Source organism: Hyaena hyaena, unplaced genomic scaffold, assembly GCF_003009895.1.
Source record: "Hyaena hyaena isolate Hyena2069 unplaced genomic scaffold, ASM300989v1 scaffold_3, whole genome shotgun sequence".
Taxonomy (NCBI): Eukaryota; Metazoa; Chordata; class Mammalia; order Carnivora; family Hyaenidae; genus Hyaena; species Hyaena hyaena.
This window is the reverse complement of record NW_024080635.1, coordinates 5267530-5514272: the sequence shown is the minus strand read 5'-3', so window position 1 is coordinate 5514272 and position 246743 is coordinate 5267530. Positions and strand designations below refer to the sequence as shown.

Genomic DNA, 246743 nt, shown 5'->3' with positions numbered 1-246743 from the left:
TCAGCATTTCTGTATCCCTTGGGTAAATTCCTAGCAGTGCTATTGCTGGGTCATAGGGGAGTTCTATTGTTAATTTTTTGAGGAACCTCCACACTTTTCCAGAGGGGCTGTACCAGTTTACATTCCCACCAACAGTGTAGGAGGGTGCCCGCTTCTCCACATCCTCGCCAGCATCTAGAGTTCTCTGATTTGCTCATTTTAGCCACCCTGACTGGCGTGAGGTGGTATCTCAGTGTGGTTTTGATTTGTATTTCCCTGATGAGGAGGGATGCTGAGCATCGTTTCATGTGTCTGTTGGTCATCTGGATGTCCTCTTTGGAGAAGTGGACAGACCTGAATTTCTAATCCAGCTTTACAACTACAGCAGTGTCCCCCTTATCCGCGGTTTTGCTTTCCATGGTTTCAGTTACTGGCACAGATGATCCTCCTGACATGGTGGCAGGAGGTCAGCAGTAGGCTAATGCGTCACTCCCTCACTTCGTCTCATCACGTAGGCATTTTATCATTTCATGTCATCACAGGAAGGATAAGTCCAGGATAATAAGATGTTTTGAGAGAGACCGCGTTTGTGTAACTTTTATTGTAGTATATTGTTATAATTGTTTTGTCGTTTTATTGTTGTTAATCTCTTACTGTGCCTGATTTATAGATTAAACTTTATCATGAGAGTGTATGTGTAGGAAAAGACATAGTATACATTATACGGTTTGGTATTATCTGACATTTCAGGCATCAGCTGGGGGTCTTGCCATGTATCCCCCACGGATAAGGGGTTGGCTACTGTGTTTAGCTGTGTGAACTGGAATAGGTTATTTACTTTCTTTGTGATTCAGAAGTACCTGCCTACCCCACAGAGTGGTTGTGAAGATGAAGTGACCCAGCATCAAACTCCCAGCACAGTGTATGGTGCCTAAGTGCTCAGCAGTCGTTACCCTATCGGTGTGAAGTGTATTTCTGGTTTTGTAAAGGGAACACTAAGGCATAGGGGAGAATAGTGGCCCACTGTGAGTTCAGTGACACAGCTAGGAATGAAATCTAAACCTCTTGAGAGCTAGCCTGGTACCATACTAATGCTACTGTTTCTGTGCTCAGCTTTGTGCGATCTTCTCTTGGGGATTTTAGGAGCAGTATAGTGTGAAATGGGAACTGGAGCTTAAGGAGACTTTGTGTTTAAAGGAAATGCCTTTGCGGCTCATTTGGTTAAGTGTTCAACTCTTGATTTTGGCTCAGGTTACAGTTCGTAAGATGGAGCCCCGTGTCAGGCTGAAAGCACAGAGCCTGCTTGGGATTCTCTCTCTCCCTCTCGCTCTCTGCCCTTTCCTGTGCATGTATATGCTCTCTCACTCACTCTCTCAAAATAAATAGACTTAAAAAAATAAAGGAAAAACATGACATATTCTTTTTTTTTTTTTTTTATGTTTTATTTATTTCTAGGAGAGAGAGAGAGACAGCGTGAGCAGGGGAGGGTCAGAGAGAGAGGGAGTCACAGACTGAAACAGGCTCCAGGCTCTGAGCTGGCAGTCAGCACAGAGCCCGACGCAGGGCTCGAACCCACGAACCGCGAGATCATAACCTAAGCAAAAGTTGGACGCTTAACCGACTTAGCCACCCAGGCGCCCCAAACATGACATATTCTTGAGCAGTCACGTTGTAGACCTCTAGAACTGAGAGAAATGTTAGCAGTAATTCATCTAGAGTCCTCCATCTACAACAATTCCGTCTACAACCAATCAGCAAAGGCTTTACTGATCCAGGATTAAAGGAAAATAAGGACAATGTTGCCAGTGTTCGTAAAGCTAAAGTCAGCTCAGAGAATGTCCTTTATCCTTACCCTTCCTATTTATTTGGTGTTGAAATGACCTTTCTTTTATAAAAATTATATTAGTGACAGTTTTTTTAGTGTCCTTATTTGGTTTGGTAAAATAAAAAGTTAACACTGCTCAATCAGCTCCTTCTCCCCTCATATTTATTTATTTGTGAGAGAGAGACAGAGACAGGGAGGGAGAAAGAGAGAGAGACACGGAAAGAGAGAATTCCAAGCAGGCTCCACACCCAGCATGGAGCCCGACTTGGGCTCAATCTCACCACCCTGAGATCAGGACCTGAGCCGAAATCAAGAGTTAGATGCTTAACCGACTAAACTACCCAGATGCCCCTCCCCTCATAATTTTTTTAATAACAGTTTGCTGGTCTGTGAAATCCCCTTTTCTGCTATTATGTTGGGGCATTCTATACTTTGGGTTTTTTTTAGTGCCACAGCAGTGTCTAGGAACATTTCGGAGCTCTTCTTTTAGAATTGTTTCAGCCCCACAGCACGTTGTTTAGAATATTGGCATTGCAGGTCATTCACACCTGACTTCAAATCCCAGCTCTGCTACTTAACCTGTTGGGCCACCTTAGATGAGCAGCCTCATCTCTCTCAATCTATTTTCTTGTCTTTAACAGTAGAGGTGATACTTATTTCCCAGACTTTAGAGGATTCGATGAGATTGTGTTTAAAATGCCTCACAGTAATAGTCCTTTAATGTATGTTAATCTACTCCCCCAAATCTCGAAGATCTTTGCCCCATGAAGTAGTTCCATGTTTGGACACAGCAAATACTCATTTAGAGTTAACTTGGAGTAGTACTTTTTTGTGACCAGAGTGAAATGACAATGAAGTTAGATTTGGATGCTCATACAGTGGTATCTAATGTAATTGCCCTGCCTAAAGAAAATTCCAAAAAGCCTCTGGGGCTATGGCAGCGTGATTAGAATGTATATAGATGTTTATACCCCTTTCCTGTCCCACCCAATTGCTGATCTTCATTCAAATGCAGATTTTCTGAACAGCAGTTTTATTACTTTGTAGACTTGCTTTGTACTTCTGGTTTCCTGGTTGACCTAAAATTAAGATCCGGTGAAATCTTAAATTTCTAATGGACAGCCACTCCCACAGGCCACTTTCATCTAGTAGAATTAAGAAAAGTTCTTTTCATACCAACACAAGACCTTTAACCACTGTATTTGAGGAGATTAATTGCCATCCACCCCCCAAAATATGTTAATAAGTTATTCTGAGCTCTTTATCTTGAAGAATAGTGGGAAATAATTTTGTTTTTGCCTCAGCAAGGAATTTTATCTATTCAAGATTCTCTACTTACGAGACTGGAAGAATTGTTGCTAAACCCTGTTGAAACAAATTTAAGTAATATTTGATTTAATATTTATTTAGAAACTGATTATTGATGAGAAGAAGTATTACTTATTTGGGAGAAACCCTGATTTGTGTGACTTTACCATTGACCACCAGTCCTGCTCTCGGGTCCACGCTGCCTTGGTCTACCACAAGCATCTGAAGAGAGTTTTCCTAATAGATCTCAACAGTAGTAAGTAATTCACATCCCACCCTGTTTCACACATTCTCTTTGGGGCAATGTGAAAATGCTCTTTGGGTTCTTCAGTTTTGAAATCATGTTTTATTGCTCATCAAGGAAGAAGTTTGTGTTTGGTTTTTAAATCAGCCCTTCTCTATTTTCCTGAAATAATTGGTAGCTCCCATTTTCCTGAAATAATTGATGACTGGAGAGAGAGAAGAGGGTTTTGGGGAGGCATGTCCTGGACGAGGCAATAGGAATATATAGAGAACAAAAAAACCAAAAGTTACCCAGGACCATGATAAACCAAAAGATGATAGGACCATGATAAAATTGTGGTCCAATTTAAGCAGAAGCCGTGATGAACTCCATTAATGTATTACAGTAGTGGTGCAGGACATTAAAACAATACTTGCTCCGAGCAAAATTTAATTTTTTATAATGGGTTCTTTATTCTAGCTGCATTTTGCTTTGACTGCTAGTAATACCAATTTCAATTGCATAAGCACACTCCAAGTAAGATTTTCAACTCTGAGAAAGATAATCCCAGAAATGCAGTTGAGACTTAACCGCATAGGGCTCTGAAGTTTGTTCATTTGTCCATGTATAAATATAGTGTAAAACGTAAAGGCTTTTGCTTCTAGGCTGGTCGTGCTCTACCCTTTCTCCCCTCCTCTAACACACACACACACAATCTGCTTATATAATGGCTTTGGAGAGCCTTGCCTCACACGTACTTAACTTGCAAATTTATCTCCTCTTTTCTCTCCATTTTATAACATGCAGAATGCAGACATGGAAAAATTTCAGACTCTCCAGTAGGATTTTGGCTTGCCTTGGCATTCATATTGCACCTGTTTCAGCCAGTCTCCTTTTTTGTCCTGGGGAAAACCAAAACATAACTGCCACCAGGCCAGAAGTTCTTACGGTCCTTACACTTGGGGCTGGAGAGGTCAGACCACAGCAATTCCTGTCTTTTGCCTTGGGGGGGCGTGTCTGTTGCTGGGTTGGAGCCATTCCTACTGGACCCAGAGTGAAGCCAAACTTGTCTGGCAGCAGAGAACGAGCAGCGGTCTTTGTTTATGGGGTAGTAACAGGTCTGAAGATGTGTAAGAAATCCCCTGAAGAGATTCAAGACCCAATGAAGAGTTTCCTTTTCATTGTGACACATGACAAGGGATGCAAAGCGGACCCAGTGCTATTTTCATTTTAAAAAACAAAACTGATGTTCTGGGAGTCGCTTTTCTTCCTCCTACAACTCGGGTTGGTTTTTGTTTCTGTTTTCTCTCTTATATTTCTGATTTGGTTATTCCCAGCACACGGCACTTTCTTGGGTCACATTCGGTTGGAACCTCACAAGCCTCAGCAAATTCCCATCGATTCCACAGTCTCGTTTGGTGCGTCCACAAGGGCATACACTCTACGTGAGAAGCCTCAGACACTGCCGTCAGCCGTGAAAGGAGATGAGAAGATGGGTGGAGAGGATGATGAACTCAAGGGCTTACTGGGGCTTCCAGAGGAGGAGACCGAGCTTGATGTAATTCCACGTCTGTCTGTGGCATTGTTTTGTCTTTTGGGGCTCTAGTTTTTACAGTATGTAGCTTGAAATGCCAGTGACTTAGCATCAGGAGATTTTCTTGAGCCCAACAGTGGGTCTTTGCCACTTTGCCAGGCAGTGTGGCCAGATGTGTTGTGCCTGGGAGAGCTGCACTGTGTGGGCTTGGCTGTATGCAACCAGTAAACTTCATGGGTGTCTGCACACCTTCACCAGATATTAGAAGCCAAGGCTACGAGTTAAACGTTTCTGGAGCTGCACTATCTAATGCCATAGCTACCAGCCACATCTCAGGTACTCAGTAGTCACATGTGGCAGGTGACCTTATTGAATGGCAAGGATACAGAACATTTCCATCACCCAGAAAGTTCAGTTGGACAGGCCAAGCTCAGAGAGACTGAAGCTTTCATTCATTTACATTGCTTTTTTGGATATTGTTCAAATAGCCCAAGAAACTTCTGAGTAGAACTAGGCTACTTTTGTTCTTAGGGGCTGGCTGCACTGAAGGTCATGAATTTTACAAGATTTAACGTAAAGTGCTAAAGTTTTCCCTTTTTAGAGGTTGACTCCAGTGGCTTGTGATGTGGCTGTTTCCTTGACATGTCTGTCGCTGCACTGGTGTGACTGGTCTATTCAGGTAGACCAGCATGTCCTTAACTACCCTTATTCATATACCTCTTGTTCACCAGGGCAATTTCCCAGCCCTTAGGAAGAAAAGCACAGTGGAAATCTTATAGTTTAAAAGTTATTTTGTTCTAAAGAAGTAGCCTCAGTGACTTGCTGACAGTCACTCCTGTGACTGCTGCCTCTGTGCTTCCCTGTCTTTTAAGTTCAATTTGTTAGGTCCTCTTTAGGTCTTCATTCTCAAGACATTTGGAAAGTCTCAGACTGCAGTGCAGTTTGGAGCAAGTCCAGAGGATTGGGAAGACGCAGGCAGCAGTGCTGAGACCAACTTAATCATTGAAATAGATGGGTGGTTATGAATAGAAATGGGGCCATATGCAGGGACGGGGAGTGGCAAACTATTAATGCCAAATATTAAGTCCCCTGGCCCTGTCCTTTTGAGCTTCAGTGGGGAGGGCTGCTGGGAAAGAACCTGTCAATTGCCCTCTGTCATCTCTGTTAATAGTAGCAGTCCAAGGGCGATAGTGAATTTTTTCGTTTTTTTTTTTTTTTTTTAATTTCTAGGATAGAGAAAGACAGCGTGAGCAGGGGAGGGTCAGAGAGAGAGGTAGTCACAGACTCTGAAACAGGCTCCAGGCTCTGAGCTGGCAGTCAGCACAGAGCCCGAGGCGGGGCTCGAACCCACGAACCGCGAGATCATGACCCAAGCGAAAGTCGGACGCTTAACCGACTAAGCCACCCGGGCGCCCCAATAGTGAATTTTTTCAGAATACAAAAGAGAATGTTGTTCGCCTGGAGAGGTTAAGCTTCACTTCTAAAGCCTTCTTGCTCTTTGTTTAGCTCTGTGTTCTTCAAATTCCCTGTGTACTGACTCCTGTCTGTCTTGTATGAACCCTGGCCTAGAACTTGACAGAGTTCAACACTGCCCACAACAAGCGGATTTCCACCCTGACCATTGAGGAGGGGAATCTTGACATTCAGAGACCAAAGAGAAAGAGGAAGAACTCACGGGTGACTTTCAGTGAGGATGATGAGATCATCAATCCAGGTGAAGTATCTTCCTAGTTTCTTCTGACGAAAAGGCTGTGATCTCAGATAGTAGTGTACATAGTGTGTAGGTTAGTTGTAATGTTTCTCAGCAAGGTTTAGAACAACTGACACTATATTAAGGGAAGAGATTTCTCACAGTTCATTGGTGGAGTACCCTCAAACACTGAGGCATTATCCAGTTGCAGTGTAAAAGAAATAGCCAAAGGAAGGGCCCACGTAATTCAGTATACAGAGCCACACTATGATTCTCCGGAGCCTGCTGATCCAGGAAGTCTGCGTCATAGCGGAAGTTTAGGTAAAGTAGAGATGTTTGCTATTCTCACCTCAGAGTAGAACGTTGGTGTCTTTGGAGTTCTGAGTATGAATGGCAGCTCTCTCTAAGATTGGAGAACCTTTTGCTGCCAGTGTTAACTGCCCTGAAGACTTGCCTCTCTGTAAGGAAGTAATCTATAGAGAGTTTGTATGGAAATGTCAGCAAGGCGAGAACATCAGTTTATGGGAAGGCCACCGAATTCACCTATTTGTTCTGTCCTTTAGCATCCACTTACTTGGTACACGCACTATGACAGGTACTCTAGTAGGTGGATGACATAGAGCCCTGAGATATAGTTTGTATGATGAAGATGGAATTGAGATTCAGAAAACCTTGTTTGAAATTAGTCTCAGTGGATGGAAACAAGGATCCCAAACTCTTACTTCCCAAATGAAATACAGTGAGAATAACTTTCAAGTCCTTCGTTTAGGTTCAAAGACCAGTTACTTAAAGATGTAGGGATTCTAGTTAACTAAATGAGTCATCAGGGGGATGTGGCAACTAGTCAGCTGCAGACAGCAACCCCACTCACCTGTGTTCTCAGCAGAACTCACCCAAACGGGTTACCAAATCAAGCATGGCCTCGGCCACCCGATGTGTTATGTAGTCCTGAGGGAGGAGGAGACTTGCAGCTATGGAAAGCCTCCTCCACATGCTGGGTAGGGGGACCAAGCTTGAGGAGGCACAGCCACTGCGGTTGGGTATTTGCAGGACTGACCTTAGAAAGGAACGAGCAGTCAAAGCCAGGGCCAGTGAGTAGCAAGTATTGGGTCAGCATAAAAAGCAACAAGATTCTCTCTCTCTCTCTCTCTGTCTCTCTCTGTGTCTCTCTCTCTCTGTCTCTCTCTCGGCTTGCATGTACACATGCTCTCTCAAAATAAATTTTTTTTTATAATGTTTTATTTACTTTTGAGAGAGACTGAGAGAGAGAGGGAGGGAGGGGCAGAGAAAGAGAGAGACACAGAATCCAAAGCAGGCTCCAGGCTCTGAGCTGTTAGCACAGAGCCCAACTTAGGGCTCTAACCTGTGAACCACGAGATCATAACCTGAGCCAAAGTTGGTCGCTTAACCAACTGAGCCACTCAGATGCCCCAATAAATACACATTTTTAAAAGGGCAGGGCAGCACCTGGGCAACTCAGCTAAGTGTCAACTCTGGATTTCAGCTCAGGTCATGATCTCATGGTTCGTGCTCAAGCACATGTGCTGTCTCTCTCTCTCTCTCAAAATAAGTAAACATTTAAAAAAAATTAATCCTTCTTGCGTTTATTTATTTATTTATTTATTTATTTTTAGTTTTTATTTATCTTGAGAGAGAAAGAGAACAAACGAGAGGGGCAGAAAGAGAGAAAATCTCAAGCAGACTCTGTGCTGTCAGCACAGAGCCAGATATGGGACTCGATCTCACAAAATGGGATCATGACTGTGCTAAGATCAAGAATCTGACACTTAACCAACTGAGCTACCAGGCACCCCAGATCCTTCTTATATTTAGAGGAAGGATTAACAGGATTCCTGTGAAAGATTGGGACATTCGTTTGGTATGTGGAGTGGAGGGGATTACTCTCCAGAGCAGTGAATACCCAGTGGAAATATTCAGACAGGGGCCAAGTGACGAATTAGGGAAATTTATTTCTGCGCCCCAGAACCTATTGAATAAGAATTCCTAAGGGTTGGACCTAGAAATTTATAGTTTTAAACAAGTTCTTTTTTGTACTGATGAACAGTCATCAATTTGGGAATCACTGGACTAGTCAATCTTCTAAATCTCTTTCAGAACTCAGGGTCTGGTCTGCTCTGTTTTTCTACTTAAAAATTATTGCTCTGGAGTGGAATGTGTACTCAGGCAGAGCATAGCATAGCAGTTAAGAGGACTTAGGTTTGAAATCGACTTCTGCATTTAGTAGCTGTGTGAGCTTGACCAAGTGACTTAAAAGATACTGGCCTCACAGGATTGGTGGGGAGGCTAAATGATTAATATATGTAAAAATACTTCAGATCAGTGGTTGGCACTCACTAGGCCCTTGGTAAGTGTTAGCCATTATCCTTCCCCATCATTATTGACCACCGCTTTTGCCTTCCATTCGTGCAACCTTTCCTGTGCCAGAGGTAGACTTAGCAAGGAATTTGTTGGTAGATCTTCAGGGAGCAGAGATGTCATGGAATGGGTATGTCCTCTTTCTCAGAGTGGAATGGCTAGAGATGAGAGCACAAGAGTGCTAATCAGCCAGCACAGCACAAGACGGGGTCCCCAGAGAATTGGCCCCGTCCCTCTGCAGACCCATTAACACACGTGGGATGCGAGCCCCGTTAACCACTCCTCTTGGGCCCCAATTGCTCTTGTGCTTTGTTTAGCTTTTCTTGCTGAAGGGATGATTGGAACAGGGCTCCTGTGGGGATGAGAAAAAAGGTAAGGATGCCTTTTTTAGAGACCTCCTCTCCTTCCTAATGAGCCTGGTTATCTTTTCCTCTTCTTCCCTATAGAAGTCATCCATTTGTTCATTCACTGAACAGAGATTGGTTGTGAACGTAACACCACGGTGTGTTGTTTAGAAGCATCCTAATCTGTGAAAAGCCAGACCAGGGATTAATTACTCAAATAGGGAATCTTTGTTTTCCAAAGGGATTCATAGGAGTGTTTCTTTAAATAGCAGTCACCCTCTGTGCATTTAAAATAAGATATACAGCACCTATTAGGGAAACTCCCTTTCCCACTGCTATATTAAGACAAAGAGGGCTTGGAGTAGTTTTTTAATAATAACAGTAAGTCTGCCTGCCTGTTTCCACACGCTGAACCTTCAGCACGAAAACTCCAGTTCATCCCAGGCAGTCTGGCCCAGTGGTGTCCTCTGTGCTCCAGGAACACTATTTTGCACCCCTCTGTTGTGTTGTGGTCTGTCTGGCTTTTCATCTGTGAACTCCTTAAAGGCAGGACAGTATCTTGTTCTTTATTTCCATCCTTGATGTCCAATAAATGAGGCATGAGTGCGTGACTGACTGCAAGCATGCCCCTTACTTGGTTTTAGCGTTTTCTCTCTGCAGTGAAAGAAGCTAGAAACTTTATAGGGTACAATAATGTATGTGTAATCTGTGGAAAGGGGGCTGCTCTCCACCCTGCCTGGACAGGAGGCTTTAGATCCTTTAGTAAAAGTCTTGTTTGTATACAGTTGTTCAGGGCAAAGGCCAGGATAAGTTGGAAGTCCTGGGCCTAAATCCTAATTTCTGTTATTTGCAAATGAGCAAGCATTGGCAAGGTACGTGGTATGTGGCCACTTCCTATGTCTCACGTGTCATTGATTTTATCACCGGCTTGGGATTGATAATATCTGCTCTTTGGTTTCTCTCTTCGAAAGGACGTATGTGGAATGGGAAAAAACTTGGGGAGGGTAGGTACAGTGCAGTGGTCCAGGGCCCAGGCCTACTTCCGGCTGCTTGAACTCAAATCCTGGTCTCTCTACTCTCCAGCAGAGTGACTGGGCCAGGACGTACTCGTACATGCCTGAGTGTGTCTGTTAGATGTCGATTGTAGTAGTACCTGCCTCATAGAGTTGAGAGGATTGAACATGGCGCCAGCACTCAGTAACCACTAAAGTGTTAATTGTATTCTATGTTAGTTTTAATATGAGTTGTGATTACTTTGTTTGCAGTGAGCCCTATTCCCTTAATCCTTCCAGCAGAGTATCAAACTAATTCCCCTCTGGTGTCTTCTGCAGAGGATGTGGATCCCTCAGTTGGTCGCTTCCGGAACATGGTGCAGACTGCAGTGGTCCCAGTCAAGGTAGGAAGCACATTGTAACCCTATTTGAAATGCCATACAGTCTGGTTTAAAAAAATTTTTTTTTAATGTTTTTATTTATTTCTGAGAGAGACAGCATGAGCAGGGCAGGGTCAGAGAGAGAGGGAGATACAGAATCCGAAGCAGTCTCCAGGCTCTGAGCTAGCTGTCAGCACAGAGCCCAACGCGGGGCTTGAACCCACAAACCATGAGATCATGACCTGAGCCGAAGTCAGACTCAACCGAGCGAGCCACCCAGGTGCCCCCAGTCTGGTTGAAAAACTCACTCTTTGGGGGATTCCTGACAGGATCAGTCAGTAGAGCATGCAACTCTTAATCTTGAGGCTATAGGTTTGAGTCCCACCTTGGTAGAGATTACTTAAAATCTGTAAAGAACAAAATGAAAATAAAAAGAAAACCCCACTCTTTTATGTATAGGTAAGTGTTAAATGTGTGCTTAATTAAAATTGTTTTTTAATGTTCATTCATCTGTTTTGAGAGAGAGAGAAGGAGAGAGAACGTGCGTGTGCAAGCTGGGAGGGACAGAGAGAAGGGGAGAGAGAGCGTCCCAAGCATACTCCACACTGTCAGTGCAGAGCCCGATGTAGGGCTCAGATCATGACCTGAGCTGAAATTAAGAACTGGACATTTAACCCACTGAGCCACTCAGGTGCCCTGTGTGTACTTAATTTTAAAACACATTCTTTGTTCTTCTATTTTTCATTGTGTAAAAATACTTTTACCTGAATCTAGGGGACCCCGGAGTGCCCTAGAAAGGCTATAGGCGACCTTTCTGGATGCTGCGTATAAATTTTGATGTGATGGGAGCCTGTAAATTTACCTCCCTGCAGGGTCCAGAGGGCCTACTTTAGCCTTTCCCTTCTGACTTGACGTCAGCTATTGGGCAAGGGAGAAGCATCGTTGCACCTCCAGCTTGGCCATGCCTTTGTTTTGTGACCGGGAATGGCGCAGATGGGAAAGCTAGCCCCAGTCGGGAGTAGGTCGAAAGATCAGGGATGTCGAAGAACCAAGAGGTGGAAGTTACAGAGATGTTCTGATTGCTCAGCATGTGGAGGAACCACATGGCAGCTGGGACTGTCCACAGGGGGCAAGTGACCCCTTGAAGTAGTGAGACAGGCCTGTCAACAGAGGTATTCAAACAGTGATTGGAAGATGCTGGTCAGAGGTGCTATAGAAGTTTTATTTAAAAAACAAAACAAAAAATTAAACTTTAGATTGCTAACATGTGTCAAATTTCTGGTTAGTCTTTTTTAGTCCAAAAGAGTCAGAGGGTTGAGGGGGATCTTTCACGAGCATTCATAGCCAGTGTGAAAAAGTACAAGATGAAGTTTTTCTCTGTTGTCTCCATAGCATTCAGGTCACATTTCTCCTTGAGCTCTTTTCTTTCTTTCTGCTGCTTCCTTTACAGTGTTCTGTTGTCATTAAAGTATAAAACCAGCAAGGGGTGCCTGGCTGGCTCAGTCGGTAGAGAATGTGACTCTTGATCTCAGGGTTGTAAGTTCAAGCCCCTCGTTGGGTGTAGAGATTACTTTTAAAAATAAGGTATAAAACCAAATGTTTTTACTTCTTTGTCTATTTTATTATGGTATAATATAATTTACATACAGTAAAATACATTTTAAGTGTATAGTTTGAATTTTGACAAATGTATACACCTGGGTAACCACCACCATACTCCATGTATAGATTTCCATCACCCCAGAAAGTTTCCTTATGTCGTCTTGCGGTCAGTTCCCCCCACTGCCAGCCCCAGGCACCCATTGAACTGCTTTCTGTCACCACAGATTCGTTTTGCTCTCAGATTAGTGTTTAAAAGCGGTGTGGTCAACATGAAGATACTAGCTTTTTATTTAAATACTTACATCACCTATTATCACCACTGTTTCTCTTTTTTTAATTTATTTAAAAAATTTTTTTAATGTTTATTTTTTAGAGAGACAGAATGTGAGTAGGGGGAGGGGCAGGGAGAGGGAGACACAGAATTGAAACAGGCTTCAGACTCTGAGCTGTCAGCACAGAGCCTGACACAGGGCTCGAACTCAGAAACCGCGAGATCATGACCTGCGCCGAAGTCGGATGCTTAACTGACTGAGCCACCCAGGCACTCCATCACCACCGTTTCCTAAAAGGGTGTTTTAAAATCAAAAAAGAGAGGGAGGGGTATGACCTTAGGATAAAGAGTAGTCCCTTAAAATGGGTAAGTTTTGCTTTATGAAGAGCTCATACATTGAGTCCTCATTTTTCTCGGTGCCTCGTAGGATGGTGAGTGCTTTGTGTGGAGCCGTGTTTGGGAGCCATCATGTTAGGTGACCACTGTCAGGTCTCTTCAAACCCTGAGATTTCAGGAGAGTCAAATAGGTTGTCTGGGAAACAAAACAAGCTAGAGGGGTAGGGGCCTTCTTCAAGTTTTCTAGGGCTGGTACTGAAGAAAAGGCTAACTGACACCCTCACATGCCTCATCTCTTGTCTCCTCTGTTCCTTGTGAACCACAGAAGAAGCGGGTGGAAGGCCCTGGCTCCCTGGGCCTGGAGGAATCAGGGAGCAGGCGCATGCAGAACTTTGCATTCAGTGGAGGACTCTACGGGGGCTTGCCCCCCACGCACAGTGAAGCCGGCTCTCAGCCACACGGCATCCATGGGACAGCACTCATCGGTGGCTTGCCCATGCCATATCCAAACCTCGCCCCTGACGTGGACTTGACTCCCGTCGTGCCGTCAGCAGTGAACATGAACCCTGCACCAAACCCTGCAGTCTATAACCCCGAAGCTGTCAATGAACCCAAGAAGAAGAAATATGCAAAAGAGGCTTGGCCGGGCAAGAAGCCTACACCTTCCTTACTGATTTGATATTTTTCGTCATGGAGAAGGGTGGGGTTGGGTGGGAATTGGGTGGAAGGGTGAGGGGGGAGCTAATGAACTAGGGAGAAAAACTTTCCATGTGTGCGGTCTCGTCTTTCAGAATGTCTCCTGGGGCCCTAACCATGTAATCGTGGGGGTGGGGTTGGAATATCCCATAAAGATCTGTCTTCAGAACACTTTGAGTGCAGAACAGTGTTTCGTATTTCCCACTAAGTAGGCTGCCCTGGCTCCTTCCCAGGCCTTCCATCACCACCTTTTTCTTTTCTTCCTCATTCCGGGGTCAGTTTGATTTAAAGTCCTGCACCCTGGGGAGAGACTCCATGCCCTCAGGTGGCATCTAGAGGTGTGCTGGTGACGACAGCATCACCAGCCTGTGGGTCCAGCAGCCTGATTTCTGTTTACTGTCCCTGCAAGTCTCGGATAGCAAAGGGTTTGCCACAGATCCCAGGCCAATCAAAAGAGGGTTTAGGATGCTTCAGTTAAGCTAAAGTTTCAACTTCTAAATGTTTCCTGGGTCACTGGTTTTGAGGTCCAGTAGTTAGGCTTTTTTCCTCTTTTGTCCTTTCTGTTGGAATGAGAACATTTTGATTTCCTTTATCTGTGACCAGTGCCATAGAACAGGTGGGTGGTTTAAAACTTACAGTATTGTTTGAACTTCACTTATTTCCCTTGTCACACCTGATACTTGCTGAAGTTTCTCGTTTGATTCCAGAGTACTGTCCTCTACTCTTTAAAGCATTGCTTTCCTAGTCAAGTGTGTTACGAAGGCAATTTTTAAAGGATATGACCAGTTAGAGCAGCAATTCCAATTGAAAAGATTTTACTTTGCAAGTATTGCAATGATGTCTCTAAGGGGACATTTTTAGGTGTTGGTTCAGAGGCTCTTCCCCTCCACCCCTCCCTTGACTGAGAGCTCTCATAACCAGAGCTCCAGGACTTGGCCCAATAACAAACATAGGAGACGAAGGTAGCAAACAGTGATATGAGCTTTGTACAGAGATTTGTACATTTGTGTAATAGGCCTTTTCACGCTTTATGTGTAGCTTTTTACCTGTAACCTTTATTACATTGTAAATTAAACGTAACTTTTGTCATTGTGCAGTCTGTGATTCGCTCGCCATCACGATTCCCGCTGCCGTCGGGGAATGTCTGTCGGAGGTACAGGTAGGCTTGGGAGGCGATGCTTTGGCCCCATTTTATTACCACAAATAAAGATGCCCCCTGCCGAATGTGGAAATACTAATTAGAGATTCCGGTCCCCAGACTGAAGCCTCACTGAGCAAAGTGGGTTAAGAGGTACCTGCTGCCCTTCACGGGAGGCAGAGCCACAGAACTGACGCTGGGAGACTGGGCTTCGGGACACTGGTCCCGGCTGGGCGTTGCCGAAGCCTGGCCGCCCGCCTGCTCTCTGCTTACAGCTGCTCACGTCGGCGCCACAGCTCGGAAGCGACGGTTGGGTACGTTTACAGGGGATTTCTGCCAGAGTTTGGAGTGAGTGCACCTGTCTCGCATACTGACACCTTGTACACAGGGAGTGGGCTTGTGATGGAGATGCCAACTAGCTTCCAGATCCTTGGGATGAGAGGCTGGACTTGCAGCAGGAGCAGCCTGCTGAAGAACAGGGATCCGTAAAGTCACAACTGAACAAAACGTTGATCTCTTAGCTTCCGTAAAAATGAGGGTCCTCATCGTAGAAGGGCACCTTCCTCTTGCTGAGGTGAAGGTGACTGTTAGTGTTGGTTAACTGTCCCTCACCGAGCACCCGTCTGTCCTGCCCAGCGTTACAGCGGGTCATTTCTTTACATGGCTCTAGGAGAGGCCTGTTTTTATCCCGCATTTTACAGATGAGAAAAGACAAAATCGGCTTCCCTGTGATCCCACTGTGGTGAAGTCAGGATTGAAACTCTAGTCTGAATCCAGAGCCTGAGCCTCACACAGCCTCCAGGATGAGCCAAAGTGAAGCAGGTGCTTGGCCCGTGGGTGACACACCCTTGTGCTCGGTGGGCTGTAGCTCTCTCTGTGGCTAGGTTTCGTTGAAGTTTAAAGCTTATTTTTAAATTTATTTTTGAGAGAGCAAGCAGGGGAGGGGCAGAGAGAGAGAGAGACCGAATCTAAAGCGAGCTCTGAGCTACCAGCACAGAGCCTGACGTGGGGCATGAACCCACAAACCATGAGATCGTGACCTGAACTGCAATCAAGAGGCAGTCGCTCAGCTGACTGAGCCACCCAGGTGCCCCATGTTTTGAAGTTTAAAAAAGAAAAGTTTTCCAAACTGGATAACTGTGTTAAAGGGCTGCGATCTAGTTTAGATAATAAAGTAAATCCTCCCCGATGAGAGTATTAGTATTTGGTCTCAGAATTTGAGTTGCACAGTGAAACGCAGCGGGTGTGAAAGAAGGCCCAGCAGAGAACATCCAAGCCTGCCAAGTTACAGCCTCCCCTTCAGGGGCCCATTTGACTTCAGTGGAATTGGGACCGGCTTCATTTTGTGGTTCCAGGGCATGAGGAGGTGTGTCTGTGTGGACATCTAGCTCACCCCACACCATGTTTCTTTTTTTCTTTTTTTTTTTTTTTAAATGTTTTATTTATTTCTGAGAGAGAGCATGAGCAGGGGAGGGTCAGAGAGAGAGGGAGACAGAATCTGAAGCAGGCTCCAGGCTCTGAGCTATCAGCATAGAGCCCGACGCAGGGCTCGAACCCACAAACCGTGAGATCATGACCTGAGCCGAAGTCGGACGCTTAACCGACTGAGCCTCCCAGGCGCCCCCGGCACCGGCACCGTATTTCTGGTTTATTCCTGTCACGTTGTAGTGCCTCTCAAAGGTGAGCTCCACAGGGAGTGGCCCAGCTGCCACTCGCCCTTAACTTGGCTCTAGACATGACCACAGATGGATAAGCCCTTCCTGCTCACCACGAGGACTGGCAGACGGTTATCGTTCTAGTAAGCATGACACTGCTGAGGGACAGGGCCTCTCCCCAGCCTGGGACACGGACCCACTCTGGAGGGGAAGCGACTATAGGTTTCTTCAGAGTCCTGTGCCCACTAATGGACCACCTGCTAAGGAAGGAGGGGAAGACCCTTGTTCCCTCCCCAGGGGGAGAGAGGTGGCTAACCCCATGGAGGACACCTATTGACAGGAGCCAGCCCTTTCCTCAGGGGTTCTCGGCTCAAGATGGGCTGTTCGGAGACAGCTTGCCTAAAAAACACCCGTTATCTGCAAATCATAGAATTCTAGAGTCAGAAGCATTTATGAGATCCTGTCTGGATCCTTCATTTTGCTTATGAGCAAACCATGGCAGTGGGGACCCATTTCTTTCAACTAACATGGATGGAAATGTGTGAGCTGGGCACGCCGAAGGGTGCCACCCCACTCACAAGACGCCAGCCTGCGTTAGTAGAAGGACGGACAGGGTGAGGACAGCAGAGACAGGCCCAGGGGATCAGGGATCAGGGAGGCCTCTAGGGAGGTGACATTTGGGCAGAGGACTGAAGAACAAGTGGGGAATTGCCACAGGGCGGGGTGTGGATCAAGCTTCTCCAGGCAGAGGAAACGAGAGGCACGAGAGGCACGGAAAGAGACCAGAATGACGGACGTGGGGGTGGCCGGTAGGGGGAGGAGGGAATCAGAAAGGCAGAGGCCAGATCCCACCCTAGCTTTGCTGGGGAATTTGAAAGTTTCAAATTACCAGGAGACCACTGAAGTTGTATTTTTCCTCTTACTTTAAAATAGAAAGAAAAGAGGGAAAGAAGGAAAGAGAGGTAAGGCAAGGGAAAGGGAAGGGAGGGAGGGAGGGAAAGAAAAAAGGAAGGAAGAAAAAGGGAGGGAGAGAGAAAAAGGGGAGGGGAGGGGAGGGAAGGGAAGGGATGGAGGGCTCAGGGAGGAGGTCATGAAAAACCAGAGGGATGACCTTTTGATGCTTCCAAGTGGCAGAGGGGAAGGCACACCAAGCAGGGGCAGCTGCAGGAGCAAAGGGTGAATTAAAGTCCCTGGCGTATGACTGGGGGGGCACGTGAAGGCTCTAGAGCGCCCACCTACTGAGTTTGGATGACATCTGTCTCCGTGGAAAAACTCATTGCCGCTCCACGGGGGAAATTGGATTGGGAGGCCCCCACCCCGAACGTGCGCACAGGTGCAGCTCTGGAGTCGGCCGGCAGGCGGGGCCACGCTCCCGTCCCTGGAGCCGCTGTCATTGCCCTGTGACCTCCCCGGGCTGTGGGGCGGAGCTGAGGGGAAGAGGAAGGAAAACCATCTGGCTCAGTGTCCTGCACCCTGTGTGTGTTATTCCCCTCACATCAGCCAGCATCCCTGAGAGGAGGTCGGTGGTGCCCCGTTTCACAGCTGGGGAACTCGAGGCTCAGGGCTCGAGGCACAGCCCATGGCTGGCAAGTGGCAGCGCAGGGATTCAAGTCTGGGCCTGGTGTTTTGGACTATGAACAGCACAAGGAAGCTCCTGATTGCTGCCCCGTTAGTGCCTGGGGTCTGAGAGAGACTGGGACGTGGTCCCTTGCTGATGTTTCTCCCTCTCTTAGCCAGGGTGCAGGGGTGCAAGAGCACCGGCTTCCAGGGTCCCAAACAAACCAGGTTCGGCCACGTGAGCTGACAAAATCCAGGGGCAGAGAAGAGAGTGGGGGTAGAGATCTGTGGCTGGGTGCAGTGAAGGTGTGGTTGCTGGAGGCGGTAGTTTCTGTTCCCATCGGGATGCTTTGCCTGTCGGGCCTTTTGCCTGAGTTAAGAGGTAAACTGGAAAGAACTTAATCACTTAGAAAGTTTGAGGTCAAGATATAGTTGAAGTCCTCTTTCACTACCCTTTCCGTCACCATCTCCGGTGCCCTTTGTGGCCTGTGTTGAGCTATCGCCACACACAGGCCAGGGTGACATAAGCACAGACACTACCATCGTCTGGGGACAAGGTTACCAATAATAAGAAGTGCAAGCGAGATATGGAAGGAACTCTCTGGAGAGAGCTGCTGCTGCTTTTTTTTTTTTTGTAATTTTTTTTTTTTTTTACATTTATTTATTTTTGAGAGACAGAGTGCGAGCAGGGGAGGGGCAGAGAGAGAAGGAGACGCAGAATCCAAAGCAGTCTCTAGGCTCTGAGCAAGCTGTCAGCACAGAGCCCGACGCGGGGCTCAAACCCACGAACCGTGAGATCATGACCTGAGCCGAAGTCGGATGCTCAATTGACTGTGGCCCCCATGCGTCCCTGGAGAGAGCCTCTGACAACCAGGTCCCCCAGCCTGCCTGCAGGCAGCCACCCAGGCACCAGGAGCCAGTCTCCCTTCCCTCCCCGCAGTTCTGCCCTCCCACTGATGGCCAAGCCCACCCTTTCCTGGGACCACTCCCGACAGCATGCAAGCTCAGACCACTCCGAACCCCACCTTGATCCCACTTCCCCGCCAGCTACCTCCTCTTCCTTCCACTTCTCTGCCTCACTTTGTGGACCAGTTCCTGGAAAGAATGGTTTCCTCTTGCTCTCTCAGGTTCCTCTCCTCCACGTCTTCTCGCATCCTCTCCAATCAGGCTTTTGCCCCAAAACCCCATCAGCTGGGCCTCTGTGTTCTCCCTTCGCACAGAAACAATTTCACAGAACAACAGCTTCAGACAAGGCCACCCTGTGTCGGTGAGGAGCACAAAAGGACCACTCTGTAATCGTGTCTGGACGCGGACGGAACATGGACATTGTAAAGCATAAATAGGACCAACCATCCATGTTATGACTTGTGGCCCCAGAAGGTACGTCCACCAGAAACCTCAGAATTTGACCTGATTGGGGAAAAGAGTCTTTGCACATTTAATCAGAGGATAAGGTAAGGGTCTTGAGATGAGTTCGTCCTAGATTAGAGTGGGCCCTAAACCCAATGACGAATGTCCTTAGAAGAGATAGTAAGGAGGAGACAGAGACACAGAGGGCCAGGCATGTGACAATGGAGGCAGAAATCAGAATGACGCGTCTATAAGCCAAGGATGGCCAGCAGCCACCAAAAGCCAGAGAGAGGTATGGATCAATCCTGCTGACATCTTGATGCCTCCGGCCTCCAGAGCCGTGAAAGAATACATTTCTGCCACTAGAAGCCACCAAGTTTGTGGTGATTTGTTGCAGCAAACCTAGGGAACGGAAGCAGTTCCCCCTGCTGGCTAATATGAGAGGCTGTTGCTTCTTACTATAGACAGCTGTGGCCTCAGTCTGCTCTTCTCTCCTTCTAGATAAAATTTATTAGGATCCCCAGTCATGGAACTGGCCTGGCTTCCTGAAGGCATCCAGTCTAGGGCTTCCATCAGCCCTCCCCAGTTCCCTAACCCGAGCTTAAATCCTGCCAGTCCTTCCTAATACCCCCTCACGAGTCACCCACAGTCCCCGTGAAGCGTGCTGTCCATCGCTACTGAGTCATAAACCCAACTTGCTGACTGCCCTGTGTTCCTGGCAGTCTTTGACTGGAAGACAAAGTCTTCACCCAAAGGCCACCATCTCCGATTACAGTTGCAACCTGGCCGCCTCTCTCTCTCCTGACCTCTCCCCTCCCTCCATTTCCCCATGGCCTTCCCCACCCTCTCCCACACTAGGTCATTTACGTACCTTTTCCTGTACTGATTATGGTCTGTCTTCCCCACCCCCATCTGAATGTGAACTCCACGAGGGGCAGGGAGTGTTATCTGTTTTGTCTCCAGATGTGTCCCAAATGGCGAGAACCTAGCCCACTGTAGGCGCTCAGTAAATATTCATTGAAATGAGCAAATTAGTGCCAGGACAGGAGCAAGCCCAGGGGGCTCCTGACCAGTTCGGCCTCAAGAAGGCTTCCCTGGAAGGGGCTGGGAGGGCTGGGGTCAGATGGGTAAACAGAGCTGATCCAGGTATGAGAGTGAGGAAAGAGTATTCGGGGCATGTACACAAAGTCTGGGGAAGTGAGGTGGGTATTTTAAGACTGGGAGAGAGGGGCGCCTGGGTGGCTCGGTCAGTTAAGCGTCTGACTCTTGGCTTTGGTTCAGGTCATGGTCTCACGCTTTTGTGGGTTTGAGCCCTGAGTCAGGCTCTGTGCTGGTGGCAGATTCCCTCTTCCTCTCTTTCTCTCTGCCGTTTCCCTGTTCACACTCTCTCTGTCTCTCTCAAAATAAATAAAAATGTTTAAAATTAAGTGAAAATTAAAAAAAAAAAAAGACTGGAGGAGAATAAGTGCTTCAAGGTAGCTGAAGAGGATGTTCTGGAAGAGTAAAGCAAGAAGTGAGGCTGGACAGGGGCACCTGGGTGGCCCAGTTGGTTAAGCTTCAGCTCAGGTCATGATCTCATGGTTCATGGGTTTGAGCCCCACATCAGGCTCTGGGCTGGTAGGCAGCTCAGAGCCTGGAGCCTGTCTTCGGATTCTGTGTCTCCCTCCCTCTCTGACCCTCCCCTGCTCATGCTGTCTCTATCTCTCTCTCAAAAATAAATAAAACATTAAAAAAATTAAAAAAAAAAAAAAAAGAAATGAGGCTGGACAGCTGTCAGGGGCCAGGACACGAGGAGCCAGGTCACTGGGTGGTGGGTGGACCAGGTTAGGAGCAGGTTAGGCTGGAGGCGGGAAGGCCAAGGACAAGGCTGTTGGGGTGAGTGGCCTGGGTCAGTGGCTGCTGGAGAAAAGGGGCAGAGTCCAGGGGGGAAGGAAAAAAGCCCAAGGTGAATCCTGGGTCTCCGGTCTGGGCATCTCGGGGTTCAGAGGTGCCATTCACTACAGACGAGAACACAGGAGGAGTGGTTTATGGGGAAAGTGCTGAGTTTGAGGCACTGCGTGCCACAGAAACTCAAGGGACGTGTCAAGGGCACAGGTATACACACATCTGGAGCTCAAGGCCCACTGGAGACATAGGCTTTGAAGATAGATGCTGAAGACTTGCAAAGAGGGGAGTTCTGGAGACTTCTATCTGAGAAGCCACAATGGGAAGGGCTTCAGGGAAGGGTGGAGAGAGGCCCACTCTCTGGGGCCTCTAGGGCTGGCCTTGCCTCGAGAGTCCCAGTGGCTGGAATCACTTGCTGGGACAGAGGTCCCCTGTCTCTGCTAATACATTACTGTTCCAAGCTTCTTCACTGCTGGGAAGGCTCTACGCTGCCCCAGCACAGACAGAGGCAATAACAGCCACTGCGGACACCGGGCCGAAGTGAGTGGTCACCAGACAAAACCCAGGCACCATGTCACTGTCAACAGTTCACAGGCAGCAGGGTTGGGAGTGAGCCTGGCACAGGCTGGCATGGTCAGCCCTCATCCCGATGGCCTGAGTCACCTGCCTCCCAGACTTAGACCAGAAGTCAAGGCAGCCCTGCCCAGATGGGAGGGGTGGGTGTCCTAGCCCAGAGCCCTCACTCTCCATTCTGCCTCCTAAGTGCCCCTCCGCTCTGCCCGCCAGCCCAGGTGGCATACAACAGCCTCCTAAGTGCCCCGCCCTGCCCTCCATGCCATCTTGCACACCTCTACCAGAATCTTACTACAGTGCAATTCAGTCAATCAGAAACTCATCCCCAAAACCTTTGGGTTAAAGGACAAACTCCTCTCCGGGGCTTCTCAGGGCCTCTTCCTACCAGAAACTTCTTCCAGTTCCTCAGTGTGCATCCTCCCTGCCACCCTCCCCCCTCTGTCTTCCACTCACCCTCAGCTCACCCATCACTTCCTCTGGGCAGCCTTCCCTGGTCCCCAAGCTGCGTGCCTGCAGAAGGCTCCACTTGAGTGACTCTCACCCGCTGGGTTTTCCCCACCTGGGAGCTGGAGGGCAGAGACCTCGGCCACAGGCCACATTTACCGGTTTCCCAGCAAACCCACAGGGTGCCAGAAACAGGGACGGTGGCCTCAAGTTGAAGTGCATTATGGAACTCTCGCACTTCCCTTTGCTCTCTGGATCCTTGGCTCTTGGCCCACGGGGTGAGCAGATATTAGTATCCTCCTTCCCAGCTAGAAGGATCTGCCTGAGGCTGTGTCCCCCAGAGGCTGCCAGCCCTGAGCCCTGCGGCCTCCCAGTGGTGCTGGGAGAAGTCACCAAACTGAGGCCACGTTTCCACAAGACTCCCAGGGGAGTCTTGGGGAGCTGAGGGAATGAGGAGGCAGGGCCCAGGTTGCAGTGGGAACGTGTCCCAGGGCTCCCTGCTCTGCGTTGCACAGAGGGGTGGCTGGAATTGGGACCCTGGTTCCATCTGACTGTGGGATTTGGGGCACACTGCTTAATCTAGGTGGTAGTTTTCCCATCTGTAAAATGGAAAGAAGGAAACAACCGACCCCCCAGGGTATTACAAGCTCAACAAAACAATGCACCGAAAGCACTTGGTGCAGTGTCTGCCTGTGGGGAGCCAAGTTCCCCTTCCTGGGCCTTCTGGTGGCCTCCATGTTTATGCAAATTCAAGTCTGTGCGTGGCCCTGGGCAGATGCAGCAGACCCAGCAGAGGGGACAGAGGACAAAAGGGCACAGCGCTGCTCAAGGGCTGAGGGACAGGGGCCCCAGGACTGCAGAGGATGGACAAGTTCAAAAAGAGGGGGATGGCTCTTGAAACTACTTCAGTCCCTTTTCATCAGAGCTGGAGAAACTGAGGCTGAGAGGAGGCAGCAGCTGTTGGTGTTGCCTGAGTATTACTCAGGGTCAGGTTTGGTACCACAGCTTTCCTGAACTCACCCCTGAAAGCAAGTTTGCACCTCTTTGGAAACCAGGTCCCTGAAAGTTCCTAAAAATCTCCTAGAATATAGAACAGAAGGGCAGGACGTGAAGAACTGGTCCAGAAGATACAACATACATTTGAAGGAGCTTACAAAAGAAAGAAAAACAGAAAGCCAACAAACAGAAAGGCAAGGATGTTTCTAGAACTAAAGGGTGTGTTTCCATATTAAAAAGATCCACAGGTCCCCAAAACCAATAATCCAGTGAAGAAATGGGCAAAAGACGTAAATAGACACTTTTCCCAAGAAGACATACAGATGGCCAACAGACACACGAAAAGATGCTCAACATCATCTTAACCGTTAAAAACATTCTTTCTAAGTAATCTCTGCACCCAACACGGGGCTCGAACTCATGCCCCAAGATCAAGAGTCACATGCTCTACCCACTGAGCCACCCAGGCACCCTGTCATCACAGCCATTTTTAAGTGTGCAGTTCAGGAGTGATAGGTACATTCACACTGTTATACATCTAATCTTCAGGACTTTTTCATCTTGCAGAACTGAAATTCGATCCTTGTTAAACAACTCATGCCCCTTCTGGCACTTACCATTTTACCCTCTTTTTCTATGAATTTGATTAGGTCTCATAGAAGTGGAATCGTACCATATTTGACTTTTTGTGACTGACTTATGCCACTTGAGCGTGATGTCCTCAAGGTTCATTCATGTCATAGCATGTGTTAGGATTTCCTTCCTTTTTTAAGGCTGAATAATACTCCACTGTATGCTCACCCATTCATCTGTGGATGGGCACTTGGGTTCCTTCTGCCTCTTGGCTATTATGAACACTGCTGCCATGAACACGGGTCCACAAACATCTATTTGACTCTCTGCTTTCAATTCTTTTGGATATATACGTAGAAGTGGGGCTGCGGGATCATACGGTAACTCTAGTTTTAACATTTTGAGAAAGAGGCAACTTTTCATTTAACCTCTGATGAAAGGAGACAGCAGACTTGGCTGCTCGCCCCAAACCCAGAAGTCACGCAAAAGATCTTGTAGTGTTTGGAGCACCAGGTCTGCCCCCTGCCCCCAGAACTGAGCCCACTTCCTTCCCTCTGCTCATTGGCCTCGCAGGTGCTGCATATAGTCCCTTCCCCAGAGGGGACAGAAGCCTCTGACATACTGAGCAGGTGGTTTGGCTTCCATCCGGTCCCAGTTAGGAAATACTGGGGCAAAAAGCTCTCTGGGCTCAAACCCACTTCCCCAGGGTAGCGGTTGATGGTTTCACTTTCTGGTCTGTTCCTTCCCCAGCTCTCCCCCAAGTTGGGACCTGGCCAGTTCCCAGGCCTGAGGAACTCCTGCCCAGCGCTGCTCAGCTCGCCTCTCCCCCTTCCCTTCCCCCCTCTCCCTTCTGTCCCTCCCTATACCTCTCCCCTATTTTCTCTCCTCTATTCCCCCCTCCACTCTCCCTTCCCCTCCTCTCCTTCCTCCTCCTTTCTCTCCACCCCTCATCCCTCCCACCTTTCTCATCCCCTGCCCCTCCTTATCTTCTTTCCCAACTGGAGGCTGTGAAAGTTCCTTTGGCCCCTGCTTCAAAAGGTCAAGAAGATAAGGCTTGAAGCTGTACTTTCTCATCACATCTGATCATGACTTAGTCCTTCAAAGCTTTGCAACCAGCTGTGCCCTCCTCACTGAGGATACAGGAGATTGAGTATCTTTTTCCAGAAGTGACTCCCCCGCCTTGGGGAAATCTGCAAGGTGGGAGCCTCCCCCCACCCCGGGAGGGCCTCCACAGTGGTCTCAGGGAATCCTTGACAGGGAGCTGTTCATGCTATCCTTATAAACCATGTTCTAGAAAATCTAGAAAACATGGGGCGCCTGGGTGGCTCAGTCAGTTTAGCGTCTGACTCTTGGTTTCGGCTCAGGCGCTCTGTGCTGACAGTGCAGACTCTCTCTCTCCCTCTCTCTCTGCCCCTCCCCTGCTCACTCTCTCTCTCAAAATAAATAAATAAACTTAAAAAAAAATCTAGAAAACAGGGAAAAGACAACAGATGGCTCTTCAAGTCCCTGTGGTCCCCAGTGCTGTGAGCGGTTCTGGTTTCATCTGTGAGTTTTGGGCTCTTGTCGCCACCGAGACCCTGGAGCACGACAGCTTTGGAGCCTATGGGCGGGTGTGTGTCTGTGCAGGTGGGTGCCCTCGACACCCTGGGACTCGTGAGGGAGCCACCTCAGGGCAGCCATAGGTCCATAGCACCAAATGCCTCCTGCCTGCAGGCAGGTTTCCCACCAGCCCCCTGCCCCCCCCTCCCCGCCCCGCCAGCCAACCTGCGATGCGGGTGGACAGGAGTGGACAGCATGACGCTGTGACACCCCCCGCCCGGTGCTGCATTCCCCTCCCGCCCTGTATAGGGCCACTTGGTACCAAGTCCAAGAGCGTCCGCTGCCAGCGCAGCCAGCAGGGCCCAGCCCCCACGCCCCCAGTCACCCTTTGTCCCCTGCTACTGTGATAACAGGAGGCCCGGAGCCATTCATCATCAGATGCCAAAAACTGTGAGAGGCTGTGGCAGAAATGAGGAACTTGGGTTCTGGGTTGTGGCAGGCCCCTCCCCACGCCTCCTTCCCACGACTCCTTGTCCCCCTCCCTGCCTCTCCCACCTCTCCCCTGCATTCGGGCTCCTGCGGGGTCAGACACCCGGCTGGAGCTCCCAGGCTGGGAAGGCACAAAGGGCTGGGGCCATGGCTACCACAGGCCTGGTTTCCAATTCTGGTTCCTCTATTTGCATGCTGTGTGACAGCAAGAAAGACAGTTCCCCACCTTGTGGCTCAGTTGGTTAATCATCCGACTTCAGCTCAGGTCATGATCTCACGGTAAATGGATTCAAGCCCCACATCGGGCTCTGTGCTGACAGCTCAGAGCCTGGAGCCTGTTTCAGATTCTGTATCTCCTCCTCTCTCTGCCCCTTCCCTGCTCACACTCTGTTTCTATCTCTCAAAATTAAATTTAAAATGTTAAAAAAAAAAAGTCTCATTTTCCTAATCTAGAAAGCAGATTATCAAGAGAAGTAAATGAGATATGAGATCTCTGATAAATTTCAGAGGCGCAGGAAGCCCTCAGGAAGCAATTATTGTAATAGATGTTGAGCACTTGGCATGTGCCATGTGCCTATTACACTATCATTTCCACCAATATCTTGGTCCTGCCAGTGCCTCTGCCTTGTACAGAGGGGACTCAGAGAGGTTAAGGAATTTGCCTAAGGTCACACAGCTAAGAAGTGGTAGCACCAGGCTTTGAGCCCAACTCTGTTTTCAAAGAAGCTCATCTTTTTATTCTTCATCTTCTGATGCATTTCTAGGCCAAACTGGGCCAAGCAGAAATCTGTCAGACCTGCTGAAATACATGGGGAAGGGATGAAAAACTGCCATTTTCTCTGGTCTGCAGCGGAAGCTCAGTAGGCAGGGGCTAAAATCCTAACTTCCCCCCAGGGTGCTGGCTGGCTCAGTGGAAGGGCACAAAACTCCTGATCTCAGGGTTGTGCATCTGAGCCCCGCGTTGGGGGTAGAGATTACTTAAATGAATCGATAAAAACTTAGAAAGAAAAAATCCTAGCTTCCCCACTTTCTTGTTACATGATCTCAGGCAGTGCTTTTCTGAGCCTCAGTTTCCTGACCTGTGAAGTGGGAACGATAATGTTTGTCTTGCTTGCTTATAGGGAGGATTAAGTGAGCATATGTTTGTACTGAGCCTGCTCGGGGTGGGTGCCCACAGGATCACACGTGCCAGTGTTTCTGGAAACATGGAAGTGCCCCTCTCTGTCCCATCTCCTCTGCTTAGCATACCCCACCCTGGGCCCATGACCCCCTGGGCCCTTGTATACCTCTGTGTGCCACTCCTCTCAACCCTTGCAAGGGCCCTTTCCCCTTTTCTTATTGGGTCCACTGGAGGCTCGGCAATCTTTCTCTCAACATGACTGAAACACGCCCTCACAGGCGGTAAACACAAGCATACCATTCAACCCAGAAACTCCACTTCAGGGATCTATGTCAAGGAAATACCTTCCACCCATTCATTCAGTGAGGCATTAATCATAGTGATTTATTGAGCACCTACTGTTTGCCAGGCCCTGTGATATGCTGGGGTTACAACAGGGAGCAAACTGGAGGCACTCTAACCTCTGACCACCAGAAGCCAACTATCCATCTTTAAAAAAAAAAAAAGTTCTAGATTTAAAAAGAAATTTTATTTAAAGTGGGCTCCACACCCAACATGGGGCTCGAGCTCATGACCCCAAGATTAAGAGTCACACGCTTTACCAATTGAACCAGCCAGGTGCCCCCAGAAGCCAACCTTCTAATTGCTGTGAAGACCTGACACAGCTACACAGATGAATACAGAACTGCACATTGTAATGGCAAGGCGGTGCTTCAATGTGTTGGTTGCAATAGGCTTTTGCCCACTACTTTGGTAAGTCCACTTCTGTGCCCAGGAATCTGGAAAAAGACAAAGACAAAGTGAAAGGGGGGACATTTTTAAAATTTTAAAATTTTCTGTGGAGCGTTCTCACTCAGGACCTTACCCCCTTGAAGGTCATGGCTGCACCTGATTTCAGTCGGTCACAGGGTGGGCAGCAGGGTCTGTAAACGTTTATGCAAAGAAAGCAAAAGACAAAAGTAACAGGCAGCCCAGTGGCGAGGACTACTCTGTGACCAGATGGCGGGTTCTAAACGCCCTTCTCCAGTAGAAGGAGCCAGGCTTCCTTTTCCTTTCAGGAAAAAGAGAAATGGCTGCTCTGGCAGGGCTGAGGCAGAAAGAAGGCAAGATGGGCCTGGAGCACCTTGTAGCATGAGGCAGTGAGAAGCGCTCAGAAAGCAGAACGAGGGACAGGCAAAGGGACCCACCCCGTAGCCAACCCCATGGCACTCCCAAAGCAGGAACAATTTGGGCAATACAATAATTTAGTATTAGGTTATAAGTCAAAGTATTAATATCCATGGGTCCATACTGACAGACATAAATGACTGAATAGTTAATTAATTGGGGGTGAAGGGACATATCTTTCTTACAGAGGAATCCCTCATTTATTTGGTTGTTCCTTGTTCTAGGAAGTGGGGCTTAGCTTCCCCCGAGGGTGGGCTGCACTTAGCGACAGGGTTTCCAAAGAAAGAGTATGGAGAGGGAAAAGCCAGCAGCTCTGTAGTGGAGAAACCTGGAAACACCGCCTTCACTAAGCCATCGAGGTTAACATCACAACGAAAAGTCCTGTGCGCATGTCATGTGTGACCCCTCTCCCTGCTCCCCCCCTCCCCAGAGGCCGGGATGAGAAGAGCATTTCATCTTCCTTGGTAGTATCCTCCCCAGAAACCCATAACCCCAGTCAAGTCATGAGGAAAACATCAGAAACAAAAACAAAAACAAAACAGGGACGCCTGGGTGGCTCAGTCGGTTAAGTGTCCAACTCCGCCTCAGGTCATGATCTGACAGTTTAGTGGGTTCGAGCCCCGCGTTGGGCTCTGTGCTGGCCCCTAGCTCTGGAGCCTGTCTTCAGATTCTGTGTCTCCCTCTCTCTCTGACCCTCCCCTGCTCACGCTGTCTCTCTCTCTCTCAGAAATAAATAAAAACATTTTAAAAATTTTAAAAAAATAAAACAAATACAAAACAAAACTGAAGGTTATTCTGCAAAATACCCAGCCAGTTCTCCTCCAGACCAACGAGGTTATAAGAAGAGGGAAAGGTTGAGAAGGGTCACAGACAGGATACACGGTGATAAAAGCAATACAGAATCCTGGGTGTGATTCTGGAACAGAAAAAAGACATTGGAGAAAAAGGAGATAAAATCCAAATACAGTCTACAATTTCGTTAACATTAATGTTGTAATGCTGGTTTCTTAGTTTTGACAAATGCAGCTTGGTAATGTACAGTGGTAGCATGAGGGGAATTTAAAACTGGCTGAGGGATATATGGGAAATCTATTTTTTTTGACTTAAGTGTAAATTACAAAGATGTTTTTTAAAAAATCCTGCACCCAAACAGAATAATGGCAAAGAGGAGAAACATGGCAAAGTGTTAGTAGTAAGTATATTTGGATAGTGGGAAAGAATGTCCTCTTTTTAACTCACAAAATGTCTTTAGTTAGGGTTTATTCCTTTTATTACAGTTAAATAACTGTAATTTTGAAGTTTTACTTATTTAAGTGCTCTCTATACCCCACATGGAGCTCCCACTCACCACCCAGAGACCAAGAGTCACAGGCTCCTCCCACTGAGGCAGCCAAACACCCCTACCCCTTTTATTTTAAACTTTTATTTCTTTTTTCTTTAAAATTTTTAAATGTTTAGTTTTTGAGAACGAGAGAGAGAGAGAGAGAGAGAGAGAGAGAGTAGGGGAGGGGCAGAGAGAGAGGAGACACAGAATCCAAAGCAGACTCCAGGCTCTGAGCTGTCAGCACAGACTGAGTCATCCAGATGCCCCAATTTCTCTCTTTTTTAAGTTTATTTATTTATTTTTGAGAGAGGGTGAAAGCGAGTGGGGGAGGGGCAGAGAGAGAGAGAATCATAAGCAGTCTCTGTACACTCAGCCTAAAGCCAGTTGCCTGGGGAACTCACAGTGAATTGATGACCTAAGCTGAAATCAAGAGTCACATGCTTAACCCACTGAGCCACCCAGGCGCCCCAGAAACTTTTATTATTTCTGAGTATTAGTCTATTTTATAGCGCCAAAAGTGAAATAAAATCGTTTGTTCTCCAGTTGCAGCGCGCGCGTGCACACACACACACACACACACACACACAGTATTTTTCCCAGTATCTAAATACCTGTACCACCAACTAAGAAAAGATTCTTTCCCGTATTTTACAGATGAGGAAACTGAAACTCAGAAGTCAGTGATTTGCTTGAAGTTATATACACTAGGCAAATGGGCTCTCTCCCAAGCAAATCTCTTTCTAGCCCCAGGAAGAATTTTTAGCTAGAAATGTCCAGAGGGAATGAGCGTCTTGGAAAGGTGGTGAGTTCCCCACCAGCGAAGGGACCGTTAGTGTCCCAGAAAGGCGTCCAGGGGACCTGACACTGCCATCTTTCTCCTCAGACCCAAAGGGCAGGGCTGTGGCTCTCCTGCGAAACCCAGAACGACACCAGGCCGGCCACATTTCCTCCTTCTAACTGGGAGGGCGGCGGGGTAGGTGGAGGGCGTCGAGGGCTTCTCCATCTTCTCATCGTCCCCCCTCCACCACGGGGTACATCACAGACGACCTGGGGGAGGTGCGCGGGGACGAGCTTTCCTTTAGTCGGAGCCTGCAGGTGTCAGGGCTGATCTGCACTTTCGCCGTCGTGTCCCCAGCGTGAGAAGCAGGAACGCAGCCCATTTTGGGGGTGGGGAACCCGAGGCCGGCGGAGGGCTCCGGCCCGGTCCCCACGCCCTGCGGCCGAGTGGCTCCGCCCACAGGGGCCAGGCAGGGGCAGGGCGGGGCTGCAGGACCCGGCGGCGGCCACTCAGGAGGCGTCCAGCGAGCCGCGAGGACCATGGAGCCGGTGTCGCTGCAGGACTTTGTTTGCGCCCTGGACCCCGCCTCCCTCCCGCGCGTGCTGCGGATCTGCTCGGGGGTCTACTTCCAGGGTGAGTGGGGGGCCCGGACCTCCTCCGACCCCCGCCCCCGCCGCCGCCTGGCTCTTGCTGGGTGTGGGGCAGGGGCGCTGCCCCGGGCGACAGAAACCCAGGAAACTCAGCCACGCAGCCACTGGCCAAGTCCAAGTGTGACTGGAGGCCACACTCAACCTCTCTGGGCCTCGGCTTTTGCTTTCGTGGAATGGGGGAGCGCGGCTGGCCCCGCAGGGCGATGAGAAGTCACAGACCTTATACACTCGGGTGGGTGGAACCGAGCCAGGCGAGGGGGGCTGGTGAGGTGGGGAGCCCCGGTGCGCACCGGTGGAGGTCTGGCGGTGCGGAAGCGGAAAGTCAAGGCTCCAGCCGGGTCAGCCCTCCGGCGTCCCCTCCCACTCCTCCCCCTTGACGCCCTCGACGCGCCTCCGTCCGTCCCACCCTGGCCCTGGTCTGATCAGCAATTCCGTTCTCAGCTCGCGTAGCTGCTCTTCCCTCCCCATCCTCCCCTGCTCTTGGCTCCTCGAGCCCTTGCACACGTGCCCACCTGGTTCCCAGGGACGGGTGCACAGCGGGGGCCCAGTCACTAGTTACAGCCCGAAAGGGAGAGGGGGGCGGGGTTGACTGGCGGCGGAGGGGAGAGGAAGCTGCTGCGGGGCGAGGCCACCCCCAGAGTGGGGGCGGCGGAGGTGGAGGGAGAGGGAACTGGACGACTGGTTGGAGGGGAGCCTCCTTCCTTAGAAAGCAAACTAGTGCAAGGGTGCCTTGCCTCATCTGTTCCCTCTCTGTTCCCTCGCGCGGCACAGCAGCTCCGGGTGAAGGGTTAGTTCTGCGCCACGCAGGGGAGGGCCGCACGAGCCGCCACTCCCGGGTCCGCTTGAGAATCTGGCGGATGGGGTTCAAATGCCGACTGTTTCTCCGGGGGCTCCCGGCAGGCGCCTCGGGCGGTTTGCGCGCCTCCCGACACCCCCTGACCGCTGCGTGTCGCAAAAGCGGTTTCCTCATCGTGCCGGACCCTGGGCGTGAGAAGAGACGGAAGTCCGGTGACAGAAGAACTAGGGAGGAGGCCAGGTGGCTGGGTCCAGGTCAGGGGCTCCCCGCAGAGGCAGAGGCGAGCCTCCAGGGCCGGATCCCACTTCTGCCCCCATTACCTGATGATCTGGGGCCACCGGCCCAGCCTCCCTCGGGCTCCCTCAGGGGCAGTCGTGAGGCTTTAATGCGCTTCTGCGATCCGGAGCGCAGCGCCCACCGGCCCTCAGGGGCCGTCCCGGAAACTGTAGACAGAACGGTGTTTTGTGAGCCTGTGTGCGTTTTCCTGGGGACATGGGGTGGGATTTTCATCAGTTTCTCTGGGCTGCCGGGGACGCCTAGGAAGTGAGGTGGGTCAGGGGGCCTCTAGGGTGACCTGTCCCTAGTCAGCAAATGGAGCCTCTACACCTTGCTCACGTGAGAGATCATCACCGAGCACCCTCTGTGTTCAGGACGCTGCTTTAAACACTCAAAAATAGGAAAGTGAGGCTGCTGTGCTTGAAGGTGGCCGTCCAGACACCTGCCTACCGCGTGCGCCCTGTCAGTGGCTCGGTGGCCCCCTGGATTTTCTCTCCTGTGCTTCCTTTAAACTTTTTTTTTTTTTTTTTTAGAGGGGCAGGGGTGCAAATGAGCAAGGAGCACAGAGAGATAGAGAGAGAATTCCACAAGGAGCAGGGAGAGAGAGAAGCGGGGCTCACCCAAAGTGCAGCTGGTGTTTTTACTGAAGCGGGACTCAAACTCACAAATGGTGAGGTTGTGACCTGAGCCAAAGGCAGATGCTTAACCTACTGAGCCACCCGGGGATCTGTAAACTTTTTTTTTTTTTAATGTTTGTTTATTTATTTATTTATTTTTTACAAATAGTTTATTGTCAAATTAGTTTCTACATAACACTCAGTGCTCATCCCCAAAGTGCCCTCCTCCATGCCCATCCCCCCCCCCCCCCACATCCATCAGTCCTCAGTTTTTGTCAGCATTCAAGAGTCTCTCATGGTTTGCCTCTCTCCCTTTCCCCCACCATTTCCGCCCTTCTTCTCCCCCTTGTTCCTCCGTCAAGTTCCTCCTAATCCTCCTATACGTGCAAACATATGATATTTGTCCTTCTCTGCCTGACTTATTTCGCTCAGCATAACACCCTCAAGGTCCATCCATGTTGCTACACATGGCCAGATTTCATTCTTTCTCATTGCCATGTAGTATTCCATGGTATAGATAAACCACATCTTTTTGATCCATTCGTCCGATGAAGGACACTTAGTCTCTTTCCATGTTTTAGCTATTGTGGAGAGTGCTGCTATGAACATTGGGGTACATGTGCTCCTATGCCTCAGCATTTCTGTATCCCTTGGGTAAATTCCTAGCAGTGCTATTGCTGGGTCATAGGGGAGTTCTATTGTTAGTTTCCTGAGGAACCTCCACACTGTTTTCCAGAGGGGCTGTACCAGTTTACATTCCCACCAACAGTGTAGGAGGATGCCCATTTCTCCACATCCTCGCCAGCATCTAGAGTTCTCTGATTTGCTCATTTTAGCCACTCTGACTGGCGTGAGGTGGTATCTCAGTGTGGTTTTGATTTGTATTTCCCTGATGAGGAGGGATGCTGAGCATCGTTTCATGTGTCTGTTGGCCATCTGGATGTCCTCTTTGGAGAAGTGTCTGTTCATGTCTACTGCCCATTTCTTCACTGGGTTGTTTGTTTTTCGGGCGTGTAGTTTGGTGAGTTCCTTATAGATTCTGGATATTAACCCTTTATCTGATATGTCATTTGCAACTATCTTTTCCCATTCCGTTGGTTGCCTATTAATTTTCTGGGTTGTTTCCTTGGCTGTGCAGAAGCTTTTAATCTTGATGAGGTCCCAACAGTTTATTTTTGCTCTTGATTCCCTTGCTTTTGGGGATGTGTCAAGTAAGAAGTTGCTGCGGTGGAGGTCAAGGAGGTTGTTTCCTGCTTTCTCCTCTAGGGTGTTGATAGTTTCCTGTCTCACGTTCAGGTCCTTTATCCATTTTGAGTTGATTTTTGTGCATGGTGTGAGAAAATGATCTAGTTTCATTCTTCTGCATGTTGCTGTCCAATGTTTGTTTATTTTTGAGAGAGACAGACAGACAGACAGAAGAGCCAGGAAGGGAGAGGGAGGAGGACAGACAATTCCAAGCAGGCTCCACACTGACAGCAGAGAGCCTGATGCGGGGCCCAACTCACCAACCATGAAATCATGAGATCATGAGATCGTGACCTAAGTCGAAGTCGGCCGCTTAACCACTGAGCCCCCTAGGCACCCCTCTCCTGTGCTTCCTTTAAAAACAACTCATCTGGAGAAGAAAGCACCAGCGAGGCTGTCAGGCTGTGTGTGACCTCCAGGCAGTCACGGAACTTCTGGGGCCTGACTCTAGCCTTACAGTGGGGAATTGGGACTTACTGTGTTATTTCCTCGCCCATGACTTCAACTTGGGCTTAGAGGCTGGGCCTGTGCCGGCTGCAGCGACGCTGAGATGGATCAGCCCTGCCTTGCCTGTGGGAAGGTGGAGAAGGCCGGAGAAGAATCACAGGGGCGTGCATCCAGCACTAAAAGAAGGCCAAGGGACAGTTCATGCTGCCTGAGTATAGCTGAAGCAGGGGCCATTGGGTAGGGAAAGACCAGGCAGGCTGCCCCTGGCAGCTGGGTCACGTACAGAGCTGTGGCGGAGTAGGGCACAGGCCACCCAGCACTTGGCCCCTCCTGCACCAGGACACTGACTCAGTTTCTCCGCAGGCTCCATCTACGAGATCTCTGGGAATGAGTGCTGCCTCTCCACAGGGGACCTGATCAAGGTCACCCAGGTATGTCTCCAGAAGGTGGTCTGCGAGAACCCGAGCACCGGCCAGACCATTGAAATCAGCCCCACCTTCCGAGGTAAGGCCGCTCTCCCCTCCCCCGCCCTCAAGCCCCTCCCCTCCTCTCCTCTCCCCAGTGCACTGGCCCCTGCAGGCACACCCGCCCCAGCATGCACTCCTGCATGGGCACTCTCACTTCCAGCACTACCTTGCCCCAAGGCCTGGGATGTCCTCAGAGTGGTCCGACAATGCCCTTAGCCTGCACCCTCTCCATGCCCACCTCTGATCACATCTGTCTCTCGGCTGGGACTTTCTTTGTTCCAGGTCTTTGTCCATGTGCCTGTCTCTGTGTTTGCTCATTCACTCATCAAACATTTACTGACACTTGTGGGCCACGCCCTGTGCTAGGGGCTGGGGGTGTGGGGCTCCGGATGGACGAGTGTAGCCTTCTCCAGCCTGGAGGCCCCAGGATGGCAGTGAGCGGAGGCTAACAGTAGAGGCAGACACAAGTTTACAGAGAGCTCCAGACAGGAGTAGCCTGCCTCAGGAGTCTGTGCAGGCTTCCTGGAGGAGGTGGCACCCAAGTTGGAGAAAGGATTCCCAGAGGGAGCAACTACAGGGAGTGGCTAGTGTGTATCTGGTTACTACGTAGCCTGGTTACTGCAGGAGGCGTGTGGGACAGTGATGGGCCCGGAAGCTCACAGCCTGGATGGGAATCCCAGCTCTGCTGGCAAATAGCTGTGGCCTTGGCCAGTTCTTGGGGCCTCTCTGTGCCTCAGCTTACCCCTCTCTAATGGGGTGATCAGGCTTGATGTGAAGATTCAGAGTTGCCATGCAGGAAGTACCCGGCCCAGGGCGTGGCACAGAGGGGCGTACTCCAGGGTCTCATTCTTGGTGTGATTTACTGTGATCGCCTGAAGGGGACAGGGGAGGGCTGGTGGTGGAGAGGCAGGGGGGAGGCACTGCCAGAGGGCTTGTGTGGGGCACAGGCACATTTTGGTCTTAATTTTGAGACCACTGAGGAGCCAGTGACGGTTTTAAATATGGGAGCGATGCGCTGTATTTTGTATTTTGAGTTTTTTTTTTTGTTGTTTTATTCTGAAATATGTTCACATTTGCAGATTTGCTAGAACTACTGTACGTCTTTTATCCAGATTTACCAATTGTTTTTCAATTCACCAACATTTTGTCACATTTCTTTCTCTCCCTCTCTCCACACACAAACACACACATAAACACATATTACTGTATATGTATGTGTATATATATATATTTTTTCCTGACCCATATGAGAGTAAATTGCAGACATGATAAGCTGTTACATCTAAATATTACTCCTAATGTTTACTATTATTACTCCTGAGTACAAGGACATTTGTTCACAAAACTATAGTTCAATGATCAAATTATTGAATTTAATATTGATATAATACTGTCTAACCTACTCTATTCAAATTTCAACAAAAAGCCCCTACTGTACGTTATAGCCAGTTTCTCCTTGATCCAGAAGCCAATCCCTTCTTGATCCAGAAGCCAATACCAGGTCACATACTGATTTCTTTAAAAAAAAGTTTTTTAAGTTTTTTTTTTAACATTTATCTATTATTGAGAGATAGAGAAAAGACTGAGCATAAGCATGGGAGGGGCAGACACAGAATCCAAAGCAGGCTCCAGGCTCTGAGCTGTCAGCCCACAGAGCCCGACGTGGGGCTTGAACTCACAAAACACAAGATCATGCCCTGAGCCGAAGTCGAACGCTTAACTGACTGAGACATCCAGGCACCGCCCCCCCGAAAAAAATTTTTTTTAATGTTTATTTATTTTGAGAGAGAGACACACACAGAGTGTGAGCATGGGAGGGGCAGAGAGGGGGAGAGACAGAAGCAGGCTCTAGGCTTTGAGCTGTCAGCACAGAGCCCAGTGCAGGGCTTGAGCTCATGAGCTGTGAGATCATGACCTGAGCCAAAGTCGGACGCTTAACTGACTGAGCCACCCAGGTGCCCCCAGGCTGGAACAGTTCTTCAGCATTTCTCTTGACATCAACAGTTTTGAAGAGCCTCGATCAGTCCTTTTGCAGAATGACCTTCAGTCTGGGTTTGTGTGATGTCGCATTGATTCGATTCGCATTGGGTGTTTTAGGCAGGAAAACTCTGGAAGTGATGTGATGTCTGGATGTGGTGTTTTAGGCCGGCCCGCTGGCAGAAGAGTGGATGGGGTCAGGAGTGGAAGTAGATGGGGAAGAACAGTCCGGGCACGAGAACTGGCAGGCAGTATGTGAGGTGAAGAGGGGTGGTCAGAGCTCATCTGACCAGTAGCTCCTGCATTTCTACTCTGGGAGAGAGGGACAGTGGCACTCACTGCTGCAGCATGGGGTGACAGGTGCTGGGTGGAGGTGCCTGGAGCTCTGGCGAGGAGTATGGAAGCAGAGTTGGCCAAGTTAGAGGCGGGTATGGTTAAGGAGGGAGACAGATGTGGCCGTTATCCTTGTCTTTTGAGAAACACATCCCTGTTCTGTCTCTGGTGCCAGTCCCTCTGAGTTCTTGCCTATCTGTGTAACAAGGAACTGTCCCCATCTATACCCTTCACTGTCCCTTCAGATATGGTCAGTCGCTGCCTCTTGTCCCTCGGCCCTGCGGCCTGGGTGCCCAGATGCTTGGTGCTTGTGTTCAGGGGACTCTGACTGGGTTCTCTGTGGCAGACGGGGGCCTGGCATACGTGGCCCTGGGCCCAGCGCAGGCCTGTCCCGCCTTGACACCCTCTGCTGTGCCCCACAGGCCACTTCAGCCCCCTCACCGGCCCCCAGAGCTACGGAAGCCTGGAAGAGCTGCTCTCTGCTGCGAGCCATCACCCCAAGAAGCTGCCCATTTGCTTCATGTCGGCCCACAGAATCGTCACAGAGGGCAGGGTGGTGCCTGAGGACCAGCCCCTCACGCTTGAGGACGTGGAAATACACCACGGGGTCTACCGCGCCCGCTGCGTGCTGGACACCGAGGCCCAGCTGCTCATTCTGCACCTGCCCCTGTCCCAGAAGGGTCCCTTCTGGGAATGGAAGCCCGGCGCCTCTCGGCCCCTGCTCCAGGCTCTGCAGGACCCAGGCCTGAAGAACCTCCTCTTCACCTGCCCCACCCTCCCCTGGCGCTCCCTGATCCTGAGGCCCCAGTATGAGGTCCAAGCCATCATGCACAGTGAGTTGCCTGGGCAGCTGGCGGAGGACTGGTGGGGCGAGAGAGGGGGCCTTGGGGAGCTGCTCGGATGGGAGGCACCCCCCCTCCCTGATCCCTGTGGATAGTCTAGGGATTCTTCGGGCGGCTTACCCAGAACATAAATTGGGACAGAATCCCAAACAGTGGGAAGTTAGGTGTGAAAGGAGACAGGAAAATGAAGGAAATTAAGAGTGAGGTCCCACTCTTCTTACTTTTATCAAATTTGGGACCTTGCTAGCAGCTAGGACAAAGCAGCAGTGTTACCGAGCGGAACCTTGACGATTTGCTCTGGGGAAACAGATTTTCCCGCCACTGGGGAGAATAGGATTGTTCTCGAAGGCCCCTCCATCTGGGAGTTGAGGGCGCTGGGTGAGTCCCCAGCTGTTCTACAGGCTATTTCGCAGGACCGGCTGGAGGCAGGTGCAGAGCGGGACTGCCCGAGGTGGGTGGGGGCGGGCTGAGCTGGATCAGGAGATCGGGTGCCCTGGGGCCTCTTCCTTGGAGGACAGGAATCCAAGGTTCCACCCCCTGGCAGTTATCCGGGGCGCAGCTGGTCAGGGTTGCTGGCGTGCTACAGAGCCAAGTGGGAATTCTTTTGATTTTTAAAAAATCTCTGAAATCTTTAAATTAAAATTTAAACTTAAATTTTTTTTCATGTTTATTTATTTTGAGAGAGAGACAGAGCACGAGCAGGGGAAGGGCAGAGAGAGAATCCCAAGCAGGCTCTGCGCGTTGTCAGCGCAGAGCCAACATGGGGCTCGATCTCACGAACCTGGAGATCATGAGCTGAGTGGAAATCAAGAGCCGGACGCTTAACGGACTGAGCCACCCAGGCGCCCCTCCTATCATTTCTTTTACAAATACTTCAATGTGTCTCTTTTAAAAATAATTTTTTGGGGCGCCTGGGTGGCTTAGTTGGTTAAGCGTCCGACTTTCGCTTAGGTCATGATCTCGTGGTTCGTGGGTTCGAGCCCCGCGCTTAGGTCATGATCTCGTGGTTCGTGGGTTCGAGCCCCGCGTCGGGCTCTGTGCTGTCAGCTCAGAGCCTGGAGCCTATTTCAGAGTCTGTGTCTCCCTCTCTCTCTGACCCTCCCCTGCTCACGCTGTCTCTCTCTCTCCTAGAAATAAAAATATTAAAAAAAATAAATAAATAAAAATAATTTTTTAAGCAAATAATACCATCGTCACACTAAAAAAGTTAACAATAACTCCTAATACCACTACTTGGGTATTTGAATTTCCTCTACTGTCTCATTTTTTTTTAATGATTTATTCACAGCAGGATCCAGAGAAGATTTGCAACATTGCTGCTGATTGTTAGATCTCTTAAATCTCTGTTAATCTATAGGTTCACTTTTCTTATTTTTTTTATAGTTTATCTGTTGACAGGAGTAAGCCATGGGTCCTGTAGCCTCACCCACATTTTAGATTTTGTTGCCGGCATCCTGGTGGTGGTGCCGGGATGCTTCTGTCTCCTGTATTTCCTGTTGTGTTGGGCCGTCGGCCACGCCCAGGTTCGATGATCTGCTGGGAGGCACTTGACATATAAGTTGTACTCACAGCCATGATTAGAGTGAAAGGACACAGAGTCACACGGGACACACCGAATCCCTTCAGCACTGAACTGTGACAACACATGTAAGGCGCAGTCCACCAGGGAACTCGTCACACTCAATGCCCAAGGTTTTTACTGAGGGCCGGTCACGTAGGTCCCCAACCCCCCCCGCCCCCGCCTCACTCAGCACGTACCAAGATTGCAGCCTTCCACATGGAAGGCAGCTGCTCAGCGTAACAGATGGTTTGTACAGTCTGAGGACAGGAAACTGCCCTCACCAGTTAGAGGATGGTGGGAACACGTGCTAAGCCACCAGCCAAGGACCAGCCTTGCAGGCAGGCTTTCTAGGGAGAGAAGCCTCGGGCCGGCTGTTGGCTCTTTTCTGCACAGCTGTAAACAGGCACTTGGAGGCTTGACCTGACACAAGAGGCGGAGTCGCCACCTGGCTCTGTGTCCATCACTAACCAAACTTGCAGCACCGACCTTGCCATATGGTGTAGATCAAAAACAGCAGAAGGGCCAGCATTTGGGATGTGAGTGGCCGCTGCTGGTCCCTGCCTAGATCCACAGCTTCCTTAGGGTCTGCAAACGTGATCTTAATCCTGTTGTTCCTTCTTTTAGTCTATTAGTTAGGAAACTACTATTTTTTTTTTACATTTATTTAATTTTGATAGAGCACAATGGGGGAGTGGTAGAGAGAGACGTAGACACAGAATCCTAAGCAGGCTCCAGGCTCTGAGCTGTCAGCACAGAGCACGGGGCTCAAACTCACAAACTGAGATCATGACCTGAGCAGAAGTCGGATGCTTAACTGAGCCGCCCAGGTGCCCCAGGAAACTACTCTAAAGAGCCCCTACCCAACTCTTCGGTTTGTGCAAGAAATATAGGCATTGTGTTTATATGTGTCGAGGTCTCAGGGCACCATTCTACCCCCGCTCTGCAGACCTGGCCACATCCTGCCTGGCTCACCAGCCCTGCTCTGCACTCTGCCTCCAGCCTCCATGGAGAAGCAACCTAAGAAATGCCCTATACTTTGTGTACTAGTTTGTAAAGCGAGCTGGCTCCCTAGCATTCTTCAAGGAGGATTATTCGGGTGGTGGTGTTTTTATTTTTTTTGTTTTTACATCATCATGAACTCACAGATGAAAATGTTCAGTGCTCCACCCCGTCGGAATTATTATGGACGCTCACATCATCTCAGCTTTGGCCCATGAGAGCCTTTTCAGTTTGGCTCTTGAATCCTTTTGACACACCTGCATCATCTTAAATCGATTTTTTTTTGCTTTCTGGGATAAGGTGCTCTAGACTCTTGCACATTTTCTCTCCTGGAAGTTCTCTCTCTTTCCCAGGGAGCCCTGGAGTATTGTGGGAAATGGCAGTAAATTAGCTCACCCGGCACAGGGCAGAAATCCCAACACTGTGACCTGAGGCAAGTCACCACTTAAGCTTCAGTGTCATCATCTGTAAGAGGAGGATGTTCCCTCCTCCACCTTCCATGTGGCACGGCTCCAACACAGGGAAGGAGCCAGTTTCCCTTACTCCTACAGAGTCACCTCATCAGTGACTCATCGATGCCCAGAGAGTAAACAAGTCATCAAGGTCATTAACTGGTATTTTTCTTGATGTGATTTTCTTTATTTAAAATGCAGAAAAGGGGCACCTGGGTGGCTTAGTCGGTTGAGCGTCTGACTTCGGCTCAGGTCATGATCTCACAGTCTGTGGGTTCGAGCCCTGCATCGGGCTCTGTGCTGACAGCTCAGAGCCTGGAGCCTGCTTCAGATTCTGTCCCCCTCTCTCTCTGCTTCCCCTGCTCACTCTCTGTTTCTCTCTTTCTCTCAAAATAAAGACATAAAGAAAATTTTTTTAAAAATTCAGTTAGGGGCGCCTGGAGGAGGGGCTCAGTCGGTTAAGTGTCTGACTCTGGGTTTCAGCTCAGGTCATAATCTCTCGGCCCTCTCTCTTAAAATAAGCAAACTTCTAAAAATTCAATTAAAATTTAAAAAGTGGTTGAACTGATCAAATATTTGATGCTACTAATGAATTATCAAAGAATTATTAACCTAGATGTGGTAATGACATGGTTGATTGGTTTAGCTTTATCCCTTTTAGAGGTACACACTGAAAGGTCATAGGTGGCATGATGGGTTTATTCTGATTCAAAATCATCTAGTGGAGGGGAACAGACAGGGTAGGAATGAAAGAAGATGGGCTGTGAATTAAATATTGATGCTGGGTGATGGGGGGTTCACTATACTATTCTCCTTTTACAAATGTTTAAAAATTTCTATAATAGCTTTTGAAAAGAGGTTGAAGGGAAAGAGTGAGCAAGGAATCGGATACCATGGGTAAATGCTGGCAGAAAGGAATAGGAAAGAGGTCAGCCAGCCCAGACATTTTGCTGGGGGTGGGAGGGGCACCGCTGGGCTGGTGTGTGATGCACCCCCGAGCTGACACTGCCCTTTCCACAGTGCGCAGAACCATCGTCAAGATCCCCTCCACCCTGGAGGTCGACGTGGAAGATGTCACTGCCTCCTCTCAACACATCCACTTCATCCAGCCGCTGCTGCTGAGTGACGCCCTGGCCCGGGGAGGGCCCTTCCCTCTGGCCACCGAGATCCTGGAAGTTCCAGAGGGGCCCCCTATCTTCCTCAGCCCGTGGGTCAGGTCCCTGCAGAAAGGCCAGAGGCTCTACATCCATGGCCTGGCCTCATCACCCTGGCGGGTCCTGGTCTCAACCAAGGGCCGGAAGGTGCCCAGACACTTCATGGTCTCTGGGGCTTACCAGGGCAAGCTGCGGCGGCGGCCGAGAGAGTTCCCCACGGCCTATGACCTCCTGGGCGCTCTCCAGTCAGGCCAGCCGCTCCGGGTCGTGGCCACAAAGGACTACGAGGGCGACGGGGCAGAGATCCCTGGGTTCACTTCCCTGGCTGTGGGGGACAGGCTGGAGGTGCTGAGATCTGGCCAGGTCCACGGGGCCAAGGGCAGAGACATAGACGTTTTGGTGTGTCAGCGGCTGAGTGATCAGGCCAAGGAGGAGGAGGAGGAGGAGGATGACTATGAAGAGATAGATGAAGACGAGGTTCTGCTGCCCCTCTACTGCTCCAGTAGCTTCGTGGAGGAGATGAATGATGGCCGGCGCTACAGCCTGGAAGATCTGATTACCCAGTTTTCACTGCCTTGTGAGGTCAAGGTCGTAGCCAAGGACAGTGGCCATCCTGCTGACCCTCTGCCCCCCTTCCCGGGCCTGCGGCTGGAGGAGAAAATCACGGAACCCTTCTTGGTGATCAGCCTTGACTCCAACCCTGCGGTGTGCTTTGAGATCCCTCCCCGGTGGCTGGACCTGTCTGTGGTGGAAGCTGACGGGCAGCCAGGCCCGCCAGCTGGGCCTCTCCCTACAGCCACGGTGGAGGAGCTGACAGATGCCTTCTACTATAGCCTTCGGAGGTTACCGACCTTTGAGAACCAACCGCCACCAAGGCCCCCCAAAAGTCAGGGCCTCAGTGGGCAGAAGAAACAAAGTCGCAAGGAAAAAGCTGGCCAGGTACCGATATACCAAAGTGCTCAGGGAGGGGCGCCTGTTGGGATCATTGCAGGCGCTGCCATTGCTTTGTCCGGCATCACATTTGTGTTTCAGTTGTACGGAACTTGCAGTTTATACACTTTCAGAATATACCTATTCTTCTTCTTTTTTTTTTTTTAATTTTTTCTTACAGTTTATTTATTGTTGAGACAGAGAGAGACAGAGCTTGAATGAGGAAGGGTCAGAGAGAGAGGGAGACACAGAATCCGAAACAGGCTCCAGGCTCTGAGCTGCCAGCACAGAACCTGACGCGGTGGGGCTCGAACCCACGAACCGCGAGATCATGACCTGAGCCAAAGTCGGACGCTTAACTGACTGAGCCACCCAGGCACCCCTTGTACCTATTATTCTTATTTGATCCTGACAGTCTGATGCTAGTGTGATTATCCGTGCTTCACAGGTAGGAAACTGAGGACTTGGAGACCCTGAGACTTGCCCACAGTCCCAGTTAAGAAGCAGGAGGCCTAAAGTGGAGCATGAGCGTCCTGCCTCCAGGTTCACTGTGCTTCCCCTGCTGTCGTCTCCGTGTTCAGGCTTCATCATCCACCACCTACGCGGTGTCAGAGCCTCTCCTACAGCTGTCCCCGCAGCTGTCAGAATGGCCTCCCCCGCCCTTCCTCGCCTCCGATGGGCCTCGGCCCCATCTCTTCTGAAACCTTCAGTGGTTCCCCATTTCCAGGGGGTAATGCCAACCCCTTAACATGGCATCCAGGGTCCTTAATAAGCTGATTCCAACCTCAGCTTCCCAGCTCCATCTTCTACCACCTACCCTGGTCCATGCTCAGGCACAGAGAAATTCTGGAGGCTTCTTCAGGAGGCCAGGATTCCTGCCTCAGCACTTCGTGCTGGTCCCTCTGCTAGCTTCCTCCTTTCAGTGGGCAAGGCTCAGCTCGGACTTCCTCTGGCGGTGACAGCTTTCCCCTCCTGTTTTCACACTGCCATGCTGTACACGGCGTGGGTGGGCCGGACAACACCTAGTTTTCGGTTCGTTGTTGAGAGGTCAGTGAGGGCAGGGGCCTCACCCAATGCCAGGCAGTTGCAGTAAGTGTTGATTGGTTCCAAAATGAATCACAATGGGGGAAGAGAACCAGGCGTGGAAGCTGAAAGACCAAGTTTATGGCCCAGTTTACTCACCCAGGGGCTCGTACTCCTTCTCGGGGTATCCAGTTTCTCGCCGATGAACCTGAGGTAGTATCACTCCACTCACAGTGCTGGCTGTCTACTGTGGCGGACGCCATATGTGCATGACCCCATATAGCTCTCACAGCATCCCTCTGAGCTGGGCACTAACATCTCTTTCTATAGTTGAGAAAACAAGAGGCACAGAGAGGTAAAGGAGTTGACCTGAGGTCACAACCTAGCAAACAGCAGGGTGGGGTTGGAAGCTGGGTCCGACCACCTGGCCCGAGCGCGCGCCTACCGGCTGTGCCCTGCTCACAGCAGATGGTCTACATCAAACGCACTCTGTAAAGTGTATTAAGTTTATTGTCTTGGGATCTGGGGAGACTCCTATCTTGTACCGTGAGGGTAAGTGGTGGAAGAGCAGTGGGAGTTGGAAAGATGAATTCTTTTTTTTTTTCACTTTAATTTCTATTTATTTATTTATTTATACAAATAGTTTATTGTCAAGTTGGTTTCCATATAACACCCAGTGCTCATCCCCACAAGTGCCCTCCTCCATGCCCATCCCCCCTCCCCCCACATCCATCAGTCCTCAGTTTTTGTCAGCATTCAAGAGTCTCTCATGGTTTGCCTTTCTCCCTTTCCCCCACCATTTCCCCCCTTCTTCTCCCCCATGGTCTTCAGTTAAGTTCCTCTTAATGTATACGTGCAAACATATGATATTTGTCCTTCTCTGCCTGACTTATTTCGCTCAGCATAACACCCTCAAGGTCCATCCATGTTGCTACACATGGCCAGATTTCATTCTTTCTCATTGCCATGTAGTGTTCCATCGTATAGATAAACCACATCTTCTTGATCCATTTGTCCGTTGATGGACACTTAGGCTGGAAAGATGAATTCTGAGCAGTGTCAGCCCCAGAAGGGGCTTGCATCTGTAGGGGAGGGAGGAATGCAGTGGTTTTCTGAGGGAACAAAGAGCGGGCATGGGCATCTGAAACACAAGCCTTCTGGAGAGTGCTGGAAAACCCATGGTACGAAGAATTGAGACATCAGTCCCAGCCTTTGCTCCTCTTGGAAGTGACTTTGGGCCCAGTCCCTGCTCACTGCCTTTGATGCTGCAACTTTTCTTTTCTGAGCATCAGTATACCCCACTGCTAATGAGGGGCCCTATACTGTTTGCTCTCCAAAGCACGGTGTGGTGGGGAGGGCACCAGCTTTAGAAGCCATGGACATGGTTCTGGGTCTGAACCTTGGCCCGGCTTACAATCCTGTCTGAGGTCTGACATGGCACATCTTCGGAGCCTGTTTCCCATGTGTTCATTGGGAATTCAAACAACTATCCAGAGGGTCACCTGAGGATAAATGAAGGTGTGCATATGGTGTAAGGTGGGAGTTCCACAAAAGTCCTCCTCCTTCTGGGACCCCTCCCAGCTCTGGTACCCGTCCTGAGGTTTTGTGATTGTCCCCCTCCCCCTCTCCTGCCCTTCGGCAGTAGATGTGAATCCCCTCTGTGGAGAAACTCAGTGCCCCCGATCTCTAGCCCCCAACCCTTTTATCTCTCATTCTGGCCTGTCTCCTCTGCCTAAGAACACTTCATGCGCTAGTAGCAAAAACACTTGGGGTCCCAAGAAGCCCTACTCTAAAAAGGAAGTCGAAGGGAGCAGAGGAAGTGGCACTTGAAGGGAATTAACATTTCATGGACTCTGCTGCCCCGTTTCTTGGGACTCTGCTGACTTCTGCTTTTTCTGCCACTTAGTGTTCCCAAGTCTTAGAACTGCAGGAATACCCTCTGCTCCCCAAACCCAAGATGAAGGCACCGCCGCAGAGGGTCAAGGACAGCTCAGATACGTACAGCAAGGTTTCCACCCACAAGAAGGGCCTCAGGGCCACCAAGACCAACAGAAAGGATCCAGGTGAGTCCCCTTCAGCTCCTGCTCACCCGTGTTCTTGCTTCTCCCTTCCCTCCCCTGCTCCTTGGCTGTTGCCTTCACCTCTGCGGGCGCTGACCTTCCCTCAGCAAGCCCCAGCTCATGAGCAGGCCTTTCTGCAGTCCCAGTTGGACAGACAGGCTTCTAAGGGGTGGGCGGCAGCTGGAGGGTCCCTACTGTCCCTCCCTCAGGGGCTTGCACGTAAAGTAAGTTCATCCTCTGACATACTGTGCTCCCCAAAGCACGCGGAGGAAATATGTACACAGTATTCAGAAAGAATAAATTGTAGTTTCTGATCTAGCAAGGACCTTAGAGCATCCACACCAACTCCTTCCCTGTCCAGTGCCCTATAAAGGGGAAGGAACCCGCTGAAGGCCAAAGACTTGTAGTTAACATGAACTCTTTTGCAGATGACGACGAACATGATTACGAAGAGGTACTTGAACAATTTCGGAATAACCTTTAGATGCTGGAGGAGCCCTGCTTCCTAACTGCTGCTTCTCATGGAATCTGAGATACCAGCCAACTGTTAGAAGACCATGGACAAGATCTCACTGAAATCAGACTGTGGACAGCACGTTTGCTAATGACTCTGTGGGGACTGACCTGTATAGGGGTGAACATACCACCTTCCCTAATTCTAGACTCCTGGCACCGAGGGCTGGCTTGTTTGGGCCCAGCACCTTGCACTCCCTCAGCCTCAGAGCTTCGGTATCCAGAGGAGCCAACCGGATTCTACTCAACCTTGAGTCCCCAACACCAGTTGTCTCACTGGTTGGTGCAGAAAGGAACCCAGGGACCACCAAACGGGGCAACGATGGCAGTGTTTCCTGCCTCTTGGTAAAGGGGACTCAATCCTGACCACACTCACCAAGAGCCTTGTTAGGTTTGCCACCTCCTCGCCTCCTGTGGGCTCACTCTTTCTCCTCCTCCCCCACCCAGTTCTAAGCCCCCAAGAGACCAGGACTGTCTCATCTCTGCAGTACGCAGCACGTGACAGCTGCAGGGGACTATCCAAGATTTTTTCACTCTAAAACCATAGAATAAAAAGGACATCTGGGCTTCTGGAAAAATGGCTAACAGGTATCATTTAGTAAGTTGTGCGCCAGACCCTTTATAAACGTCATCGAAATCCTTACCTCTCTAAGATACACAATGACCTGATTTTAAAGATCAGAATACAAGTTTGAGTGGTCAGGTGCTTCAGGAAGCAGACTAGTCGTGAGCCTGAGTTAGGACCTCAGCTCAGCCACCTATTAGCTGTGACTAGGAGCAAGTTATTTTAACCTCCCTAACCTTCAGTTTCTTCATATGTAAAATAAAACAAATAGTTTTCTACCGCACAAAATTGTTTTAAAGATTAAATGAGGTCATCTTGGTAAAGTTTTTAATTTTTTTAAAAAGTTTATTTATTTTGAGAGAGAAAATCCCAAGCAGGCTCTGTGCTATCAGTACAGAGCCTGATGCAGGGCTTGAACCCATGAACCATGAGATCATGACTTCAGCCGAAATCAAGAGTTGGATGCTTAACTGAGTGGGCTGGGCATCCTTTGGTAAAAAGTATTTAGTGCAGGGCCTGGGACATAATAAACACTCAGTAAGAATGTTCTTTATTGTTGACCCAGATCACGTTAACTATATGTGTCCCTAAAACCTATATTCTTTTTTTTTTTTTTTTAATGTTTATTTTTAAAGAGAGAGAGAGAGAGCATGTGTGTCCGTGAGCAGGGGAGGGACAGAGAGAATCCAAGCAGGCTCCATGAGGTCAGCAGAGCCTGATGCGGAACTCAAATTCACAAACCATGAGCTGAAATCAAGAGTCAGAGGATTAAACCCACTGAGCCACCCAGGTGCCCCTCTAAAACCCATATTCTTTCCATAGCCCTACACTGTCCCCTATTCACAGAATTCATCCCAGTGTTTGAAATATACTAAGCTCCTAGACTGTGGAGACAAGTGCACTGATTGGCTGGAGCGTCTCACTGATTGGCTGGAGCACCTCACCATCCTGGGTAACAGACACCGGGGAACAAATACAAACCCATCCCACGCGGAGACGACCTCAGCTTCCAAGGTCAGTCTCGGCCTGTTCCCTGAGGTAAGACCACAAACCTCACTTCTGGAAGTGGTGGCGCTTTGGTTTCCTAGACTGATGCAGTCGCGACACTAAGCACCACGGACAGCGGAAGGCAGGAGCCAAAAAGGTGACTGAGCCTCCAGCTGAGGTGGGAGCCCAAAGTGTCAATACGCAGCCTGGATTCTAGGTACTGAGCCTGCGTGTGTCCCTCCCGTGTCTGCTAATGCTCCTTTGGGCTGTCCGGACCCACTGCACTCCCCAGGCCCCCTGGCTTCCATACCCCAGCGTGGAGCTCTCCAGGGGAATGCCACGCAGCCAATACAGGCTAGTGGGTCGGTAGATGCAGAGAACATCTAAGCTACTGAGGAAGAGCGTGCTCTGGGACAAACGATAAGCAAGAGAGTAAGAAAAAAAAGTTTCTTCTGGGCACAGAACTCTTAGGACCAAGGCCACATGCAAAATTCACTTCACTTCCACATCTGCATTTAATTGTGGCACCAAACTGAGGAAGATCACTAAGGGGCAACAGAGGAGAGGGCTACCCGTTCCTACAGAAGGGGATTTCTGGGTGGCCAAGCACGGCGATGAGAAAGAAAGCAACTTCACAGCTAGGCAAGAGGAGCTTTAAAGGAAAATGTGTCTGGAGTGCCTGGGTGGCTCAGTGGGTTAAGCTGAGATTGGCTCAGCTCGTGATCTCGAGCCCCGCATCGGGCTGTGCTGACAGTGCAGAAACTGCTTGGGATTCTCTCTCTCCCTCACCCTCTGTTCCTCCCCCGTGCACTCTCTCTGAAAATATGGACAGACTTGTAGATAAACATACTGACTGACTGACTTGTACGCATCAACATAGCTCCCCAGATAGGAACCATTCTGCAGGTACAGAAACAACCACCAGACTGTTGTTCACTTTTAGAAACCAGAGGGTGGGGCATTTTCCAGACGGCTGCTCGTAGGTTTCATTTAGAAACACAGTTAGAGCAGTTATAGAATTTTTATTTACATGTTATACCTCATTAACTTACCTCAGAATTAGTTCTTTTATTCAAGGCACAGGTTACATTCTGGGGTTGTCAAAAACATCTTGAGCTAGTCTTCTCTCCCACAAGAAATGGAACTGATTAAGCTGGCCAAAAAATAGCCACAGGCCTTCAGTCTCCTCTTGAGGGGACAGTGACAATGACAAACACTCAATTCAGCTACGTGACCACACACTGCTAGAGTGGAGATTAAGGCCCATTGTATAACCTCTACGAATGACAATGCTCTGATGCTTAACAAACATCATTTTACTCCAGAGTTTCACAACAGACCTATAGGAAATGACACAGTTCTCTTTTCATAAATAAGGAAACGGGAGGCCCTCGGAGCTGATGCGGCCTGCCCAGGAGCCTAACTAAAAGTGGAAAAGCCAGGACTTCAAACCCAAATCAAGCTATGCTACATGCTTCAGATAATAAAGTAGTGATTACACCAGCTTAGGGAAAAAAGAACATTTTCACAAATTCTGCAATAGAATTATTTTATTAGACATATGGATGTACTTATTTTGTATGAAGCTGAAAGAACATCTCTTTCTCCTGCCCTCACGAGGCCACCACTCTAGAACTTCATGTTCACGACACACTTTCGGCAGCGGCCACAAGGTGAAGGAAAGCGCAATTCTGAAAACATCACCACGTAACCAAAGGTGGAGGAGGCACAAAAGCAGACAGAGGTCAGTGGGTTTCTCGGCTAGCTCCCAGCCGAAGGCCCTGGTCCTGCTCTTCTTCTTTCAAAAGGAAACACGTTAGGAGTAGAAACTCCTGGGTGTAACTTAAGCAATACTGCCCAACCCTCTTGGTAGCATCTTTCTTCCACTTCCATTTGTCCCGGTGCTGTATGTTTGCAACTTCTTTAAGAAAGTCCACCCAGGTCTACATTCTGTCAATTGTCCAAAGTTGAGCTTCAAAAAACATAAATAAACAAACAAAAAAGAAGAGCAGTAACTTTCAAAATGAGACCCTTTCTAGATGAAACCTACTCTCTAGAAGTCAACTGGCCAAACATGCCCCGTTGGGAGACACAGAGATTATGCAAACAGGTCTGGCTGGAAAATACCTCGGGCAATCAATCAGACCAGTTACTCTGCGTCTGTGGATTTAAAATGATCATCGTCCACAGTGGAATAGATGTGTCCCTCGTTGCTAAGAAAATCCACAGCTTGCCTAGAAAAAAAAAAAAGACAGAAACAGGCTCATTTAAAAACTGATGCAGGAGTGCCTGGGTGGCTTAGTCGGTTGAACGTTTGACTTCGGCTCAGGTCATGATCTCACGGTCTATGGGTTTGAGCCCCGCATCTGGCTCTGTGCTGATAACTCAGAGCCTGGAGCCTGCTTCAGATCCTGTGTCTCCCTCTCTCTGCCCCTCCCTTGCCTGTTTTCTGTCTCTCTCTGCTTCTCAAAAATAAATAAACACTAAAAAAATTAAAAAACAAAAACAAACAAACAAGCAAAAACTGATGCAGAAGAAAGGAAACTGCCTTTTGGATATGTCCAAACATAGATTTTACTCACTTCCCATTTTTTATCTTAGCCAAGACTTCACAGCCATTTTGTTCAGAGGGCTCTTACAAGGAGAAATATTAGTAAAATTGCAAGACTGAGGTAATGCATGGAGACAATGGCTATTAGGGTGGCCTTGGACTCCTCTCCCAAACTGTGTAAACGCCAGAAACCAGGGCCTAACTCAAATGCCAGTGTAAGCAAACTGAAAGGAGAATCTAAAAAAAAAAAAAAAAAAAAAATGCAGTCCAGCTTGCACATAAAATCTCCTAGCATAAACAGCTATTTTTAAAAGTTCCTCCTCCCTACTCACCCATCAACCCTCTAGCTCCCTTTCTGGGAAGTAAAGCTGCAGGACATAAAAGAAAGGTCTTTCCAGAAAAGACAGGACAACTTCAAACCCTTCAAGGCCCTCAGGATCGGTGTCAGTAAACATGTAATAACAGTAATAATTTGTAGAGCGTCTACCGCATGACAGTGATTCTGTTCCTCACCATCCCCGTAACTGAGACAGGAATTAAGATCTTCATTCTATTTAAAACAGGAAATGAAGTTAGACCTGAGCCTTTCTTTTCTATATAAGCCTAGAGTATCAACTGATTTACAGTTTCAAGTAACCATCACAAGCACCAAGATACTGGTGCTTGATTAGTTCCCCAGAATCAGGAAGCTGCTTGTCTAACGTGGACTCAGAGTAAGGATGCCGGAAGGATCGTCTATAGCTTCAGGGTCAGACAGCCAAACGCACATCTCCACAGCGGGAACGGTGACACCAATGGGACTGTGTTACTTGAGGACCAGGAGAGAAGGATCTCACTCCCCCAGACTGAATTCTACAAGAGGTCAATTTTTTTTCTAGCTTATTTATTTTTGAGACAGAGCATGAGTGGGGGAGAGGCAAAGAGAGAGGGAGACACAGAATCTCAAAGAGGCTCCAGGCTCTGAGCTGCCAGCACAGAACTCGACACTGGGCTTGACCCACGAACCGTGAGATCATGACCTGAGCCCAATTTAGACGCTTAACTGACTGAGCTACCCAGGTGCCCCCACAAGAGGTCAAATTTATCCGGTCAATTTTTGCTCAAAATGACAATCACCACACACGATGGGATTACTTGTTGGATGAACAAATGAATGAATGAATGATGTGATAGGTAGCATCATTCTGGTGAGTCCTCTTTCTTGCTTTCTGTGGCTGAACACTTCCCTTCTGTCACTAAGCCTGCAGCTGACGGTTTTGTTTTGTTAAACTCACTTCTCCATTACCAGAAAGCCTAGTGAGGTCAAATGGGTACAATCCTGGAGCCCCCGTTGATGGAAATCAAATACTCACTTTATCGAGGCTACAGACATGTGCTGCAGCTGGTTCTTGAGCTCCTGAAAGTTTAATCCTTCAGGTCTTGGACAAGCCTTAATCAAATTCAGCACCTGAAGAGTCAAATGGGAAAGACTTCAGCAACTACTCTGAATCAACTCCCTTATGTAAACCCGCGTCCCTTTATAACAGAGAAGTCAGTCAGGTACTTAGAAAGCCTTAGCATCATTAAGGAAGTAACAGATTGAGGACTCTCCTGCGTCCTGAATTTTTGGAGCCACTCAGTGTTTACCTGGTTTTGAGCCACAGTGAGGCCATTTGCCGGTATGGAGCTATTCCCACCAAAGTTCCCTGCTTCACTCATTCCTGGATTGCCGATCAGTGCTCTCCCTCCTAAGGGCTGAATTAAGAAAGAAGTTTGCAACATGAGAACACTTACCAACTTAAAAAACAGTCCTTGTTATTATAAATAGCTTATTCATAAGCAGCCCACAAAAAAGAACGTAAGCAGTTTTCCCAGTAACGACGGCTTACCTTGGAAGGGATAGCTATCATCATTAATGAGTGTTCGAAGGAAGGTAAAGTGACCCTCTGAAGCACATATCAGAGAGAAAGGTACCTCCTGGCTCATTCTTGTTTTTGCCATGCTGAGGGGAACCAGAGGAAAACTAGCACCGAGAAGAAAACTGCCTGGAGATTTGCTATAATGGTGTCTTTCCTTGGTGCTTAATCATTTAAACTTGCATGCATGTTCACCCACTCATTTATTTACCTATTTTGGGGTATTCCTACCTTGCACTTGACTTTATTATTATTACAGACAATTTATTATTGAAGTATGGTTAACACACAGTGTCATATTAATTTCAGGTGCACAACATAGTGATTTGACAATTTTTTACATTACTCAATGCTTACCATGATAAACGTCCTCATCACCTATCCCTGCACAATGTTACTACAAGATTACTGACTCTATTCCCTATGCTGTGCTTTTCCTCTCCTTAACTTATTTACTTTATAACTGGAAGTTTGTATCTCTTACTTCCCCTTCCTCCCCTCTCCCCCTCCTCCCACTCAAGCATTTGTGGTCACCTAGGCATGAAGTATGACGAGAGAAAAAAAGTGCCCATCACTCTTTTGTTCTTTTTTTAGCACCAATTTTTAAAAATAATAGACGATAATCACTGTTTCCATTTTCTTTCTTAGTCACTCCCCAGCCCACCACTATATGGACTCTAAATATAACTGGGAGTGTCGGGTGGCTCAGTCCAACTCTTGGATTCAGCTCAGGTCATTATCTCGCAGTTCGTGAGATGGAACCCCGAACTGGGTTCTGCACTGACAGCACGGCGACTGCTTGGGATTCTCTCTCTCCCCTCTCTGCTCCCCCATCCCAACTCTCTCTTAAAATAAATGAATAAATTAAAAAAAATCCACACACACAAAACTCCAAAAAACTTTAAATATACCTCTGAAACTGTTCTCACCAAAATCAGCAATGACTTTTCAAGTAATATACCCAAGTCTCTCTCAGTCCTCCTAAAACTTGACTTCTCACAGAAAGACATGCTGATCACTCTCTTGAAATGTACCCCTCCCTAGACTTCTTGATATTATATTCTTCTGGTTCTCTACTTACTCAAACTATACCTTCTCAGTATCCCTTACCAGTCTTCTATCTCCCCAAAGGCTGATCATTCCCCCAGGATTCTATACCAGACCTCATAGACCACAACTCCTTGTTCCCAGTCATTGACTGGATATGTCCACCAAGCTCTCTCACACACTTCCGAGTAAAATTACATCCTTCCCAAACCTAATTGACCTGCTCTATTCCAAACCCAATGTCAGTAAACCCAAACGCAATGCTGCAGACTTCAGTTGTCTGAGTCCATTCATTCACCTCCCACAACCTGTCACCACAGCCTGTCACACAATCTTCAGTGTAGCTCAAGCCCAGTCTCCTCACCCTGGCCTCCTGACGGCACCTCGGCCGCTAAGTCTGTGCTACTCCAGTCAACCCTTCTCTTTGCTACCAAATTAACAGCTTCTGAGCATGTCCTTCCTCTGCCAGAAAGCTTTCAAGTGGCTCCCCCTGCCTGTGGAAATAATATAAACCTAGACCTTTGAGACCTACCACAACTTAAGACGTCAAAATCTCTGTTTTATTCTTGACCATTTCTTTTCTTTTTTTTTTTTTTTAACATTTTATTTATTTCTAGGAGAGAGAGAGAGAGAGAGAGAGAGAGACAGCGTGAGCAGGGGAGGGTCAGAGAGAGAGGGAGATACAGACTCTGAAACAGGCTCCAGGCTCTGAGCTGGCAGTCAGCACAGAGCCCGATGCGGGGCTCGAACCCACGAACCGCGAGATCATGACCTGAGCGAAAGTCGGACGCTTAATCGACTAAGCCACCCAGGCACCCCATGACCATTTCTTTTCAACACACTTCCCTCTCCAGCTGCACCTGGACTTCTCGTCAGCTGCAAACACGCCTCTGATCTAAACATGCGGTTCCCTATCTGGAACGCTCCTCCCTTCATCTGCCTCGTAAACACTGGCTTCTCATCCTTCAGGGCCAACTTGATTGCCACTGCCTTTGCAGAGCCTTCTGACACACCCCAAGCCAAGTTAGCCATGTTCTTCTTTCTTGGCTCTCACACGTTTGGCCCATTCCCTCTCAGAACAGCCATCATGGCGTTCTCCTGTCACTTTCCTCCACAAGCCCCTTCGTCTTCACGCAGGGCCTGGCGCAGTCCATGTCCAGTCCATGTTTACTCTACTGGACTGAATAAATAAGGATGAGAGATCAAACACGGTAAGTACCCATAACAGATGAGCACTGTGGAAATTCATTAGGAGAAATCCCATCCAGTCAGGAGACTCATTCATTTCATAAACATTCATTAAATGCCTATTGCTTTGGGCGCCCGGGCGGCTCAGTTGGTTAAGCGGCCGGCGTCGGCTCAGGTCGTGATCTCACAGTCTGTGGCCTCGAGCCCCATGTCGGGCTCTGTGCTGACAGCTCAGAGCCTGGAGCCTGCTTCAGATTCTGTGTCTCCTTCTCTCTGCCCTTCCTCTGCTCACCCTCGGTCTCTCTGTCTCTCAAAAATAAATAAACATTAAAGGAAAAAGCCCATTGCTTTGAGGTTATAAACAAATATTGATCACGGTCCCCCTCGTTTTCAAGCTAGATGCCTTCACGTTGCCTGCTGGTAAAACAGAAGCCTCACATTTTATGATTCAAGACTGAACTGAATACAATTTCTTACCCAGATCCTCTGTGTGGAAGGGTCTCATGTCCTGCTTCCGGTAGCCGCACCTCATGTATCTGTTAGGACTTGGTTTAGGCATCACCTCCTCCAAGGAGGTCTTTCTTTTTTTTAAGTAGGCCTCATATCCAGCGCTGAGCCCAGTATGGGGCTTGAACTCACAATCCTGAGATCAAGACCTCAGCTGAGATCAAGAGTAGGATGCTTAACTGACTGAGCCACCCAGGTGCCCCTACATGGGGTCTTTCTTGTGTCCAGATCAGGATAGTAAACCCTCCTCTGGCTCCACAGCACCCTGTGTTTGCCACTTACGCTGCTCTCACAGCTTAAAGGGATCTGAATCTCCAGTGCTCAGACTCCAACTCTTTTGAGAGAAAGGGGATTTTTATTTACTTAATAAAATTAATTAAAAAATACTTTAAATAAAAAGTAATTTTATTTACCTAAAAAAATTACACCTTTAATAAAGGGTGTAAAATTATCTACACCCCCAGTTTTTATTCCCTAACTACCCATCAATTGAAAAGCATTTTTATGACATATTTGATACATACATATATGTCATTAAGTATGGTAATAAGATAAATATGCTTAAGTTTTTACAAAAACTTTATCTTTATTTATGTTTAAGTAATCTCTATACCCAATGTGGGGCTTGAACTCATGACCCCAAGATCAAGATCCATGTTTCTAAATGGAACAGGAGACCTTTCCCATCACCTTCCTTGACATCAAGGAAGCATTCTACAGTTGACTGCACCCCCTCCTTCCTAAATATACTCTTTTCAGAATCTTCTACAGAATCACATTTCCTGATTTCCTCCTGTCCTATTCATAACTTCTTTGACTTCCACTGGCTCCTCTTCTCCAAATTTCTAAAGTTTAGTGTGTCCAAGAGTTCAGGTCTCTGACCTCTCAAACCCCCAATTATCCCCTCTAATCCAAGGCTTTAAATATCACCGACATGATGACTCCCCAGGTTCTACCTCTAGCCCTGACCTCTCTCCCCCTTGGATCCCAGTTCTACATATTCAACCATCTATTCTGTTCTCCACTTGGATATTGCACCGGTACCTCATATTTGGGAATTCCAAACAGAACTCTGGATTTTTACCTCCAAATTTGCTAGCTTCATCTGGTTGCCAAGCCCTGAACCTAGAAGTTGTCTTTGAACCCTCCCTCTTTATATCCACTATGTAACTCACCAAGAAGTCCTGTCAGCTCTACTTCCAAAATAGGGCAGAATCCAAACACTCCTTTATTCCAGCTGCCGCTACCATTCCCAAATCAATTCTGTTGCCATTCTTGGAGCCCCATAGTTTACACCCCCTACAAGAGCCTAGCCCAAGTGTATTTTTTAAAAGACTGACTGAGCCAGCCAGGCATCCCTAGGTAACCGGACGACATTTTAATACAAGAATCAAGAAACCCTCTGTGTGGTCCTAGATGGACTGGCCAAATGGGATTCACTCAGCAGAAAATAATGTTGAGAAATTTCAATATGCAGCAAGAAAAATAACTTTGGGGCTAAAATAATGGTGCATCACTTTTCCTATTTAGCCAACAGGTTAGAAGAAAAGCAGTAAAATTGAAAACCCTCGGGGCGCCTGGGTGGCTTAGTCGGTTAAGCGTCCGACTTTCGCTTAGGTTGTGATCTCGCGGTTCGTGGGTTCAAGCCCCGCGTCGGGCTCTGTGCTGACTGCCAGCACAGAGCCTGGAGCCTATTTCAGAGTCTGTGTCTCCCTCTCTCTCTGACCCTCCCCTGCTCACGCTGTCTCTCTCTCTCTCTCCTAGAAATAAAAAAACAAAAGAGTTGGGTGCTTCACCCGCTATTTAAAAAAAAAAAAAAATTGAAAACCCTCCTAGTGGGTTTTTTTTTTTTTTTTATGAATATAATCTTAGAGGCAAGTGCTCAGCCTCTAATTATTATGTCTACACTTGAAGGTTGTATCAGGCCTCAGCCTTCCAAGTCAGTGTGGTCAGAGGAACTTGTAATTCTGAGAGAAACAGGAGTGCTCCCTTTGGAATAAAATAACATGGCGAAGCTCACGAAGAAAATGTTCTGAGGATGGAGTGAGACCTTTCTTCTGGCTCAACCTTCAAAATGTCAAGAAAATCAAAGCCCCAGCACAGAATCTGTCTGTGTTCTTTCGGAGAAGAAGAAACATTCTGAGAGTGAAGTCGCTCACCTGGCTGTTAGCTTTGCTCAGGATCATGTGTGCATTGACTACTTCCAGCATGTGTGTGGTGAATTCGTTCATATCCTCCAGGGGCATGATCTTGAAGGCTACCAGGCTTTTTTTGTTCTATTAAAATAAAGAGAAAGATGTAAATAAAGCAGGAGCACATGTGTATCAACTTCAGGTTAAAACACTGTGGCACTTTTCTTGGTTATATTTTGCCAAACTGGAGAAAATGTGTTATATACTTCAAAGTTCTGACTTAAGGTTAATCCAAATATAGTCATTAATGAGAGAAAAACACCCAAAGCTAGAGCTCAGAGCTGTTCAGTGACTTGCCCAAGGCTACACAACCAGGCAGAGCATAGTCTGACCGCGAATCCTGTGTCCTTCCTTTTATCCCTAGAGGAGGCCACAGATGGCAATTACGGGCAGGGATCCTATTCCCTTCCATTCTATTAGTTTCACATTATGGTCAACACCTGTTATTTCTCTTTGAAGAGAATAATGAAATAATTTCAGTCTAACTCCCATTTAATATAAAGACTTGGTTCAAGATGAAGTATCCTAAACTCTGACATGAATCCAGAAATTGCTTTGTGCAAATATATTTTAACTATGATTTTTTTTCTGACTTTACCTGAAAAGATCTCAGATGGCCAGCCACTTTTACGTACGTTTCTGGAGGAACCACTGTGTTTTCACTGCTGGCATCCTAAAAGAAAAAATACAAACATATCACACGAAGGTTTTAAGGATGTTGGTGAAACTCTGAAACTGCTAAATTATGAGGGCGCCTGGGTGGTTCAGGCGGTTAACAGTCCAACTTCAGCTCAGGTCATGATCTCGCGGTCTGTGGGTTCAAGCTTTCCACTGGACTCTGTGCTGACAGCTCAGGGCCTAGAGCCTGCTTTGCATTCTGTGTCTCCTTCCCTCTGCCTCTCCCACACTCATGCTCTGTTTCTCTGTCTCAATAAGTAAACATTAAAACAAACAAAAAAAAGATCGCTGTTCTAAAAAACAAAAGAACAATAACAGAAAAAAAAAGCCCGTTTTCACAGAGTTTACATTCTAGCGCCGCCTGTCCCTTGCCTTTTAACTTTGCTTCTAAGTATAGTGAAGTTTAGAACACTTGAAACTTTCATGAAACCAAATGTACTAACTTTTCATTTGAGGGCCTCTGCCTTTGATATCTTGCCTGTAAATTATTCTTAGAGTAAGAAATTAAAAAGTGAGACTAAAAAAGTTCAGCATCTCCAAAACCCCAAAGTAACCCCACCCTCAAACAGCCGCTTACATCTGTGTCAACCCACTGGCGAACGTCCATGGGAGCAGCTGTCATGTCATCTACTTTGTAAACAATGTTGGTTGGAGCCTTTTCTGCGTGCCTGATGATACCCACAATAGTGACCTACATCAGAGGGAAGAAAAAAATAAAAGCTTGGTTTTCCCGGAAACAAAAACACCATTTATGTAGTTTTAAATAAATTTTACTTCATTCTTCGTATGACTAAGGGCCTCTCCCACAAATCGCCTTACTCACCTGTGAAATCTCAACATTCCCAATTCTGAACACTTCGTCAACCAGAGTGGCAGAAAGCAGCTGAGAGATCGTACAGGGCACGATGTGCTGGGCTCGGGCTCTCTGCAAAGAAAAAGCACATGTAAATCCAATGAAGGCAATAATAAGTACCTCCTTATACATGCCAAGCACTTCGCATATGTCATCACAGTGAATCTTCAGAATGAGTCTCATTATCCTTGCTTCACAGAGATGGAAACCAAGGTTATATAGCTAACAAATGCCACACTTCGGAATCCAAACCAGGTTTGCTGGACTCCAAAGCTCCTGACCAATGGAGAAGTCTATGGGGCACTAGGGATGCACCAAAATGAACCAGAGTGGGGACAGCATAAGGAAGGATGACCTGCTCCCAGAACCAAACTTAAACTCCTCTGTTTTAGAACGAAGGCAAGCTGGAGCTGGCTCTTCAGGTCACCAATGACGTGAGACGGTATTTGGAAAGGGTTTGAGAAACGGCCAGGGGAGACAACTTTGAAGCCGCTCTAAGGCTCGTGATAAAATATAGGGGGCGCCTGGATGGCTCAGTCGGTTTAGTGTCCATCTTCGGCTCAGGTCATGATCTCACAGTGCGTGGGTTCGAGCCCTGCGTCGGGCTCTGTGCTGACAGCTCAGAGCCTGGAGCCTGCTTTGGATTCTGTGTCTCCCTCTCTCTCTGACCCTCCCCTGCTCACGCTGTCTCTCTCTCTCTCTCAAAAATAAATAAAACATTAAAAAAAATTAAAAAAAAAAAAAAAGAAAACGTTAGAGGTATAGCTTCCTTAAGAACAGATGTTCTGACAATCAGATGGAAGTTCTGGGGAGAATTGGATAAGGGCTTGGCCACACTTGACATCTTAAAGGGAAAGGACAGGATGTGCTGGGCAGAAGATTGTGTAGGAAGGACACTGAAATCCCATCTAAAGGCAGCCCACCAACAGTGTAAACTCTTACAGTCACCCACCACTGGCCAGGGCTTGTCTCGTGGCACAAAGATGAGAAAGATGGGGTAGGATGTGCTCACAACACAGTCCTACCTAACAGAGGCAGGGATGCAAATAACAAACCTGGTCTTGGCAATATTCGAGAATGAAATGCACTATGTGGGATCCAAGGAAAACATACTAGCATTTTCAAGAGGTAGCATTTGGGCTCTACCTTGAAGTATGGACACTTTGAGAGTGAAAGAACAGTGAGTAAGGGACGGGCATTACAGGCTAAGGGTAAATACGCACTCTCACAAACTCACAGAGGAAGTAAGTACAAGGAAGAAAACACACATGGATTAAAGACTGGAGTTCCTCCTGTCAGAAATCAACAACCCAAGAGCTGTTTTACACGTAAGACAGAACATAATGGACTCCTGGCATTCATGGATTTAGAAGTTGCAGCTTTGTCTTGAGGTCCATACGATACTAGCAACATTTCCTTCTGCTGAAGCACAATTTTGAATGGGAAGCCTTGCCAGGATGCTATAAAGTGAGCCCTCCAACTACCAGCGCATGTCACAAACAGTGGCAGTTAAGCGTGATTATGTTAAGATTATGTTAAGATTAAGTTAAGATTATGGCTCTATCACTCAGGAGTAGTGTGTTCTTGGTCATGATTTTCAACTCATTTGGATCTTAGTTTTCTGTAAAACTAGGAATGATAAAATCCCGAAAATTAAGTATATGGTGAAGTACCTAGAATAATACCTGGCACAACGTAAGCACTCAAAAAATGCTAGCAATTATTATTTTAAGAAATTTTTTTCTTACGTTTATTTACTTTTGAGAAAGAGACAGCATGAGCGGGGAAGGGAGACACGGAATCCAAAGCAGGCTCCAGGGTCCGAGGTGTCAGCACAGAGCCCAACGCGGGGCTTGAACTCACAAACTGTGAGATTATGAACTGAGCTGAGGTCAGATGCTTACCCGACGGAGCCACCCAGGCGCCCTCCAAAAATGTTAGCAATTCCTATGTCAGCTAGTGTTTCTCCCTGTTTATATCTGCAACAGCTTTGACTAAGGATGTAATGGAATCAGCGATGCTTTTCAATTTTACTTTATGGTATTTTATAGGTGAGGATACATGCGATATTAGCACCTCTTCTGTAAAATGAGGAGATCTACCTTTCAACCTGTAAACAAAGCATACTGTATATAAAAATGCTAACGTTTATCTCTATGTGAAGTATGTATTCTATACATATTACTCCTCAGGTAAAAAAAGTTGCAGATGGGTCATGACTGAGTTGTTAGTAATACCTCCAAATTCATCTCCAATCAGAGGTACGTCTCGTTTTTTAACAAGCACATATTATGGGCCAGAAACTGGTTATAAGGAGTTCCTGGTATGTTCGAAAAAGATTCACAGAGAATGTGCCAGTGCAAGTATGGTGAATTTAAAAAATAATTATTTTCTAGTTGACTACAAACTATAGGTTTACTTAAAGATGAAACCACCATCTTTAAGAGGAAAACATGACCAGTACTGAAAATTTCACATGATTGAATAAGGTGTAACAGGTTTACAGTAGACAGGGAACATTCTGGATGGGGCGATTATCTAATTTACTGTGGAAAAAGCACTAGATTGAAAAACAACATGATCTGGGTTAGAAGTCTCCAGCTTCTAACCATCATCACTCTCTGAAAAGCTGTTGAGGGATCCTGAGATAAAAATTCTATCAACTGGAATGAAGAAAATAGTTAAGCTCAGAAAAGATGAAAACCTAATGATCTATCTTTTGTTTCCTCCTTCACAACCTCAAGGAAGACAAAGAGTACTGGAGTCCCCTCTGGTCTTCCTGGGAAAAAGAAAAGTACAGGACAGAGAGGCTGCTAACCAGATTCTAGATTTGCTCAGCATCATGTGTGCACGGTCTAGTTCCATTTACTTACTAGCTATAGAAGTTAAGGCAGTCCTTTATAATCTCCCAGACCCTCTGCTGCCCAATGGAGTAAACAATAAATACGTTATGGGATTATATGACATAGTTTGTATGAAAAGGATCAAGCAATGTCAAATGTATGGTCATTATCAATGAATTCTTTCCCACTGACACACAGTCCTGAACTAACAGTTTAGGTAAAAGCTTATCAACCCATACCAAAAACACAGAACTTTCCAATACTGAATCTTGACACATGTGAATGACACCTAGACAGTAGTCAAATCAACCTTGGATTTAAAGGATGAAATCAACAGCAGTTGTTAAATGCAAACTCATTCCTGAGAGAGCGAATAACAAGCATTTGGACAGCTATTTACAGATCGCTTTCCTATACATTACCTTACCTCTCCATTCTCAGAACCACCCTCAATGTAAGTAGTACCAGTACCATTTATCAGATGAGAAAAACCAAGGGCCACAAGGTTCAAGTTGCTGCAGTAAAGTCAAGGGCAGTAAAAAGTGGATTCTCAACACCATGTATTCGGTGCTCCATCACTCATGTCTTTTTTAATAAAAATATCTAGGACCATTTATTAAAAGGGACTACAGGGACGTCTGGGTGGCTCAGTCGGTTAAGCGTCTGACTTCAGCTCAGGTCATGATCTCACAGTTTGTGGGTTCGAGCCCCGCATCGGGCTCTGTGTTGACAGCTAGCTCAGAGCCTGGAGCCTCACGCTGTCTCTCTCCTTCTCTCAGAAATAAATAAAACATTAAAAAAATTAAAAAACAAAATAAACTGAAATAAATGGTGGACGTGAACTTAGGAAAAATTTCATTTTTTAAACCTGCAGCACTTAATTATAAGATTCAGTAGGACAGTAATTGGTAATTTACCAATCAGTTCTTGTTTAACACTTTTCACCGCAGGACATTTTCTCTGAGGGATGAGTTACGAGCTTCAGGACAGAATGAAATAAAACAAAATGCTCTTTCAACCTACTGATTTCTTTTCTGCCTGTGAAGGTGTCGGCGATCCGAAGCCCCCCGGGGACTGTGTGTAGCCGCCGCTGACTCCGCCAAAGGAGGAGGTGCTATAGCTTTCAGATCCGCCTAGTTTTAAACAACAGTATTAATACCTGTACTGCTTTCCAAACCTCTGAACAGCCCACCGCGCCCTTCACGCTACACACCTTCGCCAACCACTCCCAGAGTCGCCCTAATCTGCCCCACCACCTTGCCCCGGGCCACCGCCCCCTGCCCACCCCGTCCCTCCCCCACTCGCACCACCACACGCCTGCCCGACCCCGCCCTCTTGCTAATTCCTGCTTGCGACTCTCATCCTTACCAAACCACATCTTGGTCGCGATCCTCTCAGGAGAGAGGCCCAGAAGACTGCCGTCTGGTGGGCTGGCTGGGCTCCGCGGAGTCCTGTTGCGGCCGCAGTCTACAGCTACTTCCCGCGGGTGCCACAAACTCCTTCCCGCGAAGGACGGAGCCAATCAGAGTCCAGAACGCTTCTTGCTTAAGCCAATCAATGCACACGAACTCTACGCTTTTCCTGCCTTCTCCGGCACTGCGTAAGAAATCACGCCCTGCGCTGCCAATGGCGGCCCGAAGCCTCTGCGGCCATTTTTACTAAGGGCAAAACACGCTGCGCAAGCGGAAGCAAGGAGCAGAGAGAGGCTCCTAGGGCGGTGTCTCAAGAAAAACAGCCAACCAAAACGATAATTCCCTAGCTCAGGTCGTGTAATCCCACCCCCGCCAGCTGAGCAGCGCCTTACATCACTTCCTCGGCTAGGCGTCCTCCTGTTCCCGCCAAACTCTCACCAATCGGACGACGTCGTGATCTACGGAATTCTGGCCTCGGCGACCCCGCCTCGCCCTCGTGCGGCGCTTGCGCTTCGGGCACCTTGCCCTGCTACCTTCACGGCATCGCTTGGGGTTGCTGGTTCCTTTGCTTAGAAGCCAAGTTCTTTTCTCGTGTTGGCATTCCCTCGTCCTGATTTTCCCCCTCGAGGCTCCAAGGAACTTACACTCTCCTCCCCGGGACAGCCTTGCAAGAGATCGGAGGATGCCCTTCTGCCCCTGCCCCATCCTCACCCCGGCCTCGTACACCTGATTGTTGAACCAGTTCTTCATATAGCATTGCCTGTCCCTCCTGTAGAGGGGGGAACGCGTCTGTCAGTTCCTCTCTCTAAATATCACTAGGTTGTTAAATTCCAGCACACCTCGCTTATGTGACAGGAAGTATTTAGTGTTGCGCCTTGTGTTCCAAATTCTGTGCTGGCCCCAGGGATTCAACAGGAAACAAGATAGACGTGGTCCCTGGGTTCCTGGACCAGTCTGTTTTTCTAAAACTGCAGACACTGCCTTTAATATTTCACATTCACTATCTCAGTCCCTTGAGGTAGGTGAGTGGTATTATCGTCCCGGTTTTTCAAAGGAGGCAGCAGAAAGCCTAAGTTGTGAAAGTCTAAATTCAAGCCCAGGAATTTAGATTTCTTCAACCGGTGTAGTCACTATACCTTCTTGTGCATCCTAGAGCTGGGGCACAAACTCAAGTTGGCAACGGGTCAGGCAGGAAAACTATAAATGTAGTGGGTTGGATAATAGAGGGGATTTTTTTTTTTAATAGAGGGGAATTTTTTACCGTTTTCTCCACAGTAAGAAAAACAACCACACAAACATAATGGTAAATAGCAACTGACACAATGAATATGGGCCTAGTGTTGTCATCTTTAGACTTTTTTAGCAGACGCTAGAAATTTTGATTTTTGTGTAAAACTTTCTGAATTGTAGGCGTTTTTAATTTAAAAAAATTTAAAAACACCATGTAGGCCAAAGAAAAGGTATCTATGGGTCAGACGTTGCCTGTCTCCCACCTTTTACCTATGTAAATTCTGTAAGCCTCCAGGGACACCTAGGAGGCTCAGTCAGTTAAGTGTCTCATTTAGGCTCAGGTCATGATCTCATAGTCGTGGGTTCAAGCCCCACATTGGGTTCTGTGCTGACAGCTTGGAGCCTGGATCCTGCTTCCGATTCTGTGTCTCCCTTGCTCTCTGCCCCTCCCCTACTTTCTCTCTCTCTCAAAAATAAATAAACATTAAGAAAAATTCTGTAAGCCTCCAAATCATCACCGAGGAACAAGCAAGATATAGCCGAGGACAAAAACTTGAGGTATACCATGAGGACACTGTTATATTAAGCTCAAGGTGATGGAAATTACATAGTCTGACAAGTAAGAGCATATTTAAAATATAGGATAAAATGTTTGAAATTAAGAGTATCTGGGATATTTTAAGATGTGAGTTCACTTGGGGTAATTGTCCTCATGTGGGGTCTACTAGTTATAAATTCAGCTGAGAAGATCATACATTTAAAAATAAATGAAATGAAAATGTCTTAATTAAAATACTGTACAAGGCAAAACATCAAAATGAGACTTTTTTCACATCTTTTCAAAAGCTTGATGATGTAATAAATTGAGCAGAGGGCTCAGTATTCAATCAGCACTAAAATAATTGGCACTTACCTTTTATATGTGTGTGTTTGTGTGCATGTTAGTGATTTCATCTCTCAAGGTTTACTCTTGTCAAGTTGAAGTCCTCCTTTTCCCTCTCCAGGTATACTGGTATTAGGGAAACCCACAGTAAGACTTTTTTTTTTTAAAGAAGTTTTTTTAAAGATTTTATTTATAAGTAATCTCTACACCCAACGTGGGGCCCAAACCCATGACCTGGAGATCAAAATTTGTATGCTCTACTGACTGAGCCAGGCTGATGCTCCCTATAGAGCTTTTATTTATTTAAATAAATAAATATTTAAATATTTATTTATTTTTATTATTTTTAAAATATAATTTATTGCCAAATTGGCTTATATACAACACCCAGTGCTCATCCCAACAAGTGCCCTCTTCAATGCCCATCACCCACTTTCCCCTCCCCCCGCCTCCCATCAACCCTATTTGTTCTCTGTATTTAAGAGTCATCAGAGAGGCTTTTATATGTGACAGAACCCTCACAACTATTTATGCTCACGCTATTCAAGTCTTACAACTAATAAAACTTGAAGTCAATCTTTTGAGTATGTAAATATTATTAGCAAACTTAAGTAAATATCCTTAAATTTTTAAATTGCAATTAAAGTTTTGGTATGGCTGTTTCTTACAAGTACTTCAAATATCTTATTTTTTAAAAATTATTTATTTATTTAATTTATTTACTTTTAATACATTTTAATGCTTATTTATTTATTTTATTTTTTTAAGATTAAAAAAAATTTTTAATGTTTTATTTATTTCTGAGAGAGGGAGAGACAGTGTGAGCAGGGGAGGGTTAGAGAGAGAGGGAGACACAGAATCTGAAACAGGCTCCAGGCTCTGAGCTGGCTGTCAGCACAGAGCCCAACGTGGGGCTCGAACCCACAAACCGTGAGATCATGACCTGAGCCTAAGTCGGATGCTTAACCGACTGAGCCACCCAGGTGCCCCAATGCTTATTTATTTTTGAAAGAGAGAGAGACAGAGCACAAGCAGGAGAGGGGCAGAGAGAGAAGGAGACTCGGAATCTGAAGCAGGCTCCAGACTCTGAGCTGTCAGCACAGAGCCCAACACGGGGCTCGAACCCTTGAACTGTGAGATCATGACCTGAGCTGAAGTCTGAGGCCCAGTCAACTGAGCCAGCCAGGTGCCCCACTTCAAACATCTTAAGGAACAGACAAAACTTACAAAAATGATGTTTTCTTGTGAAGCTAATGTTTAATCTTTAGGACCCCGACCTGTTCACCCTCTCCCAGTGCCCCTTCTTTGTCTAGATACATATTTACTTTCCTACTTTGCTTAGTTAGCATTCTTCTTCTTAAATGGGGACACACACATTATATTTTGCTTATTTTTTAAAAATTAGCTTATTATTATTTTTTAGTAATGTCTATACCCAACATGGGGCTCGAACTCAAGACCTGAGGTTAAAAGTGGCATGCTCTTCCAACCGAAACAGCCAGGTACCCTGGGGCATACAAACTGTATAAACTTTAGGTCCCGCAAAATTTGGAGCCTCCTGCCCCCTACTTCCTTGGGTCGCTGCTTTATTTATGTCGTTATCCTTCTAGGGGTTCTATAAAGATTACTTTTATTCCTCTCTGAGCTTTCAAAAATCACGTCAGACTGAAAAGGAAAAGAAATGTCATCTTAGTCCAGTTGAAGTTATTGGATCTGGGTCTTGAATCAATTGATTCTTGGTCAGTACTCGAGACTTACTTGTGTGATCCAAGGAGACTGTCAGCAGGCCACACATGAGTTTCTTTGTGTTGTGTCTGTAAGACTTTTTAAGTCATGCCTTCCACATAGGTTTTAGTTTTTTACAACCTGGTGTCTTCCCTCGAAATCATGGGCTTTCAGCCTCTCTTGGGCCGCATTACGTAACTCATTGACCTGTTCGTTAACTCTGATGGGCACTTTCGCATTTTTGAAAATTCATGTATTCCTATGAATACATTATTTCGTTATATTCACAGGGCTACCTGAAGGTTTCACTTTCTAGAAGAGGAATTGAGTCTGTAGAGTTAACTGGACTTGAGGATGGCTGGCTAATTGGTTCTCGAAGTGCTCTGTTGTCCTCACCTATTTCTTCATTGTGTGCGAGCAACTCAGCTCAACCACCCTTGTCCCACCGATTGCTCCCTTCCATAGTTTCCTTAGGAACTCTTTGACTTCTTTTCTTTTTAAACTTTTTAAAATGTTCATTTATTTTTGAGAGACACACCAAGAGTGAGCAGCGGAGGGGCGGAGAGAGAGGGAAACACAGAACCCGAAGCAGGCTCCAGGCTCTGAGCTCGCTGTCAGCACAGAGTCCGACGTGGGGCTCGAACATCACCAACTGTGAGATCGTGACTGGAGCCAAAGTCGGACACTTAACCGACTGAGCCACCCAGGCGCCCTGGAACTTTCTGACTTCTCACAGACCTGTGAGTTGCTTTCCTCATCCTGGTGGGAACAGTACATATGTATACTTTGTAAATAGGCATCTAATTAATAAAAGAAGCAAAGTACTAATTAATAAAAGAAGCAAGTAAGTAATCTTATTAAGATTAAAAAATTCTGGGACCTGGCTGGCTCAGGTGGTAGAGCATATGACTCTTGGTCTCCGGGTTGTGAGTTCAAGTTCCATGTCGGGCATAGAGCTTCTTTAAAAAAGAAAAAAAAAGATCAAAATGTTAAACATATCCTACAATAGTCACCAGTTTTGGTGACTTTTTTCCCTTTCGAACTTTCCAATTTGGGTTGTAACCATGAACTCATGGCCTTTCACAGATTCAACTCTCCCACGAACTTTGACAGCGACAATAATAAAATAACCATCATGTCGATATAGATGTCACAGTTGTCACATCGTGGCCAGCGAGAGGCTGGTTCCTTTGTCCTATCAGTGCCGCTAATGTTCTTTACAGCCTTCTGGCTTCTGGCAACAGGAGAATGTTCCAGTGTTCTCTTTCCCCAAGCCACAGACTCTGCTCCTCCTCTGGAGGAGAACAGCATACATGAGCCTTTTGAGAATTGTCTCTGGACATGGGGCTGCTGCCCTTGGAGCCCTCGTAGTAATCACTCAGCAATGACAATAGTTATTTTTTTTTATTTGACATACTGTACTGTATTAATTGATTCTGTGAGTTTAATACTGTGAGTTTGCCATGTATTTACAGGATACATAGTTTGTCATTACCTACATCTATGTTATCTTATATGATCAAAAGCACTGTAGGGGCGCCTGGGTGGCTCAGTTGGCTAAGCGTCCGATTTCGGCTCAGGTCATGATCTCACGGTTCGTGGGTTTGAGCCCCGCATTGGGCTCTGTGCTGACAGCCAGCTCAGAGCCTGAAGCTTGTTTCAGATTCTGTGTCTCTTTCTCTCTCTGACCCTCCCCTGCTCATGCTGTCTCTCTCTCTCAGAAATAAATAAACATTTAAAAAAAAATTAAAAAAACCACTGTAGATATTATACATAATACTAACAGTATAACTCAAAAGTAAAAGATAATGATAAAAAATTATAATTATTACAAGTATAATATCTCATTCATTAATAATGATGAGGCAGCAACATGAATGTTATGGTAGCCTAATATAATCAATGCAATTGCTTCATGGTATTCTAGTCTATACACTAATAAATAAATTGTTATAAACTTTAAGGAATACTCTTACAGTCATATTGATGATACAGTATTGGAAAAGCTTTACGTTTTTTAAAAGTACATGTGATGATAGACTGGTACACAGTTTCTTGAATTATTGGAGAGAGAGGCTACTGAATGGAAATGTAACTTTTTTATTTTTATTTTTTTAATGTTTATTTATTTATTTATTTTCAAATAGTTTATTTTCAAGTTGGTTTCCATATAACATCCAGTGCTCATCCCCACAAGTGCCCTCCTCCATGCCCATCTCCGCCCTCCCCTCCTCCCCACAGCCATCAGTCCTCAGTGACAATAGTTATTTTTTAAAATTTTTTTAAATGTTTTATTTATTTCTAGGAGAGAGAGAGAGAGAGACAGCTTGAGCAGGGGAGGGTCAGAGAGAGAGGGAGACACAGACTGTGAAACAGGCTCCAGGCTCTGAGCTGGCAGTCAGCACAGAGCCCGACGCGGGGCTCGAACCCACGAACCGCGAGATCATGACCTAAGCGAAAGTCAGACGCTTAACTGACTAAGCCACCCAGGCGCCCCGACAATAGTTATTTTTTAAGGTGAGGCGTTTGCATTTATTTTTCCAATTGAGCATAGCGTGCTACTGTACCTCACATTGTGACACTGGCAGATAGTCTGTGGATCGTTTTTTGTTTCTTAATCTTGGAGCAAGGGGCATTCGGTTGGCAAAGACATGGAATCTGCGTGCGCCTCTGGGTCAAAAGGGCAGGATCAAAAGGTCCTGCTTTATTCACTTAATCTTCACAACAACCAAATGAGGTAAGCACTCTCAGCATCCCCACTTTACAGACAAAGAAGCTGAGCTTCAACCTTTTCCATAGCGTAGACACAGAAGCAAAATAACACACCCTGGATTAAACACAAGAGGTTAGGGGTGCCTGGGTGGCTCGGTTGGTTAAGCTTCCTACTTTTGCTCAGTTCATGATCTCACGGTTCGTGGGTTCGAGCCCTGTGTCGGGCTCTGTGCTGACAGCTCAGAGCCTGGAGCCCGCTTCAGATTCTGTGTCTCCCTCTCTCTCTGACCCTTCCCTGCTCACACTGTTTCTCTCTCCCTCTCTCAGAAATAAATAAAACATTAAAAGAAATTATTAAAAAAAAATCAACCATCACAAAAAGCCCAGCTTAGAGCAGACAAAAAATTATATACTTCGAGGCATGCCACATTTTCTTATTAGATATTTATTCTTTTGGGTTAGTCACTGCTGCTGCAAAGGGAAAATTCACAAGGAATTCTTAAATGACCCTTTCATATCCCTGCTCCAAAACCTTCAGTGATCACCCATGACCCATAGGAAAAAGCTTGAGGTCTTTAGGATGGCATCCGAACTGGGCACCATCAGAGTTATAATTTCACACTAATCCATATGAATTTTACTAAAGCCCATTTCTCTCGGTAAACTGTAAACTATTTTTGTCCATCATTGTGTCACCAGCACCTGGCACACAGAGGGTGTTTAACGAATACATGTTAAATAAATGAGTAAATGAAGGAATACACAAGAGCAACGTGTGTTTGCTCTAGAATAACTGGACTAGATGTCAACTTTCGTGGGTTCTATCGTGGCCTCGTTCTTGACCTTCCTGGACTCTGTGGACTTGAACCCCAAGACAACCACAGATGCAGCCTGGCTTCCCAGGGGCTCTGAGCCCCAGACAAAGGTCATGAGTCGCCAGATGGCTGCCCCCCATGCCCCAAGGGCTCTGCTACCAGGGTTTTTTTTTTCTTTTAAGGTTATTTATTCATTTTTGAGAGTAAGACAAAGAGAGTGAGCAGGCGAGGGGCAGGGAGAGGGAGAGAAAGAATCCCAAGCAGGCTCCGTGCTGTCAGTGTGGAGCCGAATGTGGGGCTCGAACCTACGAACCATGAGACCATGACCCAAGCTGAAACCAAGAGTTGGACTCTTAACGGACTGAGCCACCCAGGCGCCCCCAGCATGTTTGTTTTATAGCCTCTGCTGAGGTGAGCTTTTATACAACAGCTTTTCTCTAAGAGTGATGGGAATTTTCTGGAGATTGCAGTTGCCAAGGATCAAAGAAATGCTTTGGGCAATATGAAAAAAGAGGTCCTGATTTGTACTTAAGGAGGCAAGGTCCTAACCCTTCATTGTCTCTGCCTCACGTACCTCCTCCAGCAAACCCAGGTCTAGCAGGGGCCGAGTGAGGGCTCCATGTTTGAGCCCTGGCCGTGTCTGTCTGGGAGGGAAACATCTTTTTCTAATTCACACAAAGGCTTGCCTTTTCTACTTACACAGAGATACCATATGGGTTAGCAGGTGGTGACAGTGGTGAGGGCCTTCTGGGGACATTGACCAAAATACTGAGGTATTTAGAAGAAGCCTTTACTTCCAGCAAAAAGCTGAGCGAGATGCTAGCAGCCAGTCAGATGGGCTTATAAGGGGCTCCCAGTCCCCCTCAGAGCTTTCCTGCTCGTTCCCATTTCAGGCCTAGTCATTAGTAACTCCCTGCTCAGCCCTGGGGAGCCGCCTGCCCTAACCCCCTGCCTGCCCTCCTTCCCCACCAGTCCCGTGTGGTACCCTCCCGGCAGGTGTCCTGTCTAGATACCTTGCAGCAGTTTTAAATCGGGCCAAGGGCTCAGGTGCAAGAAGTCACACTGCCTTATTTTTGTTACGTCCACAGCGATTGATCTCTGGCCCCTCTTCCCTTCTGCACTGGCAGAAAGTTCAGTCTTGGTGGTTATTACGATACTTTCCTCCTCTTTGGGGTGACCCAGGGCCCCGAACACAGGCTGGGCTTTGCTCTTCAGTTGTTTGTGGGCCCTCTTTTTTTTGTTGTTGTTGTTTGTTTGTTTATTTATTTATTATTTAGAGACAACGTGCACACACGCGTGAGCAGGGGAGGGGCAGGAGAGAGAGAGAGAGAGAGAGAGAGAGAATCCCAAGCAGTCTCTGCACAAACTGAGATCATTACCTGAGCTGAAATCAAGTGTCATTCATTTAACTGACCGAGCACCCAGGGGCCCCTGGAATACCATCTCCTGTTCACCTGACACTCGCCTATGATTGGACTTTACTCCGCTTCCTGGAGGAACGCATAGCTTCGACTCTTTTCTAATACAAACTCCCAGCCCCAAGCACCAACAAGACTTATTCTAGTTTCCTTTCTCAGTCTCCCAGACACCCCATCTGTGATTCTCTACCCGTCACTTACACTATTCAGTAAACTCTGTTTTCACTTTCTCTGGCTTGCATTTGATTTCTCTCCCGCATGAAGTCAAGGACCCTCACGGCTGGTCCGGTGGGACCCTCCTCTGGGTTCTCAGACTCAGCCTGCGTGCATCAGACCTGATTGGAATCCTGATTTGAATGAACCAACTGCAAAAAAATATATATATATATAACGAGACACTCAGGAATTTAAATATTGACCAAGTATTTTATTTTTTATTTCATTATTTTGTGAGAAAAAGAATCCTCATCTTTTAGACTATTTATGGGCAAAAGAAGATGATCTGTGGAATTTGCTATAGAATAATCCAGTAGGTTAAGGTGGTGGTACCAATAAAGTAAGATTGGCCAGAGGTTCCTAACTGCTGTAACTGAAAGCTGAGGGTTTATGATGCTATCCTCTCTACTTCTGTTTCTGTTTGGCAATTTCAATAGTAGAAGAAGGTATTAGGCCCACCACTTCCCTTTCCCCAGGGTTTGATTCCTCCTCTGGGATTCTCAAGCCACTGAACAGGCTAAACTGCAGGCCGTTGGTTTCCCTCTTGAGAGCAGGGGTTGCCCTGGGTCCCTTTGGCCTCCTGGGGACATGGGTTCCCAGAATAAATGAATGGATGACTTAGTCTTGGCTTTCTTGTGGGAGGGCGTCTGGCGCTGCAGTTAGCAGCAGTTAAGTCCCTCTGCTGGCAAAGGCCAGCCATTTCATCCAGCTTTGTTTGTTCTGCTGGGGTGGAGCAACGTAAAACCTCTGTAAGTTGATGATGTTTGCTGTTGAGTGCGTTCCCTGGAGAATCCAGTTGCTGGCTGGACTGACAGGCAGGACAGGTGTGGCTTTCTACCTCTCAGAGTTCAAAGGCCTGGCTGGTGCATCTCCTTGGGCCGGCCCAGCTCACGCCCTGCTAGGCAAGGGAAGAAAAGCCAGAGGAGGCAGCGCCTTGGATGACTAGGCAAGCGGGGGAGCAGGACGGGAACTTCTGCTCAGGCCCATGGCCAAGAACATCTAGCTGGAAAGCCTGCAATATCAGCCACAGATCCTGGAGAGTCCCGCGGCTCCCGCGGCTCCTGTGGCATTAGCTCTAAACATGAGGCGAGTCCCAAAGATGAGACTGTTCAAGTTGCTGATTTTCTTGGCCCACTGGCGAGTCACCAGGGCCGAGCCCGGTAGGTGCTGCAAATGCCTTTGATGCCTTTGTTTTGTACTATGAACTCAATTCCTGGCTGCTGGCAACTGCTCACAGAAAGCTGAAAATGTTGCTAAAAATAGCAAGGCAGGAAGCTAAGGCAGGGAGGCGATGGGGGTGGGAATGGGCTGTTCTTTGAGCCTAAAGATTGGAAGTGGAGGCGAGAGCCGGCCAGGGGAGGGACGCTGGCTTGGCTAAGAGATGTGGGTACATAAGAGCCATCTGGTTGAGGTGGAAGGTGGCAGGCAGATTCATGATTTCATTCAGCAAACATTGGTTAAGGGCCTTTTGCATACCATGCACTGTTCTAGGAGCCAGAAATGGGAAAAAAGGAAAAGACACAAAGCCCCAGCCCTAGTGAAGCATTCCTTTGGCTGGGGAGAAACAGACCAGAAGGCACATGAACAAGTAAATGCATGGTCTTCCAGGAGATAATAAGTGTTCTGGAGAATAATAAAGCAGAATAAAGGGGGGGGTACTTACAAGTGGCCAAGTAGTGACATTTGGGTGGAGACTTGAGGCAGTGAGGGAGAGAGCCATATGGACATCTAGGAGAACATTCCAATAAGAGAGCACACAAAGCACACAGGCCCAGAGCCTGATGCTCAGGTGATGCATATGAGAACAAGCCCGGGGCCAGAGTGGCTGGAGCAGAGCAGGCGAGGTGAGTGGGAGAGATGAAATTGCGGCCATGGTGGGGGTGGGGAGGGCGCTGGGGGCTGGCGCCAGCTCACATATAAGCACGTAGACAATGTAACGACTCAGGGTGGAATGGGACATCATTAGAGGGTTTTGGGGGTGGGGGGTGACCTGACTCGTGTAAGTTTAAAAGGCCCCCTGGGCTGCGTGTTGAGAAGAGACCGCGGTGGGGTAAAGGCAGGGTCTCAGTGTGCATGAGACTTGCCTAGTTTTAGCACTCGAAGTTCGGTGACCTGGGCTCTCCCTCAGTCCCGGGCACGGGGGTGGGGGAGGGGGGTTGGTCACCCTGGTAAAAGAGAAGCAGCCAGACCCGTGGGGGGCTGTTGCCATCCTCCCGTGAGAGGAGATGGAGGCTCACTGGGGCGATAGAAGCAGGGGTGGGTGGAGAGGGTCTGATTCTGCACAAGACTTGCTGGCAGATGGTGGAGGTGACAGAAGGACCGTGGGGTGACTCCAAGATTTTTGTCTCAGCAGCTGTGAGGACCGAGTTGTCCCTGGCTGAGGTGCAGGAGGAGGGGGTGGCCTTTTGATTAGGGACGTGTCCCGTTGGGGGTGCCTGTTAAGGATTTCCATGCGGTGGAAGAGGAGTCTGGGCGGGCTGGACCTGGAATTTTCCTTAGGATCCTAGGTTGCCCTTTCCTGGAGTCCTTGGATGGGACCTTACAGGTGACCTGACACCCTTTCTGTAGCTGCAGAAACTGAGGCTGAAAGGCGGGGCTGCTGGCTCGGGGGAGCTCAGTTCTCCCAGGCTGGAGCCTCTAGGCGCTCCCCTGGTCAGTGCACATCCTCAGACACCGCCCAGGAGCAGCTGGGAACCCTGGCAAAGCGCTCTGCTGGCGCGGGTCGCATCCCAGAGGCCAGTGAGGAGGAGCACGGGGCCTGGAACAGGACCCCAGAGCAAGACGCCTGAGAGGGACTTGCTCCAAAACCTCTGACCCAAAGGAGGAAGTATGGCTGGGACGAGCCCTGACAGTGTGTCATTCCCTGTGAGGCCAGCCTGCCTGGGAGAGGTTGAGTGGCAGTCCTCCTTCAACCCTGGAGGAGGCCGACCCCAGGCCCCGCTGGGGCACTCCGGGCCCTGCCGGTCTGACTGGAGGGCGGGAATGGTTGAATCTCCCACTCTCTTGCTCTTTCACTTAAAAAAAAAAAATTTTTTTTTTAATGTTTATTTGAGAGAGAGCGAGCGAGCATGCGTGGGGGAGGGACAGAGAGAGAGGGAGACACAGAATCAGAAACAGGCTCCAGGCTCTGAGTGCTCAGCACAGAACCCAACGCGGGGCTCGAACTCATGGACTGAGAGATCATGACCTGAACTAAAGTCGGATGTTTAACCAACTGAGCCACCCAGGTGCCCTTCTTTCACTTTTAAGTATGCTTTCTTGGAAATCCAAATGCCGGTGGGCACCCCCCAGCCCAGAGTCCTAGCGGCTAAAAAGGATCTCCCGCCCCACAAAGACACGAAGATGTTCATTGCAGCATTGTTTATGGTAACAAAAAACGCTGACAGCAGTAACGGAATAGCTAAAGAGATTGTGGTAAAACCACCCTGCGGAAAAGTTTCAAGGCAACACAGCAAAACCGAGAACAATAGGGATATTTACTAGGTACTTATCATGTACCAGGCACTGCTGAAATTTTTGCATGATATCCGCAGGACAGCCTTGACAGGTAGGGATTACCAAGGTCACTGAGCCTCAGACGTTAAATGACTCATCCAAGGTTACCAAGTAACATTAGAGCCAAGAAGAACTAATATTTAGGAGGAGCCGGGCTGAAGCTAGTTGCTTGATTATCAGCTGTCCTTTCAAAACCCACTTGAAAAATCAAAGAAAAACCTCATTTGGGGGCGCCTGGGTGGCTCAGTCGGTTAAGCGTCCAACTTCGGCTCAGGTCATGATCTCACGGTTCGTGGGTTTGAGCCCCACGTCGGGCCCTGTGCTGCCAGCTCAGAGCCTGGAGCCTGTTTTGGATTCTGTATCTCCCTCTCTCTCTCACCCTCCCCTGTTCACGCTGTCTTTCTCAGAAATGAATAAAACATTAAAAAAAAAAAGAAAAAGAAAAACCTCATTTGGTTTTTATAGACCTTATAATGCAGGTACTATTCCCAATATACCCATTTCGCAGATGAGGAAAATAAGACTCAGAGGAGGCTCAACACTTGTCCAAGGTCGCACAGCTAGGAAGTGACATGACCAAGTCCATACTCAGTTGCCTTACACAGGATGACCTTGAAAGGGTCCTCTTGGAATGGTGAGCTGCATACGTACTATTTTTTTCTCTTTTCTTCAAACTTTCTGGAATGCATACATCTATACCTTAAAAAACAAAATTACATTTTATTTTCTTTTTTAAGTTTATTTATTTATTTTGAGAGACAGAGACAGCATGAATGGGGAGGGGGCAGAGAGAGAGAGGGAAACAGAGAATCCCAGGCAGGCTCTGCACTGCCAGAGCAGGACCAGCCCACAAAACTGTGAGATCATGACCTGAGCCGATTCCAAGAGTCACATGGTTAACCGACTGAGCCACCCAGCGTCCCCAAAATCAAATTTTAAAAGAATTCCACAGTACCTGGAGGTCTTTCCTGAAGTGCAGGAGAACTTTGAGACACCCAGTCAGAGAGCAATCATACCTGCTCTGTCTTGAACTGTGGGCTTTCTACTTCCACCTTCCTTAGCGAAGAGCTGGGGTGGGGTGCCTGCACGTGGCTCCATCTCCTCCTACGTAGCCCCCGTGCAGCATTGCGTCATCGTTCAGCTTCATATTTTAAAAAATAAATGGTAGAGAGACTCTTATTTTTATTTTATTTACTTTTTATTTTATTGTATTTTTTTTATTTCTAGGAGAGAGAGAGAGAGAGAGAGAGACAGCGTGAGCAGGGGAGGGTCAGAGAGAGAGGGAGTTACAGACTCTGAAACAGGCTCCAGGCTCTGAGTTGGCAGTCAGCACAGAGCCCAACGCGGGGCTCGAACCCACGAACCGCGAGATCATGACCTAAGCGAAAGTTGGACGCTTAACCGACTAAGCCACCCAGGCACCCCTACTTTTTATTTTAGAGACAGAGTGAGTGAGTGCGGAAGAGGGCCAAAGGGAGAGAGAAGGGGAGAGAGAGAATCGTAACCAGGCTCAGCACAGAGCCCCATGTGGGACTCGATCCCATGACCCTGGGATCATGACCTAAGCCGAAATCAAGAGTTGGATGCTTGACCGACTGAGCCACCCAGACACCCCTATCCTTCAGCTTCTAATTGCAGAGAAACAGTCTCTTTCAGTGTGGCTTAGCATAGTAGGAAAATAGTTCCCTCAAGAAGAAGGCTGGGGGGCTGTCCTGAAATGAGAGCAATCTATGTACTTAACACAAGAGGTCATAATATTGGATTTAACAAGGGAACCCTCTGTGTTTGGTGGGCCTCGGTTTACAGAGGAGGGATTATAACTGAAATATTTGGGGTTGATGCTTAGGGTCAAAAGCAAAGGTCTAAAACGGGACCACGATCATCTTGTCGTGTGGGTTATGCACAATAATAATAGCGTTAGAACCGGCAGGGCCTTCGGATAACCTTTGCACAATACTCTCACCTTACACCTGAGGAAACAGAGGTTCCAGAAGAGAAGAAAAACTGAGGCCTGGGGGGGCAGAGTGGCCCAGGGAATAAGCACAGGCTGGCTTGTCCGCCACGTGGCCAGGTGCTCCATGTGAGATCACTTCTTTCATCCACACACCTACCCCTTTACTACTGGCACTGTTATTCCCATTTTACAGATGAGGAGACTGAGGCTTGCCCGGGGAAATCTCTTGTTCAAGTTCCCATTGCAGTGTGGAGGAGCCAAGATTCAAAACAAGATTTCCCTGATTCCAAATTTCATGCCTGTCTTTTCAAATACAACCCACTGCCTTAAGCCAGAAGACCTGGGTCCTACTTTAACATCTTTGTGACCTTGAGCCTCCATTTCATGATCTAAAAAATAGGGATAAAGTAGAGGACAGATTAAATACGATAGTTAAGTGAGATCATGCACATACATTGAAATGTGCTGTGAAAGTTTAAGGGACCATTAAACAAAATATCCAAGGTGACACTGCTAGCGAGGGACAGAGCAAAGTGCATTGCTGATCATTTCTGTTCTGACACGATGTGAATCACAGATCTGCCACTAGCTAGCTCACTTTCCCCATCTGTAAAATGGTGCAATAATAGAATATATTTCATCATTTTGTCATGAGTAGAGTGCATGGGCAGAGGGCTTGGTACAGCGTCTGGCCTTCAGTAAGTGCTCAACAAATGGCAGGTGTCTGGGGCGCCTGGGTGGCTCAGTCAGTTAAGTGTCCAACTTTGGCTCAGGTCATGATCTCATGGTTCATGGGTTCGAGCCCCACGTCGGGCTCTGTGCTGACAGCTAGCTCAGAGCCTGGAGCCTGTTTCAGATTCTGTGTGTGTGTCTCTCTCTCTGACCCTCCCCTTCTCAGGTGCTCTCTCTCTCAGAAATAAATAAAAACATTAAAAAAAAAAATAAATGGCAGGTGTCTTCCTGTCTTCCTTTTCTTGTCTCCAACCATAAGTAGACTCACTTTTTGGCCAGTTTAAAGACCTTCTTAGGCTCTGGAATGATTTTTGTGCGTCTCCCCCCATCAGGAATCATAGTTAAAGGATCTCATGTTATAAATACTTTTAGTAAACTTCTGAATACATTATTGCTTTTGAAATGAATTCTTGATTTGGATGGCATCGATTTTCCCCTGAACTTTGGGGCCATTATTTTCTCTGGGTCTCAAACATTTCCATGGGCCCGACAAAGCGACCAGGCCCTGCGCCCTGAATCTGTTGTCCCCAGTGGACAGGGGGGCCTGGCGACCCCTTGGATGATGGTGAAGGAAGATCAGGGTCTTCTCTGCCGGGGGGTGGGGAGCAGAACTGAGTTCTCTAAATTAAGACTGGGGAGTGGATGGTGCCCACTGACCCTCTGCTGCAGGAGGGCCGTCCAGGAGGAGACGGGATCCGTCCTCACATTGTTCTGTCCTGTATCTGCAGAGGAGGGGAGCCTGGGGTGACAGGGGCAGGACGCAGCCACCGTCCCCTCATCCCTTCGCCCTCCCACGGGGCCAGGGGGACTTGCAGGAGCCCCCAGGGATCGCGTTCAGGGTACCTGCTGCTTTGCAATGCTGAGCGCCTTGGCATTACCTCCTGTTACCTCAATCAACCCTCACAATGACCCTAAGAGGTAGGGGGCACTCTTGTCCCCCTTTTACATATAAGGAAGCTGAGGCACTGAATTGCTCATGTTCACACAGCGTGTGGGCAGTGGAGCTGGACTTCCAACCCAGGTTTGTGCTCTCAGCCACTCACTCTAATTGATACCAAATGATTTCAATGATTAATAAATAATGACAGCTGAGATTGCTATACCTTTTCTTTTTGTTTTTTAGTGTGTGTTTTTTTGTTTTTGTTTTTGAGAGAGAGAGAGACCAGGAGCGAGAGAAGGGCAGAAAGGGAGAGAGAGAATCCCAAGCAGGCCTCACGCCCAGCACGGAGCCTGCTGCAGGGCGCGATCTCACAACCTTGGGATCATGACCTGAGTCTTCATCGAGAGTTGGACCCTTAACCAACTGAGCCATCCAGGCGTTTTAACTAGAGCTTAATTCCTCACAGTCTGTGCCTAATTCCATAGAAGCCTGCGGTTTCCACCCTTTATGGGCAACATATGTGTCTTATAAAAGCCATTTGTGTCCACATTGTGTCTCAGCTTTGGAGTCAGAGAGGGCTGGGTTTGAGCCTCAGTTTCCTCATCTGTGAAACGGGCGTAAGAATCCCACCTCACAGAATGGTTGCAAGGATGAAATGAGGTGAGCGTGTAAAGGGCACCTAGCTAGCTTTCTCTGAGTCTCGTTAGTCTCATCATCCTCCGCACAGCCTTGCTCACTGATTGGACATATATTCGGGCCTCTTCCACATCCCAGGCACTGTTCTAGGTGCTGAGGACACAGAGATGAACAGGACTGGCTGCACCTCCCGTGGAACGGCCAGAGTCGACAGGGAAGATGGAAGATAAGCAAGTCAACAAGATCATTTCATTACGTGCGAGCGCTCTGCGCTCTGAGGAAAATAAAACTGAGGAAGGGCCATGACTAGTGAGCAGATGGTGGGTGGGGGATGGAACTTGAGGAAAGGTCGTCAGGAAAGGCTTCTTTGAGGTGGTGAGCTTCGGGCTGAGGCCTGAATGAGGAGGAGAAAGCAGCCATGGGAGCAATGCCCTGGGGAAGATTGGGGAAGGCACCAGAGGGAAGAGGGGCAGAGAGTCCAGAAAGAGGCCCTGTGAGGCGAATGAGTGGGGTGAGTTGGTTGGTGTGAGGTCCGTGTGATCTGCTTCCACAGTGAAGACCCCAGGGCCCGAGGAGGTGGAGCCCCCTCGCTCTACGCCATTCCTTCCACTGTCCTGGTCTCTCCTGGGGCCAGGTCTCTGTGCACACACATTTTCTCACATATACACACACACACACACACACACACACATACACACACAGGTCACTGGGAATGCCAGGGAGGCTGGAAGGAGTTTCAGTTCTACACTCTGACTAGACCGGAGCTTGTGGAAAGGGAGCTTGTGGGAAGAGAGAAACCAACAGCTGACGCGCGAGCCTGTCAGCAGACGAGGAGTTTCTGAAGTGAAGCAACTTTCACTGAGGTCTTTGAGGGGTGACACCAAAGGGGCAGAAAGCAGATGCAACCCCCTTTCAGTGTCTGGGCAGGGGCTCAGGCAAAAGCCCGCCAACTCTGCCCATTTACGAGTTGAAACGGGGCAGGTCGTTTCTTTCGTCTGGCTTGGGATTTTGTCTCTGTTGGAGTGATTTCACGTGCAGTCATCACAACCTGTGTGACAAGTTTAAATTCCCCCCACTAGAAACGAAGACTCTCAGTTTGGGTAAAAAATAAACATGCAGGGGTGCCTGGGTGGCTCGGTCGGTTGAGCGCCCGACTTCGGCTCAGGTCATGATCTCACAGTTCGTGGGTTCGAGCCCCGCGTCGGGTTCTGTGCTGATAGCCAGCTCAGAGCCTGGAGCCTGCTTCAGATTCTGTGTCTCCCTCTCTCTCTGACCCTCCCCTGCTCACGCTGTCTCTCCTTCTCTCAGAGATAAATAAAACATAAAAAAATAAATAAAATAAACATGCAGGCAGAGACTGTTTAGAGAAAGATGGATCTAAAGTAAAAAGGCGCTGGTTTTACCCTGTTCGCAATCACATCTTCCTGGGAGAGAATCAAGGGACACAGGACTTCCACCATTTACCCTGTGATCCTAGGCAGGTTGACCTCTGAGCCTTAGTATCCTTATCTGCAAAATGGGAATGATGATCAATACAGGTGACCCTTGAACAACACAAGTGCGAACTCCGTAGGTCCACTCGCATACAGATTTTTTGATAAATACAGTATTTTCTCTTCCTTGTGATTTTCTTAATAACACTTTCTCCTCTAGCTTACTTTATTGTACAAATGCAGTATATCATATATATACCACACAAAATAAGTGTTGATAAACTATGTTATCAGTAAGACTTCTGGTCAACAGTAGGCTATTGGTAGTTAAGTTTTGGGGGAGTCATAAGTTATGCACAGATTTTTGACTGAGTGAGGTTCACCTGCACTGTCTAAGGGTCAACTGTACCTCCAAGGCTCTGGTTCATTGTGTAATGACCTTGGGAAGGATCAAGATTTAATCAGCCATTTGCACCTTAGTATAAATAAGCTTTGGATCCTTTCCTGGGACCAGGTTTAGATAAGGAAAGGTGAGGAGAAGTCATGGAGAGAGGATCAGGGCCTGGACTTGACCTTTGGACCTCTCCTAGAGCCACACTGAATGCCCTGTGGCTTGGGAGGTGCCCTGGCCATCCAACCCTGAAAGCAGCAGAAGCTGCGGCCCCCAGGCTTCCTGGGCTGGGGGTGGGGCAGGGGGTATGGCTGTTGGCATTATAGCAACACAGGAAATGGAGGAAGAAGTGACAGCAATGGTGGAGGGTGAGGAAATCCCAGGCGTCACCTTGTCTTAGCCAAAACATAGGATTTAGGGCTGAGACCAAACCTGCCCTATAAGTGTCCTTGAAACTACTTATCCAGCGGGCTGTGCTGGGTACAAATGACAAATCTGTGTAGCTTGTTTTCTTTGTTGGGCTTCCTTTCTCTCCATCACATCAAGAGATTTTATTTTTTAAGACTTTATTTTTAAGTAATCTCTGTACCCAACACGGGACTCACAACCCCAAGATCAAGAGTCCCACTCTCTACTGACCGAGCCAGCCAGGCTCCCCTCACCCCAAGAGATTTTTGACATTTTAGACATCCTTAGTTGGACACCAAGACCACGTTTCAGTGGACCACATCAGGGCCCACTTCCACCTGCATCCAGAGCCACCAAGTACACACACAAGAAATTCAGCCCCATCTGAGGTTACATTCCTTCTTTTCTTGCCCAGCCCCATTCCGTTCCATCTTTACAGACATCCCCAGGCTTTTGCAAATTAGCAAGATCTTGCAGCGCAATTGGTGTGTAAACCTTCTCCTGGGTCAGACTTCTGTATGCATTTCTCTGGAGCGTGAGTAGATCCGGCTCTAGTTCTGGGCTCAGAAAGGTGAAGAAACTCATCCCAGGTCACCCAGCTTTTATGTGGCTCCAGAGCCTGAGTGCTTATCCATAACACTCCCCAAACTTTGCTTTTTTTAAAAAAAATATTTTTAGTTATTTTTGAAAGAGAGACAGAGCATAAGCAGGGGAGGGGCAGAGAGAGAGAGAGGGAGACACAGGATCTGAAGCAGGCTCCAGGCTCTGAGCTGTCAGCACAGAGCCCCATGTGGGACTTGAGCCGTGAGATCATGACCTGAGCCGAAGTCGGATGCTCAACCGCCTAAGCCTACCCAAACTTTGCTTTAAAACAAGCACTCTAGGGGCACCTGGGTGGCTTAGTCGGTTAAGCGTCCTACTTTCGCTTGGGTCCTGATCTCACGGTTCATGGGCTCGAGCCCCGCGTTGGGCTCTGTGCTGACTGCCAGCTCAGAGCCTGGAGCCTATTTCAGAGTCTGTGTCTCCCTCTCTCTCTGACCCTCCCCTGCTCACGCTGTCTCTCTCTCTCTCCTAGAAATAAAAAATAATAATAATAATAAAAAAATAAAAAAAAAATAAGACAAGCACTCTGGTTAGAACTCCCAAAGGATTCTTTGAAGGTCACGAAGCCCAATCCTTCATACTGCTGCTGGGTCCCCTGAGGTGGGGAGACAGAGAGGGTCAAAGGTCACAGGTCAGGGACAGAGCCAAGCTTTTTCTCTGCTCCTCTCAGTGCCTCCCTGGACAAAGTCAGACCTGTGGCTCTTTTTTGCCGAACCCTGGCTTCAGAGGAAATGTCATTTCACATTTACAACTTGCTCTCCCAGCCCAGGATTCCCTGGGCTTCTCTCCCCTCCGGGTTCAGTGTGGGACCGGCACTGAAAAGGTCTTCTGTCCTCTGCAGGGAAGTTCTGGCACATCTCGGACCTGCACCTTGACCCTGACTACAAGGTATCTGAAGACCCCCTCCAGGTGTGCCCATCAGCTGGCTCCCAGCCGGTGCCCAATGCAGGCCCCTGGGGTGACTACCTCTGCGACTCGCCCTGGGTCCTCATCAACTCCTCCATCTACGCCATGAAGGAGATCGAGCCCAAGCCAGACTTCATCCTCTGGACCGGGTGAGAGCAGTCACAAAAGCTGCCCTTCCCTGCCGGCCTGGCACCTCTCTCACACTAGCTCCCTTAGTCTTCTCACCAGCCCTGATTCAGAGAGCATGAACCTAAAGCTCAAAGTTACGTAACTTGCTCCAGGGACTGTTGGCCTGGCGGATCCCAAAGTCTGTGCCCTTGACCCTGTGTCTCCCAGCCTTAGCAGAATGCAGAACGCAGCTCTCTCTGAGGCTGGGGACAGTCATGGCACATTTGGGTATGTGGACAGCTACTGGATTTTTTAAAAAAAATTTCAATTGAGAGAGAGAGAGAGGGAGAACGTATGTGTGCGAGTAGGGGACAGGGACAGAAGGGGAGAGGGAGAGAGAATCCCAAGCAGGCTCCACACTCAGCTCAGAGGGCTGAGGCTCGATCCTACAACCCTGGGATCACGACTGGAGCCCATAACAAGAGTTGGATGCTCAACTGACTGAGCCACTCAGGCGCCCCCTGGGATTCCTGGATTTTAAGTCATGTGGATGAACACTGGGGCCACTCCCACCAGTGTTTGGGGACTCCAAGCCCTCAAGACCCAAATGCAGGGAGGGAAGAAGGTAGAGGTGAGGGGGGAGCAAAAGGCAAGCTGAGGGCAAAGCACAAGGTAACACCCAGGAGCCCTACTCCCGCCCCCAGGTGGCATGTGTGTGACATTCCTCAGGCACTCCTGGCTGTCCAAGAAGGAAGGAAAGAGAAAGGGAAAAAAAAGTGATTAACTGATATAGTTCACAGCCATGCAGGACATGGGTCTCCATCAGTTTGCAACTGTCTTAATGATTTATTTTGTTTCTTTGTTTTTTAGTTTTAAAAAAATCTTTAATGTTTATTTATTTTTGAGAGAGAGAGACAGACAGACAGAGTGTGAGCAGGGGAGGGGCAGAGAGAGAGGGAGACACAGACTCGGAAGCAGGCTCCAGGCTCTGAGCTGTCAACACAGAGCCCGACACAGGGCTCGAACCCACAAACCGTGAATTTGTGACCTGAGCTGAAGTTGGACGCTTAACTGACTGAGTCACCCAGGCGCCCTTGTCTTAATGATTTGTAAGAAAAAAAAGCAGTCTTATCGATAACCAGACCCCCCTGCCCCCAGAAACCTATAACTCGATTTCCTGGAGCCCTAACATCACCCTGTCCTCCATGGGATAGAAAATCTTACATAACCAGTCGCTCCTCACAACCCCAGTGCAGCTCTTTTTGCCCACAGGTCCTGTCCCTGTACTATAATAGCCACCCTTCTTGCACCGAAGATGTCTTAAGAATTCTTTCTTGGCCATGGGCTCCAAATCCCGCTACTTCAAGCCACGTCAGAGAGGCTGGAAGTGGTCTGGCATGGGGACCGAGTGTCCTCGCTGCCCTGGCCCCAGAGGGTTCTCACTGGTCAGAGCCCTGTTCTGCCCGGCGATAGCTTGTGGGGTGATTTCTGCTCAGCCAGACTCCATTTCTGCTCCTCATCCAAGGATGCTGCTGTGAGTCCTCCAGCTTCCCTTAGCACTGGCTGTCCCTGTCACTCGAGGTCCACCCTTCACTCACTGGCTCCTTTCTCCCTCCCTTGGTAGGTCAGCCTGTCTTGTGTTCAGCCCGGGGTAGACACTGCGGTGCTGAGATGATAGAGACCTGGATGATAGAGACTAGAGACTAGGAGCTCAGGGTCTTTGGGTGACACAGACAAGCCCACTGAACCATGTACCCCAGCAAGGAGCGAGGGTCACTGGGGGATGTGGGAGCTTCACAGGGCACCTGACTCTATCAGGCAGGATTGGGGGGCCTCCTCACAGGAAGTGGTAACCAGGGAGCTGGTGAAGAAGGCTGGCAGGAGCTCTGACTTCCTGCTGCCTCTTTCAGCCTCAATGGATACTTCTACAGGGCAGGATCAAACCCGTGATGCCCCCAGCTGTCCTTCAGTGTGGCCTGGGAGTGACCAGGAATGACCCCTGGATGGACCCTGTGGTTGGCAGGGGGAGGGGCAAAGCTAGACACTTAAGAAATGTGTCAGCGCCGGGAAGCCTGGGTGGCTCCGTTGGTTAAGTGTCCAACTCTTCATAGCGGCTCCGGTGGCGATCTTGGTGGTCGTGAGATCAAGCCCCAGGTCAGGTCCACGCGCTGGGGATTCTCTCTCCCTTTCTCCCTGCCCCTCCCCTGCTTGTGTGCTGTCTCTCTCTCAAAATAAATAAATAAACTTAAAAAGAAAAAAGAAAGAAATGTGGCAGTGTATCAGCGCAGTCCCGGGCAGCTCAGGAATCAATCTAGGAAGGGAGTGAGCTTTAAGCCATGACCTTGAACTCTTGCTCCCAAGAAGGATCTTGCTCCCAGAGGGAGCCTCTGCTCCGAATTCTCCGAATAGGAGCTGTGGGAGGGACATATAACATTCTGACAGACATGACCTCTCTGGGAAAGATGATAGCTTTGGGAAATTCATGATCCTTTAACAGAAACATGATGTTTCTAGGAAACCTCTGGGACCTTTTATAATTCGATTTCTAAAAGTTTGACTTCTCTGGGTGAGTTGCCATCCCTTAGGGGTAACCTCTAAAAACTAGAAGTGTTTTCTTTTCTTTCCTTTTTTTTTTTTTTTTTAATGTTTATTTATTTTTGAGAGGGGGAAAGACAGAACATGAGTGGGAGAAGGGCAGAGAGAGAGGGAGACACAGAATCCAAAGCAGGCTCCAGGCTCCAAGCTGTCAGCACAGAGCCCGACGCGGGGCCTAAACTCATGAACCCTGAGATCATGACCTGAGGTGAGGCTGGAGGCTTAACCGACTGAGCCACCTAGGTGCCCCAAGAAACTGGAAGTGTTTTCTAAAATAGAGAATTTGATCCTTCAAACTAGGGGGGAGTAAAAAAGGAACTTTGTTCTGATGTCTCCGGACCCCTGGCCTGTCCCTGGGGAGAACAGGGCAAATAGGCTCCTCTTGCAGCCCTAAGGAGGGTGTCAGAGACGCAGCAGGGTGTAGTGAGGGTGAGCGTAGACCCCGGAGCCAGTCTGACTAAATTCAGACCCTGGCATACCACTTTCCAGTTCTATACACTTGGGCAGAATTCTCCAGCTTTCTGTGCCTTGTTTCTTTATCTGTCAAATAGGATTAACAACAGAACTCACGTTGTAGGATTCTCAGTGGAAAACAAACGGGGATGTGGGGGAAACACACAGAAAGCGCTGGCACGGAGCGAGCCAGGGCAACAGCAGCAGCACTAGTACTTAAGCTACTGGACTTCCCCAGGAACATCTGGCCGGTGGCTGCCTCACCCTGTCAGGTCCAGCAGGGGTCCGTCCTCAGGCTTTAGATTGTGGGGGCTCCTCCCCATCCCCTAACCTGCCTTTCCCCGTTCTCCTCCCCTGCTTCCTGGCCTTGCTGTGTATTTCTAACTTGGATCCAGGAATTTAGGTCGGCCGAACGAGGGACAGAATGGTCCTGGGGCAGGTCCCGGATCTGCCGTAGAGTAGATTTGAACCCTCAACTCTGAAGCCAGCTCCAAACTCCTGAGAACCCTTTAGGGAACAGAGCAGGACTCAGAGATGACTTTTCCACCCCAAGCTCCCTGGGGACCCGCAGGTGGGACTGGAGCTCTCAAGCTTTCCTCTTTAATAATTACAACCGAGCAGCTACTAGTCTACATTTTATTTTGTTTTGTATTTATTTTTTTTTAGGAGAAAGGAAAAGAAGGGTGCCTGGGTGGCTCAGTAGGTTGAGTGTCTGGCTCTTGATTTCGGCTCAGGTCATGATTCCAGGGTTGTGGGATGGAGCCCCATGCTGGGCCCTGCACTGAACGTGGAGCCTGCTTGGGATTCTCTGTCTCCCTCTCTCTCTGTTCCTTCTTTGCTTGCGTGCACATGCATACTCTTTCTCTCTAAAAATAAAACAAACGTTTAAAAAAAACCCCAAAGCAGAAGTTTTAAAAAAAAAAGAGAGAGAAAGGAAAAGTGTTTTGAGTCCAAGTTAAGAGAGTTGCCCAGGAAACTCTTCACAAGGTAGAAAGTGGTCCCATTAGTCTACATTCTTTATATGTATGTGTGTGTGTGTGTGTGTGTGTGTGTGTGTGTGTTATTTGTTTTATATATTTTTTATATATATATATATACATATATATATATATTTTCCCCTTTAATAAAGTCTCATGAAGATCTAGGAGTAGGTGTCATTATTTTCCCTATTTTACAGATGACATAACAAAGGCTCAGAGAGGTTTAGCAATCAGCCCAGGAACCCACAGCAGGTCAATGGCAGAGCCCAAGTTTGAGCTCCATCTTGCTGGACTCCCAGCCCCAGCCTGGCCCTTCCTGCTCAGGGGATGTCTGAGGGCTAATTCCATAGCCTCTGTCCTCACGGCTGAGCTGTCCCTTCCTTTGCTTGCTCCCCCGCCTGAGCTGCCCACACCAACTGGCTCCGTGGTGTTTTGCAGTGATGACACACCTCACGTACCCAACGAGAAGCTGGGAGAGGCGGCCGTGGTGGGAATTGTGGACCGCCTGACCAGGCTCATCAGAGAGGTCTTTCCAGGTAAGACTCGGCCATTGGCCCCCCTGAAGCATTTCCTGAGCCCCAGGCAGTGTCCGGCACGGTGGGACCGCAATAGCAGCAAGATGTGGAGGAACGACCCTCCACTGTGGGCAACGCTGGCTGCCGGGCACGTCCCGGGCCGGGCCCTTCACAGTGATTGACCGTTTCTTCCCTTCCAACAATGCTGCGGACAATGGGAGACATCACAGGGTGATGAGGTGGGTGGGTTCCAGCTACGGGGCCGTTCTTGGGTCGCCAGGGCTTTCAGAGCCCAGCAGGGCAGGCAGAGCTGTGTGTGATGACTCAGCCGACCCACGGGACGTGATGAGGAGAATAGGATCTGCGTGCCCCACCTAATGGCCCCTGAAAGTGTTTTTAAGCAAGTTGTGCCAAACACAAGGGCCCGGGGGCTGAATCAGGCTCTCAGGCCGCCCAGCGGGGGACCCTGAGAGCAGCCCACTAGTCCCCACACCCCTCCTTCGGGTTCAGCTGCATCCTCTGAAGGTCTTAGTCACGGATCCCCAGGACCCAGATAAGGCCTAATGATGATACAAAGAAATAATAGCAGCGGCAGTGACTACATGTATCTAGACATTGAGTGCTAAGTGTCAGGCACTGTTCTAAGAATATTATACGCGTTAGCCCCTTGCCGGTAACTCTGGAGGGAAGTGCGATTACTGCTTCAGTTTTGCTGGTGAGAAATGCGAGTCTCGGAGTCAAACTGGTCAAGGTCATGTGGCAAGGGTGAAGATGCAAACCCAGCTTTGAGCGCCACTCTTATCCACCACTGCCACTGCCACCCCAGGAGGGGCCCTGCGTGGCTGTCACCATCCCACATCTGTCCTCCAGGCAACCTCCTTTCTGCCACCTTCTGCCCTCGACGTAAATCATTTTATGCAGAGCTGTCTTGTTGTCTGGATGTACAGATGAGGAAGGAACCTGTGGCTCAAAGCTAGTCAGTTCCTAGAGAGGGATTCAAACTCTTCCAACTCTGAGCACTCTTTCCTCTGTTCCACATGGGCTTCTGGAATAAAAGTGAAATAGTGGATAAGAAAATGCTTTGTAAGTGTGAGTTAACATACAAATGTAAATCAGAAGATCCTCTAGTTTATAACACACGTGGACTTTATTCAATTTCCTAATATTCAAGATGCCATCAACTCTAAGGTGCATCATATTTTATGTATTGCTAAGAAAAAAATGTTGTTAATTAAAGTTGCTTTCTCAACGGCCTCAATAAGTCACACTACCTGTAGAGATGTTAGAATAGAACACTTATTTAAAAAATTTTTTTAACGCTTTATTTCTGAGAGAGAGAGAGAGAGAGAGAGAGAGAGCAAGCAAGCAGGGGAGGGTCAGAGAGAGAGAGAGAGGGAGACACAGAATCTGAAATAGACTCCAGGCTCTGAGCTGTCAGCACAGAGCCTGATGCGGGGCTTGAACCCATGAGCCGAAGCCGGATGCCCAACTGGTGAGGCACCCAGGTGCCCCAGAATAGAACATATTAGAAGAGTTCAAATGAGACTATCTTTTTATTTCTATTTTAGAGAGAGAGTGTGTGAGCAAGGGAGAGGGGCTGAGAGAGAGAGAGAGAGAGAGAGAGAGAGAGAGAATCTTAAGCAGGCTCCATGCTCAGTGTGGATGGTGGGCTCAATCCCATGACCCTCAGATCAAGACCTAAGCCACAATCAAGAGTCAGATGCTTAACCGATTGAGCCACCCAGGTGCCCTGAGACATTATCTTATTTGAGAATTATAGCAACACAGGTCAAGCAAACACTCTCCGTGTTATCAATAAATAAGTCGAAGCACAGAGAAGTCAAGCCAGTTGCTGGAGAGCAGAAAGGGACTGCAACTCTGGATTTTGGATCCACATTGTGTCACGTGTTCCTCCTGCTGCGTGCCACCTGTGTTCCCCATCAGTCACTGTGAACGCCAGCCCCTCTTCTCCGGCATGGCTGCCTGGTGAACGCAGGTGTGCTAGGCAAACAGATGCTGGTCCCAGTTCAGTCTCTGCCAGTTCCCACTGGGCAACGCCTTGAAGACTCAATGATGGTGCCTTCCCAGAAGGTTGTTGTGAGGATTAAGTCAAGTCACTCATTTAATGAGTCAACAAATATTTATTGAGCATCTTATACTTCCTGTGAGTGAGATACCTTTCTAGGGGGTAGGGAACTTGGCCAGGCCGTGCCCTTAAGCTTGTGCTTGTAAGAAGCTTCTAACAGCGCCTGGCACAAAGAAGCAGCAAAGAAAGGGAAAGAGTCCCTCCCTTCTCATCTGTTCTTGGAATTCCAGGGATTTGTGTTTTTTTAACTTTTTTTTTTTTTTTTTTTTTTTGGTGAGAGAGCCCAAGAAAGCGTGAGTAAGGGAGGAGCAGAGAGAGAGGGAAAGAGAGAAACTTAAGCAGGCTCCACACCCAGTGCAGAGCCTGACTTGGGCCTCCATCTCATGACCATGAGACCATGATCTGAAACCGAAATCAAGAGTCGGATGGTCAACTGACTGAGCCACCCACGTGCCTGTGAAATGGATTCTTAAAGGCTGATGGTATTTGTGTTAAAGAGGTGAGGTTTTTCCAGGCAGGTACAGTAAGGGCTTCTGCCTTTGCAAACAATTTCTGATGGGAATTTTACAACTTCCTCCTTCAGCAGAGCTTAGCACTTCCAGATCTTATAGACTCTACAGTGCAAAAAGTTTGTGAAAATATCTCCCCGGGGCACCCGCGTGGCTCAGTTGGTTGATGTCTGACTTCGGCTTAAGTGGTGATCTCCCAGTTGGTGCGTTCAAGCCCTGCTTCAGATTCTGTGTCTCTCTCTCTCTCTATGCCCTGCACCCCCCCTGACCCCCGCTTGCACTTTGTCTCTCTCTCAAAAATAAATAAACATTTTAAAAAAATATCTCCCCACGTGGGAACTGGAGGCTCCAGCCTCCCTCATTGGTTCAAGATCAGTCCCTGGGGAGCACCAAGCTCATATAAGGACAAACCTCCCCTGAGCCCGGAATTTTTGTTTATTGCCAAACTTGTTTTTAATGTTTATTTATTCTTTTTAAAAAAAACCTTTTTCGTGGGGTGCCTGGGTGGCTCAGTCAGTTAAACGTCCAACTTCGGCTCAGCTCATGATCTCACTGGTTTGTGGGTTCGAGCCCCGCATCGGGCTCTGTGCTGACAGCTAGCTCAGAGCCTGGAGCCTGCTTCGGATTCTGTATCTTCCTCTCTCTGACCCTTCCCTGCTCACACTGTCTGTCTGTCTCTCTCTCAGAAATAAATAAAACAGTAAAAGAAATTTAAAAAAATTTAAAAAACCACTTTTTTTTTTTTTTAAAGTCATAGCTTATTTGATTTTTTTTTTAATGTTTTTTTTTTTTTTTTATTTCTAGGAGAGAGAGAGAGCGTGAGCAGGGGAGGGTCAGAGAGAGAGGGAGACACAGACTCTGAAACAGGCTCCAGGCTCCGAGCTGGCAGTCAGCACAGAGCCCGACGCGGGGCCCGAACCCACGAACCGCGAGATCATGACCCAAGCGAAAGTCGGACACTTAACCGACTAAGCCACCCAGGTGCCCCAAAACCACTTTTTTCTTAATGTTTATTTATTTTTGAGAGAGAGAGAGAGACAAAGAGAAGCAGAGAGACAGAGTACAAGCGTGAGAGGGGCAGAGAGAGAGAGAGAGAGAGAGAGAGAGAGAGAGAGAGAGAGAGATACACAGAACCGGAAGCAGGATCTAGCTCAGAGCCTGATGACTGTGGGGCTGGAACTCAACAGCCGTGAAATCATAACCTGAGCCACAGTCAGATGCTTATCCAACTGAGCCACCCAGGCGTCCCATGTTTACTGTCAAGCTTTTATTGAGCAACTACTACTTGCCAGACACATAAGTAAAATAAAAGCGAGAAGAGGCTACTCCTGAGGAGGAAATAAGTCTGATGGGCTCCTTCCCCATAGGAGTCATTCACAAGCCACTTCCTTCCCTGGGCCCCGCCCCCACCCTCTTGAACATTTCCACAGCAAGTGGCTCTTCCCTTTTTTGTGACAGCCTCCACACCTCTAATTACTCAATACCTGTCAACCCCACTGCACTGCAAGGCCCCTGGGACAGGGACTGGGTGCCTGATTCCTGGATCTACACATAGGCACACATGAGATGCTCAATAAACACCTGTTGAATCACCAATGAGTGAAACTCCTAAGGCCCCCCCGAGTGAACCCAGACCCTTTTTCCCTAACAGTCAGTGGACCTGGAATTGACAAGAACAAGGAGCACAAAATTACCAAGGGGCTGATAATGGATGTGAAGATTATTTAGATCTTCTAACTTTCTTCTTCTCGTTCTCTGACACTTCCTTCCGACCAGGGAACTTTCTGCTGGGAACAGAGTTAGGAACAGGGATCAGAGAACTCACTGCTCTTCCTTCCCAGGTCTGAGCAATGTTCAGCCAGATTCTCTTGCACGTGGTTTTCTGCTTATCTCTGTACTTTCCTTTTGTGCTACGGCTTTTCTCCATTAGTGCTGGCAGACTGAAAATTACTAACTCCACCGAGTGCTTTCACATAAGTATGTTTATATTTCTCTTTTTCCTCCCAGACACTAAAGTCTACGCTGCTTTGGGGAATCATGACTTTCACCCCAAAAACCAGCTCCCCGCAGGAAGCAACAGCATCTATGATCAGGTAGCAGAGCTGTGGACACCATGGCTCAGTAACGAATCCATCGCTCTCTTCAAAGAAGGTACCAGCACCATCTGCAACTATAAGCCCTTACTTGTATGCCCAGGTCTGATGGAATTTTGTCTTCACAACAACCCCATGAAATAGGTACTGATTTTATCCCCATTTTACAGATAAGGAGACAGAGGCTTGAAGATGTCGAGTTACTTAGCCAAGATCAGCCAGCTTAGAGATGGCCGACTCCAGTGCCCATGCTTTCAACCCCACGACACCAATGAGGCTCATAAATGAATGTTTGTTGAGGATATACTGGGTGCCAGGCACTACTCTCAGCACATTCCAAGACTCCTCACAAAAACCCTAGAAAGGGGCAGGGACCTCCCATTGAGGCAAGGTTTCCTATCCTTGGTACTATTGACACCTTGGGCCAGATAATCCTTTTTTTTAAAAAATTTTTAATGTTTTTATTTATTTCTGAGAGAGAGAGAGAGACAGTGTGAGCAGGGGAGGGTCAGAGAGAGAGGGAGACACAGAATCTGAAGCAGGCTCCAGGCTCTGAGCTGTCAGCACAGAGCCCAATGTGGGGCCCGAACCCACAAACTGTGAAATCATGACCTGAGCTGAAGTCGGATGCTTAACCGACTGAGCCACCCAGGCTCCCCAGGCCAGATAATCCTTTGTGGGGGCCGTCCTGTGTGTTGTAGGGTATATAGCAGCACCCGTGGCCTCTAACCACCGGATACCAGTAACACCCTCCATTGTGGTAACCAAAAATGTCTCCATACCTGCCAAACGCTCCCTAGGGGACAAAATCAGTGGCCGAGAGCCACTGATCCAGAGACACAGCCAGCCCAAGGTGACCCCGGCTGACTCCCTTCCCTGTCCTCAGTCTCAAATGGTGAAACCCAACCAGAAGCCCATTGATTCAGTCCACAGAGATCAGCTTCTGGGACAGAGAGTTGAGTGAACGGGACTGACGTGGATCTGGAGGGACAAGTCCATCTTACTGTTATTCACATTATAGAGAGGAGGAAACCGAAGCACAGAGAGGCGAAGTAAAAATCTTCTCAAGCTGCACAGCTACTAAGCGCCAGAGCCAGGACTTGAACCTAGGCTGGGTGCCTTCAGAGCCTCCGGTTTTACTCACCATGCCCCTCCTATGGGAAAGATGGGACGGAGGGACGCTAGGGCAGGAGAAGGTGGGCATGGAGGGGAAGGCACAGACGTCCCTTCAGATTCTCTCTGGCTGGGACGTCTTAGGTGCCTTCTATTCTGAGAAGCTGCCTGGACTGAGTGGGGCTGGGCGAGTCGTGGTCCTCAACACCAACCTGTACTATAGCAACAACGAGCAAACAGCTGGCATGGTCGACCCCGCCCGGCAGTTCCAGTGGCTGGAAGATGTGCTGACCAATGCATCCCGAGCTAAGGAAATGGTAACGGCTCCTGCCTCCACCTCTCTGGGGTCACTTCCTGGAAATGAGTCTCTCACCTCCGCGCAAACTCACCCACCCACTCAAGATGCCCAGCTCACAGAGGGTCCTTCATCAGCCTGGTACGGGAGGCAGCTTTTTCCATCCTCACAACGGCCTGTGAAAAAGAGAAGGGTATTCTAGGGGCCACCTGGGTGGTTCAGTTGGCTAAGCGTCTGTCTCTCTCTCTCTCTCTCTCTTTTAATGTTTATTTATTTTTGAGAGAGGGAGACACAGAATGCGAGCAGGGAAGGGGCAGAGAGAATCCCAAGCAGGCTCCAGGCTCTGAGCTGTCAGTACAGAGACCAACGTGGGGCTCGAACTCATGAACCTCGAGATCATGAGCTGAGCTGAAGTCTGATGCTTAACTGACTGAGCCACCCAGGCGCCCCAGGCATCTGAGTCTTGATTTTGGCTTAGGTCATGATCTCATGGCTTGTGGGATCGAGCCCCTCATCGGGCTCTGCGCTGACAGGGTAGCGCCTGCTTGGGATTCTCTCTCTCTACCTCTCACTCTGCCCCTCCCTGGCTTCCACTCTGTGTCTCTGTCTCCCTCAAAATACACAAATAAAACAACATAAAAGGGTACTCCAGGTGGCAGGCTTAGCAAAGGCAAAGGCACACAGCGGAAAACACCTGGTGAAGTCTTCGCTGGGTACTCAGAGTACCGGAACCTGCTTTGGGGGGGGGGGGGTACCTTTGATCCTGTCTGCTTGCCTTTTGGGAGGGGGGCAGGTGTGAGGGGTCAAGGAGGGCATCCTTGAGCCCCTCCTGGGTACCCGCTTCCGCGCAGGTGTACATTATTGGCCACGTGCCCCCAGGGTTCTTTGAGAAGACGCGGAACAAAGCTTGGTTCCGGGAGGGCTTCAATGAGGAGTACCTGAAGGTGGTCCGGAAGCACCACCGCGTCATCGCGGGGCAGTTCTTCGGGCACCACCACACCGACAGCTTCCGGATGTTTTATGATGACTCAGGTACGCGACGTGGAGTGCAAGTGCCAGCCCAGCCCCCTCCTCCTCTTGCCAGCCTCTCTCAGTCTCGCTGTCTCTCTCTCCCGAAAGGTGCCCCCATCAGTGTCATGTTCCTTACACCGGGGGTCACCCCATGGAAAACCACCTTACCTGGAGTGGTCAACGGGGCCAACAATCCAGGCATCCGGGTGTTTGAATATGACCGAGCCACACTGAGCCTGCAGGTCAGAAGCCCTGCCTGGGTGTGTCGGGGCCAATGGAGGAGGGTGGGGAGGACCTGAACGTACCGCTGCCTTGCCTAACTCCTTCCAGGTAATCCATCCTCTTCTAGGGCTCAGGCTCAGAACCCCTGAGCCACCTCCAAACCCTGCAACCAAGGCAGGTCAACTTTTTGTCCCCAAATCTCCCTTCACCCTAGATCTCAGTCTTCCTACGTGGCCTCCCTGCCTCTCGCCTGCCCTGCTGTAGCTCATCTGCTCCATACTACAGAAGGAGCTAATGTTTTTAAAAGTACTTCTTGTCTCTCTCCTGCTCAAAAACCTTCAATGGCTCCCCAGTGCCCGTAAGAGAATAAGCTGGATCTCCTTGGCCCGGTATTCAAGGCTTCTCACAGTTGTGACCTCATGCCCATTGCCCGCCTCATGCCTGTACCAACTAGGTCCCAGCCAAAGCGGGCCCTTAACTCATCAAGCAACCCCTCATCTCCTTGGGTTGTGCTTGTGATTGTTGAAACAGCGAAGAAATATTATTCCTTAATTTATGCAACCACATGTACCGTGTTCCCCGGCTCCCAGGCCCTGAGCTCAGGAGATAACATGAACGAAGTCACTGCTCTCCTAGAGCTGACATTCTCGCAGGAGACACACAACAGAGAAATCAGGAAAGTTAAGTGAGGCTTGGAGAGAAGTGCTAAGGAGAAAACAGAGCGAGGAGGCCAGTGTGCCCGTGGTCGGGTGGGTATCCATGCTGTGAGGCAGGTGAGGCAGGGAAGTATCACGGAAAGGGTGACATGAATTCTGAGTAAATTGAGGGAGGGAGCCACGTGATCATCTGGGGAAGGCGAGGAAAGAGCAAGTTCAGAGGCCGGCGGTGGGAGTGTGCTTGGTATAAGGGAAGAGCAGGGAGGTCTGTGGCTGCAGAGGGCGGCACAAAGGGAGAGTGGTCAGATCCCGTCAGCCACGAGTGGCGCTCCGGATGTGAAGCGCTTGGAGCAGAAGAACTAAATATACTGACTTATAATTTTACCAAATCACCATGTCTGCTATTCAGAGAACAGGCTGTAAAGGGCAAGGGCAGAAATAGCGGTGGGGTGGGGGAGGGGGGTGGAGATCAGTTAGGAGGTGACAACAATAATCACGGAGAGGTGACGGTGGCGGGGGCCAGGGTGTGGCAGTGGGGCGGTGAGATGCCCCAGATGCTGAAGGCAGAGAAGACATGGTTTGCTGGTGGACTGGATGACAGTGTGAGAGACAGGAGTCAAGGCTGTGGCCTCAGCATCTGGAAGGGTGAAGCCATCCTTCACTGAGATGGGATCGGTGCAGGAGGAACAGGCTTGGGACCTGTTAACTTTGGGAGGTCTACCTGCTATCCAAGCGAAGGTGCCCAGGGAAGAGGCAGCAGGGTATTCAAGGAGGGAGCCCAGGAAGAGGTGGCTATAGAGATTTAATCTGGTTGTCGAGAGAGGACATTTAGAAGCAGGGGCTGGATGAGACAACTTAGGTCCTTGATTCTAGAGCAAATGTGTATGGAAAAGAGGTGAGGACTTTCAAGAGTATGGCCTGTTATCCACGTGGGCACTCAGAGGGCCTCAGCAGAGGAATCAGAGGCTGGTTCCTCGTCCTCCCACCCCCAACACGCTCTACAGGGAAGCAGTCAGACAGGCCTGAGTTTTCTACCACTCATGAGATTTTTTTACCTCTTTGGCCTCCCTTCATCTGTAAAATGGGAGTAACAGTACCTCCCAGAGTTTGGAGAGGACCAAATGAAATTCTGTAATGTGCCTAGGGGGCAGTTACCATCCATTCATAGCAGCTCCTCTTACCCCACTTCTAGTGACCTGAGGCAGGTCCACACATTTCAATGGAAAGCATTGGACAGCTAAACCTTGCCAGATTCTAGTTCTGAAGACGCACTGGAGACCTAGGGGCCGTGGGTGTATCCCAAGCCCTCCGGCAGCCACAGTCCCGTAACCTCTTCAACCAGGCACTCCATCCCACTTTTTAAAGTTGCTTTTTATCCATTAATTCTGTAAATGTTTACCAAGCCTCTCTGCGTACCTGGACAGAAAATGCATAGGCCCCAGGGTTACACCCTGGATTCCAAACCTGCCTCTGCCACTAAACACCTGTAGGAGCCACCCTGGCCAAATGAATTCTCTTTAGGACTCCGTTTCCTCATCTGCGAAATGGGGTAGTAAGTGCAGTTACCTCATCAGCATGCCATGCATCCTGGGTAAGTAGGAAATGCTCAGTAACAGCAGGTGCTGTATAGTTACAAAGAATCCGGGGGCAAATGCAAGGTGTGGGATTGGGGGTGGAGGCTGACGGATGCTCGAGGCCTACCCTCCTCACGCTCTCTCTCCAGGACATGGTGACCTACTTCGTGAACCTGAGCCGGGCGAACGAAAAGGGGACCCCGCTCTGGGAGCTTGAGTACCGGCTGACCGAGGCCTACCGGGTGCCCGACGCAGGCGCCCGCTCCATGCACGCGGCGTTGGGCCGCATCGCCAGCGACCCCGGCATGCTGCAGCGCTACTACGTCTACAACTCGGTCAGCTACGACCGCGAGCCCTGCGACCCGGCCTGCCGCGCCGAGCACGTGTGCGCGCTGCGCGAGGTGGCCTTCGACGCGTACGCCGCCTGCCTGCGCGCCCCCGGCGTCGCGCCCGCGCCCCGGCTCGCGCTGCTGCTCGCGGCGCTGCTGGGCCTGCGCGCGCTGCTTGCGCCGTGACCTCGGGAGCCCGCCGGCCGCCCGCCTGGCTCGCGGGTCCCGGGGGAGCACGCGGCCGCACCTGTCGGGCGGCCGCAGAGTGAACTGGGGGCAGCGGGGTCAGGGAATGAAGCTCCAAAGCCTCCCGCGCAACCCGCCCCCCCGGCACATTTTTCATCCAAAAAACAGTGCTCATCGAGCATCTTATTCAGTGCGCTTTTCTTTTTAATAGGTAAATACGGTTTACTGCAACTCCCTCGCCTGTTATGGTACGTCCGCCCCCCGCCCCTTGTATTTGAATAATCGGAGTAAAATGAGCCTCGTGGAAGCGGAGTCTTGTCGGCCCGGTGCCCTCGGTCTCTCCCGCACTCGTCCTTAGTCGAGGCCTCGTCAGTTCTCGAAGTCCTGCAATCGCGGATCAGAACAGGCCTTTTTGTTTTGCAACAGTGCGCATGTGAGGGATCCCGATGGTAGCCCGGGCGCTACTCTCCGGGCCATTTTAGTCATCTCGGGCCTCTTTTCGCCTCAACTGCAAAACGAGGCAATTAGAAGTCCGCTGGGCTAAGTAAGGGCAGTAAGCCTGGGCCGGTCCGTCTTCGGGGCTCAACGGGACCGGGTGCAGGTACCTCTGCGCCCGCTGCGGGAATGCAGCCGGGCCGTCTGGGGCGCAGACGGAAACAGGTGGGGTCGGCGGACGCCCCGGCAGCGGGGTCCGGGGGCCTTGCTCCTCCCCGGACAGGGCGGGACGGGGAAGTCCCGCCCAGAAGGCCCGGGCCCTGGGCGGCCCCTAGGGCTGAGCCCGCCTCCTTCCTGCCGCGGCGACCCCGGGCCCGGAGGGCGGGTCCGAGCCCAGCTGGGACAGACGGGGAGAGGCCGGCGGGTCATGCCCTGGTTTCCCCGCGCCGCGCTCCTCTGGGACCTGGTCCTGGGCTTTTTGGGTACCGCCGCCTTCCTGATCGACCTGGGCGCCGACCTGTGGGCCGCCGGCCAGTATGTGCTCAGCGGCCGCTACCTGTGGGCCGCGCTGGTGCTGGCGCTGCTGGGCCTCGCCTCGGTGGCGCTGCAGCTCTTCAGCTGGGTCTGGTTGCGCGCCGACCCCGTCGGCTTGCACGCGTCGCAGCCCCCAGGCCGCTGCCTGGCGCTGCTGCATCTCTTGCAGCTCGGCTACCTGTACAGGTGAGCGCCCCGCCCTCGGGAGGAGGGAGGAGGGAAGAGGAACGGAGCCCAGCGGCACCTGCAGCAGGGCTATAGTAGCACCGGGGAGAGCTCGGACACCGGGGAGGGGCTGGGAAGGAGAGGATGGGGACCCAGGAGAGGAAGCCAAGCCCGGGGGGGCACCTCTGCTCACGGGTGAGCTCCCCGCCCCTAAAGGAAAAGAACGCCCGCTGGCAGCCGTCGGAGCCCAAGTAGGCCTGCCCTCTGGCACAGGGGAAGAAGCTGAAGCCCAGAGGTGAAAAGGAGGCACATGATTTGGAGCCCGGCCTCTCTGGGATCCAGTTCTAGCTGGATCTGTGACCTCATTCCTGCCGGTCTCTGAGCCTCGGTTTCCTCCTGTGTTAGAAGGCGGCAGGAGTCTAGACATCTCTGGCAGGTGGGCCGGTTGAGAGGAGCGAAGGCAAGAGTGGGCACGTGCCTGGCATGGTGCCGGGCTCTTGGCGGACTAGGGTAATGGCAGACTCGGGTGTTCCTTTCGGCTGTGGGTGGGGCCTTGGGCAGGTCCCTTGAGCCCTCAGGGTCTCAGTTTACTCTTTGTTCCAGTGGGGATGGTTGTAGTCCCTGCCTCTGTTTGGGAAGGATTAACGGAATAAGACCTGTACACTGCTTTGGCGCAGAGGAAGCATTCAACAAATGTCAGCCAGCTTGATTACTTGGGTCCCCCGGGAGCTTCAGCACCGCTGATACCTCCCCCCTCCAGACCCCCCCCCCAATAGAGCCCTTCTCTCAGCCCTTCTTTCCCACTTTTGTTCTCGCTGCCCCACCCCCTCACCCCCAGCGCCAGCAAGAGAGCAGAGATGGGGTCGGACTCACCCATGTCCCTTGCGCCAGCCCGGGGGCCCTGCAAATCTGTGGGGGCTGTACTTTTCACAACTGGCAGGGTCCCCTCGAGATGAGGAAACTGAAACAAGGGATCAGAGTCCTGTGATGCAGTCAGCACATGGTGCGGTCTGAGTAGGGATGGGGTGGCTGGAGGCGACGTCTGCTCCTGAGTCCATTTTACACATTCTTTCCACGTCTTGCTTTGACGAAGCTGCACTGAGTCTCCAGGGGTGGATAAGAGGAGCGTGGAATATTGCAGTTTTGCCTGAGGGACTGCACAGGCATCAATCACTTGCCGGCCGGGCGTGAAGGGGTGCGGTTACCCCAGTCCCGGCGGGCCTTGATGAGCCCTGAATCCATCACTGTATTGTGCGTCTTCCCTTCTAGTTCTGCTGAGCGCGAGGCAGACAGACTTTACTGAACTTCGGTTTTGAAAATGGGTCTCTACCTATCTTCGACTAGACTGAGGCGGGGGGCCTTGGGGGATGAGAGGCAGAGGTCCCTGCTGAGGGAGAGCCCTGACCTGGGCCTGCCCCCCCTGCTCCCTTAGTGTATTGTCACGTCTGTCCAGGGAGTGACATTAAATGTCTGATGAATGAATTGGCAGTGAGTGAATGGGCTCACCTCCCAATAGCCAACTGAGATCAGTTCTGGCGGGTGGGGGGGGAGATCTTGGTGCGTCTTCCACTACCCCCCTCATGCCACTGGGTCACCACCCATGCCCATCTATCCAGCCTCTGGGCTCTCTTTTAACTCTGCCTCTGCGGGGCGCCTGGGTGGCTCAGTCAGTTTAAGCGTCCGACTTCGGCTCAGGTCATGATCTCACGGTTCGTGGGTTCGAGCCCGGTGTCGGGCTCTCTGCTGACAGCCGGTTCAGAGCCCAGAGCCTGTTTTAGATTCTGTGTGTCTCTCTCTCTCTGACCCTCTCCTGCTCATGCTGTCTCTCTCTCTCTCTCAAAAATAAATACAAAATTAAAAAAAATTAACTCTGCCTGTCTCCGTGCTCATCGCTCCGGGCAGTTCTCTTAAATGGATCTGTGCTTCCGTTCTAACCCCTCCATCCCTTCCGCTTCTCCACAGCCAAGGTGATCTTTCTAGTACATGTGCTGCCAAAGCGAGCACGAGGGTGGTCTTTCTGTAGCACAGTCTGACCTTGCCTACGCTTGCTAACATTTGAGAACTATCACCTGAGGCAATTTTGTAGTGTGCCTTTGGAATTCAGACAGCTTTGGGTTCAACTCCTGTTGCCACCATTTATTGGCGCTTTGGTCCTGTGTCCCGCATCTGTCAAATGGGGATGTTGTAAGGGGCATATGGGACAAGGTTTGTGATGACCTTGGGGGCATGCTGGCCAGCTGGAGGGCAGGGGTTATATTGGTCCCCACTTCATGAGGAGGAACCAGTTCGGTGAGGTGAAGTCGCTGGTGCCCGAGGCCCCACAGCATGTTGAGTGACAGGCTAGGATCGGAGCCCGTCTGCACCCACCCAGCGGGTGAGGGAAGGCGGACCGCCACAGGACGCTAACCTGGCCCCTTGGGGCATCCGTATGTGCTGCCTAGGTGTGTGCAGGGGCTGCAGCAAGGGCTGCTGGTGTGGCAGCAGGAGGTGCCCTCTGACTTTGACCTGGCTTATGCCGACTTCCTGACTCTGGACATCAGCATGCTGCGGCTCTTTGAGACCTTCCTGGAGACGACTCCGCAGCTCACGCTGGTGCTGGCCATCGTGTTCCAGAGCGGCCGGGCCGAGTCCTACCAGTGTGAGTGCTGGGCCAGTGGCCAGTCCCCGTTACGGTTTGGGAAAGCTCCCGACACGTCAGGAGTGTTTCCACTCTTAAAAAGCTGCCTAGAAAATAGAATAGCCTTCAGTTGGGCAGGACTGCGCTCTGCGCTCCATCCGAAAGTTACCCTTTAGCCTTCTGAGTTGGGACAAACGGCAGGTGTAGCGGCCGTGATGACTGAGTGCCAGCTGTCAGCCAGGCCCTGCGTAAAGTGCTTTCTTGTCCACATTGCTCACACGCACAGCAGCCCTACAGGTTGGTGCTTTATTTCTTTCCATTTTACACAAGAGGGAAGAGGTGCAGAAAGGTGAAGGGACATGCCCGGGGGCACAGAGCATTCACTGGGCACCTATTTTTGTCTGTTTGAGTGATGTGGGTGTCTAGGTCAGGGCTACGTGGAGACAGTCTACACTATGTGCATGGGAGGCAGGGAGTGAGGGAAGAGACAGATTCTCCTAACTCTTTATTTCGTGAACATTTATTCAGCTGCTATTAGGTGCCAGGCACTGGGCTCTAGGGATCCCAGGGGAGCAGAACATTTTGTCCCCTGAAGGAGCTCAGAGACAAGGAAATTGATCATTACTGTGTGCTAAGGCTGCAGGCAGAAGCAGGTGAGGTGTCACGGGTCACCTGCAGAGCGGGGTGGGGTGGAGCGGGTTCCGGATAGGTGACCTCAGGGCCCTGGAACTCGCAGGGCACGTGCACCGGGTCTACCTGGCATGGAGGGTGAAGCCTGTCCAGGCCAGGGGCTGCGGCATGCTGGGCAAACCGGAAGGGGATCAGCCCTAAGACCCGGCATGGGGTAGTTAGAAGGGACGTTGGCCACAGATCTGCTTCCGGGGTGGGGGTGGTGGCTTCCTGGTCCGTAACAGGTTCCTGGGGAACATCTGTTGACTGACTGCCGTGGGAAAGGGCAGGGTAGGAAGCACTCTAGAGACATTCCAGCGCTGCTTCTGTCCCTCCCTGGAGGTCCAGTGCTTTTAGCCACGGGAGGGCAGCTAGGAGGTGGGATAGGCTCTCCGCCATAACTTTGGGGTGTTGAGAAATCAAGACGAAGGCCCAGTCTGAGCCCAGACGTTATGTCTGTGTGGCAGAAATTCCTCCCGGCCTGGAGTGCAGCTTCACCCAGGAAACCCTGGGATTTCCTGCTTCCATTTCTGAGACTACAAAAGGGGAACTGGGATTGCTGATTTTCAGTCCCAAGAAGGCCTTGGGCTTTTCCGGGAAAGGAAGGTTTAGAGGGCCCTAAATCTGCTGAGGGTGCAGCCGGGGCCCAAGGTCCTGGATGCTGGGTGACAGGGTGCAGAGGAGGTTATATAAGCCACACCCTCTTTATCCTCAAAGAATATCACTGTGGTAACCCCTGAAAAGTAAAGCTTTGTGGTGCAGAGGGCAGACTCCATATTTGAACCCCAGCTCTGTTGTTGGTTGCGTGAACAGATGTTTTCCAAGTGCACTTTCCCTTCAGCTATAGGGGGCTGTCACACCCACCTCTGGGCGGCCGTGACCTCTCGGGAGTGCCGGGCAGGCTGCCGACAGGGCTCACCTATTGCCGCTTACTCTCCCTAGGGGTCGGCATCTGCACGTCCTTCGTGAGCATCTCCTGGGCGCTGCTTGACTACCACCGGGCCTTGCGCACCTGCCTTCCTTCCAAGCCGCCCCTGGGGCCGGGCTCCTCTGTGGTCTACTTCCTGTGGAACCTGCTGCTGCTGTGGCCCCGAGTCTTCGCCGTGGCCCTCTTCTCAGCTCTCTTCCCCCACTACGTGGTTCTGCACTTCTTCGGCCTGTGGCTGGTGCTGCTATTCTGGGTCTGGCTTCAGGGCACGGACTTCATGCCAGATTCCTGCTCCGAGTGGCTGTACCGGGCGACAGTGGCCACCATCCTCTATTTCTCCTGGTTCAACGTGGCCGAGGGCCGCACCCGAGGCCGCGCCACCATCCACCTGGTGTTCCTCCTGAGTGACAGTGTTCTCATGGTGGTCACCTGGTTGACTCACATCGCCTGGCTGCCCAGTGAGATCCCACTGCAGACGTTGCTGCCTGTGGGCGGCGTCTGCTTCCTCCTGGGCCTGGCCCTGCGGCTTGTCTACTACTGCTGGCTGCATCCTAGCTGCCGCTGGGAGCCTGACCGTGTGGATGGGACCCGAGACCTCCGCTCCCTCGAGTGGCGTCAGCCGCCTCAGAACAAGCGCATGGCCCAGTTGGCTCAGAACTTTTTCCCCAGGGTTAGGGATGAGGCTGCCTTGCCACAGAAGGGAGAGGTGAATGGGGTCCTTTGAGGCAGGGTCAGACCCGGCAGAGGACAGAGCAGATGGCATCAATGGGTAGAATGCAGTTGCTTGGCCTTGATTCACTCAAGATGCACTTAATGCTTGATGTGCCAGGCACTGGAGACCAGAGTAGAGTAAGGCGGAGGGGCCTGACTTCAAGGATGAGAACAAGAGGAGAAAGGCTGGGCCCTGGAGGCTCAAGGGCCCCTGTTATGTACCAGGTGCTTTGGGAGGAAAGAAGAGACCCCCCCCCCCTTCCCCACCCTACCCCTGGCAACCAGTGTAGCTGGTGCCCCAAAGCTCCTAGTGCTCGTGTTTTCACCTCCCTGGCCACCTCTAAAGTTGGTGGAGCTGCTGTCCTACCCCGAGGTTCCCCTATCCTGGGCTAGAAGGCCCAGGACCTGCGGGATGTGTTCTCCAGAATTCTTCCTCCCGGCCCCACCTGTCATTCAGTTCATTCAACAAATGTTTACTGAGAGCAATTTCTATGCCAGAAACATTCTATCCTTGGGACCTGAACACAATCAGCTGCCGCCTAAGCTTCATCCCTCACCCTCTGCAGCTGCTCCGGAGTAGGCTGTCATGTTGGAAGCTGGGGATGTCCAACGAGCGGCCCCTGTCAACCTCCCCAAGGCCTGAGGGCAGCTGGCCCAGCCTCTGGTCCTGCTCTCTGGGTGCCACCTTTCAACCAAGCGCTTGTGAACCTGTGGTCTGGGCCGTGGCTCAGCCCATGGAGTTTTATACTTTAGGCAGTACACTTTCTACCTCAGAGTCTATGTGGAGAGGAAGAGGCGTGTGCATACGTGTTTCTGCAAGTGAAGGACACGTATGTGTTGTTTTTGTTCAGCAGTATTATTACAGTGTTATTAAAACCTCATAAAACTCTCCAACCTGGTCGTATCATTAAATCTAGAGTTCAAAGCCACCTGGAAAGAAGGGTCAGGGACGTGAAGTTCACCCCTTAAAATCGATAAAGGTCCTGGGACCAGAGAAGACGGCTGGCACAGGCTGGACTTCTCAAGCTTGTTTTCCAAGTTTCAGGAGCCGGTAAGCCACTGCGGGGTCGATGGTTGCCAGGTGGGCATCAGAACCCAGATCTGGACCGACCAACATTTTGTTGGTTCCTCAAAAAGCTGAACATAGAATTACCATACAATCTAGTAATTCTACTCCTCAGTTTATACCCAAAATAAATGAAAAGAGAGGCTTAAAGAGATATCTGGATGGCAATCTTCATAGCAGCATTATTCACAATTACTCAACGATGAAAAACCACTAGTGTCCATCAACAAATGAATGGGTAAACAAAATATGGTATATACATACAATGGAATATTATTCAGCCATAAAAAGAAATGAAGTTCAGGGGCGCCTGGGTGGCTCAGACGGTTAAGCGTCCAACTCTGGCTCTGGTCATGATCTCACAGTCCGTGGGTTCGAGCCCCACGTGGGGCTCTGTGCTGACAGCCAGCTCAGAGTCTGGAGCCTGTTTCGGATGGTCTCTCACTCTCTCTCAGAAATAAATAAAACAGGAGCCGGTAAGCCACTGTGGGGTCGATGGTTGCCAGGTGGGCATCAGAACCCAGATCTGGACTGACGCTAGTGTGTGCTGTTAACCTGCGCCGATGCCAGACAGGCAGGAGTGGCCACAAACGCCTTTGGTGCCAGGAAGTGAGTACCAGAGCCTGGGTGAAGAAAGGTCTTTTTGCTGGGAGCAAGGCGGGGCATGTCAGTGAAGAGGCAGCTTAGGGGACGTGGGTGTGGTCGGTGATGCCAGGGAGGTGCAGCTTCTGTTGCTCAGGAAGGTCTGCGATTTGGGGAAGCAAGGAGCAGGAAAGGGCACTGGGGAGAAGAAAAAGGTGCAGTCATCTGCGAGCAGACCCAGGACCGTCTCGGGTCTATTTTTCGTTCACTTTAGTGCAGACACAATAAATAGGATAAATAAAACTGTATGAGATAGTGTAAGAGTAGGGAAGGGCACAGGGAGAGGTGAATGCGTGCTGTGGGTGGGAGTTAGAATTTTATATAGAATGGCCAGGGAAGGTGTCGTCGAGAAAGAGATTCAGCCTTGAAGGTTCAAGATGAGGGTGAGACCAAATCAGCAGCGACTGGCGGGAGGCTTGTGCGGCTATACTGGCCCAGAGCCAAGGATGCCAGAGAGGACAGCTGGGTGGGGGTGGGGGTGGGGGTCTGCTTTCTGACACACAGAAAGGGAAGGCCGAAAGGACCTCTAGCACCAATCCATCCAGTAATTTCCAGATTTGAATTTCACAGACCCGTAAAATGGCCAACATGATTACCAACTTAATTTTAACAAAAAAAAGGCAGTAAAAACTGCCAACTAATATCTTCATCATCTCAGAATAAGATGTAACAACCTCAGAAAAATGACCATTCTCTTGACTACATTTAAGTCCACAGAAACACATCCATAAGTAAAATCATTGTGATTTTTCTCAACTCACTGGGAATATCAAGGGTTGAGACAGCAGAGGGTGAGCTTAACGCCCAAACTAGCGTCGGACATTTCCTGGGGGTTTCACTAAAGCAAATATTGGTGCCAGTGCTTCTTCCTGTCACATGTGGAGATTAGGTTCAGGGGAGATGCCATATATACCCAAATAGAAGACAGTGTTTTAGGCAATTCCCCACTTTCCCCTGAGAAAAATTTTTAAAAATGTGTTTTTAATGTCTTGGCTAAATCTTTAATCACTAAATGAAATTATCAAATAATGGTTCATATGTAATTAAATTGAAACAGCATAGTGTCCTACCTAAAATCTGTGGAATGAAGCAGCAGTCATTTCTTCATCTGTGTGTGTATATATATATACACACACACACACACAAACTATATATAGTTTACAGAATCAAGAATTTTAAAAAGATGACAGTGGCATTATTTACAATTAGAAATTTCAAGATTCCCATCAAGATTTTTTTTTTTTTTTTTTTTTTTTAAGAGACAGCATGTGTGAGGGACAGAGGGAGAGAGAATCCCAAGCGGGCTCCATACCCACTGCAGAGCCCAGCTTGGGGCCTGATCTCATGACTGTGAGATCATGACCTAAGCCGAAATCCAGATGGACACTTAACTGAGCCACCCAGGAGCCCCAAGGCAATGCCCTTTTTTAAGAGAGAATTCATCGGAAAAAAAATACATCTTATAGTCTGATGTGTGGTACTTGGAAGCCAGATCCAAATTCTGGTCTCCTTCATTGGAATAAAAGGCAAAGAGATTCTCCACTGTTTTCCAGACCAGTGAGGGACAGTCAACTCAACTCTGAAGAAATGAAATGAGAAAAAGTAGTTGATGTGACATGAAATCAGGCCAAATCAAGCGAGGTTTGATGTCAGTTTGTCAGTTTTATTGCTTTTGCATTTTCAGCTCATCACAGCAAGGTACTGATTTCTCTCTTCAATAATAATTAAGTTTTAGCACATTTGACAGCAAATGAAACCTCTTATCATTCCAGTCCTAAACTTTAAAAAGCAATAGATTTTAGAAACAATTAAGAAATAAACTTTCCCTTGCAAGTTATTTTAAAATATTTCTTTTACTTCCCCATGTACATTTATACCAAATGGGTTTTTTTTTTGTTTTTACTTTTTTGATGAAATTAATGACTGACTTATTGAAAGGGTGCCATCGTCCTAATGAGCTTTTCAGATTTTCTTTTAAAGCCCTATTTAGGAGCCTGCTTCGCTGGGCAACTGGGTTGATCCTACTCAGAAAAGACACAGGAGCAAACTGTATAGAAAATAAAAACTTTATTCTTTCAAGTTTATAAGATAGTTCCCATTACATATAACATTATGGTCAAGGACTCTACACAGCCACGAATGCCCGCAGTCACATAAATATGTCCAATCCACTCAATGCCTTCTCCTGCTAAATGAGGCATCGGAAGTCCAGAGGGTCCTGTTTTGAATAGAAGTTGTCCTTAATGAGATGGCTCCTATCAGTGCATTAGGAACTAGCCAAGGAGCCTTGCTTGTTGGAGCTGACTCAGAGAGGAAGGGACAGAGGGGGCCTGCTAATCAGGGATGGGACAGAACTAGATTTTCTCTCATAGTTGAAGATATTTTAGAATCCCAGAATTCAGATTTGGCTTCTTTGTAAGTGTGAACACCTGGAGAGTTCCAACTTTTGGATGAAAAAGGAAACCAATTTAGTGGTAAGGAGTAGAAGCCTCCTTAAGAAGGGCCCTATCTGCCTCCCTTCTACAGGTGTGAGGAGAGGAAGGCCCAAACCCACCACTGTTGGCTTAGACCAGGAAGGGGAAGAATGTGGCTCTGCCTCTATACTCCTCTCCCCCATGGTTCAGGGGCACTGACACCCATTCAAAGTAATGAACATCTTGACGCTCCATGTGCTGCAGCTAGAGTTTGCCAATCAGATTCTACCTGGAGCTTTAAAGGGGAGTTTGCATACACTGCGAATCAGCTGTGGCACAAGTCTCCGGGATACTAGCTTTGCGCCCCCCATCCCCAATTTGCAGAGCAGAAGACAGGAATACCCCAAACCAAATAACAGCCCATGTAGGCATCCACATCTGGAACGGGCATCTATTCTCCTGGACACCAGCCGCTGCCCCGGGGCACTGGGACAGAGTGATGCTAAGGCACAGTCAGTTTTACATTCGGAAGTCAAGCCACCTCTTAAGCCCAGGACACCATCTGACAACTTCAGATCCCGTGCTAGACAGTTCTCACTGTGAAATGTGCAGACCCATCTTCTAGAACCCACAGTGCCCAGCTGGGGGAAAGACTCATCACGTGGCTAATTTCCCGGGGACACTTTTACATAAAGAGGCTTCCCTTTTTACTTTCCCTCATTGAAGAAATGACCCACGGTATCCTTTGGCCCTCAGTTTCCAAGAGCTCTTGGTGCTACCCACTTATTTTCCTTTCCAGATCTTTGTGCTGGGGAGGAAGAAAACACAGGGTAAAAGGTGAACACTGCATTCCCTGACAACTCATTTTGGCAAAGAGGAATCAGGGAGCTCCCATCTTCTGTCTGCCTTATGAGGAGGGCAGCGACAACCAGAAAAGCGCAGAGGTTGTTCTGCTCTACAGAGCTTCTTCACCTCTCTCAGCCAATTTCAAGTTCCTTTTGCAAAGACTGAAGCTGGGCAGTCAGGGTGGGGAGGGGGAAATGCCACTGAAAGAGGGTCCAAGTCATACTACTGGGATAAACAGCTTCTCCCAAAGGGCAGGGAGAGAGAAGCGTTTGCATGTAGACCTGTGTGCCTGGTGGGGGAGCCACTCCACAGCCTCACGAGCCTGAAGTATAGCACCAACCAGACGCCCATGTCCAGTGCAAGAAACCAACAGTTAGACGGCCCGTATGGGGAGAGCTTGGGCCCTGGAAGACCCATGGTGGAGCTTTCTAGGATCAATCATCAAGCAAGGCAGAGCAGCATCTGGACAGCTATGCTGAACACAGACCATGGAAGGGTGGCCTCAGAGGACATGCCCCATCGCTTCCCCCACCTGCCAACGGAGACAAGGCCAAAGAGGCAGCTGAGTCATGAGTACTGACTTCAGTTTCTCCCCCAAAACTGTTTCCCTAAAAATTGTGAGTAATGAAGCACTTTCTCAATCAGTTCTGAAGGAATGTGTGTATCAGCCTTTCTCTGCTATCTGGGTGGCCTGGCATTGGAAAGAGCCTGGCCTCTTTGTGCCACAACATCTCTGGAAATGGATATATGCAGAATCTTGGGGGGCAAGCAATCATAGCAGGGGTTGGTCAAGGGATGCCTACTACTGAGGACCCAGACTGCACACCTGATGTGCTTAGATAGCCACGGCTCTCCACGTGGCCTGGGAGGGGCTGAACTTCTGCAGCTCTACAAAGTGTATCTTGCCTGAGCAGATGCCCTGGCTGGTCTCGGAGGGACGGAGCATCCACAAACACAGCCAGGCTGTAAGGCTGGGATTAGTTGCCCAGCACCCACCAATCTTACCAGAGGTCAGGGTGAGACATGTTCCTCCATTTGGCCCAGGATTAAATGTTCAGGCATAGAATAGGGTTCCAGCACCCTCACTTAAATCAGGAAAGTCTTCCTGGCCTTATGGTTTCCCATTTTAGAATGGGATTTGAGAAGTGGGAAGGGTGTTCCATGGGAAAACTGGGTTTTGTTCATAACAATCTGTTCTTCAGCTTCAGGCAGAGATCTGGGTAAATATATGCCCAGAATACCTCTCTTGGCTTAAGGGCTTCAAAGGAAGTCATATGTAGTTATGAGTCTGTTCTTAGACTTAACTTCTTGGGTCCAAAGCTGAGGGACTGGCCAGAGATGCATGGAGGTGGATGTGAGGTACAGAGGGCAGGAAAGGGGCAAGACTCTAGTACCGATGACTAAGAAGGAAGAGAAGGCTGCAGGGGTGAGCAGCTGTTGGGGAAAGGTGCTTCTCTGCGGGAGGAAAAGATGGAATCTTCTTGTTTCAAGAGCCAAAGCAGCAGAAACTCAAATGAAGCCTTAGTCCTTTTCCTCCAGTTTGGAGGTAAGCCCTCTGGGACACAGCCTTTGAATAAGAGTCAAGCTGAAGGCTTAGAATTTACCGTCTTAAGAGGGGGAATTCCTAGAGTTGTGCCATTTGGTTAAAGGGGGACGGGGACTGGAAAGGCGACTAAGGCTTCTAGGATGGGAAATACCAAAGTCTAAAGTTAATCAGTGTCCAGTGCCCCACAGTTCAGCCAACTAGGAGATGGAAGAACAGGAAGGCAACCACCCTAGAGAGCAGACCATGGGAGCAGCTAAAGAGGTGCCACTGTCACAGAGAGGTATTTTAGATATTTCAGTTGCTATTTTCCAAGGAAACTTTACACACCCCTTTCTTGCTAGAAAAAAGAAAGGAGGGAAAACCTGCTTCAGAGACCAGACCCTTAACTATAAAAATAACATGTACATTCCCTGGGAATATGTTCTACAGCTACGGAGATTACAAAGACTGCAAGAGATGGTATCACAAAAGTCTGCCACGCTCATCCTGTCACCTCAAGTTCAGAGCAGTTCTCAAACTGGTCGCGAACTAAGAGTGCAACTCTGCCCCAAGAATTTCCTTTTCTTTTCTTCATTTCTTGAAACAAAATAAAACAAAACAGAAACCAGAAGAATTAAAAGCACTGTAGCTGCGGTGAGTCTATTGTTCTCTCAATCTGACCGCCTCCTGCCTCTGCATGAGGATGAACACGGGGCTGCAGCTCACTTTTAGCAAAAATAAGCTTCGTCCCTTGCAGCGGTTCGTTCTGTGTTCTCGCCAGCGTCCCGTGGAGAGAGAGAAACACACACACAGAGAGACAGAGACAGAGACAGAGACAGAGAGAGTTCCCAGACAGTTCCGGTCTCCAGCTCCCTTCAGGAGTGGAAAGGAGCTCATGGGGGAGGGTCTTCATTCCAGTTCTTAGAGAAAATCAAGCTCCAAAGCCTGGTGGAGGGACACGAGGTCTCCATGGTTTGTGATTCTCCAGAAAGGCATGTTGTGCTGGAAGAGAGGGGCCAGTTGGTAGCTGATTAACCCAACTTCTTTTGGGAGCTTGTGTTTACCCATAAACCCGTTCCTCTCACCAAGATACCTGGTACCCTTCTCTACTTCTGCCCACCTTCTAGGGCTGTTATAAGCATCCGGTGAGTCATATGTATAAGGACTCTGTGCACTACAGGACACTTGAAAAGATGAGAGATTTTTATTAGGTCTTTACTGGTAACTGTTTTTTTAATGATATATACTCGTTTTGGCTACTATATAGGGTCTTCAGGATCAAATAAAATGACCCACATAAGAAATCAGTATTAATATTACATTTCATTTTTACAGATGGTAAGTTTCAGAGCTACAAAGCCCAAATCTTGTTTACGAGTTAAGACGCAGAATACATAGATCTGAGAAATAATAATCCCATAAACTATGTCGTCAGAATCCTGTCCAGAATACTGCGTGTTCTGGAAGCCACTTAAAAAAAAATTTGTTTTCCTGGAAGCCACATTTTAAAGAAGGGATTTGAAAAATGCAAGTGTTGGAAACTATGTTCTCTGAAGCTGAAGGGGATTGGCTTTACTGACTTTTGCTCAAAACGGTTGCAAATTACCTGGAATATGGAAGTCCTACAAAAGTTCTTTTGGCATGTAACTCAGGGTTTTTTCAAACATACTGCTCACATATAATATTTAAAAGGCTTTTAACATGCAGAAGAAGAAACAGATTTGTTATGCTGTGCTCGGAACTAGGACCAAGATGTGAAAGTCAGACACATGAGTTTGGTAGAACAGGACACCCAGGAAGCACTCCCCCCTCCTTGGGTGTATTCAAGGAAGAACCAGAATGTCTTCTGTCAAAGTAGCTGCAGAAAAGGTCCCTCACAGGGTAAAGGTTGAACTGGATGGAACTCCATGGCATTTTCCAGTGGGTTTATTCAAAGGTATATGATTATCTAGGCATCAGCTTAGAGGCACCAACTCTGCTAATGACTGAAGTTGTTCTTTATCTTGCCCATTCCCTTCTTCAAACCAAGAAGCACTAATGCCTCCATCTACTAGTTACTAGTGTCTTTCTTAGAGGACAAGTATTTTAGAATCAAAACCTCGGAGATAACACATTAAAAAAAAAAAGAAAGAAATGCCACATAAAATGGTAAATGAAAACATTATGAGGTAATAATGTCACCAGATTACCAATCCCACAATTTGTTAATAGTTGAAGACTGTACATTAACTGGATTAAGACATCAGGACAGCTGGTCCTAGCTGGCAACCTACTACCTCCAAGTCCAAGGAACAGAGTTGCTGGAAGGACACTAGGGTCAAGGAAAACAACGTCTGTAGATCCATTTAATAAATGCAGATGAGGATAAGCTGTCCAAAGTCACATAGCTAAGAAACAGATGAAATCTGAACCAATCTACTTTTAGATTCCAGAGCCAAGACTCCTTCCATCTACTGTTTCCCGTATTAAGACGAGATGACCTGGAGTTGGGACTTGCACAGTGAGGAGGTTAACATCAGAAGAATCTTTCCTGGGCTTGGAAGCAGGAAGGATTTTATCTAAACTTCCACTTGATTGTACTGGCTTTTTAAAAAAATTTTTTAAAAATATTTTTATTTATTTCTAGGAGAGAGAGAGAGAGAGACAGCGTGAGCAGGGGAGGGTCAGAGAGAGAGGGAGATACAGACTCTGAAATAGGCTCCAGGCTCTGAGCTGGCAGCCAGCACAGAGCCCGATGCGGGGCTCAAACCCACGAACCGTGAGATCATGACCTAAGCGAAAGTCGGATGCTTAACCGAGTAAGCCACCCAGGCACCCCTGTACTGGCTTTTTGAAGATCTAAAGCCTGGAAAAGTTAGAATGATTTGCTTTTTTTTTTTTTTTTTTAAAGAGTGAGCAAGCATGCGTGGGACTGAGGGGCAGAGGGAAAGGGGGAGAGAGAAAGAGAATCCCTCTGAGAGGGCTCACCATGGAGCCCAACACATGGGGCTTGATCCCATGACCCTGGGATCATGACCTGAGCCAAAATCAAGAGTTGGACTCTCAGCTGAGCGAGCCACCCAGGTGCCCCTGATCTGCCTTTTTGTAGTGAAGTCTCATGCTCTTGGGAAGGCACTGCCCTCTACGATGAAGATGGAAGATGGGGCCCATATCAGGTTTAATGATGGGGGTCCCCACAACAGGGCTCAAGGATTTTAAAATTTGAGTGGCAAACAGAAGGGGGAAAAGAAGGATCTAACAAGTTACAGGAAAACTCTATTTGGGGAAACAAATGAACCTCTTTAAAGAAAAATGGGAGAGAAAGAGAAGGGAAAACACTGTAAATGTACAACAGATTGCTATGATTTCTGACTTTTACCATTTTTCTAATTGCTTGATGCATTCCCACATGCACTGTTCTCTTTACTATGGTTACCTGTTTGGCTGCAATTTCTTCATCTCGTCCATCTCCAATCACTACATATGTGACTTTCTTTCCAAACCTAGACACAATTCTCTCGAAGCAGCTCTCCTTACCTGATGAGAAAAAGAAATTTCCCATTAGGATATTCTCCCTAACTTTTTTCAACACCAAAGAGAAGGGCTGCTGCTGGTTCACCTCCCTATGCGTGGACAGAACAAGTAGTAGTCCATGTGGTTAGTCTGAGGGGAGTAGGTGTGGCCGCTGGAGACCCAGCAGGCACGCTGCCCAAAGAATGAGAAGTTGGGCTACTAAGATGTCAATGAAGACAACGCCAGGCTTTCTAGGCATTGTGCTTTCTATGTTATTTTAATCATCATACTGAGGGTAAAGCCCCTAAGATCTTAGTGTGGGGGATTTTAGGCAAAGGAGCCTAGAATGTGTGAGAGGTGGGATACCACCTCCCTCTTCCACATCTCCTGCATTTTATAGCTTAACAAAGCAGCTCTCAAGGTACTCCTTTAATGAATTCTCAAAATAGTCCAGTGAGATCACTACCATTTCCTATTGTACAGATGAAACAGAGCCTGAAAGGATTAGTAACTGGTTCTAGATCACAAACAAGCTAGTAGCTACACTTTGGGCTCCTGGTTCCAAGTGTAGGCTCTGGCTGTCATGCCATGATGAAAGCATGATCCTGGAGGGAAACTGTTTTAATGTAGAGGGAAAAAAAAGTGGAAGCGTAAGGTCCTGATTTGTTTGTAACATGAAATGGGCAAACTATTTTCCTCCAATTCCTCATTTTCCAGAAACAGTCCTAGGCATGGGTCTTACGTCTTTTAGCAGGGGAGAGCTTCAGAGTACCAATGAATATGGCAGTAAATCTGTCACATCTAGAATATTCTATTATACGTTGTAACTGCAACTGAGATAGTGTATCTCTGAAATTGACCTTGGGGAAAGAGAGGGTGATTTAAATCCATGCAGTTGAGAAACACTGGCAGTGCATCAAAATTCAAATCCCATCTGGGACATACCAGAAGCATGCACAGATGATACTGGTATAGGAAAGACACTTTACTTGCATAAATAAACAAAAATGAAATTATTTCTCTTGCTTTTTTTTTTTTTTTTTTTTACCATTTTATACTTTATTTCCCTGTTTCTGTCCCCTTCTTCAGGTAAGCAAGGTCCTAACTCTGCTTCCTTGTTCATCCTGCTCCATTTAACTGGCTCATCCTCTCTTCTTACCAGACCCAGTGACTGAGCACCAGGATTCCTGTGTGAATAAGAAAAAAGTGCCTCTTCCTCAAGGCACTTGACTGCCATCTGCTGGAAAATTGCTGCAGTAAGTATATAAATAACTAGATCCTAACTGACAAGAACCTGTAATACCTACACTCAGAAGCCCTGCATGGCACATCTAAGCAACTGCCAAGTCTTTGAAATCTCTAGCCCAACTGCCATCTCAAACTAGGTGAACTAGTCACCTGGACCAAACACTAGTCTACTCTGGGCTTCAGCCTCCCACTTGTAATAAAAAGCTTGACTCAGGTGTTCTCAGGTCCCTTTCAATGCTAACACTTTGCAATAGCATTGTCATGTCTGACATTCAAATCAGGCAACTCAGTCAATGTTTGCAGAGTAAATGCTTATTAGTCTCATAAATGACTCAGTAGACGACTGTAGTCCATGTTTTGAGCCCGAATTCAAATATTAAATATTTCAACTAATAAATTTTTATTATGTTCATAGTGTTGAAGAGCTGTCTTAATTCCATTCCAAATATTACATCCTTATAACCTAAGCCAACCAGTCTACTTTATGATCTGTCTATAGAAAAAAACCTTAAGTCAGTCAGATTTTAGACTTGTTTCCTAAGATCCAACAAAGGAAACATCTCCTATTTAGAGGGCAAGGACACAGAGATGTTTTCATTGTCCTGGCATGTAATGATCAAGGATGAAATACATTTAGGAATGTCTCCTCTAAAAGGATTAAGAGATGGAGAGAGTTATTAACAGCTCAAAGTGAAGAACTAGCTACATGAAAAAATGACTCCAATACCATTGGTAAATATACCCCCTGCATTCTACTTTCTCAAAACAATCGTGGAGATGAGCTTTCCATTCAGGAGGGTATGGCCAATGACCGCTCAGCTTACCAAATGTCAAACAAGTGAATCTATAACTGCAAGACTTCAACCAAGCCTTTGTGGAGAATATTAGGTTTCTGGGCTTCCCCTATCAAAAGTGCTTATGACATTTTCAGAGATGACTTTGAGAAGTCTTGTTAATGTCCAAGATAATAGAGTGGCTACTAAGAGAACCACAGCTCTGAAATCATTTCAGAGGAAGGAAACAAATATTTCTTCTCCTTGCTCCCCATTTCACAGTTCTGTCAAGGAAAGCCTTAAGACTCTCACTGTGGTTACCAAGGTACCAGGTGCCACTACAGCTTCACAAATCAGCTCTGGATGAAATGAGATTAAGAAAAATTACCAAATAAGCACATGTACTGTCAAAGGGAATAAAATCATTCCCACCCAACAGGTGTCAGGACTCTGTAGAAAAGCTTTAGTGAATGCTCTGGGTTCTTATGAAATGCACAGTGAAGCAGTGGCAGCAATAGCAAAAATATGAATGGGGCCGGGGGGAGGTACATTTCCCCTAATCTGTTGTCAATGAAATCAACATACACACTCAAAAAAGAATAAAAATAAACTCCTGTATGCCTACCACCAACCCACTTTTGTCAAATCATAACACTTTATCTTTGTTTTAGATAAGAAAATAAGAATGAGATATTACAGATTTTTTTTGAAGTTTCCTGTGTATCCCCACCTGATAACCTTTCCTTTCTGCGTATGTACCCAAAAGCAATGTATAGTATATGGCTGTGAACATTTTTGACTTCTAAATAAAGGATATATGCTGTACTTATCTGCAATGTGTTTTTTGTGTTGAACATTGCTTTTCATATTAATCCTTGCAGATGTATGCAGGTTTAGTTAATTCACTTCTACCTGCTGTATAGCATTCATTGTTTGGATATATCTATTTATCCATTTTCTTTCCATGGACATCCATTTTCACAGGTAGGCTGTTTCTAAGTATTTTCTATTATGAACAATGTGGCATCAAAAAAAAAAAATCCTCACACAGGTCTCCTTGTGAATGTGAGAATTACTTAAGGGCAGGCAACTTAAGTTGGCAAACTTTCTGTAAATAGTCAGGTAGTAAATATTTCAGGCTTTGCAGGTCATATACATATAATTAATCTCTGTTGGAACAACTGAATTCTGCTACTGTAGGGTGAAGTAGTTATTAAAATGACCCAACATTGCTATGTTTCAATAAAACTATATAAAAACAGGCAGTGGGCAGAATCTGGTACATGAATTAGAGTCTGCAGACCCCTGCACTAAAGCATATCTATCTAAAAGTGGAATTGCTTAGGAGCGCCTGGGTGGTTCAGTCGGTTAAGAGTCCAGCTTTGGCTCAGGTCATGATCTCGTGGTTCATGAGTCTAGCCTCTGTCTTGGGCTCTGTGCTGACAGCTCAGAGCCTGGAGACTGCTTCAGATTTTGTGTCTCTTTCTCTCTCTGCTCCTCCCCAACTCATGCTCTCTCAAAAATAAAATAAATGCTTAAAAAACTTTATAAAAGTGGAGTTGATCATAGGGTTATGCACATCTCTAACATTTCTAGACATTGACAAACTTTCTCCAAAAAGGGCTATATCCATTTTCAATCCCAAAGATAGAGTGAGTGTTCTCATTTCCTTGACAGAATTTGGCACTGTCAGACTAAGTTTCTGTCAAATCTGATGAACAGGAAGTGCATCAGATTTTAATACACATTTCTTTAATTTGCATACCCTTCATTGGTGAGGTTAAGGAACTCTTCATATGTTTACTGGTAATCTGATTTTCCCTTTCTGCAAATTGGCTGTTCCAAGGTTTCTGTCCACTTTTCTAATACATTGTTTGTTGCTTAATGATTTATAGTTCTTTATAGATTTTGTATACTAATTAACAAGTAAAAGGGATGCGAATCTCTTCTCCCAATCTGGTTTGTTTTTAAGAACTATTTTTTGGGTCTATTTATTTTTTTTTAAGTTTATTTATTTTGAGAGAGAGAGAGAGAGAGAGAGAGAGCGAGCAGGGGAGGGGGAGGGAGAGAGAATCCCAAGCAGGCTCCGCACCATCAGCATGCAGCCCATGTAGGGCTTGAACTCATGAACTGTGAGATCATCACCTGCGCTGAAACCAAGAGTTGGTGCTCAACCCACTGAGCCACCCAGGCACCCCTAATTTTGGGTCTTTTAAATGAGATCCTTTTCTATTCTTCTGTATTTTCTTCTAAAGGTTAAAGTTCTACTTACCATGTTTTTTTAAATCCACCTGAAATTTATTTTTTCAAACAGCATAAAGAAGGAACACATGCTGCTTTTCTCCTCATACGGATAACCCAATTATCCTAGCACAAGCAAGTGAAGGTGAATTCCACGAGGACAGAGGATTTTGTAAGTGCTGTATTCCTAGCGCCTTGGCAATACCTGACACACAGGAGGTATCGCTATTGTCCTTCCTCATATGTGAATCATTTCCACCTACATATCAACTTGGTAGAATTTCTCTTATGTTCAAAAATCTTCTTGAACCCATATACTCCTCCAGTTACTGCGTCATTTCTCTGTTATTCTTTGCAATTGATCTATTCTAAAGTGTTGTCATATGGTTGACGTCTCCAGCTCTTCCCATTCTCTTTTAAATCCATTCTAATTAGGATTTCACCCCTATCATTTTGCTTAAACTGCATGTCAAGGTTATTAATGACCTCCTCCATGTAGCTAAAAGCAATCTTATTTGACAGATCAGGAACACCTGAATGGAGCCTGAAGCCGGCTTCGGATTCTGTGTCTGTCCCTCTCTCTGCCCCTCCCCTGCATGCACTCTTGTGCTCTTTCTCTCAAAAATAAAAAATTAGGGGGATGCCTGGGTGGCTTAGTTGGTTACGCGTCCGACTTCGGCTCAGGTCTCACGGTTCGTGGGTTCAAGCTCCACGTCGGGCTCTGTGCTGACAGCTCAGAGCCTGGAGCCTGCTTCAGATTCTGTGTCTCCCTCTCTCTCTGACCCTCCCCTGCTCACGCTGTCTCTATCTCTCTCTCAAAAATAAATAAAACATCAAAAAAATAAAAAATAAATAAAAAATAAAAAATTAGGGGTGCCTGGATGGCTCAGTCGGTTGAGTGTCTGACTTTGGCTCAGGTCACGATTTCCAGGTTTGTGGTTTCAAGCCCTGCGTCGAGCTCTGTGCTAACAGCTCGGGAGCCTGGAGACTGCTTCATGGATTCTGTGTCTCCCTCTCTCTCTGCCCTTCCCGAGCCCGTACTCGGTTTCTCTCACAAAAATAAACAAACATTTAAAAAATTTTCTTAAATAAAAAAAAAAAAAAAGAAACATGACCTTCTTTTCGTGATTGTCAACCATAGCACTTATGATCATATGACATATATAATTTACGTACCTATTTACTGACTATTTCTTCCCACTAGGGGCAAGGATTTTTGTCTTTTTGGATCACTGCTACATCCCTAGTACCTAGCAAAATGCTTTGCACAAAAAGGTGGCCAAGAAATATTTGCTGACTGAATGAAGAAAAATAAATGTCAAAAGGACTTGGTGGGCTTAAACCTCCACAGGTCCTGGGATAAAAAAAAAATCAGACCTACTTTTTATGGAGAAAGCTGATTAACAGGCATGTACTAGATTAAAATGTCATGTTCCTCTTTCCCTGACCGTGTGTAGCACACAAGAAGCAGAGTGAGAATTCTGCTGCCTTCTTAATGGAACAAGTTGATTTTATATGTACCTAGCACCGGTTAATTAATTCAGCAAATGTTTACTGAGTACCCACTGTTTCACATACTCGATACTGAATACATTTTTAGGGGCTCAAAAGTACCTTCATACATAGTGTCATTTGATTTCACAACCTCTCTGAAGTTTGTTATTTTATTGGAGAAAACTGAGGCTCAGGAGATAAAGTAATTTGCCTAAGGTAAGAACTAGTAAGTGAGAGAGATAGGAGTTCAATTCTAGTCCTTATTACTGTTCTTTTCCTTTTCAAAAAACTGTGGTAAGAAACCCAGAACAGAAATTTGCCATCTTCACCATTTCTAAGTGTACATTTCAGCAGTGTAAAGTATACTCACATTGTTGTGCAGCATGTATCTCTAGAAATTTTCATGGTGCAAAGCTGAAATTCTATACCCATTAAACAGCAATTCCCTATTTCCCTTTCCTCCAAGCCCCTGTTAATCACCACTCTACATTCTATTTCTATGAATTTGACTTCTCTAAGCAAGTATTTGTCTTTCTGTGACTGGCCTATGTCATTAGCATAATGCCTTCAAGGCTGATACATGTGGTAGTATATGACAAGAGTTTCTTTCCTTTTATGGCTGAGTAACATCCCACTGTATGCACATACCATATCTTGTTTATCCAATCACTGGATGGACATCTGAGCTGCGTCCATCTCTTAGCTATTGTGAGTAATGCGACTATGAACATAGGTGTGCAAATATTTTTTGAGATCTTGCTTTCAATCCTTTTGGATATATACCTAGAAGCAGGAGTGCTGATCATGATAGTTCCATTTTTAATTTTCTGAAGAACCGCCATACTGTTGACCACAGCAGTTACATTATTTTATGTTCCCACCAAAAGTGCAGAAGGGTTCCAATTTATCCACATGTTCTTTTCAATTATTATAAAAGGAAAAAACATGGTAAACTTTAATTCTACAAACCTGGATTTGAATCCTGTTTATGTAACTTACTAGCTATGAGGCTTTGAGCAAGCTACACAGCTGTTATGCCTAAACTAACTGGCCCATCACAAATATTAGGAAATATATATATAGATAAATGCTTAATTAAGGGATTAATAAATAATCAAATGCATCATAAGTAGGTAGTATTATGTAAAGCAAGAGACAAGAAACAAAACAGAAACCATACCAATTTTGGTAGCACTATAGATGTTCTCAATAGGAAATATTTCTCCTAGCCCATACAGGAGAACCTTGGCCAGAGCTGGAACGAGCTGGGTGGTAGTGATCAGAACATTCACACAATTCTTTCTAGAAGGGAGAAAAAAGAAAAAGAAAAGAGAAAGATGAAACCAAACCAAACCAAACTGAGGACCAAGGATTCAAATGGGTCTTCTCTTTGGGATCTAATTATTAAGAACTAACCTCAAAGGGCCTGATATTTGTTCAGTGCCATGTTCAGTTACTGCTCTAGTTATCTTGGGTTTATTTACTTCCTATATTAAAGGACAGAGATTCTATATATATAGCGGGCACAGAGCAGGAACTTGATTCTTGCTTCATTTCCTTTCTAACCATTCTTGCTCACTGCACTTGTTAGCAAATAAACCACCAACCCATGTCACTGACCCTACACTCTGGAAAACCAGCAACAAAGGCTTAAAGCCACAGTGCTAGTTCATCTGAATGCAACTCAGCCCTTAAGTAGGATATAATTTAAGTCCTCTTTGCCTTTTACACAATAGCAACACGGATTCCAGAATACACGTTAATTTCACATGTACTTCACCTTCAGGAATACCCACCCTTCAGTGTCAGTTTTACCGTTTGCTCTACTAAGTTGTAGACCTGGAATTCTTGCTTTGAGGAAGGCAGCAATAGAGTATTGGTGCAGGCTGTATTTGACTATATTTATTTCCCATTCTAAACCTCAAGCTGAAATACCCATAAACTGCTTAATATATTCCTTTTGAATCCTGCCTTTCTGAGTGGGTTTTGGTACATTTCTTCAGAGCTTCCTGTACCTAGAATATGTGATGTGTCTCCTATGTGGATTCTTTGATGTGACAAGACCCATCTCCTGGCTGGAGATTATTGGTCCCTGAGCTTTAATTCTGTGAGAAAAATGTACGGAGAAAGAAAAACGCTTTCATGTATAAATATTCTCTTAAAATTCAAAGGTGTGCTGTTAGCGCAGAATGACCTCACCTCCTAAATGGCCCTAAATGTTTGCCTGCATACTTTAAACTCCTCTCATCCCATCCCAAACCTATGTTAGGGAGTGGCCTATCATGGACTGGGGCAGGAAAGAGTGTTTCTTGGAGAGGATGAGAACAAAAAGAACTATTTCCATACCTGGACTGGATGAGAAGTAAGGACTTTAATGCAGTTCCTAACCAGGAATCTGTTAAAACTTCAATTTCTGCTCTCAGTCTCTGCAGTGCTTCTTTTCTCTGGGGACTGAGCAGGCCTTTGGGAATAAAAGCAGACACATTTATCATTTGACTACATACCTTGTTGACACAGAGGAAGCAACTTCTAAATTCAATTTAGAAATAATGTGAGTCACTGAAATATTCTACTGAGCTAAGAGGTTTCTCCTCTTGGTAAAACCCTAGAGCAGCCTACTTAATTAAGATGTCTTTTTGACTTTATCAGAATGTTTTCTGGGGGGCACAACCACCACAATAAAATCAGCTGAAGAAACACTGTGATTAGATTCTGCCACAAACTCACTCTTTTATCACCGGCCAATAACGTAATTCGCAGACTGATGGACCTACTTTGAGGAGCACTACTTTAACGTGATAGCAAGAATCAAAGGGGACAAAATGAGGGTTATAGCTGGAAGAGTCTGCAGCATTTCCAATCTCTCTAAAGACACTAAAGCCTGGGAAGGAAAAGGAGGCTGCCTAAGATCACACAGCAAGTCAGTGGCTTTGGTTTCAGAAGTCTCTGTACTGCTTTGCACTGTTCCCGTGGGACTGTGCTTTCGCCCCTGTGCAAAAATCGCCCTGAGATTCCAGGTTCAATGACCAACTCTATGAACATCATTTATTTGTAAATACTTACTTGTGAAACAACTCCAGCTAAGAAGAGACTAAAACAGTGCTTAAGATCAGACAATTCGACACAGAAAAAAACAGGATTGATCTGATGGCAGCATGTTATCAGACACTTGAATTATAAAATTCAAATAATTCAATCTGGTCCTGTATTTTCTTATAGTGAAGGTAGAAAGAGAAATCCTAGTAGAAAGAGAAATCCTATATTCTACTACAGATATGCCGTAAGAGAAGGCATTTCTGTGAGAACTGTGTATGTTTTCAGATTGATGGTTTCACAATGCAAGCCTAGAATTACATGATTTTCAATGTCTCTGATAAAACAAAACCAATACCTGTATGTCATGTGTGGTACACATAGGTGTACATGTCACATTCTTAACTAGTAATATGTTGTACACTTTTGTTAATTCCTATTTTATAATACAGGTAGACATTAGTTTTAATACGTTCCCCAGGGTAGGTTCAGGGGATTCTCACTGAGCATCATTATCACTTTCTTTAGAAAACCAGGTCCTGGCACTCTGGCACTCACTGGGCAAAAAAAAAAAAAAGATCAGATACTTAGGCTGTATATGGAAACAAAAGAAGGCTGATGTCTGGAGAGCGTAAAAGCAAAAAGATGGAGTTGTCCAAATAAAAAGTACTGACTCTGAATCATGATTAAAAAAAAAAAAAGGACATAAAAAGGGGAATCTAAAAACAGCAAATCAGATTCCCAAAGCCCAGATGCCTGTGATTTTTATCTGGTACTGGAGGGCTCTAAAAAAAATGAACAAAATTATCTTTGAAGCCCTATTTTTACTTTCTGCTTACCAAAATGTAAGGCAGCATGGTGTGGCAGGAGGACTCTCTTGATCTGGGGTAATATAGCTCTAGACAGTGTATGATATCCCTGAAACTTCATGCAATAGTCTGTGTATATGCAGATCTTTGAGGGTGACGGTTCACAGTTTAAAACTGTTCCTCATAAGGATACGTCACTAAAGAAGGAATTGCATGGGGGTGCCTGGCTGCCTCAGTCATTAAGCATTCCACTCCTGCTCTTGGGGTTGTGAGTTCAAGCCCCATATTGGGCACAGAGCTTACTTAAAAACAACAACAACAAAACATAAATAGAAAAATTTCTTTCACTTAAAAAAAAAAAAGGAACTGCATGAATGTAAAATGCACTATACCAAGAATTAGGGGACTGGATTCCAGCTGTGACTACGGGTAAGCTGCCCTCATTACCCTCATGACAAACATGTTTTCTCAAATGCAAAATGAGAAATGTTTCTTCTATGGCTAATTAATTAATTCCAAATAATGGAATTTTAGGCATAGCGACAGCTGATAATTTGAGATATTCCTGGGCAGAAAGAACTTCCAAGGTCCAACACAGGGCTACTGCCAACTATATTTCTGGACCTAGTTTTCTATCCACTATAAACCTAGTGACTAGTTCTACCTTTTTTTTTTTTTGAGAGGGAAAGAGCACATGTGTGCACGCATGAGTGGGGGAGGGGCAGAGAGAGTGGGAGACACAGAATCTGAAGCAGGCTCTAGTCTCTGAGCTATCAGCAGAGCCTGATGTGGGGCTCGAATTCATGAACTGAGAGATCATGACCTGAGCCGGTCGGTAGCTTAACCAACTGAGCCACCCAGGTGCCCCTCTATCTGACTTGTTCCGATGGTTAAATAAAACAGTCAAAAAATGTGGCAACCTATTAATTAGTATTGACAGCAGTTGTGACTCCAGAATAAAATAAGTCGTCAAACATAATCTCTGGAACACATTTCTTCTAAAAAGGTATTTGTCTAATAAAGAACAAGAGAACTCTGCAAAGTCATGTTAAGAGAAGTACATGACAGATGCAGAGCTTCTTCCCAATAGGGTTCTGATCAAACCTCAATTTTTTTATGCTGAAATGTTATTGTGCCCCCAATCCCTAAGCAGTTGCTAGGGAGTTCTAAGGGATGCCTAGAAAAGAATGCAAGAAGTCAGAAGGAAACAGATTTATGAGACTGGTTGTATGCCACACTTACCACCCACGTTGCTTTTATGCTTATCGTAGATTTCTCTCACTTTTCGGTAGCGGAAAGCCAGTTTTCTCATCCAGTCCACACCTCCTTGGACACCCACAGAGGAACCATGGCTGCCACTGCCTCCCGATCCACTGAAACCATCTGTTGAGAAACTGTAGTTGCTGCAGAGAGAGAGGATGATGAAAATTAATACCGATATTGTCTGGGTGTTTGGTTGAATGCCACCTGGGATTCTCTGTCCTATTCCTGGCATCTGACATCAAGTCTAAAGGCTCTAAGAACCTTTTCCCTTAATCTCTGTGTGTCAGAATCTATCTTCCATTAGTCATCTCCCTCACCCCTTTTACTGCTATCGAAGGAGGAGAGAGATGGAACGAGTGGTAGGAACCATTCAAGCACCAACTTCCCCTAGAGGTGGTCTTGGGATAGAGCATCTTCCCATTAATGAGAGCATATCTTACAGTGAACCCCCCCACCCAGAATGTAACACTGTTGTGTACACACACACACACACACACACACACACACACACGACAGCAACAGTGGAAAGCAGAGAAATAGGTGATGAAATAATGGAAGGAAATAACCCCAAATACTAATAATTGCAAGATATAATGAGATAGTCTTCAGACATATAAGCTGGTTTATTAAGTTCATGGGTCATAGTAGTGACTTGAAAACGTCCACAAATTCTTTAATACTTCTCTCTTCTAATTCTTCTCTGTATAGGTATGGACTGCATTTAAATGTAAACAGAATGTGGTTGAAGTGAGGGTGTTAGACCTCAGAGACTAGGCTTCTCATGCTCTCTCTAGGATCACTCGCTCTGAAAGACGCCAGCTGTCACGTGAGAACACCCAGGATGCCTCGTGGAGAGGCGTATGGACCGAGAACAATGGAGGTCTCCCGCTACCGGCTGCAGGTGAGAGGTTGCAAGCAGCTCTCCAGTTGTAATCAAGCCTTCAGATGACTGATTTTTAGCTCCAGTCAATATCTTGATTTTAGTCTCAGAGACCCTGAGTCAACAGTACCTTGCTAAGTCACTTTCACGTTCCCACCCTATAAAAACCATGAGAGGATAATGCTTATAGCTTTAGGCTACTAAGTTTTGGGGTCATTTGTCATACAGCTATAGGTAAGTAATACAGTGAAACAGGCTGGGAGAGACAAATATTTCCTAAGTAGGGATTGACAAAATGACCGACAGAATTAGGGACAACCTGGTTCAACCAAAAGTCAAAACTGAATTCAGTAAGTGTAAGATTCTGTATCTAAGGAAATAAAGCTGCCAAGATATTTCGGTAAGTACTGGTTAGCCACGTGTTAAAAAGGGGAAAAAAAAACAACCCACTAGGGTTCAGGTAGATCATAAACTGCTTCAGACGGGGCTCTTTCTTAAGAAGCCCAGTGAAATCTTGTAGGAATGGTGTGCTCAGTGGCTATGCGAGCTGGCGTGACTGGATGCTGCTCCTTATGTGGAACCTTTGCCTCGTTTTCAGCCCTACAGGATTTGGCCCTTAGGGAGAGGCATGCCCAGCTCTGCTCTATGTGTGAAAATTCACAGATGAGGGGCGCCTGAGTGGCTCAGTCGGTTAAGTGTCCGGCTTTGGCTCAGGTCATGATCTCATAGTTCGTGGGTTCGAGCCCCGCGTCGGGCTCTGTGCTGACAGCTGGGAGCCCGGAGCCGCTTCAGATTCTGTGTCTCCCTCTCTCTCTGCCCCTCCCCTGCTCGCTCTCTGTCTCTCAAAATAAAATAAAGACCTAAAAAATTAAAAAAAAAAAAAAAAAAAGAAAATTCACAGATGAAACAATTTTAGGGTAGACACAGGAAAGAACTGTTTGCTTATGAAAAGGGACAAACCTGAAAAAAATTAACATGAAAAATGGGACGGTCTTTTTTTCTGCAAGTCTTTAAATATAAGCCAGATAAATTTTGGCCAAGACTGCTGGGCCAAGAGGCAGCAGCCAGGAGAGAAATGAGGAGGCTGAGCAAGCATTTTGCCACTGAGACCCCCTGGTTTAGTGCTCCCTGACAGAACATTTTAGATCGCCTCCCACAGGGTTAGTCCTGACACCACAGACCCCCACAATCAGGTTCCTTGGTAAAATTCCTGATGCTTATTTGTATCTAAATGTAACCAGTGTGGAAGCACACTCTTCCTGATTGAAAGTCTAGCCAAAGAGAAATGAGTGCATCCTTTACTTTGAAATGCTTTTTCCTCATTCTGTCATCGCTCCCCATTTAAGGCCATACGCAAAGTCAACTGCACTGAGAAGGCTGCTCCAATGTTGGCCACCAGCTGCTCCCCACAGCCAGCAGAATTACTTTCTTTTCTGTGCCCCATCACATTTCCTACAGTCACCTCTGCACACTGAATGCCATCATTAACTGTTTGTCTCTGTCTCCTCTAACAGACTGTGAGAACTTTTAGGGCCATGTCTTACTCATCTTTGTTTTCCTCTGAACCTAGACAGTGATTGTGCACAGGCAATCTGATGTTTAAGACATCACTGTTTCTATCACCTCAAGTCTTGGCCATTGTCATCAGAAGCCACATCTTCCACATGCACCTGGTCACACTCCTGTTAAAAGACAAAACCACACACTAGTTCAGTCCAGGGAGTAGAAGTGCTATTACCACCACAACATATTGTAAAAAGACCACAAATTATGGCAGATGATGAAATACCTCATAGTCTCTCCTGTGTGTGGACGATCACTCTCACCCCCTGCTGTCCAACTTCTTTTAAGGGCCAATTCATGTCCTACAGTCTTCATGGAATCTTCCTTAACCATCCCGACCCTCAGGTATGCTCTTATCTCAATAGTCACGGAGATGATACAATAGCTCATGGGTACAAACACAAGCTCCCACACTGTTGGGAAGATCTATGTCCTATGCTAGACTCTAAGTTCTATTATACCGTAGCCCTCTTATGGCACAACCCATTATCTTATACCTCCTTTGTACCCTTCTAGTCTGGTCCTAGGAAGCATGAGCTCTTACATAGCATGTACCCAATACATTTGCAGATGAAAGAGACACTGGTAGAGCATGGTATCAAAACAGAATGACTGAAACAGAAATTTGTAAATCCAAACACAGGAACTAGAAGTGGTCACTTAAGTTAATCTCATGTTCTAAAAGTGAGGCGACATGAATGATCCAAGGTCACAGAACTAGTGAGTGATAGAAAGAATCTAGAAAGAGGCTGGGCCTTCTAATTTGAATCCAAGGTTCTTTCCGCCACACCCATGCTACTACTGACACAAAATGCCACCCCCTGCCTGAGAGATTCACTCCGTTGACACCACCTAGGGCAATGTTATGATGTCCACCTGCATCAGAATCCCCTGGGGAAGTTCTTAAAAAATGCATATTCTTGGGTCCACCCCAGACATACTTCAATCAGAATTTCTGGGAGTGAAGTCCTAGAATCTTCATTTTTAACAAGCTCCCCAGGTGATTCTTATGCCCCCTAAAGTTGAGAACCACTGACCTGGGGGGCAGGAACACATTCAGGTCAAATTCTTCACAGAACTTTCAGTCCTGAGTGAGGACTATGTCTAGAAAATCATTACAAATACAATTTGGCAATAATTATTGGCACAAAGTAGGTTTTCAATAAATGTTTGCTGAATAAAAACTATGATGTCCTAACATATCAACATGTGAAGTTGAGGAAGATTAAGCACTGTGGAGCTTAGACAAAGGTACTAGAGTTTAGAGCCCTGGTAATTCAATGTGTTGGAGAACTGTCCACTGAGTAGAACTAGATTGTATTTAAAAATAGGATTACTTTATGTTTACAAAATGCTACCTTATTTTTTATTTTTTTAGTTTCTTATTAATTTTATTTATGTAATCTCGACATCCCATATGGAGCTCAGAGTCACAAAAGAGTCTCATGGTCTTTTAATTGAGCCAGCCAGGTGCCCCATTATCTTATTTTTTAATTTAAAATTTTCACTGTTTTTAAAAACTAGGTTATGTAAGTAGCACACAGTTTGAAACTCAAAAGGACATGAAGTGACAAGTCTGCTCCTTCCAACCTTGGTGTCCCAGCAACACATCCTCTTCCCCAGGTAGAAAGTCAACCGTTAACTAGTTTCCAGTGTAAGATCACTGTTTAACTGAAGCCCAGAATGCAGAGATAACTTTCCTAACCTGGAACTCACTCTCTGGTCTTCTGACTTCCAGTCTTGTGCTCTTTCTACTACACCACAGTCACTTCAAAGGTGAACTCAAATGTCAAAGCCAAAAAAATTCACCAAGAAGCTCTCACTGTTCCTGGTTTTCCTTGCCTCTAACTATAAAATGATTCTGGACATCAAGGTTAATGTACACATGGATAATAAGCATGTATAAATTATAATGAGTTAGTAGAATAGCCATTCACAGATCTGACGAATCAAGAGATTATATTTTAGGAAGGTAAAACCAAACAATAGTCAAAATATAATTTAGAGTACAAAGAATCAAACCCACCTTATATATTATTTAATACAGATTAATAAGTAGGAACGTTGGTTTACTTTTCACTGTTTTGCCTGATAGGCTCGCATTTCCCCTAGACGTAGATCACTTCCAAACAGGCTAACAAAAATCAAATTTTTGAGCCAATAAAATCGAGGGCCAGTACCAAGACTGGTGACCTAGCTAAGGCACTGTTCTTATAAGACTACGCATGCCCGAGTGGCCAGCTGGCCTTTCCACAACCACCCCGTCTCACCACATTTCCTCTACATACAGTAAGCTTGGCTCAATAAAGAGCTATGGAACAAACAAAATGTTTTACTGAAGCACAGAAACAATTTAAAATGCTTACCTCTAAGTCATTGAAAAATAGATGTGTATCAGCCACTTCAAAAATCATCTCTTCCATTGTTAAACCTGAGCCAATCACTACTGTTGGGTCCTGGAAGACAGTAAGTGAAACATTTGTTTGAACTGGTACTAACAGCACTGGTTCCAATCTTTAAATATTTCAGAGTTATTTGGGGTCAAGGCCAAAACAACATGGGCCCACAAGAGTGCTTCTATTACTGATGCAATTCCATTCACAGTTACAAGAATCTGGGATTGTGGAAAGTTAAAAATTTCAGGACTTCATTTTTAGAAAACTAAACCCACTTAAAAAAAATAACAACAATCTGTGTGGAAATTTCCTATTTTGTGAGAAATGCTATCTATTGCTAAAATATTACTATTGCAACACCCGTTATCTCCCTTCAGCCTCCCCGTCACACACATGTACACACACTGTAACATCAGCAGTCAGTTATCTGACAATCTCAATAGCCAGGAAATAAAAAAGCCTGAGAAGTCAAAGTATTTGTAGGAAAACCACTTCATTTAGCTTTAAAGTGAACCATTGGGAACTGGACGGTATTATGCTAAGCGAAACAGAGAAAGACAGATATCCTATGTTTTCACTCATATGTGGATCTTGAGACACTTAACAAAAGACCATGGGGATGGGAATAGGAAAAAAAAATAGTTACAAACACAGAGGGAGGGAGGCCAACCATAAGAGACTCCTAAATACAGAGAACAGACTGAAGGTTCAAGGTGGGGTGGGGGAGAGGGGGAAATGGGTGATGGGCATTGAGGAGGGCACTTGTTGGGATGAGCACTGGGTGTTGTACGTATGCCATACATCACAGGAATCTACCCCAAAAACCAAGAGCACACTTTACACATTGTATGTTAGCCAATTTGACAATAAATTATATATTAAAAAAAATTTAAGTGAATCATCAGGTTTTCACTTACGAGGTTCTGTACTCTTATTTTACATATTTTTATAACCAGCCTAGTTACATTGTGTAGGAGTTTATATTAGTTAACTAGCCTAGATAATAAAAGCCTGTGGAAGGTACTTGTAACAGAAACATTAATGACAATAAGATATAAATGGGAATAGTAAAAGAGCAAAGGAAGCAAATATTTTTGTAAAATTTACTCATAGAAACTAAAAAACAGAAGTCTGGAGATAATTTAGTGTAGAAATACATAGTTTATCCTTTATTAAAACTGATGTTTATATTGATGACTAAATAAATTCTGCTTAATATATTTAGTTTAAGAAGGCATGTAATCTATTTTAGAAAAATATTTTATACTTTTACATATCTGGCCTATATTCAGCTAAGTAAAATGCTCAGTTTGGGCTATTAAAAGTGATATTAAGGTTAAAAGATCAGTCTTTAGAATATATAATCCTGAGACTCTACTGTGTTTTGAGCTTCATTCCCATATTTAGTCTTTATAGTACTCTTGAACAACTTCAGCCTTCAGCATTGGTTCTAGGTCTAATCTCCAGCTTTATCAACTCTGCCTGACCATGTAGCCTGCCTGGTAAAGGCCATCAGGAAAAGTTTTACATGGAAAGTGAAAGGTGAACAGGGTAAGTTGGAGGTAGCAGAGAAAGTGACTTTGGTTATCTGTCCATACAGTAAGGAGATGGACAATTATAGGAAGGAACTCAAATTACCTTTCCATACTTCTGGGCATAGGATCCAGTAAGAAGAGAGTGAAAGATGATGATGGTTTCATCCAAGTCCCAAAGAAATACCCGCTGAGGAAGGAAAACAGAAAAAATAATGAGTGAGCATCTTTTCTAATCACAATGGAATGAGAAAAGATATCACTAACATTAAGAAAACAAAAGTAGGGATGTTATCAATTTCATAGAAATAAAAAGAAAATATAAGAGAATACTATGAATAGTTGTACACCAACAAATAACCTAGATGAAAATGGACAACTTCCTAGAAATAAGCAAAATGCCAAAACTGACTCAAGAAGAAATGGGAAATCTGAACAGACCTTTAACTTACTGGTAAGGAGGTTGAAATCAGTAATCAAAAAGATACCAAGAAAGAAAAGCCCAAGATCAGATAGTTTCGCTGGTAAATTCTACCAAACATTTAAAGAAGATTTAACATCAATCCTTCTTGAACTCTTCCAAAAAGCTGAAGAGGAAGGAACACTTCCTAAACCACTCTATGAAGCCAGCATTGCTTGCCCCTGATGCTAAAGTCAGACAGAGATACTGTAAGAAAACTGCAGACTAATATTTCTTATGAACACTTGATACAAAAATTCTCCACAAAATACTAGCACACAAAATTCAGCAGCATACTGAAACATTGTACATCATAACCATGTGGGATTTGTTCTTAGAATGCAAGGATGGATCAACAGAAAAAAACTAATATAAGATGCTACCTTAAGAAAACAGGAAAAAGAACTCCAATGCCATCTCAACTAATGCAGGAAAAGCATCTGACAAAATTTAACACTTTCATGATAAAAAAACATTCAATAAACTAGGAATAGAAGTGAATTTCTTCACATGATAAAGACTGTATATGAAAAACACAGAACTAATACCTTTCTCAATGGTAGAAGACTGAAAGCTTTACCCCTGAGATCAAGAATAGTTCAAGTATGCCTGTTTTCACCACTTCTATTCAACATAGTACTAGAAATCCTAGCCAGAATAATTTGGCAAGAAATGAGAAAAAAAGGAACCCAAATTGGAAAGGAAAAAAGTAAAATGATCTCTGTTCACAAATGACACAATCTTATATGCAGAAAACCCTAAAGAACCCACAAAAAATTGAGGCCAAAAAATGACCTTAGCAATGAGGTATACTTCTATATACTTGTAATGAATAATTCTTTTTTTATTTTTTTTATTTCTAGGAGATAGAGAGAGAGAGAGACAGCATGAGCAGGGGAGGGTCAGAGAGAGAGGGAGATATAGACTCTGAAATAGGCTCCAGGCTCTGAGCTGGCAGTCAGCACAGAGCCCAACGCAGGGCTCGAACCCACGAACCGCGAGATCATGACCTAAGCGAAAGTCGGACACTTAACCGACTAAGCCATCCAGGCACCCCTGTAATGAATAATTCTTGAAAAAACTTAAAAAAGGGCAGAGAAAGAGGGAGAAAGAGAAACCTAAGCAGGCTCTGTGCTATATTCACACAGAGCCCTAGGCGGGGCTCAAGCCCATGAACTGTGAGATCATGACCTGAGCCAAAAATCAAGAGTTGTATACTCAACTGACTGAGCCACCCACATACCCCCTCCAATAGTGCTTTTAAAGAAACAGAAAACTCATCCAAAAATTCATATGGAATCTCAAGGTACCCTAAATAGCCAAAAAAATCTTAAAAAGAACAAAGTTGGAAGATTCACACTTTCTGATTTCAAAACTTATTATAAAGCTACAGTAACCAATACAATGTGGTACTTGTGTTAAGGACAGACACATAGACCAATAAAAAAGACAAGATAGCTTAGAAATAAAGCCCTATATATATATATGGTCAATTTTTGACGAGGCTACTAAGACCATTCAATGGGGAAAGTATTTCCAACAAAAGGTGCTGGGAGGGGGGCGGCACCTCGGTGGCTCAGTCTGTTGAGCATCCATCTTTGGCTCAGGTCATGATCTTGTGGTCTGTAAGTTTGAGCCCCGCGTATGGCTCTGTGCTGACAGCTCAGAGCTTGGAGCTTGCTTCGGATTCTGTGTCTCCCTCTTTCTCTGCCCCTCCCCCTCTCATGCTTTTTCTCTCTCTCTCTCAAAAATAAACATTAAAAAAATTTTTTAAAAGGTGCTGGGAAAATTGGCTATCCATATGCAAAAGAATGAAATCAGACCCTTACTTTACACCCTACATGAAAATTAACTCAATATGAAGAAAAACAACTCAGTAGGGATCAAAGACCTAAATTTATGAACTAAAGCAATAAAATTCTTAGAAGAAAACATAGGTAAATATCTTCATAATCTTGCATTTTTAACATTAAAAGCACAAACAATAAAAAAAAAGGATTTAGCAGCACTTGGGTGGCTCAGTCGGTTAAGCATCTGACTTTGGCTCAGGATCTCAGAATTTCATGGTTTATGTGTTCAAGTCCCACATCAGGTTGTGCGCTGACAGCTTGGAGCCTACTTCAGATTTTGTGTCTTTCTCTCTCTGCCCCTCCCCTGCTCACATTCTCTCTCAAAAATAAACATTAAAAAACATTAAAAAAAACAGGACTTCATCAAAATGTAAAACTTTTGTGCATCAAAGAATACTATCAAGAGAGTAAAAAGAACCCACAGAATGGAAGAAAATATTTTGCATATCATATACTTGATAAGTGATTAGTATCTAGAATATAAAAATTCCTAAAACTCAGCAAATTACCAAACAACCTAATTAAAAACTGGTAAAAGGACTTGAACAGCTATTTCTCCAAAGAAAATAATACAAATAGCCAATAAACACATATAAATATTCAACATTATTAGTCAAAAAGGAAATGCAAAAAAAAAATAACAACCCACAATGAGTTACCACTTCATATCCATTAGGATCACTATTATTAAAAAAAAAAAAAGGAAATAACAAGTGTCAGTGAGGATGTGGAAAAATTAGAAACCCTGCATTTGCTGGTGGGAACATACAATGATGCAGCTACTGTGGAAAACATTTTGTTGGTTCCTCAAAAAGCTGAACATAGAATTACCATACAATCTAGTAATTCTACTCCTCAGTTTATACCCAAAATAAATGAAAAGAGAGACTTAAAGAGATATCTGGATGGCAATCTTCATAGCAGCATTATTCACAATTACTCAATGATGAAAAACCACTAGTGTCCTTCAACAAATGAATGGGTAAACAAAATATGGTATATACATACAATGGAATATTATTCAGCCATAAAAAGAAATGAAGTTCAGGGGCGCCTGGGTGGCTCAGACGGTTAAGCGTCCAACTCTGGCCCTGGTCACGATCTCATAGTCCGTGGGTTTGAGCCCCACGTGGGGCTCTGTGCTGACAGCCAGCTCAGAGTCTGGAGCCTGTTTCGGATTGTCTCTCACTCTCTCTCAGAAATAAATAAAACATTAAAAAAATATATATATATAACAAAACAAAGTTCTTTTTGTTTTAAGATTGTGAAGTTTATTTATTTTTGAGAGAGAGAGAAAGAGCAAGAGAGAGCAGGGGAGGGGCAGAGAGAAGAGGGGAGAGAAAATCCCAAGGAGACGCCACACTGTTAGCACAGAGCCCATCGTGGGGCTCGAACTCATGAGCCCTGAGGTCATGACCTGACCATAACATAGATGAGCCTTGAAAACATATGCTAAGTAAAAGAAGCCTGACACAAAATGGTAGATACTGTATCATTCCATTTATATGAGATACCTAGAATAAGCAAATCCATAGAAAGGTAAAGGTAAAGTAAAACAGAAGTTACTAGGGAGTAGTTAGTGAGAGGAGAGAAGGGGGAGTTAATGCTTAATGGGTACAGAGTTTTTGTTTGTGATTATGAAAATTTTCTGGAAATAGATAGTGGTAACAAACAACATTGTGAATTTACTTAACGTTCCTGAATTGTACATTTAAAAATGGTTAAAATGGTAATTTTTATGTTATGTACATTTTTAACACAATTGAAAAACTGAGTTCTCAGTTTTCCCCAATAAATGTATAGGACTTTAGATTTTCTTTCTTTCTTACTTTTCAGGAACAAAGGGAAAGAGAGTCCCCAGACATAGCCTCAATTTACTTATGTCTTAATACCTATCAATGATCTTTTTTTTTTTAATGTTTTCTTTTTTTTTTGAGAGTGAGCGAGCAAGTGCACAAGTGGGGGTGGGGTACAGAGAGGGAAAGAGAATCCCAAGCAGGTTCCAAGTTGTTAGCATGGAGCCCAATGCAGGGATTCGTCTCATGAACCTTGAGACTGTGACCTCAGCCAAAATCAAGAGTTGGACGCTTAATCAACTGAGCTACCCAGAGGCAACCCAATGATCTTTTTTTAAAGATTTTTTTAAAGTAATCTCTATACCCAGTGTGGGGCTTGAGCTCACAACCCCAAGATCAAGTGCATGCTCTTCCAACTGAGCCAGCCAGAAATCTCAATGAACTCATTTTTAAATACAGCAACCCCTGCCCCACTAAATATTATAGAAAATCGAAAATGAAAACGAAAGAGCATAAAAACGCCACTATTATTAGTGTTTTGTATGATTTTCTAATCTTTTTAATAATGAAGCCAAATGTATGCCTGTAGTGTTTAAACACAGAATAAGTGAGTGCCAGTGGTCGCATGTGTCATTGAAGCTTGGCCTAAAGCACTCTCATCCTCTCATTTTACTTCCAGATTTCTAAATGGAGAACACTATGACATTATTTGTGGCACCCTCTGCTTTCTGAATGTGACGGAACTGTTCTTTCCGCTCTCTAGAACATAAAGAACAGCTTGTTCTTTCCCTTAAAAAGTTACCCAACTACCTAAATTCAAAAAAGCTTTTTTGATGCTTTGGTGAAATCCATCTGAAGGTAATACAGTGAGTTATGGGTGCAGAGAAATGTTTTTACATATCTCTTTTCACTTGGCCAATTTCGTTTCTTTTGCCCGGAAATCAAGGGGCATACAACAAAGAACTACAGTACCTCCATGAGTTTCATATACGTATGTATGTACGATAAACTTAAAAAATGAGAAAAAAAAGTAGGTAACTCAAATGAATTTCTTCCCATACTTCCAATTCACTGTCCTGGGAAGAGCTGGCATCAGCTTTCCTTTTTCCCCGGTTCTTGCCAGTCATATTTTTTCTGGATTGATCATCAGCGTCTTTACTTGGTGTAGTCTGGGACAAAGATGGGCTTGTCGAAGGGTCTCCTGGAAAGGAAATCCGAGACATATGGCCAGTAGTCACAGGCTATAAGAACCAGAACAGGAAGATAGACAGTCAGCATGTTTTCTGTCCTTAAGACTCATATTGCAGGGATAAAAGGCTGGAAAACCAAACTTTACTAAACAATTCAGGAATGCAGACCTAACTCAACATGGAGCATCAATAGCTCCTAGTATCACAGAGAGAGTTAAAAATAGAATTAATATACCTGTGTTTCAATGGAAGAACACAGTTACAAAGCTGTTTTGACAAAAAAATTGAACGTATTTCTCAAGTTCCCTACATCAGAGTTTCTCAACTTGGCATAACTGACATTTGGGGCCAGATAATTTTTGTTGAGTAGATGTCCTGTGCCTTGTAGGATGCTAGGTTAAACAGTACTCTTGGCCTCTATCCACTAGATGCCAGTAGCACTCCCCACCCACGAGACAACCCAAAGTGTTTCCACACATTGCCAAATGTCTTAGGTGAATGGCGGAGGGGAGCATGGCACAAAAAAAATCACCTTTAGTTGAAAACCATGACTCCAGATCTGTTTACCAACTTAAAATAAAATACAGAAGGTATCAGGACATGTTGAACTACTCTATACAGATAATAATCAGCAAAATTCAGACTGGGAAATGGTATGAGATAAACAACTTGGTTTCTTCTCAAATACAGTACCTTGGGGAACAAAAAAAGAGGGGAATTTATATGTTAAAAGAGACACAAAATACATATCCACGAATTTCAACATATGGGACTTACTTTGATTCTAATTTAAATAAACTATAAAAGGAAAAACAAAACTCCTAACACGAAAACACTAGAAACAATACCTTTTAGGATCTTATGATACTAGGGAATTACTGTTGAATTATTTTAGGTGGGATAATTGGCATTGTGGTTATGCCAACAAGTATTTACTTATCTTTTAGACATATGATGCTTGGAATTTGGGGAGAGAATTGGATGTAGTTGAAATATGAGTTGTTAATGTTTAAGATATACATAAGAGGTTCATTATACTATTCTGACAACTTCTAGGTTTGAAATTCTCCATTATTAAGAAGTTAAAATTATTATGAAGAACAAAGATATTTAGAGATATGAATTAAAAACTAAGGCATCAACACGTGTAATTATTTCAAAGTTATTTAAGTCTGAAGCAGTAACCATCTGTAACCATCACTTAGAAGACTGGTGAACACAAGGTGCACAGAAAACTGCTTTAGTTGATATAAAGCACTGTTTTTAAAAATGCATCAGTGTTAACAAAACAATAAACGGTCCTTCTTCCTGTTATGTAATGTGACAGCCAACCAGCAAATTTTCCTGAAAGATAGAGACAGATAAAAAGCATATACATATGTTTACTAACATGCGTATAAAGGCTTTATGTCAGTTTTTTTCTTCTTTAAACCTGGACATAATAATTCATTGACATATTTCAAACCTAAATGTAAAGGTTTAAATTTGTAGGTTATATTTTATGTATTTCTCTGAGGAGGAAAGGACCATAGCTTTCTTTAGAATCTTGGAGATCCATGACAGAGGAAAAGTTAAGAACTACTGCCCTGAGGCCTTAGCAGGTGTCCAAAATATGCACAGAGTAAAACTGGAGTCATCCACTTTTTATAAAATGTGCCAACATTCTCAAGTTCCCGGTCAGAAGCACATTAAAGCTAAAGGGGAGAGTGGGAATCACAAATAGTCTTTTTCATCCTTGGTATTTTTCTGTTCATAGCATCAGGTATTACATCAGCCTGCCGATGACTCATCACATAGTCTGGTTCCAATGTTTAAATACTCCTCACCTGAGTGGGAAAGCCAGTAGCATAGTAACAGTGACTGAGACCACAACAAAATGATCTGCACTATCATCAGTTGAATGAAGTGCCCATAAGCCAAAGTTTTTAGAGCAATGACGCTTACCAGAAGAAAGTCTCTGTGCTGTAGGCGCGGGTACCATGACACTAGACTTCTCGGCCTGGTATGTGGCTGCTGCTAATGTGGTACTCTCAGCATCACTGTTAGTCTGGCCTGTGACTCCAAAGCTGGAGCTGGGGTAGCAGGTCTGGTACTGACTCTGACCGAGGATAGTATAGGTGGGATAGTCCTGGGGACCGAAAGGAGTAAGGGAGAAAAACAAGACTCTTAAAGCAAAAACTGATTTCAACACAAGAGACTTTCATGTCCCTCTTATTCATAGTCATTTTCCTAAAACATTAATTAATTTGGCTTCTCATTTACCCCATCTATAGCTTCCATCTAAATCACTGATTTCCAAAATGCATTCTGTGGAAACCTAAGAGTCAAGAGGAGATACTTCAGGGGCTGTCTTTGAAATGACCAGAAGGATGAAAGTGAATGCCCCTTTTCTACTTGAACAGCTTTCCTTTTTTGTTTGTTTGTTTTTTTCTATTTTAGGTTGGGTTTTTTTTTTTTTTTCTATTTTAGGTACTGAATTTCTGCACAGAATTTTGGAAGATTCTACTCTTTAAGGAGTTTATAAACAAGTGCACTAGATGCTAGCACTAAGAACAGATGAGCTTAAACAAAAAAGCACATTATCCCACATAACCCCCCTCATTAAGGTTTCCCAGGTTTTTTTTTCCCCCCAACACAAAAGGTCTATTTATTTTGACAAGGGAAAAAAAAAAAATAGTGGCTCTGAGCAGCCCTCAGCTGTGGCAAGCACCCCGTGGACGCCTGCTGTGCCTTGGGGTCTGTCCACAGCTCTCAGAGGGCATGGAGCAAAGTGTTTTCATGTTTTTGGTTGTTATTTATTTATTTACTTATTTATTAATTAAATAGTTTGCTGTCAAGTTGGTTTCCATATAACACGCAGTGCTCATCCCCACAAGTGCCCTCCTCCAGGCCCATCAACCCCCTTCCTCTCCCCCCACCCCCATGTGTCCTCAGTTTGTTCTCAGCATTCAAATTCAAGCGTCTCTCATGGTTTGCCTCCCTCCCTCTCCCCCAATATTTTTCCCCTTCTCTCCCCCATGGTCCTCCATTAAGTTCCTCCTAATCTTCTTATACATGCAAACATATGGTATCTGTCTTTCTCTGCCTGACTTATTTCACTCAGCATAACACCCTCAAGTTCCAACCATGTTGCTACACATGGCCAGATTTCATTCTTTCTCATTGCCATGTAGTATTCCATTGTATAGATAAACCACATCTTCTTGATCCATTCTTCAGTTGATGGACACTTAGGTTCTTTCCATGTTTTGGCTATTGTTGAGAGTGCTTCTATGAACATTGGGGTTCATGTGCCCCTATGCATCAGCACTCCTGTATCCCTTGGGTAAATTCGTAGCAGTGCTACTGCTGAGTTATAGGGGAGTTCTACTGTTAATTTTTTGAGGAACCTCCACACTTTTTTCCAGAGTGGCTGCACCAATTTACATTCCCACCAACAGTGTAGGAGGGTGCCCATTTCTCCACATCCTTGCCAGCATCTAGAGTCCTCTGGTTTGCTCATTTTAGCCACTCTGAAGGTTTCCCAGTTTAAAATTGAGCATCTCTCTTTCTTTTTAAAATAATCAAGTTTTCTTTAAATATGAAGTTTCTTTAAAATATCTGGAGGGAATTTTTGATTGTTTCATAAGCACACACACGTCAAAATGTATCAAACTGTAAATTTAAATCTATGTAGATTATATATCAATTATACATTAATAAAGCTTTACCAAAAATGCCTATGACGTATAGCTCAAATATATACCTTAAAAAATTTCCACTGATACTGATGTTAGTAACAAGTAGGAAGAAGCTAATCAACTAGACCAATTATAAATGGTACTGAGCATCTATCATAAACCAAATACAACTCAGTGTGTGTATCCATGTATGAGCAGGAGAATGCAACATTAAAGAAAAGAATAAGCTGGGGGCACCTGGGTGGCTCAGTCAGTTAAGCATCCAACTCTTGATTTCAGCTCAGGTCATGATCTCACAGTTTGTGAGATTGAGCCCTGTGTCAGTCAGGCTCTGCACTGACAACGTCAGCTTGCTTGACCTCTCTTTCTGCCCCCCCCCCCCCCATGTACACTCTCTCTCTCAAAATAAATAAACAAACAAACTTAAAAAAAAAATAAGTTGTACTGGTTGAATTTAAGGGAGTTAAAAATCTAGCAGGCGAAGACAAAAAAATTCCAACAAACTGGCAATAAATTATATGTCAAAGGAGTGAAATACAGAGGAAGACAACTATCACTGCAGACTGTGGTAGTCAGAGAGCTTTCTGGGATAAACAGACAGAGGGACTAAGAGGATGAATAAGCCCAGAAAAGGTTTTATTAAGGGACCAGAGTTGCTGAGTCTGGTTGAAACAAAGGATCTTGCAGGCGTGAATGAATTGTGCAAGGCCACAAATGTGACTTGGATTCTTTAGGCGATATATAGTTTGTGCGGGGGCAGGAAATAGGGACTATCAAAATTGAACCAACTAATAAAAATGTACAAAAAGATTCTGTGCATGGGTACCTGGATGGCTCAGTCGGTTAGGCATCTGACTTTGGATCAGGTCATGAAATAAGTCAGGCAGAGAAAGACAGATCTCGTGGTTCATGAGTTCGAGCCTCACGTCCAGCTCTGTACTGACAGCTCAGTGCCTAGAGTCTGCTTCAAATTCTGTGTCTCCCTCTCTCACTGCCTTTCCCCTGCTCATGCTCTGTCTCTCTCAAAAATAAATACACATTAAAAACATTTTTTTAATTAAAAAAATGATTCCGGGCAGGTGACTGATAGGATAAAAGTGGACTTTTGAGAAAATTAATCAGGTAGTGTTTTAAAATCTTTTAAAACACTTTTTAACATTTATTTATTATTGAGAGACAGAGAGACACAGAGCATGAGCAAGGGAGGGGCAGAGAGAGGGGGAGACACAGAATCTGAAGCAGGCTCCAGGCTCTGCTGGGCTGAGGCTCAAACCCACGAACTGTGAGATTACGACCTGAGCTGAAGTTAAGACGCTTAACCGACTGAGCCACCCAGGCGCCCCCCCACAAAATTTTTTTTTAGTAATCTCTAACTCTTCACATGGGGGCTCAAACTCATGACCCTGAAAACAAGAGTTGCACGCTCCACCAACTGAGCCAGTCAGATAGTATTTTAGAAAATGGATAGGTACAGGGAAAAACTGGAGATTAGATGAACAATGAACTATGGTAATTCAGGATTAAAGGGGAAAAACTAAAATAAAATGGTTGGATTAGGAATGGGTGAGGAAAAATACTGAAAACTGGTCTGGTTTGAGGCCTAGCTTCATTTAAAAATGGTCTCGTTGATACCTGAGAAGTCACAGGGAAAAGTGGTTTTACTTTTTTGGAGGACAAGGAGACAAAAAAACATGGAATGAAAGGCTGGTTTTCGCTATGATGAACTTAGGGAAATAGCAGGACATTAAAGAATAAAATGTCCATGAATCAGCAGGAAGCCTGTAGATATCATGGGGTCAGTACTAGAATGTTCATTTTGGAGGTAGTATATGGACATGTCCACAAAACAGGACCAAAAAGAAAACCTACGAAAGGTAGAGACATAAATGGTACACTGATGTATATCAGAAACTCAATAATTTGTGAACTATACTAATGAACAGTCAAATGTAAAAAGATGAACCAGTTAATGAACCATTAACTGTATGTTAATTATAGCCATAAAAAGAGATTCACGGAGAAAAGATTCATCGCCATAGAAAAAACAACAAAAACATAACAACAAAAACAAAAATCCCTAAAACACTGAAGATATTACCAGTGATCTAAACATAGTTAATAGAACAGTGACCAAGACCAGACCATAAAGAATTTACAGTGGAATGAGTGGCTAAATGAAAAAAGTAGAAGGAACATTCATTCCACAAATATTTATTATGTGTCTTTAATGTGAGTACCAGGCATTTTTCTCAACTCTTGGTATATATGAGTGAACGAAACTGAAAAATAAATCCCTATTCCTATGGAGCTTACATTCTAGTAGGAATGGGGTAGGAGGCAGACACATGTAGTAGGTAGAGGAGCAGATAGAACCATATCATTCAGAGGGTTATTAGCATAGTAATGAGAGAAACGGATGGCAGCCTGAGAAGCCATCCAGTGTCCTAGTTTTGGTTGTTTCTTAGGTTGGCAAATTGACCATGGAGAGAAGAGAAGAGCAAGCTTGATGAACCATATCAAATAGGATGACAGGCACAGTACCTGGTTTGAGATGCTGGAAACGGCTGCTGCTGGAATATTGGCCATTGTAGATGAAGTGGATATCAGGCTGGCATTTGTGCTTGAAGCTATAGGATTGAGAATGTTAAATGATATTAAAGATATCATGTAAAAGGCTAGAAGAAATGCGAAGTATACCGTGTCTTAAGTAAACAGATCTACAAGGAGATAAAGAACACTGGCAAAGGAACAACTACTAGTTTTACTCTTTTGGATGCTATACCTTACTCCAGTCTCGACTAGAAATAAAATAATTGGAACATTTTTTTGTTTTAGCTTGAGTCTTTAATTCTTCCTATTAAAGTCCTGGAAGGATTCATATACAATGTACTGGTTCATACTAATGACATCACTGGAATCAGAAACTAAACCAAATCATTCCAGTCTATTTCCTGAGCCGTTGAAAAATGACTCACCTGCAGTGTGACTTACTGACAACCAACAGAACAAGAGCTCTGGTGAATCCACAGGTAAATCCTACACTGTGATTTCTTATCACTTGCCCCAGATTATGCCTTTACTAATGCAACATAATGACTCCGAGAAATAGAGCTGACCTCCCCAATTCTAATATGCCTGGAGTTGCTGTTGGCCTCGGCTCAAATAATGGATTATTAATGTCCATCAACAAACACGATGATCTGGCATTTAATGATTTTACCAGTGTGCCTGGAAAACCTTGGAAAATATTACATATTATTCTCTCCAGCTAAAAATGTTCTCTGTAAGCTATTTAGGTTGCCTGTCTTGGGATAGGAATCTGGGTTCAGTTTTTCATACTCTTCTATCGCAGACCCCAACAGGGTTTTAATCAGATCTTCAGAGACTGGTATTTGTTACAGTGACTTTTTTCAGGGGGACAGTGAAAATGAGTCTGTGAGGTACTGGTCTTGAACTCCTGTTTCTCACTTAACCATAAACACACTTAGACATGGTTTCCACTGTAGTCACACATGCATAAACGTTCACTGTCAGGTAGACCTGACTATCTGACTCCTCATCCCTTTAGTAACAAAGTCCTTTAGAGGTAAAGTTAATAGGAAAACCTCCATGAGGGACAGGGCAGGTGAAGAAATGAAGCAGAGACTTGAGAGTATTCAAAATCAGAGGGAATTCTTACTCCTTTCTCCAAGGGTACTCTACTCAGAAGAAAGCTTAGAAGAGATAAGAAGAGAAAGTCTAAGGAACTGCTACTGCTACAACCCAGCTTTCAGACAAAACACCTTAGACCAAGAGGAGTAAGATAATTTATCTACTGGTATGGAACTAGTGGTAGCCATGATGGCAACTGGGATCTCCCAACTGGCTGAGCTAGGGATCAGATTTCCTGATTCTCCAGGGAGATTTTCTGTTCTACAATACTTCTCCCAGGGGAACTAATGGACTCTTAAAGAGTTTACCTTCTTAAACCCAAGAAGTAAATGATTTTATAACCTCATAGATGCTATTTTCTTCTCACCAATATCCACTTTCTTCTCTACTATAGTTTGACCCATTTTTCCTCACTAAGGGCAAGTACAAGGAATTACTGCACAATATACAGGCTGGATGACTCTGTAAGTAGTTTTTAATCACTCCTGTGGGTAGAGAATTTTGAGTAGACTTTAGGTTCTATTGCCAGTGCATGATGCTAGGCAGCCCTGCAATAAAACAGACAGAAGGACATACGGTGATTTAAGGTGGGAAAGAAAATCAATAATTTACTTAATCTATTAAGTTGAACTCTCTCAGCAAAGTCCATTTCTAGCTCAAATTTTCTTTGGTCCTCCTCCTAGCCTCCACTCCTCTTTTCCTATTTACCTCTATTTTAATTCTGTTCTACCTTCTTACTAAGTTTAAAATGGTTTTGCCAGCACAAGTCATTCATGTCTGATCTCTACACACATGGGGGAAGAAGCACTCTGACTGACCAAGTGGTTTGATTAAGTTCAACAATTTTCAGACCACTTACTGAATTGGGCTAGAGGCAAAAAGGTAGACCTTACAAATAAATGGTCATATACTCTTATTATCTCTGCTAGGAAGTTTAATGACTTGATTAGCTGGTTACTGAGTTTTTAAAAAGTATCTTACTAAAAATCATAAATGACTTTCAGCAATAGTGAAATGTTGGCCTGCTGACCTAAAAGTAAGAGGGCTCAGTAACTTCTTTCACCAAATCAATCAAATCATTCCTAATATGTGCCATTTGCTCATTCATTCAGCAAACCACGGTTTACTATGTACCCAGAAACTATTCCAGTCACTGAGAAACAGAGTAGTAAACCAGGCAAAGTCCCTGCCTTCATGGAGTTTAGGTTCTACTGACAGACTTAGATGATAATTAAATAAACAGTATTTTTTAGGCTCTTATAACCATCATTAAACCCAAGCTAAACCCACCTAAAAAATGTACACAATCACCGTAAACCCGACCCTACACATAACTATAATTAAAAAGCTACACACCTCAAAAAAAGTACTTATCATTTTGCACATATATAGATGTCTCAACAAATAATATTCAATTGCAGATTTAAAAAATAAAAGCAGCGGGGTGCCTGGGTGGCTCAGTCGGTTAAGCGTCTGACTTTGGCTCAGGTCATAATCTCACGGTTTGTGGGTTAGAGCCCCACGTCGGGCTCTGTGCTGACAGTTTGCTCAGAGCCTGGAGCCTGTTTCAGATTCTCTGTCTCCCTCTCTCTGACCTCCCCTGCTCACACACTCTCTCTCTCAGAAATAAATAAATAAAATAGTAATAAAAAATTAAAATAAAATAAAATAAAAGCAGCAACAGAAACTGCAACAAAAAGGACAAACTCAGAGGAGCAAACAAAACTCAAGTGGTAACTCTACTGACATATGTGTGAAGGCTATTAGCTCTCCAAATGCCAACAGCATGGCCAACTATTTATGGATAGTTTCCACTCCTGTTCCAACAATGGAGCTGTGAAATCACAGAGAGACAAGCTCCTGAGAACCATGCCCCACTAGAGGTCCAGTTAATATAGTCAATATACAGAGACACTTTAATCAGAAGACGGTTATAGAACTGTGAGAGGCACAGCTGAATTAACACTGCTCCAAAGCCAGACGGTTAATCTAAGGGTTAATGGTACATAAAAGCTGACACAAGATTTACTTTCTACCCACGTCTAATTTTATATATGTCCCTCTCCCACCCTTGCTTACTTGGCTTTCAAATATTCAAAGTAAGACCAGCTCCTTCTCACATGAGCATCTTTGCAATGTTGCTCACTGTGCCTGGACTGTGCTCCGTGGCCAATCTCTCTCACCTTCCTGGCATGGTGGCTCCTCCTCAGCATGTCTACTTCCTCAGAGAGACCCTCTCTGACCCCTATATTAAAAAACCAACTCCTTATTTTCCCAATCACAGCAATCTATTCTTTTTTTCTTTCAGAGAACTTTTCAAAATCTATTTAATTATTTACTTGGTTATTTCTGTTTCCCACACTTGACTGTAAGCTCCATGAAGGCAGAATTTTACTATCTTATTCATTATTTCCAATATCTAGCAAAGCATCTAGCACAGAGTAGGTGATGCTCAATAAATACTTGTGGGATTCATGTATATCTTGTAGACATATATATTCCTATATAATCTGTGGGATTCAAGTACAGCATGTCAAGGTCATGAAAAACAAGAAAAGCCTACAAAACTGTATAGTAAAGAGAAGCCTAAGTAGACATGATAGTTAAATGAAATATGGTGTCCTGGATGAGACTCTGGAACAAAAACATCAGGTAAAAACTAAGCAAATCTGAATAAACTATGGACTTAGTAATAATAATGTAGCAATATGGGTTCATTAATTGTAAAAAATGTTCCATTCTAATGTAAGATGTCAATAATAGGGGAAATTATGCGCAAGATGTAGGGATACATAACTCTGTGAATCATCTCAATTTTTCTGTAAATCTAAAACTATCCCAGGGGCACCTGGGTGGCTCAGTTGGTTAAGCCTCCAACTTAATTTTTGATTTCGGCTCAGGTTATGATTTCATATTTCGTGAGACTGAGCACCATGTCAGGCTCTGCACTGACAGCGTGCAGCCTACTTGGGACTCTCTCTCCTCCTTTGCTGCCCATCCCTTACTCACTCTCTCCATCTCAAAAATAAATAAATAAACTTAAAACAAAACTATTCTAGGTGTGCCTGGGGGGGGCGGTTCATGGGTTGGGCATCCAACTTTTTTTTTTTTAATGTTTATTTATCTTTAAGAGACTGAGAGAGACAGAGTGTGAGCAGGGGAGGGGCAGAGAGAGAGGGAGACACAGAATCTAAAGCAGGCTCCAGGCTCTGAGCTGTCAGCACAGAGCCCAGTGCGGGTCTTGAACCCACGAACTATAAGATCATGACCTGAGCTGAGGTAGGACATTTAACCGACTGAGCTACCCAGGTGTCCCTGAGTGTCCAACTCTTGATTTTGGCTCAGGTCGTGATCCCAGGGTCATGGGATTGAGTACCACACTGGGCTCTGTGCGGTGTGTGGAGCCTGCTTGAGATTCTCCCTCTGTCTCTCTCTCTCCCTCCCTCTCCCCCTCTGCCCCTGCTTGAATATGCTCTCTCTAAAAAATAAAAAAAAATCTTAAAAATAAAACTTCTAAAAAATAAAGTTTGGGGGTACCTGCTGGCTCAGTGGGTAAAGCATGTAACTCTTGACCTCAGGGTTGTGATCTGAGCCCCACATTGGGTGTAGAGATTACTCAAAAATAAAATTTTAGAAAAAATAATTATAAAATAAAAACTAAAGTCTATTCAAAACCAAAACAAATCTCCTGATCATTGAAAGACAAGCGGAAGGAAAGAAGAAAGGGAGGGAGGAAGGGATGGAAGGAGGAAAGAAGGAAGGAAAAAAGAAAGAATATCATGTGTTACCAACAATATTAGAAGTCAAACACATTCATTATAAGTCAAGATTGAGTTGATATTAATTTTACCACTTGAATACTAATCATTTAAACCATCTCAACTGAAGAAAATAATCAGAGGTTGGGTCACCTAGTCACACTCTAGGAAAAAACTGATATAAAGAAGCCAGATCTACCTAACAAAGGGTTTTCATGAACATTGTTGTATAAACTGAAGAAACGGTTTTGATCTGAGTTGATCAAGCCAAAAGCAGACTTTTTTTTAGGTTGAAATAATACATTTTAAAAGAGATTGCAGTATGTTGACACAATGTTAAATTAGCTTCAGGTGTACAATATAGTGATTTGACAACTCTAGACAATTCTGTATGTTATGTCAATTGTAGAATGTTTTGCGGTATGATGAGGAGACACTGCTCTTTTGACCATTAAAAAAAAAGATAGAATGCTTCTTGTTGTTGTTTTTTTTTTTTTGTGGAAGGACAGGGTGATTACATAGTATGAGTGAGGCAGCCCTGGAGAGCTAACATTCACTAGCCATGGTGAGTGATATTAAAAGTGGGAGTGGGGTGCCTGGGGGTATTCAGGAGGTTAAGTGGCCTACTTTGGTTCAGGTCATGGTCTTATGGTTCGTGGGTTTGAGCCCTGTGTCAGGGTGTGTGCTGACAGCTCAGAGCATGGAGCCTGATTCAGATTATCTGTCTTCCTCTTTCTGTCCCTTCCTTATGCTCTGTCTCTTTCTCTCTGTGTCTTTCTCAAAAATAAACAAACAATAAAAAAAAGTGGAAGTGAGGAGAATGATATGGATAGTAGAAAACCCAGGTAATTCAACTCTGCCAATACCTGTATTTCATTTTAGCTAATTGTTTCAGCTTGTATTCTACCAAACTTTTCTTCAGAATAAATGGCAAAAATTGGTAACTTGTTGGTACCTTTCTGCCTTAAATTCTCCCCTGTGCCAAAGTTCTAATGAACAACAAAATGCGCCAAGAGGCTAACCAGAAAAAGGGAGAAGAATGAACTTAGATATCAGTGGATAAAGGTTCTCAATGATGGGAGAGTTGATACTGATATCATGACTCAACATTGAAAATAAAAAATATAGCACTCATGCTCTGGGGTCAGACTGCTCAGCTTACATGCTGACTTAATTATTTACTAATTTTGTGACCTTGGACAAATTAGTTTGCTTTTCTATATCTTCCCCATCTGTAGAACTCGATTAATAACAGTAGTTTCCTCATAGGTGCATTGTGAAGATAAACGGAGTATCACCTATCAGTTGCTTACAGCAATGCTAAGTACACAATAAACACTTAATACCAACAATGATCATCATTAGCCAACAGGGGAAACCAATTTAAAAGATCAAAAGGAGAAAAATGTACCAGCAGGTAACATGTTAAGATAGGGTTAATGAAGTTCAAAGGATATTTTCATGACCCTTTCACAGCAATGGGTCCTAAGAGAACCCAAAAAGGTAGTTACTCTTATTTTATAAGGAGGAAGAGGTAAGCCAAAACTATTAGGTTCTCAAATTCAAGAGGAGTGGTGATTCTACAACTAGGAAGAGGGTTATTAATATAAAACAAGAGAACTCCTTGCTGTTCTTTCATGACCTAGGTATAGTCATCAGGGAGGTATCTGTTTAGGAGGGACATGGCTAGTAGAGTTGTCTGTAGATCTTTTAAAAAGCCTATCACCTGGAGAAATACTTCATAAAAATGAAAGCGGGTAGAGAAGACAGACAAAGTCATAGTCTTTAGTTTACCCCCTCCTGTTTTGTCCCCATTTTAGAAAGAAAGATGGGGGAGGAGGCAAACATAGAAAAAAAGGGGAAATAAATAAGAGGAGACTCACTAACCACTGAATATAGTGACTAGTTTGTTATCAATGGATCAAGAAGTAATTCTCAATCATTTAACTGAAAACAAATAAACTAAGCATCAAACTATTTTACTTCATATACTCTACATCGGGGCTCCTGGATGGCTCAGTCAGTTAAGTGTCTGACTTCAGCTCAGGTCATGAACTCACAAATTGTGAGTTCAAGCCCTACACTTCAGATCCTCTGTTTCCCTCTCTCTGACCCTCCCCCACTTGCTTGCACACACTCTCTCTCAAAAATACATAAAATAATAATATATTCTACATCAAAACACTTTTTCATCACCAAAGTTCATATCTTAAGAGTACCTCAAACTAGTACCTCAGACTAGTTTTTGCTGTCCCACCCGCACTCCTCTAGCACCCATTTAAGAGGAATAAAATTTAAAAGCTGAGAGAAATCAGGAGAAAGGAGGCAGGTACATGGACATTAACCCCCATTGTGGAGCAATGACAAACTGCCTGTGTTGGATTTGGAAGGGTAGGGAATTCATTCCATGGCACCTTCTGTGTTTCTGTCTTCCTCCCTAATAGTCCTGTTATAATTCTAGCCTTTTAGAAGAACTCAGGAAGGCAAAAATGTTTAGAGTGCAAGCTTTAATGCTACACTTTCTATCATGAAAAAGAAACAAGACTGAACTTTCTGAGCAAGGAAAATGCTCTCACCACGAAGCAGCAGGTGGGGGCGAGGTACGGCAGCACTGCAAGAGAAAAGCAGCACAAACCTCACATTCAGCGCCACGTGGACTCCATTTAAGAGAAGTCTGCAAGGTTCTAACCCATGGAGTCTTCTGCTCATTTATGGAACAAAATGCCACTGAGAACGAACTAAAACAAAATCTGACAGGTTTTCTGGACACCAATGTACAAAAGGGAAAGCTTCGATTCTACCAAATAGTAGAATTTAAAAGCTAAACTACTAAGTACATTTAAAAGCTAAACTACTTACAAACCATACATAGTCCTGGGTTCTGGCCTGCCTAACACAAAGAGCATGCACAAATGCAAATACCACCCCCTTCTATTTTACAAGACAGACTCCTGTATTACCCAGTTTGTTTGGAGATATAGGAAGACTGAAAACAACAAAAAAACACAATAATAATAAAACACACACAACCATGCCTATTTACCTTGAATGGGATAAGAATAATGTGCTGGGCTTGGCTGGCTTGTGGTTAACCCTGTAGTGCAGGTAAGAACACTGTGTTGACTTGGAGATGGAGTCTGAATTAAACCACTTTCAGGTTTCATACCTGGCCACAATGCACCTGAATCAGATAAATTGGACCAATTACAAACAATACACTGGGACTGAGAAGCATGGTTATGCTTTCAAATATCTGCCAGTAGGTTTAAAACCTCAATCTTAAAACAAAAGTAAATTTGCTTGTAAGAGGAAATTACTGATTCTCCCACTCATAATATATCACAAGCAAATACAATTTCAAAGACTGGGGAAAGGAGCTATAGAAACAAGATTCTTGCCAAAAATCCCAATAATGATTTGTGTATAAGTTCATTTCAAAGGCTCGGGGAGATTGACCAGGGTTCAGAAAAAAAAGCTACTGACACTCAACTGGAGTATTTGCTGCAGAGAGTGCCTGATGATCATGTACAGTGATAAATCATTTATCCATTGTCAAGGTGGGAGACATTTCATATAAGTTAAAAATTCACTTACCCTTTAAACAAGCACCACATTTAAAAAAATGTATTAAGTAGTACTTTTCTGCCTTCTTAAGCTGGTTATTTTGTTACCTGTTTCTTCTGATTAGGAAAGACACACCTGCTTATTTTTATAAATTAAAACCATTACAGAAATATGTAACTTGGAAAAAATAAAGTCATATATAATCCCAGACTTAACCACTATTATAGTGTGCAGAAGAGTGACTTAGATTTCTTCTATGTATTCACTAATCTTTTTTCTTTTTAATAAAAATGGGATGTTACACACTTCATACTTTGCTTTTCCACATAATACCTATGAAAGACATTTTTCCATGTCAGAACATATAAATCCCTAGCACTGATAGACATCATGGCTGTTCACTTTTATTTTTATTACAATGCTCCTGAGTGACAATATTTCTAAAATATATTTATATCCTTTCCTGCCTTCTCAGCAGGTAAATGTAAATATACCTTTACATTTTCTCTGAAGTATTGTCACAAAGATGAATAGTATGCTGTGCTATATATATATATGAATATTACAGAGACACCCCCAGAGGCCACTGGGATTTATGAAGACGGTACTAAATAGAACTCAATTACAGTTCTATGTCACTTTGTTTTCTTCTCCATGATCTGTACTTGACAATCTCTTGTCCCTCGCTTTATCTCCTTTGTCATCTGCAGTAAACTAAAAAGCCATAAATGAAGCTTTGCTTCTATATGACAGCCTAAGGATGTCCTTTATGGTGAATACTTCTGGTGATTCTTTTGACTATGCAAAAGTCTTTAGAAAAAAACCTTACTGTGTGATTGTGCACTGTGTTCTGAACAGTGACGGTTTCTGGATTAGTGTTGTTATAGGTAATAATTAGGTCCAAGAAGGTTCATCAATCACATTCCAGGTAAGAAATTGATACCCCAGTAAGCCACAGCTTCAAATTCAATAGTAACTCATTTCATTTACTCCTCATTTCATTTACTCCTAATCTGATACTGAATTTATAAAAATATAATGCATTGATAATAAGGCCCTCTGCTCACCAGGGCACTGAGATATCTAGGTGCAACTCAGACCTGTAAAATTTGTTGATACGTAAATGTAAGGGAGATACGAAAATTTCAAATCGACACGGGGCATGACAATTGCCTTGCCACAAACTCTTAAAGCATAAAAAACAAAAAGGTTTTTCTTTTCTCACCTATCAAACACATGAAATAACTTATTTGAGAAGAATGAAGAATGCCATCATTTCTAGCATGCATTAGGATGATTGGTGTCCATTCTACACTCAGTTTACCATCATTTAAAAAGTCTTGTTCAGATTAGCAACAGCTAAACTCCTAACTATATCTAAATTTCAACACTAAAAATATTTGAACCCGTTATTTTTTAAACATTTGTAATGTGAAATTTGAATAGCAGTGCCATGATTCTTGGTGGTTGAGTATCACATTTTTTAGCAAAAAATGCCATTTCAGTGTCATGATAACTTTCAGGTTTATTGCAGTCAAGGTGATTTTTTTTCTAAATAGGTTCTGAATCTGAGGTGTTAGATTTGTGAACATGTTTATATTACACTATACTAAAATACTATCTTATTAATGAGAATAGTATTACCTGCAAAAGTTTTGCTAGTCTCATTATTTAGTATATGTACATTTAAAATTTTGAAGTGTAAAATGTCTATAAACTGGCTCTTTTAAAGTCAAAAACCAGGGCAAAAAGTCCAAGAGAAGTAGTGGAATAGCTACTTATAGTAGTTTTCAATGTTTTTGACCAGAAACATGAAGTTGATATTTAATATGTAATTATTTTATGAAGAACAGAAGGATAAAAGACCGTATGAACACTGCCTCCAGCATCACAGTAGCCCTGCTCTTTAAGCATATAAGTATTTTCCTTTAAAAGCACCCTTCCCAGAATTCCAAGTAATAGGGAACATGACCAAACGGTCTGACTGTACAGCAATACTGCCTGTAGAGAAGATGAAACCAAATCCAGGTTTCCTGACTCCTAGTCCACTGCTCTATGTCTACAACTAAAAAGCTTATCAATTTGTTTTAAGTACCAGGCACTGAATGTGAAAGAACAGCCAGTCTGACCATGGCAGATGCAGCCGGTGTGATGCTGTCCTCTTGCTGCCCCACACTGGGGTCTTATCAGAACTCTACCTCAGCTTCTCAGCACAAACGCTTCACTACTGCTTAGTCACTAACCCAACTAATCTGAGCAGCTCAGTTTATAGTAATATGTATCAGACTAGTGGATCTTTAGAGAAAATTAGTTTGATTAGGAACAGAAGTACAATGCTTAGGAAAAAAAAAACACATGAAAGAGTATCTTGGTTTGTTGACAAGACCACTCATTGGGATGACCTACTATAAAAACTGAGTGATTTAATCTGAGTAGTTTTCCTCATCATAAAGTGAGTAGATTATATTATAGAAAATTAAGAAAACACAGAAAGTATTAAAAAAAAAAACAACCCTGCACCATCTCACTGCACTGGAAAAAACTACAGGTGGTTCTCTGCTTCTGTACTGTGTTAAGTGAAACCTGCCCACGCTGGGGCGGTGTCCTCACTTTGCAAGGCGCTGTGGTCCTGCAGATCAAATCCACAGTGCCTGTACTGTGGACATTCATGTTTTTTCTTCCAAATTATTCTTTTTTTTTTTTTTTTAAATGTTTCATTTATTTCTAGGGGAGAAAGAGAGAGACAGCATGAGCAGGGGAGGGTCAGAGAGAGAGGGAGACACAGACTCTGAAATAGGCTCCAGGCTCTGAGCTGGCAGTCAGCACAGAGCCCGACGCAGGGCTCGAACCCACGAACCGCGAGATCATGACCCAAGCGAAAGTCGGACGCTTAACCGACTAAGCCACCCAGGCGCCCCATCAAATTATTCTTTATGTATATTTCTTTACATAAATATTTTTTAAAAATACGAACTTGGCATATTATATTGCTTTTAGTTTTACATATTGCTTTTTAAAATTAGTAACAAACTTTTCTCAAGATGCTGAATATTCTTTCAGAATGTGAATTTATTAGGGGCACCTGATGCCTCAGTCGGTTAGGCATCTGACTCTTGATTTCAGCTCAGGTTTTGATCTTGCGGCTCATGAGTTCAAACCCATCATGCAGCTCTGTGCTGACAGCTCGAAGCCTGCTTGGGATTCTCTCTCTGCCCCTCTTCTGCTCTCTCCCTCCCTCACTCCCATTCTCTCTCAAAAATAAATAAACAACAAAAAAAGTGAATTTATTAGAGTATGATTTATAGTTTTCCATTTTATAGATAAATTGCAATGTAACACACACGTTTCAATTCAATATGTAGGCTGTTTCCAATTTTTTGCTGCTATAAATGCTATAATGAATATCTTAGTAAATTTCTGTAGGTATCTGTAATTAGTTCCATGGGCCGAATCCCTAGAAGTGAAATTACTGAGGGAAATGGCATGAACGTTCTTAAGGCTCTTAATACATATCATCAAATCTCCATCTCACAGTAGAGTTCTTTTAAATGAAGCTGGAACAGTGGCAGCTCAGACAATCTTTTATAAGCCCCTACAAATAAATGGGTGCCCCTTTCCTTCACCGAGATCACTGGAAGTTAACTATCTAATCCTCTTTGTGCTGTCCCACAACACTTCTATGTAGCTCTTAAAAAGAATATGACCATTATTCCTTTACTTTTACAGACTATTTACAATATAAGCTTCCTAGATTTCCTTTAGTCTTCTCTTTTCATTAAGAGAAGGAACATTTTTGAGGTGCCTGGGTGGCTCAACTGGTTAAGTGTCCGACTTCAGCTCAGGTCATGTTCTCACAGTTTGAGCCCCACACTGGGCTCTGCGCTGACAGCTCAGAGCCTGGAATCTGCTTTAGATTCTGTGTCTTCCTCTCTCTCTGCCCCCTCCCTGCTCACACTCTCTTTCTCTCTCAAAAGTGAATAAACTATAAAAAAAATTTTTTTTTAAAGCAAAGGAACATTTTTTAACTGCAAACTCAACTCTCAGACACAGACCAAACTTATATAAGCACTTCTGGAATTAAACAGCCCTGGGTTCAATTCTAATCCCCAGCATTTACTTAATTCTATGACACCAGGCTAGTCACTTGTTCCTTTAACAAGCCTGTTTCCTCATCTATAAAAAGGGATAATGCGACTTACTACTTACTCCCTAGGACTGTTTTAAAGATTAAATAAGACAATAGTGAAAAGTGTGAGGTACTTATTCTCGGCATACTGCATGGTATATAAAGCACTTCATAAACATTAGATAACATTACAATGAGATTTTCTGAAGCTGTCTGCATCTGAAATAAACAGACTAACAAATCTAGTTTTAGTGCTTACAGGCAGCACTAAGATAAAATTGCCAAATCTTCCTTAGAAGAAATAGTGTTTTATATGTGAGTGAACACATTTATTTAAAAAAAAGTATCTGTAATTTCATTAATGAATTCTGAGAATATGCCATATCGATCATTCACATTACCCCAACCTAAATCTCCCTCGAATAAGTTTCATTATATTACTTAAGAGTCAAACTTAGTTGATTCTCTTCTATCTTAGAAATACTGATGGAAGAATTTACGAAACAAGTCTCCCTCATTCCCAAATATTAAACAAAATCAAATTAACAAAAAAGCCTATCATTATGAATATTTCTTTACAATGTAAAGTTTGCTTCAAGTTTTTAACAAGGACCTATCATACAATTTTCATTTGTTCTTTAATACAAGGGAAATACGGCGATCATAAAAGATACCACAATATGCACATAGCACTATGTTAGGTATTCCATAATCTGAGTTCAGAGATATAACAGCAGTTTTATTTAATACTGAACAGCAGGAATGACCAGCTGTTCAACAATGTCATAAAGGGCTCTGGAATTGCTAATAATTTAAATAACCAATGTAAAATACTTACTTTATGCTTGCTAGATTTTACTAGTCAGCTGTTGAAAATTAGCTTTAACACACCCACTAAGATATAAGCACAAACATATACAGAGAGTTCTGTTTCCAAAAGAACTGCTCAGTCTTGGCTGGTTAAATATATAACAAATTTAAGATTTTAGTACACTGGCTGGTACTGACATGCGTAGAGGCCTGGACTTACAAACAGGGAAACGAGCATTTCTGTTTTTCTTCTCTCATGAAATTATCAACTCCCACTATCATTAGACATTTTTGTTTCTAATAGTTATCAGAAGCCAAGGAATGCTAACAAGCCTGAAACTAAGAAATCTGTCACTATCATAAAGACTAGCCAAATGGACCAGGAAAAGTAGGAAAGTAGAAACAAAAAGCAGGCAACACTAATACATCCAGAATCTGTGGCAATCTGTTTAGATGACTTTTCCAAATTTCCAACTAGTTTCAGTAAAGGCTATCAAGATATAATTTTAACATGTTGCATATGTGAAAATAATATAGCATTCTCTCAATTTTCTAACACTAGTTCTAGGAAACCAGGCAAGGGGCAATAAAGCACACATATATCAATTTACACACATAGAAAAAAATCAGTGCAGATATTAAGCGCTCAAAGAGTTTCAAATTGACTTCTAGTGAATCATTCTAATCTACAGTTCATGTCCAAGATGCCTAAAACCAAAGAACAAACTATGCACAAGATAAGGCTTATGCAAAATTGGGGGTTCTCCTCATTCTAAGATAACTTTTTGGTTCAGCAGAGTAACAACTGATCAGTTGGGAGAGAAGGAGGAAAGAGGGAGAAATTGACAGAAAAAAAAGAGAGTAAACTAAAAGCCATATTCCATCTGGATATTTAGATTACTTGATTTTAGCAAGAAACAATCACCTCAAAATGTATGAATTATGCTTACCTACCCATAGCAACATGTTTTATATAAAGAAAGTAATAGTAATTCCTCAAAGAGTTTCCCAAACACTTAAAGATTCCAAGCTTTATAGTCAAGATTTAGTACCTTGGAAATAGCTAAATGTTAATAGATAAACAAATCAGTACTAAAAGCTTTAATTTTATTTAACATGCATCAAATATACTTGGTGGAAAAGTTGCAACTTTCACAGTACTTGTAACTGAATAGGTACTCTGTCAAGAATAACCCATCTTTCAGCATCCTGATTAGCCATACTTGACTTTTGGGGAAAGATAAAAGTTTCTGGAGGATAAAATCAACAGTCTTAGAAGTTGTTTATAATAAGATGCCTTACCAAAAGGAGGTAGTCCATACGTTTGGGTTGCCTGAGGGTAGACAGCATAGGGTTGAGACTGCTGTAGTGTCTGGTACTGAGTCTGCCCAGGGTAAGCAGTTTCCGAAACAGGAACTGAGAGGATATGTGCATAAGGTCTAGAAAAGTTCAAGAACACAAAAACTTTCATGTGTGGTTTATTTTTAATGAATAATAGAGGAAATAGCTAATACCACTAAAAGCAAAGAATCAGCAATGAGGAGACTAACCTTCCACATAAAATGTTGCTTACTATGGCCAGAAAGAACTAATTTTTCCTTTTCAAGTTTTACAATCACCTAAGAAACAATTTTATGGAAAATTTAATATCTCCCCAAGTCCAATTACCATGCTATGATCATTTGTGATATGCTACATGCAAGGCCCTTTGTGAGATACAAAGATGGATTAAACTTATCTATGTAGAGAATAAACCCTCAACATAACAGAAAACTGCACAGAGTGGGATTCACAATTGGCTCTTATTCTCCAACCGGCCCTGTGGGCCAAACTAAGGAAAGTAGGATTTGAAGAAGAGGGTTACGCTGCTAAAGAAAAAGCAAGCAACCACCACACATCAAAGAAGAGGGAGTAGGGGTGCGCCCCAATATCCCCAGACCAAGACTACAAAACAGAAGCCAGGTAACTAATAAAATGTGACAAGTCCCAGACAAGACTTGGAATCTCCCCATGGACATTTAAGCCAGAGTACATCTGTCACTGGTTGTAGCCAACCACATCAGGCTTAGCAGGAATTTGAATTCAGCAGTGAAACTTCTGGGACTTTAGCTAAATGACCTGGTCATTTCGTCCATGCAATAAAACGGCCCCTACATTTGATGCATTGAGTTTTTAGATACCAGTTATTTTATTTGGCGAGTTATACTGTACTTATAATGTAATCAACTGTTTTATGTACCACATAAGTCATAACAATAAAATACAGTGAGGAAGAGGTGTTTCAGAAGGGGAAAGATTTTCTTCAGCTTTAGGGGAAAGCAAAATGAAGAAAGGCTATGTGAGTTGAGCAGATAAGATGTGCAGAAATGGGAGAGAATGGGTATTTAAGGAAAAGACAAAACTCTGGCAAAGGTATAGAGGAAGGAAAAAAAGGGTTTAAGCCTGCAAGGACAACAGATTATATTAAAGGAGGTCAGTAAAGTAAAGGGGAGTAGCAAGAGAAGGAAAGATAGCAAAGACTTTGAATACCAGGCTAAAAGAGGTCAGGTCAATCTGAAACAACTGGGAGTCACTGAAATTGTTGAGCAAAGAGCGACAAGATCATAGCTATTCTTTAATAAAGATTAAGTTGACATTGCTTTGTAAAATGGATTAGAAGGGAGAGAAAGTCAAAATAGAGGTTCAGTTAAAAAATAGCTATAGGGGTGCCTGGGTGGCTCAGTTGGTTAAGCGTCTGGCTTTGGCTCAGGTCATGGTCTCATGATTCGTGGGTTTGAGCCCTGTGTCGGGCTCTGTGCTAACAGGCTAGCTCAGAGCCTGGAGCCTGCTTCAGATTCTGTGTCTCTCTCTCTCTCAGAAACAAATAAAAAAATAAATAAATAACATTTTAAAAATTAAAAAAAAAAATAGCTATAATGCAATGGTTCACGTAAGTGCTAAGGATGCCTGAATTAAGATAGAAGGCATAGCTAATAAGGGGTTCTGAATGCAACAGGTATGTAAATATTTTTTGAATAGGCAAATGAATTTGGAATATGCAACATATTCACATCTGTTCTTCTTAGTCAGATAGGAGACCAAGAACTAGCTCAGGTTGTAGTTGTTAATCAAGTCACATGGGAAAAATTTTAAATCTTGGGGACTTCATATGAATTGATCTCCAGATATGCTAAATATCATAATATCCTTTTTTCCTATAGTGTCTTTATAGCTCAAAGTATTTTCTTATCTCCTTTATAATGACCTCAAAGAATAGGTTCAGTCATTTCACAGAAGAAAATCACACGAAAATGACTGGCCCAAAGGTGGTGTTAGTATTCAAGATCAGATTAGAATTTGAAGAACTCACTGAGTTGACCTTTCAGTTATTTCTTAACTGATGAAAAATTCAAAAGGTAAAAATGGGCACAAAAAGGAAAAAATTGTCAGTTTTCTTTTTTTAACAGTCTCATAGGTAACAGTCACCTCTGTTACCAATTCATTTATGTGTTCTGCCTATGTAAGCACCTGGGAATTTGTCCTACTTCAACATACATCCACGTGTATCGACATATGTGCAGGCTCACCCTTTATCAAAACACAATTGGCAGTCTGGCATATGCGCCATTCTGCACCTACTCATCCTGGAGATGATTAATTTATGGGTCTTAAATGCTGATCTTACCTGTTGAAGGCACAAAATATTGTCTCTTAGTGACTTCAACCTACTAAGCCTAACTTCAAGCCTAGTTCTACTTTGAGGACATTCCTAAAACAAGAAACTGAACACAGACAGATTAGGTTGAGAAGTCCCACTAGGAGGCTGGCTTGAGCTCTGTTTACTGATCTATCAAGGTAGAGGAAAGAGAGAATGCTCAGAGGTCAATCAGTATTATGCTGTAATAGCTAACAGTATTTTCATTTTCAGTGACTATTCACTTAGAGCAAGCTCCTGGGGAACAGTGATCTATTCCAGGCAACCATTTACTTTTTACAAGTATGTTACAGAGACTCAACATTTAGAGGGAATAAAAAAATCGGAGTAGGAACAGAAACAAGAGAGGTGAAATTAAGTTAAATGTCAACTTAAGCTAAGTATCAAATTAAATTTTGAAATGAACCTAGAGAAAAGACAGATTTTTGAAATAATTATTGAACTTACTTTGCAGAATACATTTGTGAGGTATAATCATTGGATGAGCGAGGGATGTAATCGGTGCATGTCATAACTGAAAGAAAGATATCACCAGGTAAAAAGTTAGAACATTTCAAAAATGAAATGAGAAAACCGCATATTTCACTATACAGTCTTTCAAACTAAATAAGAGAATACAGCCTGGACATCAGAAATTTAGAAAGACTATGCAGTAGATAATACTCTCTTACAGTAACGGGTTTAGAGACTTATTAAAGACAGTGAAAGAAGCCAGAATGTGGGGGGTACAGAAAAGAGCTGAAGGTTAGTTCCAGCTGATCTCTAGCTTCATCCATCACTGAGCTAAAAACCATAGATGAAGCAACCTCCTAAGTGTTCACTGTGCTCACAGGCAAACTTCAAAAGCAAGATCCAGATCTAAGAAACTACAACGTACTTCTTCAGCTATTCATTCTCTGGGTGCTTCCACTATTCTGAGTAAAAGTCCCTAAGAATGACTTACAGAAAGACAGATTTGGTGGGGGGAAGTACCCAGTTTTATTAGAAAACTGTTGCTAGTGTATAATCCTGTGTATAATGCAGCAAAAGATGAAAGTATGCTTCTATACCACTACTTTTTCAGCTTTGTAGCTAAGGCTTTAGTTTGGCAAAGCAAAGACAAATCTGAGGAACTGATGTGCTGCTCTGATGAACCATCAAGTAAAGAGACTTTCATACTAGTGTCCTCCCGACCCCCATGACTACTTCATCTAAAGTAGCTTCTATAAAGGCTGGACCCCCAAGGTTTCATCTGTAAATATTCAGCTCAAGTCTAACAGGTAGGAGAATCCTCTTTATTAGGCACTATTTCAGGCCATGTTGTAGACAGAATTATATGATAAAAAACTTGTACCAGACCCCTGAACTGTCCAAGAACTTCCTTCAACATCTGTAAAGGAGGTTGCTCTATTAATAGGGATTAACGGTAATCCAACTAACTTTATGTCTAGCTGGGTTTTCTGAGTGTCTGAACTAAAAAGGGAACTCTGGTCATGATGAGGAGCCAATTCATGCCCAACTGTAAGACAAATCGATCTCTGTGAGTTAGGCATTGAAGATCTTGTCTACTGTCATTTTTCAAGGTTTTTAAAAATAACTACTGGAAATTAGGGGTTCCTGGGTGGCTCAGTCGGCTGGGTGTCTGACTTTGGTTCAGATCACGATCTTGTGATTCATGGGTTTGAGCCCCAGGGCAGGCTCTGTGCTGACAGCTCAGAGACTGGAAACTGCTTCGGATTCTGTGTCTCCCTCTCTCTCTACCCCTTCCCCATTCATGCTGTCTCTCTCTGTCTCTTAAAGATGAATAAACATTAAAGAAATTTTTTTAAATAATTACTGGAAATTTGTAGATCACATTCATCCATAATCATTTTGACAAAAATGAAAAGAGCTCTCAATTAGGTCTAAAGTTCTTACCATCCATCACATAAAACAACTTCATTTGAATTCTGTGTAATGGTTCCTTCTCTGCTGACAAGTACTTGGAAAAACCCAAACGCTTTTCCTCCTCTGATTTAATTTAATTCTTGAAGAGACTGACAAAACATCCTGGGAGATTTAGGTTAATATTTACTTCTCTACAGAATGAATGAGGCTTTATCTTTACAGGACTTAAGAACCATGAAAGGATTATAAGCAGTTAAGGCATAATCTGCTATATTAGAATAGCGGCAGTGAAGATGGGGCACAACCTTGAAATATATTCTGAAGGTAAAACTAACAACATTCTGATGGGTCTGTATATAAGGAATGAGGAAAACAGGGGAATACAGGATAATTTCTATGTTTTCAACTTGAACAACTGGAGGGACAATGAAACCACTTCCTAAGATGGGGAAGTTTGATGGGGGCTAAGGGAATAAAAACCTTTCACACATTTATTTTAAGTATGAGTTTCCTTTCAGATATCTAAGTGGAGATGTCAAATAGGCAGTTGGATACAAAAATGAAATCAGGGAAGAAGTCACACTGGAAATAAAAATTTGTAATTCATAACAATGTATACAATATTTTATTTTTTTTAATGTTTGTTTATTTTTGAGAGAGAGAGAGAGCAAATGAGTGGAGGAGGGGCAGAGAGAGGAAAACACAAGATCCGAAGCGGTCTCTATGCTGTCAGTGCAGAGCCCGATATGGGGTTCAAACTCATGAACCATCAGATCATGACCTGAGCTGAAGTCAGAGGCTTACCGACAGCACCACCCAGAAGACCCAACAATGTATACAATATTTAAAGTAATGTAATAATGTAATGGATGAGAGGATGCAGAAAGAAAAAAGATGGTGGACTCATAATAAGTCCTGAAGCTCCCTCAACATTCAAAGTCCAAACAGAGGAAGAAGGACCAACAGAACAGAACGGCGAGAGGAAGAGTGGTAAGGCAGAATGTGAGAAGAAAGAAACATGCACTAGAACTAGTATTCTCACAGTAACTGAAAATAATTAATGACCTTGACAAGAGCAATTTCACTGGAAGAGTGGTGACAGGAACAAAATTTGAAAGCACTGAGGAATGAATGGGAGGCAAGAAAACAAGAAAAGGGCAACTCTTTTCAGAGGTTCCAACGGGTCACGGGACAAAGAAAAGGTATATAACTAGTGGAGAGCATAGAACCAAAGAAGATTTTGTTTGTGTTTTAAGATGGCAGATACTGGGTCATATCTCTTTACTGATAGGAAGAATAAGGAAGAGAAGAAGAATGTGGGGTGCCTCGGTGGCTCAGTCAGTTAACCATCCAACTATTGATTTCAGCTCAGATCATGATCTCACAGTTCATGGGAATGAGCCCTGCATTGGGCTCTGTGCTGACAGCATAGGGCCTGCTTGGGATTCTCTGTCTCCTTCTCTCTCTGCCCCTCCTCTGCTTACGTGCACATTTTGTCTCTCAAAATAAACAAATAAACTTAAAGTCTTAGGGGAGGGTAAGAAGGAATCGGACACGGAGCACAAACAAAAGTTCTTACCTTTGGAGCAAGAATACTATTTCCATTCTGATGAGAATGAAGCAAGAAACCATGGGTACAAACACAGATAGGTTTGAAGATTTGGTGGTAGAGGGATGATAAGGGAGTTTCCTATCTGACAACTTCTGTTTGCAAAGGAGCCATCAGTTAAGAATGAGGGAATGTGAGTGAGGGTATAGGTACTTTGAGAAGAAAAGAAGAGGTATGAATTATTAAAAGGTAAAATTCATTAGGGAAATGGGAAAATGCAGTAGGATTTCCAAGCTTGATGGGTGCCTAGTTGAGGTGTTGTAAAAAGTCAACTAGGTATATAATTTATTCAATATTTAGCTATTTGAATATACTTACGGAGAAGATGGGGAGTTATATTAAATTGGGACCAAGGTTTAGCAAGAAAAGTACAAGAGGCAAAGTTATTGAAGGTATATGTAAGGGAGTTATTATAATAAAGAGCCACAGAATCTTTGCTGAGTAAAAAGGGACATGAAGGCAGACAGATATGATGATACATATTGACTGGATAAGTCATCTACACGGATTTTGAAATCACCAACAACAGTAAGTTTGGATGGAGAAGAAAACAAAGATCTAGTTTTTAAAGAACAAAATGACTAGGAGTTCACTGTAGGATAAAAAGAAAGGTAGGGGGCGGCACAAATATAGACTTCAAAGGAACTAGAGTTTTTGAAGGAAAAAAGAGAAGAGAAATCATTTATTTAGAAGGAACAAGAGACTCAACTTATTTCCTGGCCCTGGAATATAAAAGGGACAGGCCTTTTTCTTGGGGATGAATGGGACATTAAAAAAATTAGGGGGACTTTTCATTGATTAGAGCAGTTTCCCACAGAATGAACAGTTAGTTGCTCATATGCAGAATCACCTAGCTATCTTCTTGAAAATAGATTCTCATCCACATCAGATCTATTGAACGATAATCTCTGAAAATGAGGCTGGAATTCTACATTACAAATAAACACTCCAGATAATTCTTAAGTAGGCTAAAAGTTTGAGAACCACTAGAATAATATATACAATTCAAGACATGCCATTTTCTAATATATGGAAGTATATAAGGTTAAGCATAACCTATTAAGAGAAGAAACATCCCCTAAACAAATATCTTTTTAAAGAGTACAATAAAGAATACAAATTTTTTCTTTTAAAGTGTGTGGTAAAATATGGAGGGGCAATGATATTTAATTTCAGGGAGCACTATTTGCCCTAGGGAGGCAATCTGGGGGAGTATGTGGTATGTTAGGAAAGCTTACATCTCTGCAAGAATAAATCAGAACACTCTACAAATATTTGTCCATTGCATGAATGTATCTGGAATGTATCTGTTCTATCAGAGAAAGTAGGCTGGTAAGTGGAGGATGTATCTTATCAAAGTGGACCTCTCCCAGGGCCCACTATCAATCTTGGGTTCTGAGGGGATTACTTTTCTTTTTTGGCATAGATTAATAGGTAGAATCATTTGGTTATTAGAAAGGTGGAAAAACCTCAAAGTCCCCAGAGAAGGAGTCAGAGACTGGCCCACAAACTTTTCTGATCGTAAGACGTATTACCTTTAGAACATTCAACTTCAAAACAAAAATAAAAGCAAGTGTGACTCCTCAGGTAAGTGGATTCCATGCGATTTTGTTCTTCAGCTGGTATGTCAATAAAGTTTATATGAGAGCCTGAGGATGAACGAACACACACACACACACACACACACACACACGGAAAGGAAAGGCTTCTGTGTATATGGGACAAAAAAGGCAGTCGATGAAAACCAATTATAAAAGAATAACATTACCCAGTTATAGGAATACCTCTTCCATCATGCAGAGAATACAGTACTTACTTTCCTCTGATACGGTAAGGTTTGAAGCAAGGCTTGAAGTTTCAGGTTTCTGATCACTGACTTCAGGGCTGCTCACTTGACTGAGAGAACCAAAATGAGTATGTTAGCCCCTCAGGGACTCGCTGCGCTGCTTAAAGCCTACATCAAACTAGGCTATACAAGTAAGAGGCGAAGTAAGTCTTCTTCATGGTAGTATTATTATTATTATTTTTATTATTATTGGTTTCAGCAGCTACCTGAAGAGCTAGGGTTGGGGCTCGTACCCTCAGCATTTGACTGTTCTTTCTTTTATCACTAGACCCCTTCCGCTTTCATATTACTCAGAAATGCCAACTAAGTTATAGGCAAGTCAGAGTTTTTCTAAAGACCACATGGTAGGGAAAAAAAAAATCCACAACACTTAAAACTGCACTGTTGTTTTGTTTCCAAAGTTCCACAGGGAAGTAGGGAGATGCCTGATTTCGGAGAATGATTCTCATAATCACTTGAAAAGTTTTTTCAAATTACACATGCTTGCCTCCAAGAAGGGTGTTTTGAACCTTAAAATGGTTCATTCTGCTGTATTTTTCTTCTCCTCTAATTAAAAAATGTTTTAAATTTGTTATCATATCCCAGACTGAGCAATACCTTTTTTTTTTTTAAGTTAAAAGGAAAATTCAGAGAAATTGCCAAAGGTAAATTACATAAACTGGGAGAACAAATCATTATGTCAGACACTTTAATGTTGGCAGGATTCTCACTGAAATTCTGGAATGGAGATTTTACCAACTTACATCCTCCCTCTTCCCTCTACTTTACTTTCCACTCTCCAGTTATTCCCTCAACTATTATGTTAGCATAATGATTAAGGCTACAGATTCTAGAGCCAGACCCCTCGTGTTCATAGTACACTCTGCCAAAACTAGCTTAACGACTCTGGCTAAGTTAAACTTCTTTGCCCTACAGCTTCAACTGTCAAAGAGGGATAATAATAGAACCTAACTCATAGGGTAGTTGTAGGGATTGGTTAATATATGAAAAGTACTGAGAGACTAGAACACAGACAATTTAACTGTAGCCACTATTATTATATTACAACTTCTCCCCAGCCCAGGCATCCTTTCCATATTCATGTTTCCTAGAAAGAAATCCACTTTACTATTCTACACTCTAGGGAGAAGTGGAGGACACTGTACAAGAGGCTCCATATATCTGAAAAGATAAGACTGACTAATGAAGAATAGTTTCTACACAGTAAAACTTTAAAAACAAATGTTATTTACATTAAAAATACATAGCATCGTATTTTTTAATGTTTATTTATTTTTGAGAGAGAGGGAGAGGGAGAAATAATGAGTGGGGGAGGGGCAGAGAGAGAGGGAGACACAGAATCCAAAGCAGGTTCTGCATTGTCAGTGGAGAGTCTAATGCAGGGCCTCAACTCACAAACCATGAGATCATGATTTGAGCTGAAGTCGGATGCTGAACCAATTGAACCACACGGGAGCCTCCACAGCATCAAAATTCTTAAGGCTCTCTTATCTTTTCTGAATGGACCCCTAATATTCAAGTATAATATCAATATAGGGGTTTTTTCCTGGTATATTCTGAATGTTCAAACAACTCTTCCTCAAATGTAATTAACTTTTTAATTTTTATTTATTTAAAAAAAATTTTTAATGTTTATTTATATTTGAAAGAGAACGCGAGAAAAGAGACAGAGTGAGCAGGGGAGGGTCAGAGAGAGGGGGAGACAGAATCCGAAGCAGGCTCCAAGCTGAGCTGTCAGCAGGGCTAAAACTAAGAGTCGGATGCCCAATTAGACTGAGCCACCCAGATGCCCCTAGTACTTTGTTAAACATTTAAAATTATTAGACCTAGGGGCGTCTGACTTCCACTCAGGTCATGATCTCGTGGTCTGTGAGTTCGAGCCCTGCATGGGGCTCTGTACTGAGAGCTTGGAGCCTAGAGCCCACTTCCAATTCTGTGTCTCCCTCCTCCTCTGTCCTTCCCCTACTTGCACTCTGTCTCTGTCTCTCTCAAAAGTAAACATTAAAAAATTAGAAAATAAATAAAATTATTAGATCTAGAAAAATTATGTACAGTTTCAAAATTTATTTTCAGTTATATACACATAAATTTTGCTTAACAGTATGTGCATGGTGGGGGGCAAAAAAAAAGTATCCCAAAATAAAATGACTTCTCCCACCAAAAAGCAAAAACACCCAAACTCTTCAAAAAGTGAGGAGCATCACAAATGCTTGATTCTCATTCAGTAGAACTCTTGTCAATAATCAACACAGGGGCACTTGGATGGCTCAGCCGACTGGTTTTGGCTCAGGCCATGATCTCACGGTTCATGGGTTTGAGCCCCATGTCGGGCTCCATGCTGTCTCTCCCTCTCTCTGCTCATCCCCTTCTCTCTCGCTAATAAATAACCAACACAATCAACCAATAATGAATAAACGAAATTAGGTATGGATGTATAATGGAATTTTTTTCAGCCTTAAAGAGGAAGGAACCCTGACACATACTATCACATAAGTGAACCCTGAAGACACTGCGCTAAATAAACAAGCCAGTCACAGAAAAACAAATACCGTCTGATTCCACTAAAATGAGGTATTCAGAGAAGTCAAAATCACAGAGACAGAAAGTAGAATAGTAGTTGCCAGAAGCTGGAAGACTGGGGAAATGGGGAGCTATTATTTAATGAATACAGTTTCAGTTTAGGAAGATGAAAACAATTCTGGAGATGGTGGTGGTGATGGCCGCACAGCAACATGACTGTAATAATGCCACTGAATTACACACTTAAAAATGAATGTAAAGGTGAAGCTTACTTTGTATCTATTTTATCATAATAAAGAAACTGAAGGAGAGAGAAGGACTATTTTAGGAAAAGACAAAGGTGGTAAGTTCCATAATATAACTGGAAGGGTCAGCATTAGATATAAGCAGAGGAATTAACTTCAGAGAACAGGGCAACAGAGAATATTGTAGAGGAGGAGATAAATGGGTAGATTGTGGCAATAGACAAATGAGATAGTTCCTATCTAAATGTTTCTTTCTTTAAAAATTTTTTTAAATGTTTTTTTTTTTATTTCTGAGAGAGAGAGAAAGAGAGAGAAAGAGAGAGAGCGAGCATGAGCAGGGGAGGGTCAGAGAGAGAGGGAGACACAGAATCTGAAGCAGGCTCCAGGCTCTGCTGGGTTGAGGCTCAAACCCACGAACTGTGAGATTGTGACCTGAGCCGAAGTTGGACACTTAACCAACTGAGCCACCCAGGCATCCCATCCTATCTAAATGTTTCTAAGCTCTCTTTGAATTAGGGAGCAAGATCCCCAGCTGGGTAAATGGGAGCAGAGTGAGGGGCAGGGGAGAGGAAAGGAAGGAGAGGAGGCAGAAAGCAAGGAGGAGGGGAGGGAGTAAAGAAAGGATTTGAGAGTCTAGGCTAAAACACACCAGGAAGGGTGGCTGGACCACCAAGAGTGTTTAAGTGCCTGTTTGCGATATAATCATAAATGAAAACAGATCAATCAGCAGTTTTGTGTTCTTGTCTCACAATGTTCAGGTGATTAGAAGTAAGAATGGATTAGGTGGATAGTTGGTCTAACCAGGTTGTGGTTTTGCTAAAGAAGCACGACAGGGAAAAAGGAGAACAAGCTCAAAATGTTTGCAAGGGACTGATTAAATTAAAAGATCTTATCATTTACATACAAAGCTTAAGAAAGGTACTGAAATCTTTTTCTGTGGGAAGGGTCAATGGTTGAGAATGAAAATATGATAGCTCATTTGACAACAAGTGTACAGGAAGACATCATATGGCCAGTGTGACAGCAGAATAAATGAGCTGGAATGGAGTGTGTGGTACTAAAAGAGTAGGATTCTGGAAATTCAGATGTTAGAGGTGGTACAGTTACTGGTTCATAGACAAACAGAAGTCAGAACTGTGGAAAACTGAAAACTAGGGTGTTATGGAAGCTGGAGTATGAGGGACAAGGAAGCTGCCTCTTGTCTAATGGAGTGGAGACAATGATTAAGGCATCCCATATCCATTTGGTTATTAACCTCAAATCCCTTGGATTTCCCTTATTTCTGCTTCTTTTTCCCATTTTGTATACTGTACATCTGACTGAAGAATATTCACCCTCATGTCTCTTCCATGTATCACAGGACCTGACAGACAACATGAGTTCAGTACATATTCTTAAATAAATAATGAGTAAGACAAAAATCAGTGCTTATTTGTTTTAAGGACAAACTTCTGGAAGGAAATTTTCACCTTAAACCAAATAATTTCAAAACCTAAAGACTGTTGCTAAAATTCAAAAAGAGAGTAGTCAACTCAAAATGCGCCTATACTAATAATCAGCAGGTGAAAAAAACTGTAAGTAGACCATTAAAAAGAAATTCAACTTTACATACCTTATAGTTTGCTCTCCTGATTCCTGCATCTTGGCTTTTTTCACCTGCAAAAATAATATACAAAGGCGTCAATATAGTACTCTGTTTCTGAAATCATCTACCTATTCAAAAGGCAGGCTGATATTAACTAATAAGTTACAGGGTAACTATTTCATTTTGTTTTGTTTAGATTTATTTAATTAGTAACCCTTGTTATATTTTAGAATTAGAGATAGACTTCTTTGTTTTTCATATGGAGCTCTTTCTTTTCTTTTTTAATGAAAAAAATGTTTTTCAGATTCAAGTTAAAACCTTTACCAGGATTTTTACTCAAGATACAATGTTTACCAGAATAAAGTATTCAAACTTGGGTACAAACTAGTTGGTTTAAATTTTAACAGACTGATAATTATATTATCAAACAGTAAGTATGGCAATGTCAAATCTACTCATTTATTACTTCATTAAACAGAAATGTCTTTATATTTAAATTACTTACATGCCAAAAATAAAGATAAATTCTTATCAGGTTATGAGTAATTAAAATAAATATTCTTTATGCTATTCTGTTTTATTCCAGATTTTCATCTTTTCTAATTCTTTCTGAGGTGAAAGCATTTCCATTTAAACAGTTTAAAAATTCACAAACTGAAGATCAACAACGTTTAACACTACCAGTGGAGTTCCTCGCTTTCATATTACAAAGAATCTGATTTTAGAGTTCTCTGATTAGAATAACCACTCACAGTAGAAACATGTTTAGTATGCATAGCCATACATAATTACAAAATTATGGATTCTTGAGAGTATTTCAAGCTAACAAAAAGCTGAAAAATCTGCTAAATAATCTTAAACAAAAATAATAGGTGGGAATATAGCTATTTAATATGATTAAATTTAACATTTCAGACACTGTTTGCCTTGATTTGGGCAATTATGTCCCCCTGTAAATCAGGGATAGGAAGCATCTGCTGCCTGGCAGCAGGTAAACTAACTCAAAAGGATACAGACAGATTTCACCAGATTACAAAAGTACAGGTTGAAACAATACAATCCAGAAACTGAATGTAAAATAGTGTAGCTACTTTGGAAAAGTTTATTAGTTCCTCAAAAGGTTAAATACTGAGTCACCATATAATCCAGCAATTTGACTCCTAGCTATATAACCAAAAAAAAAAAAAAGAAAACATGTTCATTTATGTTCATAACAGCATTATTCAAAATAGCCAAAAGTGAAAACAACCCCCAATGCTCATGAATGAACAGGAAAATAGATAAATAAAACAATGAATGGTAAATAAAATAAATTCATACAGCATTATTCAGCAGTAACAGGGAATGAAGTACTGGTACATGATACATGCTATAATGTAAATGAACCTTGAAAAGATTATGCTAAGTGGAGGAAGCCAGTCACAAAGAACCACATAATGTATGATTCCATTTACATGAAATGTCTACAAATAGGTAAATTTTTAGACAGAAGTTAGATCAGTAGTTGCCTAGGGCTGCAGGGGAGGGGAGAGTTGGGGGGTGACTGCCAATGGGTATGGAGTTTCTTTTTGGAATGATGAAAATGTTTTAAAACTGATTCCAGTGACGGCTGAAAAACACTGTGAATATACTAAAACCACTGAATTGTGTATTTTAAAATGGATACGTAGATTTTCTCTCGAAGCTTTTATTTTGAAAAATGATTAACCTGGGGCGCCTGGGTGGCTTAGTCGGTTAAGCGTCCGACTTTCGCTTAGGTCATGATCTCGCGGTTCGTGGGTTCGAGCCCCGCGTCGGGCTCTGTGCTGACTGCCAGCTCGGGGCCTGGAGCCTGTTTCAGTCTGTGGCTCCCTCTCTCTCTGACCCTCCCCTGCTCACGCTGTCTCTCTCTCTATCTCCTAGAAATAAATAAAGCATTAAAAATTTAAAAAAAAAAAAAAAAAGAAAGAAAGAAAAATGATTAACCTTACGGGCATGTTATAACTGAAGATAACATTAAAAAAAGAGCCACTGGCAAATTTGTGAAATCAGGGGTCCATTTGTACCTCTGCTAAAAAAAAAAAAAAAGAAAAAAGAAAAAAAGATGCCTTAAACAGAGCAAAGGAAATATCCATGTTCTGTTTTAAGCATTTCCTCACTCTGATTTTTCAGATGATCAAAGCTGGCTCAACTGGTGTCTCTTAAGTTTTAGGCTTACAGGATAAAGCTGCTATGAGTCTGGAGGACTAGAATTCACTTGAAAGAACTAAGGTACGTGCTTATAAATATGGGAATAAAAATATTTTAAAACTTTGCAGTATGCTATCCTTTCCCTAAGTTTACCCTCCTTGATAAAGAAGACAAAAAAGAAACCAGGCGTTGAGTCAAGATGTTGTCCCTTCACCACTGCCTCACCTCTTTCTTCTCCTTCCCCTCCAAGCCCAAAACACAATTTTATTTTATTTATTTTATTTATTTTTTAATTTATTATTTCTAGGAGAGAGAGAGAGAGAGAGACAGTGTGAGCAGGGGAGGGTCAGAGAGAGAGGGAGTCACAGACTGAAACAGGCTCCAGGCTCTGAGCTGGCAGTCAGCACAGAGCCCGACGCGGGGCTCGAACCCACAAACGTGAGACCATGACCTAAGCGAAAGTCGGACGCTTAACTGACTAAGCCACCCAGGCGCCTCCCAAAACACAATTTTAAAGTCTTTTTTATTGTTCACAAAAATGGTTCCTAAGCTTCACTCTTTTTCTACGTTCTAGCCTGGAGAGTATACTATAGTTATAAGCATTTGCCACCTGCGTTGTCTACAGTAAGCATTAGTAATTTCTTTTTAAAATTAGAATACAAAAGACACACATGCTCTTATTTTTAAAAATTGAAACCATTCAGATATGTATCAAATATAAAAGACTTTATTCTGCCTCATCACCTCCATGAAATAGCCAGTATTAAGTTTGCTACTATATATTCTAAAATTTTTCCTATGCATGGATGTCCTTTCAAAACTTGAATTCAGAGAGCACCCCTGAGAGCCATAAAGAGGTATTTGTACATGCTTCCAGCTTACCAGGACAATCTTGGTTTATACCTCTTATCCCAAAACCAAGTCTGGTTAGTGCCCCCTTTTACTCTTCAAAAGAGCTGCAGTTTGGACAATAATACAACTGAAGATGAAGACGGGGGGGAGGTGAAGAGGGGGAAAGACTGAGTGAACCATTTCCGATTGCAGAAGACTGAGGACTGGCAATAATGGAGACTGAAAGAGAAAAGCCCAAGCTAGGATTTATGTTGCACTGTGTATGATGACCTGAACAAAGCTGAAGACAGAGCCAGTAAGTAGTAAAGAAACAAGAGATACTTCAGCAGGAAAGACACAGAGATGGTTAGATTAAAATAATTCTAGTAATAATGTCCACTAGTAACATCTACATATACAGGTAACGGTAGGGTTAAAACTCTTGGTTTTATTTATTATCATCAACTTGGAATAGAATCACTCTACTCAAATTTTAGATCTCTACTACAGCCTGTGAAGACTTGTTTTTCCCTTTAAAGTATAACATTTACTCTTCCCATTCTAATTATTTTTAACAGTTCTTAAATATTCTGTGTTTTCTTAGATTCTGTATTTGTCCATTTGGCATCCAGGAAGCACAGGGCCAAACTAAGGACCAAGCTGTGTACATCTTCCCTGTGATCCAGACCCCATACTCTGATCCATCTCCTTTATCCAACTTACACAACAAGTCAGTATTTCCCCGGCTCTGAGTCACCCCAGAGCCAGACACCATACACCTAGTAACAGCCTTGATACCCCCAAAAGCCTTTGGAATTATTCAAACTAGCCAAACCTAAATCATTTACCCTGCCTTGTCTTGCCTTGCCTGGGAAATGCCAATAATGGCTGTGGCCTATGCTTCCTCTAGCTCCTTGTGCCTCCTCACTGACATTGGTGCTTCCCCGCGGTCCTGTGTGACGTGCCATGACTTTCACTTTTGAGGACATTAAACTTTTCCTTCAATGGCACCAACCTCCCAGTGTTATCACTCAGTTTCCTTTAAAAATTAAGGCCCAGGAACAAATCAATAAAAAATATGATGCCCTGTGGCAATCACTATTTATAGTCAGCAGAAAATCTGTTTTTAAAATGGTTTAATTTCTCACCTTCTTAAGTAACAATCAGGTTTTGGACATCATGTTATAGAAAGTGAATAGGAGAGCAAGGAAATAAAGCAGAGTAGAAAAGATGACTCACCAGCAGGTCAGTCTCACAATTCTCATCACTTTAAATACATAAGGAGTAAAAAAAAAAAAAAAGAGAGAGAGAGAGAGAAAAAGGGGCGCCTGGGTGGCTTAGTCGGTTGAGCGTCCGACTTTCGCTTAGGTCATGATCTCATGGTTCGTAGGTTCGAGCCCCGCGTCGGGCTCTGTGCTGACTGCCAGCTCAGAGCCTGGAGCCTATTTCAGTCTGTGACTCCCTGTCTCTCTGGCCCTCCGCTGCTCACGCTGTCTCCTCTCTCCTCTAGAAATAAATAAAACATTTAAAAAAATAGCATTTTTTCCACAAGATTGTTTTTGAGGGTTTAATCAGATAATCCATAGAAGGCATTTAGAATGGTGCCCTAATAATTGTCAGCTATGNATTTCAGAGTCTGTATCTCCCTCTCTCTCTGACCCTCCCCTGCTCACGCTGTCTCTCTCTCTCTCTCTCCCCCCTAGAAATAAAACAAAAAAAACAAAAAAAAAAAAACAAAAAAAACCACAAGGAGTTACTAACAACAATACCCATTTCAATGGTATGTCAACACCTAAGTCTTTTGAAACTAGACCTCTTGACTAGACCTCTGTCTTACTACATTAAAAACTCAGTGACATAATTTTCTTTGGTACGTTTAAGGTCTCTAACTCAGCTATTTGTTCTCATGGTACATATCCTAGGAACACTGCTGAGGATGATTTTTAATTCTACCATTTCTTCGATTATCGATGTCCCATCAGGGATAAGGGATGACATTTCAAATGTTTCAAGGCATTTTACCAATTGTTTATATCTTTCAGTTTTATACTTACCTTTAGTGAGAGGGCTAAAAGAATAATGGCAAAGTAATCATCAGGATGCACTTCTCAACGTAAAGAAAATATGAAAAATGTATTAAAGGACTTCATGCGAGCACGTGTCCATCTTTCTGTGATGTAAGGAATACATGTGGAACATGAAAAACGTACCCTATTACTTGCTTTCAAAATCCAAATTTTTCTAAGCTGGATTTTCATAAAGGTAAACATGTATCATTCTGCATTCTTCCTTAATATAAAATGCAAGAGGCTCATTCAGGATAGTAAACCAACTCTATTTATCTAACTTCAGAAAAAAACTCAACACAAAAGAAAAATATCCTTTAATACAAAAGTATCTTAAGAGAACGATTACTATTGCATTTATTTGTTTGTTTGTTTATTTATTTATAATGGTTTCCTTTTTTAAATGCTAAGGATCAAAAACACAGAAAGACCAAAACATACAGACAAACAAAAGGCCACAGCAAGGCAATAAGTCTGTATCACTTGGGGACATTTAAAATTACCTTATTTATGTTAAATATTTAAAAGAAATTAAGAATCTAACCTAGACTCTAGGGTCTTACCTGTTTTCAACAATTAGTAATCAAATTATACTTTCTTCAACTACTACTACTTTTTAAAAACTTAAGTCAATCAGAAAAATTTAGGTAAAGATAAAACTAAATTTCCTGGCACAAACGGCATATATACTGTTCTACTGGTAAATAGATAGCCTCTTTTATTTTCTAAAAACTGTAAGATAGCAACTGTTGGGTTTTTAATGACATTTCCAAATACAGTACTCATTTTGTAATACTGAATTTTCTAAGCAGACTCCCAAGCATTAACAAAATGTGAATTAAAGAACATGAAATTGTTTTCCTAGAAGAAAAATATTAAGAAGTCTCGTCTTTATTTTTATTTCTAATTTGGAATCTGCAGTGTAAAGGAGTGATCTTTAAAATCTCTTAAGATTAGCTTTTCTATAAAGAACTTTAAATTGTTAAAGGAAATACTTACTGGTTGTTCTGGTAAATCTTGCTCTTCTTCCATGAGGACCAATACTTCTTTATTACGCTTATGTGACTGGATTGCAAGTATCTGTCAAGCAGTCTTCACAGTCTGTTTAAAAAAGAGGAGGGATCCAAAGCTTTATGTACTCTTAAAGCATTATCATTGAGGCCATCAGATAATAGTTTTTTTTAATTTTTTTTTTATCTCAAGCTTTCTACGTGAGTCCCAATCTCAAAATCTCAAACCTGCACGTGGCTTTTCAAAATTGACATGCTGTACCAAGTCAAGATAGGTATACACAATGACCTTTATACTACATCACAAAAGCCAACACGTGGAAACACTTCTGCTGTACTTAAAATGTGGTTACTATAGTGCCCAATGCATTAAACATTATATAATGACAGCTGTGTGCAGATAACTGAAATATTATTTTTGAGGATTATTGTTACATTAAAAAATGATAAAAACTAGCCTAGCAAGCCAGTAAGTTATGGTAACATCTAACCTGCTTGAATCTGGAACATTTACATAATTAACACAGACACACCAAATCATTTTAAATAGGACAAATTGGTGTATCAATTAAATACTTTCACAACCCAACCAACTATCTGTATAGATGTCATTAATTTAAAGGAAAGCTCTTCTGGATTTATTTTAACAATGCAAATAAATAAGTAGTGCAAAACCTTGAATTATAGAATTGAGGAAAAATAATCATTTAATGCTAAGACCCAATTTTATTCTGAAATAACAAGCTCCACCAAATATTACTACCCAGTCAATTTAAAATTTTTTTTCAATGTTTATTTATTTTTGAGACAGAGAGAGAGACAAGAGTATGCGTGGGGGAGGGGCAGAGAAAGGGGAAGACAGAATTCAAAGGAGGCTCCAGGCTCCAAGCTGTCAGCACAGAGCCAAATATGGGGCTCAAACTCACAAACTGTGAGATCATGCCCTGAGCCGAAGTCAGACACTTAACCAACTGAGCTGCCCAGGTGCCCCAAAGCAAACTCTTTACCTTCTTAGGCCCTGCTCTTTCTGTTCTGATTTTCATACTAAGAAAGAAAAATAAAGGACTTGAAGCCCCACATTTACTGGTAAGAACATCTCACTGTCGTCTGCTGGCAAGAAATAGATATTAGAAAACTAAACACAGCAGAAAAACAAAAATTCCATTTCCATTTAACCGGAATGAAACAGACATTTCTCCAAAACAGATATGACTCCTTATGCTTTTAATTAAGGTCGTGCCTGTTTTCACTTCTTCTACCAACCATTGTAACTAACAACTTATAAAGCTAAACCAACTGTAGAATCTTATTGGTAAAGTAATGGAAACAGATAAAAAACATGAAAAAGGAAATTAAAAACTTCAGTAGTGTCAGTAATACCACCCCTCCACTTCTACTGCTCCATCTCAATGCAGTATAGCACGCTTTATTTTAGAGCCACACTCCAGAATGGGAAAAAGAGAGAAAACACCTGTGATTTTTCAGATGCAAAAGTGTCCCACTCTGCCACATCTAGAATGTCATAAGAAAAAAAAGTTTAAAGGTCAGAAGCATGTGATGATCAATACTCACGTGGAGCTCAGACACAGAGCCTCCAAAGCAAAGTTCTCAAACTACATGACGTAGATAACCAGTGCTGCAGAATTACGGAGCACAATAACTAAAGCCCACAAGGGCTATCTTGCCTGAACCTGTTTTGCTCTACTTGGAAGAGTATAATCAATATGACGTGAAGCTGATGCACAACTGTGAAAGATGAAACATTTTTATGTTTTACCAGCTTCTACCCATCTTAGTTTTAAACTGAAATGTCTTTATTTTATAGGATTTTAATAACATCTAATGTACATGCACAATTTCATCCCAAAATAAGAGCAAAATGGGGCCAAATCATGAGGGAAACGTAATGCCCTTAATACCTCATTTGTTGAATTTTTGTGTGACCAGCTCTCACACAAACAAAAAGTGATAATACTCCATGTTTTACTTAATTTAAGGCCATACTATAATAACTGCAATGTCTAATTAGTAGATTCTCAGCACGAGAGAGGGAACGGATATTCCTTCTCATGGGGGAAGAGTTATAAAATCTACTTCTGGAGAAGACAGAAGGTTAAGAAAAATTATTTTAAGAAAAGGATACTCAATAACGTGCTTTAATTTTTAACATAAGAACTAACTGACTTAAAAAATATGAACATTAAAGGAGAACAGGCTTTTTTTTTTTATTAATTAAAAGGGATATGGGTTTTAAAAAGGTAAGAAATACTACTCTTAATTGTGGGGAAATAAATTCTCAAGCCAGACAAAACTAAATGCTTAATCTTGAATTTCGTTTTTAGAAATATGGCAATATTATGGTGATTTTATTATGAAAAGGAAGAAATTTTTTATTTTTCTTAGGATAAATTCTACGGTGAGTTGCAAAAAAACTTTAAAGGGAAAAATTGGAAGACATTCTTTCTACCTCTCCTACTTATTTTTCTTTGAAAATAAGTACCCTTTGTTTTTTCCATCTTAAAAATCCCCTTTAGTTTCTTAGCTTTTAATTTAGGGAAATAAAAGGGGTATAATTTCTATAATTAGAAAAAAAATTTTTAATCAAGTAACTGGTCAATGATCACCAATAATTTTGATCATTTTGAACAAACCAAAAAAAAAGCAAGCTATAAGGAAAGCACATGATTTATTACAGAATCTTTTGGGATTCTACTGGCAACATGCAACATGTATAAAGTTGCATCCATTCTGGTACATTTGTATATACAATATGTTAATTATATTAATAGTGACTATAAACTATTTTCATCACAACATGCATCTATCACACTACTTTCTATCAATCCAGTAGTCTTCCATCGAATAACCTGAAAATAAAAGGATATATGAAATACAAGAATGCAAGTATTTGTCACATTCCTAGCACTTCTCAATGTGCTAAAATTTTAAGATCTCACCCCATTTTCTGTATTTGGCACATGCTTACAAACAAGTCATGTTTACTAGCAACCGAGAGAAGTGCTGTATAACACAGATACAATGCTCCGATACTTGATATAAAAAAATTACTGTACTAATCTTAATATTCTCATTTCCATGGATGAGTTCTAGCATTTAATCTAATTGTGCATTTTTAATGTAACCTGATATTATTCTACACCCAATGAAATTTATCTTTTAAAATATCCAAAAATACAAGGACTTGACATTGAAGTGGAAAGTGGATTCTTATTGCAATTTAAATGAATACGATTACAACTTAGTCAAACAGCCAGTGAAATTACAAAAGATAATCTGAGTTAATCTTTTAAGCACCTTTGAGCATCTGGATAGTAACATTTTCTCATAATTTTCTAGTTTCAATTCTTACTATCGATATCTAAAAACAGCTTTTTAATCACTTTTTTGGGTGAGAGTTTGTCAGTATCTACATATTATGGACAGAAATCTGGGGAAATCTACAACTGAGAACAGAAATAGTATTATTTCCTAAGACTTTCTCTACATGCAAATGCTGACAATGAAAAAACAAGGAATTTGGTTTGGATCTGAAACGTCAATTTTTTAATATTTTAACGTTTATTTATTTTTGAGAGACAGAGCACAAGCAGGGTTGGGGCAAAGAGACAGAGACACAGAATGAAAAGCAGGCTCCAGGCTCCCAAGTGTCAGCACAGAGCCCAACGTGGGGCTCGAACTCCCAAACCGTGAGATCATGACCTGAGTGAAAGTCAGATGCTTAACCGAATGAGCCACCCAGGCACCCTGTGAAATGTCAATTTTAAATATTGTGATTTTACATGTATTCACAAATGATTCACATTCATTTGTAATATAGCAGCCATAATTTTTATTTTTAATCTTTAGAAATTAGAAGGGGAATTATTAGTAAATATTTTATTTCAAAAGTCTAATTAGAGTCCTACCTCATAATTTCTGTTTTGTAACAATTTGAGCATACTATTCACCCTGTAACTGTAAATGGCTACAAGTGAGAACCAACATTACTGCAATGTTATTATAGCCCTTAAGTATAGGAAGGGAAACACACATATACATATACACACACATAAAGCACAGAATAAAGGTCAAATTGCTTTCAATGAAAATAAAGTATTTGTTACTCTTAATTATAACAGCAGGAGAAGTGTCTAAATAGAGCACAATATTCTGATTATAGGTCCTAGAAGAGAACTTGCATGTGGCTAAGTGTGCAGAGATTGTGAATATCTTTGATACAGTTCTAAAGAGAAAACAGGTAGCTCATAAATTTAATCACTGGCTACACTGTATTTTAGAAGTCTACTTACTATTTCTTCCAAAGCCTTATGGATATATTTTTAGAAAACACTAAACAAAAGGCTGCAGAAGCTTCACTGGGAAATATTAACAGCATCATTCCCCAAATTAAATATATCTCAGCAAGGGGCACCTTGGTGGCTTAGTCAGTTAAAGTGTCTCACTTTGGCTCAGGTCATGATCTTATGGTTCATGAGCTTGAGCCCCTCATCAGGTTCTGTGCTGACTGCACAGAGCCTGGACCCTTCTTCAGATTCTGTGTGTGTGTGTGTGTGTCTCTCTCTCTCCGCCCCTCCCCTGATTGTGCTCATTCGCTTTCTCTTTCTCAAAAAAAAAAAAAAAAACTTAAAAAAAAACTAAAAGAAATATATCTATATCTCAGCAATAATAGTTATAAACAATAGTAACCTAAAGAAGTGCCATAAAAAGTGGTATATCATCACTTAAGATTATTAACATGTGGATTACTTTAGGATTGAAAAGTACATAATCAGCAAGTGTCTACCATACTATCCTCAAATATATTTATGTGTATGCCTTGAAGAATAAAAATGGTAAGGAAAATACTGTCTTTTAATGGCTTTAAGATGACTGCTTCAAGTATTGTTATTCAATAATAACCAAAGGAGATCTATAAATGAATTCAGAAACTCGGGTCCTAACACCCAAAGTACCAAACATAAAACCTAAAGATACCTCTTCCAAATAAACTCTAATTTATCAACTAGGACGCCTTACAAGGCAAAATCAGAAAAGGTGTCAGGAGAAATGGTTTCAAAACATAAGACTACATTTCTGTGGTCTCTTGTGAAACATTGCTTATTAGTAGTAAGGGTCAGAGGGCAAATACTAATTTGGGCTTCTTAATCCACAAAACACAAACATTAGTTTCAAACATGAAGTGAACAAAGGTTTATTCTAATACCTACAAATATCTTACTGAAATTAGGCAAAAATAACGAGCTTCTCGAAGGAGGGGGGAATAATTGAGGGAATTAAGGAAGATGTACTCTACACCAACCTGCCTTTAAAACCAATTGTAGTGGTAAGGATGAGAGAGCAATCATTGACTAAGCGTATATAATAACCCAATTACTTTTAAGTCTATATTGCCTTACCTAGTTTTATCTCTACAACTATCTTCATATAGGGCAACTATCCTATCTATGGACAGGGCAACTGGGACTGAGAGATCTAAACAATCTGCCTGAAAATAACAGCAATAACGTTTCAGGTTAAGGTAGAAATATATCAAATAAAAAAGATATTATCACCAGAGAATGGTGATAGTTGCACAACACTGTGAATGTACCTAATGCCATTGAATGGTATATTTAAAAGTGGGTAGGGGCACCTGGGTGGCTCAGTCGGTTAAGTGTCTGACCTTGGCTCAGGTCATGATCTCGCTGTTCCTGAGTTCGAGCCCCACATTGGGTTCTGTGCTGACAGCTCAGAGCCTGAAGCCTGCTTCATATTCTGTGTCTCCCTCTCTCTTTCTGCCCCTCCTCTGGTCGTGTGCTTACTCGCTCTCTCACACACAAAAATAAAGATTAAAAATTTTTAAATAAAAGCGGGTAAAATAGTTAATTCTGCTATGTGTACTTACCACAATAAAAAAAATACAAAAAGACCCATGAGACAAGAAATTTCAAAGCAATGATCAAATCTAAAAAAGTGCTTATAAGTAGAGAAAAATCAATATTTAAAAACTACTGCCAAGGGCACCTGGCTGGCTCAACTGGAGGAACATGTGACTCTTGATCTTAGGGCTGTGAATTTGAGCCCCACCAAGGGTATAAATTACTTTAAAAAAATAAAATCTTAAGAAAAATACTGCCAGAAAACATATCAATGTGGAGAAAAACGTGACTAATTCTAAATATATGAAGAACTAAGCATTCAAGAAATTTTGGAGAAAGCAGATTAGCATACTTATCTTAAAGAGATAAAAATTTTGTACAATATTAGAAAGCATAAGCAACAAATCAACAGAACCAATTATGTAAAATATACTTTCATGCAACGAAAAAAAGAAATCTAAGATTAAAAGGATGTAACAAATGGAAGCAACACCTGAAATAATTATGATAAACCTTAATGTCTATAATATACACCCAACAATTCAATGTATAATCATTTGTTATGTGGCAAACCATGACTAACATACATATCCATCAAAGGATACAGACAGTTTAAGAAACCACCAAGATCAAATCAGCACTTGTGAAAAAAGATTCTCACCACTAACTGAATAAACTGCAATATTTTTAAGATACTACATCGTACCTATGAAATACCAAAAATATATATATAAGCAACAAAACTGAGTGTTATCTGAGCTATAAGAAAAAAAGAAATAAAAAAAAGAAAAAGAAAAGAATATTCAGGTACAGCTGTAAAATCATGTTATCTTCAGACTATTCTCTGCTTAGTCAGGTCATAAAATTGCCCATGGCCTGATTAATTTTCTAATTTTTCCCCTAAAATTAAGTAGAGGGGTAAAAAGTTAATTCTATTTCACTATTTCAAAAAATCGAGTATATCTGTTTGTTCAGAGGAATGAAAAATCAGAAACAACCAACATGTGGAGATTAGTTTACCTATGCTCCAATTCCACTAATGAACATTATTTATTTTTAAAAATTAAAAAAATTTTTTTTCAATGTTTATTTATTTGAGAAAGAGAAAGAGACAGAGCATGAGCAGGGGAGGGGCAGAGAGGGAGACACAGAATGTGAAGCAGGCTCCAGGCTTTGAACTGTCAGCACAGAGCCAGACATGGGGCTTGAACTCAACCAACTGTGAGATAGTGACCTGAAGTTGCCTTAACCGACTGAGACACCCAGGTGCCCCTAAAAATTTACTCTGTATATATATAGAAAAGATGTTGATATTAGTACTTTTGTAAACTGCCACTTTACCAAAATCTCATTCTTTCTCATAATGACAACAGTAAGACAGTTGATTGTTGAGTTTTAGCTATATATTGTCCCTTGCTGCATAAAAATAATTTCCTTCCTCTTTCCCAATATTAACCTTTTTATTTCTTCTTACTGCCTAATGATACTAGTTTATACTTCCACTATAATATTAAGTAACAATACTAAATGTTGGGCATCCATTTCTTGTTCCTCACATTAATGAGAATACTTCTACCACACCACTATTAAGTGTGATATTGCTTTTGGCCTGAAATAAGTTCGGGGTGCCTGCCTGGCTTAGTTGGTAGAGCATGCGACTCTTGATCTTGGGGTCATGAGTTTGAGCCCCACATTGGGCATAGAGGTTACTTTTTAAAAAATGAAATAAGTTCTCCTTAATCATGTAAAATAAGAATTCATCAATTTTAATTAAATGGAGAACATCTATCAGGAATGAATATTAATTTGGCCAAATGCTTTTTTGGCATCCAAAATGATGCCATATGGTTTTTCTTTCATCTATTAAAACGTTAATAGATCTTCTAATATTGAACCATATGTGCATTTGTTTCAGAAATCAAACCCTTGGGTTGCAGAATATTATTTTAACACACTGTTGAATTCTATTTTCTAGTACTGAATGTAAGATTTTTACATTGATACTTGGAAGATTTTTCTATAGTTTCCTATTTTGTGCTGTCCACGAAGTTTTAGAATCAACATTTCATTGGCTTCCTTAAAAGAACTGTAAACTTTCTGTTTTTATCCATGCTCTGGTACAGCTATCTGTTCCCTGGCTATTTGAATTAACATACCTATGAAAACACCTAGGTCTAAAAGTTTTTATGGAGCAGTCCTTTGATAACTTTACTGGCTCCCTTTATTGTTATTGGTCTACTGAATTTCTTTCTTCTGGGGTCAAATTTTCTAAAAATATCCATTTCATCCAGACTGTCACATTTATTTGCGTGAGGTTTTAACTCCCATAATGCATGTGTGTAGTCTTTTCATTCTCTTCTTTAGAATGAATTCTACCATAAAACCTCCCAAACTTCATCCATATCAGGTTACTCTCAATGCACTTTCTATTGATCAAAATCAGTAATCAGAACATTTTAGTTCAAGAGAGCTGATGAAGCACACCCATTTATGTCCTCTCTCCAGAGATCCACCGCATAAAAATAACAGCAAAGGAATGAAAGAGATAAAAGATATAACAACAAAGAAAATAAAAAACAGTGGGGTGCCTGACTGGCTCAGTCAGAAGAGCATGCAGCTTTTAATCTCAGGGATGTGAGTTTGAGCCCCACATGGGGTGTAGAGATTCCTTAAATAAATAAACTGGAATAAAATTTTAAAAAAGAAAAGAAAAACAATGATTTCAAGAGGCAAAAGACTCAACAAATTTCTAGAAGACACAAAGTACATAGAGGATGGATATCTGAGTCATCCATTTAGTGACCATTTCAAGATATATTTTAGGGGCACCTGGCTGGCTCATTCAGTATGGTATGCGACTCCTGATCTCAGGGTTGCAAGTTCATGTCCCACAATAGGTACGGGGCTTACTTTAAAAAAAAGGAAAAAAGAAGTATCTTATGTACTAGGGATTATTCTAGGCACTAGAGATAAAGCACTGTGCACAGACTCCCAGCTCTTAGTGTGCTTATATTCTAATTGGAAGGAAGAAACAGATAAAAAGTAAATTATTCAAGAGTGGCAAGAAATATAAAATAGGACAAAGAAATAGAAACACTAATTTCACAGAGTCTGGATTCTTTGTCCTATGTGGCCAATGTAGTCTCTGCTGTTAGTTTAGTGGTCAGCTAATGATTAGACAGAGATTTCCTTAGATGCCTGGAACCAATAAATCTCGCAGTCTTTATGGATGGGTTCTGTATATATATTAGGACACACTTTTATCACTCAGCCAGTTTACAATTTTTCCTTAGCCTTCCCTATCTGTTGGCACAGAGCCTCAATATGAACTAGAACTGAGAGCTTAGGGCCCTCTCAAGTCCTTTCTAAAGATGCACACAGCTCAACACATGTGCACAGCCTTCTAGATTCCCAGGAATATATCAAAGCTTTACAAATCCCCTAGACATCTATTTCTCAGCTTTTCTTTTTAAGCTTTTTGGTTAGTCTGTTTGCCCCAAGTGTTATTCACTACTACAAGCAGCTGAGATGTTCATTGCCTCTATTATTTTCAGTAAAAACTCTGGGCAAAAAAGGCTCCAAGTCTAGTCAAATACATGCAAGTTTGCAAATGAGGTCTTATAAGGAACCACCAGACAGGTCAACAACAACAAATAACAACAGGTCAAATAATGACAATTCTCTGGGAACAGAGTTTTGAAAAGGCTCCAATCCTGGTCTGTCGCTTCCAGTGGCTTCCGGGCTGCTAGTCTTCACCATGATTGGGGGGCTGTTGGTTTTCAAAGCTACTTTGGAACTGGAGAGAGGAGGACAGCACCTGGGCAAGTTAAAGCATTACAAAGTTCACGGTTTTTCCTGAAATTTGGCCATTTTTCTTGAATAAATGTTCCTAGTTTGCTGCAAGTCTATCTATGGTTACTGTTCAGAGTTCTGAAACAGTTGATTCTGACTCTGCCAGTGTCCTTATTGCTTTTGTAGAGTATTTTCAGAGGTTCTTACTCTGCCATTACTGCTGACATTCTGCATTTTAAATGAGAAACTCCTTTTTTGTTGTTATTTATTTTATTTCTGTGAGAGAGACAGTGAGACAGAGCGTGAGTGGGGAAGGGGCAGAGAGACAGGAGGCACAGAATCTGGAGCAAGCTCCAGGCTGTGAGCTGTGAGCACAGAGCCTGACGCAGGGTTCAAACTCACAGACTGGGAGATCATGATCTGAGCCGAAGTCAGACGCTTAACAGACTGAGTCATCTAGGTGCCCCAAGGAACTTATATTCTAATAGAAAAATGAATATATAAGGTAATATGATTTCACAAAGTAACAAGTACTATGGAAAATAACACAAAGAATAAACAGTGAATACAGGGGAGCTATTTCAGATAGGGTGAAAATTTCTCTGAAATGGTAACATTTCAGCAGAGATGTTAATAATGAAAAGGATAGAGTTATAAGAAGATGCAAAAGAAGAGGTTTCAGAAGGAAAACAAGTGTAAAGAAACTGAAAGGATGACATCTTGGCATGTTTGAGAAATAGAAAAAAGGCCAATGTTAGCAAGTGAATGAGTTGTTGTAAATGAAGACTCAGAAGCAGGCAAGGGCCAGATAACACACAGCCTTGTAACACATGATATGGAGTTTGGGAAGGCAATGAGTGCTTCAAGCGAAAGAATGACATAATTTGAGGGGCACCTAGGTGGCTCAGTGGGTTAAGCGTCCAACTTCAGCTCAGGTCATGAACTAGTGTTTCATGAGTTCGAGCCCCGCATCAGGCTCTGTGCTGACAACTCAGAGCCTGGAGCCTGCTTCATATTCTGTGTCTCCCTCTCCCTCTCTCTCTCTCTGCCTCTCTCCTCTCACACTCTCTCTCTCTCAAAAATAAAGATTTTTTTTAAAAAAATTTTTTTTAAAGAATGACATAATTTGATGAATAAACACTAAATGCATGGGGAGAACAGACCATAAGGACATACATGCCCTCCTCAGGCAGAACATTCATGTGTTTGTAAAGCATTCTTCAGGATTTATCCAGGGGACAAACACTAGATGCTCATAATCAAGAACAAGAGTCAGGAAATTGACTTATGCTCCAGGTACCCTTCATTTCTTCAGAACTGTTGACTTGAAGTCTAGTATATTTCTGAAACTTCTATATATACTTTTATCTATGATTTCTTCTCCTATTCTCTGTTGATCCAATCTTCTTGTTTTTCATCTTTCAGAAATTCACCAGTCTCATCAATATGGTAACCTTTCTTGATATACTAAAACATCTAACATATCTAATAAATTACTCAGAGTCCTTTGTAGTCAAGAGTCCTGCTGAAGTAGTCCTGCTGAAGTATAGGTCCAGCAGACCTTAAGGCTTCTTCTATTTATTTATTTTTTTTTTTTCTTATGTCAGAGAGAGTGAGAAAACACACACGAGCTGGAGAGGGGGGCAGAGGGAGAGACAGAGAATCTTAAGAAGGCTCCATGCTCAGCACAGAGCCCGACATGGGGCTCGATCCCATGACTCTGTGAACATGACCTGAGCCGAAATCAAGAGTCGGACACTCAACCAACTGAGCCAATCAGGTGCCCCAGGCTCTCTCTCTTTTGCGTGACCCTAAGAGAGCCTTTTAGCTCTCACAATTCAGTCATCCTTACATAAATCACATTTCTGTGACCCAAAAAATTGCAACACCTTCCAGGCTGAACTGTCTGTGGATACACAAAAGCCATCACCATGCTGGTGAACTCTCCCCATACCAGCCAAGTGACTGTGGTAAAACTGGGAATTCTTCTGTTACTTTATTTGGGAGGTATGACTGACCAACATATCATGGTATTGACAGCTGTAGAAATATTTATAGTAACTTTACACTTAACAGAATACTATATGAACTTACTGAGAAATAATTCTTTAAATCCATTTAGGCTGTACCAAATTCTTAACAGAAAAAAAAATACTTTATTAGGAACAGATTCTCTAAGAAGAATTGTTCTTACAATTTCTAATATTATTTCTTTTTTTTTTTTTTTAATGTTTTATTTATTTCTAGGAGAGAGAGAGAGGGAGAGACAGCGTGAGCAGGGGAGGGTCAGAGAGAGAGTCACAGACTCTGAAACAGGCTCCAGGCTCTGAGCTGGCAGTTAGCACACAGCCCGACGCGGGGCTCGAACCCACAAACCGCGAGATCATGACCTGAGCGAAAGTCGGACGCTTAACCGACTAAGCCACCCAGGCGCCCCTCTAATATTATTTCTTTAAAGTCATCCTTTGAAGTTGTCTATAAAACAATCTTTGGGGCATCAGGGTGGCTCAGTCAGTTGAGCATCCACCTCTTGGTTTTGGCTTGGGTCACATGATCCCAGGGTCACTGGGCTCTGTACTAAGCATAGAACCTGCTTAAGATTTTCTCTTCCAGGGCATCTGGGTGGGTCAGTCGGCTGAGCGTCTGACTTCAGCTCAGGTCATGATCTCACAGTTTGTGGGTTTGAGCCCCACGTCAGGCTCTGTTGACAGCTCAGAGTCTGGAGCCTGCTTCGGATTCTGCGTCTCCTCTCTTTCTGCTCCTTCCCTCATCGTGCTCTCTCTCTCAAAAATAAACATTTAAAAAAAAAAAAAAAAGATTGTCTTTCTCTCCTTCTCTAAATAAAAAATATTAAAATATTACTTAATAAAAATTAACAAAAACTTTTCCCCACAAGCCTCTAATAAAACAGGGAGATATGTCCTATAAGAAAAATTCCAAAACCACAGTAAAAAGTATTGAAAAGGAATGAGTTCATCTGAATTAGATTTGTCAAAGTAAGCTTAATAATCCAACAGTTCTACTATATTCCTTCCAACTCTCCTAGGTTTTAGTAAACTGTCAGTCACAAGCTAAGAATTTAAGATATAGAGAATGAGACTCTATGGAACTCAAAGCCCCCCAAATTTTATATTCATCCTCCCTTAATCTGTGAAGTTAACTAAGAGAATCACAATTTTTTTTCTGTAGGTGCTATAGCCTGATACATGGTTTATTCCAACAGGAGTATCCTATGTATGACTTCCATATACATAGAAAAATTTATACCCTACTCCATCAAAATTCAAAGTTCTATATATCAGTCTCTAAATGTATATACCACACCTATATATCAATTAGCTCTCCATTATTCAGATAAAATTAATCTTCACTGTATTAACAGAACTAAGGACATACATACTTTTTTCAAACATACTTTTGAAATGTATGTCCTTACCTGTAAGAACTATAAAATCTAGATTCACTTCTTTGATCAATGTTTTATTTCTCCAAACTTATTTACTCCTTTGAGAATCCATCAGCCAAAAATTCAGTGATGTAATTTCAGCACAAAATGAGGAATAGTAAAGGTTTTTTTTATATTAAAAAATTTTAATTCCAATGTAGTTAACATACAGTGTTGTATTAGTTTCAGGAAGACAGTGAACTTGTTAACACTTGTTATTTTATACTTTTCAACCAAATTCACCTCTGTCACAGGCAAGTTTGGCAAGCTTAAAGCACTAACTCTGGAGGCAGACTACTTAGGTTCAAATTCCAGTTCTGCACTGATGAATGGTGTGGGAGTTTAATTATTCAACCTTCCTGAGCCTCAGTTACTTCATCTGTAAAATGGGAATAATAATAATAATAATAGTGTCTTTGTCATGAGGTTTAAATGAGTTAATATTTGTGAAGCTCTCAGAATAGTACCTGGCACCATAGTAAATATGATATAGCTGTTTGTTGAAGAAAAATTAAATAAATAAATGTTAGACATAAGATAAATTCAAGAAAGAAATCTAGTCCTGAGTGAAAGTCAATTCATTAACTAGTTGCCCTTAGTTTTTCAAAGGGAAAAATATTACAATTATTAAGGACAAGGTCTAAATAACAAGAGATTCCTACGAGAGATTAAACGAGTTAGACTTGTAGTTTTGCTTTTGTCATTTGGCTTTGATTCCACATACACTACACGAGAACTTCCCTATAAGTCCTTTGCAAGGAAAGCGGTTTTCAAGCTCCTGGACAATAAAACAATGAATGTCAATCACATCCTGTTACTTAGCAAATACACAGAACTCATCATGGTCACAAATACTTTCAGGAGATCCAACTGTGAGTGGTGTGTTATTAATAGCTAACATTTATGGAACGTTTTTTATGGGTCAGACATTATTCTAAGCATGTTACATGTATAATTAATTTAATCTTCTCAATAAGTCTGTAAGATAGGTCCTATTTATTATTATTACCATTTTAGAGATAAGAAAACTAAAGTACAGAGAGTAACTTGCCCAGGGTATTTACTTAGTAAGTCACTAACCTGGAATTCAAGCCCAGGCAGCCAAGCCTGAGGTTTCAAACCACAGCTATGTGCCATTCAATATGGATCATCATGGACAGGACTGATGACTTTAAAAAGCTGACCAAGCTAAAAACGTATGCTATGCCATGCTCTTCACAAGCCAGACAATGAGAAGATACTAAGGCAAGTTTCCTTTTTTATCCTCTCTCATTGTTCTCCCAGGCCTCCCAAGTGAATATGAGTTAATAAAGTGAAGTGCTTTACATAGTGCCTGGAACATAGTAAGTGCTCATTAAGGAGGAGGTGGTGATCAAAACAGAGTATGCTGCTGACCCTGCCTCTCTCTAATGGCTACGATATGCTAGGAACTGCTGGAAAGGAGTTGGGACAATACATACATGCAAGTCCACTTTTCAACCATGTTACTTTCACCTGACCATATATACAGGAGAAACTGCTTCCCTCCTCACATCTCTTTTTTGGCTTACAAAGACTGGATTGGGGCCAGAAGAAAGTAGAATAAAGCAGCTTTGTAACCTTCTGACTAGCTGCCAAGAGCAGATGCAAAGTCTGTGTAAAGCAACTTCATCAACTTAAACTTTTGACTATAAGATGGAACCTAGCGAAGGATTCTAATGATAGAAGCTCTGCATGTGACCAAGTGTCTTCAACCTCATGATTCTATATGGTTGCAGTCTTTAAAATGATGCGCCTAGACACAGTAAAGAACAGAGATGCCAGCAATGACAATCAGGGCAACAGGGTCTCCCTCTCAAGATACATTTCAGAGGGAAAAAACCTAACAAACCCAAACATTTTCAAGTTCAAAAAAATATATATTGGAAAAAATCTAGCAGTCATTCAAATTTTTCAAACTCCAGGTATAATGCATTAATGTTATCTTATTAACTTTGTGAAGACCAACAGTTTTAAATGAAATACAATAAAACAAAATAGAACAGAAAATATTACAATGCAGCACCAGTAAGAAAGACAATACTGTTTCACAAAACTTCTGATTTAATTTGAAACATTAATATGTACATATACATGTATAAGTACTGGATAATGTATGTACACCTGTGTAAGGACTGGGTAATAATGAAAAAATGCATCTTACAGTGGGTCATGATCAAAAAATTTTGAAAGCCACTTTATCGGAATATTAAAAAACTGACCATTCAAAAGGAGGAAAATATCTTCTTCAAACTACACAGGAAATAGCATTCAGAGTTTGGTGTTCTCTTAATCAGTTAAAAACATTTTTTTCATTTTATTTATTTTTTAGAGAGAGAAAGAGAGCACGTGCTTAAGATCTGCACGAATCTTAAGCAGATTCCACGCTCAGCACAGAGCTGCAGAGCCAAATCAGGGCTGGATCCCAAAGCCTTGGGATCATGACCGGAGCTGAAATCAAGAATGAGATGCTCACCCGACTCTTAGATTTTTAAAGTCAATCCTCTGAAAAAGAATTAAAAAAGGAGAAGGAAACCATCTATAAGAATCAATAGTTTAACAGTTACTCCAAATAAACAACAGTTTCACAGAATGTGAGGTACTGACACTAAATAAATATATACTAAGAGGAGATACATAGGAATGAGATAAAGCAAATATTTTCAGTTAATCTAACTATTAAATGCCATACCAGTATTAGAGATGGCTTATACTCTTTGCAAAAACTCTCATTCCCACTCTCAAGGACACTTATTCATCCGTGTTATCTAATCGCTGCTTCTGATCCTACAGCAAAGATTTAGTAAAAAGGAAAAGTAGATTTGAAAAACCCAGTGAAGTAGTAACACACTGATTCCTGGAGAATGCTGTTTTCTTTTTAAGGTTTTTAACGTTTATTTATTTTTTTGAGAGACAGAATGTGAGCAAAGGAGGGGCAGAGAGAGAAAGGGCGACAGAATCTGAAGCAGGCTCCAGGCTCTCAGCTGTCAGCACAGAGCCTGACATGAAGCTCGAACCCACAAACTGCGAGATCATGACCTAAGCCAAAGATGGACATTCAACCGACTGAGCCACCCAGGTGCCCCCTGGAGAATGTATTTTAATAAGTCATGTATATACTATTTTTTACCTTAAAATGTTCTCTAAATTCTGAAATTTTCTAAAAAAACAAATCCTATACACATTTTGGATTATGCTGTCCATAAACAGTGAAACTATCACATTAATATTATCAATCTAGTAGGAAAAAATTAACATCATTGTGCTAAATTAAAATTCTCTCTTATTTTGAAAAAGGAGGAACAACAGGTGAATCTGACCTAAATCTTTTTCAACTACTATGGAAACTAAAGAATAAAGTTCAATTCCACCTAAGAGCTAATCATTCTAATTTATTCCCATAGTAACACTGCTGATAGCAGAAACAACTTTCCTAAATTCAGTAATTGCTACATTATTAAATTTCAGGTGGAAAAAAACTATTGAAATTTTAGGAGAGAAACTAATTATCAAACCCCCATATAAAAAAGAATTGCTTTTGAAACAAAAATTAAATGTTTAAACCCAAGTAAAGAATATTCTAAATCATCACAGCAAAACTTTTCAGATCCACATTTTTCCCACCAAAAAGAAAAAATAAGAAAGACAAAAGCTATTATGAAAAATGGTGTATTGAATTAGTGTCTGAATTAATAAAAGGAATTAAGATATAAGAAATAAAACTAGTATCCCTAACCAAATGTCACTTCTTACCAGAAATAGCTAGTTAACCAGATTCCATGATTCTCAATTGTTTTAAAAACAGAAAAAAACAACTTCTCATATCTCAGTCCCAGACTCTTACATCAATTAAACTATACTTCAACTATAAAATCTCCTCCTTCCCTTAGAGATGCAACAAGAATTTTTATATTTGGGAATAATAAAAGCACAAAAGAATTAATTAATATAATTAATAATATTCTAACTTGCTATTTGTATTTTTTAATTTATAAAGGAATTGGTTTGTGAAAGTTCTCCTCTTTTCTAAGTAAAACTAAAAGCACTAATTTAAATATATTATTCTAAACATAATAGTCCTAAAGAAATGGAAGTACTTAATTTTGCACAAATTTTCAAATTTTCCAAATTTACTACAGGTAAATCAGAAATTTCAGTTTCAGTTTTGTTTCATATTTCAAAGTTGTTAAATTCATACTGGGGGACATTAAGATTTCAGAGTTTAAGATTATTACATACATTTAATACTTTGCAGATCAAAGAGAGGAAATATAATAAGATCAAGAGGTAGGACATTTTAGGAGCACCTGGGTGGCTCAGTCGGTTAAGCGTCAGACTTCAGCTCAGGTCATGATCTCACAGCTTGTGAGCTCGAGCCCCGCTGACAGCTCACAACCTGGAGCCTGCTTCCGATTCTGTGTCTCCCTCTCTCTGCCCCTCTCCCACTTCACACTCTGTCTCTCTTTCTCTCTCAAAAATAAACACTTAAAAAAATTGGTAAGACATTTAAATAATATAGAATACATTTTATTAAATATGCTGCCTTTTCTCCAAATAACTCAAAAGTAACCAACTTCCACAAGATAATTTTTTTAATGTTGATACACTTAAATTTATTTTATTTTATTTTATTTACAAATAGTTTATTGTCAAATTAGTTGCCACATAATATAGTTTTTTAAAGAGGGAAAAATATGGTCCTGTTTTCCTTTTTTAATACATGATTTCTGCCATCTAAGAAACACAGGTGGTAAAAGGTTTGTAATTTGTCTTAAGCCAGCATTGACAAAAAGCCCATGTAAAACCCCTCTCTAAGGTTCCCAGCCAAAAGTGGTACTTTGTTATGTTTCAGGCAAATTGGATTTTTAACCTTAACCTACGAAGGAAGAAATCACTGAATGAGTACAACTCTCCACAAAAAGGTCATGAACTCTAAGGCCAGAAAGACTACGTTCAAATCTAGCTCTCTGGCCAATTTGCTGTGTTACTTTGGGCAAGTTATAGAACTTCCATGCCTTGGTTTCCTCATTAGTAAAATGGAGATAAGAACAGTACTTACTTCACAATGTTGTAAAGCTTAAAGAGTTCATAAATGTAAACCACTCAGGATAGTTCCTGGCACACAGTAAGAGCTATATAAAGCTGCTTTTATTTTTACTGTTTTACCAATACAGACTTTTACACTTCAGTTGTGAAAATTTCTCAAATGAAATTATTTAATTGTACCTATAAAAAAAGAACATGATTTTATATTAAATAAACTGATGCAAATTAACATAAGAACCTTAAACTAAAATAATGATGAGAAATTACTGTTTTGAAAACAATAGAAAATCATAAAATCTAGCTTAAAAAATCATATGCCACTGTCACTGATAAGAAGTGACACTTGGAATTAAAATAAGCTTAATCCTATTTTCTTTTTTCCCTACACCCTAGTGATGTAGGTTATGTTAAATCTTACAGTTTAATTCAAATATGTATAAAGAAAACCAAATTCAGGATTTAAGTGTAAATGTCAGCCTTATGTATAATGTTACCTAGTTCACATGAACAGCCTATATACATATTATTAAAACTGTATATAGTAGGTACCCAAAAGAAACTTGCTGAAAGTAATGTATGTATTCACCCTATTTTCTAGGGCGAATAAAAGCAAATCTACCTAGTACAAATACTAACCAAGCTAATAAGTTAAAGTGCATCCAACACAATTTGTAGTAAGATCTTTAAGATATGAAGCACTGACTGCCTTGATGGAGATGTGTTAACTTACTTAAAGTAAGTCAACACTGTTTTTTAAAATTTACTTTTCTTTTTGTTTTTATTTTTTCCACCCAAATGTTAGAATCATTTGTTCCAGTTCTGTGAAAAATGCCACTGGAATCTGTAGATTACTTTGGGTAGTATGGACATTGTAATATTAGTTCTTTCAATATACGAGTATGGATTATCTTTCCATTTATTTGTGACATCTTCAATTTTTTTTAATCAATGTCTTATAGTTTTCTGTGTATAAGTATTTCACCTCCTTGGTTAAATTTACTCCAACACATTTTATTTTTTTTTATGCCATTGTAAATGGGATTGTTTTCTCAGTTTCTCTTTATGATAGTTCATTATTAGTGTGTAGAAATACAACAGATTTTGTATATTCATATTTTATCTTGCAAATTTACTGAATTCATTAATTATAACAGTTTTTTTGTAGAGACTTTAGGTTTCCTACAGGTAGAATTAGGTCACTTACAAACAGTAACAGTTTAACTTATTCTCTTACTAACTTGGATACATTTTCTTTTCTTTTTTCTGCCTAATTGCTGTGGCTGGGACTTCCAAAACTATGTTGAATAAAAATGGAGAGAGTGGATATCCTTGTCTTGTTCCTGATTTTAGAGAAAAAGCTGTTGACTATGTTTGTGATGGGTTTGTCACATATGGTCTTTATTATATTGAGGTATGTTCCCTCTACTCCTACTTTGTTGAAGGTTTTAAATCATGAGTTTTACGATTTCAATGGATGCTGAAAGGTTAGGAATACTTATACATTTCCTTTTTTGATTTAAAATACTACTATGGGGCACCTGGCTGGCTCAGTCAGTGAAGTATAGGATTCTTGATAATCTCAGGGTGATGAGTTCAAGCCCTACATTGGGCATAGAGACTACAAAAAAAAAAAAAAAAAAAAAAGTAAAATACAACTACATATTTAAAAGGAGGAAACAGTAAAGTTTTCTTAAAAACATAAAATATTATGAAGCCCATATTTCAAATATGTTTTTAAACATACTACAAAAAACAAAGAAAATACTCTGATTATTTTTACATTTAATAATTAGATACCTTGGGACTTAGGCTGATGGGACCAAATAAAAACACTGAGATGATGATGGGGTTGCTGCTCCATTATCTATGTTCTCTGCCAATAAAACCTACTAATAAGGCAGTTCATAGCTTAAGCCATATATTCTGTATAAGAACATGTACCTGCATTTTTAAGTTAATTTAACTTAATTTTAAGCAGAAAGTCCACCTATTTTCAACTTGATTACAAATATAATAATTAACACCCTGATATAAATGAATATATGAGAAGAATAAACTTTTCCTAATATTCTTAAATACATTTTTTCCTTTTTTAAATGTTTATTTATTCTGAGAGAGAAAGAGAGTGTGCACACAAGAGCATGGGAAGGGGAAGAGAGAGGAGAGCAGGCTCTGTGCTGTCAGCATGAAGCCGAAAGCAGGGTTCAACCTTACAAACCGTGAGATCATGACCTGAGCCGAAATCAAGAGTCCAACGCTTAACCAACTAAACCACCCAGGCATCCCACTCTGAACTATTTCTATGTTAAACTATTCTATGTTAACTATTTTGAACTAGCCTTCCTCCATTTAAAATATCTTGTTACATGTAGAACACAAAAATCTTTTAGACAACTACCAAAAAAGAAGTTCTATCAGCCTTTTATCTGAAAGTAAAACAAAAAGAATGAAGTTAAGAAGGGGCTTAGGCAGATCACAGAAGCCATCACACCACAAGGTACGAATGGTTAGGACGTGCATGGTGTGGGTGTACTTTGTTTCTTATATTTTTAAAGCTGCATTTTCCTTAAAACATATCCCAGGGTTCAAGAATAATTAAAATATGTAAAACAAAATACAGTAACAAGTAAAATGACCAAAAAAATATCGAAAATAGTTAAACCAAATAAAAACAGAAAACCTGGTAGACCTAAGCTAATGAGAAAATCAGTTTAAATGGAGTTCTCAGGGTTACAAAATAAGACTGCCAAACTAAAGGAGAAATTTCTATAGAAAACTGACAACGATTCCTCTCCTGAGCTTTACAAACACGTACACTAACTGTCTCTAGTGTATTTTTTTGTTGTTGTCTGGAAGGTAGGTAAGACGTGCAGGCTTTTCAGAAATTAGAAAGTTCATTAGTGTTTGGTAGAAAGACCAGGACCATGAACACAGATGCTCCAATGAGACCACAAGATGTTCATGTAAGGGCTTTTATGTAGCATTTATATCATAATTGAATAAAATAATTTTAGAAGAAAAGAGAGAGAGAGACTCCCTAAGACTTTTCAACTTTAACTTCTGCACGACAGTTTCTTTCTAGGGGCCCTTAAAGGCAAAATGATCTCAGCCTTGAATTTAAAAATCTGTCATAAATTCCTTCTCCTAGAATTCATTCCTATGACATAAATGTACTGAAATGAACCACGAGAGGGCCTGGGTGGCTCAGTAGGTTAAGCTTCCGACTCTTGACTTCAGATCAGGTCACGATCTCATGGTTTGTGAGTTCAAGCCCCACTCTGTGCTGACAGTACAGGGCCTACTTGAGATTCTCTCCCTCCTTCTCTCTCTGCCCCTCCCCTGTACTCTCTCTCTCTCTTTCTCTCTCTCTCTCTCAAAAACATATAAATAAACTGAAAAGAAAATAAAAGAAAGAAATGAACCACTAAATACTACATTGTGCTCTCTGGCCTACAACTTTGAGGGAAATAAAACCCACTTCTGAGTGCACGCACAAGACTTCTTTATTTGTAAAAACTGACCTTGGAAAAATCACCAATTCTTAAGGTCTTGATTTCCTTATTTGTAAAATGAAAAGGTAAGTTTCAGCTCTACAGAAGCCTCCAGCTGTAAACTGCAGAACTCCATCTAGGCTTTGACTTAGACATGCTCAAGAAATAGAAAGTTCAGAAATGAAGAATGTGGGAAGATGGTCTTGCATCAATCCAAATATAAATCTATCCATGGCGTTCTCATGGCAAAAAAAAAAAAAAAGAAAAGAAAAAGTCCACAAACCTAGAGGTAAGGAAGCAGTTAGAGAGAGTCAGCCCATACTCTCTGGGGTTAGTTTTTAAGGATGTGAAATGAGGAGGCCAGGCTGAACAGAAGCCAGAGCTTCCAATGTAGGTGCTGGGCAGGAGGTATGGATAAAAAGCTTTCAAAAGGGTTTCCCTCAGCAGTTAGATAAGGCGTGAAAGCCAACCAGAGGGTCCTTCTCTGTGGCTTCTAGGACTAATATGGCCAAGCTCCAAAGTCCTTTGCTAAAAATAGCTGAAGGGAGCAGCCCCATTCTGGAATGAGCAAGGTCTATGCTATGCTTGTGTATGTATGTGTATCATATAATGAGAGAAACTTTTCTCTGACTCACCAGTCAAAAGTGAAGCAGACACTTAAGTACTAAATTTCAGAGCACAATTTATATTTCAAAAGCAGATCACATAAAAAAATTTGCAATCAAATGCCAGACATGCACCACAAATATCGGAAAAAGAAAAGTAAAAAGTATCCAATCCTGTGTCTCAAACTATACCTCAGATCACAAAATCTGAGACACGAACCACTATTAAATCCAATCTCTTCATCTTAGAGGTGACTAAAAGCCATCAGAGAAATTTTAAAAATTTAAGAGAAACCTAAGTCTCAAAGGAGAAAAAGATGGTTTTGAAGACTAAGGTGGAGAGGCGCCTGGATGGCTCAGTTGGTTAAGCATCCGACTTCGGCTCAGGTCATGATCTCGCAGTCGGTGAGTTCAAGCCCTGTGTCGGGTTCTGTGCTGACCGCTCAGAGCCTGGAACCTGCTTTGTATTCTGTGTCTCCCTCTCTCTCTCTCTGCCCCTCCCCCACTCACACTAAGTCTCTCAAAAATAAACACTAGAAAAAGACTAAGGTGAAAACAGAAAAAAATAAAAGAACAGTCGAAGTAATAAAGTAGCGTAATGTCTGGCTTCAGAAGAAACAGGTAGAAAAATAGAAAGCTTGCCAATATGGTAAAAATGAAGAAACAATCTAGAAGAGGTCAAAGATATAGACACAGAGGCACACGGAGTTCAATTAATGAAAACGTACTTTGAAACTACGATAGTGCTTTCTTTAGCAGAAAACGTTTCAGTAACCGTAAAATTTCTGGCAACCAAGCTCCTAAACGTGGGGTTACAAATCTCCTGTCTAATGTCACAGCAACTGTCCTGTAAGTAAAGTCTGTAGAGAACACAGAGCTGATCGTCCGCCTTTCTGCCTCAGCTGTGCACATCCCCTCTCCTGGGACAGAGAACACAAAAATGACAAGACGTCCTCACGGCCTGTCAGCTAACAAGACCACACAAGCCCAATCGCTAACTGTCCCGTGTGCCTGCCACCTGTTAGCCTGCTCCAGAGAGAGCCCCCAAACTGCTCCAGCAAAGAAAAAGGGAACGCCTTTGTTGTTCCCTGACTACGGAAGCTACCAGAGTCGAGCACGACGCCTCAAGGCAAAACTTCCCCCAAGCCGAATAAATCGGCCCCGAGATTGGGGCTTTGGCTAAGCCCTTCTCTGAAGCTAAGAAAAGGCGGGAGAAGCCCAGGCAAGGCACAAATGTCACCTACTAGTCCCGGGAGGGGACAGGGATCGAAGGTGACGGAAATTGGGGGACCGGACCTAGGACCCCAGAGAGAAGAGCTCAGTTTCGCAGTGGAGGAGGGGAAGCACAATGGGGAGGTGGGCCGTCCAGCTGCGGGAAAGAACAGCGAGATCCCTGGGAGGTGCTAGCGTGAGAGCAGGGGAAAAGCGAGAGGCAGTGGCGAAGGGTGCGCTGAGGCGAAAGGCAGCAAACCGGGGCTTGTAACGCGGGGATGAGGAAAACGGCGAGGCGAGGTGTGCGCGGAGGCGAGCAAGGCTAAGGGGAGGTGAAAGAGACGAGGCCGGCGAGGGAAAGGGCTCAAGTGAGGGAAGCACTGCAGGGACAAGGGACAGGCAAAGGGAACCCCCACCCACAGGGACCGGGACAGAACTCTTGACCCGTCCCCGTACGGGCTGTACTCTACCGGCCGATCTCAGATCCTGTAGCGGCGGAGACTCACCCTAAGGTTGTAGAGGCCCCAAAGCAGGACATGGGTACTGGTCCAGACCCACAGCAGAACCCAGCGGATGGAGGAAACCGCGGCGTTAGCGTGACCCGGATGCGCATCCCTAGGAACCGGAAGTCAGCCGCCAGGGTCACCTCACAATCCACACCTCTTTCCACCAGAAGCCTCTAAGCGCATGCGTCAGGCCTCACGGGGCGGGGCAGGGAAACACCTAGGTCCCGCCCACCCCGCCGTTCCGGGAGCCCCGCCCCAGGTTACGCCCCTGGTTACGCCCCCCTGCGCGCCTCCGAGGGTCTTAGTGCTGAGCGGCTGATTCTTCCTGCGCCTGGAAGCTGGTGCTTCTGAGGCGCAAACAGCGAGGAAAAGCAAAAACAAAACTTAACAGTTTCATTTCTTTAGAAAGTCTTTTAGAATGCGTGTAATGGCTGCCCCTCCAAAGCGATCGTGAGAAGAAATGCTAGTTGTATCTGTAGTTTCAGAAAAAGTGCGGGAGGAAGAATAAATGCGTGAGAAGTTTTGGAAGACACCGGTGGGGAGGCGAACCCAAAATTAGTTTATTCCTAATAGCATATTGGTCTTACAGTAACTTCTATCTCGTGCACGTTATTTTATGTGATAATTTTATCAGAAACAAAACTTACTGATGCTTCACGAACTTTAAATTACTACCCAAATATGAGCAGGGTTGAATTCAGGCATTGTGGAGACCTGAAGTTTATTCAATTTGAGAGGCACTTTTAAGAAAATCCAAAATTACAAATACAATACTAGGTATAAAAATGCGTCTTTGGAGTAAGAAAAATGACAAGTCACAAATTTTAAAACTTCACAAATAACACAAAATCCAGAAAAATTACACACTTTTTAAACTGCTTGATACACCTGTAAAATACTTCTTTTCTACGCTTTTTGGCTGCATACTCTCTGATCACCTCTTCCTGTGACAACAATTTATTTAGTAATATCATTTATTGAAGTCCTTAACTCCTCTCTTTCACAACTTTCATCTAATTTATCAGTGAGTTTTGCAAAATCTGCCTTTAAAACTTGTTCAGAATCTGACCACTTACTGCCTCTATTGGTACAAGCCACAGTTATGTGTGACTGCTTTTTTTATACCCTTATTTTTCCACAGTCTATTACTATAACACCAACAGGCTTCTGTTAATGTCTTAAGCAGATCCTGTCCCCCTCCCAATGGATTCCTATTCCTAAGTGAAAAAAAAAATCCTAAACTTCCCTAGAGGACCTTCAAGATGTGACACTACCTACCTACCCCCAAGTACAACTAACCTCATCTCCTACTCTCTGTTATCTCCCCACATCAAGGCACATTGGTCTCTTTGCTATTCCTCAAACCTGCACATAAACTCAGGGACTTCATGCTTGCTGATCTCTTCCTGGAATGTTCTTCCCCCAAACAACTGCATCATTTACTTTGTCACCTCCTTTACATCTTTGTTCAGATGTTAACCTCTCAATGAGACCTTCCCCGCCACTGTATTTGTATTATTTTATTTTATTTTGAGAGAAAGGGAGAGAGAGAATCCCAAGCAGGCTCCACACTGTCAGCATGGAGCCTGGTGCAGGGCTCGAACTCACGAATCATGAGATCATGATGACCTGAGCTGAAACCAAGAGTTCAATGCCTAACTGACTGAGCCACCCAGGCAGCCCCCTGCCACTGTATTTAAAACTAAAGCACCATCAGGGGCGCCTGGGTGGCTTAGTTGGTTGAGCGTCCGACTTTCGCTTGGGTCATGATCTCACGGTTCGTGGGTTCGAGCCCCGCGTCGGGCTCTGTGCTGACTGCCAGCTCAGAGCCTGGAGCCTGTTTCGGAGTCTGTGATTCCCTCTCTCTCTGACCCTCCCCTGCTCACACTGTCTCTCTCTCTCTCTCCTAGAAATAAATAAAACATTAAAAAATAATAAAAAATTAAAAAAAACTGAAGCACCATCACCCTCTGTAAATGTCTTAACCCAGTTTCCCACTTATTTTTTCTCGAATAACATTTATCCCATCTAACAATTTGCTGATGAATTTGGTTAAATGTCTTTCTCCCACATATACACATCAAAATATAAGCTCTAGGAGATGTCTGTGCTTGGCTCACCGATGTGAACATCTTGGTTCAGCACCAGAGCCTAGCACATTGTAGGCACCCAATATATGTTTATTGACTGAAGGGATAAATTGCCCATTTATTTGCTTTCACTCATCTGAAGCCATGCAAGCTGAGCCACCAATTCCACCAGGGGGAACCCATGAGTAACCAATGTGGTATCCCCAGAAAAGTGTATAGCGTGTATAATTCTAGAACAGAGCCACAGGAAAGTGCACAAATTCCTCCCCAGTGCAAAGACCACTGTATCTACGAACAAGAAAAATCCTTCAATGTCTTCACAATCTGTTAAGAATAAAACCTAGGTGTCCCTGGCTGGCTCATTCGTTTGAGCGTCTGACTTAGGCTCAGGTCATGATCTCATTGTTCTTGAGTCCAAGCCCAGCATTGGGCTCCATGCTGATCATGCAGAACCTGCTTGGGACTCTCTCTCTCTCTCTATTTCTCTCTCTCCCTCTCTCTCTCCTCTCTCTCTGCCCCTCCCTACTCATGCTTTCTTTCTCTCTCAAAATAAACTTAAAAAAAAAAAGAATAAAATCTTTAAAAAAAAAAGAATAAAATCTAAGCTCTATACTATGATCCACAATGCCCTTCTTGAAATGTTCTCCCTCTCAGATGTTATGCTCCGTCTCCCTTCCTCTCACATGCACTTCCAGCCTCCCTGTCCTTCTTTCTTCCTGTAAAAACTAAGCTTTCTTAGCTCAGAGCCTAAGCACGTAGTGTTCCTCTTCTTTTGAACACTCTTCCCCAAACTTTCCAATGATTGCTTCCTTCTGCTACTCTTGTGGGGTTTTTAAAAAAATTTTAAAGTTTATTTATTTTTGAGAAAGAGAGAGAAAGAGCATGAGCAGGGGAGGGGCAAAGAGAGAAAGAGAAAGAGAGAGAGACAGACAAAATCTGAAGCAGGCTCCAGGCTCCACCTGGTCAGTACAGAGCCTGATATGGGGTTTGAATTCACGGGCCATGAGATCATGACCTGAGTGGAAGTTGGACACTCAACCAACTGAACCACCCAGACACCCCTCTGCTACTCTCAGTTAAATTTCACCTTTGAAGGCTTCCCACAGGCTTACTATGGCCTCCTGTCTGCTGTCTAAAGTAGCTCCTGTAACCCCTTCCCATACTGTTTCTTCATGGTCCCTCTCACTGTCTGAAATTACCTTGTTTGTTTATTGTCCATCCCTAGAAAGTGAGCTTCTTGGGGGTCTTTATCTCTCTTGTTCCCTGCTGACTTCTCGGTACTAGAAGAGTGATTGGCATATATTGGCATTACTAATATTCATTGAAGATTGCTCTGTGTCGCTTATTGTACACGGTAAATATATAAGTGCTCATATTTATCTTTCAAGCCTCTCAACAAATTTAGGAAGCATTAGGATTATCTCCATTTTACAGATAAAAAAACAGGTTAAGGAACTTGCTCAAGGCCACACAACTGGCCAGGAGCAAACCCAAGACATGAACCCAGATCTGTGTGACTTCAGAGCCCATGATTTCTTTCAAATTTTAGGAAGAGAAACAGGTAGCCATGCATGAATTCATTTTACTTACTAGTTTCTTTTCCTGATTTCATGCACCTGTGCTTGCTATCATAGTCAGTAGAAGTGGAAATGCTTATTGGTGGGTTTTTTTTTCCTGACCTATGTACTACTCTTGGGGGCAGATCTAAAGAAGTATCCCAAAAAATATGGATTTGTTTGAGTTGAGTTTAAATACTTAAGTATTTGTTAATTTACTTTCTGTAGATTTGAAATATTTCAAATATTACATTCAAAATTTAATACAAAAGAAAACTATTTAAATAGTTTAAAATGGGGCGCATGGGTGGCTTAGTTGGTTGAGTTTTTGGCTTCGGCGCAGGGTATGATCTCACAGCTCGCGAGTTCAAGCCCTGCGTTGGGCTCTGTGCTGACAGCTCAGAGCCTGGAGCCTGCTTCAGATTCTGTGTCCTCCTCTCTCTCTGCCCCTCCCCTGCTCACAATCTGTCTCTCTCTCTCTCTCAAAAATAAATAAACATTTAAAAATATTTTAAATAGTCGGCTCTCAGCACAGATCCATACGCTGGTGAAGTCTGGGAGTCCGAGCTTAAGCCTGTAATAAAGTCCTTTGCTTTTGCAAAAAAAAAAAAAAAAAAAAAAAAATGTAAATAGTCTAAAATATTATAGCCAGATCTTTTTCTTAATATTTTTTTTTTTAAGTAACCTCTACACCCAACATGAGGCTCAAATTCATGACCTGAGATCAAGAGTCTTGTGCTCTTCCAATTGAGCTAGCCAGGTGCTCCTATAGCCAGGTCTTTCTAAACAAATCCAAAGTGTAAGTCAAGGGGTGCCTGGATGGCTCAACCAGTTAAGCATCTGACTCTTGATTTCAGCTCTGGTCATGATCTCATGATCCCATGTCAAGCTCCACGCTCTCTGCCCATCTCCTGCTCTTGCTCACATGCTCTCTCTCTCTCTCAAAGTAAACAGATAAATATTTTAAAAATAAAGAATAAAAAAGACATAATGAATGCATGACTAATGGTTTGTTAACAGTTATCAATTTAAACTCTCCTGACTAATATATCTGAAGAAGTGTGGGTCTGGGTTTTGTTTCTGTTCACTTCAATACCATACTTAAGGCAATATCTTGTTATACACATGACAGTTGAATCTCTAAAAGCATTGTATAGTTGGTGGGATAAAGATAGGATTACCGTATGACCTAGCAATCTCATTGCTGATAGGTGTTTTTTCTTACAATAATTAATTTTTTTAGAAAGCATTCTAAAATAGAACTATCCCCCCAAAATAAATAAAAATAAAATAAAATAGAACTACCCTGTGGTCCAGAAATTGCACTATGAGGTGTTTATCCAAAAAATATGAAAATACTAATTCAAAGGGATACATGCACCCAGGGTTTGTAGCAGCATTATCTACAATAACCAAATTATGAAAATGGTCCATGTGTCCATTGACTGATGAATGGAAAAGAGGATGGATATATATATAATGGAATATTGCTCAGCCATAAAAAAGAATAAAATCATGCCATTTGCAGTGATCTGATGGAGCTAGAGAGTATTATGCTAACTGAAATAAGCCAGTCAGAGAAAGACAAATACCACGTGATTTCATTCAGATGTGAAATTTAAGAAACAAAACCAAGGTGCAAAGTAAGGGGAAAGGAGAGAGAGGCAAACCAAGAAATATATAGAGAACAAACTGATGGTTACCAGAAGGGAGGAGGTGGGGTTAAAATGTGATGGAGATTAAGGAGTGCACTTGCAAGGGGCACCCAGGTAGATCAGTTGGTTAAACTTCCACCTTCAGCTCAGGTCATGATCTCACATTTCATGGGTTTGAGCCCTGCATTGGGCTCTGTGCTGACAGCTCATGGGCTCAGAGCCTGCTTCGGATTCTGTGTCTCCCTCTCTCTCTCTCTCTGCTCCTCTTCCATTCATGCTCTGTCTCCCTCTGTCTCTCAAAAATAAATAAAAGTTAAAAAATTAAAAAAAAAAAAGGAGTGCACTTGTGATAAATACCAGGTGATGTATGGAAATGCTGAATCACTATATTGTACACCTAAAACTAATATTACAACTCTATGTTAACTAACTGAGATTTAAATAAAAATCTTTTTAAAAAGCAATGTATAGCAATCTAATCATGGCTAAAATAAGAATGTGGGTCACTTATTCCTACTCTGCCCTGCATGGAAACTATTAGCATCTTTTTCACAGTTTTGTCCACATTTCCACCAGTAAGACTTTGAAGTGGAATAAACTCACATTTTTAAGATAAGCGGTAACCTTTACTGTTTTCAGAGCAAAGCATTTCCAGGCTCCTGAGTGTATTATCTTCACTTTACCCACAGGCATCTTAACCCACATGGTTACTGTTATTGTGCATATTTTTTCCCTAACAAATCAGTATCATTTGGAAACATCCAAGATCTCTTGCTTTACAGAGGATGATTCTTCAACAAAAATCAGGGTTTTTTTTTAATGTTTATTTATTTTTAAAAAAAATTTTTAAATGTTCATTTTTTGAAGGAGAGAGAGAAACAGAGTGTGAGTGGGAGAGGGGAAGAGAGAGAGGGGGACACAGAATCTGAAGCAGGCTCCAGGCTCTGAGATGTCAGCACAGAGCCCAACACAGGGCTTGAACTCACAAACCGCGAGGTCATGACCTGAGCTGAAGTCAGATGCTTAACCAAGTGAGCCACCCAGGCACCCCTACTATTTATTTATTTTTGAGAGAGAGAGTGAGAGCACAAGAGTGGGATAGGGCAGACTGAGAAGGAGCCAGAGGATCTAAAGCAGGCTTTGCACTGACAGCAGAGAGCCCAATGTGGGGCTTGAACTTACAAACTGAGATCGTGACCTGAGCCAAAGTCAGAGTCTTAACCGACTGAGCCACCCAGGCACCCCCAAAACTCAGGTGTTTTAGGCACACCTCATGGCAGTGCGTACAGGAATAAAGCTAAAGCCCTGGAAATCTACCCAGGATATCAGTGGAACATTTCCTGCATCCCTACCATAGTGAGCTTTGTATTCACTGAAATCACACTTGAAGTGTATTCTGATTATCTATTGATATATAACAAACTATCTCCTAAATAATTGGTTTTAAACAACCGCTATAGGGGCGCCTGGGTGGCTTAGTCAGTTAAGTGTCCGACTTCGGCTCAGGTCATGATCTCATGGTTTGTGGGTTCAAGCCCGGCGTCGGTCTCTGTGCTGATGGCTAGCTCGAAGCCTGGAGCCTGTCTTTATATTCTGTGACTCCCTCTCTTTCTGACCCTCCCCTGCTCACGCTGTCTCTCTCTCTCTCTCTCAGAAATAAATAAAACATTAGAAAAAATTTTTAAATAATAAACAACTGCTGTATTCTATCTCACGAGTTTTGAGTCAGAAGTTTGGGCAAGGCTGATTCCTCTCTTCTGTATGACATCAGCTAGAGTTGGCTGGTAGTATTCTAACTGGCAGCTAGGCAGCAAGGCTGGTCTGACAGGTCCAACGCGGCCTTCCTCATGGTCCTGACACTTGATGGATTGGCTGAAAGGCTGGACTCAGTGAGCCTCATAGCCACACAGTCTCAGAGCTTCTCCGCATAGCCTCTCCATGAGCGACGTTGAACTCTTTTACAAGGCAGTTGAGGTCTCCATAGAGACAAGTCTTGCAAGCTGCCATCCTTGTAAGGCCAGCCTTAATGGACACAGCAACACTTCCTCCCTAGTCTATGGTCAAAGCAGTCAGAGAGCTCAGCCAGATTCAACGGAGACCACACAGATCCGGCCATTGTCAGAGTGACAGACCCACTGCCACCACTGTAGCCTGCCTGATGTTCACCAGAAGAGCTCCTGGTGAAACATTCGCTTTGACGTGGATCTACCTGTTTAGTTAGTAGGTACTTTGTAATATTCTAGGCACTCAGGACACAGCAGAAAACCAATAAGGCCAGACTTCTGCCCTCATATTCCCATCAATCTGTGGTCAGAAATGTTGTGTGTTACATTCGTTCAGCTCAATATCCATTCCCACCTCTGTCTCATGAGCCTTCCTGCACTGCAGAAGTGGGAAGGTTAAAGATGGGCACTTCTCAGGATCCCTTACAGCTAGGGTTCTGGATAAAAACTAGGTATTGCCAGTGAGAGGCACTTGGGTCAAATTTATAAGAGAAATGAGAAAGAGGCCATGTTCCTGCACTTTGGCTGTTTCTCTGGTCAACAGGATCATTGCTGGAGATGTGGGTTTTTTCCTGTAGCAATCTTTCCATTTCTGTGTCCAGCTTTATGAGTTAGAAAGGTAGTTGTAAGAACAGCAACCAGGAAGGTAGTTCCAAATCCTAGTTTTCTGATTCCTGACCCTTAATTACAGAGATATGATCTTGAAACCAGTAACCCCTGAGTTGGCCTCCTGAGTCCCTCTCCTACAAATTTTTCCAACAATTTTGTAAAAATCTAATTTCCTGAAACAATTGCCTTCAGGGGCACCTGGGTGGCTCAGTTGGTTAAGCATCCGACTTCAGCTCAGGTCATAGTCTCACAGTTGGTGAGTTCGAGCCCACATCAAACTCTTTGCTGACAGCTCGGAGCCTGGAGCCTGCTTTGGATTCTGTGTCTCCCTCTCTCTCTTTGCCCCTCCCCTACTCTCTCTCTCTCTCTCTCTCTCTCTCTCAAAAACAAATAAACATTTAAAAAATTAAAAAAGAAAATTGCCTTATGCTTCGAACACCTAGAATGATTTCTTTCCCGTGCAGAAATCTGAGAAGGTGTAACACTAAAGTTGAAAATACTTGGTTCCCATTATCTCTGCCTTCTAGGTAGACTCTTCCATCTTTACCTGATGATTACATTAGAAATCCTCACATGGAAATCTGAGCATCTGATGTCCTTGCTTTTCTTTTTTAAAAAATTTTTAATGTTTTATTTATTTCTTAGAGAGAGAGACAGCATGAGTAGGGAAGGGTCAGAGAGAGAAACACACGCACAGAATTCGAAACAGGCTCCAGGCTCTGAGTTGCTGCAGAGCTGGACGCGGGGCTCAAACCCACGAACCGTGAGATCATGACCTGAGCTGAAGTCAGACACTTAACTAACTGAGCCACCCAGGCGCCCCATGATGTCCTTGCCTTTAACCCCTCCCAGAAAGTCTGGAGTCCCAGACAGTTCTACAGCTTTCCTGGGGCTGGGTGAACACAACCAGCCCCTCTGGCAGAAAGAAAGCCAAGAGCAGAATGCCAAATGTTATAGTAGACAGCTACAAGAATCCCAGAAGTCCCCAGGAATCATTGGAAACTTGGCAAGGACAGTCGCTGCAGTGAAGGGTCCCAGGGGACCATCTCAGCATGAACTCTTCAGAGGCAACGTCCCTTCCCTGCTGGGTCACTCCCCTGCTCCACAGCAGTGTGCTTTTCAGCTGCACAACAGGAATAAGAATATGTATCCTGATTCAAAGAGCTTTGTAAACCATATAGTACTACCCAAATATAAGATGCTGCATGTTATCTAGACCAATGGTTCTTAAAATGGTCCTTAAACTCTGCAAGACACTATCAGGGAGTGAGTGAAATAACAACTATTATTTTAAAATAATACTAACTCAGTATTTCACTTTTCACCCTTTTTTTTTTTGAAAGAGAGAGAGTGAGCATTCACTACTAGTGGGGGAGGGGCAGAGGGAGAGAGGATCCCAAGCAGGCTCCACGCTGATCTCACCTGAGCCAGAACTCAAGAGTTGGATACTTGGGGCGCCTGGGTGTCTCAGTTGGTTGAGCATCCAACTTCGGCTCACATCATGATCTCACAATTCATGGGTTCAAGCCCCGTATCGGGCTCTGTGCTGACAGCTCAGAGTTTGGAGCTTGCTTTGGATTCTGTGTCTCCCTCTCTCTCTCTGCCCCTCCCCTATTCATTCTCTGTCTCTCAAAAACAAAGTTTAAAAAATTTTAAAAAAACAAAAAAGAGTTAGACGCTTAACCAATTGGGCCACCCAGGCACCCCTTCACTTTTTCACTCTTATTCTCCCAAAAAGTATGGTGAAGTTTTCCAGGGATTATGTGATGATGTCGTTGATCTGATGGCTAAGGAATATGTGTCAAATATGCACTTTACGTTTTTTTTTAAGTTTTTTTTTTAAATGCTGATTTATTTATTTTGAGGGAGAGAGAGAGCAAGGAAGGGCCAGAGAAAGAGGCAGAGAGAGAATCTCAAGCAGGTCCTGTGCTGTCAGTGCAGAGCCCAACACGGGGCTCAGTCTCCAGATCTGTGAGAGCATGACCTCAGCTGAGATCAAGAGTTGGGCATTTAACCAACTGAGTCACCCAGGTGCCCCTAAAACAGAAATTTTAAGAGTAAAGCATAAGGGGGGGGCACCTGGGTGGCTCAGGCAGTTGAGCACCCGACTTCAGCTCAGGTCATGATCTTGCAGTCCACGAGCTCAAGCCCGGCATCAGGCTCTGTGCTGACAGCTTGGAGCCTGGAGCCTGCTTCAGATTCTGTGTCTCTCTTTCTCTCTGCCCTTCCCCTGCTTGCACTCTGTTCGTCTCTCCACCTCTCAAAATTAAATAAACATTTAAATAAAAATTTTTTTTTATAATTTATTTTTCTATTTATTTCTAAGAGTGAGAGAGAGACACACACAGCGTGAACAGGGGAGGGTCAGAGAGAGAGGGAGACACAGACTCCGAAACAGGCTCCAGGCTCTGAGCTGGCAGTCAGCACAGAGCCCGACGCGGGGCTCCAACCGCGAGATCATGACCTAAGCAAAAGTCGGACGCTTAACTGACTAAGCCACCCAGGTACCCCTAAAAAAATTTTTTTTAAGTAAAGCACAGGAGTGCCTGGGTGGCTCAGTCGGTTAAGTGCCTGACTCCTGATCTCGACTCAGGTCTTGATCTCAGGGTCATAAGTTCAAGCCCCATGTTGGGCTCTGCACTGCACTTGGAGCCTACTTAAAAACAAATTTTGTAAATTTCTGTTTTAATTTGTAAAAGGGCAAAAATTAACAGCTATAATCTATTTAAACAAAAGCTCTTTGGGGTTCACAATAATTTTTAGTTGTATTAGGAGATCCTAAGAGCAAAACATTTGAAAACTTCTGACTTAGACCATTATAATACCCATCATTGTACTATCTGCAGCGGCCTCCACTTTAACCACTTCCAGATGCCTGCTTCCCACTCACGGCCATACCCGTGCCACAGCCAGCACTCTTCTACTAGGATGCCTTTCTATTTTGATTAACACACTTGAGATAGTATCTTTTTGCACAGATGTCCAATAGCTGTCTTGGCACAGCCTCAAAACTCCACATTACTGTGAGCTATCTTCATGGGCAACAAGATACCCACAGACCAACTCCTTCCCTTCCCAGGACTGAGTCGTCCCTTCTGTCTGGATTCATCTGGGATACCTGGTCTCTGCCCCCGCTTTACCCTATTTAACATTAGTCTGACCCACGTTGGCCTCCTATTCCCACTCTTGCCTCCCCTCTTGTTCAGGTGACCCTGAAGTATGGGGACCCTGGCTACTGGCCCACAACTATGTTGACCCATCCCCACCCCTGATCCCTGTCCAATTCCAGCCATCCCCAACTCTTCCCCATTCCTGTCTAGAGATGGGTCAAACTGAAGCTCTTGGAAGTTTCCTGCCAACCAGATAATAGATTAATATTTGCTTCTAACTATGGTTATATCTTCCCTCAAGAATGCTCTTATTTGTGTATTTGTACTCTGTTAGATTTAACATGAAAACACAGGAGCACCTGGTTGGCTCACTCGGAAGAGTGTCTGACTCTTGATCTCAGAGTCATAGGTTCAAGGCTCATGTTGGGTGTGGGGATTACTTAAATAAATAAAACTAAAAAAAAAAACAATAAAAAGAAACGGCAATGGACAATTCTTGTGGATACGGATGAAAGAGACTATTCATTTCCATGTTTTATTTATCAGGCAAATTTTCTGGATTTTTGGTTTTGTTTTTTGTTTTTTGTGTTTTTTTGTCTGTTTCTTTTTTCCTACAGTGAGAATGTATAGAGATTAAGAACAAGGGCTCTGGAGAGAGATTGTAGCTGTGTCTGTTCTCCCAGAATTTGCTGACTCTGTCACTGACAGTTGTGTCAAATAATCTCTCAGTACTTCATATTTCTCACTTCCAAAATGGAGATTTTGAAAAGCATCTATTGAAGAAGAAGGAAGAAGAGAAGGCGGTGGCAGAGGAGAGAAAAAGCCTTTATCTCATTGAGTTGTATGAGAGTTAAAAATATGTATAGTGCTTAGAATTATACAGATACCTGCCTATATAAGTGATTGAAAATCAAAAGAATGGAGATATAGAAGCTAGCCTATGAAGCTTTCGTGAGTTTAGAGATACAGGAAAAAAAATTGTAATGGACCCTAAAGTCCAGATCTTTATAAGGAAACTCGAGAAGTAAAAAGACATTCATCCAAGTGCCTTGGAGAATGCCAAATACAGAATCATCCATTCTACTTTGTTTAGAAAAATAAGAAGGCTAGTGAATTTTTTTTACATAGAAGTTAGTATAAAATTTAAGACAGATCTAGGGGTGCCTGGGTGGCTCAGTCAGTTAAGCATTCAACTTCGGCTCAGGTCATGGTCTCACAGTTCCAGGGTTCGAGCCTCACATTGGGTTCTGTGGCTGACAGCTCAGAGCCTAGAGCCTGTGTCAGATTCTGTGTCTCTCTCTTGCAGCTCCTCCTTTGCTTATGCTCTCTCTCTCTCTCAAAAATAAACATTAAAAAAATTTTAAAGACAGATCTAAATGAATTTTGAATCATATCATTATAAAAATAGAGTAAGTCTTTTAATTAAAAAGACAAAGAGATTCTCTGTAATATTGGAACCTTTAATAATTCCAGGAAGCATTTACTTGTAATCCTGAGGCTAATAATTTTTATTATAGGAAACTACATTTTTTTAAAAAAGTCTCCTGTAGAAAACCATGGTTATTTACCTAAAGTTGTAAGCTATGTTTGTTGTAGAAGATTAATTTTATTCTAATTTAGTGTTAAATTAAGCCAATGACTGTGACCTTGCTTACCTAGATCTAATTAATCTGACCAGTATGAAAGTCTGGGCAGATTCTTTTACATTTAGAAATACATACTTTGTGTGAAAAAAGTTATCTTATAAGAAAATAAATATAAGACTCTACTAGATTACCTTTAGTATATATGCTGCCAAGGCAAGAAGACTGACAGAATAATTTTAAAAAGCAATGCATAGAATAAAATATTGATACATGCTATACCATGGATGAACCTGGAAAACATTATGGTAAGATCAGCCAAATTACAAAGGACAAATATCATATGATTCCACTTGAGGATGTACCTAGATTAGACAAATTCATAGAAATAAACAGTAGAATAAAAGTTACTAGAAGTTGAGGGAAGGAGAAAGAGGGAGCTACTGTTTCTTGGTACAGAGTTTCTGTTTGGACAATGAAAAAATTCTGAAAATAGATAGTGGTGACGGTTGTACAAAATTGCCAGTGTCCTTAATGCCACTGACTTGTATGCTTAAAAATGGCTAAAATGAAGAGGCACCTGGGTGGCTCTGTCGGTTAAGCGTCTGACTTTGGCTCAGGTCATGATCTTACCGTTCGTGGATTTGAGTCCTGCACCGGGCTCTGTGCTGACAGCTCAGAGCCTGGAGCCTGCTTCCGATTCTGTGTCTCCCCATCCCATGCTCATGCTCTGTCTCCCTCTGTCTCAAAAATAAATAAAACATTAAGGAAATTTTTTAACATTTTTATTTATTATTGAGAGACAGAGCATGAGCACTGGGGGGGGGGGCAGAGAGAGGGGGAGACACAGAATCTGAAGCAGGCTCCAGGCTCTGAGCTGCCAGCATAGAGCCCAACAAGAGGCTCAAACTCACAAACCGTGAGATCATGACCTGAGCCAAAGTCTGACGTTCAACCAACTGAGCCACCCAGACACTCCTAAAGAAATTTTTTTAAATGGCAAATGTTATGTTGTGTATATATTACCACAATAGAAAAAAGAAGTGCCAAAAAAAAAATCAGTGCAAAGGAAATGATGTAATTTTTTCAAGACAACTAGTCTTGGCTCTTCAAAATGTCCATGTCATGAAAAAAATCCAAAAATGTAGAGGAACTGCTCTACGTTAAAAGAGAACAAAGAGACTCAACAACCAAGTGCAATGAGTGAACTTGGATTTGATCTTTGATTTGAAAAAAAATCTATAAAATTTATTCTCGTATCAGTTGAGGAAATTTGAACATGAACTTTCTGTGAGAATGTACTGTAGCAAATATTTATTAACTTTTTTAGGTGTGGTAATGGTACTGCATTTATGTAGGAGAATAGTGTTATCCTCAGGAGATACATGAAGTATTTAAAGGGTAAAGGGCCATAATGTCTGCAGTTGTCAAATAGCCCACCAAATTTAAACATGGAGAGAAAAATTAAAGCAAATGTAGCAAAATGTTAGCATTGTCCAATTTAGATGGAGGACATATAAGGGTGCATTGTTTTCATCTTTCAACAAGTCAGAACTTGTTTGACAAGTTGAGAACATTTGAAAATTTCTGAATCTTGATATTTCAACACAGAGAGAACAATATTTGTAGAGTACACCCGCTCTTTGTGTTCACCCAGCATACATACCCTTCTTCTTGAAACAGCACCTCCACCTATGTTCCAGGCATTACTCTCCCCTAGGGTATGCTCGCTTATTATGAATTTCAATCAAGGTGACCTCTCCTGCCTTCCCTGGACAAGGGGTTAGGTACCCAACACAAGTCAGGTCAATCAAACACTCTCTTATAAGAATTGAACCTTGGGTGGATCAACACAAGGCACATCTGATACTTCCTGGAGAAATTGCTCACCACTTCCTGCTACCTAGATCCCTGGGGCTACTCTGTATGCTTTCGCTGAGACTTGAAGGCCAGCCTTTTCTTCAGCAAGCTCTTTCATAACTTCCAAATAACACATTTTTGTTGTTCTTGTCTTTAAGGCCAGAATTGGTCACAGATGTTTTTAACCAAGGAACCAGAGCAGATCCAATGTTTTGTCTACAAAAGCATAGAAAAGTGGTGTAGAGAAAATTCCTAGCATGAAAAATCTCTTGCCTTTATATGACAGTTAAAATCTTTTAGGCAAGAGACCAATCACAATTGTGAAATGAGCTGTGAACCATAAAATCAATAAAAAGCTTTCAGAGTGTGAACAAAGGAAAAGGGAAAGAAGCATTAAATTTAGCCCTTCACTGAAACACAGTCTCACTTACGTACCATAGTAGGCAATGAGAATGAAAGTAAGTGGAAAGTAGAATAAGCCTCACCCGCTCCACTGAGGATGGGATCTCGTAGTCATCTGGCTGCCATTTACCAATAGCTTGGGGTCCCAGCCACTGAGTTAGTCCTTCATGTCCATTACCTCACTGAATTCTCCTAATGGCTCAATTACCATTTATTATTTGACTATATATACTCTATTTATCCCCACTCTACAGAAAACTGGGGCTTAAGGTTGTTAAATCACTAAGCCAAAGTCCTAGAAGGAAGAGAGGAGGATTCCAACTCTCTTCGCTCTGGGGCAGTAGCACCCGGAGGGCCAGTGAGCTCCAGCTTCGTGGTCCAACCTCATCACAGCATCCCTGAAGCCTGAACCCCTACTTTTCAAGTTCCTGAGCCAATATGGAGAAAAGTCAATGGCTACTGACAGTGACTCTGCTTCTCTCCACCCACTCTGGTCCTAAGAGCTTCTTCTACATCACGCAACTGCTGGCTCCCAACAGTCCCCTGAGTCACCTCTGCTGCCTGAAAGAACCGGGTCTGAAGAAGCCCTAGCCACCACTATGCCACACCATCCCAAGTCCTCTGCCTCCATGCAGAAAAAAGACTCCATTGAGTCAACAGATATCAGTGACTCTGTTAATGATACTGAAAGTTGTCTTACACAATAACCCTCCTCTCTTGTCTCCCTCACACCAGGCACGAAGGTTTTCAAAGGTAAGTGCAGGTTATTTTTCTTTATGTTTTGTATTTTCTTTATTATTTTGTATTAGATCATAGTATTGTAATCATTTTCATATGAATATTTTTGGGTTGTGGAACGAATGATCTGAGTTTCCATTATTTCTTAGGGTTAGTTCGCTTTCATGTACAAGTGCTTTGGATTACAAGCATGTTTCCATAATGAATTATACTCACAAACCAAGGTTTTACCGTATTGCCATCAGCATCCTAACAGAGAGGTCCCATCCCTAGGGAAATAGCAAGGCTCCCTCCCTCCTGCTGCCCCTTCTACCTTCTTCTGAGTCACTCCTTCTTTTATTTCTCCAAACCTTTGTCATTCTGAAGTTGGGGTGGAGCGAAAACAGTGCAGAGAAGTCATCCCTGGGGTTTAGCCAGCTCTGAAGTGGCCCTGCTCTGATGCCATTTGATCAGGAGCCAGATTTGCTTCTTAGAAAAACACATCCGTTCTGGACACCACTACTGAAGGGAAAAGTCTGAGAAATTTCAAACACAGCAGTCAAGATGATTAAAGAGTTCGAGAATAGAACCTTTGGGTTAAGGAAGTGAAAGCAGGATTGGGAGGCAAGGCTGCTGAGAAACAGTTTTCAAAGAAACAGAGCCAAATAAAAACAAAAAAAATAGGCTGGTGAGTCTATGCTGTAGATGACAGGGGTGAATGAGGGGCTGTGAAAAGGTCTTGGCAGGTCCATTGAGACAGAGGCTAGAAGTTGAAGGACCTCTTTAAGAAAAGGAATACAAGGGGCGCCTGGGTGGCTCAGTGGGTTAAGCGTCTGACTTTGGTTCAGGTCATGATCCCACACCCTGTGGGTTCGAGCCCCATGTCTGGCTCTGTGCTGACAGCTAAGAGCCTGGAGCCTGCTTTGGATTCTGTGTCTCCTTCTCTCTCTGTCCCTCCGCCCACTTGTGCTATGTCTCTCAAAAATAAATATTCATTAAAAAGAATACAAGAGGTGCCTGGGTGACTCAGTTGGTTGAGCACGGGATGGCTGTTGGTTTGGGCTCAGGTCATGATCTCACAGTCCATGGGTTCAAGCCCCATGTCGAGCTCTGCACTAAGAGAGTAGAGCCTCCTTGGAATTCTCTCTCTCCCTGTCTCTCTGCACCTCCCCTACTTGTGCTGTCTCTCTCTCTCTTTCTCTCAAAATAAATTAATAAACTTTAAAAAAGAGAAGAAAAAGAAGACAAAATTATCAACACAAAACTACTTGGGCCCTTCCTGGGCTTTGGAATGGGTATGTGCAAGTGAGGTGCCCTGAAGCTTAAGCTCTGCTGATTTACCTCTAATCAAACTGGTGGCTACCAAAGGGGAGGTGGGTGGAGGGCTAGGAAAATAGGTGAAGGGGACTAAGGGTACACTTATTGTGATGAGTACTGAGTAATGTACAGAATTATTGAATCACTATATTATATACCTGATGCTAATTAACACTGTATGAACTATATAGGAATTAACATTTTTAAAGGAGAGCCTGAGTGGCTCAGTTGGTTATGTGTCCGACTTTGGCTCAGATCATGATCTCACAGTTCCTAAGTTCAAACCCTGCATTGGGCTCTGTGCTGACAGCTCGGAGCCTGGAGCCTGCTTCAGATTCTGTGTCTCCCTCTCCCTCTGCCCCTCCCCTGCTCATGCTCTGTCTCTGTCTCTCAAAAATAAACATTTTTAAAAATTTAAGAAAAAAATTTTTTTAAAGTCACCTAGGGTGCATGGGTGGCTCAGTCAGTTACGTTTCCAACTTTGGCTCAGGTCATGATCCCAAGGTCCATGAGTTTGAATTCACAATGGGCTCTGTGCTGACAGCTCAGAGCAAGCTTCAGATTCTGTGTCTCCCTCTCTCTCTGCCCTCCCCCCCTCTCTCTCAAAAATAAATAAATATTTCAAAAAAATTTTTTTAATTTAATTTTCCTCTAATCAAGGGTGTGGCAGGTGAGCTGGTAACAGGTTTGGGAAAGGGTCATAGAGCTCCATTGTTCTGCAGATTTTGCCTGGAAATGCCTTCTTTCCCTTCTCCCCCACACTAATGCCTTCTTAGCCTGTTAAGTGCAGTGCAGGCCAGCCGTCTTCTCAGAAGCCTTAGAGGATGCGGCCCTTCCGGCCACAGTGGATCAGCACCTCACCTTCCCATGTGCATTTCTCACACTGTGCCTTTGTTTGTACCACTCCCCTTGGGTATTAGGTATCTGTTGTACATTTCTCCTAAAGATACCGTCTTCAAACAACACACATTCATTAGCTCACAGTTCCTGTGGCTCGGGACAGTCCGGCATGGTTTAGCTGAGTCATTGGTCATCTTCAGTCTCAACCAGGAAAGATCTGTTTCCTAGCTCACATGACTATTGGCAGGATTCGGTTCCTCACAGGCTGCTGGACTGAGGCCTCAGTTCCTCAAGGGCTGCTGGCCAGAGAACACCCTCGGTTCCTGGCCATGAAACTCAGCAGCTGGGGGGGCGCCTGGGTGTCTGAGTCGGTTAAGCGGTTAAGCGTCTGACTTTGGCTCAGGTCATGATCTCACAGTTCATGGGTTCGAGCCCCGCGTCGGGCTCTGTGCTGACAGCTCAGAGCCTGGAGCCTGTTTCAAATTCTGTGTCTCCCTCTCTCTCTGATCCTCCCCTGCTCACGCTGTCTCTCTCTCAGAAATAAATAAAACATTAAAAAAATAAAATAAGAAAATAAAAAAAGAAACGCAGCAGCTGGCTTGATCAGAGCAAGCCAAGGAGAGGGCAAGAGAGAGTGCCAGCAAGGGTGGAAGTCACAGTCCACTGTAACCTAATCACCGAAGTGACATTCGTCAATTTGTCACATTCCATGCACTAGAAGCAACTCACTGGGTCCAGCCGTACCCACAGGTATGGCATGGACACCAAGAGGTGGGGACCGTTTGGGACCTCGTCCGAAGCCTCCTACCACAACTGCCACGCCTTCCACTCCATCTTGTCATTGCTGGTTGTCCTACCAATCTCTGACCTTCCATCAGGAGCTCCTCGAAGATCGGGGCTACATTTTCCCCACGATTTAGTGCCTCTTGGTGCCTACCACAGGCTACTTGGGCTTGTTAAATGAATGAGTGAATGGCTGGTTACTCATGGTAGCAGAAACGGAACCAAAGGTAAGTCATCATTCTACTTAAGAGAGTGTGCTATTTACTACCTTTTTTTACCAGTCATTTCATATCTAGGAAATTAAGGAGACAATCAGGATTGTAATTACCAGGATGTGTTCAGAAGCTTTCAAGCTGGTTGCAAGGATGTTCTATGAAATTGTTTTTATGGTACCAAACCTCCCCCTCAAAAACAAACAGAAACAACCAGGGGGCACCTGGGTGGCTCAGTCAGTTGAGCATCCCACTCTTGATTTCAGCTCAGGTCATGGTCCCAGGTTGTGGGATCAAGTCCTGTGTAGGGCTCCGCGCTGAGCACCGAGCCTGCTTCTCGTTCTCTCTGTCTTCCTCTGCCCTTCTCCCTCCTCACACACACTCTCTCTCTCTCAGGAAAAAAAAAACAAAAAAAAAAACCCAGCAACAACCCATAAACTACCTGAATGTCCACCGATAAGCAGAAATTGATTAAATACGTTAGGCTACATACAATGAATATGCTGCAGTCATTAAAAGGAAAACTACTAGGCAATAGGACATGTGGGGGAAAAGATGCTTACAATATTGCACATTGCTTTAATATTGTACAATACTGCATGTTATTTTCGGTGCATCAATAAAGCAGATTGTTACAAAGCAGCTTATGTATTTTATACCTTTACAAAGTAAATACACACAGAGAAAATGTCTGGATGGATTTAATCAGTTTTGAATGGCCACGAAATTATGATGATAAACCAATTTTTTAAAAATGTTTTATTTATTTCTGAGAGAGAGAGAGAGAGAGAGAGAGAGAGACAACGTGAGCAGGGAGAGTCAGAGAGAGAGGGAGATACAGAATCTGAGGCAGGCTCCAGGCTCTGAGCTGGCTGTCAGCACAGAGCCCGACGCGGGGCTCAAACCCAAGAACTGTGAGATCATGACCTGAGCAGAAGTCGGACACTTAACCGACTGAGCCACCCAGGTGCCCCCGAAGATAAACCAATTTTAAACTGCTTAAACAAACAGGTGTTTGGGGCTTTTGCTTTTTCCATGTAACAGAATGTCTGGAGGTAGGCAGCCTCTGGCCTTGGTTCTCTCTGGCTCAGCACCCCCATAGCTCTTCTGGCCATCCCCTCATGCTCGCCTCCCCCCCCCCCAGTCCTACGATGGCTGCCCCAGCTCCATGCAGCACACCCACACCCAAAGCAGGAAGAACAAGTAAGGGGAGGCTCCAGTCACGGCTAACTTATTACTGGGAAAGTAAAAGCTTTCTCAGAAATCCCCTGCTAGGTTTCCCTAACACTCTCGTTGGTTGAGTCACATGGACACTCCCAGCTCGGGAGGTTGGGGACACTAGAAACAGAAATTTCAGGATTAGCTTAGAAAATCATAATTTAGCCCCTAGTTACACTACCACCCAAATGGAAATGGACTTGGAGGTCTATGGGCAAAGAAGGAGAGAGAAAGGATATTGGGGAGGCAAGTAGTCCTCGTTAGACAGGACATTGTCCTGACCACTTGGTCCCAGTCCCAGGCACCTCATTCCTTGCACTCTTACATCCAAATTGCTGTGCTCAGTTAATCACCTGCTAATCCCTGAGGGCATTGGAGATTTCAACGCATGAATATAAGACTTGAGGTTAGAAAATATGAAAAAATTGCTAGTTGTCCTCCATTATCCATTATTTCCTTCTTTCTTCTAGTAGCAAAGTAACCGTCACCCCAAGATGTAGCAGGGCATACAGCTACCCAGCTCCAGATTGTACTTCCCAGGCTCCCTTGCAGCCAGCTGGGTGTGACCATGCAAGTACTCACCACTGGAAGTGAATAGAATTGATATATACATTACTTCTTCTACGTCGTCTCTTAAAAGGAGATTGTTAGCCATCTACTTATTTTCCCCCTTTGTCACAAGCTGGAAATGCAGGTGTGGTTATTGGTGGGGAGCTGGTTGCAACAAGGTCCTAGGAAATGGCAGAGAAACAAGATAGAAGGAATGTGTGTCTTTAAATGTCCACCTGGAGGGGCGCCTGGGTGGCTTAGTCGGTTAAGCGTCCGACTTTCGCTTAGGTCATGATCTCGCGGTTCGTGGGTTTGAGCCCCGCATCAGGCTCTGTGCTGACTGCCAGCTCAGAGCCTGGAGCCTATTTCGGTCTGTGTCTCCCTCTCTCTCTGACCCTCCCCTGCTCACGCTGTCTCTCTCTCTCTCCTAGAAATAAATAAAACATTAAAAAAAAAAATTTAAATGTCCACCTGGAGCAGAGCGGCTTACTCACTTGTGGACTCACTCTGAGCCACTGACATGGTTAAAGAAATAAAACAGTGGGGCGCCTCGATGGCTCAGTAGGGTAAGCATCCGACTCCTGTTTTCAGCTCAGGTCACGATCTCATGGTTTGTGAGATTGAGCCCCGCGTAGGGCTCTGTGCGGACAACGAGGAGCCTGCTTGAGTTTCTCTCTCTCTGCCCCTCCCCCACTCTCTCTCTTCTCCTGCCCCAAGCAACCTTCCAGTGACTGTGGGAATTGTTTCCCTTTCTAGCTACACTGTAACTAGCTGCCTCTGTGTAAATATATATATTTTAATAACTATTTTATTTGAGGGGCGCCTGGGTGGCTCAGTCGGTTAAGCATCTTGCTTCGGCTCACGTCATGATCTCACGATTCATGAATTCGAGCCCCATGTTGGGCTCTCCAGCTCAGAGCCTGGAGCCTGCTTCAGATTCTGTGTCTCCTTCTCTCCCTCTCTCTCTGCCCCTCCCCTGCTTGCACTTGCTCTCACTCTCTCTCTCTCAAAAATAAACATGAAAATTTTTTAAATAACAATTTTATTGGAAATATAATTCACCTACCACAAAACACACCATTTTAAAGCATACATCTCAGTGGGTTTTAGTATATTCACTCACAAGGTTGTGCAACGATTGCTACTGTCTAATTTCAGAACATTTTCATCATCCCCTCAAGAAAGTCCGGACCAATTAGTAGTCACTTCCTATTTCTCCTTCCCCCAGCTCCTGGCAACCACTAAACTGATCTTAAGGGCAAACAGTCTTTCACTATTAAGTATTATGTTAGCTGTGGGTTTTCTGTAGATGTCCTTTTATCAAGTTGAGAAAGTTTCCTTCTACTTTGTTGAGGGATTTTATCATGAAAGGGTGTTGGAGTCTGTCAAATATTGTTCATGCATCTGCAGGCATACCTCAGAGACGCTGTGGCTTTGGTTAGACCACTGCGATAAAGCAAAGATCGCAATAAAGAGAATCAAGTGAATTTTTGGGTTTCCCAGTGCTTATAAAAGTCATGCCCACACTATACTGTAGTCTATTAAGTGTGCAATAGCATTATCTCTAAAAAAAAAGTACATACCTCATGAAAAAAGGCTTTATGTTAAAAAATGCTAACCATCATCTGAGCTCTGAGTCCTAATATTTTTATATAACAACCGTAATAATAATGACAAAGTTCAAAATAACGCGAGAATTGCCAAAATGTGACACAGGGACACAGCGTGAGCAGATGCTGTTGGAAAAATGGGGCTGACAGAGTTGTGTGACACAGGCTTGCCACAAACCTTCAGTTTATCTGTGAAACACAATAAAATGAAGAGCAATTAAGTGAAATAAGCCTGCACTGAGACGATCCTATTTTTGTCCTTTATCTGAGTAGTATGGTGTATTCCATTGATTGCTGCGTAAATATTAATGGGGTGTTTTGAACACACTTCATGCTGCTGTGTTATTCATCTTGGTTCATAAGCTCAGGTGGGCCTCATTTTAGGAAAATCTGATGGCTGACAATCCAAATTTACACAACTACAGGCTTGGTTACTCAGGTTAGACAGATTCCCTCCACCTCCCCCCACCCCATAGTTTTCCAGAAGGAGAAGATTCATTGTGAACATATAAAATATGAGGCAAAAATGAGATGCTTAGGTTTTTTAGGTAGTTCCTAAAAAGTGTCCTTTAGTGTCCATCCCTCTGAGTCCGAGAAAAGCTATGGTACGCATGATGACATGTTGTCTTGGGCGGTGGCCTACTTGGTCAAGATGAGCCTCTTTGGAAAGTCTAAAGCCTTCTCAGGGCTCCTGTAAGTCACCAAAGCTATGGTAGAATTGATCACTGGCCTCTAGGGGACAGGAGTCTCCTCTCTTAGCAGGAAAATAAAATGAGGATTGGATACAGATAATGGTCCACAGGACTCTATCTTCTCCCTCCTGTTATTATCTCCTCTGGAACTTTCTGCCTTGAGAGGAGAAGTTGCTACAGCAGATCTCACCCCAGATGGAAAGAGATGTGCCTTCAGCTTGGCCAATGACCACTTTGAGGACATCTATTTCTGTGTGTCCTGCATTCCTTCCTTTGAGGAACTTCCCTCCCACCCCAGCCCCTGTGATATTCACAGTGCTGTCATTCACGGGATTCTACCTCTCTGACCACAGGCATGACTCAACTCTAGGTCAGCTAGACTTTCTCAGGACTTTGAAACCTTGAATGGAGTCATGCAGGGATGGAAGGTAGCTGGAGGTTGGAGCTGAGTCATTTGATGTGTTTACCCTAGAGCAGTCATTCTCATCTGTGGTTCCTGGACCAGCCGCCTCAGCACCTGGGAACTTGTTAGAAATACAAATTCCCCAGGCCCTATACCATACCTACTGAATTGGAAATTCTAGGGTAGGCCCCAGCAATCTGTGTTTTTTTGTAATTAATTTATTTTTTAGCAACCTCTACACCCAATGTGGGGATCAAACCTATAACCTGAAGATCGAGAGTCATATGCTCTTCCGACTGAGCCAACCAGGCACCCCAACAATCTGTGTTTTAACAAACCCTCTAGATGATTTTGACCTAGAGAAACTAGAAATTCCTACTAGTGGGATTCCCAGAGCTTAATTGGATCTTGTCCTTTCTTTTTCTTTTTTTTATTTAATATTTTTATTTATTTTTGAGAGAGACCACGGGTGGCAGAGGGGAAAGAGAGAGGGAGACACAGAATCCGAAGCAGGTTCCAGGCTCTGAGCTGTCAGCACAGAGCCCAACATGGGGCTCGAACTTGTGAACTGCGAGATCATGAGCTGACCCAAAGTCAGACACTTAACTGATTGAGTCACCCAGGCACCCCTGGATCTTGTCCTCTCCTGGGACTTGGCTGTTGAGATCTTCTTTAGATTCTTTGATCTGCTCAGTGTCCTTCTAATAAATTCCTTCTGGATTTTGTTTTATTTGAAAGAGTCAGAGTTGCTTTTCAGAGAGAGAGAAAGAGAGAGAGCACATGTGCACAAGCATGCAAGAGTTGGGGAGGGGCAGAGGGAGAGGGAGAGACAATCCCAAGCAGGCTCTGAGCTGTCAGCGCAGAGCCTGACACTGGGCTCAATCCCAGGAACTGTGAGATCATGACCTGAGCTGAAATCAGGAGTCAGACGTTTAACCATCTGAGATACCTAGGCACCCTGACAGAGAATTATGTCTTATAATAGTCTCCAAAGCTTCCCCTTTAGGTACCCAAAATAGGAATATAATCTTGTTAGAGAGGAAAAAAAAACACCTATATCTTCAAGTGTACTTGGTCCTTTGTTTTGAAGGGCACATTAATGAGTGTTCAGTGGGTCAGTTTCAGCCTGACCTTTAGCCTGGGGTCTGGTACAAAGAAAATCCTTGTATGAGAAGAGCAGACTGCGGGAAACTGGCCTGGAGCTAAGGAGAAGCTGGAGGAGACGGTAGCAAGCAGGCTCCCAAGGAGGGAGACAGCCAGAAAGAAATTCCTCTTGGCAGTGTTGGCCCATGAAATTTAAGGACAGTGATGTCGTATCGATCATTTTCAGCTGGTGCGCATACTATGCTGAACCGGTCCCTCTGTTTCCCCCAAACCTCAGTAGAACCTGCTAAGTGTTAGTGATACTTGGAGGAGTGGAGAAATCAGGACTGTGTCCAGAAATGTCTGAGATAGCCTGCGAGAAAGAAAGAGCCTCAGAGGAGCAAGAGGAACTGTGAGAAGCACACTGTTCTCTGGGCTGGCCAAGAGGTTGTCACCCCACGTCAACGCCATCCCTTGCCAAAATTGCAGGAATTAGGGGGAGAGGGCTGGAGACCAATTTAAGGTTGGCCTTGGGGGTGTCTGGCTGGCTCAGTCAGTGGAGCATGCCACTCTTGATCTTAGGGTCTTGAGTTTAAACATTTTTAAAATTTTTGTTTTGTTTACATTTACTTATTTTGAGAAACAGAGCATGAGCGGGGGAGGGGCAGATAGAGAAAGAGACACAGAATCTGAAGCAGGCTCCAGGCTGTCAACAAGCATTCAGCACAGAACCCAACATGAGGCTCGAACCCACGAACCGTGAGATCATGACCTGAGCCAAAGTGGGACACTGAACTGACTGAGCCACCCAGGCGCCCCAGTTGGGGCCTTGAGTTTGAGCCCCGTGTTAAAAAAAAAGTGGGGGGATGGCTTTGGCTACATGTTGTGAAAAAGAAAAAAGAAAAGAAAATCAAACTTCAAAAATGATTAACCCATAAGGACATTTTATTTTTTCACATAACAAGAAGGCCTAAATTAGATGGGCTCCAGGGTTAGTTAATTCAGCGGCTTAATGACGTCATCAAGGGCCCAGTGTCTGCCTCCTGCTGCTCAGTTACCCACAGTTCATCGGCTCATCCTCAGGCCACCAGAGATCCATTTACCCTGTTTGCATATTAAAGTGAACTCATGTTTCCATGAGCAGCATTCTTTTGGTTGTAAATGTCAGAAATCCAATCCAACTCAAGGAAAATAGGAATCCAATGGGACTTTCAGGCATGTCTGGATCCAGGAGGGCATCAGAACTCTCTTTAGTTCCATCTTTCAAGTTTATTTGATTCTGTTTGGCATCATTCTCAGACAGGCAGCAAAATGGCTGCTGGCATACCAAGCCTTCGGTGCCATGTATCTCACTTTAGGGGCGGTGGGGGAGAGGAAGAGAGAGAGGTTTTCTTCCTTCTAATGTCCTTATGACAGATTTCATAAAGGGATTGAGCTAGGACATGACAGAGCCTGGATTCAAACCCATGCCTTTTTAGTTCCAAAGCCCATGCACTGGGGGGGGACTGAACAAAAGCAGAGGAGTCAAGATGGACAGGAGCTTTGCTACTGTGAGGAAAAGATGTCCAAGAAGGCACCATGGCAGAGCATTTAGCTCAGCCGGAGAGCATGAATCTGGGAAGCCTTTCTGGAGGAGGAGATATTTGAACTGAGGCTTGAAGGACTCTAGGTGTTTGTCAAAAGAATAAAGGAGATAGGCAAGCAAAGAGGTTGGTCTGGGTACACAAGGGAGGTCCCCAGACCCAAAATTTCAGCTTTGGACAGTCACTGTCTCCATGAGATGGGGGCTTCCTTGTCCTGCCTCCTCCCAGATCTGTCCATGCCATTGCACCATCATTTTTCCGACACACACAGTTATTCACATGGGGGTTTCCAGAAGCATTCTCACAGCGACTGGGGCAATGGCGTGCATTCTACGAGCTACCTTCTGTATGACTATTGGCTAATCACTTCCCCTCGTTGGGATGGAGTTATCCATAAGATTGTGGTGGGCAAATTGTGGTAATGGTTGTACATATCCATGACTATGCTAGAAACCACTGAATTGTACAGTTGAAGTAGATGAAATATACGGTATGTGAATTATATCTCAGTAAAGCTGTTTAAAAACAAAAACAAAAACAAAACGAAACTCTAGTGGGCTAGGTGATGGGGCAAGTTTGGCCTACGAGCTATAGGCCTACTGCAATCAAGGCTTAGCTACTTTGTACCCTGGGTACTTTGTTTTGCTTTATCTCCCTGAACCTGGTTTTCTTTACTGTAAGAAGGGAATTAAATCCTTATCTTGTTTAGGTAGTTAAGGAACAGGTACAGTATGGCATTGGAATGTTTGGTTAGAATTCTAACGCTTCACTGCCATCTCCCTGTGCCTCCACTTCCCCATCTGATGAATGGGGATAAGAGGAAGTAGTTCATGGCATTGTTGGGAAGACTGAGAGGATAACTAAACAGTTCTTGGAAATATGCCCAGCACATGGTTCAATAGTTCAATAAAAATAGTAGCTCATGGGGTACCTGGGTGGCTCAGTCAGTTGAACGTTTGACTCTTGATTTCAACTTAGGTCATGATCCCAGGGTTGTGGGATTGAGCCCAGCATTGGGCTCCACACTGAGCATGGAGTCTGCTTGAGATTCTCTTCCTCTCTCCCTCTGTCCCTCCCCTGCACATGCACATGCTCTCTCTCTCTCTCTCAATTTGTTTATTTTTGAGAGATAGAGAGAGAGGGTGAAGAAGAGAGAGAAAGAGAATGAGCAGGGCAGGGACAGAGAGAGAGGGAGACACAGAATCAGAAGCAAGCTCCAGGCTCTGAGCTACCAGCACAGAGCCCGATGTGGGGCTCGAACTCACAGACCACAGGATCATGTTCTGAGCTAAAGTCAGACACTGTAAGTGACTGAGCCACCCAGGCGTCCCCCCCGTAAATTTTTTAATTAAAATTTTTTAAAAAGTAGTATCACATTTATTATATCTATTTCATATCCTGGATTCTATTTGGGATCTTCTTGATGAAGTGAAACTTCTCGCCCAAATCTAGTACCAGATTCCCTGATAACTGAGGATTTCTCACACCTGAGTCCTGCCCTCAAAGTAGTACACAGTTTTAGGGGGTAGGTCTGCTACCATCTGTTCCCCTACCCAAGCTGGAACACTCAGCTACTCTCTCCTGGAAATTTGGAATTAGGACACTGGGGTGTATGAGAGCTGGAACGGAGAGGTGACATAGCTCCAGGCTAGAGCAGCCATTTTGTGCCATGGGAACGGGGGTGCAAGAAGTCACCGAGGAACCATGGAACAGAACCACAAAGAATACCAGAAATCCCTAACCCAGAGGGAGGAGGAGAGAGTGCTTCTGCCTTGAATCCTGGTACATTTCCATTCAGTATCGTCACACATTTATTGGGTATCTATGAATTCCTGCTTCCACACCCTGGGATACAGCAGTGAAGAGAGGGACAAATCCCTGCCCTTGGGCATCATGGAAAACCACTGGAAAGTTTTGTGCGGGGAAACAACACAATCTTACCACATTTTTAAGAGATCACTCTGACTGCTGTGTGAAGAATGGGTTGTGGGGGAACATGGGGGAAAATGGAGAAAATGTCGCAACAGTCCAGGCGAGAGAGGTGATGACTGCTCACCCTGGGGCAGTGGCAGAGGGAGTGGTGGCCAAGAGGGGCGTCTGGATCTATTTTGAAGTTTCCAGTTCCTGGTTCTAGTTCCTCATGAGACGTGTCTACTTCCTGCCTGTGAGTTCATCCAGATATCCCCCCGCCCCCCACGCTCGCTCTCCCCCAACATGTTTTTCTGGCTCAGCCTAGTATGTGCGATGGATTCTGTTATTTTCAGTTGAACCATCCTTTTTTTTCTTTTTTTCCTGAGAGAGAGATCGCGTGAGCAGGGGAGGGTCAGAGAGAGAGGGAGGTACAGAATCTGAAGCAGGCTCCAGGCTCTGAGCTAGCTGTCAGCCCCGATGTGGGGCTCGAACCCTTGAACCATGAGATCATGACCTGAGCCGAAGTCAGACGCTTCACCAACTGAGCCACCCAGGCGCCCCTAGTTGAACCATACTTGACTAAGACACCTTGCCTCTTCGGGCTGGTTTAAGTCACCACTAGCTAGGACATGACCATTTCATTTGCTTCCCCTGCATTAAGGAAAGTTTTCTCTTATGAGTCACACATATAGGAATTAACAACCTCCTGAGGGAAAGTTTTCTTCTGGAGAACTTTCAGAGGAAACAAAGAAGATTTATTTTATGATGTGGGAAATATGCTGATGATACATCACGCGCCACCTCCTGTTATACCTACACCAGCAGATAAGAAGGCAGATAATAGTAACAGTTGCTGTAGGGGTATCTGGGTGGCTTAGTCCGTTGTGTCCGACTTCAGCTGAAATGATTTCATGGTTCGTGGATTTGAGCCCCACATTGGGCTCTGTGCTGACAGCTCAGAGCCCGGACACTGCTTCAGATTCTGGGTCTCTCTCTCTGCTCCTCCCCCACTCATGCTCTCTCTCTCTGTCTCAAAAATAAATAAATGTTAAAAAAAAATTTTTTTTACTAACAGTTGCTAAATGTTTGGCTTACTCTGTGCCAGGCCTTGTCCCAGGCTTTGTATATTTTAACTCATTTAAGCTTCAAGGCAACACTACGAGGTGGGCTACTGGTGCTCTTATTTTATAGCTCCTATCATTGCCCTATTTTACAGAAGAGAAAACAGAGGCACAGAAAGGTTCAGTAAGTGTCTGAAGAGAAAACAGAGGCACAGAAAGGTTCAGTAAGTGTCTAAGATCACAAAACCTACGTGGTAGATCTGTGATTCAACCCAGGCATTGGGGCTTCATGCTCTCAGCCAGTGTTTCTCAACTAGGGACTCTGGTGGCATTTTGGGTGGAATGATTTTTTTGTTCTGCAGGACTAACTGCATCTAACTCATTGTGGTTAATTAATTTTTTTAATGCTTTATTCATTTTTGAGAGAGAGTGTGTGAGCAGGGGAGGGAGGAGCAGAAAGAGAGGGAAACAGGATCCGAAGCCGGCTTGGAGCTGACAGCGGCGAGCCCGATGTGGGGCTTGAACTCACAAACTGTGAGATCATGACCTGAGCCCAAGCTGGACGCTTAACTGTCTGAGCCACCCAGGTGCCCCTCATTGTGGTTCATTTAGTATTACCCTGGCTTTACATATATTAATTTAATTTAATCCTCCCCACAACCCTATGAGTTAGGTGTTATTCCTTTCATCCCCATTTTACAGAAGAGGAAACTGAGGCCCAAGGAGGTTAAATGGCTTGCCTTGAGCTTTCCAGCTCATAACAGGAGAGGGGAGTGGTGTTAGCTTTTCAACTCAAGCAGTCTGGCTCCAGCTCCTGCTTTTAATGACTCTGTCATCCTGCCTCACTTAGAGGAATAGAATAAACAAAGACGTGGAGTACCCTGGTCAGACAGCGCCTTTAAGTAGAGCCCAGCAGGCCTTTCGGAGTGGGCTCAGGAGCTCAAGGAAGCCATTTCAGGATAGAAAGGCATAGACTGGCAGTGACCCTTTCCTTATGCAGGACTCTCGCCAGCAGGTAAAGAGGGAGGGAGATGTGGTTAGAAAAAGTATAACTTGGGGCGCCTGGGTGGCTTAGTCGGTTAAGCGTCCGACTTTCGCTTAGGTCATGATCTCGCGGTTCGTGGGTTCGAGCCCCGCGTCGGGCTCTGTGCTGACTGCCAGCTCAGAGCCTGGAGCCAGTTTCAGAGTCTGTCACTCCCTCTCTCTCTGACCCTCCCCTGCTCACGCTGTCTCTCTCTCTCTCTCCTAGAAATAAATAAAAAATATTTAAAAAAAAAAGTCTAACTTGCCAAGCACCTAGCCCGGGAACCGGGGAGAGTCAAGAAGTGGGAGTCAGGAAGCCACAGCAGAGCGAAGCCAAAGGAATGTCTGGACCACTGGCCTGCTGGGTGGGTGCCTCATCTTTCCCAACTTATTTTTTCTCTGCTCCTCCTCCTACAGCCATTCCTTCCCTGAAAGGTATCACATAGCCCGGACGTCCTGGGCACTCCTTTGTAACTCTGTACTTCTATACTCCAAGATATGTTTACACGTGGCTAACGGCAGGGTTAAGTGGCACCATTTCGGGCAAAGCTGATACCAGATCGAATCTCTGACTCCATCATTTCACTCCAAAAGGAATTCAGCAAAAGCCAAAGGCCGAAAGCATGGAGGAATTGGTAGCTGTCCTCCCTGACCATGTGCCTTTAAGCCGCAGAGTTTAGGGGCACCTGGGTGGCTCAGTCGGTTGAGTGTCCATCTTCAGCCCAGGTCATGATCTCACAGTTTGTAAGTTCGAGCCCCGCGTCAGGCTCTGTGCTGATAGCTTAGAGCCTGGAGCCTGCTTCAGATTCTGTGTCTCCCTCTCTCTCTGCCCCTCCCCTACTCGCACTCTCTCTGTGTCTCTTTCAGAAATAAATAAACATTAAAAAAATTTTTTTAAGCTGCAGAATTTAAAAGGTAAACTCAAGAAAATGTAGGAGTGGGCCACTGCCTAGGATTCCACTTCACTTCAAATTCAATCTTTTCCTATTCAATTGTAGTTTGGCTCTGGGCCTCTGGCCCAGACCCTTAACTGTCTTCCTTTTCTGACCCATTTAGACCTTTGAACTTGTGGGGGATTTGGACACAGACTCTCTGCTCTGATTCCTACTTTAGGAGGAACACCCCATCCCAGCTGAGGTCACTAGGTCCTGTACCTTGGCCAGCAATTGCCTGTTTACCAGTAGAAGAAACCTGCTCACCCCACTCAAAGGGAAGGATTTATTATAAGAAGCCAGGGGTCTTACAGAACCCAAGGCAATAATTGCAGCCATGTAATAAGATATTGAAACGTAACCTTTCCCTGTCTCCCTTTCTACAGAGATGCCAGAACATAGATATCACATCTCAAAGTGAATGTGATGTCACTTCTTAAGTAGAAGTTTCAAAGGAAAGTATAGAACCTCTTGGCCAGATCAATGATATTAAAAGTGGTCGGAATGTAGACAGAGGAGGGGTTTGATGAAGAGATATCTTTGGAGAGAGTTTTGTCTGTTGTTCTTGACACCTTTCCCCTGCCCCAGATGGCAAGGGAGAGAGGTGGAGAGGTGGGACACACACTTTCAAGCCCAGGGAAGCAGTTCTTCAATGACAGGGGAGGGGGACCTGGGTGGCTCAGTGGGTTGAGCATCCAGACTCTTGATTTCGGCTCAGATCATGATCTCACAGTTCATGGGTTTGAGCCCTACATCGGGCTCTGAGCTGACAGCATGGAGACTGTTTGGGATTCTCCCTCTCTTCCTCTCCCTGTCCCTGCCATGTTGATGTGCACATACTCTCTCTCTCTTTGTCTCTCTCTCTCTCAAAATAAGTAAATACGACTGTAAAAGTTTGTTTTAATTTTAATTTTTTAATGTTTATTTATTTTTGAAGGAGAGAGAGACAGAGACAGAGCATGAATGGGGGAGGGGCAGAGAGAGAGAAGGAGACCATAGATTCCAAAGCAGGCTTCAGGTTCTGAGTTGTCAGCCCAGAGCCTGACACAAGGCTCGAACTCACGAACCATGAGATCGTGACCTGAACTGAAGTCAGAAGCTTAACTGACTGAGCCACCCAGGCATACACCCCCAAAATTTTTTTAAATGACAAGGGAGCCTTTCCACACTGTAGCCCAGGGGCTGACTTCTCCTAACAAATCCTGAAGATGAGAGATGGCTCACCAAATACTTTGACAACTCTTATCAAGAGTTTCATGTGCTACGTATAGGAGGATTAGGAGGAACTTAACAGAGGACCATGGGGGAGAAGAAGGGGGGAAATGGTGGGGGAAAGGGAGAGAGGCAAACCATGAGAGACTCTTGAATGCTGACAAAAACTGAGAACTGATGGATGTAGGGGGGAGGGGGGATGGGCATGGAGGAGGGCACTTGTGGGGATGAGCACTGGGTGTTATGTGGAAACTAATTTGACAATAAACTATTTGTAAAAAAAAAAAAAAGAAACTTTAACATATAAAAATATAAAAAAATAAAAATATTCTTTGGTTATTAAAAAAAAAGAGTTTCATGTGCTAGATACTGTTCTATGTGCTTTACGTGTATTAACACATTTAATCCTCCTGATAGCCCTGCGAGGTAAGTGCTATATATTGAAGCCTGATGCTTTCCCTCACCAACATATTGTAAATATTTTTCCATGGTAAATACCCTTTCTCACATCAATAAATACCCACATGGATTTAATGGCTGCACAGTCTTTCTTTGTAAAGCTGCAAAGCATCATGGTTAAGCACATGGACTCTGGAGTCAGATTACCTGGTTCAAATCCCATCTCTACCAATTATATATGGTTTGGGACCATTTTTATAAAGGAAAAGAATGCATGTAACCCAAGGCTGGCAACGTTCATGATCCTCACATCTCCAGCCCACTAGGGTCACCTTTCACTCCATGAATATTTCTTAGACACCTAGCATCTTCCAGAAACTGGAGATACATCAGTGATTGAGATGGATGTATTCTTTGCTTTCATGGAATTTATATTCTAGCAAGGAAGACATTAACATACCAAAGAAGACGAATGAAAAATAATATAAATGATTAATTCAGTAAAGAAAAAAAGCAAGGGGCTGTTGAGATGGAGAAAACAGTCATTCTTGGGAAGTTAAATAAAATTGGCTTGAATTCCTAGAGCCTGGAGGAGGATGTATGTCTAAGGCTGTATGGGATTGGAGGTGAAGGACAGTGGACCTTCAGCTTCTGGTCTTCCCTGACTCCAGTACCCTTCTCTTGCATTCTTAACTCCCTGCCATTCTAGAGGTTCCTGGGGTGAGCAAGCAGGACATTGAGAACCACAATGCTCCTTGGTCTTGGCTTATTTCCTCCTCCCATAAGGCCTGTTGTACCAAACAAGCTCTTGCAGGTCTTGGTAGGCCCATTAAGTGGCTCCCTTTCAGGTGAGACTACCTCATCCCAACCCTCCTCCCATTTTACAGATGGAGAAACTGACACATATCACCTTCAAAACTTTTCTAGAGAAATTTAAGTTTCTCCTGAACTGGAAAGTTGCCATGATAAAATGCATTGTTGAAAGGGACATAGAAATTGATCTGAAGTTTCATAAAAAAAAAAAAACTATTAAATCATCATCATCATCATCATCATCATCATCATTCAGGGCATTTCCATATTCCAGATCCGTAAGTGTCAACGCTGAGGGAACTGAACAAGAGGTATAGAAATGGATGCCTCGGAAAAGAGAAGTAGCAGCAGTTGACAGGAAGAACAACATCCTCAATTTTCAAGATATTTACAAAGTCTGTGTATGTTTTTTTCTAAGTTCCTTCTTCAAAGAAAAAGCATCCCACCTCCGTTCTAATAAATTTACTTAATTAGCACACCCTGTTCGCCTTTGCTATTAAAGGGACAAAAACTAAGTTAATCATGCTAAATCTTATGTAAAATGTTCAAGATTATAATGGTCAGTGCTGGCAGAGACATAACAAAACTATTATTTACACAGTTTTCTGGTGACATCGGAACTGGAATAACCCTTTTGAAAGCAATTTGGCAATATAGTTTAGGAGATGGTAATTCCTCTCCTGGACTTTCTCCTAAGGAAATCAAATCAAGAGGAAATAAAGTAGCGAAAACTTGGAAATAACCTATATTTGAAAGGTGATTTGAGTGCTTACTTTGTAGCAAGTCCCATCTTGTACACTTGACACAGATTATCTCATTTAATCCTTCAAACAGTTCTAGGCAGTATATGCTAATTTACCCGTCATATAACAAATGGGGAAACTGAGGCCATAGGAAATGTTGTGGTTTGCCAATGGCTCAACAGAGTTAGAGCTGGGATTTAAAAGAAAGGAAGAAATGGGGCACCTGCATGGCTCAGTTGGTTAAGCGTCCAATTTTGGCTTAGGTCATGATCAGGTTCAGGAGTTTGAGCCCCACATCAGGGCTATGCTGACAGCTTAGAGCCTGGAGCCTGTTTCCGTGTGTGTGCGTGTGTGTGTGTGTGTGTGCCTCTCTCTCTGCACCCCTCCCACCCCCTCTTGTACTCTCTCTCTCTCTCTGAAAAATAAATAAAACGTTTAAAAATAAATAAAAGACATTTTTTTAAAAAGCTGGGATTTGAACCCAAGTAGTGTGTTTCCAGGGTCACATGCTCTACCACTGTGTTTTTCTGTCTCTACCTGGTCTCTGACTTCAGTGACCTGTTACTCCAGGGCAGTCTCCTGTTCCCAGAGCAGGTCCCCAGCGTGATGCTGATGTCTTGATCTGATAATAAGCTCGTATAAAGCTTCAGGCAAGGGATGGCTTCGTTAGGTAAGAAGTAATGGTGATCCAGAACTCCTTTCTCTTCTGCAGTGGTATGTGGAGGAGGGACCGTGGACAGCCATTTCTCAAGCCTCCACAATGTGCTAGGGACTGTGGGTAGGTCATTTCATAAAATCCTCCCAACTCAAAGTAGGGGATCATTAGCCTCCTTGACAGGTGTAGAAATTGAGACTCAGAGAGGGGAGGTGACCAGTTTAAGGTAATACAAGTAAGCAAAGACTGTCTCTGCGTGGCTGGGTGGCTCAGTTTATTTGAGTGTCCGGCTTGGGTCATGATCTCACAGTTTGTGAGTTCGAGCCTCACATCAGGCTCTGAGCTGACAATGTGGAGCCTGCTTGGGATTCTCCTTCTCTCCTTCTCTCTCTCTCTTTCTCTCTCTGCCCTTCCCCTACTCATTCTAAATAAATAAATAAATAAATAAATAAATAAATAAATAAATAAATAAATAAATAAAGCAATCTTAAAAAAATAAAAATGGTCCCAGAACCCTTCATTTCTGGAACCCATGCTCCCTCCCCAGATTGTCTCTTAGACAAAATATAATTACTGCAATCGACTCAGGCATGGGGAATGTTGACCTGGTGAACATGAGGAGGATGTTGATAGATGTCTAGGGGATACCAACCTAGCTCCAATGGCACATGCTAGATCGGAAGTCAGGCAGGTTCGGGACCCAAGGAGAGGAGGGAAACTTGACGCGGACTCAGCAGATGCTTGACTGGTGCAGCTAAGAAGAAGGCAATATGCAAAGTCTACAGCTATTTTCATGTGCAACTGGAGAATTAGGTAGGGAAACCGAGGCAGAATCCCAGTCAAGGACAGGGCCATCATGGCAACATCTGGGGACCATAGATATATGGGTTCTCAGAATCATCCACCAATACTTTTCCATGTCTGTAACTGTTTTTCCTCACAGGGAGACTGGGCAGGGTCAGAGACCATGAAAACAGCTAGGTCATCTCTAAGGATCACCTTCCTGCCTGTCCAGAGCCAAATGGATACAGGAGATACAACCAGTTCTAGAACTTCCCACCCCACTTACCCATACCTCCTGCCCTTGCTGGACTTGGCCCAGGGGCTGGGCTGGGTGGACTTAGCAAAGGGGCCCCAAAGGAAGGAGTCAGGAAGGCTGAGAAACTATCCCAGAGGAAGGAAACCTCCCCATCGTGGACCTGTTCTCCACCCTGCAATATTTTCACACGAATCAAGAATTTTCTGTCCACATCTCTAAGCCCCTTGCCTCGGTCCTCCTAAGCCAATGGCATACACTTCTCCCTTCCCGTTCCAAGGACCAGGAAAGGGATTGATCCAACAGGAGACAAAGGAGGAAAACTCGATTCAGCTTTCTGCCCTCTCTCTTCAAGGGCCACTGTGCCCTGCATCGCTCCCTAGCAATGACAAAAACCTAGAGCACATCCAGATATGAAGGCCTCCTGAGGCTCAACCATTCACTCCTCTGAGTGCAGAATAAGGGATAGAGATGTGTGGTCCTAAGAACCTTGTCAGAACCGATTGGATTGGCCTTGGAAAGAGGCTGAACCAAGCTGTGAGCAAGACCACCCACATGAGAAGCACCATCTCCCACACATGGCCCCTGTCTGGTCAAGGTGTGTGAACACCATTGAAGTCTGAGATCGGAAGGATGAGAAGTGTGCACACGCTGAGCACCTAGGGCACACCAGGAGTTTTGCTCATCTAATTTATCCTCACTACCCCTCTAAGTACTCAAATTCCTACTCTTCCCAGGTCACAGGTGAAAAAAAGGTATTCATTCAGATTCTTTGCATTGGAATCAACAAGCCACTGAAGTGAACTTTTCCTGAAAAGGCAGGGGATTCATTTTAAGGATCAAAGGGTGTGACCTGAAATCCACAGACATGCATAGTAATAACAAGTAGTGCTTACTTAGTACTCACCATATATTAGACATTGTTCTATGCACTCTTACTTAATCGTATGGCAATCCCATAAAGTAGGTACTGTTATCATTCCATCATTCCCAGTTTACAGAGAAGAACCAGGGCACAGAGAGGTTAAGTAATTTGGCCAGGGTCACACAGTTAGTAAGTGGCAAAGCCAGAATCTGAAACACAGTAGTCTGAAACAAGAGACTATGCCTTAAACCATTACATCAATGGTTACCGAGCTACCTACCTAGATGTCTGACAGGTGGCTGGGTCTGGGAAATAATCTGGAATGAGGGCTTTATTCCTCTCTCCTGCCATAGACCAGCTCTCTCTAGTGGAAAATGGCCATAGTCACCCACTGAGTTCCTATCCCCTTCATTTAAGAGGCCAATCAGACTAAAGCTGGAATTCCAAATTCCTGAAGAAGAAACTCTGATTGGTACATTTTGGGTCAGATTCATACTCTTGGTCCAACCAGTTGAGATAGGGTTGAGGGAGGGGGACAGGGTCATGTAACACCAGAAGCCCCATCACATTACACGTGTGAAGATTGGAAGAGCAATAACCAGAAAATAGGAAGATTGCACTGGAAAGTCACCCCAAAAGATTTCCACTGCAGAAAACAGGCTCAGGAAAGCTGGGTAATTTGCCCAGGTTTACCAACTGTAAATGATGAAGCCCAGATTCTGACCCAGGTTGGTTTGTCTCCAAATCTAAGTCCTTTCCTCCATAGCAACAGGCTTCTTGCAAAAGTAAAAACCCTTGGTTAGATGCATAAGGTAAGTTCACAATGGAATTTTCATTCAACCATTATTTGCTAATAACCTGTTATGTATCAAGTGCTGTTCTAGGCAATGGGATTACCTGGTGAACAAAACAGGCAAAAATTCCTACTCTTATGGACCTGACATTCTAGTGATGCCATTGAGTGAGAGCAGAGGCCCATCCTATAGAAAGTACTTTTGGCTGGGGCCCCAGGTGGTGTGGAACATGAGAAGAACTTGGGATTTGAGGTCTGCCATAGACACTGGAACACGCCATTCTCTCATGGATTGCAAAAATGGCACCAATTCTTCACCTTCCCCTATAGCCACACCCTTTGTGACAAAATTTTGCTGTGCCCTCTCACTCTGATGCTGGCCTTTGTCACGTGACTCGCTTTGGCCAAAGAATATGAACCAATGTGATACAACCTGGGGCTTCAAAAGTACTATGTGATAGGGTTTGCCCCTTTTGTGCCTCCACCATTAAACATGAAAACATGCCAGAACTAGCCTACTGGAGGAGCGGAGCCAGAGGTACTTACCTTCCCAGCCAACGTCAGACTAGATCAGCTAACAGCTAACCAACCTCCAGACATTTGAGCAAGTCCAACCAAGATCAGCAGAGCTGCCTAGCTGACCACCACTATGAGCTTGTTGCTTCATGCTCCTGAAGCATATGATTGCTCTGTGCCATTACTGCAGTGACGATAACCGACAAACTGCCTTCCCTCCAATGTACTAATTTCCTTTGTGGCCTTGATAGAAAAGGAACTCCAAATGATCCATTTCCCTAAAAGAGCCAAATGCTTCTCACCCTGGAGGACAGGGCCATAATGGAAACTAATTTCATCAAACACCTTCTGAGAATTTGAATTTTGAGACAGTGTGACCAAGCTAGATCTTGTTGGAGGTACTCATGGTGATGGTATAGCAGGACTTGGGCATAAATGTATTTGCAACCTAATCCTGAGCCCTCCACCTCTCCTTTGGTGCCTGTATGCCCCCAAGCTTGTTTCTCCAGCCACTCATAAGTTCTTTGAACACTACTCACATCTTTCCAAGAAATTCCCTTTAGCTGGAAATTGGCAGAAGAGGTTTCTGTTGCTTGCAGCAAAGAACCTTAACTACTACTCTACCTTCTAGGCTCAGATTTAAGTCACAGCCCTGCTACTTAGCAGCTGATCATTGTCCAGGGACTTGCTGGATAGATGACCCCCCAAGAGATCATTTGGCCCCGTGCCATCCTCAAGAACCGTAAGGAAATGAGGGCAACAGTGCCAGGGGCTCTGACTGCCAACTCCCATTCTTCCCTGAAAGGAAGCAATTATCTCTTCTCCCTACATCCAGGCAGCTGGAGTATAGCCAGGTGACCAACCAGTGTTTGGTTCATGGGATGCTCCCACCAGGGTCTTTGAATCTTGAAGGACAGGCTCAAAGACAGAGGGACAGTGTTACAGTAGGGACAGTGGGAGTGACAGTGCCCGTGACATTGATCTCACAAGCTAGTTCCCAGAGTGTGGACTTGGCTCCGTTAGTTACCCACCCTCTTGTTTCCTGAGGCTGGTTGTCCTGGTTTCCTTTCAATCTTGGGATCCATCTGATGTCCCTCCAGTAAATTCCATTCTAGAGTCAGTTTCAGTTGCATTCAAAAAGTCTGAATGCGTAGTAAGGATAATGCCCATTTTACTGAGGAGGTACGCATACAGGTTAAAATGTATTGACTCGACCTAGAATTCTAACAGATTAGATTTGGAGCAGGTTGAGAGCAGAGACCGTGGCTGATTCATCTCTATGCCACCATCTTCCAGAACAGGGTCTGGCAACTTTGGGCATATTTTGGAAAGTAGGAAAGAAGAAAGGAAAGGCGGGAAGGAAGAAAGTGGGAGGGAGGGAGGAAAGAAAGGGAGATGTAAATGGAAAAAAAGGAAAAGAAGAACTTCCTCCCATGCCTGAAAGGTCAAGCAAACTGTCAGTCTTTTCAGATCCCTTTCCAAAGACTTCAGGAATCAGATAAGGCTTCTTGAGCTACACACCCAGAAATGGTACAATGCCATCCGTTCTCCATCTCAGAGGACAGTAGAGTGGAAAAAAGAAAAGGTAGGTTTTGGAGGCAGATTGAGGGTCTACCCCCTGCTGCTTGTATGAGCTTGAAACAAGCTTCGGTGTCCTGATCTGAAAGTGAGGATATGTATCTATGTTTTTAAGAGACATTAAATGCCTACAGAATAAGGTGCTAGAGATTTAATGGTGAACAGACACAGGCAAAACCTTTGCTCCCCTGGAGCTTACAGACTAGTAGCGGCTGTGTTGGGGAGAACAAGTATTAATCAAATGAGTACACAGCAAATGGAAAATTAGAATTATGTTAGCACTGCCTAGGTGAAATATACCATCCATAATGTTTGTAATGGAATACAATGAAAGTTTATAATGGGAGAAAATTATCTAGTCCAGGAGGTTGATAAAGGGTCCATGGGGGATATGAGGGTTGAGTTACAGGTAATCCTGGAGACTGCACAGAATATTCATGATTAAATGATGAGAGAGAACGTGGCAAGTTTGAGGGAAAGAAAAAAGGTAGAAGACCAACAGAAAGTTGATGAAAGGCAAGACTAGAGAAATAAGGAGCAGGCCTTATAAAGACTTAGATGCCATGGGAGGGCTTTGATCTCTCTCCTAAGAGCAATGGGAAGCCAGTGAAGTGTTCGGAGTGTATGAGTTAGATGATCATATTTGCATTTTGGAAAAATAACCCTGGCAATGTTGTGAAGAACAAACTGGAAATGAGTTGGAATGGACTCAAGAAACCAGTTTAGATGGTCAATGCAAAAATCCAGGCAAGAAGAGTTAACAGTTTAGACAAAAGTGGTTACTTAGAGTGGAGTGTGAGTAGGTTGAGAGAAATAAATTGACTTAAAATTCAGGAGGTAAAATTGAAAAGACTCAGTTGAGGATTAGATTGGAAGGAGGGAAAGAATAGGCACTGAGGAAGATGGTCTAGGTGCCTGACTTCGATAACTAGAGGAATGGTGGTGCCATTGACTGAGTTAGGGCTGGGTTTGGAGAAAAGATTTTAGACATTTTATTTTTTAAATTTTAAATTTTTTAATTTATTTCTGAGAGAGAGAGAGACAGCTTGAGCAGGGGAGGGTCAGAGAAAGAGGGAGACACAGAATCTGAAACAGACTCCAGGCTCTGAGCTAGCTGTCAGCACAGAGCCCGACGCAGGGCTCGAACCCACGAACCATGAGATTCTGACCTGAGCCAAAGTTGGACGCTTAACCTACTGAGCCACCCAGGTGCTCCTTAGACATTTTAAATTTGGAGAGCCATTGAGATAGACAAGAGGAGGTGTCAAGTAGGCATCTAGATAAATTGGTCTGGACTCAAAGATGTCTGGGTTGAAGATGTGGATATGCAACCATAGTTGGTAAGTATGCCTTGAACTCAATAGGCTTGCCTGAGGAGAGAATACAGTGAGGATAGAAGATGTCTAGAGCTGAAACTTGAGCAACCTACTATTTAAAAAAAATTTTTTTAATGCTTATTTATTTTTGAGAGGGGGGCAGAGAGAGAGAAGGGGAGACACAGAATCTGTGTCCAGGCTCTGAGTTGTCAGCACAGAGCCTGATGCGGGGCTCGAACTCAATCTCCCAAACCACAAGATCATGACCTGATCCAGAGTCAGAAGCATACCCTACTGAGCCACCCAGGAGTCCCTTGAGCAACCCACTATTTAAAGTCAGTTAAAAATAAAAAACATTAAAAAAAAATTTTTTTTAAAGGGGCACCTGAGTGGCTTAGTCGGTTAAGCGTCCGACTTTCGCTTAGGTCATGATCTCGCGGTTCGTGGGTTCGAGCCCCTCGTCGGGCTCTGTGCTGACTGCTGGCTCAGAGCCTGGAGCCTGTTTCAGTCTGTGACTCCCTCTCTCTCTGACCCTCCCCTGCTCTCTCTCTCTCTCTCCCCTAGAAATAAATAAAACATAAAAACTTTTTAAAAAAATAAATAACCATGCTTAAGAACTGGTTTTCCTGGAATAGTAGAGGTTAAGCTAGTTCTATTGTGACACTTGGCCATACGTAACTAAGAAAATGGTGTTTCACCCTTACTGACGANATACAGTCAGTTAAAAGAGGACAAATATACAAAACATACAAAAAAGGAGCCAAAGAGATAGGAAGCAAAGCAGAGATAATAGCCACTTGTTGATTTTGCCATTTAGGATCTGCTCTGAGGTCGGCAGAATAATGCCCCCCTCAACAAAGATATCCATGTTCTAACCTCTGAACTCTGTACTATGTTACCTTACATGGTAAGAGGGATTTTCCATGGACAATTAGGTCAACAGTCTTAAGATGGACCAATGTAACCACAAGCATCCTTATGAAAGAGAAGAAGAGGATCAGAGTCAGAGAAAGAAATACAAGAGATTCAGAGGGTAAGAGTTTGTGACCATGAACCAAGGAACGTAGGTAGCTTCTGGAAGCTTGAAAAAAGGAAAGGAACAGATTCTTCCCTAGAACCTCCTAAAAGGACACAACTCTGCCAATACTTCGATTGTACCTGTATGAGATCCATTTCAGACTTCTGACCTCCACAACTGTGAGAGAACAAATTGTGTTGTTTGAGGCTACTATTTTTGTGGGAATTTTTGTGGTAACTTGTTGCAACAGCAATAGGAAACTAATACATGCCCTCTCTTGACAATAGTACTCCCAATTTTCTTTGGGGAAAGCAGCCCTATTCTAGGTCTACATACTCCAATGAAATGAACTCTACCCGGAGGCTCGAGTGCTATGAGGGGTGACCTAGCCTAAGCCAGTCTTTGCATTACTTCCGCCAGCCACTTTGATCAATCAGGATTGGGCCTATGATCTCAGCCAGCCCAATTAGAGCAAATCATAGGATTTATGCTAGGGCTTCTGGAAAAAGAGCCTCACTCCTCTTTGCTGAATGTGAATAAGGAAGAATATATCTCTGGGGGTCACTGGCAGCCATCTTGCAACCATAAGAGAGAGAGAGAGAGAAAGATTCTGAAAACGGAGCCCACATGGAAAAACACAACTAAGAGATAGACAACAAGAGTAACCAGATCTTAACACAGGAGTGTTATTCATCTGATACACACTGAACGCTGGAGTGGCCAAGTATTATTGAAATATTTGTTGGTAAAGAAATACTGCCCAGAATAGGCATCTGGGAATAGGAGTGATTCCCTTACTGTCTCCCATCCACCCTTCTTCAGGAATCTCTGGACCTCCCTACCATCCGGTAACTAAACCCCTTCTGACATCTACTCCAATGGGTTAGTGACAGTTCAATGTCAGTTGTTAACTACTTTTAATGGTACTCCTGTCCTAATATTATTGTTTGAACCCCTCTATTCAGCTGGGTCTAAACATCTACCCCTGGACTATTATTGACAATACATTATTTTGTTGTTGCTTAATCCTTTATAAGTCAAGGTTCTTGTCATTTGATAATCATATATTTAATATGTAGATACTATAAATATATAGCACATATATAATATGCATATACAAAAATATAATGGAATATTACACAGCCATAAAAACAGATGAGATTGTGCCATGTGAGACCATGTGGATGGACCTGGAGGGTGTTATGTGAAGTGAAATAAGTCAGACTGATAAAGACAAATACCATATGATTCCACTCATCGTGGAATCTAAAAACAACCAACAACAAATGAATGCACAAAAAGCAGAATCAGACCTATAAATACAAAGAACAAACTGATGGTTGCCAGAGAGGTGGGGGTTGGGGTGGGCAAAACAGGTGAAGGGGAGATACAGCATTCCAGTTATGGAATAATAAATCACAGGAATAAAAGACACAGCATAAGGAACACAGTCAATGATACTGTAATAGCAATGTAACAGGACAGTTAGGTAGCTACGCTTGTGGTGAACATAACATAATGTGTAAACTTGTCAAATGACTAAGTTGTACACTTGAAACTAATGTAACATTGTGTGTCAACTATATTCAATTAAAAAAAAAACAAACAAAATGGTGGGGTGCCTGGGTGGCTCAGTCGGTTAAGCATCCAACTTTGGCTCAGGTTATGATCTCACGGTTTGTGGGTTCGAGCCCCACATCAGGCTCTGTGCTGACAGCTCGCTCAGAACCTGGAGCCTGCTTTGGATTCTTTGTCTCCCTCTCTCTCTGACCGTCTCCTGCTCACACTGTCTCTCTCTCAGAAATAAATAAAACATTAAAAAATTTTTAATTAAAAAAAATCAAAAAGAGACCCCACAAACACCAGGAAAATGTGAGGTCACAGAAGCCAGGGGATGAGAAAGTTTTGACAAGAAGAGAATGGTCAACAGAGTCCAGTGGTTCTGAGAAGTCAAGTAAGAAGACTGAAACTGAGTAAAAGTGTAAATCATATGAACCCATAGCGGAGCTCAGTAAGAAGTAGCTCCTCTCAATTTACGTCTCCCATGCTCTATCCAACAGTATGAGTAAAGGTTAGATTTAGCTGCATATCCAGAAAACCCAAAATAATAGAGACTTAAACAAGAGAGAATTTTGCTTCTTTCTCACATAAAAGTGGTCCAGAGGTAGGCATTGGGCAGGAATAGTACCCCACCAATATCACGGCCCCAGGCTCCTTATATCATTCTTGTTACCATCACAGCAAATACTTTCTAGATTCAAAGTCCCTTCAAGGTCAGAGATGGCTGCTGGAGCATCAAATTCCTGACAAGAAGAAGAAGGAAGGGAAAGGCAGAAAGGGATCACTGAGCTTAGTCAACTGGCTCAAAATAGCATTTCCAGATCTATCAACTCTTTCACTTAACATCTCATTGGCCAGAACTTAGTCACATGGCTACCCCTCGTTGCAAGGAAATGTAATCTTTAAGCTAAACACATTGTTGCTCCAAATAAAAGAAGGGCTGTTCTATTTTGGAAGAGGGATATTTGGCAACTGGCAGTATTGCTGCTTGAGTTAGCTGCTCATATCTGATGATACATGTAATGGTCTCTGACAGATTACAAATGGTTTTCTCTCCATTAACCTCCCTTGAGACTTCTAACCCATCCATGCCGTTGCTGTCCTTATCTCCATTTCCTTTTTAATATTTTTAACATTTAGCTATTTTTGAGAGACTGAGAGAATAGGAGGGGGGAGGGGCAGAAAGAGAAGAAGACACAGAATGTGAAGCAGGCTTCAGGCTCTGTGCTGGCAGCACAGAGTCCAACATGGGAAATTGAGGCTCAGAGATAAGGCATTCAGTTACCTAACACTAAACAACTAGGGATGGCAGCACTGAGAGACAAATCTAGATCTCACTCCAAGGCCCACGTTCTTCCCCATTCCCCATCTGGCCCTCCTGAAGGAATTTTGGCTGCTGCTGTAGTTAACATCCATTTGTTGTGGGGCGCCTGGGTGGCTCAGTTGGTTAAGTGTCCGACTTCGGCTCAGGTCACGATCTGGCAGTTCGTGGGTTCGAGCCCCATATCCGGGCTCTGTGCTGACAGCTCAGAGCCTGGAGCCTGCTACGGAATCTGTGTCTCCCTCTCTCTCTGCCCCTCCCTCGCGCTCATTCTGTCTCTCTCTGTCTCTCAAAAATAAATAAACCTTCAAAAAATTCATTTGTTATAAAACATCCATAATGTTGGGAGCCACTATCAGGCCACAAGGTCAAGTATAAACAATGAAACAATAAACTGTGGAGAGCAACAATTGCCTTCTTCCTTTCTAGTGTACTTCCTCTCCCCAGAGTATACGGAAAGTGCTTGTGGAGTTATTCCTCCACCGTTGCCCTCTCTGGACAACACCCAGCCTGGGGCAACATTGGTGCCAGCTGAGGGGATAGGGTAGGGATATCAGCAGTTATGTGGGGCCAGGCAGCCTCCCTGTCATCCAAGAACAACCAATGCCCCATCAATAGCAAATTATCCTCTTCCAAGGAAAGGGAAGAGAAAGGAACTGGTATTTATAAGATTCATTTTACAGATAAACCAAGGCTGGGGAGGTTAAGGGACTTGCCCAGGATCACAGAGCTGACGTTCAAAAGATCTGTAGCGTTTGCTAACTTCTGTGGTATGAATACTCCCAACATGGCTGATTTCAAGCTACCAACATGACATCTCTGCACAGAGTTGAGAAGAGGTGCTCACAATGGACTCTCACAAGCCGGTATAAACTGGCTGTGGCCAACCATTAAGAGCAGACACAATGCTCTAGGGCATTTTTTTAGTGTTTGTTTACTTTTGAGAGAGAGAAAGAGAGAGAGAGAGGCAGAGTGCAAGCAGGGGGAAGGGCAGAAAGAGAGTGAGACACAGAATCCGAAGCAGGCTCCAGGCCCTGAGCTGTCAGCACAGAGCTCGAAGTGGGGCTCGAACCCACAAACCGCAAGATCATGACCTGAGCTGAAATCAGACGCTCAACCCACCGAGCCACCCAGGAGCCCCCTATTACATTTTTAACACATCTGCCACTTGCTAAGTGTGAAGAAACTTTTTTTTTACTTGTTCTCACAGCACATGGCAGAGTGCTACCTATGACAGGCAATCATTAAACGTTGGTGAAATGACTGAAAAGACACCCATTCTCTTTTCACTAGGCCTTGCTGCCTTCGGCAAAATTATCACATGTGTATAGATTTTATTGTCTCTCTCACACACAGCAACTCAAGTAGTTTGTTGAATTGATGGCAGGCAACACCCCCTTGAACATGATGGGCTCACCATGAAAAAGGAGTCTTTGGGAGGATTTCTCCCTTCTCAGCCCAATTCTTCCTACCCGGTCCTCCCTTTATTCCAAAAGTTTGTAGGTGGGGGGGTAACATGAAAGTTACCATTTTTGCCATTTTTAACTGTATGGTTCAGCTGCCTCAAGTATATTCATGTTGTTCTAAACCATCACCACCATCCATCTCTAGAACGTTTTCATCTTCCCAAACTGAAACGCCAGACCTATTAAACAATAACTTCTCATTCCTCTCCTCCCCAGGCTTGGTTCTCACCTCGCTACTTCCTTTCCCTATGAATCTGACTACTCTAGGCACCTCCTGGAAGTGGAATCACACAAATATCTTTCCTTTGTGTCTGGCTTATCTCATTTATCAACCAAACATCTTCAAGGTTCATCCATGCTGGGGGCGCCCGGGTGGCTCAGTCAGTTAAACAGCCAACTTCGACTCAGGTCATGATCTCACAGTTCATGAGTTCAAGCCCTGCATCAGGCTCTGGGCTGGCAGCCCGGAGCCTGGAGTCTGCTTTGGAGTCTGTGTCTCCTTCTCTCTCTGTCCCTCCCTGGCTCAAGCTCTGTCTCTCTGTCCCTCTCAAAAATAAATAAACATTTAAAAAAATTTTTTTAAGGTTAATCCATGCTGCAGCATGTGTCAGAATCTCCTTCCTTCTAAAGGCTGAATAATGTTTTATTGCATGTATACCCATACTTGGTTTATCCATTCACCCTTCCTG

At 44.0% G+C, this 246743-nt stretch overlaps 6 protein-coding genes and 1 long non-coding RNA gene across 10 annotated transcripts in view; 4 read left to right on the top strand and 3 right to left on the bottom strand.

Annotated features, from left to right (window-relative positions):
* PPP1R8 (protein phosphatase 1 regulatory subunit 8) overlaps positions 1-14645 on the top strand; it is a 21867-nt gene extending 7222 nt beyond the window's left edge. For both annotated transcript variants that reach the window (XM_039233596.1, XM_039233585.1), the window contains exons 3-7: positions 3215-3368; positions 4673-4893; positions 6439-6583; positions 10611-10675; positions 13186-14645. In XM_039233596.1, coding sequence (XP_039089527.1) covers positions 4828-4893; positions 6439-6583; positions 10611-10675; positions 13186-13539 — 630 coding nt within the window. In that variant the 5' untranslated portion in view covers positions 3215-3368; positions 4673-4827 and the 3' untranslated portion in view covers positions 13540-14645. The remainder of the gene's footprint in view (positions 1-3214; positions 3369-4672; positions 4894-6438; positions 6584-10610; positions 10676-13185) is intronic.
* A 12816-nt stretch (positions 14646-27461) lies between these two features.
* LOC120231360 lies at positions 27462-31354 on the bottom strand. The gene is made up of 3 exons (XR_005528309.1): positions 31306-31354; positions 31013-31093; positions 27462-27653 (listed from the first exon to the last, which is right to left on the bottom strand). It is a non-coding gene; the product is annotated as an uncharacterized LOC120231360 (long non-coding RNA).
* On the top strand, positions 30658-47065 carry THEMIS2 (thymocyte selection associated family member 2). The gene is made up of 6 exons (XM_039231435.1): positions 30658-30776; positions 34538-34678; positions 37374-37784; positions 41826-42898; positions 45819-45975; positions 46401-47065. The coding sequence occupies exons 1-6, from the start codon at positions 30683-30685 to the stop codon at positions 46454-46456; spliced, it is 1932 nt and encodes a 643-aa protein (XP_039087366.1). The 5' UTR covers positions 30658-30682; the 3' UTR covers positions 46457-47065.
* Positions 47066-49572: 2507 nt separating this feature from the next.
* On the bottom strand, positions 49573-63288 carry RPA2 (replication protein A2). Its single transcript, XM_039231445.1, has 10 exons — positions 63160-63288; positions 62815-62924; positions 58919-59020; positions 58673-58786; positions 58016-58090; positions 57385-57501; positions 52215-52322; positions 51941-52035; positions 50165-50271; positions 49573-50009 (listed from the first exon to the last, which is right to left on the bottom strand). The coding sequence occupies exons 1-9, from the start codon at positions 63167-63169 to the stop codon at positions 50187-50189; spliced, it is 816 nt and encodes a 271-aa protein (XP_039087376.1). The 5' UTR covers positions 63170-63288; the 3' UTR covers positions 49573-50009; positions 50165-50186.
* A 9872-nt stretch (positions 63289-73160) lies between these two features.
* Positions 73161-98365, top strand: SMPDL3B (sphingomyelin phosphodiesterase acid like 3B). The gene is made up of 8 exons (XM_039233323.1): positions 73161-73362; positions 83576-83789; positions 88215-88312; positions 92894-93037; positions 94237-94409; positions 95239-95419; positions 95507-95640; positions 98000-98365. Exons 1-8 carry the CDS (start codon positions 73284-73286, stop codon positions 98363-98365), a joined length of 1389 nt encoding a protein of 462 aa, XP_039089254.1. The 5' UTR covers positions 73161-73283.
* Positions 98366-99175: 810 nt separating this feature from the next.
* On the top strand, positions 99176-105315 carry XKR8 (XK related 8). The gene is made up of 3 exons (XM_039230407.1): positions 99176-99520; positions 101941-102137; positions 103728-105315. Exons 1-3 carry the CDS (start codon positions 99228-99230, stop codon positions 104435-104437), a joined length of 1200 nt encoding a protein of 399 aa, XP_039086338.1. The 5' UTR covers positions 99176-99227; the 3' UTR covers positions 104438-105315.
* A 2865-nt stretch (positions 105316-108180) lies between these two features.
* Positions 108181-200065, bottom strand: EYA3 (EYA transcriptional coactivator and phosphatase 3). Of its 3 annotated transcripts, XM_039231394.1 has the most exons (18): positions 199962-200065; positions 175957-176058; positions 169919-169962; positions 165512-165591; positions 160668-160734; positions 157829-157965; positions 151070-151207; positions 143159-143244; positions 138882-139065; positions 136809-136948; positions 131748-131831; positions 130080-130169; positions 127774-127832; positions 125250-125410; positions 122512-122626; positions 121346-121467; positions 114333-114433; positions 108181-111919 (listed from the first exon to the last, which is right to left on the bottom strand). In XM_039231394.1, the coding sequence occupies exons 2-18, from the start codon at positions 175987-175989 to the stop codon at positions 111839-111841; spliced, it is 1722 nt and encodes a 573-aa protein (XP_039087325.1). In that variant the 5' UTR covers positions 175990-176058; positions 199962-200065; the 3' UTR covers positions 108181-111838. The 3 variants fall into 3 exon arrangements, with proteins under 3 accessions (XP_039087325.1, XP_039087334.1, XP_039087342.1); XM_039231403.1 differs by lacking the exon at positions 151070-151207; XM_039231411.1 differs by lacking the exons at positions 165512-165591; positions 199962-200065 and having other exon boundaries at positions 175957-175977.
* Positions 200066-246743: the final 46678 nt, after the last annotated feature.

Excerpts from the sequence above, each read along its gene's own strand:
- XKR8 (XM_039230407.1), top strand. The coding sequence starts at position 99,228 with ATGCCCTGGTTTCCCCGCGCCGCGCTCCTCTGGGACCTGGTCCTGGGC. Across the intron at positions 99,521-101,940 it reads CAGCTCGGCTACCTGTACAG|GTGTGTGCAGGGGCTGCAGC; the intron begins GTGAGCGCCCCG and ends TGTGCTGCCTAG. Across the intron at positions 102,138-103,727 it reads CCGGGCCGAGTCCTACCAGT|GGGTCGGCATCTGCACGTCC; the intron begins GTGAGTGCTGGG and ends TACTCTCCCTAG.
- SMPDL3B (XM_039233323.1), top strand. The coding sequence starts at position 73,284 with ATGAGGCGAGTCCCAAAGATGAGACTGTTCAAGTTGCTGATTTTCTTG. Across the intron at positions 83,790-88,214 it reads GACTTCATCCTCTGGACCGG|TGATGACACACCTCACGTAC; the intron begins GTGAGAGCAGTC and ends GGTGTTTTGCAG. Across the intron at positions 95,420-95,506 it reads GATGTTTTATGATGACTCAG|GTGCCCCCATCAGTGTCATG; the intron begins GTACGCGACGTG and ends CTCTCCCGAAAG.
- THEMIS2 (XM_039231435.1), top strand. The coding sequence starts at position 30,683 with ATGGAGCCGGTGTCGCTGCAGGACTTTGTTTGCGCCCTGGACCCCGCC. Across the intron at positions 30,777-34,537 it reads CTCGGGGGTCTACTTCCAGG|GCTCCATCTACGAGATCTCT; the intron begins GTGAGTGGGGGG and ends GTTTCTCCGCAG. Across the intron at positions 45,976-46,400 it reads GACCAACAGAAAGGATCCAG|ATGACGACGAACATGATTAC; the intron begins GTGAGTCCCCTT and ends ACTCTTTTGCAG.
- EYA3 (XM_039231394.1), bottom strand. The coding sequence starts at position 175,989 with ATGGAAGAAGAGCAAGATTTACCAGAACAACCA. Across the intron at positions 169,963-175,956 it reads AAGATTTACCAGAACAACCA|GTGAAAAAAGCCAAGATGCA; the intron begins GTAAGTATTTCC and ends TTATTTTTGCAG. Across the intron at positions 160,735-165,511 it reads CCTTACCGTATCAGAGGAAA|TTATGACATGCACCGATTAC; the intron begins GTAAGTACTGTA and ends TCTTTCTTTCAG.
- RPA2 (XM_039231445.1), bottom strand. Across the intron at positions 58,091-58,672 it reads GCCAGTGGGTTGACACAGAT|GATGCCAGCAGTGAAAACAC; the intron begins GTAAGCGGCTGT and ends TTTTTCTTTTAG. Across the intron at positions 52,036-52,214 it reads TCACTGTGGCTCAAAACCAG|GTGCTGAATTTGATTAAGGC; the intron begins GTAAACACTGAG and ends TTGACTCTTCAG.